The sequence below is a fragment of the Oncorhynchus tshawytscha genome, linkage group LG08 (genome assembly GCF_018296145.1).
Source record: "Oncorhynchus tshawytscha isolate Ot180627B linkage group LG08, Otsh_v2.0, whole genome shotgun sequence".
NCBI lineage: Eukaryota > Metazoa > Chordata > Actinopteri > Salmoniformes > Salmonidae > Oncorhynchus > Oncorhynchus tshawytscha.
In genome coordinates, this window is record NC_056436.1 from 68,738,337 (window position 1) to 68,959,727 (window position 221,391).

The 221,391-nt window shown below is 44.0% G+C and overlaps 7 protein-coding genes across 9 annotated transcripts in view; 2 read left to right on the forward strand and 5 right to left on the reverse strand.

Moving 5' to 3' along the window:
• The first annotated feature begins 6,053 nt into the window (after positions 1 to 6,053).
• Positions 6,054 to 35,960, forward strand: LOC112256038 (F-BAR and double SH3 domains protein 1). The gene is made up of 19 exons (XM_024428979.2): positions 6,054 to 6,156; positions 9,534 to 9,631; positions 10,483 to 10,528; positions 12,007 to 12,080; positions 12,341 to 12,485; positions 14,169 to 14,305; positions 17,336 to 17,399; positions 18,224 to 18,352; positions 19,161 to 19,283; positions 19,917 to 20,012; positions 20,187 to 20,306; positions 20,386 to 20,490; positions 24,088 to 24,369; positions 24,474 to 24,557; positions 31,572 to 31,764; positions 32,093 to 32,298; positions 32,594 to 32,783; positions 33,408 to 33,463; positions 35,322 to 35,960. The coding sequence occupies exons 1-19, from the start codon at positions 6,136 to 6,138 to the stop codon at positions 35,370 to 35,372; spliced, it is 2,220 nt and encodes a 739-aa protein (XP_024284747.2). The 5' UTR covers positions 6,054 to 6,135; the 3' UTR covers positions 35,373 to 35,960.
• Positions 35,961 to 40,957: 4,997 nt separating this feature from the next.
• On the reverse strand, positions 40,958 to 51,977 carry rell2 (RELT like 2). Its single transcript, XM_024430616.2, has 6 exons — positions 51,841 to 51,977; positions 45,713 to 45,954; positions 43,857 to 43,922; positions 43,686 to 43,749; positions 41,981 to 42,181; positions 40,958 to 41,720 (listed from the first exon to the last, which is right to left on the reverse strand). Exons 2-6 carry the CDS (start codon positions 45,909 to 45,911, stop codon positions 41,225 to 41,227), a joined length of 1,026 nt encoding a protein of 341 aa, XP_024286384.2. The 5' UTR covers positions 45,912 to 45,954; positions 51,841 to 51,977; the 3' UTR covers positions 40,958 to 41,224.
• Positions 51,978 to 56,153: 4,176 nt separating this feature from the next.
• LOC112256037 (histone deacetylase 3) lies at positions 56,154 to 65,812 on the forward strand. Its single transcript, XM_024428978.2, has 15 exons — positions 56,154 to 56,390; positions 56,881 to 56,963; positions 57,196 to 57,338; positions 57,963 to 58,044; positions 58,202 to 58,258; positions 58,373 to 58,428; positions 58,534 to 58,667; positions 60,525 to 60,605; positions 60,944 to 61,017; positions 61,110 to 61,174; positions 61,451 to 61,540; positions 61,684 to 61,742; positions 61,816 to 61,895; positions 62,028 to 62,185; positions 64,886 to 65,812. Exons 1-15 carry the CDS (start codon positions 56,336 to 56,338, stop codon positions 64,953 to 64,955), a joined length of 1,287 nt encoding a protein of 428 aa, XP_024284746.1. The 5' UTR covers positions 56,154 to 56,335; the 3' UTR covers positions 64,956 to 65,812.
• Positions 65,813 to 66,280: 468 nt separating this feature from the next.
• Positions 66,281 to 76,322, reverse strand: LOC112256036 (myotilin). Its single transcript, XM_024428976.2, has 10 exons — positions 76,145 to 76,322; positions 73,113 to 73,941; positions 72,845 to 72,992; positions 70,587 to 70,682; positions 69,628 to 69,665; positions 68,786 to 68,918; positions 68,125 to 68,332; positions 67,865 to 68,030; positions 67,496 to 67,629; positions 66,281 to 66,390 (listed from the first exon to the last, which is right to left on the reverse strand). The coding sequence occupies exons 2-10, from the start codon at positions 73,781 to 73,783 to the stop codon at positions 66,281 to 66,283; spliced, it is 1,704 nt and encodes a 567-aa protein (XP_024284744.2). The 5' UTR covers positions 73,784 to 73,941; positions 76,145 to 76,322.
• Positions 76,323 to 76,744: 422 nt separating this feature from the next.
• On the reverse strand, positions 76,745 to 78,779 carry LOC112257077 (palladin-like). The gene is made up of 3 exons (XM_024430654.2): positions 78,419 to 78,779; positions 78,176 to 78,241; positions 76,745 to 77,661 (listed from the first exon to the last, which is right to left on the reverse strand). The coding sequence occupies exons 1-3, from the start codon at positions 78,533 to 78,535 to the stop codon at positions 77,512 to 77,514; spliced, it is 333 nt and encodes a 110-aa protein (XP_024286422.1). The 5' UTR covers positions 78,536 to 78,779; the 3' UTR covers positions 76,745 to 77,511.
• A 16,189-nt stretch (positions 78,780 to 94,968) lies between these two features.
• LOC112256034 (mitogen-activated protein kinase kinase kinase kinase 4) lies at positions 94,969 to 212,808 on the reverse strand. Of its 3 annotated transcripts, none has more exons than XM_042325887.1 (32): positions 212,612 to 212,808; positions 212,037 to 212,102; positions 187,442 to 187,498; positions 184,575 to 184,700; positions 183,897 to 184,007; positions 183,350 to 183,440; positions 183,071 to 183,201; positions 182,838 to 182,892; positions 179,103 to 179,181; positions 164,207 to 164,379; positions 161,383 to 161,455; positions 160,418 to 160,625; positions 159,749 to 159,880; positions 157,763 to 157,828; positions 153,601 to 153,801; positions 150,453 to 150,611; positions 145,540 to 145,671; positions 131,810 to 131,877; positions 131,440 to 131,519; positions 123,349 to 123,443; positions 121,873 to 121,985; positions 121,654 to 121,741; positions 118,128 to 118,217; positions 117,723 to 117,837; positions 114,057 to 114,224; positions 112,200 to 112,343; positions 111,411 to 111,545; positions 108,586 to 108,686; positions 104,592 to 104,741; positions 100,378 to 100,537; positions 96,363 to 96,502; positions 94,969 to 96,175 (listed from the first exon to the last, which is right to left on the reverse strand). In XM_042325887.1, exons 1-32 carry the CDS (start codon positions 212,666 to 212,668, stop codon positions 96,092 to 96,094), a joined length of 3,648 nt encoding a protein of 1,215 aa, XP_042181821.1. In that variant the 5' UTR covers positions 212,669 to 212,808; the 3' UTR covers positions 94,969 to 96,091. The 3 variants fall into 3 exon arrangements, with proteins under 3 accessions (XP_042181821.1, XP_042181820.1, XP_024284741.2); XM_042325886.1 differs by having other exon boundaries at positions 118,128 to 118,322; XM_024428973.2 differs by lacking the exon at positions 153,601 to 153,801 and having other exon boundaries at positions 118,128 to 118,322.
• Positions 212,809 to 220,615: 7,807 nt separating this feature from the next.
• The window catches only part of LOC112256032 (X-linked interleukin-1 receptor accessory protein-like 2), a 424,604-nt gene continuing 423,828 nt past the window's right edge, over positions 220,616 to 221,391 (reverse strand). Inside the window, exon 11 of the mRNA XM_024428971.2 lies at positions 220,616 to 221,391. This exon is cut by the window's right edge and continues 1,537 nt beyond it. The gene's annotated coding sequence lies outside the window, so the exon portion shown is untranslated.

Here is a 221,391-nt window from a genome sequence, read left to right on the forward strand (position 1 = left end):
CAACTCTGGATCCCCTCATCATCAACAGAGCACAACACAGGATGTAGAGGAGTAGCTATATTGTGTCATAATGATCAACAATGTTGGATCTTCAGCCAGTACCAATTCCCTGCTATGTGTTATGTGCCTCGTGGGGGCAACTTGATCTATCTTGTAAAATAAAATGTTACACTATAGAAGGGATGGGCAACTGGCAGCCCGCAGACACCCCTTTCGTAGGCCCGCTGATCAATTAAGTTAAATTTCAACATTTTGGTTGTGCATCAGCAGTTTTTTTTCTCATTTATGTCAGTCACTGATAGTCACTCAATTAGCCCATTTCAGCTAACATTTTTTAGATTGGTAAATTAGTCTAGCGGGCAGCTATCTGAACTTGTATTAATCATGGTTGAATTATCGCCCGGCTGGCCCCCATTGATTTTGTTAGTCACGCTTGCTCATGTCTCATATTAAAATCAGCAACATTTCTTTCCACCCTTTGGCAAAATGTGTAGAACTGCAGGGAATTAGCTATAAAACTGCAATTTTTTCTCTTCGTCTCATGGCAAAATTTGGAGAATTGCATGAAGTTATTTATAAAATGCCAAAATCTTGTCTCCGTTCTTGGCTAAATGTGTAGAATTTAAGGAAATTAACTCTTTGCTTAAGAATATAGCTCCCCATAGTCTAATCTAAAGAATATAGCTCACCATAGTCTAATCTAAATAATATAGCTCACTGTCTAATCTAAGGAATATAGCTCACTGTCTAATCTAAAGAATATAGCTCCCCATAGTCTAATCTAAAGAATATAGCTCACCATAGTCTAATCTAAAGAATATAGCTCACCATAGTCTAATCTAAAGAATATAGCTCACTGTCTAATCTAAAGAATATAGCTCCCCATAGTCTAATCTAAAGAATATAGCTCACCATAGTCTAATCTAAAGAATATAGCTCACCATAGTCTAATCTAAAGAATATAGCTCACTGTCTAATCTAAAGAATATAGCTCACCATAGTCTAATCCAAAGAATATAGCTCACTATCTAATCTAAAGAATATAGCTCACCATAGTCTAATCTAAAGAATATAGATCACCATAGTCTAATCCAAAGAATATAGCTCACTATCTAATCTAAAGAATATAGCTCACCATAGTCTAATCTAAAGAATATACCTCACTGTCTAATCTAAGGAATATAGCTCACCATAGTCTAATCTAAAGAATATAGCTCACCATAGTCTAATTTTAAGAATAATAGTTCACTGTCTAATCTAAAGAATATAACTCACCATAGTCTAATCTAAAGAATATAGCTCACCATAGTCTAATCTAAAGAATATAGCTCACTGTCTAATCTAAAGAATATAGCTCACCATAGTCTAATCTAAAGAATATAGCTCACCATAGTCTAATCTAAAGAATATAGCTCACCATAGTATAATCCAAAGAATATAGCTCACCATAGTCTAATCTAAAGAATATAGCTCACCATAGTCTAATCCAAAGAATATAGCTCACTATCTAATCTAAAGAATATAGCTCACTATCTAATCTAAAGAATATAGCTCACCATAGTCTAATCCAAAGAATATAGCTCACTATTGTTTAATAAAAGGTCAGTGTTTTGTTAAACTAGACTGAGCTGAGGAAGAAAACTAACTGATGTTACTGCATGTTCAATTCCATTCCATTAACATCTTGTATGCAGTGTAATATATCAATTTGTGATATAACTGTAACCGGTATGATGTTTTTAAATGAATTGTTATTTTTTGACTCCTTTTAGCGTTACGACAGTTCCTTAATAAATTTGGTCTGTGCACAATGACATAGCAGTTGGTATTGCTTTCAAAGAAAATAACCTCTTCAACCCAAGTTCTTATCTTCACTTTTTCCTAGCATGTCAGCAATTCAGGTTGATGTGTAGTGACCTTTTTTGAAAAGCACGTTGCTGGTGTGGGCATCAGAATTTTCTGTAAACGGCGCATCACAGGGAAAGCCAAGTGTTGTGTTTGATGTGGTTAATAATGTTTGATTGATAACTATTTTACCATCTATCGGCATGCATCGCTGTATAGTAAAAGATAGCATCCGTTTATAACCAAAGGTTGGCATTTCTTGTTCAAGGGGCAATCTGCAGTTCATACAAGTGTTCACCCCACCACTGTTTCAGTAAATAGCTGAGGGATGGGATTGGAGAAATGTAAGCACTCTCAAATTCATAGACAGAGCTATGAATTCAAGGATTGACCAACAATGATGTTACAAATATAGTTTTTTACCATGTTTTGAGGCTATATTGTGTCTGTTGAGAGTTTTACTTTTTTATACAATGGAATAAAACAAGCTTTTATTTTGGGGTTCTGATGAGGTGCTACAGTTGAACTAAGCTCATGAGGCATGTATAAGTTATATTTGTCACGACATCCGCCGGATTCGGCTCCTCTCCTTGCTCGGGCAGCGTTCGGCAGTCGACGTTTTGTCTTGTTCCCTGCACACCTGGTTTTCATTCCCCAATCAATCTACATGTATTTATTCCTCTGTTCCCCATCATTTCTTTGTGTGAGATTATTTGTGTTACTTGTGTGTTGTTGACGCGCCAGACTGGCTTGTTTTTTCCGTGTTATTTTTCACGAAGCTGTTTCTTGCTGAACATCATTCTTGTGACTGTTTTGCGCGTTTTGCACTTTTGCCTAAATAAAGTGTGCACCTGTTCACAAATCTCTGCTCTCCTGCACCTGACTTCGCTACCAGTATGCACACATTCTGACAATATTCAAGGATCAATGGGTATATATCAAATCAAATCCAATTGTATATTTCACATGTGCTGAATACAACTTGTGTAGACTTTACCGTGAAATGCTTGCTTAAGAGACCTTCCCAAATAATAATACAAATAAAATAAAATACACAAGAATATATAATTAATATATCACTAATATTGTTATATACACTACCGTTAGAAAGTTTGTGGCCACTTAGAAATGTCCTTGTTTTTGAAAGAAAATAACATTTATTGTCCATTAAAATAAAATTGATCGTGTAGTGTAATTAAGTTTTAAGTAAAAAAAATTATGTTCCAATCGCTGATTGCCTATTTAAAATGATATGTCAATATGTATGGGGTGCTGATTTTCTTAGTCTGTAAGATTGTCAAAGGCTCTTTATGTAAATGAATGAATAGTTTAGATAATAAAACTAAGTAGTAAATAATGACTAAGTTCCTGCCAGAAAGATGGATGATCAATTTCCCAAGGAAATGACACAAATGATTTCAGTGATATGTGGTTAACAGTGGCACATAGACTCATGCCATGGCATCAAACTAAAGTTGCCTGTGTGGGAGAATATAGTATGACAAATAATTATAGTGAGAAAACTGGCAACAGGGATTCCCCAAAAGCTTGGAAATTTCAACAATGGGTCTTAAATGCTGCCACACAGGTCCAGAACCAAGTCATTAGGCACCAGTCGTCTACTTGGGTTCATCAATAGAAAAATGGCAATACACAAAGGTACAATACTTCTGCTGCTCTCAATGATGATTAGCCTGGCCGCCTCATCTCCAGTACAACGCCTAGGAAGATCTCTGGAGCATGTTAAAGATATACAATCTTATATTGATGGAGCACTTAAGGTAAGACAGTTCTTATTGCACAAAAACATTTTCAACAATTGAAAAGTCCAGACAACTTTTAGAGATGAAAGTAATGTAACCAATGTTACCTTTGTGTCCTGAACCACAGAACTGTGCTGAAGGCTGCAGCACATCTGGAATGGTGAGTCCATAACAATCTTGGATAATTGTCTCAATCTATTCTTCACTTCAATGTACTCTAGGTTAAACACATCTCACTGCTAGACATGCCTGTCTGATTCTTATGTATGCTGTGCACTTCATGAAACACTTTTTTTGCAAAGCAAAGCTGCTAGAGCATCTCTAATCTGTCTTGTGACATTGCTTATCTCAATCAGAATACACACAGATACAACATAGCCTCCTACCACAGGCTGCACTAACTTCTTTTGGTTTCTCATTTCAATTAGCAAAACCTGGTTGTGTTGTCTCATTTATATTTTTTGTTAAAAAAAAGAAGGCTTTATTTAACTAGGCAAGTCAGTTAAGAACAAATTCTTATTTACAATGACAGCCTACCGGGGAACAACCTTGTCAGCTTGATCCAGCAACCTTTTGATTACTGGCCCAACGCTCTAATCACTAGGCTACCTGCCACTACATATCACAGTATATGAATTCCTAATGTGATGGATTGGTCTCTGCTAAAGGAATGTTAACCTAGATGTATGTATTGCAGTACAGTTGTTATATTAAACAATTCTGTCAACTATGTTTTCTAACATTTACTTATCTCTGTAGGATCTAAAATGCCAGTGTCTCCAAATCCCCATCACATCAGTGGTAAGAGAAACATAAAATGTTAATTGGAGTTACAGTAAGTAGAGCCATCCCACTGGTTGAATCAACATGGCTTCCAGACAATTTCAATGAAATTACGTTGAACCAACGTGGAATAGACATTGAATTGACGTCTGTGCCCAGTGGGATGTCATGCAATGTGTACCTTTGTAACCCTTTTCTTCTGTTACTTTGAATAGGGAACATGCACAGCAGACTACTTCAAACAGGGACTGGAGTCACTGCAGAGGGTGCATCGTATCGCAGGCCTACTGAAGAAAAGATTAGGGATTCATTGGTCCAAGGTAAGTTATCTCCCCTCAACATGCACAGAATTGTTCAAAATGCACTGAATTGTTCTTAGATGGGCCCCCCGAGTGGCGCACTGGTCTAAAGCACTGCAGTGCTTGAGACGTCACTACAGATCCGGGTTCGACCCCAGGATGTGTCGCAGCTGGCTGCGACTGGGAGACCCATGAGACGACACACAATTGGCCTAGCGGTTAGGGGAGGGTTTGGCCGGCCGGGATGTCCTTGTCCCAATGCGCTCTAGCAACTCCTGTGGCAGGCCGGGTGCATGCATGCTGACATGGTCACCAGTTGTACAGTGTTTCCTCTGACACATTGATGTGGCTGGCTTCCGGGTTAAGCGAGCACTGTGTCAAGAAGCAGTGCAGAGGGTTGTGATTCGGAGGACGCATGGCTCTCTCCCGTATCCGTACGGGAGTTGCAGCAATGGGACAAGACTCTAACTACCAACTGGATATCATGAAAAAAGGGGTTAAAAAAAGATGTGTTCTTAGACTATAATGACATTCTGGACATGGCAGAGATAACTGAAAAGCCATGAAATTACTGTTACATTGTTCACAATTACAAAGATCTTACCAGATGTATGTGTTATTCTCTGTCATTGAAGGGCTTTCAACTGGCCCTGCACTGTGAACCAGTGGTGTCTCCAAAGATGTTCCTGCAGCAGCTGAAACAAGTGTTCGAATTTATCAACACCTCCGCTCTACACCCAACTGATCAACTATAACTATTCTTTTCTTTATCATTTCTTTATGAACTATTTATCAATTTGAAATTGTATTGCTACTAATTGGATTAACACCTGGAAGACATATCTGCTACTGCGTTTACTGTTCCTGTATTGACCGGATTGTGAAATGACCAGTAAATTAGATACTATAGCCTAGGCCTGAATGTAGGTCTATATATGGCAAAGTGCATCACAGATAAATCTGTCTGAAGAATATTACAGCCATATCGTTGGTTGACCTTTACTTTCTGGTGTTGATCTTTCAATTCTAGTGGTTAGAAACAAAGACAATTTCTATCTCATCCTAAACCAACATTATACAAATAATGTAATAAACAATAAAGAAATCATTGGATGTTTTTGGACATTGGACTACTTGAGTTGTTTGATGTGGCTTCATACCTAGGTAGCTTCTCATGCCACCTTCCTGGGCTCTTCTAGGCTAGGCTCTCCAACAAAAAAATGTAACAGCATATGTGGCTACTGGCGATCAAAAGTGAAACTCTTGGAGGACAGTATTATACGTGCCCGCTAGGTGGCACTATTCCATTAGGGGGGGTTTGGAGCATGTAAAACAGCTAGTCCAAAGTAATGCTCCACCTACCTAGAGATGCTTTAGTGTGTCAAAAGCTTTCGGGAAGTAGGCTGTTGCGCTTCAATACAAAGGAGACGCTAAATAATCCGAAAATGCAACCTCCTCCCAGAAAGGTAAGAATTTTACAAGAATTTGCAATAACAATTTACATGTTTTTAACTTCACAATTATGTCAAACGAAATGAACTGTGGCAAGACCATAGAGAGGTTGAAATACGTTGAAAGTACCTCTGACATCTCTATTCTATTTTCATTTGGCACAGTACATTTGACATAATTGTAAAGTTTCTGAAAATGCAAGTTGTTATTGCCAATTATTTCACAAGAGGTGAACTGTTTAGTAGAACATGTTTAGAAAAGTCCTACTCCTGTGAAGTAGTCTTAATTTGAATTTGGTCGTTTTCACTTGTGACATTTTCGTAGGTTCCAAGTAATGATGTCAGCATCCTTACGATGCTCAACGCACATTTTGCACCATTAATTCTACAATTGCTTATATTCTGATGTCCACAATCCACAATAACACAGAGAGAAAGAGAGAGAGAGAAAGACAGATAGATAGATAGATAGATAGATAGATAGATAGATAGATAGATAGATAGATAGATAGATAGTGCATGTACAGGCTCCGTGTCGGAGCTAAGTGGCTACTAGTTCGCTGATGTTGCTGACTCTGACCTTCAGACTGAAGTCTTCAGCTGATGTACCCAGAGGCGGACTGGGACAAAAATTCAGCACTCACCCCCATAAATATCATACCTCCCAAAACATTTTTTATAACCTCCCCTGTTATTGGCAATGGTGAGAGGTTAGCATGTCTTGGGGGTATGGTCTTTGTGCATCTGTAACTTTCTCACTCATCATTCACATTTCAGTCATGATTATCCATTAACCATGGTAGCATCCACATTAATGTAGAAGTGTTTAGAAACATATTCTTATTTACAATAAAAGTGACTACAAAAGAACACTATGCATTATGTACCATTCATTTCTATTGGGCACAAAATAATCTGAAACACAACCAAAACAAACTGCAAATGCATCCATCATTGGTAGAGTCACAAGCTTGTTGTAGTCATTTCATGCTATGAATATGGAACCAGATATACAACTTTGACTACTTTAAAACACATATTCAGTTGAAGTCGGAAGTTTACATACACCTTAGCCAAATACATTTAAACTCGGTTTTTCACAATTCCTGACATTTAATCCTAGTAAAAATGCCCTGTCTTAGGTCAGTTAGGATCACCACTTTATTTTAAGAATGTGAAATGTCAGAATAATAGTAGAGTGAATGATTTATTTCAGCTTTTATTTCTTTCATCACATTCCCAGTGGGTCAGAAGTTTACATACACTCAATTAGTATTTAGTAGCATTGCTTTTAAATTGTTTAACTTGGGTCAAATGTTTTGGGAAGCCTTCCACAAGCTTCCCACAATACGTTTTTAGAATTTTGTCCCATTCCTCCTGACAGAGCTGGTGTACCTGAGTCAGGTTTGTAGGCCTCCTTGCTCCCACACACTTTTTCAGTTCTGCCCACACATTTTCTATAGGGTTGAGGTCAGGGCTTTGTGATGGCCACTCCAATACCTTGACTTTGCTGTCCTTAAGCCATTTTGCCACAACTTTGGAAGTATGCTTGGGGTCATTGTCCATTTGGAAGACCCATTTGCGATCAAGCTTTAACTTCCTGACTGATGTTGCTTTAATATATCCACATAATTTCCCTTCCTCATGATGCCATCTATTTTGTGAAGTGCACCAGTCCCTCCTGCAGGAAAGCACCCCCACAACATGATGCTGCCACCCTCGTGCTTTATGGTTGGTATGGTGTTCTTCGGCTTGCAAGCCTCCCCCTTTTTCCTCCGAACATAACGATGGTCATTATGGCCAAACAGTTATATTTTTGTTTCATCAGACCAGAGGACATTTCTCCAAAAAGTACGATCTTTGTCCCCATGTGCAGTTTTTTATGGCGGTTTTGGAGCAGTGGCTTCTTCCTTGCTGAGCGGCCTTTCAGGTTATGTCGATATAGGACTTGTTTTACTGTGGAAATAGATACTTTCGTACCTGTTTCCTCCAGTATCTTTACAAGGTCCTTTGCTATTGTTCCGGGATTGATTTGCACTTTTCGCACCAAAGTACGTTCATCTCTAGGAGACAGAACGCGTCTCTTTCCTGAGTGGCATGACGGCTACGTGGTCCCATGGTGTTTATACTTGCGTACTATTGTTTGTTCAGCTGAACGTGGTACCTTCAGGCGTTTGGAAATTTTTCCCAAAGATGAACCAGACTTGTGGAGGTCTACAATTTTTTTTCGGAGAACTTGGCATTTTCCCATGATGTCAAGCAAAGAGGCACTGAGTTTTAAGGTAGGCCTTGAAATACATCCACAGGTACACCTCCAATTGACTCAAATGATGTCAATTAGCCTATCAGAAGCTTCTAAAGCCATGACATCATTTTCTGGAATTTTCCAAGCTGTTTAAAGGCACAGTCAATTTAGTGTATGTAAACTCCTGACCCACTGGAATTATGATACAGTGAATTATAAGTGAAATAATCTGTTGGTAAACAATTGTTGGAAAAATGACTTGTGTCATGCACAAAATAGATGTCCTAACCCAACTTGCCAAAACTATAGTTTGTTAAAAAGAAATTTGTAGAGTGGTTGAAAAACAAGTTTTAATGACTAAGTGTATGTAAACTTCTGACTTCAACTGTACACTGAGTATACAAAACATTAAGAACACTTTCCATGACATAGACTGACCAGGACTGTCACTTGTTAAATCCACATCAATCAGTGTAGATGCAGGGGAGAAAGGTTAAAGAAATATTTTAAAGCCTTGAGACAATTGAGACATGGACTGTGTGTGTGTGCCATTCAGAGGGTCAATGGGCAAGACATAACAATGTAAGTGCCTTTGAACGGGGTATGGTAGTAGGTGCCAGGTGCAGCGGTTTCTGTCAAGAACTGCAACGCTGCTAGGTTTTTAATGCTCAACAGTTTCCCGTGTGTATCAAAAATGGTCCACCACCCAAGGGACATTCAGCCAACTTGACACAACTGTGGGAAGCTTTGGAATCATCATGGGCCACTATCCCTGCGGAACAATTTCAACACATTGAAGAGTCCTTGCCCCGTCTAATACTACATAGAAGAAGTGCTGTAATTTCTAAACGGTTCACCTGATATGGATAAGAATACCCTGAAATTAAAGCTGACAGTCTGCACTTTTACCTCATAGTCACTGTATAATTTCAAATCCAAAGTCCTGGAGTACAGAGACAAAACAACAAAAACATTTTATCTGTCCCAATACTTTTGGACCTCACTGTAAATTATAATCACTTATTTTTATTGACTGGATAGACTACTGTTTACATCCACTGTGCACGTGACGAATAAACTTTGATTTGATTTAGTCCCGGTGCTGGCCGGTCCTGATACAGGTATGTGTCACTGTTTTGATTGACAGGTGAAGGAGACCCAGCAGGTGAAGATGGCCTTTGCGGAGCAAGTGGGGCGGCTGCAGAGCAAACAGCAGCAGGAGGTAGAACTGCTGGAGGACATCAGGTGTGACCATCCTGTCCTACCCTGCCCCATCCTCCCTACCTGTTTCTGCCATACCCTGACTTACCCTGCATCACCCTACCCCACCATGGCCCACTGTCCCACCCCCTACTCCATCTACCCTACCCTGCTCCTGCTTGTCCCCCCTTCCCCCCCCATCCTACAGAAGCCTGTGTTTGTATAATACATACCGTACATATTTGATAATATTGTGTGTATGATTCCAGTGTAATCACAACAAGAACCAATATACACTAACGATGCTGAGTGAAACATAAGGATTCATGAACACATCTTCAGATGTCTAGCATGTGGTCAGGCCTCCTGGGTGTTTACAGAGGTATATGCTGACTAATGCTCTCTGACAATTATCTCTCAGAGATATATATATATATATATATATATATATATATATAGATAGGTAGGTAGATAGATAGGTAGATAGGTAGATAGATAGATAGATAGATATATATATATATATATAGATATATATATATATATATAGATATATATATATAGATAGGTAGATAGGTAGATAGATAGATAGATAGATAGATAGATAGATAGATAGATAGATAGATAGATAGATAGATAGATAGATAGATAGATAGATAGATAGATAGATAGATAGATAGATAGATAGATAGATAGATAGATAGATAGATAGATATAGATAGATATAGATATATATATATATATATATATATATATATATATATATATAGATATAGATATAGATATAGATATATAGATATAGATATAGATATATAGATAGATAGATAGATTATATAATTACTGCCTAAATGCAGTTCACTGACATATCCTTGATGTGATGTTTATTTTTCTCTGTCCAGGTCCTTCAGTAAACAGCGTGCTGCCATAGAACAAGAGTACAGTCAGGTGAGAGGCCTCCTATAATGTTGATGCTGATTGACAAGCCGTGGTCAGGTCCCACTGGGCACACACTGGTTGAATCAACATTGTTTCAGCGAAACGTGGAATTGACGTTGAATTGACATTTGTGCCCAGTTGGGTGTATGTCCGTGTCTTATGTTCATCTCTCCAGTGATGGGGGGGCAGTAAACCATGTGATACGACCTTGGGACATCTTGTAGAGTGGCGTATCATTGAGCTGAAATGGGGTTGGAGTATTTGGACACTAACCTGTTTTTAGTGGCATCCTCGCAACAACTATTTTAAGCAACACTCTTACCACCCTCCTCCCCACATTAAAAGCATTACTCAAAGCACTCATATTGAATGTTTTGAAATGGGATGCATTCAGATATTGATTCAGATATTAGTGAGTATTTCAGGGACCTTGGTGTTGTCCATAAGCAAGGCAGGGGAATACAACACAAGGTATCTGTCACAGGAACCAGAAACAACAGTGATAATTATGTCCCATATTGTACTGTAGTGCTGATGTCCCATTGGATGTTTCCCGATGGAGTTATCCATGGTGTACGTCATTCTGAGAAGATTTACATAATAGGGTGTTTGATAAGCTGATAACTTCATTAAATGGCTGTGGAAATGTCTGCTTTAGATACACTAAACGGACCCTTTTCCTTTTCTAACATGCCTAGCTGGGTTATAGCTACTGTAGCAACTTCCTGTAGTGTCTGACATAAGAGCATTCCTATTGAGTCTCCTATCCACTTGTTGCCGTGGACTTTGAACTTGCCTCTGACCATTGTGGTTTCTAGTTAGTTTCCGTAGTGAAATGAGTGTCCTGTGGTGCTGTCCCTTGGTTCTGTTTGTTGTTAACAATGCATTAACATTGGACCTATGGAGTAGGTCTAACAGTTGTAATAATGTTAACCTACACACTCAGACCAGTGTTTTCGTTTTCACCTCAGACCCTTGCACCATGGGGAATGTAGCAGGGTGGCGATGGTGAAATAAGGGCCTGTGAACCAATCCCTCCACATCCAAAAAGTTCAGAATAAAAGTGGTCTGTGGCTTTAGTACTACTGGTGGCGCGTAGCGGCTCTGCTATTTGATGTCTTGGTGTGAAGGAGCTAGTGTGTTTCTGAGCCAAGCTCCTGGATCACTTCTCTGAAGTCGGCAGTGAGTTAATCTGAAACAGGAAGTGAACACTGGATAGCGATGTTTTCACTGGGGTGTTGATGTTCCACCAGGAGCCTCGAGTGCAGAGCTTCTAGTATTGATAAAAAAACTCTGCTTTTCGCTCCAAATCTACATGTTATCCTGTACACAAAAACAAGACGTGTTCACTTTAGGCTGGGTCCTGCACTTGCACTCCAACCAAATTCATATTTATGGGTTACAACAAGGTTTATAAGGTGAATGTAATGAAATATCCCTGATTGTGTTTCCTATCATCTTTAATAAAACATATCCTTCTCTCTCAGGCCCTCCAGAGACTGGCCATACAGTTCCAGAGGAAAGACTGGCAAAGAGGCAAGGGAGACTCTTTGAACTCTGGGTAACCTATCATAAGCTTGATAGTTTGATCCCGCAACATGTTAATGACCTTTTTACTCCCAGCCATTCCAACCCCCATTTTTGTAAAACAAGTTACGTTCAGAGTTTCATAGACATATATGAAGGAAATATCTGTCAAACACTGTAATTATTCATGATTGAAGATGCTCCCGTCCCTAATAACACAGTCTAACATCAGGGGGATGCCATAGTGCTGGTGTAATAACACCGCTCTCTTTCTGTCTGTGTGTATACTGCCAGGAGTGTGTTTGCTGTGTGGAGGTCTCTGATTGAGGCCACGGCACAGAGTGGAGTGTGTCGTCTCACGGCGGCCGACGGATATCGCTCGCTCACTGCCGACGCTCTGAAGAGCCTGAGGGCAGCCAAGGAGCTGAAGGCCAAGAGGGTGAGCTGAGCTGTGCAGTGGCTTATTGGAGGATGCACTGAAATAATGTATGATCCACATTGCAGTGCATCCTAGTCTGAGTAACCAGATAGAAGAAAAAGCATGTTTTTAGACTAATAATCTATTCACAACTGTACATTTTCTTCATCAGGCTTCACTAAGCTGAGAACATTGTGTAGAAATGGTTTTGGAGTCTGTGAAAGCTTGTTTGATTTATCTACAGCTTGAACACACTCACATCAAGCCTACTAGAATTAATCTACTCAGATTTCTTTTTTGTTTGTTTGGGGGGGGTGCCTTTATTTAAAATAAATCTAAATCAAATGTATTTATATAGCCCTTCTTACATCAGCTGATATATCAAAGTGCTGTACAGAAACCCGGCCTAAAGCCCCAAACAGCAAGCAATGCAGGTGTAGAAGAACGGTAGCTAGGAAAAACTCCCTAGAAAGGCCAAAACCTAGGAAGAAACCTAGAGATGAACCAGGCTGAGGGGTGGCCAGTCCTCTTCTGGCTGTGCCGGGTGGAGATTATAACAGAACATGGCCAATATGTTCAAATGTTCATAAATGACCAGCATGGTCAAATAATAGTAATCCCAGTGAACAGGTCATAGCCGCAGAAAGAACAGTTGAAACTGGAGCAGCAGCACGGCCAGGTGGACTGGGGACAACAAGGAGTCATCATGCCAGGTAGTCCTGAGGCATGGTCCTAGGGCTCAGGTCCTCCGAGAGTGAGAAAGAAGGAAAGAGAGAATTAGAGAGAGCATATGTAAGTTCACACAGGACAGCGGGATAAGACAGGAGAAATACTCCAGATATGACCCTAGCCCCCCGACACATATATAGGTTAAAAGAGTGTGTAGCTTATGATAGCTTCCTCCTTAATGAAAAATGATTAAATTATGTAACCGGAGCATGTTGTTTTAAAGAAAGAAATCCACTCCAAAAACAATTTTTTTGTTCTCCATTAGTCCTCTCTTGATACAGTACTAAAAATGATTTGCATGTCAGCAGTCAAGTTTTCTAGATGATTGGTCTTTCAGGAAGCGTCACTTGCCACATCATCATGAAAAAATACATATTAGGTAGTTTTTGAGTGGAGTTTTCATGAAGCCCACAATGTCTCCATTCACAAAACCACACAACTCATCACCAGAGGTTTTCTCACGTCATACTTTCACTTTTTTTTGAGGAGGGAAATACATTCTAACACAAACAGCCAAAGCCTTTCATTTTCTCTATACCTTATTAGGAAAGGCACCAGTACTTACTGACGACTTCCTCTCGACTTTTATGCTACTTTGTGGTAGTTGTTGTTAATGACAGAGAATCAAACAAAGCAGGAACGTGAGTCACTTGTTAGCGTTGAAAATATTGTGATCTAAAGGTTACTATTCAAGCAGTGGAAAACCCTGGAAAAACCCTTACACTTGTACAGCCTTGACCTCCACATGCTACATGCACTGTTAAACTATGGACAGTATTTATCATTTAAAACCTGCCTTTTGCACAACGTAACCAGCGTTGAATCTATTGGATTTGTTGAATCTCTCAATCTAGAGACAGTTTGACGTAGTTTAAATGCAGTGAGTTCCTCCTTCAGTCACCCCTATACGCTGTTCCGCCCATGCATATTGTTGTATTACATTGTAATAATATGATGCGTTGTGTTGCCCTACAGGGTCTAGAGCAGCTGCAGAGAGTACAGGGTGAGGTAGTGGATGCACTACGAGAGCTCCATAAGGTCAAGAAGAGATACTACCAGCTGAGTCACATGGCTAACGTGGCCAGGGAGAAAGCTGCTGACGCACAGGCCAAGTAAGTCTGAGTGTGAGCCTGGTCAAAAGTAGCGCACTATGTAGGAAATAGGTTGATTTGGAATGGAGTTAGTCTGTTTTTACGATCAGTGTGCAATATCCATCCATATACTACTGTATGTTATACCAGGAATGGGCAACTGGAGGCATGTGGCACTTGGTCCCCCTTTTTGTAGATAATTAAAAAGATGAAGTAAGTCAAATGTATTTTTTTTGGGGGGGGACAGTCGGGGTCTCAACTTACTGTTGAGAGTTAGAATAATATAATCTTCAAGGTGCAATTTCGAAATGTGGTTGTGCATCAGCAGTCACTAAATTAGCCCATGTCAGCAACTTTCTTTTAGATTGGTAAATTAATCTAGCGGCCAGCTATCTAAACTTTTAGTAAGCATGGTCGAATTACCAACCATTGATCATCAGTTTTCATATTATAAACTGCAAAATTTCTCTCTGCCCCATGAATGAAATGAGTTATAAAATTGCTAAATCTTCTCTTCTCACCATGGCAAAATGTGTGGAATAGCAGGAAATTAACTATAAAACTAAAAACAATCTTCGCTGCCACGAGGTTGGCTGCTAAAATGTTTTGCTCACAAGGTGAGGCTATGGATGTGGGTATGCAGACCCCCCAGCCACTGTGGCCCCTTCCATTTTTTTGTGCCTCCCACCCCAATCAAAGTTGCCCATCCCTGTGTTAGACAAAAGTCCAAATTAAACCATATCCATTTTCATTGATTTTCCAGTAATACTCTTACTCTAGCCCTGCTTTGTTCCCATGTGACAGCCTTAAAGGTCCAATGCAGACGTTTTTATCTCAATATCAAATTATTTCTGGGTAACAATGAAGATGTGATCATTTTTTATTAAAATGGCGAATAATTAACAAAAATAGCTTCTGTGATGTTTTATATACATTTTCAACCTTTCTAATCGTATAGTATCCACAGATTGTGAGCTAAAGATGAAAGCCATTCCCACGAGTGTTATCATATTATTTATTGACTGACCAAATCGCCCAACACCACTATTTGTAAGGTTAATTTTAAGTGAAGGTTGTGATTTTTTAACCATTCCTGAACCTGTGACTAGCAACAAGCTACATAGGGGCAATACCAGAATAAATGATCTCGTGATTCTGTCTCATCGCAGCAATATCTACAAAGCTGAGACTGTTGTATGCCCCATATACAGTGCCCCCGAAAAGTATTCAGAACCCTTGACCTTTTCCACATTTTCTTAGGTCACAGCCTTATTCTAAAATTGATTAAATAGTTTTTTCCCCCCTCATCAATATACACACAATACCCCATAATGACCAAGCATTTACATTTAATCCATTTTAGAAGAAGGCTGTAACATAACAAAATGTGGAAAAGTTAATACTTTCTGTTGATGGCAAGAATTTTGTTTAATAATTTAAATTGAAAAACTCCTAAGTGTTGAATCAAGTGTTGTTTTTTTGTACCAGTTCATAAACCATGTGCCATGTAAATCGAAAATCTCTTCCCATTTGTTTTGCAACCTGCATGGCGCAGCTGTCAATATGTTGGTCCTCAAATGAAACCGGTATATTTTTCTTTTTTTCCATGACTGCAGAATCTTATCTATTTTTGCAAACTTTCTGTTGAAATTGATTGTGGTAAGTTCATTTATATTTTTTGAGATGTGAATACCAAGTATGTCTACTTCACCATCCGCCCATTTTATTGGTAAACTACAAATCACATTTGATTTGTTACAACAGGTGTAGAGGTAGCGTAAACACTGTGTCTTTTAACGATCCAATATGTAATATGGTACACTTGTCATAATTAGGTTTTAGTCCAGAGAGGTTAAAAAAGTGATCAAGATCTTCAATGTGCAGGGATCCCGATTGCAGACTTTAGAAAAAACTTGAGTCATCGGCATAAATTGACAATTTTTTGTTTTTATCCCCTGGATTTCTAACCCCTTGATGTTTTTGTTGGATCTAATTTTAATAGCTAGCATTCAATGGCCATTATAAATAGAATGGAGACAACGGACAGCCTTGTTTTACTCCTCTTAAAAGCTCAATACTTTCTGAGAAGTAACAATTATTTACTATTTTGCATCTGCGGTTGCTGTACATAACTTTAACCTATTGTGTAAGAGATTCACCGAAATTAAAGTAGCCATACTTTATCAAACGCCTTTTCAAAATCTGCTATGTAGACCAGACCTGGTATCTTTGATGTTTCATAATATTCAGTTGTTTCAAGTAATTGTCGTATATGATCTCCAATATATTGTTCATGTAAAAAAATAGTATCAGGATGAACAATATCTGGTCAAACTTTTTTTTAATTCTATGTGCTATGCATTTTGCCAGGATTTTCATATCACCACATTGAAGTGTAAGAGGCCTCCAGTTTTTTAAATGGACTGGATCTTTATAGTTACTTACTTACTTCCTGATTTAGTAATACTGAAATCAGACCTTCTTGTTGAGTACCTGAAAGTCTACCATTTTTTTTCCCAGTATCCCCATCCACGTGGAAATTCTATACGAGTTCAATTTAAATCCATTTAAATTACAGGTTGTAATGCAACAAAATAGGAAAAACGCCAAGGGGGATGAATACTTTTGCAAGGCACTGTACCACCTGGTGATGTCACCATGGGAGACCAAAACTCCATCCCACCAAAACAGGTTGAAATTTCAGGTGGTCTTTTCAAACAGGTCTTACTCTAAAAGGGCATTATCATAATTTTCACAATTTCATAGTATTGTTCCAACCTCATAGTATGTAAATATATAGAACACACAGGAAAATCAAGTTTTTGACTGAAAGTGGGCCTTTAAGGCTACTTGTAACATAGTTAAATTATTCATCATCTGAGAGGGAGCAGGTAGTGGCATGTTAAATGTTCTGTAAACCTGTAGTCATTGCATTTTAGTTCAGATACGTGGTTGATGCATATTTTATGTCTATCGATTATTATTTATAATAATGTCATTAAGAGTCTTGGTTTGATTATTTCTATCATGTGCCCATGTGACCTTTTTCAGATTCAAGAAGAGTGACCATGGAATTTTCCATTTTAGGACAGGCTTGCAGAAAATGAGTTCAAAGGTAGGCTACTGTAGGCTGACACACATGAAGGTCTATAGGCTGAAGTACCCCACCACCATAAGTGTCTAGTTAGTACACAGAGAGTATCCATATTTTTATTTAATTTAAAACATTTATTTATTTTTTAAAATTTTTTACCCCTTTTTTCTCCCCAATTTCGTGGTATCCAATTGTTGTAGTAGCTACTATCTTGTCTCATCGCTACAACTCCCGTACGGGCTCGGGAGAGACGAAGGTTGAAAGTCATGCGTCCTCCGATACACAACCCAACCAGCCGTACTGCTTCTTAACACAGCGCGCATCCAACCTTGAAGCCAGCCACACCAATGTGTCGGAGTGTACACCGTGCACCTGGCAACCTTGGTTAGCGCTCACTGCGCCCGGCCTGCCACAGGAGTCGCTGGTGCGCGAGGACATCCCTACCGACCAAGCCCTCCCTAACCCGGACAACGTTAGGCCAATTGTGCATCGCCCCACGGACCTCCCGGTCGCAACAGAGCCTGGGCGCAAACCCAGGGACTCTGATGGCACAGCTGGCGATGCAGGACAGCGCCCTTAACCACTGCGCCACCCGGGAGGCCGAGTATATGCATTTCTGAAAGGGCAAATCGTGTTTTATCCGTTATATGCTTTACTATGAAGAAATGTCTTCAATAAAACATGTAGGAATAATGCATTTGTGCTGTTTAATATTATACTCTTCTTAGTCACCTTGCACTTTGCCTATTGATTACCTATCAAATCAAACACATTTTGATAGTAGAATTGATTGTAATAATGAAACATATTTTATCCTCAACTCACTCCCTGTAAATGTTGTCCAGCTGAATACCAGGCTGAGGGAGTGTGACCAGAGACTGACAGAGGTGCGTAATGAGTACCTTCTAACACTGTCTGCCGTCAACTCTCATCACCAGTACTACTACACTGCAGAGCTGCCTGCCATCATGAGGGTAAGACCACCTGGCATCTCCTAACGGCATACTGTCTCTCTGGATTCTCATCATGAGTCTGTCATAAGACTGAACACACTGCATCGTCCCCTCAGACGTACCTCCTGTCAGTGAAAAAAACGTCCTTTTTTGTTTGTGATGAGTCACTTCTAGTTGACATAATTTCCTGTCCCATTGTGGTTGTCTTAGCTGTAGAGTGGAGAGCACAAACTACACCGAAATTCATCCAAATAGGAAATCCTCAAATGTTCCTTTTTGGCTTTTTACCTTTGCAAAGTAATCAGGTGAGTCATAAGTTCAGCTCAGTAGAAACCATTCATTTCAGGGGTATTTCCCCCTCAGAACATTCATAAGACAACAAACTTCTTGAAAGTGTCTGTCTCAATCAAGGGAAATATCCTGCCGGGGCAGCAGGGTAGCCTAGTGGTTAGAGCGTTGGACTAGTAACCGAAAGGTTGCAAGTTCAAATCCCCAAGCTGACAAGGTACAAATCTGTCGTTCTGCCCCTGAACAGGTAGTTAACCCACTGTTCCTAGGCCGTCATTGAAAATAAGAATTTGTTCTTAACTGACTTGCCTAGTAAAATAAAGGTAAAACTTTTTTTTTTAAATCACTCAGTGACTCAACTCTTGTTATTGCAGTAACCAATGTAATTCATTATGAATCAGTTGATTCAAATCCCTCAGACTGAAACATTGGAATGACTGAAACATTGGAAAATAAGGAAATCTCAAATCACCTCTGATTTAGTATTGCATAAGGGCTTTGGCTATAACCCCAGCTCTCACCTCTGTCGTTTACTCAACAGAGACTGGACAGTGATCTGTATGAGCAAATCCGGGAACACTTCACTCTCTTGTGCTGCACAGAGATCGACACCTGCCGGTCAACGCATAGTAACTTTAGCAAGATCTGCGAGAACTACACCAAGGTGAGGCCGTGCGTGGGATCCACTGAAGCCCTTTTCACAGTAAAAACCTTCCACAGACAGTAGCCCCACTGTAATACCCAGAGCTGTGACATTCCTCACCTGGGCATTGCTGATGGAGACATGTGAACTAGTGTCTGTGTCCCAAATAGCACCATATTCCCTATATATTGCATTACTTTTGACCAGGGCCCATAGGGTTTTGGCCCAAAGTAGTGAACTATGTAAGAAATAATGTGCCAATGTGGAGGTAATGAGGGTTTGTGTAATGACCGTTGGTGGAAGAAGGTGAGGACCAAGATGCAGCGTGGTAAGTGTTCATCATTATTTTAATAAACTGAACACTAAATACAACAAGGAATAAAAGAAACAACTGAAACAGCTCTGTCAGGTGCAAAACACACTAAACAGAAAATAACTACCCACAACCCATAGTGGGAAAACAGGCTTCCTAAGTATGGTTCTCAATCAGAGACAACGATTGACAGCAGCCTCTGATTGGGAACCATACCAGGCCAAAACCAGAAATACAAAACATAGAATGCCCACCCCAACTCACGCCCTGACCAAACTAAAATAGAGACATAAAAAAGGAACTAAGGTCAGGACGTGACAGTTTGTTTGGTTCACTGATAGGTGTCTAGAGAACGGAACATCCAGATCTTCCTCCAGGAGTTCCCGGTCTTCACCAGAACAGCCGGCTTTCACTTCCAGGTTGCCCCTAAAGACAAGGTGTGGCTCACTGTAGTACCACTGTTCTTGATTACCAAGTAAACACCATTATATCACAATTAATATCCACAAAGCTGTTTGAATAAAACCCTGATTGAGGTGAAAATTTTGAAATTTCCATATAGTATTTTGTGTGTGAGATAATCCCAGCTTCACCTCCTGTTCTTTCTAAAGGTGTGCATTCTGAAGCAACATAGCTCCAGTGCTGAGGGGGAGAGCTGTTTGGACAAGGAGGCCCGCAAGTGGTCTGCTAAGGCTGCCAAAGACTACAAGATCATCTCACATGGAGATAGGGTGAGTAGTGGGCGAAATCTCTGTTTACCTCTGGTTCGGGAGCTTGACCTTGTGTAACCTCTGTCTACCTTCCTCATAGGCACTGCAGATGCTGGACAGGCGTTTCAAACTGCTGTCAGGAGACACAGGAGTCAGCGTGGAACAGAAGATGGTGGGGGTGAAGGAGAGTGTGAGGAAAGCACAGGTAGGACTACTACTAGCCCAACGTAATGTTACTGTTAGCTACTACAAGCCCAACGTAATGTTAATGACCTCACATTACCCTCCTACTATTCCACCCTACCAGGAAATGGATAATGATAAGGCAAGCAGTCATTAACCAGGCTTTATCAGAGTTCCTCTTTGATACGCTGGTGTTAGCCTTCTTTACACTCTTAGAAAAAAGGGTTCCAAAAGGGTTCTTTGGCTGTCCCCATACGATAATCCTTTTTGGTTCCCCTCTGTGGAAAGGGTTCTACATAAAACCCAAAAGGGTTCTACCTGGAACTAAAAAGGGATCTTCAAAGGTTTCTCCTATGGTGCAGTGTAGAGGTGGATGTAGTTATTTAATGCTAAGTGACTGGTGGGTGATGAGACCAAGGCTGCGTGTGTTCTAGGCCTATAGCCATGCCTCTGCAGATGCAGGATGCTTTCTACTACTAGAGCCTTTGTAGAGCTAACGGCAGGGCTCTCTCCTCCACTCTGCCTGGCCCATTGATGAGCCAGGTGGATGCCCTCTATCTGGATCTGAATGGAATGTGTGTCACTGCCTACTTCCTACTTCCCATAAGGACAAATGCAAATGCTGCTGGCATCATGCGTCAGTTGGAACTGTTCATTCAACCCACCACCTCCTCCTGCTTTATTCAGTTGTCTTGGGCTCAGAGTAAGCGTTATGTGATGTAATCAAGCTTTTGTATTGGCCTGAAAAAAAACATGTTTCTTTACTTACAAGAAAGAAGTTGGGGTTAGGAAACATAATGCAGCCAATATGCTGTTAATGTACTGCTAATATGAACCTAGTATGATGCTACAGCCAACCCCAGATGTCCTTGATGACTACAACGCTTATTTTGCTGTGCTGTTTAATGAATATTATTAGTATTATGGCTTATTCATATGTAGTGTGTTTAAGTTATTATGTCTGAGGTGCTATAGTGCCTGAGGTGCTACAGTGCCTGAGGTGCTACAGTGCCTGAGGTGCTACAGTGCCTGAGGTGCTACAGTGCCTGAGGTGCTACAGTGCCTGAGGTGCTACAGTGCCTGAGGTGCTACAGTGCCTGAGGTGCTAGTGCCTGAGGTGCTACAGTGCCTGAGGTGCTACAGTGCCTGAGGTGCTACAGTGCCTGAGGTGCTACAGTGCCTGAGGTGCTGCCTGAGGTGCTAGTGCCTGAGGTGCTACAGTGTGCTACAGTGCCTGAGGTGCTACAGTGCCTGAGGTGCTGAGGTGCTACAGTGCCTGAGGTGCTACAGTGCCTGAGGTGCTACAGTGCCTGAGGTGCTACAGTGCCTGAGGTGCTACAGTGCCTGAGGTGCTACAGTGCCTGAGGTGCTACAGTGCCTGAGGTGCTACAGTGCCTGAGGTGCTACAGTGCCTGAGGTGCTACAGTGCCTGAGGTGCTACAGTGCCTGAGGTGCTACAGTGCCTGAGGTGCTACAGTGCCTGAGGTGCTACAGTGCCTGAGGTGCTACAGTGCCTGAGGTGCCCTGAGGTGCTACAGTGCCTGAGGTGCTACAGTGCCTGAGTGCCTGAGGTGCCAGTGCCTGAGGTGCTACAGTGCCTGAGGTGCTACAGTGCCTGAGGTGCTACAGTGCCTGAGGTGCTACAGTGCCTGAGGTGCTACAGTGCCTGAGGTGCTACAGTGCCTGAGGTGCTACAGTGCCTGAGGTGCTACAGTGCCTGAGGTGCTACAGTGCCTGAGGTGCTACAGTGCCTGAGGTGCTACAGTGCCTGCTACAGTGCCTGAGGTGCTAGTGCCTGCTACAGTGCCTGAGGTGCTACAGTGCCTGTGCTACAGTGCCTGAGGTGCTACAGTGCCTGAGGTGCAGTGCCTGAGGTGCTACAGTGCCTGAGGTGCTACAGTGCCTGAGGTGCTACAGTGCCTGAGGTGCTACAGTGCCTGTGTGCCTGAGGTGCTACAGTGCCTGAGGTGCTACAGTGCCTGAGGTGCTGCCTGAGGTGCAGTGCCTGAGGTGCTGCCTGAGGTGCAGTGCCTGAGGTGCTACAGTGCCTGCCTGAGGTGCTACAGTGCCTGCTAGTGCCTGAGGTGCTGCCTGAGGTGCAGTGCCTGCCTGAGGTGCTACAGTGCCTGAGGTGCTACAGTGCCTGAGGTGCTACAGTGCCTGAGGTGCTACAGTGCCTGAGGTGCTACAGTGCCTGAGGTGCTACAGTGCCTGAGGTGCTACAGTGCCTGAGGTGCTACAGTGCCTGAGGTGCTACAGTGCCTGAGGTGCTACAGTGCCTGAGGTGCTACAGTGCCTGAGGTGCTACAGTGCCTGAGGCTGTGCCTGACAGTGCCTGAGGTGCTACAGTGCCTGAGGTGCTAGTGCCTGTGCTACAGTGCCTGAGGTGCTGTGCCTGAGGTGCTACAGTGCCTGAGGTGCTACAGTGCCTGAGGTGCTACAGTGCCTGAGGTGCTACAGTGCCTGAGGTGCTACAGTGCCTGAGGTGCTACAGTGCCTGAGGTGCTACAGTGCCTGAGGTGCTACAGTGCCTGAGGTGCTACAGTGCCTGAGGTGCTACAGTGCCTGAGGTGCCTGTGTGCCTGAGGTGCTACAGTGCCTGACAGTGCCTGAGGTGCAGTGCCTGAGGTGCTACAGTGCCTGAGGTGCTACAGTGCCTGAGCTACAGTGCCTGAGGTGCTGTGCCTGAGGTGCTACAGTGCCTGAGGTGCTACCTGAGTGCCTGAGGTGCTACAGTGCCTGAGGTGCTACAGTGCCTGAGGTGCTACAGTGCCTGTGCCTGAGGTGCTACAGTGCCTGAGGTGCTACAGTGCCTGAGGTGCTACAGTGCCTGCTAGTGCCTGAGGTGCTACAGTGCCTGAGGTGCTACAGTGCCTGAGGTGCTACAGTGCCTGAGGTGCTACAGTGCCTGAGGTGCTACAGTGCCTGAGGTGCTACAGTGCCTGAGGTGCTACAGTGCCTGAGGTGCTACAGTGCCTGAGGTGCTACAGTGCCTGAGGTGCTACAGTGCCTGAGGTGCTACAGTGCCTGAGGTGCTACAGTGCCTGAGGTGCTGCCTGAGGTGCAGTGCCTGAGGTGCTACAGTGCCTGAGGTGCTAGTGCCTGAGGTGCTACAGTGCCTGAGGTGCTACAGTGCCTGAGGTGCTACAGTGCCTGAGGTGCTACAGTGCCTGAGGTGCTGCCTGAGGTGCTACAGTGCCTGAGGTGCTACAGTGCCTGAGGTGCTACAGTGCCTGAGGCTGTGCCTGAGGTGCTAGTGCCTGAGGTGCTACAGTGCCTGAGGTGCTACAGTGCCTGAGGTGCTACAGTGCCTGAGGTGCTACAGTGCCTGAGGTGCTACAGTGCCTGAGGTGCTACAGTGCCTGAGGTGCTACAGTGCCTGAGGTGCTACAGTGCCTGAGGTGCTACAGGTGCCTGAGGTGCTACAGTGCCTGAGGTGCTACAGTGCCTGAGGTGCTACAGTGCCTGAGGTGCTACAGTGCCTGAGGTGCTACATTGAGTTGTGGCTGTAAAAGGGATGACATCGAGGAAAAGTAATCTGGTACAAGGTACCTGTGAGAGACGTGTGGGAGGGGTGACAGGTAGTAAGTGGTGTGTGTGTGTGTTTGTGTGTGTCCAGGTGAGCCGGGTGAAGGCGGAGTCCAGGCTGGCGCTGCTGGCGTCGGCGGGGGTGGACGTGGAGCCATGGGTGAGCAGTGCTATGACCCAGGCAGACGAGGAGCTGGAGAGGGACAGGAGGCTGAGCGAGGCACGCATGTCCAACGGAGATATCTCCGAGGACGAGTTTGAGTTCACAGACTTCGACGACTACGATGAAGATGGTGACACTTTCATCGATTCAACTTCCTGCTCGGTGCCGTGTGGATACCCCTTGACTTGCATGGTTCTCTACAGCTATCAGGTGACAATATCAGGACTTAACATTTTAGAAATGTCAACATTACAGGAATGGGATTTTCCTCTCAGGTGTTATTGTGTGTAATTTTCTGGCCCATCTTCCTGCAGGCCTGCCAAGGAGACGAGCTGTCAATCACAGAGGGAGAAGAGCTTCAGGTGATAGAGGATGGGGACATGGAGGACTGGCTGAAGGTAAATGAGGACAGATTTCTCTCTGCATGAATCCCAAATGGCACCCTATTCCATATTTAAGCTCCACAGGGCTCTGGTCAAAAGCAGTTAACTATGTAGGGAATAGGGTGCCATTTGGGATGCACCTTTTGTCTCATGGAACAGTACTATTTACTGTAGCAGGCAGTTGTTCCCACGCATTTGCCCACTCTACCAAATGCCTGCGGTCTCCTCACTTCCTGTTTCTACTAAGCACAGTGTAAACAAACTGCCGGTCTTCCTGTTTGAGAAAGAGAGGCTTTATGTCGCTTCAACTTCATATTTACTGATCCGTAACAGTTGTGAAAAATAACGGGTCAATTACAACCAACATTAAGCACTGTCAACATTAGGAGAGCTCTCTGTAAACCATTAATGAGATCCCACACAGTTGATCTCAACTGCAACAACAATTGGCCACCATGTTACCGCTCCCTAAAAGTGTTAACTTTAAGTCATGGTTACTGCCAACATTTTTCAAGACTATTTAGCCCTCTGGTGGGTATTATCTTCAGAATAAATTAAACCTTCTATTTGAGCAGACTAAGCACAGATTTGACTATTTAACAATCATTCCTCGTTTACTGTGACAATTTAACATTCACATTTTATCAGAAGACGAAAGTATCCTGAACTATCCACATCAAGCCAATCATGATTGAGTTAATATAATATATGTTTTCATAAAATTATAGTCTAATCAAATTATATTATAATGTAGCCCAAACATAGATGTCTATAATGTATTGTACTTTACTGTACTGTACTCTACAGTACCCCTGTGCACAAAGCGAGGTTCGTACAGAAATGGTTTGACGAGATCGGTGTGGAAGAACTTGACTGGCCTTGGGGGAAGGCCGCTTTGTGCACACGGTTATTATTATGCTGAAACAGGAAAGGGCCTTCCCCCAAGCTGTTGCCACAAAGTTAGAAGCACAGAATTGTCTAGAATGTCATTGTATGCTGTAGCGTTAAGGTTTCCCTTCACTGGAACTGAGGGGTCTTGCCCGAACCATGAAAAACGGCCCCAGACCATTATTCCTCCTACACCAAACTTTACAGTTAGCACCATGCATTCGGGCAGGTAGTGTTCTCGTGGCATCCGCCAAACCCAGATTCGTCCGTCGGACTGCCAGATGGTGAAGCATGATTTATCACTCCAGAGAATGCATTTCCACTGCCCCAGAGTCCAATGGCAGCTAGCTTTATGCACTGTATGTCAAATCAAATCCAATTTTATTTGTCACATACACATCGTTAGCAGATGTTAATGCGAGTGTAGCGAAATGCTTGTGCTTCTAGTTCCGACAATGCAGTAATAACCAACAAGTAATCTAACAATTCCAAAACTACTGTCTTATACACACAAGTGTAAGGGGATAAAGAATATGTACAAAAAGATATATGAATAAGTGATGGTACAGAGCGGCATAGGCAAGATACAGTAGATGGTATCGAGTACAGTATATACATATGAGATGAGTATGTAAACAAAGTGGCATAGTTAAAGTGGCTAGTGATACATGTATTACATAAAGATGCAGCAGATGATATAGAGTACAGTATATACGTATACATATGAGATTAATAATGTAGGGTATGTAAACATTATATTAGGTAGCATTGTTTAAAGTGGCTAGTGATATATTTTACATCATTTCCCATCAATTCCCATTATTAAAGTGGCTGGAGTTGAGTCAGTGTGTTGGCAGCAGCCACTCATTGTTAGTGGTGGCTGTTTAACAGTCTGATGGCCTTGAGATAGAAGCTGTTTTTCAGTCTCTCGGTCCCAGCTTTGATGCACCTGTACTGACCTCGCCTTCTGGATGATAGCGGGGTGAACAGGCAGTGGCTCGGTGGTTGTTGTCCTTGATGATCTTTATGGCCTTCCTGTAACATCGGGTGGTGTAGGTGTCCTGGAGGGCAGGTAGTTTGCCCCCGGTGATGCGTTGTGCAGACCTCACTACCCTCTGGAGAGCCTTACGGTTGTGGGCGGAGTAGTTGCCGTACCAGGCGGTGATACAGCCCGCCAGGATGCTCTCGATTGTGCATCTGTAGAAGTTTGTGGGTGCTTTTGGTGACAAGCCGAATTTCTTCAGCCTCCTGAGGTTGAAGAGGCGCTGCTGCGCCTTCTTCACGATGCTGTCTGTGTGGGTGGACCAATTCAGTTTGTCTGTGATGTGTATGCCGAGGAACTTAAAACTTGCTACCCTCTCCACTACTGTTCCATCGATGTGGATAGGGGGGTGTTCCCTCTGCTGTTTCCTGAAGTCCACAATCATCTCCTTAGTTTAGTTGACGTTGAGTGTGAGGTTATTTTCCTGACACCACACTCCGAGGGCCCTCACCTCCTCCCTGTAGGCCATCTCGTCGTTGTTGGTAATCAAGCCTACCACTGTTGTGTCGTCCGCATACTTGATGATTGAGTTGGAGGCGTGCGTGGCCACGCAGTCGTGGGTGAACAAGGAGTACAGGAGAGGGCTCAGAACGCACCCTTGTGGGGCCCCAGTGTTGAGGATCAGCGGGGTGGAGATGTTGTTGCCTACCCACACCACCTGGGGGCGGCCCGTCAGGAAGTCCAGTACCCAGTTGCACAGGGCGGGGTCGAGACCCAGGGTCTCGAGCTTGATGACGAGCTTGGAGGGTACTATGGTGTTAAATGCCGAGCTGTAGTCGATGAACAGCATTCTCACATAGGTATTCCTCTTGTCCAGATGGGTTAGGGCAGTGTGGTTGAGATTGCATCGTCTGTGGACCTATTTGGGTGGTAAGCAAATTGGAGTGGGTCTAGGGTGTCCGGTAGGGTGGAGGTGATATGGTCCTTGACTAGTCTCTCAAAGCACTTCATGATGACGGAAGTGAGTGCTACGGGGCGGTAGTCGTTTAGCTCAGTTACCTTAGCTTTCTTGGGAACAGGACCAATGGTGGCCCTCTTGAAGCATGTGGGAACAGCAGACTGGGATAGGGATTGATTGAATATGTCCGTAAACACACCAGCCAGCTGGTCTGCGCATGCTCTGAAGGTGCGGCTGGGGATGCCGTCTGGGCCTGCAGCCTTGCGAGGGTTAACACGTTGAAATGTTTTACTCACCTCGGCTGCAGTGAAGGAGAGGTCGCATGTTTTGGTTGCAGGCCGTGTCAGTGGCACTGTATTGTCCTCAAAGCGGGCAAAAAAGTTATTTAGTCTGCCTGGGAGCAAGACATCTTGGTCCGTGACGGGGCTGGTTTTCTTTTTGTAATCCGTGATTGACTAGACCCTGCCACATACCTCTTGTGTCTGAGCCGTTGAATTGAGATTCTACTTTGTCTCTATACTGACGCTTAGCTTGTTTGATTGCCTTGCGGAGGGAATAGCTACACTGTTTGTATTCGGTCATGTTTCCAGTCACCTTGCCCCGATTAAAAGCAGTGGTTTGCGCTTTCAGTTTCACGCGAATGCTGCCGTCAATCCACGGTTTCTGGTTTGGGAATGTTTTAATCATTGCTATGGGAACGACATCTTCAACGCACGTTCTAATGAACTCGCACACCGAATCAGCGTATTCGTCAATGTTATCGTGTGTGTGTGTGTGTATGCATGAGTCTGTGTCTATGTTTGTGTTGCTTCACAGTCCCCGCTGTTCCATAAGGTGTTTTATTATATGTTTTTTAAATATAATTTTACTGTTTGCATCAGTTACTTGATGTGGAATAGAGTTCCATGTAGTCATGGCTCTATGTAGTACTGTGTGCCTCTTATAGTCTGTTCTGGACTTGGGGACTGTGAAGAGACCTCTTGTGACATGTCTTGTGGGATATACATGGGTGTCCGAGCTGTGTGCCAGTAGTTCAAACAGAAAGATTGGTGCATTCAACATGTCAATACCTCTCACAAATACAAGTAGTGATGAAGTCAATCTCTCCACTTTGAGCCAGGAGAGATTGACATGCATATTATTGATATTAGCTCTCTGAGTACATTCAAAGGCCAGCCGTGCTGACCTGTTCTGAATCAATTGCAATTTTTTTGTGGCACCTGACCACACGACTGAACAGTAGTCAAGGTGCAACAAAACTAGGGCCTGTAGGACCTGCCTTGTTGATAGTGTTGTTAAGAAGGCAAAGCCTCGCTTTATTACGGACTTCTTCCCATCTTAGCTACTGTTGTATCAATGTCACGTCCTGAATATTGAAAACCTGTATTTTCTATGGTAGAGTAGGTCAGGGCGTGACTAGGGTTTTTTGTTCTAGTTTATATCTTCTATGTGGGGTTCTAGGTTTGATTTTCTATGTTGGTGATTTGTATGATTCCCAATTAGAGGCCTCTGGTTATCGTTGTCTCTAATTGGGGATCATACTTAAGCATTTTTTCCACCTGTGGGTTATGGGATGTTGTTTATGTATAGTGTGTTTGAGCACTACGTAGTCAGCTCCCCGTACTCATCCTGAGAAGTGTGTTAAAGTTCCGGAACAATTGATGCCGGCTATACGCACCGTGTCTCCAGTGTACCTCCACAGCCCAGTATGTCTGCCAACTCCTCATACTCACTGTGTGAAGAGTGTCATCGTTCCGGTACAATGTGTGCCAGAACTGTGTCTCCAGTGCGCCTTCACTGCCCAGTATTTCCTCTGCCAACTCCTCGTACTCACTGTGTGAAGAGTGTCATCGTTCCGGTACAATGTGTGCCGGTTCTACGCACCGTGTCTCCAGTTTGCCTTCACAGCCCAGTATGTCCTCTGCCAACTCCTCGTACTCACCGTGTGAAGAGTGTCATCGTTCCGGTACAATGTGTGCCGGTTCTACGCACCGTGTCTCCAGTTTGCCTTCACAGCCCAGTATGTCCTCTGCCAACTCCTCGTACTCACCGTGTGAAGAGTGTCATCGTTCCGGTACAATGTGTGCCGGTTCTACGCACCGTGTCTGCAGTGCGCCTCCACAGCCCAGTATGTCCTCTGCCAACTCCTCGTACTCACTGTGTGAAGAGTGTCATCGTTCCGGTACAATGTGTGCCGGTTCTACGCACCGTGTCTGCAGTGCGCCTCCACAGCCCGGTATGTCCTGTGCCTGCTCCTCGCACTTTCCCTGAAATGCGTGTCCCCAGTCCAGTACGTCCTGTGCCTCCTCCGTCCTGTGCCGCCTCCTCGCACCTGCCCTGAAGTGCGCTTTCCCAGTCAGGTGTGTCCTGTTCCTGCTCCTCGCACTATCCCTCAAGTGCGTCTTCCCAGTCAAGTACGTCCTGTGCCTGCTCCTCGCGCTCGCCCTGAGGTGCGTGTCACCAGCCCAGTACCACCAGTGCCGGTCTCAAGCACCAAGCTTCCTGTGACGATCCCCAGTCCAGAGCTTCCGGGGACAGTTCCCAGTCCAGAGCTTCCGGGGACAGTTCCCAGTCCAGAGCTTCCGGGGACAGTTCCCAGTCCAGAGCTTCCGGGGACAGTTCCCAGTCCCAGTGTTAAGTGTTGCATTAATTTCAGTTGCTGTAGTAGCTGACGTGTATAGTGTTAAGTCATCTGCATACCGAGACACTCTGGCTTTACTCAAAGTCTGTGGCATGTCGTTAGTAAAAATTTAAAAGAGCAAGGGGCCTAAACAGCTACTAGGGAATTCCTGATTCTACCTGGATTATGTTTGAGAGGCTTCTATTAAAGAACACCTGTTAGACAAGTAACTTATCCACATTATAGCAGGGGGTGTAAAGCCATAACACATGTTTTTCCAGCAGTAGACAATGATCAATAATGTCAAAAGCTGCACTGAAGTCGAACAAGACAGCCCCCACAATCATTTTATCATCAATTTCTCATCAGTCATTTGTGTAAGTGCTGTGCTTGTTGAGTGTCCTTCCCTATAAGTGTGCTGAAAGTCTGTTGTCAATTTATTTACTGTGAAATAGCATTGTATCTGGTCAACAACAAAAAAATCAGATGTTTACTAAGGGTTGGTAACAGGCTGATTGGTCAGCTATTTGAGCCAGTAAAGGGGTCTTTACTATTATTGGGTAGTGGAATGACTTTAGTTTCCCTCCAGTCCTGAGGGCACACACTTTCTAGTAGGCTTAAATTGAAGATGTGGCAAATAGGAGTGGCAATATTGTCTGCTATTATCCTCAGTAATTGTCCATCCAGATTGTCAGACCCCGGTGGCTTGTCATTGTTGATAGACAACAATAATGTGTATTGTCTAGTGCATATTCTTACAATAAATATTGATTCATTACCAGCCTTGCTATTTTCAATGTTCCTGATAGTCGATATTTATTTAATTGGGGCCTGGAGTAGTGAAGCTAGACCCAGCTGTGCGGTATCTAACTAATTTGACACAGTACAACGGGAGATCAACTGATCTGTACTCTATATCATCGACTGCATCCTTATGTAATACATGTATCACTAGCCACTTTAACTATGCCACTTGGTTTACATACTCATCTCATATGTATATACTGTACTCGATATCATCTACTGTATCTTGCCTATGCTGCTCTGTACCATCACTCATTCATATATCCTTATGTACATATTCTTTATCCCCTTACACTGTGTATAAGACAGTAGTTTTTTGGAATTGTTAGTTAGATTACTTGTTCGTTATTACTGCATTGTCGGAACTAGAAGCACAAGCATTTCGCTACACTCGCATTAACATCTGCTAACCATGTGTATGTGACAAATAAAATTTGATTTGATTTGGTTTATTCTTGTGGCTTTTTGGTTGCAAGCAGTTTGTTTTAACACGCCGGTGCACGTAATCTCCCGTTAGTAGCATTTTAAGAAATCCAGCACCAACCTGCAGCTGCGCGTTAAGTCTGTTGGTTGCAATTGACCCAACGAGACTCCATAATTGACCCAACGAGACTCCATAATTGACCCAACGAGACTCCATAATTGACCCAACGAGACGCCATAATTGAATGGCTATAATACTATCTTCTTAACACATCTATGAAGTCCAACTGTCCCTGAATATACTATCCCTAAAGCCATGTTATTGACACTCACTGACTGTGTGCTCCTCTCCAGGCCCGTAATGCAGCAGGCCAGGTTGGCTACGTCCCTGAGAGGTACCTGCAGTTCCTGTGGTCACCAGGAGAGGGCTCCTCTGTCTGCCTGGCACAGGGCTTCCCTTGTCCCCAGCTGGACTGGTCCTTCAACAGTTCCAGCTCCTCATCAGAACATTCCAAGAGGCAGCAGGGCCGCTCCCCTCACTCTGGGGGTTAGTAGGGGCTCTTCTGTCTTAAGAATCATCACTAACCAGAAAGCTTCTCTCCCACCTCTGAATGTTTGTGACATGATTCATACCATTTGGACAAGTGGCCAAATTCCAGGTTCAAGCCGTCATTGATATAACTGTGTCACCATCTTGTTAATCATTAGTAATGCTGTCGCCATCTTGTTAATCATTATTAATGTAGACAATGTTTACCCATGTATTACTGACTTGTCTGAGTCTGTTCTGTGACGAATGTCTGGCACTGGCTCTGTTTGAGTACCAGTCTGATGTCTGTGTGTTTGGTTCTGGTCTGGTCTGTTCTGTGGTGTAGGTCTGGCACGGGCTCTGTTTGAGTACCAAGGCCAGGGTCCAGAGGAGCTGTCCTTCCCAGAAGGGGCGGTCATTAGGCTGCTGCGCTGCCGCCAGGGGGAGGTGGACGACGGCTTCTGGGAGGGAGAGCTGGACGGACGCTTGGGGGTCTTTCCTTCTCTGGTGGTGGAGCTGCTGGGGGACGGGGAGAAAGAGGAGGAAGAGGAGGTGAGAGATCTGGTTTACCCTCTGAATGACACTGTTGTCAAATGTACCTGGACTCAAAACATACATGGAGTGATGAGAAAGAAAGCTTTGAACATACAGTATGGATGAGGTCTATTTGTGAAGTGTGCCACCTTGTGGTATAATACTGTACAACACATTCCATAAGACTAGTCAAGTGATAGATTCAACTCTGCAGATAGAATTTGGAGTCTGTTAAAAAAACTCTGCATTTTCAAGGGGATTACTCTTATTTTCATGATCTGAATTCTCATTGTTTCTACATTTAATTCTGCAGAGCCTTCCCACCCCCACTCTTCCTCCATTCTCTCCACCCATCCCTATTTCTGGAACCCCCTGCAGTCTCCTCTGCTTCTCATCTGGCCCTGGGTCCTGGTCTGTGAACAGTACGCCCCCTAAGGACCCGGAGGACAGGTTGCAGGCTTCTTTCTCACTGAAATCACAGAGCCTGTCAGACAGCAGGGCAGGTGGGGATTAACTCTCAGTCATCATAGAAAACCAATGTACAGTACACGCACTGTTAGAAACACAGTAGTCTTCATTAACAATGTACAGTACACGCACTGTTAGAAACACAGTAGTCTTCATTAACAATGTACAGTACACGCACTGTTAGAAACACAGTAGTCTTCATTAACAATGTACAGTACACGCACTGTTAGAAACACAGTAGTCTTCATTAACAATGTACAGTACACGCACTGTTAGAAACACAGTAGTCTTCATTAACAATGTACAGTACACGCACTGTTAGAAACACAGTAGTCTTCATTAACAATGTACAGTACACGCACTGTTAGAAACACAGTAGTCTTCATTAACAATGTACAGTACACGCACTGTTAGAAACACAGTAGTCTTCATTAACAATGTACAGTACACGCACTGTTAGAAACACAGTAGTCTTCATTAACAATGTACAGTACACGCACTGTTAGAAACACAGTAGTCTTCATTAACAATGTACAGTACACGCACTGTTAGAAACACAGTAGTCTTCATTAACAATGTACAGTACACGCACTGTTTTGTTCCTTTTCTTTTCTCTGAACACTGTGTATCTGGTCTTGTTTTCTCTCACATCCTCTCAGAGAGTGCAGGCAGCACACACAGCTCACCTGACCTCTCAGCCGGAAGAATACGACCGGTATGTAGACTAGACTAGGGCTGGGTAGGGCAGGGCTGGGTAGAGTGGGTAGGGAGGGGCTGGGCAGGGCAGGGTAGGGATGGACTGGGTAGGGCAGGGCTGGGTAGGAAGGGGCTGGGTAGGACTGGGTAGGGTGGGTAGGGAGGGGCTGGGCAGGGCAGGGTAGGGATGGACTGGGTAGGGCAGGGCTGGGTAGAGTGGGTAGGGAGGGGCTGGGCAGGGCAGGGTAGGGAGGGGCTGGGCAGGGCAGGGTAGGGATGGACTGGGTAGGGCAGGGCTGGGTAGAGTGGGTAGGGAGGGGCTGGGCAGGGCAGGGTAGGGATGGACTGGGTAGGGCAGGGCTGGGTAGAGTGGGTAGGGAGGGGCTGGGCAGGGCAGGGTAGGGATGGACTGGGTAGGGCAGGGCTGGGTAGGAAGGGGCTGGGTAGGACTGGGTAGGGTGGGTAGGGAGGGCTGGGCAGGGCAGGGTAGGGATGGACTGGGTAGGGCAGGGCTGGGTAGAGTGGGTAGGGAGGGGCTGGGCAGGGCAGGGTAGGGATGGACTGGGTAGGGCAGGGCTGGGCTGGGTAGGGAGGGGCTGGGCAGGGCAGGGTAGGGATGGACTGGGTAGGGCAGGGCTGGGTAGAGTGGGTAGGGAGGGGCTGGGCTTGGGCTGGGTAGGGATGGACTGGGTAGGGCAGGGCTGGGTAGAGTGGGTAGGGAGGGGCTGGGCAGGGCAGGGTAGGGATGGACTGGGTAGGGCAGGGCTGGGTAGGAAGGGGCTGGGTAGGTGGGTAGGGAGGGGCTGGGCAGGGCAGGGTAGGGATGGACTGGGTAGGAAGGGGCTGGGTAGGGCAGGGCTGGGTAGGGATGGTTAGGGAGGGGCTGGGTAGGTCTGGGCTGGGTAGGGTGGGTAGGGATGGGTAGGTAGGGGCTGGGCTGGGTAGGGGTGGGGAGGGATGGGTAGTACTGGGTAAGACTGGGAAGGTTTGGCTTGGGCTGGGTAGGGCTGTGTAGGAAATGGTAGGACAGGATAGGGCTGGGTAGGGTTGGTTAGGGGTGGGTAGGGGAGGGATGGGGAGGGATGGGTAGAACTGGGTAAGACCTGGTAGGTTTGGGTAGGGCTGTGTAGCAATTGGTAGTGCTGAGTAGGATTTGATAGGGCTGGGTAAGGTTGGGCTGGGTAGGACTGGGTAGTGTTGAGTAGGGCTGAGTAGGACTGGGTAGTGTTGAGTAGGACTGGGTAGTGTTGAGTAGGGCTGGGTGGGACTGGGTAGTGTTGATTAGGGCAGGGTGGGACTTGGTAGTGTTGAGTAGGACTGGGTAGGGCTGGGTAGAGATGGGTAGAGATGGGCTGGGTAGAGATGGGTAGAGATGGGCTGGGTAGAGATGGGTAGAGATGGGCTGGGTAGAGATGGGTAGAGATGGGCTGGGTAGGGCTGGGTAGAGATGGGCTGGGTAGAGATGGGTAGAGATGAGCTGGGTAGAGATGGGCTGGGTAGAGCTGGGTAGAGATGGGCTGGGTAGAGCTGGGTAGAGATGGGCTGGGTATGGCTGGGTAGAGATGGGCTGGGTACGGCTGGGTAGAGCTGGGCAGGGTTTGTGCCGCTTCCTCATTTTCTTATATCCTTTTTTGTGGTGTCCTATCATCTTGATTGAATTTTGGTGCATAAAGCGAGGCGGCTCAGTTTTTCAGTCATGATATTATGCTCCGTAAGCGTGAACATGCTCTTAAATCTTTTCAGTTGATCTGCTGAATGCCCTCTCTAAAGCTCAAAATACACTATTACTGTAGTTAGAATGTTTTGTATAACTACATTCAGTCTCTTTTGAAGCGTTTCATCTGTTTGTCTGTTTATTCATTGTTTTGTTGTCCCAGACAAGGGCTCCCCCTCTTCCCCCGACTCAGAGACACTCCCCCATGCCCTGAGGAAGCATGTGTGGGGGAGTGTTCAGAAGAGACAGAGTGGACACCACAGGAGAGTCTTGTGCCTTCACCGAAAGGATGAAACACACACTCACCGGGACTTGTACAGTATGTAGCTACCAGGTGAGCTTTGTCTCTTCCTGACAGGCTACACTATTTTTGAAAGGTATTATTCTTGTATTGTTTATGTGATAATATGTCAAAAAACATGGATTCATCTGTCTCTGAGCTTCGGGGACATCATTCACCAGTTTTCAGAAGTATTAAACTATCATGTAGGAAGTGATGTTTATAATTTGCGTATGATAAGATACAGGGTTATTTGAGATCCTGTAGAAATAAATGTTCACTATTGCAGTCCAAATAAGCTTGTGCCTGATGCTTTTTTTTGCTTGCATGATAATATACTGTATTAATTATACAGTAGTAAATCATATATAATGTACTGTATTAATTATACAGTAGTAAACCACATATAATGCACTGTATTAATTATACAGTAGTAAACCATATTCTACATGTCATGTTCTATTTCCATGAGAACCAGAATCAAACATGGACACTGAGATGTATTAAACAATCTTCCTGGTGTGTTTGTGCTTGTTAATATCTTACCTCAGAATTACAGGATGGTTGAAGTATCAGAACGAAATGCTCTAACAGTACCACCTCAACAATTAGTCATACGCACAACAAAGGTCAAATGCATAGCTTTAATATATACTTAGTTTGATTCCTTAAGAATTGTTCATTGTACAGCTGCATTTTCACATTTGAGATGACTCAAATCATCAGGTTGTTGATTAATAGTATGCATATAATATATATATGTTTTCCTCATGAGTTATTTCCAGCTTCGGTCAATGAAGACACATGCAATATATGATTCTAAGGCCATTACAAACACATTTAAATATATTTTACACTCAATGGACACAGTGTAAGACTAAGGAGTTAGATCATTACTGTGAACTGATAATGCATGTAGCAGCCATGACCAGCAGAGGAGACCACATCCTGGTAACACATACAGGAAACGATTCCTGTATGTGACGATTCCTTCGATTCCTGTATGTGACGATTCCTTCGATTCCTGTATGTAACGATTCCTTCGATTCCACAAAAATACGACTTTGGTGTGCTTTTGTTTGCCAGTTAATTTGAAAACATGAAATCTTCATTGAAATCAGTCATATTCTGTGCTTAGCAGAGCTATAACCAGGTATAGTACCATTCACATATGGAGTTACAGTACTGTTCGCTGGTGAAACATTTATGACTGTGACATACAGTCAGATATATACAGTAGTAAGCTTTTGATTTCTTGACCATTTCACATCTATGATGTATATTAAAGTAAACATGTCTAATGCATATAAACGCCATTTTGTTAGTTGTTCTTTATTGCGTATTATAATATTTTCAATATTGATACTATCTCTACAAGGTTGGGGCTCCCGAGTGGCGCAGTGGTCTAAGACACTGCATCACAGTACAAGAGATGTCACTGCAGTACCTGGTTTGAATCCAGACTACATCACACCCAGCCGTGATTGGGAGTCCCATAGGGCGGTGCACAACTGGCCCAGTGTCGTCAGGGTTTGGCCGGAGTAGGCCGTCATTGTAAATAATAAGTTGTTCTTAATTAACTGCCTAGTTAAATAAAAATAAAAAAGCATTTTCAAAGTGCTATGCATCTGTAGTAAATGAAAACAGATCAGTTTCAAGCAAAACTAGATTAAATAATCTGGTATCAAGAGTTTCACAATTTCCATAATTCAAATTTAACTCAGGAATATTGTCATCGTATGGCTAAAACCGTATTCTCTGGCTAATAAGGAAATATCTGTTGTGCAAAAAAATTAACACAGCCTTAATGCCCTGTTGACATTGAACATCATATCACACTGAAATCCCATTGGTTCTTTGTTAAAATGATGAAGTGCAGCAATAAGGAATTGGAGTCAACGAGTGAGAAAAGGTGAGGCGTATGTTGTATGTCTTTGAGAGAAACACTGTTCACTACTATGGATCAGGGTCCTATTCATTATGATACAACATAGCAAATGTTTTGCAACAGAAAACAAAAACAAGCATTTCTTATTGGACAAATCAGGTAGGTCCCTCCCTGTTTCAACCAAATTGCTTCTGTTTGGTTCCTAGTAAATACAACCCTGGAAGTATATGTTTCTATCCAGGACTACACATTATTATGTAGTCCAGTGGGAATATTGAAGCCGCCCTGACACAAAACAAATTACCACTACAGATAAAATACCATCCTAATGATGTATATTTATCAACAGCAGTGCTGGCCTATGGTTTCTAAATGAATAAGACTTAAGCGTGTACACTGCTACTGTATGCTTCCAAGTAAACAACATAACATATTCCAGTACCTTAAACATACATTCTAAAGTCATTAGCTAAAAGCACGATTCAGACTGAAACATTTTGGAGTATTTGTTACGGTTGGTTAAGGACTAGCTTTAGTTTTTTTAGTTTTCTCTGAGAATATGAAAAGTGACATAACTACCCTCTGTATCATGTCACTCTACCATACCCAGCACAACATTTCTCAGGGCAGGGAGACTTCTGTCCCACTGTACCATACCCAGCACAACATTTCTCAGGGCAGGGAGACTTCTGTCCCACTGTACCATACCCAGCACAACATTTCTCAGGGCAGGGAGACTTCTGTCCCACTGTACACATTTGAACTTAATAAGATTGGACACAGCTGAGTCAATGGAAGAATAGATGTTTCAAAGTGATCTAAGATGGACTTTTGGTCTCTCAGTCTATTAGTCTACACAGACAGTGAATCCACATGCTAGAATCTAGAAGCTCAGATAGCTGAATTATTTTGGGCTGTATCAATACCCTTGATGATAATATGTCCTAAATGACACTTGGGACTAGGTTCAATTGAATCCGTATTGCTGAAGTTCAGTGCTATAACGCAAATTAAATGTAAAGGCTGCATTTGTCGACTCAATCGGAAATTACCTGAACTTCGCCGAAATAGATTGAATCGAGCCCCTGGTAACATTTTAGCGGACCAAAATGGGTCCACTGATTTGCAAGATGACATGGGAAGCATGTGGTTGTATAGGTAGAGAAACAGCCAGTGGTGACTAAACCTGGAGTTAACCTACTCAGAGGCCGTTTCTGCCTCTAATTCCATAGTATGAAGTAGAGTTACAGAACAGACTGACAAGTAGCTAGGCTACACCGATATTACCCATTGTTTTCTCTTGGTCGACTTACACGGTGGTATAGTTGATGGTTGTTGGGGGTATAGTTGATGGTTGTTGGGGGTATAGCTGATGGTTGTTGGGGGTATAGTTGATTGTTGTTGGGGGTATAGTTGATTGCTGTTTGGAGTATAGTTGATTGTTGTTGGGGGTATAGTTGATTGTTGTTGGGGGTATAGTTGATTGTTGTTGGGGGTATAGTTGATTGCTGTTGGGAGTATAGTTGATTGTTGTTAGTTGATTGTTGTTGGGGGTATAGTTGATTGTTGTTGGGGGTATAGTTGATTGTTGTTGGGGGTATAGTTGATTGTTGTTGGGGGTTGATGGTTGTTGGGGGTATAGTTGATTGTTGTTGGGGTATAGTTGATTGTTGTTGGGGGTATAGTTGATTGTTGTTGGGGGTATAGTTGATTGTTGTTGGGGGTATAGTTGATTGTTGTTGGGGGTATAGTTGATTGTTGTTGGGGGTATAGTTGATTGTTGTTGGGGTATAGTTGATTGTTGTTGGGGGTATAGTTGATTGTTGTTGGGGGTATAGTTGATTGTTGTATAGTTGATGGTTGTTGGGGGTATAGTTGATGGTTGTTGGGGGTGTAGTTGATTGTTGTTGGGGGTATAGTTGATTGTTGTTGGGGTATAGTTGATTGTTGTTGGGGGTATAGTTGATTGTTGTTGGGGGTATAGTTGATGGTTGTTGGGGTATAGTTGATGGTTGTTGGGGTATAGTTGATTGTTGTTGGGGGTATAGTTGATTGTTGTTGGGGGTATAGTTGATTGTTGTTGGGGGTATAGTTGATGGTTGTTGGTGTAGTCTGTGAGGCCTGGGCTTGCACTGTCTGGTTATAAAAGGAGTAGTATTATAGCTGTGCTGTTAGTCACATTATGCAAGTGTTTAAGATCAATCCATCTGGATGAATCACAGCCTTGTCGTTTTGAAGCCATGTCACTTCATAGTTGGTGCCAGACAGTCTCAGCCAGCCTGGCATGGTGTACTCAGTTGAGTTTTGACATGGCCTGGTTGGTTTTCCTCCGTAGTATTGCTATATATCCATTTGTCCTTGTCACAGTGGGGCGTGGACAGTCTCTCTCTCTCTCTCTCTCTCTCTCTCTCTCTCACCACTTGTGCTGACTGTGTACTGATCTCCTCTTCTCCTTCAGAGACACGCCCTCCTCCTCCTGGCTGACCCGACAGTTCTTTATGTCCTCCATCTCCACCTCGTCCTCCTTCTCCTCCTCTGGGGGGCTCTGGGCCACAGCAGGGTCCACCTTCTCCCCCTTCACCACATCAGCCATACACACCACAGAGACTTCCCTCTGACTGTCAGGCTTGTTCTCTAGAGGGCTTCCACTGGAGGGGCAGACTTTTGTTGGAGTCATGGTGGCGGAGACTTTCATGTGGTCCACGGTGGGGGAGATTTTCACAGTGGCCACAGTGGGAGAGACTTTGTCGGCCTTAAACCTAGCAAGGCTGTCGGCCTTGTGTTCTGGCCCTTTCATGGTGGCTGTGGCTGAGGTCGTGAACAGAGAGGAGGAGGGTGAGGTTTGTTCCACCTTGACTAAAGTAGTAGTATTACTTAGAATGCTATGAGGAGCTATAGGGGACACCATTAAGGGGGTAGGGGAGACTTTTCTGGAGGACAGGGCAGGGGATACTTGCATGGGGGTAGGGGTGGGGGAGAGATTTAAAGGAGTAGTATTGGAGGACACTTTTCTGGAGGACAGGGCAGGGGATACTTGCATGGGGGTAGGGGTGGGGGAGAGATTTAAAGGAGTAGTATTGGAGGACACTTTTCTGGAGGACAGGGCAGGGGAGACTTGCATGGGGGTAGGGGTGGGGGAGAGATTTAAAGGAGTAGTATCGGAGGACACTTTTCTGGAGGACAGGGCAGGGGAGACTTGCATGGGGGTAGGGGTGGGGGAGAGATTTAAAGGAGTAGTATCGGAGGACACTTTTCTGGAGGACAGGGCAGGGGAGACTTGCATGGGGGTAGGGGTGGGGGAGATTTAAAGGAGTAGTATTGGAGGACACTTTTCTGGAGGACAGGGCAGGGGAGACTTGCATGGGGGTAGGGGTGGGGGAGAGATTTAAAGGAGTAGTATTGGAGGACACTTTTCTAGAGGACAGGGAAGGGGAGAGATTTAATGAGTTAGGGGAGGGGGACACCATTCTGGAGGACAGGGCAGGGGAGAGATTTAAGGGGGCAGTGGTAGGGAGGCTTGTACAGGGGTAGGGGAGGCTTGTACAGGGGTAGGGGTATGGGAGGCTTGTACAGGGGTAGGGGTAGGGGAGGCTTGTACAGGGGTAGAGGTAGGGGAGGCTTGTACAGGGGTAGGGGTAGGGGAGGCTTGTACCGGGGTAGGGAGGCTTGTACAGGGGTAGGGAGGCTTGTACAGGGGTAGCGGAGGCTTGTACAGGGGTAGGGGTATGGGAGGCTTGTACAGGGGTAGGGTGGGCTTGTACAGGGGAAGTGGCAGGGGAGACATTTAAGGGGCTAGGGGCAAGGTTAGTAGGGGAGCCTGGGGTAAGGGGGAATATTTCAGGGGTCATGGGGGTGACTTGTACTGGGGTGGTGATGGGGGATTCTTGTACCGGGGGCGTTAGGGGGAAACTCCTGCTGGACTCGTGTTGGGAGAGACCGGTTCGGGAGCCTCTGTGGGGGACACTATAAAAGTGACCCTAGTGGGGGACATCTTAACAGGGGCCATCTCAGTGTCGTCAGGTGCAGCAGAGCCCATGCTGGGCTGGGACGACAGGGCCTTCACAGGGCTGGAGGTCTGCACTGGAGCAGTCTTCAACGGATCATTGAAGAGGGGTTCCTCTTCCACCACAGGCTGGCTCAGTGACACTTTGACCCCCACTGGATCACTGCCTCTGCGCAGCGAGAACAGAACTAGACTCTTCTTCCGCTTGGCCGCGGTGGCCACCACACCGTTTGTGGTCTCTGTTTTGACGTCTTTGAACATGCTCTGCAGGTTGTACCCCTCCTTCCTCTGGGGGTCCTCCTCATCCCCCTTCTCACTATCCAGGGCCTCCGATTGGTCCAACTGGTCGCCAGACCCCTGATCCTTCTTGTCCATGTGGGTGACTCGGAACCTGTAGGTATATGGATATCAGATAGTACTGTACATCATCACAATGAGAATCCTAGATAGCATAACCGTACACATGTAAAGTACTTAAACACAAACACAAAGGCCTCTGAATTCTCTGAATCCTAAATCCCATTAGAAAACACACAGTAGTGTGACTAGAGAGACTACAAATGTGTTCTTAATGGGTTACCAGGCAAAAACGAATTGAATAAATAAAGATGAATGTATTGTGTTGTCAAACACCCGTTCAGTGTGACTCACCTTCCCACAGCGAACACAGTGGACTCTCTCCTCTCTCCTGGCGTTCTGGGCTTATTGGTCCGAGGCACACGGCTCAGGCGGCGGGCCTTCTTGGACCGCCCTTGCACACAGAGTGTGCAAGACTTATGGTCGAGCTGGGCGCCAGAGTGCACTGTGTGGTGATGAGGTGGAATACCCCCCAGGCTCTCTTTGCGCAGTAATCTTTTGGAAAGACAATGAAATACTCATTCAGTCAGGCATGTTTATTTTCCATTCCTTTTCCAAAATCGGTCCTGGAGACCGCAAGGGGTCCTAGGTTTTTGTCCTAGCGCTACACAGCTGATTCAATTAATCAAAGCTCAATGTTTAGTTGATTATTTGAATCAACTGTGTAGTGCTAGGGCAAAAACAAAAACATGCACCCCTTGGGGTCCCGAGGAGCGTGTCTGGGAAACACTCTAGACCATGACTAAGCAAAAACATCCAAAAACATCTTTCTAAGCATCTAAACGCCATTTCTAAGCATCTGGTTTATAGTAGCATATTTGTTGTAGTCTGCCTGTGAAATAAGAGTCTCTAGTGTGATCCATCAGTCCCTCTGTTCCCCTCTCTGGCCGCCTCTGTCTGTGACCTCCATCCCATCAGGACTGCAGCATCTCTGGGGAGTACTGTAGCTGTACTGCTGCTGTAGCTGGCTGAGAGAGGAGAGTGTGGGAAGAATACCAACGAACGCCACGGCCCTGTAGGCTGCTGTCAGTCTGAGAGCACTATCTTGGTAAACAGACAGGAACACTAAAACCCTCAAACTAGAGGTGCCAAGTAAGAACATGGATCTAATTAACAAGCATAAATCTCTCCAATATACTAGTAGCACATCACAGTTATATTATCACAGCACACCACTGGGTCTGTTTCTCTAGAATACCCTCGATCATCTCTACCTAGAATGCCCTCTATCATCTCTACCTAGAATGCTTGATATGGATGTAAGGAGAAGCACGTTGGTTGAGTGCAGTAATAGCATACTATGTACGGAGACTATTTGTCTTGTTGCCTCACAACAAGGCAGTAAAGATCAGGTCCTGTATCCACAAAGAGTCTCAGAGTAAGAGTTTAAGTTAAAAATAAATCAGATTGTATGGACAGATCCTAGATCAGCACTCCTACTCTGAGACACTTTGTGGTTACAGGCCTAGATCCCATAACAGAGCTGCTGAGACCAAGACAACATTAAGCCAGGTGACCCCATGGGACAGATAGCCCAAGGACACCCTGCATCGCGCAGGAACAGAGGGGCTGGGCACCCCACTCCATAGCTACCCGCTAGTCCCAGCATAAATACAAGCCACACAATACACTGACTTTCTCCAGACTCTGCCTGACTGCCAAAGGCACATAGAAATGTAGGCTACACCCACTGTTGTGGCCTCTCTGAAAACACAACAGCCTAAAGCAGGTGGAAACCCTGTAGTACAGTACAGGAGACCTGCATTTAAACCATATGCATTATGTACCACAGAAATACTGGTTTGTTCCAGAGAGAAATAAAGTAGGAGTATATTACTTGAGAGGAGTTGGTGCTGTTACGAAGTAACCTTAGCTCTGCACTAAAATACTTTCACCAAAGGTGATAACACGCTGGAGTAAGACAAGGTGAATGTAAATCTACTTACACAAAAATACATTATAACTAAGTAAAATAAAAATTGATCTTAGCAATACGTACCTAGGATCCTGATGTTGACATATATCCTGTTTTCCTAGCATATCCTTGAAGGCTTCCATGTTAGCTAGAAGGTAGAACACAAACATTACACACTTTTGCTAAGCACAATTTAAATTGCAGTATTTAAGTGCCAAAGGGATTGACAAAATGTAGTATCTATTAAGTTATTGCCTTCATTTTCAATGATGCACTTCAGGATTTGTTCAACGGTGTCTTGATTTTCCTCTTCTTCATCATCTGTAATATATGAAAGCTTATCTGACGAAGCAGCTTGCCCCCAAGCATGCTTCATCATCATTCAAGATTATTAAAGAAAATTCTCAAAGTTATTGACCTGGACCGTTTTCCCTTACTTCAATGAAAGGAGCATATTTCTGTTTGTTTGTATGCTTCCAAGAGATTCTACTTCCTTTAAAGTTGTTTACTTCCACTGAGGCCCATGGTTTTCAAGTTCTCATTAAATAAACACTAATTCAATATGGGAAATATGACTTCTTCGTGAGTGTTCAGTGGTTACATTGGACTGAATTGAATTCAAGCTGAAATAACATCCTCTAACATAAAGAGTACAGTTTCCTGCTTGGTAAATGACCAAGGGCCTTTGGATAAAGACAGACATGTCCGAAAAACGTCACGCATACCCCTTGTATCTGCCTTAAAAAATCAATCATGGACACTTGCCTTCTCCAAGCCATATCCCTGACCCCGATGTTGTTCCCACTGTGACTATTAAAACCTACTCAAACCAGAAACCGTGGATAGACAGCAGCATTCACCGCAAAACTGAAAATGCAAACTACCACATTTAATCATGGCAAGGTGACTGGGAATATGGTCAAATAAAACAATGTAGTTATTCCCTCCGTAAGGCAATCAAACAGGGAAAACGTCAGTACAGAGATAAAGTGGAGTCGCAAATCAACGACTCAGACACGAGACGTATGTGGTGAGGGTCAATAGATAATCACAGGTTACAAAGGGAAAACCAGCCATGTCGCGGACACTGACGTCTTGCCCCCGGACAAGCTAAACACCTTATTTTCCCGTTTTGAGGATAACACAGTACCACCGGTCCCAAGGACTGGAGAAGAAATCGTAGCTAATATAGCCGACAGCTATATCATTCATAACTTTGCTAGTGTAGCATGTTGGCTAACGTAACGTTAATTCAATGAGCCTCCACACAGTCAGTCAGTGTGGGAATGTGATCATTGCACCCAAGATTGAGCTACAACTGGCTAGGCAGTTAGTAGCCTAAATCCTGCCTGTTGTTACTACTGTTCCTAAAGCCATTGACATATGTTAGCCTACTGTAACCACACACACAGTTTGTGTGTGTGTGTGTGTGCGTGTGTAGGTTGGTAGATTGTGTATAAGCCTACATAAGCCTACGACCCTCGATAGTCGATCGCTATTGGGGAGGGGGGTCTTTCTTATGGCTACCTATGTATTTCCATGGAAATATAAAGTTTATTTTGAAAGTAATAAATATATTTTTAAAAGCATTCATGATTTACATAAATGTAATATACTAACTATTACTCTTTGTTAAAAATATGAAATGGTATTACATTTGGTGAAAAGTACATTATGACTTGTTTAGGACTCGAAACTCAAAGTTTAGGACTTGAGACTTGTTGGTCTTGACTTGAGACTTGACTCGGACTTGAGTGCTAAGACTTGAGACTTACTTGTGACTTGTAACTCAATGACTTGGTCCCACCTCTGGATACTGTATTCTATTCTACTGTATTTTAATCATTGCCACTCCAACATTTTTTTGTATATATATACATATTTCTTAATTCCATTCTTATACTTTTAGATGTTTGTATTGTTGTGAATTGTTATATACTACAGCACTGTCGGAGTTAAGAACACAAGCATTTCGCTACACCTGCCATAACATCTGCTAAATATGTGTATGTGACCAATAAGATTTTATTTTATTTGACATCAATGGATAGATCAAAAGCCAATATACAGTATATGTAAACACACTCTGACAGATCCTGGTAGATACCTACCATTCTTGTCTGGTCCCAGTTTCTGCTCACACTCCTCATCGTCCTCCTCCTCCCCAGTCCTGCAACGGTAGCCCTTCTTCTTCAGCAGGTGGCAGACCAGGAAGCCCAGGAGGCCAGTGATGAAGAAGAAGAAGACCAGGAGGAAGATCATATACGGGGGAGGGGGTTCCCCCACTGTCGATGCCTCCAGGTCGGTCATCCCTCAAAAGGGTCTTCACTCGTCCTCTATCTGTAGTGTAGTCCTGTATAGCCAATGGGTACACACATATGTCCTGTAGTCAGTAACGTAACCATGAAGGTGGTCCCCCACACTTATCAGAAGATGTCAACTCTTGATCCACTCAGCGGCATTGATGGGCCTGTGTGTTTGTCTTGTAAGGCCACCTGAGTCTCCTGTCATCATGTTGTGACTAGATAATCCCTGTTCTCAACTTCCTGTGCGTACCACTGGCTAGAGACAACTTTATCTATCTCAGCAGGCAGAGAGAGCTGGGCCTGGTGGTACACACCATTGGATGTTTTTTTACTGAGCATCTTGGCCCACACTCACTCACTCCCTCACACACCGTGCTAAATTCTACAGGCCAAGAAGTGAGGATTTCATCAACCACACATCAACTAATATTTTGTTGTATAGTACTTGATAGTTTGTAAAACCTGGTCGGCAAAATATCGCAATTTTTGTACAACAATGTTAACATTAGACATTTTTTCTAATGTATTCCAAATTAAATACAGAAATATCTCATTTGCATAAGTATTCACACCCCTAAGTCAATACATGTCAGACTCACCTTTGGAAGGGATTACAGCTGTGAGTCTTTCGGGGTAAGTCTCTAAGAGCTTTTCACACCTGAATTGTACACTATTTGCCTTTTTTTATTTTTTTATTCTTCAAGCTCTATCAAGTTGTTTGTTGATCATTGCTAGATAGCCATATTCAAGTCTTGTCATAGATTTTCAAGCCGATTTAAGTCAAAATTGTAACCAGACCACTTGGGAACATTCAATGTCGTCTTGGTAAGCAACTCCAGTGTATATTTGGCCTTGTGTTTTAAGTTATTGTCCTGCTGAAAGGTGAATGTATCTCCCAGTGTCTGTTGAAAAGCTGACTGAACCAGGTTTTCCGGTTGGATTATGCCTGTGCTTAGTTGTATTCCATTTCTTTTTGTCCTAAAAACTCCCTTGTCCTTGCCGATGAGAAGCATACTCATACCATGATACCACCACCATGCTTGAAAATATGAAGAGTGGTACTCAGTGATGTGTTGAATTTGCCCCAAACATTTGTATTCAGGACATAAAGTAAATATATTAGCCATTTTGTTTGCAGTTTTACTCTCTGCCTTTTGCAAAAAGGATGCATATTTTGGAATATTTTCACTCTGTCATTTAGGTTAGTATTGCGGAGTAACTACAATGTTGTTGATCCATCCTCAGTTTTCACCCATTAAACTCTGTAACTGTTTTAAAGTCACCATTGGCCTCATGGTAAAATCCCTGAGTGGTTTCCTTCCTCTCCGGCAACTGAGTTACCTTTGTGTATTGATAGGATGAATAACTCAATGTCATTTTTTTTATTACCCATCTAACAATTGTCTCATCTCTGCAACCCCTGTTCGGGAGAGGCAAAGGTCCTCGGGAGAGGCCTCCGAAACACAACACAACACAACACAAACACAACCCAACCCAACTGCCTCTTTTTAAAAATGTTACCCCTTTTTCATGGTATCCAATTGTTTTAGTAGCTACTATCTTGTCTCATCGCTACAACTCCCGTATGGGCTCGGGAAAGACGAAGGTTGAAAGTCATGCGTCCTCTGATACACAACCCAACCAAGCCACACTGCTTCTTAATACAGCGCGCATCCTCCTGCACAAATGTGTCGGAGGAAACACCGGGCCAAGCCCTCGCTAACCCAGACGACGCTAGGCCAATTGTGCGTCGCCCCACGGACCTCCCAGTCGCGGCCAGTTACGACAGAGCCTGGGCGCGAACCCAGGGTCTCTGGTGGCACAGCTGGCGCTGCAGTACAGCGCCCTTAACCACTGTGCCACCCGGGAGGCCCAGCTGCACTGCTTCTTGACACAATGCACATCCAACCCAGAAGCCGATGAGACAAGGAAATCCCTGCCGGCCAAGCCCTCCCTAACCCGGACGACGCTAGGCTAGGCCAATTGTGCCCCGCCCCATGGGCCTCCCGGCTCGAACCCAGAATCTCTGGTGGCACAGCTAGCACTGCGATGCAGTGCCTTAGACCACTGCGCCACCCGGGAGGCCCTTAGGTGCCCTTCTTTGCGAGGCGTTGGAAAACCTCCCTGGTCTTTGGGGTTTAATCTGTGTTTGAAAATAATTGTTCGACTGAGAGTCCTTACTGATAATTGTACAGAGGGTACAGAGATGAGGTAGTCATTCAAAAATCATGTTTAAAACTATTATTGCATGCACACAGAGTCCATGCAATTTATTATGTGACTTGATAAGCAAATCTTTACTCCTGAACATATTTAGGCTTGCCATAACAAAAGGGTTGAATACATAAAATAAAACATAATTCCACCTTGACATTATGGGGTATTATTGTGTGTAGGCCACTGGACAGTGATACAACATTTCAATTTAATACATTTTAAATTCAGGCTGTAACACAACAAAATGTGGAAAAAGTCAAGGGGTGTAAATACTTTCTGAATGAACTGTATAGGGCCTAGACTAGAGATCGACAGATTAATTGGAATGGCCGATTAATTAGGGCTGATTTCAAGTTTTCATAACAATCGGAAATCGGTATTTTTGGGCGCCGATTTGTATTATTTTTTATTATTATTATATATATATATACCTTTATTTAACTGGGCAAGTCAGTTAAGAACACATTCTTATTTTCAATGATGGCCTAGGAACGGTGGGTTAACTGCCTCGTTCAGGGGCAGAAGAACAGATTTTCACCTTGTCAGCCCGGGGGATCCAAGGTAAGTTGTTAGCTAGCATTAAACTTATAGTATAAAAAACAATCAATCAGAATCACTAGTTAACTACACATGGTTGATGATATTACTAGTTGCATATAATCTCACTGAGCATACAAGCATACAAGTATCTAAGGATCTGACTGAGCGGTGGTAGGCAGAAGCAGGCTCGTAAACATTCATTCAAACAGCACTTTAGTGCGTTTTGCCAGCAGCTCTTCGTTGTGCCTCAAGCATTGCGCTGTTTATGACTTCAAGCCTATCAGCTCCCGAGATGAGGCTGGTGTAACCGAAGTCAAATGGCTAGCTAGTTAGCGCGGGCTAATAGCGTTTCAAACGTAACTCGCTCTGAGCCTTCTAGTAGTTGTTCCCCTTGCTCTGCATGGGTAACGCTGCTTCGATGGTGGCTGTGTCGTTGTGTTCCTGGTTTGAGCCCAGGAAATACAAATGGTGTTGAAAAAATTATAAAACTCCTGGGAATCGACCTCTAGCCTAGACACAACCAGAAAGCCCACTTTTACCTTCTCCAACACTTTGTTTTTGCAGGTCAGACTATTGATTTATTGATGTATTATATTAAGTTAAAATAAGTGTTCATTCAGTATTGTTGTAATTGTGATTATTACAAATAAATACTCCCTAGCAGATCCACCTTGCAGCAGTAAAATAATATTTCCTGTGTATCTCATAGAAATATAGTACATTCCCTTCTGGCTACTCTCTCAGCCTAACATGTTTACAATATGTGGGTGGAATTGGAAATGTATGGCAACTAATGTCTCAGGAAACAGAAATGTACAGTCTATCTGTCCCTCTAAATTATGCCACTCACCAATAAGGTTGTCAATGGTCTAGTGTCACTGTCACAAGAGGACAAGTCCTGTATACAGCTCTGTCATACTTACAGTACATCAATGTATAATATAGATTATCAATAAATCTGTTGAATTACAATGAGCTAATTTGCTAACATTGTATTTGCAGAAGAAAATGTCAGGAATCGACACAAGCCAATTGAAATATGAAGCAGAATATCTCTGCATCAGCATAAGCACAGAGAATATTGAGGTGACTCAGCAATATAATGCCCCCCATCAGGAACACACACATTGATGATTGTGTTTTTAAAGGCCCTGTCATTTTCGGGAAGCTCTGTACCCATATCATTACAAACAGAATTTTTCAGAGAGTGGAAAATAATGTGATCCATTGCTAAGAATAGAAAGGGTCACTTGATTCAATTGTGCCATTGATTTCTATATGTGATGCCTGCAGTTGTCAGCTGTCTTTTTCACATTTGATTTCCTAGAGATGCATATGATCATTTCAAAACTCACTACAAACTGGCCATTTGAATTCATAGTCTGTCATATCAAATACTGTTTTAGGATCTTAATTTGAGACAGTTAGCTACAGCAGGAAAATAATCCTGCAGCAACAGAAAATGTGAATTATTATGTGTTTTATAATTAATGGATATTTTTGTAGGGGTTGAAACATTTTTTGTAAGAGAAAGTGGAAATTACAATCTTCAGAAGTTGTTTTAACATTAAATACACTACAAGATTAAAATGTCCTGCATTTACAGGAAAGTTCTCATTCAACAGGGTGATCAAATTAAGATCCCACAGCTGTATGCGTGACCTCTACTCACCATGGCTGACTGTTTCCACATTCTGACCCTCCTCAGTGACATAAAAATACATGACGTTTTGAATAGCCATTTCCTTTCAGATAACCTTCCCTATATCTTCAACTGTGAAGAATGTACAGCTGTACAGTATTTGCATAACTGCATCAACATTAATTGTCTCAGTTCAAGTACAAGTTTAGGGCTACATGAGTGACCTTGATCTCAGTGATGACTACCTGACATGTTACTAATCATATTACAGTTAGACCTACATGAAGGCTACAGGTGTACACCATTTAGGCTACTATAAACTAAAGACAAGCAATGGACAGGCAAGACAGCTTCTAGGCAATGGGACAATGGACAGGCAAGACAGCTTCTAGGCAATGGGACAATGGACAGGCAAGACAGCTTCTAGGCAATGGAACAATGGCCACTGTAGCCTGTTGGTAAAGCAGGGGACAGTTGAGCCACCTGAAAAAAAATCAAACTCTATTTAGGATATATACTCAACCTATCGATCTTCCTATACTTTGTTAAATATGGAAACACTGTAGCCTATTTCAAGTTTAGTTGGATTTTGTAAAGTCTTGGCTCACTAGGCTATTCCTTAGTTATTTAAGCAATAAAGCCCGAGGGGGTGTGGTATATGGCCAATATACCACGGCTATTAGCCATATATCACAAACACCAGAGGTGCCTTATTGCTATTATAAACTCTTTACCAACGTAATTAGAGTAGTAAAAATAAATGTTTTGTCATACCTGTGTTATATGGTCTGATATACCACGGCAATCAGCCAATCAGCATTCAGGGCTTGAACCACCCAGTTTATAATACACCTTTATACATTGATCATAGTGCCTCTGTCGGACAGCATGTAGGAATTATCCAGTTCTACTTTTGTAAGCCTATCCTTTTAACAAAAACTAGTGAAGTTCGAAAATGAATTGTGACATTCGTGACATGGTGGCCCGTACCTACAACGGTAGCCTAAATTGAAAACCCACAACAGAGGAGTGACCACCCCGCAGTGCACTCCATCTTTTGCAAGTTTCAGGCGGCCTCATGGCCCATGATGACACATCTGCCCTTGGTATTTTAAATGCGCTAGTAGCTACTGTACGACATGCACAGGTGATGGAATTTTGACAAGGACAAATATGACAAAACCAGATATTCTTGCTGAGTCTCTGGATCTGTCTGAGTCGGAACTTGACCGAGGATGCACTTGAGCGCCTGATACTGTAGCTCCATCATCGTGACTAAATCAGGCAGTCTACATAATTAATCAATGACACACTGCTGCGCTAAACTATAAATATATATATTAATTATAATCCTATAATATCATTCCCATAGTAATAATGTTCCAATCGCTGTGAATAACAACATTGTAGCAATTCATTTGCTGCATCATACGCTCCCCAGGTTCAATTGCCGACTTGAACTGCCCATACGCCCATCTATAATGAACCGTTCCCTTTTATCATTATTTAACGAGTTGCAAAGCACCCTACTTACGTTCTTTCAGAAACATTATGAACCCGTAGTAAATGTGGATGCTATCCCGATAGGTGTATGATCTCATATAGTAAATCCATTGAGATCCGCTACAGTTTTCTTCTGGCCAAACGAGAGCTGCTCTGGAGCAAACGGAGGGAAGGAGATTCTGCAAGTTATTTAAAGGGAAAAGAGCAAAGACATATTGTGTAGCCGTTATTTTATTTTGAGGCCAGATTTTTGGACTGTTACACTTTTACAATTCATCCAATTGGTCCAATTAATCGATGCTAACCAGTAGATAATTGAAAAAAAAAATCCACATTTGAAAGTGAAGCATTGAATAACTAATTTCAAAATCCTGCATAATACTTACAAATGCTTAAATTTGTAAGATGTTTGACTCAATAGTTGTTCTCGTAGTCCAGTTAAAAATAAACAACAATATCTACATAGACGGGTGCTTTAGACATTTATCCAATAACTACAGTGAGATGTTGTTTCTTGAAGAACACACCCCTTAGAACAGAAGAGTTAAAGAGGAACTGGACAAGTTTACACATGATATGATTAAACTAAAGTGATATCAAGCTAGTTTTGTCAGCACCATGCATTATCCACATAAAGGGGAAACCATTTGGATAACCAGAAGGCTATGTGAAGGATATAGGCTAGTAAACACATCATATCGATATCAAATTTGCTTACAATAAGTCATACTCATCATAAAAAGTGAACTACAATTTTTGTTACTAAGCTCTGACATTTTTCTTTCTCAACATTTGACCCATAATAAAAAACACAGCCGGACTGCCATGCGTAGCCAGGGAGAAAGTATTAGCCTAGCTCCTAGCGGCTGTGATTGGTAGTACATTTCCCAAGCCCCTCTTTCTGTCCCCGCCCCACAGACTTTATTGTTTGGTACTGTCAGAGACGAAGAGGAAGAGAGGCCCAAATCGGCAGAAAATCTGTCTCCCTCCAGCAGGTGGCGTTTTTTCGCTGTTTCGACCACCAAGCGAGAGTGTCAAGTTTGGTAAACAAAACAATTAATGGCTTATTTGCTATGTGAGGTTTATTTGATCGAATAGAAGTTTCGTAATGCTTAAATTGTTTCGAGTGTACACGTGACATCCTGGCAACTTTGAGAAAAAATTACGTTATATCGGACTTCTCTCGAGATGGCTATGCATATTCATGACATGAAGCAAGTAGTATAGCGTCTCCGTTGAATACAGGCGGTTGACCTCAACAACCTTAATTGAATATTTAAAACTAGATTACAATCTTCGTAACATTGCAAAAATCTGAAACTTTTTGTCCAAAACTGATGTACAGTAGATAAACTAATCCATGCTTTGTCACTTCTTGATTAGACTACTGCAATGCTCTACTTTCCGGCTACCCGGATAAAGCACTAAATAAACTTCAGTTAGTGCTAAACACGGCTGCTAGAACCTTGACTAGAACCCCAAAATTTGATCACATTACTCCAGTCCTCTCTACACTGGTTTCCTGTTAAGGCTAGGGCTGATTTCAAGGTTTTACTGCTAACCTACAAAGCATTACATGGGCTTGCTACTACCTACCTCTCCAATTTGGTCCTGTCGCACATACCTACACGTACGCTACGGTCACAAGACTCAGGCCTCCTTATTGTCCCTAGAATTTCTAAGTAAACAGCTGGAGGCAGAGCTTTCTCCTACAGATCTACATTTTTATGGAACGGTCTGCTAATCCATGTGAGAGACGTACATTCGGTCTTGACTTTTAAGTCTTTACTGAAGACTCATCTCTTCAGTAGGTCCTATGATTGAGTGTAGTCTGGCCCAGGGATGCGAAGGTAAACGGCAAGGTACTGGAGCAACAAACCGGGGCCACAGTGTCCCCCGACCCAACCCTGTCTCAGCCTTCAGTATCTATGCTGCAATAGTTTATGTGCCGGGGGGGCTAGGGTCAGTCTGTTATATCTGGTGTAATTCTCCTGTCTTATCTGGTGTCCTGTGTGAATTTAAGTATGATCCCTCTAATTCTCTCACTCTCCCTTTCTTTCTCCTCTCCCGGAGGATCTGAACCTCAGGACTACCTGGCCTGATGACTCCTGGCTGCCCCCATTCCACCTGCTGGTGCTGCTGCTCCAGTTTCAACTGTTCTGCCTGCAGCTATGGAACCCTGACCTGTTTCACCGGACGGGATACCTTGTACCTGACCTGCTGTTTTCGACTCTCTCTCTCTACCGCACCTGCTGTTTCGACCTCTGAATGCTCAGCTATGATAAACCAACTGACATTTACTCCTGAGGTACCGACCTGTTGCTCCCTCTACAACCCCTGTGATTATTATTTGACCCTGCTGGTCATCTATGAACATCTTGAAGAACAATCTGGCCTTTAATGGCCATGTACTCTTATAATCTCCACCCGGCACAGCCAGAAGAGGACTGGCCACCCCTCTGCCTGGTTCCTCTCTAGGTTTCTTCCTAGGTTCCTGCCTTTCTAGGGAGTTTTTCCTAGCCACTATGCTTCTACATTGCTTGCTGTTTGTAGTTTTAGGCTGGGTTTCTGTATAGCACTCTGTGATATCTGCTGATGTAAAAAGGGCTTTATAAATACATTTGATTGGTTGATTTGGCTCCCTTGGGGCGCAGAGGTCTAAGGCATCTCAGTGCTAGAGGCGTCACTACAGACACCCTGATTTGAATCCAGGCTGTATCACAACCGGCCGTGATTGGGAATCCCATAGGGCGGCGTACAATTGGCCCGTCGTCCGGGTTTGGCTGGTGTAGGCTGTCATCTTAAATAAGAATTTGTTCTTAAGGATTAGCCCTTTTTTTAAACATTTCTCCTAAAATGACATACCTGAATCTAACTGCCTGTAGCTCAGTCCCTGAAGCAAGGATATGCATATTATTGGTACCATTTGAAAGGAAACACTTTGAAGTTTGTGGAAATGTGAAATGAATGTAGGAGAATATAACACATTAGATCTGGTAAAATATAATAAAAGATGTACCATCATCTTTGAAATGCAAGAGAAAGGGCATAATGTATTATTCCAGCCCAGGCGCAATTTAGATTTTGGCCACTAGATGGCAGCAGTGTATGTGCAAAGTTTTAGACTGATCCAATGAACCATTGCGTTTCTGTTCAAAATATTGTATCAAGACTGCCCAAATGTGCCTAATTGGTTTATTAATACATGTTTAAGTTCACTCTCCTCAAACAATAGCATGGTAGTCTTTCACTGTAATAGTTACTGTAAATTGGAAAAGTGCAGTTAGATTAACAAGAATTAAAGCTTTCCGCCATATGTCTATTTAATAAAAAAAATCACCTTTATTTAACTAGACAAGTCAGTTAACCTTTACAGGATTGGTGGGTTCCCCCCTTGAGGTTGAGCTAACGTAGACTAATGCGATTAGCATGAGGTTGTAAGTAACAAGAACATTCCCCAGGACATTCCCCAGAACGAATTGCAAAAATCGCTGAAGTTGGAGACTTTTATCTCCCTCACCAACTTTAAACATCTGCTATCTGAGCAGCTAACTGATCGCTGCAGCTGTACATAGTCCACCGGTAAATAGCCCACCCAATTTACCTACCTCATCCCCATACTGTTTTTATTTATTTACTTTTCTGCTCTTTTGCACACCAGTATCTCTACCTGCACATGACCATCTGATCATTTATCACTCGTTAATCTGCAAAATTGTAATTATTCGCCTACCTCCTCATGCCTTTTGCACACAATGTATATAAACTCTTTTTAAAATATTTTTTCTACTGTGTTATTGACTTGTTTATTGTTTACTCCATGTGTAACTCTGTGTTGTTGTCTGTTCACACTGCTATGCTTTATCTTGGCCAGGTCGCAGTTGTGAATGAGAACTTGTTCTCAACTAGCCTAACTGGCTAAATAAAGGTTATATTCTTTGTTACAAAAATACAATTCCACCAATCCAAAGAATGCATAGGTGGGCGCTAGGACAGCCTGCCATACCGCTTTGTGGTCAACGACTCCCATTGATAGGGCGGATATTCACCCGATTAGCCACCAATCACCCCATTAAAAAGGTGGAAACATTTTACCAATCACACCATTCAAACTCCCGGGAAAGGTTTTGGGGTTGGCTTCTATGACGAACATGCGCACTCAGTCTTAGTTAAAATCACCATTGAAAATGTCGCGTATCACACAGTACAATGTGTGGTTCTGAATCACTATTCAAAGGTAACGCGTACCACACACGTGGCGTGTGACATACCACATTCACCATATGAATTGTGTGATTGGTAAAATGTTTCCACCTTTTTAATGGGGTGATAGGTGGTAAATCGGGTACACCGTCCATAATCTTTGGTACTGTTTTTGCCCGCCCACCTCGCTTGTCGCTGGACAATGACGTACGTTTTACTCGCTGTTTACAATGGCGACCACTTTCTAAATGAAGGAAAGATACATTTACAGTAGCGAACAAATACCTAGCGAACGGTAGAAAAACCAAGAAGTCTCTTTTGCAATGTCCAACAGAACAGCATATTTTTATGATCCGGATGTGGGGAACTTTCATTATGGTAAGATTCATTTTGGTTACAAAAGGCACGAAGCAGATTAAGAAGCCGGCTAGCTAACTATTTAAATTGTTGTTATTTAGCAGACACTCGTATCCAGAGCAATTTACAGAAGTAATTAGAGTTAAGTGCTCAATGGCATATTAACAGATTTTTCAGCTAGTCAACTCTGGGATTCGAACCAACGACCTTTCGGTAACTGGCCAACGCTCTTAACCGCTAGGCTACCTACTGTTTCCTCTTCAGTTTGTGATTAGCTAGATAGCTAAAGTTGGTATTAGATTCTTATTTCTGCTAGCAATCAGGTGAATTGATCTCGCTAACGTTACTAGCTATTAGTCATGTGTTTGCAAGAGTTTCTTTATTCTACAGCTATTTAGCTGGCATGTTATGAATGATAGCATCACGCAGAAGAACCACAGAGAAATCCGGACACTGATAACTGCGTATGAGATGACAACACACTGACACATGTTTTCCTTTCCTTATCAAGGTGCTGGTCACCCTATGAAACCCCATCGTCTCTCGCTGACGCACAGCCTTGTTTTGCACTATGGCCTCTACAAAAAGATGCAGGTAAGTACCGCTGATGATCAACATGCTGAGAAGGCTGGAGATGTAATCATTAGTCCAAACAGTTTTGCAACTAAAACAAGGGTTTCTATTGGTCCCTCCCTGTTTAAGACTGTTTGCTTCATTTAAGAAACGTTTTGCAACAGAATCAGCTAAATGAATACACCCCGATTAAACCAGACAAGTTCATGTCCTTCTTGACACCATGTTAATTTGACTGGTCCTTGTTCCCCAGGTTTTTAAACCATACAAAGCCTCACAACATGACATGTGCCGATTCCACTCAGAAGATTACATTGACTTTCTGCAGAAGGTCAGCCCCAACAATATGCAGGGTTTCACAAAGAGTCTCAACACCTTTAATGTTGGGGACGACTGGTGAGAATGTCTTATCTTCTATAATGTATTACATTACTGCCTGGTGTATATTTGGATTCATAAGATATTTTGTGCTTAATATATATTTGTCAAAGTGCAGAATGTTCTTTTCAAAAATGTTTTACCCCCTTTTCGTGGTATCCAATTGTCTCATCGCTACAACTCCCGTACGGGCTTGGGAGAGACGAAGGTTGAAAGCCATGTGTCCTCCGAAACCCAACCAAGCTGCACTGCTACTTAACATAGCGCTCATCCAACCCGGAAGCCATCCGCACCAATGTGTCGGAGGAAACACCATGCACCTGGCGACCTGGTTAGTGTGCACTGCGCCTGGCCCACCACAGGAGTCGCTAGTGCACGATGAGACAAGGATATCCCTACCGACCAAATCCTCCCTAACCCAGACGACACTAGGTCAATTGTGCGTCGCCCCATAGACCTCCCGGCTCGAACCCAGAGTCTCTGGCGGCACAGCTAGCACTGCGATGCAGTGTCCTAGATCACTGCACCACCCAGGAGGCCCTGCAGGATGTTCTTTTGACTCGTGTAATATTATGATCAGTGTAATGTGCAGCTGTTGATCTATCTATGTGGCCTGTATAAAGGTAACGTGTCCTCTGTCAGCCCTGTATTCCCAGGCCTGTTTGAGTTCTGCTCCAGGTATACAGGAGCATCTCTACAGGGAGCGACACAGCTAAACCACAAGGTATGTCCCCCCCCCCAGCAGTCAGCTTATTTTCTGTTAAATGTATTCTATTTACGGATCAGACATATTTATTAAGACCCATTCAGCAATTTATACAGCCAGGTAAATTGTTGACCAGATTTATATTTGATCAATGATCGGGACCGTTGCTTTGCAGATATGTGACATCGCCATCAACTGGGCCGGGGGTCTTCATCATGCTAAGAAATTTGAGGTAAGAATTATGCAACATTTGTTTCTTTGTCAAGACAATTTATTTCTACGGCCTCTGGTCACCTGCTTATGTACAGCTCTTTGATATCATGATTTAATTTGTTTTGGTTTTCAGGCCTCTGGATTTTGCTATGTGAATGACATTGTCATCAGTATACTGGAGCTTCTGAAGTAAGAGCAAAGCACTCCTACAGTCTTTTATTATGTTTTTGTCCATTTCGGGGTTCACGTCCCGCTAAGGATCTCTAACAACTAATAATGTAAATGTCCGTTTAGGTACCACCCGCGTGTGTTGTACATAGACATTGACATTCACCATGGTGATGGGGTGCAGGAAGCCTTCTACCTGACTGATCGGGTCATGACTGTATCCTTCCACAAGTACGGGAACTACTTCTTTCCAGGGACAGGTAAGACAAGCCATATGAGTATCTGTTAAAACCAGAAATACAGATACAGTTGAGACAGAGAGATTGAAAAACAGCTTCTACAGTGGGGCAAAAAAGTATTTAGTCAGCCACCAATTGTGCAAGTTCTCCGACTTAAAAAGATGAGAGAGGCCTGTAATTTTCATCATAGGTACACTTCAACTATGACAGACAAAATTAGAGAAAAAAATCCAGAAAATCACATTGTAGGATTTTTAATTAATTTATTTGCAAATTATGGTGGAAAATAAGTATTTGGTCACCTACAAACAAGCAAGATTTCTGGCTCTCACAGACCTGTAACTTCTTCTTTAAGAGGCTCCTCTGTCCTCCACTTGTTACCTGTATTAATGGCACCTGTTTGAACTTGTTATCAGTATAAAAGACACCGGTCCACAACCTCAAACAGTCACACTCCAAACTCCATTATGGCCAAGACTAAAGAGCTGTCAAAGGACACCAGAGACAAAATTGTAGACCTGTACCAGGCTGGGAAGACTGAATCTGCAATAGGTAAACAGCTTGGTTTGAAGAAATCAACTGTGGGAGCAATTATTAGGAAATGGAAGACATACAAGACCACTGATAATCTCCCTCGATCTGGGGCTCCACGCAAGATCTCACCCCGTGGGGTCAAAACGATCACAAGAACGGTGAGCAAAAATCCCAGAACCACACGGGGGGACCTAGTGAATGACCTGCAGAGAGCTGGGACCAAAGTAACAAAGCCTACCATCAGTAACACACTACGCCGCCAGGGACTCAAATCCTGCAGTGCCAGACGTGTCCCCCTGCTTAATCAGTACATGTCCAGGCCCGTCTGAAGTTTGCTATAGAGAGCATTTGGATGATCCAGAAGAAGATTGGGAGAATGTCAACTCGTCGTGTTTGGAGGACAAAGAATGCTGAGTTGCATCCAAAGAACACCATACCTACTGTGACGCATGGGGGTTGAAACATCATGCTTTGGGGCTGTTTTTCTGCAAAGGGACCAGGACGACTGATCCGTGTAAAGGAAAGAATGAATGAGGCCATGTATCGTGAGATTTTGAGTGAAAACCTCCTTCCATCAGCAAGGGCATTGAAGATGAAACGTGGCTGGGTCTTTCAGCATGACAATGATCCCAAACACACCGCCCGGGCAACGAAAGAGTGGCTTCGTAAGAAGCATTTCAAGGTCCTGGAGTGGCCTAGCCATACCTTTTTTTTTTTTTTCATTTTGTCTGTCATAGTTGAAGTGTACCTATGATGAAAATTACAGGCCTCTCCCATCTTTTTAAGAAGGAGAACTTGCACAATTGGTGGCTGACTCAATACTTTTTTCCCCCACTGTATCTCAAGGCCACCAGACTGCTAAACAGCCATTACTAACTCAGAGAGACTGCTGCCTACATTGAGACCCAATGACTGGACACTTTAATAAATGGATCATTAGTCACTTTAAACAATGCCGCTTTAAATAATGCCACTTTAATCATGTTTACATATCTTACATTGCTCATATCACATGTGTATACTGTATTTTATACCATCTATTGCACCTTGCCTATGCTGCTTGGCCATCGCTCATCCATATACTTATATGTACATATTCTCATTCACCCCTTTAGATTTGTGTGTATTAGGTAGTTGTTGGGGAATTGTTAGATTACTTGTTAGATATTACTGCGCTGTCTGAACTAGACACATTAACATCTGCTAACAATGTGTATGTGACCAATAAAATTTGATTTGAGTTTGTCTTAATGACTAAATGATTGAATATCTCTATGGTACAATAGAGGTTGTCTTAATGAGCTTATTATTTGTTAAACAAATCTTGTCTGTTTTGTCCCATAGGTGACATGTATGAGGTAGGGGCTGAGAGTGGCCGGTACTATTGCCTGAACGTACCTCTCCGGGATGGGATCGATGACCAGAGTGAGTAGTGTCCTTCCTGGATCTCCCACTCAGGCTGGCTCTCTGGCGCTCCACTCTGATAATGCTATTAGACTGAGGCCAGTGAGATGTCTCTGGGGAGTGCTATTATCAGATGTTATGCTGCCTGACTGTTAGTTTACCTGCACTCTAAACTATTTACATCTATCTGATGGCTGTTACAGTTCAGAAGGTCTGATAGTATGCAGGATAATATCCAACAAGACGTTTCCTTATGTTTGATAGGGTTTCAATTATATCACTTTGTCAATATCTAAAATGATTGAAAGGATGAATTCTCTTCCATGTGTCCAATATCTTTACATATCACTTTGTTTTAGGCTACAGGCAACTCTTTCAGCCAGTCATCAAGCAAGTGGTGGACTTCTACCAGCCAACCTGTATCGTTCTTCAGGTGATAATTTGGCAGCCAGAGATCATCAGTGGTATTTTGCATGAATTGTGGTATTGAGTATGGGACTCACATGCACCTTTTGTCATTGACAGTGTGGGGCTGACTCTCTGGGCTGTGACAGATTAGGGTGCTTCAACCTCAGTATACGAGGCCATGGGTAGGTGTCTTGCTCAATAAATAATACATTATAACCCTCACCAACACTTACATCAGTATTAAATGGCCTTTGAATACAGCTTTATGGGTAAGTGTCTTAATAGAGATAAGGATACATGTTTGGAGGATGGAATTCAATGTACTCTATGAGGATGTACTGCCACCTGTTGGTAGGAGAGCAAATTTAAGGGATTATAGAGAAATTGGTACAGGATTTGGTTAACACAGGAGTCAGGTTATGGTAAACTGTCTCACCCAGGGTATATGCTTTCTATAGGGAGTGTGTGGAGTTTGTGAAGAGCTTCAGGATTCCCCTGCTGGTACTGGGAGGAGGAGGGTACACAGTACGCAATGTGGCCAGATGCTGGTGAGGGCTCATTTCTCTCAGTGCTGTAACTGGACTATAGTGGGGCGATTAGGTGACAGTTGTTTTTGATGGAGACCAAGAGAACATTCTCACAGTGTATATGGAACCACTTAAGAATGAACTCTGTTGCTCTTCTATTCCAGGACCTATGAGACCTCCCTCCTGGTTGATGAGCCAATTAGTGATGAGCTGCCCTATAGCGGTAAGCGAGCAAGCCTAAGCTCTTCTGCCACTGTTTTTTTCCATTTGCTAATTTTCTCTCCTCACCCCTCCAGAGTACTTTGAGTATTTTGCCCCAGACTTCACACTCCACCCAGATGTCAGCACCAGGATAGAGAACCAGAACTCCCGACAGGTCAGTTTGAGGACATACAGCATGCGGTCCTCCCTCTCTCTTTCTGAACCACAGTCTACATACTGTTTTAACAACTCAAACAGAATTCTCTCCATGGTGTAAGTCATTTATCTCCATCTTGTGCTTGTTTAGTACCTGGAGCAGATCCGTTCGACGGTCTTTGAGAACTTGAAGATGTTGAACCATTCCCCCAGTGTCCAGATCCACGATGTGCCCTCGGACATCCTGAGCTACGAGCGCACTGACGAGGGAGACCCAGATGAGAGGGGTTCAGAGGACAACTATTCCAGGTCAACACACTCTGCCTTATGTGACGCTAGAGCTGGGTGATATGGTGGGGGGGAATACATATCGCAATAAATGTACATTTATTGAATATGCAATAAGAATATGCAATAAATTATTTTTTGGGGGGTGCTTGATCTAGGCGTTATGAACAAAGTCCAATTGGGATAAATATAACTTTTATGCAATAAATAACTTTTTTTTTTAAATAGAAAGTTACCTGGCATTAGCGGCAGGGCTCTAGTCCAAAAAAATAAATTCCAGTGCCAAGTAAGAAAACTGAGATTGTAGCCTATGATTCAGGAAGTAAGTTGAATTTTTTAATAAAAAATAAAAAAATCTAAACAATACAGGAAATGCATGATTGATGTGCAACCTGTCAAAATATGATCTAGATTTGATTTATGACAGTTCAGAGAATTTGCTAAATCTTTGTGCATATTGACAATATTATTCACCACCTGAGGAAGTGGGAACTCAAATCACTAGATTGCTAACTAAATACTAGCTGGAATGTGATGAAAAATCAAAGCTGAAATAAATAATTCTCTACTATTATTCTGACATTTCACATTCTTAAAACAAAGTGGTGATCCTAATTGACCTAAGACAGGGAATTTTTACTAGGATTAAATATCAGGAATTGTGAAAAATTGAGTTTAAATGTATTTGGCTAAGGTATATGTCAACTTCCGACTTCAACTGTAGCGAGGGTCAGTCGACGAGAGCATACAGGTTGCAGTGGGGCTTTGGTGACAATACAGAGAGCACTGTGATAGACTCTACTCAGCAAACTGGATACAGTGTTGGAGGCTATTTTGTAAATGACATCGCCAAAGTCGAGGATCGGTATGATAGTCCGTTTTACGAGGGTATGTTTGGCAGCATGAGTAGAGGCTTTGTTTGAGAAATAGGAAGCCGATTCTAGATTTAATTTTTGGATTGGAGATGCTTAATACGATTCTGGAAGGAGAGTTTACAGTCTAACCAGACACCTAGAAAATGTGGACAACGCCAAATACCTATGTCAGAACCGTCCAGAGTAGTGATGCTAGTTGGGCGGGAGGGTGCGGGCCGCGATCGGTTGAAGAGCATGCACTTAGTTTTACTAGCATTTAAGAGCAGTTGGAGGCCACGGAAGGAGTGTTGTATGGCACAGTGTCCAAAGAGAGGCCAGATGTATACAGAATGTCGTCTGCATAGAGGTGAATCAAGGAATCACCCGCAGCAAGAGTGACATCGTTTAGATATACAGATAAGATATGCCCGAAAATTGAACCCTGTGGTACCCCCAGAGAGACTGCCAGAGGTCCGGACAACAGGCCCTCCGATTTGACACACTGAACTCTATCTGAGAAGTAGTTAGTGAACCAGGCGAGGCAGTCATTTGAGAAACCAAGGCTATTGAGTCTGCCGATAAGAATACGGTGATTGACAGAGTCGAAAGCCTTGGCCAGGTCGATGAAGACTGCTGCACAGTACTGTCTTTTATCGATGGTGGTTATGATATCGTTTAGTACCTTGAGCGTGGCTGAGGTGCAGCCGTGACCAGCTCGGAAACCAGATTGCACAGCGGGATTCAAAATGGTCAGTGATCTGTTTGTTCACTTGGCTTTTGAAGACTTTAGAACGGCAGAGCAGGATGGATATAGGTCTGTAACAGTTTGGGTCTAGAGTGTCACCCCCTTTTGAAGAGGGGGATGACCACGGCAGCTTTCTAATCTTTAGGAATCTCCGACGATACGAGAGGTTGAACAGACTAGTAATAGGGGTTGCAAGAATGGCGTCGGATAATTTTAGGAAGAGCGTCCAGATTGTCTTGCCCAGCTGATTTGTAGGCCTATTCACTGCAAATTACTCCCTGCGGGCACGTCAAAACCACAGCCCATTACACTAGTCTACTGCGGTTCTAAAGTGGTGTCATGAACCCTATATCAAGAGGTGAGAAAAAATTATACAGAAAGCTGTGACTTTCCTCTCTGTAGCTAGAACAGTAGTTGCTTAAATGTTTCCCACAATAGCAGTTTGAGCAACAGTCATTTTCTTAAATTTTTATTTAACTAGGCAAGTCAGTTGAGAACAAATTCTAATTTACAATGATGGCCTACACGCCCTACATATGCTTCTCAGAATGCATCTCTCCCTCCTTGGTGTCACAGTGGGGGAAGGGAGTGGCTCGCTCACACAGCAGCGAAACAGGGACAGGCAGATACTTTCATAGCAGGAATCAACATAATGCAAAGCCCATTACGGTTGACCAAGTATTTGTTTTAGAACAATCTACAGGAGTGTTGGGTAGCAACATGCCTCGGTAAGTGGAAGTCAATGTCATTTGTTTTAGAACAATCTACAGGAGTGTTGTGTAGCAACATGCCTCGGTAAGTGGAAGTCATGTCATTTGTTTTATCGTCCCAGCTCTGTGACACACAGGAGCATATGTTCTATTATACATGTTAGTTATGGAATCAATAGGACCAGCTAAGGACGGGATTCAATCTGATTGCAGATTTGGACAATGCGCCATTTTTAAAGTTGATTTCTGATTGAGCCAACAAATGCAGCATTTACCGTGGATGTGGTGTCTGCACGCACATTGCCGGCAACACGATTGGATTGAATCCCAGCCTTAGTGTATATCGTATGTGTGAACAACTGACATTGGTATGGTGTGTGATAGTCTGGAACTAAATAGCTTGTCTTTACAGGCCAGAGGCAGCCAATGAGTTCTACGATGGTGACCATGACAACGACAAGGAAAGCGATGTGGAGATTTGAACGCTCAGATGTCAGACTTTTCCCCTCTGGTCGCTCCATGATATTATTGGGAAACCATCAAGGCTGCAGTCAGTTGACCAAACTTCTTTTCCCCAACAAATGGACTATTCAATGTCCATACTATACTCAGAGCGAGAGACCACCATTTATTCCTTTTTTTTTTTACTATGTCTATCATGGAGTATGTAGAGGACATTGTCAAGCACTTAATGTTATGCCTCACGTTTTGTAAACAGGTGTAGACTAACAGTGAAATGCTTACTTACACAGTGAGTAACGATAACAGCTATATACACAGGGTACCCGTACCCAGTCGATGTGCAGGGGTACGAGGTAGATATGTACATGTGACTAGGCAACAGGATAAACAGCAGTGTGAGTCAAGGCACATTCTGATTCACCAGAAGACAGCCCAGAGGGGCCCAATGCAGCCAGATTAACAGAGGGCATGATTGTGTACGAAACATCTGGGCCTTATTCATCAGCACAGGATAAAGAGGAAGAGACTTCCCCTTGGTCCAAAGGGCGTCGACTTTCTGTGGTTGCTAGGTTTTCACTTCACACACTGGGATCAGAGGTCAGTCATCTGAATAACAAGTTAAAATGTTGATCTTTTTTTTCATAAAATAAATAGGAAAACTGCATGGCTACAATGCTTCCAATCTATAAATACTCCATTTGATATTTAGAAAGTGAAATGAGACCACCTGTGTTGTAAAACTTTATTACGCATTCATTTACATACATAAGACTTAAACGTTTTTCTATGGTCAGAATCAGACAGAGGTCGTACATTTGGGTGTGAAGGCAACCATTTACATTTCAGAATTGTCCAATAAATACTTTATACATTAAAATAATGTTACCTTTTTAAAACCAGAAAGAGTCTCACTTGAAGCAGCAGTCATAAATGCTGCTTTTTGTAAAGGAACTTCAAAAGAGTTATATCTGGAGACAATACATGATTCATTCTCTAACTAGAACAGCAAACCACAGAGACAGCATTTGACAAAGGTCTGTGCTCAGGCCAGGTAAGATTCACCATACTAGAGGATGATGTTGAACCATCTGACCAGCCCACCCTAAAAAAAACAACAGAAGGGCTCAAACTAAAGTGCATTTGACAAATGCGGGGACTGGTGAGGTGTCCTGATTGAGACTGAGGCACTGTGGGTATATCTGCTTCCTCAAAACTTTGATTAATTTCCTCCCCCAGGCACAGACAACATGACCGTCTCAGTGGACAGACTGACAGACCAGTATAAAGTGGAGCAGAGGGGTACAACAGGTTATTATACTGCTGGTTTAGTGTCGTCTAAAGCTCCTCACTCTCGTACAGGGGGCCGTGTGCTGGGGGGTCCGGGGATGGGGAGATGGCGGAGTAGGGGGACTTTAAAATGCTTGCCTGTAGGGGGGGCAGGCTTGTTGGTGCGAGCTGCAGAGACAGAATGAAATAAAAAGGTCAGGATATATTCAGAATAGAACCCTTGAACCTCTAATGCAATAAGAGGAAGTGTGTTTGAGCCAGGTAATAAAACATTTCAATAAAGCCGGTCATTGTCATAAATGTTACCAACCTATTATTTAAAACAATCTGAGAAATGGTTGGATCTCCTAATCCACAGGAGGAATGTGTTGCTATCCTAAGAGAGTTTCCTAAAATAACAGCTTATATAAGAGATGTATTAAGCCCCAGCTCCAGGTTCAACCCTTGGGGGTTTCCTTCTGGTCAGCAGAGTGCACGGCCAAATGTTACTGCACAGTTGAAGCCTGATTATTACAGCGCTGAGACAATTATATGAGCAAAGTCGTCAGTTTTTCCATTTAGTAAGCCCGAGTGGACAGAGCAAAATACGCACTCTCACCTGATCTATTACAGACTTGACAACTTCAGCGAGCTAGGCTGAATGGAGGTTCACCTCATGGCCACTCTCGGTCCGCGTAACAGATGGCATGTTATGTGATCAAGGGGAAATACAATAGCCAGCCAGGCCCGCATTTCCCTAGTAATAATATATCTACTATGGGTTTCTAATTCAGCCTTTACAACATGCGCTGCCATGGCAACCATTTGCGGGACAAGGGATACATTCCAGGGAATTACCCTCCATTTACACTGGAGAAATGCAAGCTAGAAAGAGGCCCCTCTGCTTCATTCTAACAGGAGAAAGTGCTACGAATATTGAATAACAGAACATTTCCCCCTGCTGCTACAGTACATAAGTTATTCTACAACACTGGTAATTCATGGTACAATAGTGCAGTATGCCATTTCACTGCCCTGCCATAGCAGACATTCTGAGTGCAAGGTTACAATGTTGTCTGTCTCAGCTGTAATCCCCGCTTGTCCCACTAGTGCAGATGTCAGCATGAGGACAGCTGTGTAGGGCCACAGGGGGTTGATGGCCAAAGCCTTTGTGGTGTTTCTGAGGTGAATTCTAAACAGCTACCATGGACAAGGAACAGCCAATTTACCTCCGAACTGAACACTAGTCTGTGCTTAACTTCAAACCACGCACAAACGCACAAGGTCTACTTACTTCCTACATCCAGTCTGGCATTGCAGGTGGACATGCCGGCCTCATTGATGGCAGACAGGGTGTACCAGCCTGCATCAGATTTGACTAGCCTCTCAATGAGCAGGCATTGACTTCCTGTGCTGTCCTGGTACAGGCTGGGGGACAAACGTCAGGCCTGGGTTAACCTCTCATGGAATCAATAGAACCTCACTTTCAGCTAAGAGGTTCACGTTACCTAGCAAAGCTATATCAGCTAATTAGCACATGTACACTTCAGATATATTCTACTCAGCTAAGGGACAGAAATTACAATCTCTACTGTGAGTATTTCTCCTTCTAAAAAAAGGTATACAAACACCCTGAAAGTGATGGAATTGAAGTTCCACCCACCTCATTCTGGTGGGGTCAATGCGTAGCATGTCTTTGTCTTTCTTCCAGAAGAGCTTTGGTGGAGGGGAGGCAGCCACCTTAGACTCTAACCTCACTGTGTCCCCCTCCAAGGCACGAGAGTTCAGCATCTTCTGGACGAAGGTAGGGGGACGAAGCACCTCCTGGGCTGGAGAGGTGAGAGGGGTTGGGGTGAAGGTGGAGCAGTGTCATCAATGCTAAGCGATGGGAAATTATTTGACAGTAGTCAAAACAGCCCTTACCGATAACCTCCAGTTTCATGGAGAAGCGGTTCTCCCCGGCGCGGTTCCTGGCAATACACTCGTAGACTCCGGCGTGATGCACCGTCACGATCTCAATGATGAAGGAGTGCACGCCCTTCTCACACACCAGCATCTTGTGGTAGTCGTCTGGACGGATGGCTTTACCATCCAGGTACCAGGTCACGTCTGGTGTGGGCAGACCCCCCACCTGAAGGCACAGCCAGAGGTGTATTCATTAGGGAAAAAACTGACAAACAGGGAGGGACAACCTGAAATGCCCAATAAGAAAATAAATTGCTACGGTGTGTGCTAATGAATAGGACCCAGGAGAGTGTGGACTGTAGTGTGGACTACTAGGGGGTCATGAGGGGGCGTAGTGCAAGGGCCCAGAGTGGGGGGTGATAGGGAGTATAGCGCAGCTTTTACAACCTGGTTATTCTAGTCACAGGGACTATTGGGTTTCATGTTTGGTCACTAGAGGCTTTCATTACACTTGAATAAAAGTGTTGCATGAGTCAGTGTCATAGTTCAACAAGGTCTTGACAGAAGATACCTCAGAAATAAGTTCCTACATAGGAAATGGATCCCAGCTATAAATGTTGAATGAGTCCAGTTATCAACATGCATTACTAAACTGATTAGAGCGTATCCAGTTCTGTACCTTGAATTGGATCCTACAGAACCTGCCCTCCTCCACCGTGAGGTCCTGGGGGACCTGGATGAAGCGTGGAGCATAGCACTTCTCCTGGATGGCTGAGCCCTCGTTGACATCAGTACCGGAGTGGTGTTTGCCCCTTGAAAAAAATAAGAAAAAGCGAGAGAGAATGAAAGAGCGAGAAAGCAGAAGGAGAGAGAATAGGAACAAAGGTGCTTTCATTCATAACTGTTCTGATGGCTGAATGAGTTCTCATGCAGACAACAGAGCTCACTCATCTTTTCAGCTTCAGAGAGCTAATTGAACTAATGAATTGTGCTGCATCACCATTCATGCTGAACCGTACAGAAAACCCCATAACATTGACAAGCAAATTAACAACAAGTCCATCCATGGATCCTAAACCAACTCACTTCAAGCAGCACAGCTTGTGCCCTTTACATACAGTTTATCATCATTGGAAGACAAGGCAATCCCAGGAAATCCCAGTGAGGAAGCCACACAGACATGTCAGAACGCTCAGTACATGGTCTATAATTGTCCTCGTTACGGCATGGCCAGGGGGGAACCGGAGCCCGTGGTAGACGGTGGAAACGGTACAAACACACTGCAGTGCCAGGAAACCCAACCCGGATCAGACAACCTGCCTCCCAATCCCAGACCTCAAGCCTCATTCACACATCTTCACCCTCACGTGGAGCACTGCGCCCCTCTTTCTGGTCTCCTCTCATCACCTACTGCTTCATTATGTGATGCAGTGCACATTCCATAGCAGCAAATCTGTATACCAGTATGTAATGTACTATCAAATATTGCACATGCTTTTGCCGTCCGTTGGTAAAAGGTACCATATTCCTCCGGTGTTACATCCCTCTGGTGATTCTGGCTGCAAGAGAAGACAGAGAGATTTGGGAATTAAAAGTATGCAATGGACCCATCTGTGTGTGTAAAACCATTCCTATACTGTTTATAGGCTGCGATTCATCTCTGCCTCTAAACTAGCCAACACTAAAGTTGACCCACAAAGGTTGTCTAGGTTCAAGGCTGCACCTTCTCCTGAAATACATTACTTTGAAACAACCTTTTTAAATAACCAGAGACTTGCTAATCTTTGTAAGTACATGACACTATGCCTAGGACAATGGGGATGGTTGGATGTAGAGGGCTATACCTGTGGTGTGGGCACGTGTATTTTACTGTGTGTGTGGTGGTCTCTTCCCAGCATCCTACACTACAAATCCCTGGGAAAATGCTGCTTTGGCACACAATCTTCACCCCTGCTATTTCTAGCTGCATTCTTTGAAGAGCACTGTGGATTGGCTGTAGACTTATCTCCTGTGACTGAAGAGGACAACAGAGCCAGAGGCCAGGCCCATTGTGTGAGGAGGACTCAGGGGTGATGGACAGTGACAGGGGACTAGTCACACACACGGTACAGGGAACATCCCGTCTAACTCAAAACCCACATACTATTAGTAACGACGGCTCCCAGCCTGACAAACTATTATCAGAACATCTGGAAACATACAGTAGCATGGCAAAATATGTATCCTTAAAATATACAATGACTTGAGCTAAGTGAACTAGTGTATTGAGGAAAAGTGTACTTTTTATGCCTGTGATGTGGTTGTCCCACCTAGCTATCTTACGATGAATGCACTAAGTCTCTCTGGATAACAGCGTCTGCTAAATGACTCAAATATCAAATGTATGTAAATGTCTAAGTGCAGGTACCTCCCTAAATAACTTTCCTACAAACCAAATGGGCTGTACTGGATGATGTAGAAGTGATATGCGTAGATTATACCTGGGCGGGTTGTGAGTCAGAGGAATTCTCAAAGACAGAGGCAGCGTTATCTGGACCCAGCAACCTCCGAGCCATGCGCTCCTCATAGGACAGCTTCTGTCAAGAGACAGACAGGAAATCAGCCACTGTTCAGTCAGTATACTTGCAAAATGCCAGTAGGTCCCAATTTGTTAATTGGAAGCAAATGGTGGAAATTCCACCACTGAAATCTTTCTACCTATTAAGATGCTTCAGATCTGCAAAAAATGGAAGGGGTAGGGAGTGAATTGGGACCAGCTGTGCCAGTAAATCTGTCCATAGAGCAGCCTCCAATGTTATTGGGTCTATTTCAACACAACAGCTACCCTGTGTTGATCATATTATACTGGTCCACTAAGCCCCTGGGATTCCACTGAAGCCTCCATTCATTGGAAGTTGGTTTCTAATGAAGAATGAAACTGGCATCAAGGATATTGTGTCCTTGACATGAATGACATTAATACAGGAAGGCTACAAGGGAATGATAAATTACTAAATCCATATTTTTCTCTTGCATAATTGCCAGGGCCACATTGTGGTATTAAATGGTCTGATGTACGCTGATATGGGTTCAAATCAAATAGGAACCATACATTTTCATGTACAGCATTCATACGGTAGTGGAGTAAACAAACACTTATTTAATGTGGTTTGGGAATAAACTAACATTTAGAGTGTAGCATCTGTCTTGACTCACATATTTTACATTTCCCTATCCACATACATACAAGTCCTAAGTTGACACCTACTCATTCCAGGGTTTCTTTATTTTTTTACTATTGTCTACATTGTAGAATAATAGTGAAGACATCAAAACAATGAAATAACACATATGGAATCATGTAGTAACCAAAAAAAAAAGTGAAAGAAATCCAAATATATTTTATATTCTTCAAAAGAAAACCACCCTTTGCCTTGACAGCTTCGCACACTCTTGGTATTCTCTCAACCAGCATTCACGAGGAATGCTTTTCCAACCATCTTGAAGGAGTTCCCACATATGCTGAGCACTTGTTGGCTGCTTTTCCTTCACCAAGGTCCAACTCATCCCAAATCATCTCAATTGGGTTGTGGAGACCAGGTCATCTGATACAGCACTCCATCACTCTCTTTCTTGGTCAAATAGCCCTTACACGGCCTGGAGGTGTTTTGGTTCATTGTCCTGTTGAAAAACAAATTATAGTCCCACTAAGCCCAAACCAGATGGGATGGCGTATCACTGCAGAATGCTGTGGTAGCCATGCTGGTCAAGTGTGCCTTGAATTATAAATAACTCACCAACAGTGTCACCAATAAAGACACCCCACCACCATGCATCACGGTGGGAACCACACATGCGGAGATCATATGTTCACCTACTCTGCTTCACAAAGTCACGCCAGTTGGAACCAAAAATCTCAAATTTGGACACATGAGACCACAGGACAGAATTCCACCGGTCTAATGTCAATTGCTCATGTTTCTTGGCCCAAGCAAGTCTTCTTATTGGTGTCCTTTAATCCTCTGAACAGTTGATGTTGAGATGTGTCTGTTACTTTAACTCTGAAGCATTTCTTTGGGCTGCAATTTCTAAGGCCGGTAACTCTAGTGAACTTATCCTCTGCAGCAGAGGTAACTCTGGGTCTTTCTTTCCTGTGATGGTCCTCATGAGAGCCAGTTTCATCATAGCGCTTGATGGTTTTTGCGATTGCACTTGAAGAAACTTCAAAGTTCTTGAAATGTTCCGTTTTAACTGAGCTTCATGTCTTAAATTAATGATGGAATAAAGTTTCTCTCTGCTTATTTGAACCGTTCTTGCCATAATATGGACTTTTACCAAACAGGGCTATCTTCTGTATACCTCCCCTACCTTGTCACAATTCAACTGATCGGCTCAAACACATTAAAGACATTCCACAAATTAACTTTTAACAAGGCATGCCTGTTAATTGAAATGCATTCCAGGTGACTACCCCGTGAAGCTGGTTGAGAGAATGCCAAGTGTGCAAAGCTGCCATCAAGGCAAAGGGTGGCTACTTTGAAGAATCTCAAATATAAAATATATTTGGATTACTACCTGATTCCATATGTGTTATTTCATAGTTTTGATGTCTTCACTATTATTCTACAATGTAGAAAATAGTAAAAATAAAGAAAACCCATGAATGAGTAAGTATGTCCAAACTTGACTGATACTGTATATCCACACAAAAACAATTTCCCTCCCCACTGACACGAGGTCAGTTTGTTAAAAGGGATACCTGGCTGTTTTGCCTACGGGCCTCTTTGGTACGCAGCTTCTTCTCCAGATCCTGGATCAGGGCGTCCTTGGAGCCCTGGATATCGTCATCCGTGTTGCGGGACCCTGACCTAGGAACAGGAGCCTTCTTCAGGGTGGGCTTGGGAAGGCTGGGGAGGGAATGAGAACGGGATAGCCAGAAGGCAACCATTAACACTAAAAACGTAATGCTATTACATACTAGTAATGTTTAGACGTTTTATTTACTGTTCAAAAATAGAGAAACTCACATGTTTGGGGTCCCTCTGTAGCTAGGAGGCAGAGACACACATGAGGGAGGAGGAAAGGGGGGCTGTGGCATGGAAACCGGGGGCGGGGGTGGAGAGTGGGGAAACTGACTCATAGGCAGGCTCTGTGTAGGGAGAGACAGTCCCTGTCCCATGTGCAGGGAGGCATCAAACCTGGGCTTGGGCAGAGGGTTGGGGGGGTTTGGGGAGAGAGCTGGGGATAGAGGCTGAGGAATAGACATGGGAGCAGGCTTGTAATGTGGGGTGGACTGAGAGGGCAGGACAGAGCAGAGGAAGGCAGCTGGAGAGGACTTGGGCTTGGGCTCAGGTGGGGCTGGGACACTGGCATAGGCCCTGGGGGTGAGGGTGATAGTGGAGCGCATGGGGGCGCAAGAGGGGGACATGGACTGGGCAGTGGAGGGAGGAGGATCACGAGGGAACACCGTCAGCTGTGAGGATGCAGGGGTGGAAATGGGGAAGCTCAGATTGGAAGAGGAAGGAGAGGCCTTGCTGCTGTTCCCGCTGGGCTGAGGCAGAGCCTGGGCGACATTGTAGCTGGTGGCCTGAAAGGCTGGCTGAGACTGGATGAACTGGCGTGGCCGAGCATAGTTGAAGGCACTGGGGGCAAAAAGGCTGGGGGAGAAGGTGGGCAGGTCAGCCACACTGCTGCTCATGCTACTGCCTCCAAAGTCTCTTGAGTTCTGGAAGCTGGGCTTGCTGGGAGTGAACAGTTTGGGGGTTGTTTTTTTGGTTCTGCAGGCTTTATGTGACCTCTGACTCTCTGAGCTGTGGATACCCTCTTCACTCACACTGCAGCTCTGAATCTGGACACCTGAATGGGAAAACACTTTGGTAACTTCATCTGCATTACTCAAGTTAACTGGACAAGTGGTGGACAAGTGGTGACCAAAGAAGCAACATTCCTTCCTACAATAAAAAATTGTTACATAGAAGCAACATTCCTCCCTACAATAAAATTGTTACACCAGTACCCACCCATGCACAGCCTTCTTAAAAAGGTGGAAAGTCCATTTTCAGTTGCTCTTTTTTGCATAGTAATAGTTCATCTGTGTGCAATTCCTTTTGTCTTGCCTTACACACGTAAAATAAACATTACTTGAACACAAACAGTGTCCACATGACCTTCAAGAGAAGTGGACACATGTTGCTGAATGGTTCTAATAACGTGTGAGTGGCTAAATCAGGAGGCTGACATTAGCTGGCAGGTGCAGCTCAGCTAACTCCGACACCCGGGCCCATGTGACGAGCATTGTGGGTAAGAGCAGAGCAGGCTACACTGTCGCCAACGATCATCAACAGAATCACGCAGGGTCTAGAAACAACACTACTTATTTCTACTCAATGCTAAAGGTCATTCAGAAAGAAATGATCAAACCAAGATGATTATCTGTGGTTTAGAATAAGGAGTTGTCTTCTCTACACATGATTTACTCTGTAATCGCTCCAACTCAATACAGCCCTGCTCTTTAGTGTCAAGCCTTATATTCAGTATACATCCCCTCGATCTCTGACAGATGGAGAGCAGCAGCACACCACACAAACTGATGTCTCTCTCCATTATGTAACGGGCCAGGGTACTTTGGGAACAGTGGAACGGTATGACCTGTGATCCAGAGGAGACCGAGAGATGCCATTGGAGTGCTCTTGGTCCTCTCCCTGGAATGCAGCCAGTTTTCCTTTTGTGGAAATCTGGCGGGCCACTCAAGAGTATTTCACTACACTCGCAATAACATCTGCTAACCATGTGCATGTGACCAATACAATTTGATTTGAATCCGGGCAGGGGTGGCGGCCGACAATCTTTCCATTTTGAAGGAAATCAATAAAAGTAAAGAGTGTTTTTGTTGATTCCATTGACCCAAGCCATTATTCAAAGACATATTGTCCTATTAAGCAGAACAGGTAGAGAGCCCAATGGAGAAGAGTGGACTGTTTTTTTTACATTATTATTATTTTTTTAACAAGTGGGCATAAGCAAACCTAATCACAGTAGTCTCAAATAGTCTGCTCTCAGAATCTTAGGAAAATTATAGTCTATTTTGGGACTTATACCTTAGCGAACCACATCACTGACAGAAAGTACCATTTTTTAATAAACCAGGGGGTATAAAGGGGTCCGGTCCCTGCCTAGTCAAACAAACAGGCATTTGAGAATACTGTAGCTATTAGGCAATTCCACAGTAACAGAATGATGCCAACTCAGATTTTTCACTTTAAAATGTCAAACAAAAAACAAGGACTGCGAAGTTAAACAAACCACACAACTCTATGCACAAGGACTACTGTTAACAACTTAAAACTTAAAATGTAATTAAAGCCCATTTACTTGAACAGTGTAACATTTGGTAACAGAATGACAATTTCTGCTTTTTCTGTCATCATTCTGTTACCAAACTTTGCATCTGCACTGTTCAAGTAAATGGGATTTTGTCAAATGTGAGTGTCAGCATCCTTCTGTTACCATGGATTTTCCTTATTGTTAAACTACCTCAAATACCATGCCCTAAAGATAAATCACACATTCACTACAGAGCAGCACCAACACACAGGCATCCCAATTCTAATATTTGTTTCCTACTAATTGGTCTTTTGACCAATCACATCAGTTCTTTTACATCAGATCTTTTTCAGAGCTGATGCTATAGGTCAAAAGACCAATTAATGTAAAAAAAGACCAGAATTGGGCTGCCTGTGTGCATGCAGCCAACGTTTCTTGAACTCTTTGGTATGCAAAATTAAATGATAGTAATCCAAGTTGCCTAGAGAGAGACCTCACTTTGACATGCCACTTAATAAATTAAACACTTTAATCACTGGTATGATATGCAGACGAACGTCAACACTAACATGGACAGGTCATTTCCATTTACTTACTCAGAACACGAGCACACAAGGTTTTATATAGACTACACATTTATACATTTCAACTGATTATAGAAAAACATAAATCAATTACAAACGTGTATAATAAATTGCACCTGTGACAAATTAATCAAACAATGCATTAAGCTTACCTGGATAAATGTTCCTAGATTAAATATCGTATGCTATTTCAACTTCAATAAAGGCTTCACCGCAGAGGAGAGTTAAATGTTTGTGATAAGAGTTGGAGTGCAACAGGTCCGTAGTAACTTGTGTACACCCACATCGGGTATGCAGAATGACGTGCGCGCCGACTCACAGGTGATTTCAGAGCGCGGCTGTAATGCGACCCCTGACCTGCATTTATTTTTATTTACATGTCACAGTCGCCCACATTCGTTGTGCCTTTAGCATACACACAAGCCTTTATAATCACCTATTTAATAACATGGTATAAACTTATAAACATGTTTTTTTTAAGGACAAATAGGCTAAATAATCCCCTCCCTGTTATTATAATCAGATGATAAACCATCTTCAAACCAAACTATCAGCGCTGTAAGTAATACCTATCTTAATCAAGTCCTAATTAATGAATGTCCACAGAGAATTCGATCATACAATGTTTAAAACTGTTGCAGCCTACCAGCAACTTCAAACAAGGCAATAGCCCACTCTTGTGGCAGTTGAATCAAAATGACATTAGGGAAACACTGTATTTCTCTAAGCTCTTCATCCCTGCTAAAGCAAAGATGACCTTTAAAATAATTCTTCAAAATTTTACATTTACATTATTGATAGGTATTTTGATTAAAAATGTAAAAAATACTGTCTCACAGAACAGCATACTGGACATTCATCTTTCAATTTGAGGGTTTTTGCAGGATGTTAGAATAGTTGAACTCACTGTTCTTCAAGTGGGTGACCAATCTCACAGACTGGGCTCTCTGGCCACTCTGGAGGGGTGCTATGTCCCTGCTATGTCATGAAGTAAAGAGGGAAAGTCATAAGGTTCCAGCCTAGTAGACTCTAAGGACTGCTCATCCATGGGCGTCTCTTTCTCCATCTGCTCTTCCAGGTCTGGACACAGACGTGGTCACATTGTCAGAATGTATTTCAGGATTGTATGTGGATTACAGTGGATGAAGAAAGCTGTGCAGAAGCACAACAGTAGTCTCCTGTGTCTGACCAGTTCTGAAGCTAGTCTCTGCTCACCTAGGTACACCTCCAGTATGGCGTCGCATGATACTGTTCCCAACTGATTCCCAGCTATACATTTGAACAACCCAGAGTCCTCTGGGAAGGCCTCTGTGATGACAAGGGTCCACAGCTCCTCTGTAGAGGTAAGAGAGGAGGACATACCAGCACCAATGTATCAGGTTTGATTGGTCATCTTATAGTGGCAAACTGGGGTAAATGTGTCCTTCAATAGCCAACAGTGGGCCTTGGGTATGTTTTCCAACTCACCTGGCACTGATGCAGAAGTAGCCTGAAAAAGGAGAACGTTAAGAGCCTACTCCTACTTACTCTTTCTGAGGATGTGGAAGTCAGCTGAGTCCACTATCTGCTCGTTCTCACGGTACCACAGAATCTGCAGTGGTGGCGTTCCACGAATACGGCACTCTAGAACCACCAGCTGACCCTTGACCGTGCTGATGTCATGGAGACGCTGGACACAGGAGAGAAGTGGATCAAAGCTAATGGCTGTTGACACCCACATGCCATCACCACCAAGCTCCTCCAATCTCAACCACTCTCCTCATCTCAGTCCTACGCTCATACAGTGGGTACCCAGCTGTTGGTCATTTAATAGACACTCTTATCCAGACTTACTGTGTGCATACATTTTCATACTTTTTCATAGCTGTTTAGGGAACAATCGTTAACAAACTGACAAGAAGAATGCTTTTGACAAATATTTGGACTTCTGACAGCAATTAAGACAATGGTCTTTGTCATCTTTTGACTGAAAAGCTATGTCATATTCAGATAACTGCCTAGGATGTCATAAGGAACTAGAGTAGGTGTAAATCCATTTGAATGGCAAGGATTAGGCCACTGGACACACTGATATAAGGAGGAAGGATCCTTCATGAAATGGATATAGTGCCAACCCAACCTAAACATTCAGTTCCATATTCAGTCACCAGATGGGGGTAAAGATGTATCCTGTATTAATTTACCTCGACAAAAGTTGGGGCCACGCCACCTCCTCCTGAATACTGTCTGGGGTAGGATGGACTCTGTGTCTAGAAACAAGATGGAACAACAATCAGTAGATACCAAAATACAAAGTAGCACTGTCAATATACTGTCTGTCTGTGGGTACATGACATCATCAATATTGATCAGGAGCAGTTGAAGCTGTTGAGTGTGTATATCGTGTGATGAGCTTGGTGAGTATGTGGAATGTGTGTGTCAGGTACCCTCTGGGGGCTGATGCAGAGGGGCTGCACCAGGCTGGAGTGTCTCTGCTGCTGGACCACAGTGGAGGAAGAGGATGAGGAAGAGGAGATTGCTTTGGAGGAGCTGGTCAGAGACATGGTGCTGGTCTTCTTCTGGATGCTGCACACACACACACACACACACACACACAAACACACACACACTCAGACCCCAAGACGGTGTGCAATCACACAGTTGTCCCCATGTCATTCCAATGTCTCAATATCTTACGGAAAATGATGTACTGGTTTTCATTGAAAATGTTTCATTCTAGTCATTCATGTCCTTTCAACCTACTGTGTCATGTTTCAGGCCTTCCCAGGGGGAGTGTCACTGTGTCCAATAGCTGCTGATTTCTGTACAGAGGGAAGGGACAATGAGCATGAGCTGCAGATGCTTATACCTCCCCTGCCCAGTAATGTGAAATACATAGATTAGGGCCTAGTGAATGAATTTCAATTGACTGATTTCCTTATATGAACTGTAACTCAGCAAAATCTTTGAAATTGTTGCATGTTGCATTTTTGTTCAGTATAAAAACACTCCCTATGTGACCTTACAAATGAAACATCCAAGGACACTGCACCTTGAGGTCCTGTCTTAATGTGACATGCCAAGTTTAACTGCCTGTGTGTGTGTTGTGTCAAAAGCCAACAACTGAGTGATCATCATGGTGTGTAAAGGTTACATAACAATCTATCCATCTGAAGGATCATGTTGTTTGACTCAGAAAGGCACTGTTCATCTCCTTTAATCTCCCACAATCACTGTGCTGATGGATACTGGCATGAGCCTCTGTCTATTTATACAGAAAGGGGATCCCATTGGCCCACAGAGGGAGCTCAGCTTGGGGCCAAGACTCTACAACAATGTAAATCATGTGCTGTTGACTGAACCAACTCAGAAATATGGTACGGCAGGTTATTCCTGTGGAATACAGACAAAATCCATGCAATAGTTTATTCTGGTCTTCATCAGAATTAGTTACAAAGACAGAAAACCATTCTATTTGATGGGATTTCATATAACTGTATCTATCTGGAGATGCATCAGTGTTTGCCAGGAGATGTGTCAGTGTTTGCCAGGAGATGCATCAGTGTTTGCCAGGAGATGCATCAGTGTTTTCCAGGAGATGCATCAGTGTTTGCCAGGAGATGCATCAGTGTTTGCCAGGAGATGCATCAGTGTTTCCCAGGAGATGCGTCAGTGTTTTCCAGGAGATGCGTCAGTGTTTGCCAGGAGATGCGTTAGTGTTTGCCAGGAGATGCGTTAGTGTTTGCCAGGAGATGCATCAGTGTTTGCCAGGAGATGCGTCAGTGTTTTCCAGGAGATGCGTCAGTGTTTGCCAGGAGATGCGTCAGTGTTTTCCAGGAGATGCGTTAGTGTTTGCCAGGAGATGCATCAGTGTTTGCCAGGAGATGCGTCAGTGTTTTCCAGGAGATGCGTTAGTGTTTGCCAGGAGATGCATCAGTGTTTGCCAGGAGATGCATCAGTGTTTGCCAGGAGATGCGTCAGTGTTTGCCAGGAGCTGCATCAGTGTTTGCCAGGAGATGCGTCAGTGTTTTCCAGGAGATGCATCAGTGTTTGCCAGGAGATGCATCAGTGTTTGCCAGGAGATGCGTCAGTGTTTTCCAGGAGATGCATCAGTGTTTGCCAGGAGATGCATCAGTGTTTGCCAGGAGATGCATCAGTGTTTGCCAGGAGATGCATCAGTGTTTGCCAGGAGATGCGTCAGTGTTTGCCAGGAGATGCATCAGTGTTTTCCAGGAGATGCGTCAGTGTTTGCCAGGAGATGCATCAGTGTTTGCCAGGAGATGCGTCAGTGTTTGCCAGGAGATGCGTCAGTGTTTTCCAGGAGATGCGTCAGTGTTTGCCAGGAGATGCGTTAGTGTTTGCCAGGAGATGCGTTAGTGTTTGCCAGGAGATGCATCAGTGTTTGCCAGGAGATGCGTCAGTGTTTTCCAGGAGATGTGTTTGCCAGGAGATGCGTCAGTGTTTTCCAGGAGATCAGTGTTTGCCAGGAGATGCATCAGTGTTTGCCAGGAGATGCGTCAGTGTTTTCCAGGAGATGCGTTAGTGTTTGCCAGGAGATGCATCAGTGTTTGCCAGGAGATGCATCAGTGTTTGCCAGGAGATGCGTCAGTGTTTGCCAGGAGATGCATCAGTGTTTGCCAGGAGATGCATCAGTGTTTGCCAGGAGATGCATCAGTGTTTGCCAGGAGATGCGTCAGTGTTTGCCAGGAGATGCATCAGTGTTTGCCAGGAGATGCGTCAGTGTTTGCCAGGAGATGCGTCAGTGTTTGCCAGGAGATGCGTCAGTGTTTGCCAGGAGATGCGTCAGTGTTTGCCAGGAGATGCATCAGTGTTTGCCAGGAGATGCGTCAGTGTTTGCCAGGAGATGCATCAGTGTTTGCCAGGAGATGCGTCAGTGTTTGCCAGGAGATGCATCAGTGTTTGCCAGGAGATGCGTCAGTGTTTGCCAGGAGATGCGTCAGTGTTTTCCAGTGTTGTTTGCCAGGAGATGCGTTAGTGTTTGCCAGGAGATGCGTTAGTGTTTGCCAGGAGATGCATCAGTGTTTGCCAGGAGATGCGTCAGTGTTTTCCAGGAGATGCGTCAGTGTTTGCCAGGAGATGCATGTTTTCCAGGAGATGTTTGTTTGCCAGGAGATGCATCAGTGTTTGCCAGGAGATGCGTCAGTGTTTTCCAGGAGATGTTTGTTTGCCAGGAGATGCATCAGTGTTTGCCAGGAGATGCATCAGTGTTTGCCAGGAGATGCGTCAGTGTTTGCCAGGAGATGCATCAGTGTTTGCCAGGAGATGCATCAGTGTTTGCCAGGAGATGCATCAGTGTTTGCCAGGAGATGCGTCAGTGTTTGCCAGGAGATGCATCAGTGTTTGCCAGGAGATGCGTCAGTGTTTGCCAGGAGATGCGTCAGTGTTTGCCAGGAGATGCGTCAGTGTTTGCCAGGAGATGCGTCAGTGTTTGCCAGGAGATGCGTCAGTGTTTGCCAGGAGTTGCGTCAGTGTTTGCCAGGAGATGCATCAGTGTTTGCCAGGAGATGCGTCAGTGTTTGCCAGGAGATGCATCAGTGTTTGCCAGGAGATGCATCAGTGTTTGCCAGCATCTCAAACTCCCCCGCCCACACAATACAACAGCATTAGGGGAAGGTTCAACACTCCATCAGAGTAGCAACATGAGACTTCTAAATGCTTCACATGAAAACAACAACACATCACATGCTAAGAGGAGAACAAGCATCACACAAAAAACACTAAACACACACCTTTTTTTAATTTTTCAAAATCAAATCAAATCAAATTTTATTTATCACATACACATGGTTTGCAGATGTTAATCGAGTGTAGCGAAATGCTTGTGCTTCTAGTTCCGACAATGCAGTAATAACCAACGAGTAATCTAACCTAACAATTCCAAAACTACTACCTTATACACACAAGTGTAAAGGGATAAAGAATATGTACATAAAGATATATGAATGAGTGATGGTACAGAACGGCATAGGCAAGATGCAGTAGATGGTATCGAGTACAGTATATACATATGAGATGAGTAATGTAGGGTATGTAAACAAAGTGGCATAGTTTAAAGTGGCTAGTGATACATGTATTACATAAATATGCAGTAGATGATATAGATTACAGTATATACATATACATATGAGATGAGTAATGTAGGGTATGCAAACATTATGTTAAGTGGCATTGTTTAAAGTGGCTAGTGATACCTTTTTACATCAATTTCCATCCATTTCCATTATTAAAGTGGCTGGAGTTGAGTCAGTATGTTGGCAGCAGACACTCAATGTTAGTGGTGGCTGTTTAACAGTCTGATGGCCTTGAGATAGAAGCTGTTTTTCAGTCTCTCGGTCCCAGCTTTGATGCACCTGTACTGACCTCACCTTCTGGATGATAGCGGGGTGAACAGGCAGTGGCTCGGGTGGTTGTTGTCCTTGATGATCTTTATGGCCTTCCTGTGACATCGTGCACTTCTTCTTCCTGGCCAAGCACGGAGACATTTACTGATTGTACCAGATCACATTTGACCAGGACAAGCAGATAGGCTAACGAGAAAAGCCTCCACCATGTCACAGAGTTGGGAGGAAAATGGACATATGCATGAGGTAACCCCAACACTCCAGAGAGATGGGGTTGTTAGTGTGAGTGGCATATGACCCTTAAAACAGAGGCTCCATTTAACGACAGACAGACTGGATCTCATGATAGGATTGTCGTCAGCAGGGAAACCCGTACGGTTGTCAGGGAGACACCTTCTTCTGAACACCCAGTCAGGTGATCTGATGATTCATCTCTTCAACATATCAGATATGTGATATCTAACAAGTGGGCTTGTTTCAGACATGTAAACCTTTCCATATGACACTGCTTTCACCCAGACCAGAATGGTGCATGGTATTCACAGTGTGCCCTGTATGAGATCCGGTGACTGGGCCTCCACCACCTATCGATGCTCTGGACCTGGAGGACTGGAGGACTGGAGGGATTTAGCTACTAGCTAGAATGGAGCATTAGGACGAGAGGAAACCTGAGCTAAGTCACAGTCTAAATTTGTTTAGCCTTCTGTGAGTTGGATTTAGAAACACATGGCGTAAGATAAATCTTCCCTGCTCCTGGTCTGGAATGTCCACTGGAGACAAAGTGCTGTCCCAAATCCATAGTGGGCTTAATTCGCATATTCACACTAGTCGTCCCTTCGCTTGCTCCCCTCGCATTGTCCTCTTATTAAACAAAGCATCTAAAGACATTCTATCTCCTCTGTCCGGCAGTCGTCGCCATAAGAAACAACAATCCCATATTTTTGAGAGGCAAAGGTAAAGGAGGGAACATGAATGTAGAGGCCTTTTCCTCTACACATTACCAGGAGAGGCAGGGCATTGGACAGCTTTGGAGTATTTAGAGGCATCACGTAAACAAGTACTGTCTCAATAGACATGCAAGCCCTCTGAAACTACAGGTACATGAAATCGCCTTCTCTTTGCTAAGGTCTTATTTAAGCTTTATATAGTACCATTAACATTCAGCCACTTTTTCATCACATATAGCACATTGTGAAGGTCTAACACAGCATGTTCCTTGAATGTAGCATTCCTTTAGTTTGCTTTAGCTGTCTTCCACAGTCATCTGCCTCCTCTAGGAGCTTTCTGATTGTACTGCAGCTGGCTCTTTAATACACTCAGATCAATGTCCAGTCATGGAGTACATTCCATCCCAACCATCACAACACAACTCAGTAATGATACCACAGGCAGCTACTGTCCAGCAGGAGTTCAAATACCAGGAAGGATTCTAGAATCCTGTTCTGGTAATTATTTAGAGGAATTTCCTGACAAAATGTCAAAAACATAAAACAATTAGAGAGTGTCATTTCCCCAAATTTGAAACCCTTATTCAAGGTTTTCAAAGAACTCTCTGATGAGAATAGGCTACCCGTCCTGTTGGGGGAGGACGCAGAGAGCTGTGGGTTGGCAGCGCACTACATTGCTGACTGCCAAAAGATGAGGGACAGTGTCTGACAGACCAACCAACCTGCACATGTTGTTATATGTATATATATTATTGTTATATGTATATATATTATTGTTATATGTATATATATATATTATTGTTGTATGTATATACAGTGGGTCAAAAAAGTATTTAGTCAGCCACCAATTGTGCAAGTTCTCCCACTTAAAAAGATGAGAGAGGCCTGTAATTTTCATCATAGGTACATTTCAACTATGACAGACAAAATGAGAAAAAAAATCCAGAAAATCTCATGGTAGGATTTTTAATGAAGTTATTTGCAAATGATGGTGGAAAATAAGTATTTGGTCAATAACAAAAGTTTATCTCAATACTTTGTTATATACCCTTTGTTGGCAATGACAGAGGTCAAACGTTTTCTGTAAATCCTCACAAGGTTTTCACACACTGTTGCTGGTATTTTCGCCCATTCCTCCATGCAGATCTCCTCTAGAGCAGTGATGTTTTGGGGCTGTTGCTGGGCAACACAGACTTTCAACTCCCTCCAAAGATTTTCTATGGGGTTGAGATCTGGAGACTGGCTAGGCCACTCCAGGACCTTGAAATGCTTCTTACGAAGCCACTCCTTCGTTGCCCGGGCGGTGTGTTTGGGATCATTGTCATGCTGAAAGACCCAGCCACGTTACATCTTCAATGCCCTTGCTGATGGAAGGAGGTTTTCACTCAAAATCTCACGATACATGGCCCCATTCATTCTTTCCTTTACATGGATCAGTCGTCCTGGTCCCTTTGCCGAAAAACGGACCCAAAGCAAGATATTTCCACCACCATGCTTCACAGTAGGTATGGTGTTCTTTGGATGCAACTCAGCATTCTTTGTCCTCCAAACACGACGAGTTGAGTTTTTACCAAAATGTTCTATTTTGCTTTCATCTGACCATGTGACATTCTCCCAATCTTCTTCTGGATCGGGGACTGATTTAGAGGGAGAACCACAGGATCCCTGTTGGGACAATCAGAGCTTTCAGTTTGCAGAGTGCATTGCAGAAGCATGTTTGGCCTGGCCAAATTTCCCTTCCATTACCCACACCACCACCCTGGAATGCCAACCCACTGGGCACAAACTGGTTTTGTCAATGTATTTTGATGTGGAAAATACATTGGATTTGAAGAAAGTCACTGTTGTTTTCAGGGTGAAATGTCAATGTCATTATGGTAACCAAATTTCGAACCTTGTATAAAATATGTTGAATTTGTACCTTGAAAGCAACGTCAGATCTTCAACATTATATCCACTATCAGAAAAAAATGTCTGGGCAGAACCTCCTACTGGAGAATTGATCTATCTACAGTATACCTTTGGTCTCCCATCCAGGCTTGTAACCAAGCCAGCCCTGCTTAGCTATAATAGCTGTTACTGACTATTATCAATTGTGAGAATTTTTAGAATTTTTGCAGAGAAATCTCAACTAAATCACTACTGCTATCAAAGTCATTTGAAATGGAAGGTTTAACAGAGCAAATTAAATGGAACCAAACTTTAACAGTCATATATCATCAATGAGGCTATTTAGGACTATATAGCATTTGTAAAGTCATCAACAGCTATTGTTTCAATACACCCCAGGATTCAACTAAAAATAGACAACATTTGTGGACTATAATAAAGGCCTAGGGGTTCAAGCTCTGGTTGATTTCAAATTGAATGATATTTAGTGATATGGAATTGTGCTTGGTTGTCAACACAAGCAAATATCAACATTTGAAGATGTATCTTCTGCTTGGATAGTTCCATCTGTGCCACTGACATAGTCTGGCTTTAATTCCAGTTTGTCTCTGGCTGGGCAACTCAATGACATTCAGAGACTGTTGTCTTGGCTGTGTACTTAGGGTCGCTGTCCTGTTGGAAGGTGAACTTTTGGCCCAGTCTGAGGTCTTGAGCGCTCTGGATCAGGTTTTCATCAAGGATCTCTCTGTACTTTGCTCCGTTCATCTTTTGCTCAATCCTGACTAGTCTCCCAGTCCCTGCTGCTGAAAAACATCCCCACAGCACCATCACCATGCTTTACAGTAGGGATGGTGGCAGGTTTGCTCCAGACATGACACTTGGCATTCAGGCCAAAGAGATTAATCTCGGTTTCATCAGACCAGAGAATCTTGTTTCTCATGGTGTGAGAGTCCTTTAGGTGCCTTTTAGCAAACTCTAAGCGGGCTGTCATGTGCCTTTTACTGAGGAGTGGCTTCCGTCTGGCCACTCTACCATAAAGGCATAATTGGCGGAGTGCTGCAGCGATGTTTGTCCTTCTGGAAGGTTCTACCATCTCCCCAGAGGAACTCTGGAGCTCTGTCAGAGTGACCATTGGGTTCTTGATCACCTCCCTGACCAAGGCCCTTCCCCCGATTGCTCAGTTTGATCGGGCGGCCAGCTCTAGGAAGAGTCTTTGTGGTTCCAAACTTAACTGCAGACAATTTTTGGTGCCCTTACCCAGGTCTGTGCCTCGACACAATCCTGTCTTGGAGCTCCACGGACAATTTCTTCGACCTCATGGCTTGGTTTTTGCTCTGACATGCACTGTCAACTGTGGGACCTATTATAGACAGGTGTGTGTCTTTCCAAATCATGTCCAATTAATTGAATTTACCACAGGTGGACTCCAATCAAGTTGTAGAAACATCTCAAGGATGATTCATGGAAACAGGATGCACCTGAGCTACACTTCGAGACTCAAAGCAAAGGGTCTGAATACTTATGTAAATAAGTCATTTCTCTTTTTTTAATTTTTTATAAATGTGCAAAAATGTCAATAAACCTGTTTTTTTTTGCTTTTTCATTATAGGGTATTGTGTGTAGATTTATGAGGATTTGATTTATTTAATCAATTGTAGAATAAGGCTGTAACGTAACAATACCTTCCAAATGCACTGTAGATCTGTCATTATCACTGAAAGCAAGTCTAAGAAGCGGTAGATCTGTTCTATGTGACCTATTTCTAAGCCTGCCATTCTTAAGGTTTGTTTTTTGGATTTTCTACTTTTGGTTTTGTTATGCAAAATATATTTCACAGTGGTTTAGATGGTACAATGATTCTCTACACTATTGTTAATATAATTTAATTATGCCAATGTGCTATCTTCAATTGAAAGCCCTTAATCTATTTTATGAGAATTTGTAAGATTTCTTGTTTGCATAAAATAGACGCAGACCAGTCTTTCAATAATAGGTAATAGAATTTATTCTCGGAACGCGCTACCACTTAAACACATGCATCAGTTTATATACAGATCATGACGTCATTACACTGCCTTAACCGAATCCCCTCCTCTCGACCGAGACAAAGTAAGGTGAAAAGTTCATTCTAACTTACTAACACACTCCCAGATAACTTTTGACCCCTCAACATTATCGATCACCACTGAACTGACAGTTTTAATTGACAGAAACCCTAGGAATGCACTCACTTCCTTATCTAAAAACCCCAGAGCTAAGTTTCAGTTGGGTCAACCATAGGCTAACGACCTTATGTGTTTACACAGTCCACAACCCATTTGTTCCTGCCCAGTTGGAATGGTGTTCTTTAACATTTTATTACTCCTTTCTCCTGTCACACAATTTCTTCTTATGAACTCATATTGTCTATTAAACATACAGAGTATAAGCTTACCTAGATACAATTCTATTTAAAATGGAGATATTGTTTATTCATTTATCCATAATAAATCCATAATAAATTCAACAACTATACTAGCTTATTTTGTCACATAAATTGAACTATTAGAATTGTAGCAAACAGGAAATGGTAGAGGGATTTCTGTATAGTGCAACTTCAACTTAGATTTTTGGTTAAGATCGAGACGTGAATCCAACATATCAATTCCCTAATTTGTAGACAAACTGGAATTAAAGCCAGACTAAGGCCTAGATTTAATCAGATTTAATCAGATCAAGCAGATGTTTTGGTGGTGTCGGAGGTGGAACTGCGTTGGATCCATAAAATCGATGCTCTTGCAATCATTGTCATGAAGCCAGACCCATCCCGTTCAGAGTGGGAAAATGTAGGCTATATAGAAATAATAATAATAATATAATAATTATGCTCAAATTGAAAAATCCTTAAACTAAATAATGATGATTTATATCATCTTAATTGAAGTGTAGATAACATCTCACATTCCAGTGTTCAAACTTGTAAACAAGGCTGCATGGGATTTCTGTGACTCTCTGCAGCCAATGTCTTATTTAGGTATAATGCCAACACTCACTTTTGGATTTGACAGCTCTAACGCAGTTTCACCCCCGACTCTGCCAAAACAAACGCTTTGTGGATGTTGGCTAAAGTGGATCTGATTTAATAGAGCCCTAAATCAGTGGTACAGATGGAACTATCCAAGCAGAAGATAAATGTCCTTCAAATGTTGATATTTGGTTGCATTGACTAACAAACACAATTCAATATCACTTTTGAAATACAATAAAAAAACCTAATGACTTGTCGACAAGTTAATAAATCTTGTTGGAAACGCATCTCCAACTCAATCCAAAAATAAAAGTTAAAGAAGAGGATTAAGTCAGTGGCTCAGATGTAACTATTCAAGCAGTAGATCTCATTTAAATGTTGATATTTGGTTGCAATGTCAACCAAACACAATATTAATTTTGTAGCAGTAAATAGCCTAAAGTTAAGGCTATCTTACAAACTAACGTAACATTCAACCTAAAAATGAGTAACACATTCATGGCCACATTTTGAGGTTACTTTAACTATAAATGTCTTCTTACTGTATGTAAATCATAGAAAGCGTGCATGTTAAAGATAGCATGCAAAGGTCACAGGTCTGTGGAGATCGTCAAAATTGCTGTAATAATCTGTGCAGAATCTCAAAGTGCATTGATCACTTGCACTATGTACTTTTAATGTAATCTCAACTGCAATCCAGGTCATTTGCTATTAGATGAAGTACAGTGATAACAACATCTGTTGTATAAATAAACAAAATATCTGACATTCTATTCCCATTTGAACTGTGCTTTTAATTGGTTTAAAGCGCAGTGATAGACATTTAGGTGACAACTAAACTAAAAATCTGACATTGTTTTTCCATTGGAATTTGGTTGTGCGTTTTGATGTTTGAAAGCATAGATAACACAATGGAAATCCAACACATTTTTGGCTGCCTTTTTGAGTTAGAACATATAGATTGTAATCTTATTGATCAACATCTCAACCAGATATGACCCAATTATCCACGTTGAAATTACGTGATGTGCCCAGTGGGAAGCTGCCTCACCCGCTGCACACTATATAATTGACACACGTTTCCAGTTCCACAGTTAAATCCCAGTGAATGCAACAGATTTTTCACGACACAACTTTGTGATTTGCTGCCATGTTGTACTGTTTGATCACTAAAATAAGCTGTCAAGTCATTCAAAGTTGACATGACTACTAGGTTAAGATCTCTATTTGATGTTGGTTAGAGACAGATAGCTTCACAGCTTTATGTATAGTCAACAGGTGAACACAAACCAGAGCATATTTTGAGTAAAGATCCCGTGACACAAGCTGTACTAACATCTGACCCTTTGACCACATAACTAATGGTTCCTCTGGGGGAAATAAAAAGTCCCACACCATGCAGAGAGACCTTACCAGTGAACCACTTTGTAGCTACTAGTCTAATGGGTGATGACTGTACCATGTGAGACAGGCAGAAACAGACAGATGGACAGACCGCGCTCTCTGGTCCTCCCCCTTATACTCTCTTTTCCCTGCTCATCAGGGGTGCACAGAGGAGGGTCCTTCTCTGAGCACTACTCAACTGTCATCGACAAATGGGTTTGGCTCCAGGAGGGGGGTGGTTTGTGGTGATGGGGGTTTTGGGGGTGTCAGAGGGACTGTTAGGTGTGGGGAGGTGGCCATGGCAGTGGCTGGGACTGAGAGCCACCGGCTCCACCGTAGCAGCGTCTGACTGAGCCTGAGAAGGGAATAAGTTGAGGAAGTGAGCTAGGTCTCGTCTCAGGTTAGCTCCCTTTCATCTGATACGGCTGACTCCACAGTTTACCAGCGAACTAAACTCTAATCCGCAAATACAGACCAGCCACTAGCCAGAGAGCTGCCCAAACCAAGGATATATAACACTGCTTTATAGCTATGGCCCAAACACTGTGACTGCTCCAGATGTGGAATACTGTTAGCATGTATAAAATCAAATGTTGATATTACTTAGAAGTTATTGAAATAACCACTGAACTACACAGTAATTGTATACAATGTATTTTATTGTTCAACAGTATTTTTACATAATAACACCTCAATTAGTGTTACTAATTCATTTCACCGGTTGGGTATACAGTACATGCTGTACAAATGATACAAAAGTTCCAGTGCAAAAATAAAGCAAAACTAAGACAAAACAAAGGACAAAATAAAATAAACAATTTTTCAATACAATTTCAAAAACAAAATGGGAAAAGAACAGGTAACGAAACAATATATGCTGTGGATATTTATCAATATAATTTGGTCAACCTTTATCATTAAGTTTTTGACACTAAAATAGATATATTTTGCTGGGGAAAACCTCAAAATTGAAATCCTTTCAGAATTATTTTGTCTTCTAACTCGAATTCCCCAAGAACAAAAACTAAATTTGCTCTGCATCATATAAAGCAGAGAGGACTCTTCACAGCTACACGATGCACACCTGACACAAACCATCACCAACCTCCTCAATCCTTCCTACAGTACTCATCAACATCCTCAGTCCTTCCTACAGTACAAAGCTCTCAAGAGGACAATGATCTCACATAAGAGCACTTCATGAGGTATGGGAGTGGATAGGGGGAGAAATGACAGAGAGTGCTATGACTCACAATCCTCAACTGCAAAACAAATGTCTGTTGGTAAAGTATTATCTAACTCAGTAACATGTCAGACATGACAAATTCTGCTTAAAATCCCCCTTTTTGTCTATAGAAATAATCACCAACTTTTTACAAATGGAGATGTAATCATATTGACTCACTGTCACAAGTTAATTACAAAAATGTGTTTAACTCTACCCATTGAATCCCTTATTCAAAATCTGGCAAATGATAAAATGTCCATCATACATGTCAAATGAATGAGATATCAACTGAATGCTCATACTATTTTCTAAAATACTTAGACCAATGATTAGACCAATGATAGTGAAAGCATCAGTTCTTGGAAACCTAATCATTATAGGGTAAATATACTTGAAAATGCTATGTGAAACTGATTACCTTATTGGCTATTCCCTTCTAACCTAAATATCTTGTCAGTTGAATACACTTCAAGAGTGAATTCTCACAGAAGAATACAACATCATATCAAATTGTGTCTTGAAAAAGTTCATTTTCAGTTGACAATATGCTCACAGAACCAGCTGCAGTATTTCTATCATAAACATAAAAAAACTGCCCAAACTAGATCTCTAATGATGGCAAAATGGTGGCAAAACATTTAGCATATTGGGGGAAGAAAAAGCAAATAACAACTGGATTCAAATGCAATTGATTTGAGTTAACATTTCACAATTGTGGCACATTTCAATGTTCATAACCAAACATTTTCTACAAAAGAGTATATGTGACCCATTTCAGGAAGATAGGCGTATGTTGCACGCCACTACTTCACAGGAGAGGCATTTTAATGAATTCATTTTTTAAATCAAAATGCTTCCTTTTTTTTTTCTCTTTTTTTTTTTTTTACATAAATGCCTTCTGGAACATGTAAACTTTCATGTGCCTGAATAACAAACTGGTATTCCATCTGTAAATACGAATAAAATTGTTAAATTACGAGCCTAGTTGGTTTAGCCCTGGAAAAAGACAGGAACATTCCTGCTAGCCATGATTTGCTGAGATAATGGATGGGCTGGAGATGCCGGGAGATGAGTTTGGATTGGTCTGCCATGTAGGATGCTTCTGTCTATAATGTGAGCTGCTCAGTATGTGTTGATAATCCTTTCTACTGCAGATTTTTTGAAAGATATAACATTAGCCATCGAGAACTACAAAAGTTTTGCTACTTTTCTCAACAAAATTGATGCCCTGAATTTAGCAGGCGCTATGGACCGATCAGTTGGAAAACGTTATGATGGGCTATTTTCTGCACACGCCACGGTCAGTGTGAACCGGAGTGACTTTACACAATGCTGGCCAAACAAGATGTACTGTAGCTACAAAAGTAAGTTAAATGGTTCCAGTCTGCCGTGAAGCGCTCATCCATGTATACATACGGGTAAGAGTCTAGCTACATTTTCAGATATTATACATTTCTAATTTTGTCAGAAAGTTTGTTTTTTTTGCAAGTTAAAGTGTACTGTTAGCTAGCTAGCGAACATTGACCCTATCTGTGTAGTAATATTTTTCGAATCAGAAAGCCATTTGCGTTGCTAGTTATAGTCCAATGTTAGCTAGCTAGCTAACATTTAACCTAGTTGGTTGGCTTTAAATACCTGCATATTCATACTACAGCTATAACAATCAGTTTGTATTGGTAGTAGTATGAGTTGAGATTAATCCGGTTCATTGTTTAGCTAGCTAGCTAGCTACATGTCTAAACAAAAGACTCCACTTTGCCAGATGATTACAAGACCCAACAAGTTAGACAGGTGTATGGGGGTGATTATGGCCGTCTTTTGTATTTCATGAACATGTGTACATGTCTAGACAATAGTGACTCATCCACTTATCTAGATGTGGCTGGGGGGTGGTTATAGCATTTCTTTCACCTGACCCATCAATTTAAACAAGTGTGTCTGGGTAAGCATCATCTAACAATCATCTGGACACATTGTTTTTGATATTGCTACTGTGCAAATATGCATGTAACCATTTCACCGTGCTGTTTACACCTTCTGTATCCTGTTCATGTGACACATAAACTGAGATTTTATTAGATATAGTGTGTGTTAACCAGAGACAGTAATGTGAAGAAGAACATGACGTGCACCATGTAGGCTTCTACTTTTACCACTTTTAGTCTTGAAACCTTTGGTTGTTTACTAAACTACACACTCTGCTGTGCACATGGACTCACAAGTGAATCGTTAAAGAAATGGCTAAGGCTTAACAGGGTATGAACGATGCTGGATGGGTGTAGACAAAGAAGAGCTCTCCAGTCGGTACACCAAAAATATCAAGGGTCATTTTCTCAAAAGTGGGGTTACAATTCAAAGCAGTATTACTTTCCCATTGTTCCTGAACTGCAGTGTATTATATATCATTTTATAGCTCTGAGTTTCTACTTTTATCCAATGTAAAAAACAATTTCAAATTTGGCTGTGGTGGGTCACATATGTTTAACAATCTTAAGAGTTGAAAGCCTATCGCTGTTTTCACATCATTTTTAGATCATGGCATATCAAATAGACGATTTAGCTTTATCTAAATCAAATGCAATCTCTGTTTAATGTTGAAAATAAAGGACTTCAAATGTATTACACTGTGACAATAAAGCATTGTACATCGAACATTTACCATTTAATGTTGAAAATAAATTACTTCAAATGTATAAGACTGTGACAATAAAGCATTGTAGAGTGAACATTTACCAAAGTGGTCGTAGTGCAAAGGGCTAGATAATTTGAAACCCCATTAAACTGTAGCGATGACCAGTGGATAGAAAATATCTATAAAACAGTGCAAATAATATGTACAGCCACTTCCGTCCAAAAAGACTCTACACAGCACAAGGCCAACATAATGATCCTTTTCTTCCTCCTTTGATTTCTTCTTCCTAAAAACTACTTCATGTAAAACATGATCAGTTTTAGATCAAGAGATGCGACAGGGTATATAATGCCTATTTGGTTATCTGAATTATGACTAGAAAGTGGAGATCAGATCATAAACTCAGCATCCACCATTTGAATTGTTGGGGCCATAAAACGACTTAATTTAAAACCAAGTGGGACAGATAAGGACAAGCAATTTGCAGTATCGGTGTCTACTATTAAAGATGATTGCTAGCCCACTAATCTCTGTAGTATTTCTAATGCTCTCTTCAGTAAGGGAATCTCTTTCGAGTAGGTAAAATAGATGTACATTTCCTGACCTGAGGTATCTACAACTGTGCATCCTTAAAAACACATAATACTGAATGGTAAATATCTCAGGATTTAACACGAACAATGGCACTTACTAATAATAAAATGATGAATACGCCGAGACCCAATTAACAAAAATTGATTTGATCCATTTTGGATGTAAAAAAATAAGCAATTGTGCATTTTTTTAGTCCATGTGATATTAAGATCAATATGAAATCAAATGTAGGTTGCCGGTGTATTTCTAGATATAAACAAGAAGCCCTGTGCTGCAACACATACCGGCTGTATTTTTGAAATGACGAATAGCTCAGAAACACATGAAAACATTACATGTTTTGAACATCGCTCAGAGATGTACAAATATGATAAAACATTCAAAATGGGTGAATCATTTCTTTAAGGCACAAGACTCACTTCTTAAAGTGGAACTGACAGTATTTTAAGCACTTTGCAGATATGAAACAAACAGACAATCATAATATCAGTCCAAAATATCAAATTCCCAGTTTATCCTACAAAACCAACTTTATAAGAGGTTTTAAAAATAGGTTCTATTTGACTCAATATTTCTTGATGTACACTAAGGCATTGTTAGCAGAATAGATGGATGCAGTTCACTGCATGATTAATGTAATTAACCAATACATTTCTTGGTCGTCCCAAAAATATCGCTATCAGGTTGGGTGGGTACATTGTTTGCTGCCTCCATTCGGGATGCTCTGTTTCAGTTTCAATTACTCACTTTTGGACAAAAACAGACGAATGTAACTTAGGCTGGGAATGTCAAAACAATCAAACTAGCAAAGGAAATGATCAAAAGTCAGTCATATCATGGCTAATAGGCTAGCATATCTATTTATGTAGCAAGCTAAAAACAGAGCCCAACGCTAGCTAGATAGCTAGCTGCTAGGAGGACGACATGTAACGTAATTGGAGGAGTGGGTGAGTGAATGACCTTTTCCCCTCATTTCGGTTTATGGTGGCTATACATAGCTAGAGATGGAGGTGTCATTTGGTTAGCTAGCAAGAACCTGAACGACTGTTATCCAGTTAGCACATCTCTTGCGTTCGTAAACAGCCTAACCCGTTTTGGAAAGGGCGAGTAAAATGGTTAGGGTGAGATTCTCTCAATTATTTCTAGAAGTAGCTAGCTAGCAAACCAGCCAACTTTAACCAGTTAGCTTGGGGGCTCGGTTAGGACAATATTGAATTGCATTGACAAGACAATAATGAATTGCATTGGCAGGCAAGCTGTAGAATTCCCCATAATGTATCAGTGCAATTCTGCCGAGTAATTAGCTGAAAAATGTTGAGAGGGTTTGTCTAATGTTGCTTCATTAAAGTTTTAGCTCATCTTGCTCTGGCTAGCATTAGTTGTTGATGTGCATAACTGGGGGAGAGAGAGCCTACCTTTTCATGGTTGTTTGATCAATAGCACTGTTGAGTTCTGAAATGTAAGAGGACTCCTGTGGTCCATGTGTTCTAATGATCTAAAGTCGAGCTGTTGCTACTGCCTTTAAACACACAGTCCAGTTGAAAGATTGGCTATGGTGAACCAGTCTGCGTAGACTCCGGTCTTGGACGTGACAGATGTTTTTATTAGGTTTTATTTACTGCAGTGTCTATTAATTGTCAAAATGCCCGGCTGCTTTCCCACTCTATATTGCTATAGATTTTTTACAAATGCCTTAGTATACTTAATTCCCAAACATTCTATATATTCCCAAACATTCAATATCTAAATGACCATATCTAAGTGCTCGCTTGTCAGAATTTTTTTTAAATGTAATATTCTTCCTGGGGGTGTATATGAACATATTTTAATAAGATTTAGTGTTGCTTAAATGCTGTCAGTTCCATTTTAAGTACTATAGCTAGAGACTTGAAACCAATGTGGTGGCCTTAGACACAAAAATACTTAATTTATGCTGATTGAAAATACTGTATTCTCATATGCATGGGATTATGTAGCTGTATTACTAAAGTGTAAATTCAGTGTTTAAGAATGTTTCTGAGTATAATTCATGTTGTTTCTGAGATGATCGCTGTATGTTGTCTTTAAGCCACAGAGCTCACCAGTTGAACAGGGAGTTTTGGCCCAGTGTCATGAAGTAGATCTGGCTGCAGCCCCCAGACTGCACCGTGGCAAAGAACACCTTCACACAGAAAATAGATCAATCAGTAAAAAAAAAAGACAACTTACAGTATAATATTCAACACCTACAACACTATGAACAACATACAACCTTTCACATCTACCAGAGCCCAGTGATATGGGGGGAAGAGGGTGTCATGTGAGGTTTGCCCAAGGTGTGTTTTGGTGATATCAGGATGTTGTCGTACCTTGTCATTCCTCTCACAAAGAAACTTGAGTTTCTGGGCCTTCTTGTGCATGAAGACTCCCTCCAGGTTGCCTGTGTTAGCTGACCTCAGCTCGATGGCTTTGTCTCCCCAGCCCATCACCTGGTTGGACTGCAGGTAGGCTGTGGAGATACACACATAAACCACCAGGGATTTATGGAACTCTATTCCCTTTATAGTGTACTACATTTGACCAGGGCCCATAGGGTAATAGTGCACTGTACAATATGTGGAATGGGGTACCATTTGGGAAGCACACACTAAGGCTTTTAGACCCTCCAAGGCTTTCTGCCTCTCTCAATGAGTGCCATGTAAATCAATCTTGAGATGAAAATCAATAGGCACACTTTTCCCACTCTCCTCTTTTGAGCTGTTCTACAGTGCCTTCAGGAAGTATTCACAAACCCTGGACTTTTTCCACATTTTATTGTGTTAAAGTCTGAATTGAAAATGGATGAACTTTTTTGGATACGGGCCTACACACAATACCCCATAATGTCAAAGTGGGATTACCATTTTATTTAAAAAAAACAATTATAGTTATAAATTAAGTCATTAAGTATTATGGCAAGCCTAAATAAGTTCAGGAGTAAAAATGTGCTTAACAAGTCACATAATTAGTTGCATGGACTAACTCTGTGTGCAATAATACGGGTTAATGTGATTTTTTTATGATTACCCCATCTCTGTAAACCAAACGTACAATTATTTGTAAGGTCCCTCAGTCGAGCGGTAAATTTCAAACGCAGATTCAACTACAAAGACCAGGGAGGTGTTCCAATGCCTCACAAAAAGGGCACCTATTGGTAAATGGGTAAAAAAGCAGACATGGTATATTCCTTTGAGCATGGTGAAGTTATTAATTACACATTGGATGGTGTATCAATACACCCAGTCACTACAACAATACAGGCGTTCTTCCAAACTCAGTTGCCAGTATCATGACACAAGGCGAGACCCAGATGTAGACACAGGAGGCAGGTGGTTGGAGTCTTACAATATGTATTAATCCAATAGGGGGAAGGCAAGAGAATGGTCATGGACAGGCAAAAGGGTCAAAACCTGTTCAGAGTCCAAAAGGCACCAAGGGGCAGGCAGAACCAAGGTCAGGGCAGGCAGGCGGGAAAGTAGTCCGGAGTCAGGCAGAGGTCAAAACCAGGAGGACTATCAAAAAGAGAATAGCAAAAGTAGCGGGGCAGTGGTCTAAGGCACTGCATCGCAACACTAGTTGTGCCACTGGTGATTCTGGGTTCGAGTCCAGGCTCTGTCGCAGCCTGCCGCAACTGGGAGATCCATGGGGCGGCGCACAATTGGCCCACCGTCGTCCGGGTTAGGGGAGGGTTTGGCCGGCTTACAATGTCCTTGAGCACTAGTGACTCCTGTGGTGGGCTGGGCGCAGTGCACACTGACATGGTCGCCAGGTGTACGGTGTTAACTCTGTGTTAACTCTGTGTTAACTCTGACATATTGGTGCGGCTGGCTTCCGGGTTAAGCGGGCATTGTGTCAAGAAGCAGTGCTGCTTGGTTGGGTTGTGCTTCAGAGGACGCACGGCTCTCGACCTTCGCCTCTCCCGAGTCCGTACGGGAGTTACAGCAATGAGACAAGACTGTAACTATCAATTGGATACCATGAAATTGGGGAGAAAAAATAAATAAAGCGGGTGGACAAACAAAAACGCACAAATTCTGACAAACTCCAAGCATTGATTATGCAATAATGGGCTGCCATCAGTCAGGATGTGGCCCAGAAGTTAATTGACAGCATGCCAAGGCGGATTGCAGAGGTCTTGAAAAAGAAGGGTCAACACCGCAAATATTGACTCTTTGCATCAACTTCATGTAATTGTCAATAAAAGCCTTTGACACTTATGAAATGCTTCTAATTATACTTCTGTATTCCGTAGTAACATCTGACAAAAATATCTAAAGACACTGACGCAGCAAACTTTGTGGAAATGAATATTTGTGTCATTCTCAAAACCTTTGGCCACGACTGTAGATGGGTAATAATTCAGGTGGTAACACAACAAAATGGGGAATAAGACAAGGGGTATGAATACTTTCTGAAGTTACTGTATATACACTGTCTTGGCATTCTCTCAACCAGCTTCATGAGGAATGCTTTTCCAACAGTCATGAAGTTCCCACATATGCTGAGCACTTGTTTGCTGCTTTTCCTTCACCCTGCGGTCCAACTCATCTTAAACCATCTCAATTGGGTTGAGGTCGGCTGATTGTGGAGGCCAGGTCATCTGATGCAGCACCTGATGCAGCAACTCTCTTTTGGTCAAATAGCCCTTACACAGCTGGAGGTGTATTTTGGGTCATTGTCCTGTTGAAAAAACAAATGATAGTCCCACTAAGTGCAAACCAGATGGGATGGCGTATCTCTGCAGAATGCTGTGGTAGCCATGCTGGTTGAGTGTGCCTTGAATTCTAAATAAACCACTGACAGTGTCACCAGCAAAGCACCCACATACCATCACACCTCCTCCTCCATACTTTAACCACACATGCGGAGATCATCTGTTCACCTACTCTGTGTCTCACAACGACACGGCGGTTGGAACCAAAAATCAAACATTTGCATTCATCAGACCAAAGGGCAGATTTCCACTGGTCTAATGTCCATTGCTCGTTGTTTCTTGGCCCAACCATGCCTCTTCTTCTTATTGGTGTCTTTTAGTAGTGGTTTCTTGGCAGCAATTCGACCATGAAGGCCTGATTCACGCAGTCTCTTTGTGAGACTGCCTGCGTAGACTCCGGTCTTGGACGTGACAGAGGTTTTTATTAGGTTTTATTTGCTGCAGTGTCTATTCATTGTCAAAATGCCCGGCTGCTTTCCCACTCTATATTGCTATAGAATTTTTACAATTGCCTTAGTATATGTCATTCCCAAACATTCTATGTATTCCCAAACATTCCATATCTCAGGTCCGGGCTTGGCCGCGTGCTGTCCTGTCTGTAATCTTTTCCTCACAGATAACACTTCCCCTTGAATAATGACCTGGCCAATGGACCCAACTAAAACAGTCTAACAGAACATCTTATTTTTATTGTTCCAAATCTGTCTAGAGTTGTTGTATCCAGCTTGACTCCTGTTCGCACCCAGTGTTCGCACCCAGTGTTCGCACCCAGTGTTCGCACCCAGTGTTCGCACCCAGTGTTCGCACCCAGTGTTCGCACCCAGTGTTCGCACCCAGTGTTCGCACCCAGTGTTCGCACCCAGTGTTCGCACCCAGTGTTCGCACCCAGTGTTCGCACCCAGTGTTCGCACCCAGTGTTCGCACCCAGTGTTCGCACCCAGTGCTCCAAGCACAATTGACAACGGTCACTTCCTGGCTGCTGCATATCAAAAAGGGGCGATAGAAGAGATTTGATTTGGATCTCTTTTAGTCCCCATTTGGACTAATCTTCCAAGAGTCCTTAAACATTAAAATACAATTTATAATACGAACACATTTCCACATATAACACACTATTACAAACATACATAATATGACCCAATAAATACTCAATCTAAAAAAATATTGATTCTTCATCTACTATAGTCCCACAACATTTCTATGTATTATGTTTAAATCATTTTAAAATAATGTTTAAATTTATATATTGAAAGGTCTCTGGTTTGCTCAGTTAATTTATTCCATTTCTTGAGAGACATGTTGAGAGACATGTTCTATTGTTTAAATGGTGGGGGTCTGCAGTCTATCAAAGATAGAAGTATTTTTCATTCTGAGTGGAAGTGGAATATCTCTCTCAACGCGCGCACACGCACGCACTCACACACACACACACACACACACACACACACACACACACACACACACACACACACACACACACACACACACACACACACACACACACACACACACACACACACACACACACACACACACACACACACACACACACACACACACACACACACACACACACACACACACACTGCAGGTGTTGATTGGGTGAGTGTGTACGATGTACCTAAACTCACCGACAGATGCAGGCATCTCTCCCCACTGCAGCACTGTCTCCTTGGTGATGCGTCCGTAGGTGTCTATGTAAACCCCCTCGTCCTCATAACACACCAGCACCTCCATGCCACTGCTGTTGGGTAGGATGATGATGGCATGAGGCCGGATCACACCTTGGATCTGAGACAGACACAAAACACAGTCAGATGAGATGATGATAAAGTGGCACCCTATCCCCTATCTAGTGCACTACATTTGACCAGAGCCCAAGCAGAATAGGGTGTCATTTGGGCCACAGGCAGGATGATTTCTATAGTGTCTCTATCTGTAGTATAGTGTTATACTGTATCAGTTATCATTCTGTCTGTTGGAAAATAGCCATCTTCTTGACTTGCCGACCACTGGAAGTGCAACACAGCACTCTCACTCCAAATCTGTCCATCTCTAGAAGCAACAGCTATAATCACACAGCCCCATCCCCATCACCAGTTGTAATCCTCCTAATACACAAACTAACATTGTATAATAAAACAAAGTTTTATTGCCTCGATTGGCCCACTCTCCCTCCCTGAAACCATCTCGGTTAATTCCATTTGATAAGAGGCTGATTCACACAGTGAACTGGATCCGGCATGCCTGGCCTCAATGATCAAAACATGCTCAAAGACACTTAGGTCAAATGTTTTTCCCATAGTAACATTCAACAGAACAGTAACTGAATGCCTCAATGCCTGTCTGTCTGTCTATAGGAGCGATCCATTTTTGTGAACGGGATGGTGTACCTAATAAACTGTGTATATCGCTCCTCCATTCCATAATAACACATCCCCTTTCTCGCTCACTATGTTGAATCAGCCCAGGCAGCAACAGAGAGATGGTGATGACATGGCTTAATTAATTAGAACGTCTCAGCTAATTAATCGGCACACAATGTCTTGACTTAAATTCTCTAATTACAAACTAATTTTCCAAACATGCTCAGTGCTCAGCTCTTTCTCTTCTGGCATCGGAATACAACTTAGGTACCCACATGAATGTTGTTTCTATGGCTGGTGAGCTCCACTGAGATGTGATTCAGAGCTATATAACCACTGAACCGCCTCTTGGCAGTGAGGAGGACAACGAAGCACCAAGCAGCAGTGAGAAGGAGAAGGTGGAGGATGCGAGTGGCTTTGAGGAGGAGGAGGCAGTGAGTGGCAGTGAGGAGGACAAGGAAGCACCAAGCAGCAGTGAGAAGGAGAAGGAGGAGGAAGCGAGTGGCAGTGAGGAGGAGGAGGCAGCGAGTGGCAGTGAGGAGGAGGAGGCAGTGAGGAGAAGGAGGAGGGAGCGTGTGGCAGTGAGGAGGAGGCAGCGTGTGGCAGTGAGGAGGAGAAGGAAGCAGTGAGGAGGAGGAGGCAGCGAGTGGCAGTGAGGAGGAGGAGGCAGCGAGTGGCAGTGAGGAGGAGGGAAGGAAGCAGTGAGGAGGAGGAGGCAGCGAGTGGCAGTGAGGAGGAGGAGGCCAGTGAGGAGGAGGAGGAGGAGGCACCAGTGAGGAGGAGGAGGCAGCGAGTGGCAGTGAGGAGGAGGAGGCAGCGAGTGGCAGTGAGGAGGAGGAGGCAGCGAGTGGCAGTGAGGAGGAGGAGGCAGCGAGTGGCAGTGAGGAGAAGGAGGAGGCAGCGTGTGGCATTGAGGAGAAGGAGGAGGCAGCGTGTGGCAGTGAGGAGAAGGAGGAGGCAGCGTGTGGCAGTGAGGAGGAGGCAGCGTGTGGCAGTGAGGAGGAGAAGGAAGCAGTGAGGAGGAGGAGGCAGCGAGTGGCAGTGAGGAGGAGGAGGCAGCGAGTGGCAGTGAGGAGGAGGAGGCAGCGAGTGGCAGTGAGGAGGAGGAGGCAGCGAGTGGCAGTGAGGAGGAGGAGGCAGCGTGTGGCATTGAGGAGGAGGAGGCAGCGTGTGGCAGTGAGGAGAAGGAGGAGGCAGCGTGTGGCATTGAGGAGAAGGAGGAGGCAGCGTGTGGCAGTGAGGAGGAGAAGGAAGCAGTGAGGAGGGAGGAGGCAGCGAGTGGCAGTGAGGAGAAGGAGGAGGCAGCGTGGCAGTGAGGGAGGAGGCAGCGAGTGGCAGTGAGGAGGAGGAGGCAGCGAGTGGCAGTGAGGAGAAGGAGGAGGCAGCGAGTGGCAGTGAGGAGAAGGAGGAGGCAGCGAGTGGCAGTGAGGAGAAGGAGGAGGCAGCGAGTGGCAGTGAGGAGAAGAAGGAAGCAGTGAGGAGGAGAAAGGAACCACTTCTGACCCCCCCCAGGTCTCTCACAAGCACTTGCATAACGGCCCACATTCAAACAAGAAGACAGTGTCTGTTATCTCTATGAGGATTTAACAGTTTTGTAACAAGTCTTCGGCTGCATCATTCATACATACACAATATTTCTAATACCTAAGGTGATCCACAATAACCCAAAAATACCTCTTTGCATAAGAAGATTATTACAAAGTCTTTCCAAATGAGAGCTGCTATAAGGGCATCCGTACTGGCTTAGACTAGTGTCTTAAACAGCAGGTAGAAAACCAAGTCCCCAAACAAACCAACACCTCAAACAACCCCCAAAGCTCTATGTACAGTAAGTCACAGTCACCACAGGACCAGTGTTAGTCACCACAGGACCAGTGTAAGGATCCCCATACTTGCCCGGCCGGGAGCCTGTCTCCCCAGCTGCACCCCGCTGTCCACGTGCTGCTGTGGCTGTGCCACCACAATCCTCAGCATCAGCACAGGCATCCACAGACGCAGCGCTATCTTAATCCGCTGTCTTGGTATCGGGATCATCTCATCATCAACAGCAGCCAACATGGAGAACATACGTGGGAGAAAAGGTGTGTGTGTGTGCGTGTGTGAAGGCGAGAATGAGCGGACCAGAGAGTGTCAGTGAGAGAGAGTGAATATGAGAGTGAATGTGAGAGTGAGTGATCGGGTAAAAGAGAAGGACTCTTCTCTTCCGCTGCAGGGTAAAATACCAGTATTATGGAGTGAAAATATATCAGAAAAAAGTGTTATCAGAAAAGATAGCAGAATAACAGGTCTGTTTAGCAGGCACATGGTTAGCCAGCGCTGCCGAGGTGTACTTAGAGCTATCTATTTGGTGAAGAGTAGCACACATGGATGGAGACTGGGGCCAAAGAGAAGCAGCCAATGATAGCTTTGTGGGCCAGCACAGTGGGAGAAGTGGGATACAGCCACATCACACCTCTGGGCACAGCACTGGGAACTGGCACACTGGGGAGTGTGTGTGTGTGTGTGTTTGTGTGTAATAGAGCTAGTTTCCTTGGGATAGTGTTCTCCCTCTGCTCTGGCTCTCAGCTCCCAGCAGCTCTCTGCAGCAGTCTGAGTGTGTGTGTGTGTGTGGGGTTGTGTGTCTGCAGCAGTGTGTGTGTGTGTGTGGTGTGTGTGGGGGGATTCTCATCAGTAGCATTAGAGGCTGCCTCGGCTCCCCTGTCTACAGTGTCTAAGACTGCAAAACTCTGCACCATTGTGCGCCGCTCTGCTACACCTTGAGCCTCTTAGAGGGGTTAAAGGCATTAACAGGATCCATCACCTGGTCCAGCTGGCTAGTCATTCTCAGCCTTGTTCACCTCCTGGCAGACTGACAAACACAGCTGCCATTGAAATGAACTAATCATTAATTACTGAACAAGTCTTACCTCCCTGTATCTTCAGACAACTGTTGTGACCAAGGTAGATTAATGGACTGATTATTGAGTTTGTTTTCAGTAAATCTGTTTGCTCCCAAGAAGGGAAAGTTCCCTAAATGTACAGAATCTCCTTTGCTTTGAGGTGAGTGATGTTTGAGCTTATACTGTGACGAAGCAGAATTTCTAAGAGAGGCTTTTTGAGAAATAAATTTACAAAAGACAGAAATGCCAAAAGGCTTTTGCCACAAGGTCAGACACTGACAATATCAGGCCTGGCTTAAACACAAACCCATCCTGTCAATATTATACTGAAATGAGTCAACTGGCTGTCATGACAAACAGCTTCTACCCACATCGACTCTGAGTCGGAACAAAAGTTCACTGTAAGAGCTGAGTGGCGTGGGTGCAGAGAAAAGGAGCTGTTTAGCTGCTAGAGAACAGAGATCCAGGCTGCATGGCCCTGAGGGGAGAGAGGAGAGGAGGCTGAGCTGGGGAGAGGGTGGAGGGGGCTGGGGAGAGATTAGAGGAGACTGGGGAGAGGTTAGAGGAGGCTGGGGGCAGAGTTGGGGGTGGGGGACTTACATGCGTGGGCAGGTATAGGTCATAGGGCGTCCCCGAGTCAACGTCGATGGCGTGGAAGCCCGACAGGGAGCCGTAGATGACCTTAAGTCTCTGTCCATCCTCCACCGTCAGGTCCACGGACAGAGGCCTCTGGGGGAGCGAGCCGAACGACTGTACCGGACACACACAACAAGGAAAGACATGAGGAATAACTTAGGGAGAGTCAACATGTCTTATGTCATAACCCTAGGGACAGTGGCAAGAAAAAGTACAGTTGAAGTTGGAAGTTTACAAACACTTAGGTTGGAGTCATTAAAACTCATTTTTTAACAATGCCACAAATTTCTTGTTAACAAACTATAGTTTTGGCAAGTCGGTTAGGACATCTACTTTGTGCATGACACAAGTCATTTTTCCAACAATTGTTTACAGACAGATTATTTCACTTATAATTCACTGTATCACAATTCCAGTGGGTCAGAAGTTTACATACACTAAGTTGACCCTGCCTTTAAACAGCTTGGAAAATTCCAGAAAAGGATGTCATGGCTTTAGAAGCTTCTGATAGGCTAATTGACATCATTTGAGTCAATTGGAGGTGTACCTGTGGATGTATTTCAAGGCCTACCTTCCAACTCAGTCCCTCTTTGCTTGACATCATGGGAAAATCAAAAGAAATCAGAAAAGAAAAAGACCTCAGAAATCTTTTTGTAGACCTCCACAAGTCTGGTTCATCCTTGGGAGCAATTTCCAAACGCCTGAAGTCAATCAGCCAAGTTCTCAGAAAAAAATTGTAGACCTCCACAAGTCTGGTCCAACGCCTGAAGGTATCACGTTCATCTGTACAAACAATAGTATACAAGTATAAACACCATGGGACCACGCAGCCGTCATACCGCTCAGGAAGGAGACACGTCTCCTAGAGATAACGTACTTTGGTGCGAAAAGTGCAAGTCAATCCCAGAACAGCAAAGGACCTTGTGAAGATGCTGGAGGAAACAGGTACAACGGTATCTATATCCACAGTAAAATGAGTCCTATATTGACATAACCTGAAAGGCCACTCAGCAAGGAAGAAGCCACTGCTCCAAAACCGCCATAAAAAAGACAGACTACGGTTTGCAACTGCACATGGGGACAAAGCTTGTACTTTTTGGAGAAATGTCCTCTGGTCTGATGGAACAAAAATAGAACTATGATGGCCATCGTTATGTTTGGAGGAAAAAGGGGGAGGCTTGCAAGCCAATGAACACCATCCCAACCGTGAAGCACGGTGGTGGCAGCATCATGTTGGGGCGGCAGGGTAGCCTAGTGGTTAGAGTGTTGGACTAGTAACCGAAAGGTTGCAAGTTCAAATCCCCAAGCTGACAAGGTACATATCTGTTGTTCTGCCCCTGAACAGGCAGTTAACCCACTGTTCCTAGACCGTCATTGAAAATAAGAATTTGTTCTTAACTGACTTGCCTAGTTAAATAAAGGTAAAAAATGTTTTTTTAAATGTTGTGGTGGTGCTTTGCTGCAGGAGATACTGGTGCACTTCACAAAATAGATGGCTTCATGAGGAAGGGAAATGATGTGGATATATTGAAGCAACATCTCAAGACATCAGTCAGGAAGTTAAAGCTTGGTCGCAAATGGGTCTTCCAAAAGGAAGCATACTTCCAAAGATGTGGCAAAATGGCTTAAGGACAATAACGTCAAGGTATTGGAGTGGCCATCACAAAGCCCTGACCTCAATCCTATAGAAGACTTGTGGGCACAACTGGAAAAGTGTGTGCGAGCAAGGAGGCCTACAAACCTGACTCAGTTACACCAGACCTGTCAGGAGGAATGGTCCAAAATTCACCCAACTGATTGTGGGAAGCTTGTGGAAGGCTATCCAAAACATTTGACCCAAGTTAAACAATTTAAAGGAAATGCTACTAAATACTAATTGAGTGTATGTAAACTTCTGACCCATTGAGAATGTGATGAAAGAAATAAAAGCTTAAATAAATCATTCTCTCTACTATTATTCTGACATTTCACATTCTTAAAATAAAGTGGTGCTCGTAACTAGGATTAAATGTCAGGAATTGTGAAAAACTGAGTTTAAAAGTACTTGGCTAAGGTAAACTTCTGACTTCAACTTTGTGAACCCTTTGGAATTACCTGGATTTCTGCATAAATTGAATACATAATTGAAACATTTACAGTGTCTGTTGGGAAAATGATGTGAACCCCTAGGCTAATGACTTCTCCAAAAGCTAATTGGAGTTAGAAGTCAGCTAACCTGGAGTCAGAAGCAGAAAGTTCAGCACTTTCTGACCTTAGTTATCTTTGTTTTCTTTATTATTTTGGTTAGGTCAGGGTGTGACGAGGGTGGTATGTGTGTTTTTGCTATGTCTAGGGTTTTTTGTATTTCTATCGGGTTTTCATTTGTCTAGGTACATGTAGGTCTATGGTGGGCTGAATTGGTTCCCAATCAGAGGCAGCTGTTTATCGTTGTCTCTGATTGGGGACCCTATTTAGGTTGCCATTTTCCATTTTGGTTTTGTGGGTTATTGTATAGCGGCACGTTCGTGTTGTTATTTTGTTTAAGTGTTCTTCATTTGAATTAAAAGTAGAATGTATTCATCTCACGCTGCGCCTTGGTCTCATCGTTATGACGAACGTGACAGCAAAGATGACTGCAAGATCCTGCAAAGATGACTGCAAGAGCACAGTGCAGAATGCTCAATGAGGTTAAGAAGAATCCTAGAGTGTCAGATAGACTTACAGAAATCTCTGGAACATGCTAACAGCTCTGTTGATGAGTCTACGATACGTAAAACACTAAACAAGAATGGTGTTCATGGGAGGACACCACGGAAGAAGCCACTGCTGCCCAAAAAAACATTGCTGAATGTCTGAAGTTTGCAAAAGTGCACCTGGATGTTCGGTGCTACTGGCAAAATATTCTGTGGACAGATTAAACTACAGTTGAGTTGTTTGTAAGGAACACACAAACCTGAGTGGAGAAAGAAAGGCACAGCACACCAACATCAAAACCTCATTCCAACTGTTTGGGGCTGCTTTGCTGCCTCAGGGCCTGGACAGCTTGCTATCATCGACGGGAAAATGAATTCCCAAGTTTATTAAGACATTTTACAGGAGAATGTTAGGCTATCTGTCCGCTAATTGAAGCTCAACAGAAGTTGGGTGCTGCAACAGGACAACGACGCAAAACACAGAAGTAAATCAACAACAGAATGGCTTCAACAGAAGAAAATACGCCTTCTGGAGTGGGCCAGTCAGAGTCCTGACCTTAACCTGATTGAGATGCTGTGACATGACCTCAAAAGAGCAGTTCACACCAGTCATCCCAAGAATATTGCTGAAATTAAACAGTTTTGTAAAGAGGAATTGTCCAAAATTCCTCCTGACCGTTGTGCAGGTCTGATACGCAACTACAGAAAACGTTTGGTTGAGGTTAATGCTGCCAAAGGAGGGTCAACCAATTATTAAATCCAAGAGTTAACATACTTTTTACACTCTGCACTGTTAATGTTTACATGGTGTGTTTGATAAAGACATGAACACATATAATTGTTTGTGTGTTATTAGTTTTAGCAGACTGTGTTTGTCTATTGCTGTGACCTAGATGAAGATCAGATCAAATTTCATGACCAATCAATGCAGAAATCCAGGTATTTCCAAAATGTTCACATACCTTTTCTTGCCACTGTACATTAAGTCATACTGTATGTAAGGCCAGGAGTATAACCAGGGGCCAGAGTTGTTCCTGGTCAAGACACAGGGCCAGGAGTATAGTCCATAACCAGGAGCCAGAGTTGTTCCTGGTCAAGACCGGGCCAGGACATACTCTGGTCCTGATATTAGTAGTGAATAGTGATGACAGTAGGCGCCAACTCATAGTGACTGCTGGGGTTAGTCTGTTTCATATCTTTAATGATATTCTGTGCAGTGAGTATGTGTTAGAACTAGAGTGAGCCACTGAGGAGGGTTCAGAACTAAGACGTGTTGTCAAGCTGACCTTGAAAGCCATGAACTTATGGTAAGGTTTGGGAGCCCATGCGTACACCTCCACAGCATTCTTCAAGGCAATCACCAGGAACTTAATCTTCTCGTATCGAACTGAAATTGCATGTAACAAAGAGCAGGGATTTTCAATGAGGATTAGGGATTTCTCTCATACTGGATACAGAACAAGATAAAGGCTTATTACACTACATCAGTCTGTAACACTAACGTGCCAGCGGTCTTGAACTAATGATCATTAGACAATCTCAACAAAGAGGTTTTTGGTTGCATCCCAAATGGCACCTTATTCCCTATATAGTGCAGTACTTTTGGGATGCAACCCGACTGCAATAGCAGCATGCCTCCGACTATGAGAAACAATACTGAGGGGAGTGCTGGGAAGGACAGTGTGTGCCTCACTATGACATCATATCCTTCCTGGGTTGGAGTCCCTGAGATGTCCTCACTCTGTCAACGCTGTAACTAACAGCAGGAAGAGTCACAGGAAAGAGAGGCTCACACTGACAGTCATTCATCTCTCTCTCTCTCTCTACAGAAAGCAATGGGTATATTCTCTCTCTCTCTCTCTCTCTCGGAGTCAGACAATGAGAGATAAGATACATTTTGAAATAGTTTTTTCTTGTCTTATACCCATTGCTTTCTGTATATCACAACACAAAGACCTTTGATAAGCAGCAATGTGTCAACGGTTTCAACATTGTTCATACAGATCGCGAGGTTCTATCTGTGCAAAGCATAGTTCTGAGATATTGAGCATCAAATATTTCACATCACAGATCACATAACTGTTTTGTAGTGAATTCTTCTTTCATAAGCCATTAAGTTCCTCCCTTAAAGGTACCTGAAGTGCAGAGTATCAAAATCCTGAGACATTTGTAAATCTGTTTTTTTAGGGGGGTGCAATCGCAGATAGAACCTTATATGTCAATCTCAAAAATCGAACTTCACAGACATATGAAGAACCATCTAAATATCTATTACACAATGCATTCTGAAAGTATTCAGACCATTTCCCTTTCTCTACATTTTGTTACGTTACAGCCTTATTCTAAAATGGATTGAATAAAATATTTTCCTAATCAATTTACTCACAATACCCCATAACGACAAAGCGAAAATAGGTTTTTAGAAATGTTTGCAAATGTATATTTAAAAAAATTGGAAATACCTAATTTACATAATTATTCAGACCCTTTGCTATGAGAATTTAAGCTCAGGTGCATCTAGTTTACATTGATCATCCTTGAGATGTTTCTACAACTTGATTGGAGTCCACCTGTGGTAAATTCAATTGATTGGACATGATTTGGAAAGGCACACACCTGTCTATATAAGGTCCCACAGTTGACAGTGCATATCAGAAAAAAAAACAAACCATGAGGTCGAAGGAATTCTCCATAGAGCTCTGAAACATAATTGTGTAGAGGCACAGATCTGGGGAAGGGTACCAAAACTTTTCTGCAGTATTGAAGTACCCCAAGAACACAGTGGCCTCCATCATTCTTAAATGGAAGAAGTTTGGAACCACCAAGACTCTACCTAGAGCTGGCCACCTGGCCAAACTGAACAATAGAGGGAGATGGGCATTGGTCAGGTAGGTGATGTAGAACCTGATGGTCACTTTGACAGAGCTCCAGAGTTCCACTGTGGAGATCGGGGACCCTTCCAGAAGGACAACCAGCACCTAAAGGACTCTAAGACCATGAGAAAGAAGATTCTCTGGTCTGATGAAACCAAGATTGAACTCTTTGGCCTGAATGCCAAGTGTCACATCTTGAGGAAACCTGCCACCATCACTACAGTGAAGCATGGTTGTGGCTGCATCATGCTGTGGGGATGTTTTTCAGTTGCAGGGACTGGGAAACTAGTCAGGATCGAGGGAAATATGAACGGAGCAAAGTACAGAAAGATCCTTGATGAAAACCTGATCCAGAGTGCTCAGGACCTCAGACTGGAAGGTTCACCTTCCAACAGGACAACGACCCTAAGCCCACAGCCAAGACAACGTGCAGGAGTAGCTTCGGGACAAGTCTCTGAATGTCCTTGAGTGGCCCAGCCAGAGCCTGAACTTGAACCCAATCAAACCTCTCTGGAAATACCTTAAATAAGCTGTGCAGCAACACTCCCCATCCAACCGGACAGAGCTTGAGAGGATCTGCAGAGAAGAATGGGAGAAACTCCTCAAATACAAGTGTGTCAAACTTGTAGCGTCATACCCAAGAAGACTTGAGGCTGTAATCACTGCCAAAGGTGCTTCAACAAAGGACTGAGTAAAGAGTCTGAATACTTACAGTATGTAAATGTGATATTTCAGTTCTTTTGTTTTAAGACATTTGCAAAAATACCCCAAAATCTGGTTTAGTTTTTTTATTATGGGGTATTGCGCATAGATTGATGAAGAAAAAATAAAATGTAATACATTTTAGAATAAGGCTGTAATGTAAGAAAACTTTGAAAAAGTCAAAGGGTCTGAATACTTTCCAAATGCACTGTATATGAGTAACTCATTTTTGACAAAGATTTCAGATAAAACCTTATAGTCCCAAGGTTTCGAGATGTAGGATCTTAATTTGATCACCCTGTTGCAGGAGATTATTTTCCTGCTGTAGTAAACTGTCTCAATTTGCTCTCTTGGCCAGGTCGCAATTGTATATGATAACTTGTTCTCAACTGTCCAACCTGGTTAAATAAAGACATTTAAAAAATAAAATTAAGATCTAACATCTGTATAAGCTTGCCATGCAATAAAATGTAAGATTGATCCAACAAATCAGTAGTGATGCTATCATGATCTAAGGCCAGGTAGTGTATACTCACCGACTTTGTAGTGCACACATCCTTCCAGGTCCCCTACAGAGGTCCAGCCCTGCCTCTTCTCCACCTCTGGGTCATTCCGAAGGATCTTGTTCCGCAGCCAAGACAGGTAGTACAACCTCAGCTTGTTCTTTTTACCTGACAAACGGGATAGTGATGGAGTTTAGAGGACGACAAAGTTGGCTACAAAAGTAAGTGCAAAAAAAATTCTAAGACAAGACTATACCTACAGGGTGGCTGGTAGCCTAGTGGTTAGAGCGTTAGGCCAGTAACCGGAATGTTGCTGGATCAAATCACTGAGCTTACAAGGTCAAAATCTGTCATTCTGCCCCTGAGCAAGGCAGTTAACCCACTGTTCCCCGGTGCCGTGGATGTCGATTAAGGCAGCCCCCTGCACCTCTGATTCAGAGGGGTTGGGATAATGCGGAAGACACATTTTAGTTGGACAACTTTCCTATTTGGTGAGTGTGCCTATACGAGTGGCACTGTGGTATAAGGCACTGCATCTCAGTGCTATAGGCGTCACTACAGACCCTGGTTTGATTACAGGCTGTATAACAACCAGCCATGATTGGGAGTCCCTTAGGGCAGCGCACAATTGGCCCAGCGTCGTTAGGGTTTGGCCGGGGAAGGTCGCCATTGTAAATAAGAATTTGTTCTTAGGTGACTTGCCTAGTTTAATAAAGGTTAAATAAAAATAAATAAAACATCTGTGTGTGTCTATCTCTGTGTGCGTGAGAGCGTATATACGGTACTGTATATTCTTGTGTATGGTAGCACTACGCTAACTACCTGAGATGGTGATGAGCACGTTGAGGCCCTCCAGAACGTCCATCTGTTGGAAGCGTCTCCTGCTGATCAGAGAGTAGACCTTCCCCTGACCGCTCCTGTCCAGCAGCCACAGACCATTCTCTGTCCCCACCAGCAGGTTCACACCTGGACCAACACACCACTGTGTTAGTCTCAACATCACAAGCCTCAGCCAGCATAGTACCTGTCCCAAGTGGCACCCTATTCCCTGTATAGTGCACTACTTTTGACCAGAGTCCTATGTGACCTGATCATAAGAATTGTACTATATAGGATATAGTACAATTTGAGACACAGGCATACTGTACTATACACAAAAGATGACCATTCTCAAATATACCTCTATTGCTCATACACTCTAGAACCATTGTAAGGTAGAGCTATTATCATATTACGGCAATACCTATCCAATCCTGACAATAAGTGTCTAGCAGATTGGGTGTTAATCTCGTTATTTTACTGCTGCTCTTTAATGACTTGTTACTTTTATTTCTTATTCTTATCCATATTTCTTTGAAACTGCATTGTTGGTTGGCGGCTCGTAAGTAAGGAAAACACCAGTCTCAACGTCAACAGTGAAGAGGCCAACTCCGGGATGCTGGCCTTCTATAAGTAGAGTTGCAAAGAAAAAGCCATATCTCAGACTGGCCAATAAATAAAAGATTAAGATGGGCAAAAGAACACAGACACTGGACAGAGGAACTCTGCCTAGGAGGCCAGCATACCGGAGTCGCCTCTTCACTGTTGACGTTGAGACTGGTGTTTTGCTGGTACTATTTAATGAAGCTGCCAGTTGAGGACTTGTTTGGTGTCTGTTTCTCAAACTAGACACTCTAATGTATTTGTCCTCTTGCTCAGTTGTGTAGCGGGACCTCCCACTCCTCTTTTTATTCTGGTTAGAGACAGTTTGCGCTGTTCTGTGAAGGGAGTAGTACACAGCGTTGTATGAGATCTTCAGTTTCTTAGCAATTTCTCATATGGAATAGCCTTTCTTCATCAACAAAAGAAAGTCCTTTGTTTCTGGCCATTTTGAGCCTGTAATCGAACCCACAAATGCTGATGCTCCAGATACTCAACTAATCTAAAGAAGGACAGTTTTATTGCTTCTTTAATCAGAACAACAGTTTTCAGCTGTGCTAACATAATTGCAAAAGGGTTTTCTAATGATCAATTAGCCTTTTAACTTGGATTAGCTAACACAACGTACCATTGGAACACAGCGTGATGGTTGCTGACAATGGGCCTCTGTATGCCTATGTAGATATTCCATTAAAAATCAGCCGCTTCCTGCTACAATAGTCCTTTACAACATTAACAATGTCTACACTGTACTTCTGATCAATTTGATGTTATTTTAATGGACAAAAAATTTGCTTTTCTTCCAAAAACAAGGACATTTCTAAGTGACCCCAAACTTGTGAATGATAGTATATACAGTGGGGAGAACAAATATTTGACACACTGCCAATTTTGCAGGTTTTCCTACTTACAAAGCATGTAGAGGTCTGTAATTTTATCATAGGTACACTTCAACTGTGAGAAACAGAATCTAAAATCCAGAAAATCACATTGTATGATTTGTAAGTAATTAATTTGCATAACATTCACACTGATAGGGGCTAGGCCTAAATCGGCAGTGTATCAAATACTTGTTCTCCCCACTGTATGTAAAAAAAAAAAAGCTGTAAAAAAACGAAAAGATATTTGTCCTCCGAAGAGGGGTGGTGGTGGAGGGGTTAGTAATAAAAATACAAATACATTAAAAAAAATGCTATTATAAAAGGTGTGTTTCTAGGGGATAGGAGCTAGGGGTCGACTGGGTGTTAAACTGCTGCTTACCCCACAGGCCAGCACAGAGGATCTCGGTGTTGAACTTCTTCTTGTATTTGCGGATCTCGGGGGTATCACTCTGGGGTCTGATGTTGGTGGGGTTCACATTGACCACGGAGCCCTTTCTGTGGCCCTCTCTCCTGATTGGGTCCTGAATAGCAGGTGGCCTGCCACAGGCTGGAGGGGGAAAAAATGCAATAAGAACCAATATTGTCATTTAAAACCATGGCCTGTAATAGCCACATCTGGTATCTGATTTGATATTAAATATGTACAGGAGAAAACCATATATGACAGAATACCTTCCTTCTTATTTTACAGTACGCTAACATATAAACATATATTGAAGGAAATTTATGTTAAAAACCTCTTGAAACTAGGGGGCACTATTTTCATTTTTGGAAAAATAACATTCCCAAAGTAAACGGGCTATTTTGTCAGGACAAGATGCTAGAATATGCATATAATTGACAGCTTAGGATAGAAAACACTCTAAAGTTTCCAAAACTGTAAAAATATTGTCTGTGAGTATAACCGAACTGATATTGCAGGCAAAAGCCTGAGAAAAATCCAATCAGGAAGGGACTCTTATTTAGAAACCACTGCGTTCCTATGCGTCCCTATTGAGCAGTGAATGAGATATCAACCAGATTCCTTTTTCTATGGCTTCCCTAATGTGTCTAGTGTCACAAAACATAGTTTCAGGCTTTTATTTTGAAAAATGAGCCTGAACGACAACATTGCGTCAGTGGTCAGCTGGAGGCTCTCAGAGTGTTTTGTGCGTAAAAGACAAATGCGGCCATTGTTTCTCTCTTTCCTACTAAGAAGCCACCTGTCCCGGCTGCCGTTGGCGTGAAAGGGCTGGGTTTTGATGAATAAACAAGTTGTGGGTGTGTCGAGGCTTGGCCCCTCACTGGTCAATCAGAACGTGCTCAATGGCAAAATATGTGGTTGCTTTAAGTTGTGTATTTAAGGTCTTTTATGTTCTGCCTTGGAATCAACTCCAATTCCAATGTTAGTCCGTTATAGTTTGTTAAACAGCTTACAGAAACTAAATAACAAAATGTAGACCTATCCCATCTTTGCTAAATATGTTAACTTGAATCTATTTGCAGTCAACATTGTTTTAAGTAATTTCATGGCTTCAATGTGGAAATATACAGTGTACATAACATTCACACTGATAGGGGCTAGGCCTACAGTAAATAGCATTATGGCTGAGCATGAACATGCCAAATGTTGTCAATAAGCAAGATTAAATTCATTACTGACAAGGCCTAAAAAGAGAGTAAATAATGCAAATAAAATTTTAAACAAAACAACTTGTTTTAAATAGGCTGTCTAAATACACATACAGCCACCATAATTGTTTCCTGTGGGCATGTAATACTAAAACTACGCAGAATATGGAGGGTTTTACATACATCCAAACTTTCCAAGGAGAATAAGAGTACCTCTTGCCAGCTGCCCACTGCACTGAGACCAGGAAAGACTGTCACCACTGATAATCGAGAATTTCAATAAGCAATTCTCTACGGCCCGGCCATGCTTTCTACCTAGCTACCCCAACCCCGGCCAACAGCTCTGCACCCCCGCAGCAACTGGCCCAAGCCTCAAGCCAGGCCCCCCCCGCGCTTTCTCCTTCACCCAAATCCAGACAGCATATAGTCTGAAAGAGCTGCAAAATTTGGATCCCTACAAATCAGTTGGGCTCCTCACTTCCTAAAATCATCCACCGCCATTGTTGCAACCCCCATTACTAGTCTGTTCAACCTCTCTTTCATATCGTCTGAGATTCCTGAAGATCGGAAAGCGGCCGTGGTCATCCCCCTCTTCAAAGGGGGAGACACTCTAGACCCAAACTGTTACAGACCTATATCCATCCTGCCCTGCCTTTCTAAAGTCTTCGAAAGCCAAGTGAACAAACAGATCACTGACCATTTGGAATCCCACCGTACCTTCGCCGCTATGCAATCTGGTTTCCGAGCTGGTCACGGCTGCACCTCAGCCACGCTCAAGGTACTAAACGATATCATAACCGCCATCGATAAAAGACAGTACTGTGCAGCCGTCTTCATCGACCTGGCCAAGGCTTTCGACTCTGTCAATCACCGTATTCTTATCGGCAGACTCAACAGCCTTGGTTTCTCAAATGACTGCCTTGCCTGGTTCACCTACTACTTCTCAGATAGAGTTCAGTGTGTCAAATCAGAGGGCCTGTTGTCCGGACCTCTGGAAGTCTCTATGGGGGTACCACAGGGTTCAATTCTCAGGCCGACTCTTTTCTCCTCCAAACGAGCTTCAATGCCATACAACACTCCTTCCGTGGCCTCCAACTGCTCTGAAATGCTAGTAAAACGAAATGCATGGTCTTCAACCGATTGCTGCCCGCACCCGCCCGCCTGACTAGCATCACTACTCTGGACGGTTCTGACTCAGAATATGTAGACAACTATAAATACCTAGGTGTCTGGCTAGACTGTAAACTCTCCTTCCAGACTCACATTAAGCATCTCCAATCCAAAGTTAAATCTAGAATCGGCTTCCTATTTCGCAACAAATCCTCCTTCACTCATCCTGCCAAACTTACCCTAGTAAAACTGACTATCCTACCGATACTTGACTTTGACGATGTCATTTACAAATTAGCCTCCAAAATTCCACTCAGCAAATTGGATGCAGTCTATCACAGTGCCATCTGTTTTGTCACCAACACCCCATATACTACCCACCACTGTGACCTGTATGCTCTCGTTGGCTGGTCCTCGCTACATATTCATCGCCAAACCCACTGGCTCCAGGTCACCTATAAGTCTTTGCTAGGTATAGCTCCGCCTTATCTCAGCCCACTGGTCACCATAGGAACACCCACCCGTAGCACACGCTACAGCAGGTATATTTCACTGGTCATCCCCAAAGCCAACACCGCCTTTCCTTCCAGTTCTCTGCTGCCATTGACTGGAACGAATTGCAAAAATCACTGAAGTTGGAGACATAGAGTTGAAGTCAGAAGTTTACATACACCATAGCCAAATACATTTAAACTCAGTTTTTCACAATTCCTGACATTTAATCCAAGTAACAATTCCCTGTTTAAGGTCAGTTAGGACCACCACTTAATTTTAAGAATGTGAAATGTCAGAATAATAGTAGAGAGAATAATTTATTTTAGCTTTTATTTCTTTCATCACATTCCCAGTGGGTCAGAAGTTTACATACACTCAATTAGTATTTGATTTCTGGGAACTTTTATTTCATCTCATGAAACATGGGACCAACAATTTACATGTTGAGTTTATATTTTTGTAAATGTGATGATATGTCAGTTTTGATAAATATTTAATACATTTGGAAAAACATCTAAAAACCTGTTTTTCCTTTGTCATTATGTGATATTGTGTGTAGATTGATGAGGAAAAAAAACTATTTAATACATTTTTGGAATAAGGCTGTAATGTATCAAAATTTGGAAAAAGTCAAAGGGTCTGAATACTTTCCGAATGCACTGTGTGTATATGTGTATATATATGTTGTATATATACAGGGCACATTTGTAACAGAGACCTAGGTTTAGAGACCACCCTAGCAGTGATTTACTAGAATGTCTGAGGGGCATTTCTTGTGTAGAGTGGTGTGTGTGTGTGCGTGTGCGTGTGCGTGTTTGTTGGCACTCACTGGGACTGTGGCCCACTGGGCTCTGAGGGGGAGAGATCTGCAGCAGCCTGGGGTCTATGAAGGGAGTGAAGGAGGAGGACGAGTTGCTTTTCCCTGGAGGACAGTTTACAGGTTTCTGCAAATGCATCCAAAATCAGAATTCATATCAATAAAACAACATAAAAAAACAAATGTCAGATTTCCAGTAGACTTCACATCAATCTTAATGGAATTTCACGTCTACAATAGCTAGGTCATCTCCCCTTAGTGGAGAAAGATACATTGACATCAAATAAAAACCCATTGCTCCAAACCACTTCAGTCTATAAACTATTACTCTTAAACATTCCATGACCTTCTGGAGAAGTTATAGCCTACTAATAGACATTCAGCCTACAGAGAGTTTATAGCTACATGTGAACTCACGTCAGAATGTGGTCCTCGTCTGCTCGGAGACTGGGGGTAGATGATGTCATGTGGGCCGTGCTGCGCCATGGGCTCATGGGCCGGGCTCTTCTGCAGGAGATCAGGGAGAAGGTAATTCTCATTGCATTCTGATCCTATAGCAATGAGCCTGTGTAGTGGCTGGCCACTCTTAAGGCCTGATGCCACGCTGCTCTGCTAAGAGAAGAGACATAGCAAACAGCAGTATAATGCTTCGTTACTAATGCTTGCCTGCCTGTCTGACGTGAGTCATGTAACTCTGTATTCACAGTGTCACAGCAGCACTGTGTGGAGGAACAACAGCAGCATCTACAAAAAGAGTGTCATATGGCAGGTAGGCACTGTTTGGGTTTCCATGACACTAAGTGTCCAATGACAGTCAAGGCGTTGTTTGAAGGGAAGTGGGAGAGGTAAACAAGGATTTCAAGCCCTGCTTACACCATACCAAGTGGCATTGCATTCATTACTGGAGGTGGAGGAGGCTCTGAGGGGGCTGTGGGAGAGCAGTATCATCAATGGAGGTGGAGGAGGCTCTGAGGGGGCTGTGGGAGAGCAGCATCAATGGAGGTGGCGGAGGCTCTGAGGGGGCTGTGGGAGAGCAGCATCAATGGAGGTGGAGGAGGCTCTGAGGGGGCTGTGGGAGAGCAGCATCAATGGAGGTGGAGGAGGCTCTGAGGGGGCTGTAGGAGAGTAGTATCCTCAATGGAGGTGGCGGAGGCTCTGAGGGGGCTGTGGGAGAGCAGCATCAATGGAGGTGGCGGAGGCTCTGAGGGGGCTGTGGGAGAGCAGCATCAATGGAGGTGGAGGAGGCTCTGAGGGGGCTGTAGGAGAGTAGTATCCTCAATGGAGGTGGCGGAGGCTCTGAGGGGGCTGTGGGAGAGCAGCATCAATGGAGGTGGCGGAGGCTCTGAGGGGGCTGTGGGAGAGCAGCATCAATGGAGGTGGCGGAGGCTCTGAGGGGGCTGTGGGAGAGCAGCATCATCACTGGGCGCTGCTCTGCTCCATGTACAGATGGAGGATATTAATTTGAGCCAGTTTACTAAAGCAGTAAATAATCATCTGAACATGTGAACATTCATAGACATTTTTGTAGGGGCTTTTCATAATAGAAAATCAAGTCTGAAATTTCAAAGTGGAAATTACAGTCGTGGCCAAAAGTTTTGAGAATGACACAAATATTAATTTCCACAAAGTCTGCTGCTTCAGTGTCTTTAGATATTTTTGTCAGATGTTACAATGGAATACTGAAGTATAATTACAAGCATTTCATAAGTGTAAAAGGCTTTAATTGACAATTATATGAAGTTGATGCAAAGAGTCAATAGTTGTGGTGTTGACCCTTCTTATTCAAGACCTCTGCAAACTGCCATGGTATGCTGTCAATTAACTTCTGGTCTACATCCTGACTGATGGCAGCCCATTCTTGCATAATCAATGCTTGGAATTTGTAAGAATTTATGGGTTGTTGTTTATCTACCCGCCTCTTGAGGATTGACCACAAGTTCTCACTGGGATAAAGGTCTGGGGAGTTTCCTGGCCATGGACCCAAAATATCGATGTTTTGTTCCCTGAGCCACTTAGTTATCACTTTTGCCTTATGGCAAGGTGCTTCATCATGCTGGAAAAGGCATTGTTCGTCACCAAACTGTTCCTGGATGGTTGGGAGAAGTTGCTCTCGGAGGATGTGTTGGTACCATTCTTTATTCATGGCTGTGTTCTTAAGCAAAATTGTGAGTGAGCCCACCCCCTTTGGCTGAGAAGCAACCCCACACATGAATGGTCTCAGGATGCTTTACTGTTGGCATGAAACAGGACTGCTGGTTTCGCTCACATTGTCTTCTACGGACAAGCTTTTTTCCGGATGCCCCAAACAATCGGGAAGGGGATTCATCAGAGAGAAAATGACTTTACCCCAGTCCTCAGGAGTCCTTAGTTTGTCCCTGATCTTTTTCCTGGAGAGAAGTGGCTTCTTTGCTGCCCTTCTTGACACCAGGCCATCCTCCAAAAGTCTTTGCCTCATTGTGTGTGCAGATGCACTCACACCTGCCTGCTGCCATTCCTGAGCAAGCTCTGTACTGGTGGTGCCCCGATCCCACAGCTGAATCAACTTTAGGAGACGGTCCTGGCGCTTGCTAGACTTTCTTGGGGCTCTGAAGCCTTCTTCACAACAACTGAACCGCTCTCCTTGAAGTTCTTGATGATCCGATAAATGGTTGATTTAGGTGCAATCTTACTGGCAGCAATATCCTTGCCTGTGAAGCCATTTTTCTACAAAGCAATGATGACGGCATGTGTTTCCTTGCAGGTAACCGTGGTTGACAGAGAAAGAACAATGATTCCAAGCACCACCCTTCTTTTGAAGCTTCCAGTCTGTTATTCAAACTCAATCAGCATGACAAAGAAATCTCCAGCCTTGTCCTCGTCAACTCAGACCTGTGTTAACGAGAGAATCACTGACATGATGTCAGCTGGTCCTTATGTGGCAGGGCTGAAATGCAGTGGATTTTTTTTGGGGGTGGTTTCAGTTAATTTGCATGGCAAAGAGGGACTTTGCAATTAATTGCAATTCATCTGATCGCTATTCATAACATTCTGGAGTATATGCAAATTGCCATCATACAAACTGAGGCAGCAGACTTGTGAAAATTAATATTTGTGTCATTCTCAAAACTTTTGGCCACGACTGTACAAACTTCAGAAGCCTTTTAAAATCTCAAATACAAAAGTTGTCCTGAAACAGGACAGGGTGATCAAATTGGTTATTAGTTAGTAGCATCTGCTCCATGTGTTAGTTAGTATGCACAAAGTGCCCTTTAGTGTTTGTCATGAAAATGACCCATGCGGGACTGGTGACAACCCTGAGCTCAAGTGGCTCTGGGTGCATCCCAAATGACACTCTAATCCATATTTAGTGCACTACCTTTGACCACCACAAATTAGCAGAGTTCATGGAAACCATGATGATGTGGCTGGTGACTCTTTGCTTCTTGAAAGTCCAATATCTTGAAAACTTGACTACTGAAATGCAAAACATTTTGGCACTGTATCAACAGTGGACTAATGAAAAAAATACCAACAGATAGTTTTGAGTGGATTTTCACTTTAAGCAACCTATTACTCTGATATAATGAAGATGACACTGTAGTATGAACCTGAATCGACTGAAACTATTCATCTGTTTTCTAACTATATATCCATTAAAAGCATTGAACATATTTATGTTCAATGTTGAGAGTTTGAGGAGGATTTGGTCTGAGTTTTCATCAAGTACAGAATTAATATCAGTGACAAGCGAGCTATGTTGGTAAGGAAAGTAGCTGGCTGTGTTGGGAAGGAAAGCAGCTGGCTGTGTTGGTAAGGAAAGCAGCTGGCTGTATTGGTAAGGTAGGCAGCTGGCTGTGTTGGGAAGGAAAGCAGCTAGCTTAGCTCTCAAAGTTAATAAGTGAGTACTTTTTCACTCCAAAATGTCCGAAAGAGGTCGTAGTGTATGGATGAGGTGTATGTATACCAGGGTCTGGTTAAGATTATGGTGGGGCTGCAGGACAATCCCATCAGGGGCTCCACGGAAGAACATTCCTTTCCCATTCAATGGAGACCTGGAGAAACAGACAACAGCAGTCAGAGAGCAGTGTTTTAATGGATAATGCTCTTGTTTTTTGCTCTATATGTTTTTTTAAAAGTATCAAATAAAATCAATGAATCAATAAATCAATCAAGGTGAACCCACCGGGTTTTCTCATCATCATCACTACTCCCAACTTCATCGCTAGAAGAGGAGTACTCTGTTGCCTTGACAAACGGACTGAGATTAGACGTAAGCCCAGAGAAGTGGCCGAAACCCTGAGAGAGAAACACAGAGAATCACATCAGAGATAGAACACCAGACATCAGGGATAGAACACCAGACATCAGGGATAAAACACCAAACATCAGGGATAGAACACCAGACATCATATAGAGAACACCAGACATAATATAGAGAACACCAGACATCATATAGAGAACACCAGACATCATGGATAGAACATCAGACATCAGAGATAGAACACCAGACATCAGAGTAGGAACACCAGACATCATATAGAGAACACCAGACATCATATAGAGAACACCAGACATCATAGATAGAACATCAGACATCAGAGATAGAACACCAGACATCAGAGATAGAACACCAGACATCAGAGATAGAACACCAGACATCATATAGAGAACACCAGACATCAGAGATAGAACACCAGGCATCATGGATAGAACATCAGACATCATGGATAGAACATCAGACATCATATAGAGAACGCCAGGCATCAGAGATAGAACACCAGACATCAGAGATAGAACACCAGACATCATATAGAGAACACCAGACATCAGAGATAGAACACCAGACATCATAGATAGAACACCAGACATCAGAGATAGAACACCAGACATCAGAGTTCCTGAGACAGACAGTCAGACAGGCACGCATACAGGCAGACAGACAGGCAGGCAGGCAGGCAGACATGATTATGAAATAATACAGGACTGCTAATGGTAATCCAATACAGGAATAATTGTCAGTCCACATGAAGATGACAAGCAGGTATATGTTATTGAATAAAACACAATGACACCGTGTGTCCTTTGGAGGGAATCAGAGACAGGACAGGACACCTCTGCTTCCCGTCGGAATGACCGGAATCTTAAATGGCATACTGTACCTCTAATCTCAAATCATTAGGACTAGTCATAACATGCAATATTTAGTTTAGAACAGGGAAGCAAGAATAATACACTATTTAGACATAAAGTTGAGTCAGAGGAGGAATTACAGCATTCTTAGTTTTGTTGAAAGCAAACACAGATGTGAGAGATGGTCATACGGATTCTCCTCATTCACATCCAGAGCTAATCGGATTCATCTGTTCCTTACAGTTTTGTTTTTCAAACCAGACAGTAACAAACAGTAACTGACATCTGACAAACGTAGAGATGAGACCAACATGATGGCCTTCAAGCTCGGTGACCAAGATTTAAAGTATTACAGATGTCGGTATTTTCCAGAACCACAGGGCAACGGGAGCCAATAAAGAAAATAACAACTTGTCCCACGACAACAATTATGATAATCATGGCTGAAAACTCCATTTTAAATCTGACGTATAATAGATGTGGAATAGTGTTCTAGATGCTAGGATGGTGACAGAAGACAGATACTTACATGTTGCTGAAGAAGGGCTCCAGGAGAATTCTCCTTAGACTTCTTGTACTGCTGAAGACGGCTCTGCAGCAGAGGGCTCTCCAGCTTGAAGTAACCTGATAGAGTCAAAAGACATGTTTCAAATCTCCCATCTCACTATGTTGTACACTCTTGCTAAATATTACCAGAGCCATTCAGATACTGTAGTTAGCTTTGGTGGCTCATTATGGGAGCTTTCCTCAAACTATATAATGGATTAAAGTTGTCAGTTGCCCCAAGACCTCAGTATGCTGCGTTAATATGATGAGCAAGTCCAGATATGGACTAGGGCATCAGGATATATTGTAAGGGCTTCCTTGTTTTCCCACTGGATTACTTTGTGAAAGCGACAATGTAATGAACTTGAAAAAGACTATAAATGTCAAATTCATTATCATTATTATGTCTATATTTGAGCTAATGCTCCATCTTCATGTACAGTATAAGATTCCTTTGGAATTTAACCACGACATGTTAGCACATTTATTTACCATATTCGTGAACTGCTTTCTTAAAATTCCTCAGACAAGTAATTGTGAAAAAGGGGAACTTTGAACACATTTCCCAGTCTTTCTTTCCTTTTTTCCTTCTTATCCAAAAGGCAGTTCTTTTGAGAGTCTACCCATTAATTGTACTGGTTTTCCACACACCCAATCTACGACAGGGCCTGTTGCTCACTAACAGGCCCCCACCCACACGCTCTCACAAACTCCCACACACATACAACCTCACCCAATCTCCTTCCCACAAACCCTCACCCACCCACACTCCCTCACCCACCCACACTCCCTCACGCACACTCCCTCTTTCACCAACACCCCCACACCCATACTCCCTCCCCAACACCCAGTCACCCACACACCCTCACGTGAAACTTAAAGGCTCAGTGTAGTCAAAAATGTTTCTGTGTTTTATATACAGTACAATTCAAAAGTTTGGACACACCTACTCATTCAAGGGGTTTTCATTATTTTTCCTCTTTCCTACATTGTAGAATAATAGTGAAGATATCAAAACTATGAAATAACATTTATGGAATCATGTAGTAACCAAAAAAGTGATAAACAAATATATATTTTATATTTGAGATTCCTCAAAGTAGCCACCCTTTGCCTTGATGACAGCTTTGCACACTCTTGGCATTCTCTCAACCAGCTTCACGAGGTAGTCACCTGGAATGCATTTCAATTAACAGGTGTGCCTTGTAAAAAGTATACAGAAGAAAGCCCTATTTGGTAAACACCAAGTCCATATTATGGCAAGAACAGCTCAAATAAGCAGAGAAACGACAGTCCATCATTACTTTAAGACATGAAGGTCAGACAATGCGAAAATTTCAAGCTTTGAAAGTTTTCACGTGCAGTCGCAAAAACCATCAAGCGCTATGATGAAACTGGCTCTCATGAGGACCGCCACAGGAAAGGAAGACCCAGAGTTACCTCAGCTGCAGAGGATAAGTTCATTAGAGTTAACTGCACCTCGGATTGTAGCCCAAATAAATGCCTTACAGAGTTCAAGTAACAGACACTTCTCAACATCAACTGTTCAGAAGAGACTGCGTGAAAAGGCCTTCATGGTCAAATTGCTACAAAAAAACACTACTAAAGGATACCAATAATAAGAAGAGACTTGCTTGGGCCAAGAAACACGAGCAATGGACATTAGACCAATGAAAAATCTGTCCTTTGGTCTGATGAGTTCAAATGTGAGATTTTTGGTTCCAACCGCCGTGTCATTGTGAGACCTATAGTAGGTGAACGGATGATCTCTGCATGTGTGGTTCCCACCGTGAAGCATGGAGGAGGAGGTGTGATGGTGTGGGGGTGCTTTGCAGTGACACGATCTGTGATTTATTTAGAATTCAAGGCTCACTTAACCAGCATGGATACCACAGCATTCTGCAGTGATACGCCAGTCCTTCTGGTTTGAGCTTAGTGGGAATATAATTTGTTTTTTAACAGGACAATGACCCAACAAACCTCCAAGCTGTGCAAGGGCTATTTGACCAAGAAGAAGAGTGATGGAGTGCTGCATCAGATGACCTGGCCTCCACAATCACCCGACCTCAACACAATTGAGATGGTTTGGGATGAGTTGGACAGCAGAGTGAAGGAAAAGCAGCCAATGAGTGCTCAGCATATATGAGAACACATTCAAGACTGTTTGAAAAGCATTCCAGGTGAAGCTGGCTAAGAGAATGCCAAGATTGTGCAAAGCTGACATCAAGGCTGTCACAGGTTAGAGGTCATCATGGAGTGTTATCCCTGAAGGGCATCCTTTTGTTTCTAGTGTCCAGGTTTGGGATTATTGGGTTCACCTGGTTTAGGACTATTTAGGTTCCTCTATGGAACTGGGCCTGGACGTCGGCGGAAGTCCCGGACTCATTCGGGACTTCCGCCGACATCCAGCTACCCCTGGTGGAACGTCGAAAGCCGTTCCTTGGGGGGGGGTCGGGGGTCCTGTCACAGGTTAGAGGTCATCGTGGAGTGTTATCTGGGAGGGAGCCACTGGATGGCATCCTTATGTTTCTAGTGTCCAAGTGAGCCTGATTGGGATTATTCGGTTCACCTGGTTTAGGACTATTTAGGTTCCTGTATGGAACTGAGCCGGTTGCTCAGGTCTCTTGTCTTGTTTTGTGTTGTACGCATGTGCACTTGCTTTGTTGTTTTTCCTGTGAATACTTCATTTAACATTCTGGATTTACCCTCATCTCTGCCTGCTGTGCTACTCTGCACCTGATAATGCGTTAATGGTTACATTTTTAATGCTGTAGATTTGTTTGATGCCATTAACGCATTTGCTTAATTCAAGCCCTGGCAGACGATGTGCTAGCTAGCTACTTGTATGAATGAATGATGGAGAATGCTAGTAAGGGCCTTTTAAATTTCAATTTCAAATCACTCCCAGATGGCTCTATGTGTAAAACCAAAGTAATTCGCATCTACTGCAAGGCAGAAATAGTTTATTACCGAAGTTATGGGGGGTTTTCATTGTCATTTACAAGCAAAATATAGTGTTGCCGGCAATACAAGTAACGTTATTAGTAGCAATGGAGGACATCTTCGGCAGGCTAAGCTAGAAGAGTGTGCACGCGGGAGGCCTATAGACAAGCAGCAAGCTAACACAAGCATGGATAGCAACAGCTTGCAGGCCAGTCCACATTGTGGAGAACGAAGGCATGAGGGGTTATCATACGGTTAGTGTCGAACGACTCAACGTATGAGTTATCCTCGAGAGCCACTGTCGTTACAAAAATACACTAGCTGTAATGAAAGCGTGAGGGCTACGAAAAAAGCAGAGGAGTTGAAACATACAACAGCTATTGCTCTCACGGGAGACCACTGGACTTCAGTCAGTAACCATAACTACCTTGGGGTTACTGCGCACCACATCGAAGAAAACTGGAAACTGCATTCACACGCTCTGGCCTTAATGAACCTCTTGGAACTACCCATCCCAGATCCGGGAGAATTGTCAGCAACTACACTAATTAGTATAGCGCAACGGTCAAATAATCTTACTAGAAAATATTCATATTCATGAAATCACAAGTGAAATATAGCGAAACACAGCTTAATTTGTTGATCACCCTGTCGTCTCAGATTTGGAAATTATGCTTTACAGCGATAGCAAGACAAGCGTTTGTGTAAGTTTATCGATAGCCTAGCATAGCATTGTGTCCAGCTAGCAGCAGGAAGCTTGGTCACGAAAATCAGAAAAGCAATCAAATGAACCGTTTTCCTTTGATGATCTTCGGCTGTTTTCACTGACGAGACTCCCAGTTAGACAGCAAATGTTCCTTTTGTTCCATAAAGATTATTTTTATACCCAAAATACCTCAGTTTGTTTGTCACCTTATGTTCAGAAATTCACCAGAAATAGCGGTCACGACAACGCCGGGAAAAAAATCCAAATTATATCCATAATATCGACAGAAACATGGCAAACGTTTTTTATAATCAATCCTCAAGGTGTTTTTCAAATATCTATTTGATAATATATCAACCGGGACAGTTGGCTTTCAGTAGGACCGGCAGGAAAAAGGGCTACCTCTCTCTTTTACGTAAGAATCACTCTGAGAGCCATCAGCTGGCCACTTACGCAATGTGGTCTTTTACGCTCATTCTTCAACATAAAGGCGTGAAACTACGTCTAAAGGCTGTAGACACCTCAGGGAAGACTTAGAATAGGGAATTTGGGTGATCTCCCTTTAATATTTGATAATATATCAACCGGGACAGTTGGCTTTTCAGTAGGACCGGCAGGAAAAAGTGCTACCTCTCTCTTTTACGTAAGAATCACTCTGAGAGCCATCAGCTGGCCACTTACGCAATGTGGTCTTTTACGCTCATTCTTCAACATAAAGGCGTGAAACTACGTCTAAAGGCTGTAGACACCTCAGGGAAGACTTAGAAAAGGGAATTTGGGTGATATCCCTTTAATATTTGATAATATATCAACCGGGACAGTTGGCTTTTCAGTAGGACCGGCAGGAAAAAGTGCTACCTCTCTCTTTTACGTAAGAATCACTCTGAGAGCCATCAGCTGGCCACTTACGCAATGTGGTCTTTTACGCTCATTCTTCAACATAAAGGCGTGAAACTACGTCTAAAGGCTGTAGACACCTCAGGGAAGACGTAGAAAAGGGAATCTGGGTGATTTGATTTGATTTGATATCCCTTTAAAAGGAGGATAGTTATGCAAAGGAACAGAAGGGTTTCAAAATAAGAGGCACTTCCTGATTGGATTTTCCCCATCATGAAATCACAAGTGAAATATAGCGAAACACAGCTTAGCCTTTTGTTAATCACCCTGTCGTCTCAGATTTGGAAATTATGCTTTACAGCGATAGCAAGACAAGCGTTTGTGTAAGTTTATCGATAGCCTAGCATAGCATTATGTCCAGCTAGCAGCAGGAAGCTTGGTCACGAAAATCAGAAAAGCAATCAAATTAACCGTTTTCCTTTGATGATCTTCGGCTGTTTTCATCTAAAGGCTGTAGACACCTCAGGGAAGACGTAGAAAAGGGAATCTGGGTGATATCCCTTTAAAAGGAGGATAGTTATGCAAAGGAACAGAAGGGTTTCAAAATAAGAGGCACTTCCTGATTGGATTTTCCTCAGGGTTTCGCCTGCAATATCAGTTCTGCAAGCTGTTGCTCACAGACAATATTTTTACAGTTTTGGAAACGTTAGAGTGTTTTCTATCATAAGCTGTCAATTATATGCAATTATTCTAGCATCTGGTCCTGAGAAATAGGCCGTTTACTTTGGGAACGTTATTTTTCCAAAAATAAAAATAGTGACCCCTAGCTTCAAGAGGGTTTAATGAAGACAGAAGAGATGCACTATGCTGAAACGTTCGCCAGGCATTTCATGGATCTAGCAAACATTGAAGTGGAACACAGCAGTGGAACATTGAAAACAAAGTTACCACGTGTTACCACGGAACATGATTGCACCTGCAAAACATCTGCATATTGAACACCTGCCCTACACAGCGCAAAGTCTCCAAAGGTCCATCAGTGTCCCTACAGAACAGCGGGTCCGACAATGCCCTTGCCAAATGCCGAAAAATGATTGGCCATTTCAAACACAGCCCACCAAACGCTGCAGAGCTAGGACAACAGCAAGTTGCAAAATAAGGAGTCACTTGCACAAGATGTCACAACTGTCACGACTTCCACTGAAGGTGGCTCCTCTCCCTATTCAGGCGGTGCTCGGCGGTCGTCGTCGCCGGCCTACTCGCTGCCACCGATCCATTTTTCCTTTTCGTTTGTGTCTGTCTGTTTTTTTCTTTACAGTTGTGTCCTATTAGTTTATTTCGGTGGGTTTATTAACCTACGCTGCCTGCTATTCTTTGTGCGGGATTATTTACTGTTGTTGCTATGTTAGGGGTGCGTGTTTGCGCCACAGGGTTTTCTTTCTCACGGTCGTTGTACCGTTTTGGACTGTAATTAGAAGTAGAGGTTTCTCCTCCTTGTTTTGCGTTTATTCTCCGTGTGTGGCGACTTCATTTGGGCATGTTCCTCCACCTGTTGTTGTTGAGTTGGGGCTTCTAATAAACGATTGTGCTATTGGGACTTCCTTGCTCTCCTGCTCCTGACTACTGCACCTCCCTCCTCTTAGGAGGCAAGTAACAACAACAAGATGGAATTCCACACTGGAAATGGTAAAGCTTGCCCACCGAAACCAACAACAACTGAGAGATGCTCTGGCCCAACATAAAATGAACATCACCATGCCAACCACAGCTGAACTGGAGAATCTGGAGGCACTACTAGAGCCCTGCAGTTTATATTCTCTATCTCACTATGTGTGTTATAATAATATATTGTGTGTGTAGGTGTGAGAGAGAGAGAGAGTGTGTGTGTGTGTGTGTGTGTGTGTGTGTGTGTGTGAGAGAGTGTGATTTTGAATAGCTTTTCATGCAGGTACTTGACTGACATTCTGGGAGGAGAGAAGTACATTTCCTGCTCAGTGGTGTTGCCTGCTTTGTGTCATCTCCTTCGAGTGGTGGACAGCTTGGATGATGACCATGCCATGGTAAGATTCAAGCTAACATTCACAACAGAACTGGAGACACACAATGAAAACACAAACCTCACATGGCTGAAGATCGCCACAGCACTCGACCCAAGGTTTAAGGACCTGAAATGCCTTCCCAGAACTGAGAGGGGTGAGGTGTGGGCTTTGGTCAGCATCTTGCTGAAGGAAGAGAGGCCTGCACAGCAACCTGATAAAGCAACAGATTCAGAGCCAGCGATGAAGAAAGCTGCCCCTTTGTTGAGTTCTTCTGAGTCTGACTCTGCTGAAGAGGAGGAGTCCATTGAGAAATGTTTGGAGCATTACGAAGCAGAGCCCATTATCAACTGTCCACTACAGTGGTGGTCACAGCATGCAGGGGCACACACCAGGCTGGCCTGCAATAAACAAAGGTACCTGGCAACGCCTGCCACATCAGTACCTTGTGAGAGGTTGTTTTCACTCTCTGGGCATATCGTACAGAAGAAGAGAGCAGCTTTATCATCTGAAAATGTCAACAGGCTTGTTTGTCTTTGCAACTGGCTCAGTGAAAAGAAATAAGAGGAGGATTGAAGTGTATGGTCACAGGTTTATGTTCTGTAAAATTCATGACATTGTTGGACAAGTTTATGCTCTTTGTATCGATAGAGCTAATAGTTTTTTTTCTTATAGACAACCCTCCATTCACTAATGGGGAGAACAATCATTTAGAATGGCTGAAGCTTTAACTGTGTGTGTGTGTGTGTGTGTGTGTGTGTGTGTGTGTGTGTGTGTGTGTGTGTGTGTGTGTGTGTGTGTGTGTGTGTGTGTGTGTGTGCGTGTGTGTGTGTGAGAGAGAATTTATGATGGAGCATTAGTGACCTACTGGGAGCATTAGTAAGTTACAGGACTTTTGTATTGCTTAACTTGTTTATGGTGAATATGCCATTAAAAACATTGAAACAGATCATTTTTGTGTTTCAGTCCCTACATGCCTATAACGCAATACACTGCTTTTTGAAAAAATTTGAGCAAATATAAAAATGTGTGATTAATCACAATTAATCACATTAAATTATATAGTTAATTATTTTAATCATTTGATAACCCTAAAAAAATAAGTATGGAAGATGCAGACAATTACATTGATGGAAGCTACAATCTATCTGTAATATTAAAGATGATCTACTCCCTAAAAAATGCTAAAATTCACAGCAAACTACTTAATTGTTAGCCAGAAATGATTTGATATTGAAATAAAAACGTCTGCATTGGAGCTTTTAAACAATTGTTTAGTTTCAAAGCTAAACAGTAAGCCAGTGGCCCTGTGCATGGTCTCACTTTCAACTCACGAGGGAAAAACCCCTGACAGGATGTTTAGGTTTCAGTGACACATTTCCTGTGTATTGTGGTTATAGCCTGATTTGTAGACACCCAATGCGTTCACACAGGCTGTAGTTCACCATGTAGTAACACTATGCAGCTGATGGATCTACATATGTGCTATGTGAACACATCTCTAGTGAATGGTTGAAGGAGAGAGAGAGAGACAAGAGAGAGAGACACAGACCTGACTGGGAGCTGCTACTGGAGCTGCCATGAGAGGACATGGACTTCCCACCCTTCTCCGCAGGAGACTGAGGGGCCCCACTGGACAGCAGAGAAAGAGAGAGAAGAGTGAGAGAAAGAGAAGAGTGAGAGAAAGTGAGAGAGAACGAGAGAGAGCGGGAGAGGGAAAGAGAAAGAGAGAAACAGTGAGAGAGGCAGATGACAAGAATCAGGCACACACACAATGTCATGCTCTATACTTCAAATGGTGTCTCAGAGATATATAATGTTCTGTCATGGGTCCTGTCAAAGCTGACTATGGATTATCCACCCTGTAACTGGTAGTACTGCTCACTGACACTGAATGATGTGTGATGTGGTCACAAACGTACCTCAACCCTGTCCGGTGATGATTCAACAGCTCTTTGCAATATGATTTGGATGTTGTACGCTCCGGAACCTTCAAAAAGATCATTTTGACATGTGAGGGTACAGTATACAGTGGAGTAAAGTACTTAACTACAAAAACTTGAAAGTACTACTGAATATGTTTTTTTGGGATATCGGTACTTTACTATTCATATTTTTATCAACTTTTACTTTTACTTCACTACAATCCTAAACAAAATGATGTACCTTTTACTCCTTACATTCTCCCTGACACCCAAAAGTACTCGTTACATTTTGAATGCTTAGCAGGACAGGAAAATGGTCTAATTCACACACTCATCAAGAAAACATCCCTGGTCATCCCTACTGCCTCTGATCTGGCGGACTCACTAAACACATGCTTTATTTGTAAATTATGTCTAATCGTTGGAGAGTGCCCCTGGCTATTCATAAAAGTAAAAATAAATGACAAATGGTGCTTAATATAAGGAATTTGAAATTAATTCATACTTTTGATACTTAAGTATATTTTAGAAACTACATTTACTTTTGATTTACGGTTGATTTTTACTCAAGTAGGATTTTACTAGGTGACTTTCACCTTTACTTGAGTCATTTTCTATTAAGGTATCTTTACTTTTACTCAAGTATGGCAATTGGGTACTTTTTCCACAACTGACAGTATATGCCTGACTACCTTGCACAAAGCATCACAACATTAGGACATATTAGGACATTCTAAAACACTGCATGCTCTGTGGGGACTCCAGAAATGTGTAACTGATCCTAACCGCAACCTGGACTATATCATTTACTATAGAGGATGCGGATACCAACTTTAGGAGAACACATGAGGAGAAGGCTGTGAAGCAGGCAATCGGGTCTTGTGTTCATTCTTTCTCAATGTTGTCCCCAACAGCTGTCAACATTTTCACCTTTTTCTCATGTCATATCATCACACAAGAGGAAAGGAAGACAACACCCATTGAAAGAGGAAATCATTCTGAAAATCATACTCCCTTTAACTACTGACATCCCTTCAACAGGGCTTACTGGCAGCTGCATGTCTCTGTTTCTCACGTATGTTTTTAAAATGATTTCTGTGATGAATGCAACAAGAAAACTTGTAAGCAATTAAAGCACATCAACTCCATATTCCCATATCAAGCAGTAACAAAACACTAGAGTGCTGTATCCTAAGGATACACATCTCTGCTTTTATTAGAGGAACTAGAGATATGTTTCTGGAAACAGAATGTGTATCACATCGTTGAATGAGTTTGTTGTTAGTCAGGGGTGCCATAGGAAGCTTGAGGGCACTGCCACATTCCTCTTCCTTTATGTTGGCATGACTAACATCACCAAAAACAACAACTACAAACCTCCCTGAAAGATAACACACACATGGGGTTATACACATACACATACACACATGGGGTCTCACCAGGCTCACACACACACAGACATACCACAGAAACCCAAACACAAATATACACACACATACTGTACAATACACTCACACACATGCATGGGCTGACTCATATCCTGCAGTCCCTGGTTATATCCATAGGGTGGGCGGATTAAGGTTAATTAAATATTGTGTGGATGAAGGGTGGATGGGTGGTGGCCGTGTTGAAAAAAGAGAAAACAATGCATTAAAAATCCATAAATGTATCATTATTGTGCAATTCATATCTATAGGCTACATGGAGGTTTTTCTTTCATTATTTTTTATCTGCCATTAGTGTGTAGCTTAAGTTTAAGCTTAAGGGCCTAACAAAAGCGTGGCAAATACACACCAATTGCCAAATGCTTTCGGGAACTTGGGCATAAAAGGTTAACTTCCATCCACTGAGGGAAAAAGGACAATGCCAGAGTTAAATTCAATAAGGGCAAGATTCAGTCTTAGGACATTTAACCCTTACTTACACACGCCATTCTTACGCACCTCTCACTAGTTGGTATCTGACTTACCTCATTAAGATGCGTAATGTGCTTTGCAGGTGTGGTTCCCTTGTGCACGCTGAATGCATTTAATTCAACCACTGAAAACCCTCCCACTTGCTGGCCAAAGATTTTCCATAGAGTTTTCATTCAATAGGATTTTCAGTACATTTATGTTAAACCATCCCTTTAAACATGGGTGTATATTTAATTAGTTAGACTAGATTTGAATTAATTAGACTCAATAAATTACATCGAGAGAACGGGTTCAGAATATAGATATCAATGAAGGAAAGCCACCTATTCATCTCCGTTTCAGCACCAACTGGTAGATTTTAAAATACTCTTGATTTGTAGATTATTTAGGCACATTTTGGGGTTATGAAAGTGTGTATGAATCATAAAAAAAACATGTTTTGAGAGCTTTTACGCACAAAATATAATAATGAATAAACAATACAATGTATTGATTCATCCCGAAAGTTGTCATATTCAAGTTCAATCCATGAAATACTGCAAGGTTGAAAAAAGTGTACAATAAAATAGTCCTATAAATCAACACTAATCCTCGCTAATCATGGAACTGTATGACAAAAGTTTGATAATGATTTAAATAGGCTACATGTCCAAAATGATTGCACAACTAATGCTAGCGACCCTCATCAACTACATGGACCTGACAAAGGAAAGAAAGGTAAACTAAATGGAATGATGCAAAATGTAGTCTACAAATTGAAGACAACTAACACCGAAGTGACAGTTAGAAATGTATTTGGGTATTACTGACGGTGACTCCCAATAGTGGCTAATATATAACATGATACAAATGGTCAAATAAAACATTTTAAAACACTTACATTAACTCGGCAGGTTCCCAAGCTAGCACAGTGGATCTGGGCCAATTCCGGCTGAGAGTCGGGACACTCGGCTGAGAGTCAGACTCAGCCGAAATCATGTGGCCTGAGTCTGGGCCGCCTTAGGCAGTATTACTTATGGCTAGGATGCGGGGATTGAGCTCGGGCCGATTCCAGTGTGAGTTATCTGGCCCAAATGTATTACTTGGGTCTTGGGCTGATTGGGGCTACTCTCTGGCAGATGATTACACAGGCTGCTTTGTCACGCCCTGACCTTAGTTATCTTTGTTTTCTTTATTATTTTGGTTAGGTCAGGGTGTGACGAGGGTGGTATGTGTGTTTTTGTCTTGTCTAGGTTTTTTTGTATTTCTATGGGGTTTTGGTATGTATATGTAGGTCTATGGTGGCCTGAATTGGTTCCCAATCAGACAGCTGTTTATCGTTGTCTCTGATTGGGGATACTATTTTGGTTGCCATTTCCCATTTTGGTTTTGTGGGTTATTGTCTATGTAGTTGCTTGTCAGCACTCAGTTATTTATAGCTTCACGTTCGTTTTGTTTTGTTACGAAGTGTTCTTCGTTTGAATAAAAGAAGCATGTATTCCAATCACGCTGCGCCTTGGTCTCCTCGTTATGATGAACGTGACATGCTTTATGTAATTTCATTACTTATTTTTCCATATTGCTCATTGTTTCTGTGATCAAAAAATACAATTAACATTTCAATTAAACTCTTTAAGAGTCCTGTTTAAGTTGTATTTTAGTATTTTGATACTTTGTGCAAGGCCATTGATAAGCATTAAAAACGATGTGGCTGGAGTCTCCCGAGTGGCACAGCGGTCTAAGACACTGCGTCGCAGTGCAAACTGCTTTGCTACAGATGCTAGTTTGATACCCATGGCAGCCATGGCCCAGCGTTAGGGGAGGGTTTGACCAGTCGGGATGTCCTTGTTCCAACGCGCTGTAGCGTCTCCTGTGGCGGGCCAGGCACATGCACGCTGACCCAGTCACCAGGTGTACGGTGTTTCCTCTGACATTTTTTTAAATGCATAAAATATATAATAGTAATGTTTAAAATGACTAAATTGGGTAATTTTGTATACATTTATTTAAATGAGCATCGGGTGCTACCGGTAGATGGAAACCGCCTGATGTACTTGGGTCGATTCTGGGCAGTCATTCATTTGGATTCCGGGCCGAGTTCGATTCAATCAATTCCTGGCACTCAGGAAGAGGGCCGCTTCTGGGTCGATTCCTCATTGCTAGCTGGGTCGGCCCTACAGAAGCCTATAATGTTATCCACGCAATTTATGAGGGCACACAATACAAATTCTGAATAATGTCACAGCTATTTATGGCTTACTTCCCTGTGGAAATGGGACTGCAATACATGTCATGTGTGATATGATTTTCAATTTGTTTCCATGACTAGTTTCAACTTCGTCTCCAGGGATCATAAGGGAAAATGATCTAAAACAAGTGTCATTTATATTTACAATTCATTTATCCAAATGGATTACTCATTTACCTAGCTCTTATCAAGTTGTAAATTACAGTGCATGGAGAATGCTGTTACTGTACATCGGAAAAAATAAAGTAGAGTATTTTCCTACTTGGAACCGGTATGTTTTCTAGACCTTATTCATGGTTTCCTCACGCGTAAAAGTGGTGGAATTAAGTCAAGGTCAGAATACAGCGTATCTGTTGACACACCTCCGCCACACCTTCATTTATTCAATCTCCACCCAAAACAAATAGCAGGTGAATGTAATACTATTCTCATGCTTAATTTCAAGGTCAGAATATGCATAGAGAGAGAAGCACATAAAAAGGGAATTTTAGGCACGTTTAACTCAGGTCGGAATTCCCCCCTTAGAGACAGGGAGTTGTGGAGAGTTGGAGAGTGGAGAGTTGAAAATAAAGAGAAGGGAGGGCCAGAAAAGTAGTCTAATGTTTGGGAAAGATTTGGTGAAGTGATAAAAGAGGATGATAGCAGTGCTGGCTATGTTATGTGTGATGATTGTGAGGCACTACACAAATTTGATAGTCAATTAGACTTCAATATGGAACTTCAATGGAACTGTACTGTTCAGATGGGTTAAATGGAATAGTAACTGAAATCTGGACACTGACTGTCGGTCTATAACCTCTCACATAGCCTAATATATTATTAACTCCAGCAGAATTAAGCATTACTTTCAATACAATCAGTGGTGACCTGTCATTTTGGGCAGGTGGGGCTAGCCTGTTTTGCACGTTATTTTGGCATTAATACGTATTACATATTAGTTTGAAATCAATGTAATATATATTTATATATATCACTGAGTTAATAAAGCCACATACAAACATGGTCTCTTTTTTGTTTTCTTGAGTAAGGCAACTCCAAAATGCAGGTGTTTCAGCCTAGCTTAGTGATTTCTGTGGTGGTTGGGGCAAAGCCAGCAGAAAATACAGAGCGTTGCACCATGATTGGCTCAGTGTTCTGTCACTCATGGGGATACTACATCACCGCCAAGTCTAAGGGTAGACCTACATAATTCTAGCCTCTTGGGTGCTGCCATAGAGTTACATTAGAACTGTCCATCCAAGACAGCTCAATGACATTGGCCACAGATAAAATGACATCAAATCACGATATATGTACACTAGCTTGATTTGACTGATCATGTCAACTTCATACTTTCCAAATCTTAGCTAGCAGTCATCATCATGAATCAAGTCGACAATCTACTGACAAATCCTTTTTAATCCTTGTCATATGAAGATAAATAATTACACACAGATGACAAAATTAGCCCACGAAGGACCGCCGAGCCACCTTCCTGTTCAAGTGAGCACAGCACAACAAGGTGAGTCCAAACATGTATTGTATGTTGCTGCATACATGATGTAATATGCCAGGGAGATATGTGACTGTAGCTAAGAAAGTATTACTAATTGTATGTTGTGTAGTAAGATGTTAGTAGCCTTTGTGCCTCACAATAATAATTTGGTCGATTTACCCCTCTTAATTTAGCCTACTGTTCTGACTTGGTGGTGCACATGTAGCCGGTATGATTTAGAGAAATGAAATCATTGAATATTGTAAAAGCTTTAATTGTCTGCTTATATGCCCCCTTTATTTACCCTACGGTTCTGACTTGATGTACTGACTTTTATTCCCCAGGTTGTTGCTGCAAATGAGAACGTGCTCTCAGTCAACTTACCTGGTAAAATAACGGATAAACAGGGAGAACACTGTAAGAACGGTCCATGACTGAATTCTGTTGCTGTACATTTCAAAAGTGCTAAACAAATAGTTATATTGACTACGTCCATCCTAGCTCGCTCATTAATGTTTTAATCGAAATTACGGATTGCCTCTTATCCGCTTGTCATCCCCTTATGTCATAGTTTGTACATCTCAATTGTCATTTGAAATCACATTTGTTTAAGCAAGTCAGCCATATCAGCTATGTTTTTTTAAAAGGCAGTAAATGAGGCTGAAAGAACTGTTTCGCTGCCAGACAAGGCTCTGCTGATAGCCAGGTGTAGCAGTGGTAAGATGTTAGGACTCTGCTGTTGGGACAGCTTTATGTAGGCCCTAACAGTTTGTGGGCACTGTTTGTCAGCGTTATAGTGCAATTAATGTTTTGTTTAGTGCTGTGTTGTGTAGTGGCTTTTCTGGCATGCATCTCACTTAAATTGTTTTTGCCCCACCAAGATTTACATGCCAAAAGACTGTCTCTAAAGGTGCCAAATTTATCAGCATCATAAAAGGTGATAGCATTTCAACCACAATGCATCCAAGTCTAATTTAAATCTTACCAAAAACATGTTGGGTCATTTTAACAGCTTTTAATTTCCTTAAAACAGGTCAAACTGATGTAATTTGAAAATGTAGCAAGAAATTCTTTCCCGTTTTTTTTGCCTATTGCATTCTCTCCCTGGTCCCTAAACGTCTTTGCTGAGTGAGAGAAGCAGAGGTGAAAGAGGCAAGAGAAACAAACTTTATTGATGTCAATTAAATTGAACCATTCATTGCATTGATGTATGCCATAATTCTGGTGAGCAGGTGTTTATTTAGACTAGGGCAACAGAAGATAAGCTGCATGTATTTAATTATAAACAAGTTGCTAACAAATAGCTAACAACAATGTTAGAAATTATAATCAGAAACATAGGCCTATCTAAAAAGACCTGTCAAAAATAGTTCTGCCATCTCGGACTGTACTGCGTATTTTCTATTTTTTCGGGTTAGAGAAAAGACCATTTGCCCTTATTAAACTCGGCAGATAATTTTCCACCAATGGATGTTGATTGAACTCGTTTGACTGCTATGATAAAGCAATAGGGCACAAGGGGGTATGGTATATGGCCAATATACCACAGGGTTGTTCTTAAGCACTACACAATGCGAACTGCTTGGATACAACTTTTACAGATTGACAATCGAGAGCATCCTATCGGGCTGTATCACAGCTTTGGTACGGCAACTGCACTGCCCCCAAACGCAAGGCTCTCCAAGGGGTGGTGTGGTCTGCACAATGCATCACCGGGTGCAAACTACCTGCCCTCCATGACACCTACAGCACTCGATGTCATAGGAAGGCCAAAAAGATCATCAAGGACAACAACCACCCAAGCCACTGCCTGTTCACAACGCTACCATCCGGAAGGCTAGGTCAGTACAGGTGCGTCAAAGCTGGGACCGAGAGACTGAAAAACAGCTTCTATCTCAAGGCCATCAGACTGCTAAACAGCCATCACTAACTCAGAGAGGCTGCTGCCTACATTGAGACTCAATCACTGGCCACTTTAATAAATGGATCACCAGTTACTTTATACAATGCACTCTAAATAATGCCACTTTAATAATGTTTACATATCTTACATCATTCATATCACATGTGTATACTGTATTTTATACCATCTATTGCACCTTGCCTATGCCGCTTGGCCATCGCTCATCCATATACTTACATGTACATATTCTCATTCACCCCTTTAGATTTGTGTGTATTAGATAGTTGTTGGGGAATTGTTAGATTACTTGTTAGATATTACTGCACTGTCGGAACTAGAAACACAAGCATTTCGCTACATTCGCATTAACATCTGCTAACCATGTGTATGTGACAAATCAAATTTGATTTGCTATTATAAACTGGTTACCAACGTAATTATAACATTAAAAAATAATATTTTGTTACAGATTAATAATATGTATAGGAACTGAATATTCTTGTCAACAACAGCAAGTGTTAATAAAAAATAAAGTTTTTACCCTGTAGCCTAATCTGACTACTGTTACCATCAATCTAATGTGTTGTAACAACTGATCTGCAATTTCGATAGAACATTGATAACTTCCGATTTAATTAACTAAATATGTCCATTAATAATTGCATAAAAACACAAATCTGCAAATTGTGGCATAAATTGATTTGCTATGACTCCAGTGATATCGTCATTTACACATATTGATTCTATCAAATGGTAGCCTACAATGGCGTATACATTAATAGGCTACTTGATGGCCAACAGAGGCAAATGTATAATTCTCAACAATTAGCCTAATGTCAGTTTCATTGAGGACTTTCCCCCATAAAAAGAATCACGTGAGGGAGTTCCATAACTTCCATTTACCATTTCCACCCGGGCAGCCCCAGAGACCCAAGAACTGAGCATGCATAAACCACCCTGCTTGATACCGTTTCCTTTAAGCAGTCAACAATAGAACGCAGGTTAAACCACCTCCGAGCAGATTTATGTATTGCGCTCTAGTGCGCCCAAAGTCGTTTTCCAGTGCTTTGTCTGCATTATTTCTTGATTTGTATCAGTTCTAGTGTATTAATATGTTTTAAGGAAAAAGGTTTGGAAATAGGTGTCTCCATGATGACAATCTAAATAGTCTACCTACAACTGGTAATAAGTTGTCACAATGTGTGCACCTGCTGCTCTCGCTCCTCTCGCTCACGTGATTCAGCCAATCACTGCCTGACTTTTTATGAGAACTGGCATGGCGGCAGCGGTGCAGATTAGCCCAAAAAGCTACAACCATCGACCAATACATTTTCACCAGATACATCGTAGCCCAATTTTGCAGGGAAACCGAGGACATGGCAACACTGGGTGAGAGAAGTAGTGGTGCATGAGTAAAATCACTAAGGAAGCCAAGCCAAGCCAGTAAAACAGCCATATTACAACCTTCATTCAGTATGTTATGATAATTGCGTTGTTTGCTCTTGTTCATACGCCATCGTGATATACAATAAGGCCAGACAACAAAAAGACAAAAGTCACACAGTGGCAGAATAAATTCAACAACACATACATTTGTTTCATCACAAAACCGAAGATCTGTCCATTGAAGTCCACAAAAAAAATATTGCATGTACAAATAGTTATGACCTGCAGTATGGTCAAGCAAGTTAATGTTTTCAACAGTTTACTAAACAACTACTGATATAGACACATGGAGTTACCGCAAGTCAGAACAAAGACAACAGGAGCCCTGTCTCCGCTATTCCAGCATCATTTAAACATTCTCAAATCAAAAAGGCTATATATGCTCAGTTTAATACACCGAAAATAAATTTAAAGACACCAAAAACTATTTACTGCAATCACTGTTTGCGAAATGTAATGTGGCTGTCCATGGGACTGATTTGTGTGTGTGTGTGTGTGTGTGTGTGTGTGTGCAAGTAAAACTAAAAACGTTGACTCACCCTACTTGTAAACTAGTTGAATGCCAATGCCATCCTCCTCTCTATCATGTTGGCAAGAACAGTCTATGGCTTTGTCATACAGTACACTTTTAGTTTTGTTGTCGTAGGCTACCTATGCTTGCTTGCTAGCCTAACTTCCTCACATGAGCAACAACGAACCAGCTAAGTTAGCTAGCTAGTTAATGTGAATGTACTAGGCTACATCTAGGCTACATTGAACATCAATCGTCTCAGGCCAGGGGCGCAACATATTAATTTATGGTTAGATCAGAATGGCTGTTATAATCATTGGTCTGTACAGAGAATTAAATCAAAACCACATGTCCAAATCACCATCTCCATCCACTGCTTTAGGAAAGAGCCAATTTAGCAAGCTAGCTACTGCAGAACATGGTGTGAAGCAAAATCCAAACTTGCCTCTCTTGGGGAACGTTTTGATGCACCTGAACAAACTACAGTTGAGCTCAGCTCAGCTCAACGCTGATGGGCTAATTCTTTCATGTATTTTTTAAAATCAAAGTAGGCCAAATGCTTGCTGGCATCAATCAAATGCTATGGCAGCAACATGTTATACTTTTTTGGTCCTAACACCATCAGATGTTAGGTAGTATTCAGACCCTTTACTCAGTACTTTGTTGAAGCACCTTTGGCAGCGACTACAACCCTGAGTCTTATTGGGCATGACGCTACAAGCTTGACAGACCTGCATTTGGGGAGTTTCTCCCTTTCTTCTCTGCAGGTCCTCTCAAGCTCTGTCAGGTTGGATGGGGAGTGTCACTGCACAGCTATTTTCAGGTTTCTCCAGAGATGTTAGATCGGGTTCAAATCCGGGCTCTGGCTGGGCCACTCAAAGACATTCACAGAAGGCTTCCTAATTGTCCCTAGAATTTCTAAGCAAACAGCTGGAGGCAGTGCTTTCTCCTATAGAGCTCCATTTTTATGGAATGGTCTGCCTACCCATGTGAGAGACGCAGACTCGGTCTCAACCTTTCTCCTATAGAGCTCAATTTTTATGGAATGGTCTGCCTACCCATGTGAGAGACGCAGACTCGGTCTCAACCTTTAAGTCTTTACTGAAGACTCATCTCTTCAGTGGGTCATATGATTGAGTGTAGTCTGGCCCAGGAGTGTGAAGGCAGCAACATGTTATACTTTTTTGGTCCTAACACCATCAGATACATGGACTACAAATACTGAGACAGAGGGGAGCTGTTTCCCTCGCTCCAATGATTTCTCTGGTGAGATTCAACCACTTGCGAACTGACAGAAAATTATGAAAACACAAGAGAGAGACGAAAGATACATTATTTTATAATACAGTGCCTTGCGAATGTATTCGGCCCCCTTGAACTTTGCGACCTTTTGCCACATTTCATTTCAAACATAAAGATATAAAACTGTATTTTTTTGTGAAGAATCAACAACAAGTGGGACACAATCATGAAGTGGAACGACATTTATTGGATATTTCAAACTTTTTTAACAAATCAAAAACTGAAAAATTGGGCGTGCAAAATTATTCAGCCCCTTTACTTTCAGTGCAGCAAACTCTCTCCAGAAGTTCAGTGAGGATCTCTGAATGATCCAATGTTGACCTAAATGACTAATGATGATAAATACAATCCACCTGTGTGTAATCAAGTCTCTGTATAAATGCACCTGCACCGTGATAGTCTCAGAGGTCCGTTAAAAGCGCAGAGAGCATCATGAAGAACAAGGAACACACCAGGCAGGTCCGAGATACTGTTGTGAAGAAGTTTAAAGCCGGATTTGGATACAAAAAGATTTCCCAAGCTTTAAACATCCCAAGGAGCACTGTGCAAGCGATAATATTGAAATGGAAGGAGTATCAGACCACTGCAAATCTACCAAGACCTGGCCGTCCCTCTAAACTTTCAGCTCATACAAGGAGAAGACTGATCAGAGATGCAGCCAAGAGGCCCATGATCACTCTGGATGAACTGCAGAGATCTACAGCTGAGGTGGGAGACTCTGTCCATAGGACAACAATCAGTCGTATATTGCACAAATCTGGCCTTTATGGAAGAGTGGCAAGAAGAAAGCCATTTCTTAAAGATATCCATAAAAAGTGTCGTTTAAAGTTTGCCACAAGCCACCTGGGAGACACACCAAACATCTGGAAGAAGGTGCTCTGGTCAGATGAAACCAAAATTGAACTTTTTGGCAACAATGCAAAACGTTATGTTTGGCGTAAAAGCAACACAGCTCATCACCTTGAACACAACATCCCCACTGTCAAACATGGTGGTGGCAGCATCATGGTTTGGGCCTGCTTTTCTTCAGCAGGGACAGTGAAGATGGTTAAAATTGATGGGAAGATGGATGGAGCCAAATACAGGACCATTCTGGAAGAAAACCTGATGGAGTCTGCAAAAGACCTGAGACTGGGACGGAGATTTGTCTTCCAACAAGACAATGATCCAAAACATAAAGCAAAATCTACAATGGAATGGTTCAAAAATAAACATATCCAGGTGTTAGAATGGCCAAGTCAAAGTCCAGACCTGAATCCAATCGAGAATCTGTGGAAAGAACTGAAAACTGCTGTTCACAAATGCTCTCCATCCAACCTCACTGAGCTCGAGCTGTTTTACAAGGAGGAATGGAAAAAAGTCCAGTCTCTCGATGTGCAAAACTGATAGAGACATACCCCAAGCGACTTACAGCTGTAATCGCAGCAAAAGGTGGCGCTACAAAATATATCTTGGCCAGGTCGCAGTTGCAAATGAGAACTTGTTCTCAACTGGCCTACCTGGTTAAATAAAGGTGAAATAAATTTAAAAAAAATAATAATTAACTTAAGGGGGCTGAATAATTTTGCACGCCCAATTTTTCAGGTTTTGATTTGTTAAAAAAGTTTGAAATATCCAATAAATGTCGTTCCACTTCATGATTGTGTCCCACTTGTTCTTGATTCTTCACAAAAAAATACAGTTTTATATCTTTATGTTTGACGCCTGAAATGTGGCAAAAGGTCGCAAAGTTCAAGGGGGCCGAATACTTAAGCAAGGCACTGTAATTGGGGAAGCCTGGCTTGCCTTGGCATCCATGTATACACAACACTGAGTGCAGATGAACAAACAGCTGACCCGCGCATCAATAACACACACGCACACACACACGCACGCACACACACACACACACACACACACACCCCCCCACACACACACACACCACACAAATACAGACACACACCACTCAGATCCAAATATACACCACACATACAGAACACTGTATGGGACTGTAGACAGACAGACAGACAGACAGACAGACAGACAGACAGACAGACAGACAGACAGACAGACAGACAGACAGACAGACAGACAGACAGACAGACAGACAGACAGACAGACAGACAGAGAGAGACCATATACCTCACAGATATAGTGTTGTACATGCAACAACCAGAAGACAGACAGACAGACCAACAGACAGACCAACAGACAGATAGACAGACAGATAGACAGACAGACAGACAGACCGTATACCTCACAGATATAGTGTTGTACATGCACACAACCGGAAGACAGACAGACAGACAGACAGACAGACAGACAGACAGACAGACAGACAGACAGACATATACCTCACAGATATAGTGTTGTACATGCACACAACCAGAAGACAGACAGACAGACAGACAGACAGACAGACCATATACCTCACAGATATAGTGTTTGTAGACACAACCAGAAGACCAGACAGACAGACAGACAGACAGACAGACAGACCATATACCTCACAGATATAGTGTTGTACATGCACACAACCAGAAGACAGACAGACAGACCAACAGACAGACCAACAGACAGATAGACAGACAGACAGACAGACCGTATACCTCACAGATATAGTGTTGTACATGCACACAACCGGAAGAGACAGACAGACAGACAGACAGACAGACAGACAGACAGACAGACAGACAGACAGACAGACAGACAGACAGACAGATAGACCATATACCTCACAGATATAGTGTTGTACATGCACACAACCGGAAGACAGACAGACAGACAGACAGACAGACAGACAGACAGACAGACAGACAGACAGACAGACAGACAGACAGACAGACAGACAGACAGACCATATACCTCACAGATATAGTGTTGTACATGCACACAACCGGAAGACAGACAGACAGACAGACAATAACCTTTAGTTACACCTGACGTGAGATTGATTAAGTCTGACCAACCTTTGGTGGGTGCTCCACAGAGCTTGGGAAGTCCCAGAAGACATCATCAAACGTAGGAGACATGGGAGTGGTGGCCATGTCAGACATAGAGCTGCTGTGAAGGGTGTCTCGACTGGAGCCAAGATTGGCATTCTGAAATGGAGACTTAGTTTAGTTCAGGCCATTTATTTTTGGATACGTACAGCTCTGGGTTAGATTACTTTATTTAGTGACACATTGGTTGCCTCCCAAGTGCCACTGTATTCCCTGCATAGTGCATTACATGCAATCATATGGGCCCTGGTTAAACGTTTAATATAAAGGTAATAAGGTACTATCTGGGAGAGAGCCTCTGAGTACTGTAGGTACTACAGACAAGATGGGGAATATGAATGAGGAAGTAGTAGCAGTAGTTGGTGCACAGATAGAACAATGAGTCAGATATTTAACCAGATGTATAAAAGTGAAGCATTCAGTTGGTGTTTCCACTCACTACCAAATATGGTGAGGAAAGGAAGCCCAGTGGATGGCAGTGGGAGAAGATGGAGTGAGATGGATTTTGGCCGACATTCTGCTAATTTTCTCATCGATGAAACATTTGATCTCCATACAGTTTACCGTTTCCAAAACTAGAATCTATAACAAACAGAGTGGAATGCGTTTTGTAGACTTTAGCCTTTGCCAGTTTAGAAAAATTAAATTTAGAAGGATTGCAAAGGCGAATTGAATTATAGCACATGCGCACTTCACAGTGTAGGTGTTCCTTAACCAAAATATGCAAATAAATGCTAGAACGTGCCAGTAGGATCTCACTAGCTCGTGCTTGGCTCTGCCCACTATGATTTGCTCCCATTGGAAACGTCAGGCTCTGGTCTATCTTGGGTTAGTTATGAAAATATTTAGTTGTAGGGTTCTGGGTAATGTATAAGGAAGGAAAACTATGTAATTAACCACTGAGCACACGCCTGGGATGGCACCAAGGGGATACATTTTATTTTAACTATGAGTCATTACCTGGATTTGTACAACAGGATATGCTAATTTAGTTTCTGGAATGGAAATAGTAATTTCCAACATACTATGCCGATTTATTGGAGTGTGATAGATAACTAAAGATTATTTTATTAAACTCCATTGTTGCATGCCCTGCATTATGCATTAAACATGTGCTTTTCACTGTCTATGGAAAATATAGCTTTGAATCTCATAAACTGTATGTATTTTTAGTTTAATCTTCGTGGGTTCGTGCAGGTGACTGTGTATCATAACCTTCCCAGACAAATTGCAAGAGTGCTTAGAAAATGTGTTGGGGATTGAAATAAGAGACAGTGCTGAGTTTCTTGGAATGAAGCTGGTCATGTGCAGGAACCCAATGCAATGAGTTATTGTTTTGTGATTTTTGTAGAATATATGTATTTTCTATGTAAATGAATGTTCTCTTAAATCTTGTAATTTTCTTTTAAGTTGAGAATATTCTCAAAATGGGGGAGATGTCGTAGAAAATTGCATGATGTTATAATGCTTGTAAGATTATATTATAATGCTTGTATTACATTATAATAGTTGTTACATTTGACAGAATAGAGTATTGTGTGTGTGTTCCACTGATGTTCCACTGAGGATGGGCCTCTATGAGATAACACGGACAGAGGAGATTTACGATGTCTTTGGGGTGATAAAACCTAAAGAGCATTCCAGATAACATGAGGTAATGGTTCTGTTCTATGCCGTACCAGGGAGAGACGGTTCCGTTTTGGAGTGAGGGGGCCAGACACTGGTCTTTACAATGAGAGCTGTTGACACTGTCTGCTATATTTTATAGATATCTTTCATACAAATCTTTGTGAACTGTTAAGATCAGAGGGGTGTATCTGGCTATATATGGCTATAAAAGATATTTGTACTTTTCTGGTGGTACTTCTCAATGGTTCATTAGAAATAGTGAATTGTTGAAAGTCAAATGCTATTGCAAAGCTTAGAATTATTAAAGATGTAGTTTAAGTATAACTCTGACTGGTGTGTAGTTTGTAACTCATTTGGTAAAGCAGAAATATGCCACCACAGAAGCCACTCCTGCGTTGTCTTGGCTGTGTGCTTAGGGTCGTTGTCCTGTTGGAAGGTGAACCTTTGCCCCAGTCTGAGCTGTCTGGAGCAGGTTTCCATCAAGCATCTCTCTGTACTTTGATCCGTTCATCTTTCCCCTCGATCCTGACTGGTCTCCCAGTCCCTGCCACGGAAAAATATCCCTACACCATGATGCTGCCACCACCATGCTTCACCGTAGGGATGGTATTGGCCAGGTGATGAGCGGTGCCTGGTTTCCTCTGGACGTGTCACTTGGCATTCAGGCCACAGTGTTCAATCTTGGTTTCATCATACCAGAAAATATTGTTTCTCATGGTCTGAGGGTCCTTTAGGTACCTTTTGTCAAACTCCAAGCAGTCTGTCATGTGTCTTTTACTGAGAAGTAGCTTCCGTCTGGCCACTCTACCATAAAGGCCTGATTGGTGGAGTGCTGCAGAGATGGTTGTCCTTCTGGAAGGTTCTGCCATCTCCACAGAGGAACTCTAGAGCTCTATCAGAGTGACCAATGGGTTCTTGGTCACCTCCCTGACCAAGGCTCTTCTCACCCAATTGTTCAGTTTGGCCGGGTGGCCAGCTCTAGAAAGTCTTGGTGGTTCCAAACTTCTTCCATTTAAGAATGATGGAGGCCACTGTGCTCTTGGGGAACTTCAAGGCGGCAGAAATGTTTTGGTACCCTTCCCCAGATATGCGTCTCGACACAATCCTGTCTCGGAGCTCTATGGATGTCACGCCCTGGTCAAAGTATTTTGTGTTTATCTTTATGTATTTGGTCAGGCCAGGGTGTGGCATGGGGTTTTTGTAATTGTGGTGTGTTTGTCTTGGGGTTTTGGTGGTGGTATTGGGATTGTAGCTTAGTGGGTTGTCTAGCAAAGTCTATGGCTGTCTGGAGTGGTTCTCAATCAGAGGCAGGTGCTTATCGTTGTCTCTGATTGGGAACCATATTTAGGCAGCCATATTCTTTGAGTTTGTCGTGGGTGATTGTCCTTAGTGTCCTATGTGTACTCTCTGTTAGTTTGCACCAGATAGGCTGTTTCGGTTTCGTTTATTGTTTTGTGTAGTGTTCGTGTTTCTTTGTTGTATTAAACATGGATCGCAATCGACACGCTGCAGTTTGGTCCGACTCTCCTTCATCACCACTAGAAAACCGTTACAATGGACAATTCTTATGACCTCATGGCTGGGTCTGAATACTTATGTAAATAAGGTATTTCTATTTTTTATTTGTAAAAAAATGTGAAAACTTTGATAAAAAACTGTTTTCGCTTTGTCATTATGGGGTATTATGTGTAGATTGATCAGGATTTTTAAAATCCATTTTATAATAAGGATGTAACCTAAAAAAATGTGGAAAAAGTGAAGGGGTTTGAATACTTTCTGAATGCACTGTATATTGGCACCCTTGCACGATTCACTATTTCTTGTAAAATAAGTTGAATTTGAAAAAGACTTTTGGTGTTCACATGTGTATTTTTTCATTTACAACTGTACAGAACCAAAACAAATAATAATATCAAAACTGTAATTGAGATTCTTCACTTCAAAGTTTAAAAAAATTCCTCCAGAGAATGCGTTTCCACTGCTCCAGAATCCAATGGCGGCGAGCTTTACACCACTTCAGCTGACGCTTGGCATTGCGCATGGTGATCTTAGGCTTGTGTGAGGCTGCTCGGCCATGGAAACCCATTTCATGAAGCTCCCAACGAACAGTTATTGTGCTGATGTTGCTTCCAGGGGCAGTTTGGAACTCGGTAGTGAGTTTTGCAACCGAGGACAGATGATTTTTTACGCGCTACGTGCTTCAGTACTCAGAGGTCCCGTTCTGTGTGATTGTGTGGCCTACCACTTCGCGGCTGAGCCATTGTTGCTCCCAGACATTTCCACTTCAAAATAACTGCACTTACAGTTGCCTGGGGCAGCTCTAGCAGGGCAGAAATTTGACAAACTGACTTGTTGGAAAGGTGGATTATTACAATGTATTACAATGTCACTGAGCTCTTCAGTACGGGCCATTCTACTACTGCCAATGTTTGTCTATGGAGATCGCATGGCTATGTGCTCAATTAAATACACCAGTCAGCAACGGGTGTGGCTGAAATAGCCAAATCCACTCATTTGAAGGGGTGTCCACATACCTTTGGCCATGTGTATATTTCACAGCGGTTTACATGGTACAATGATTCTCTGTACTATACTAGCTTATTTTGACACATAAACTAAAACTATTATAGTTTTAGCAACCAGGAAAAGGTGGAATGATTTCTGCATACCACAACTTTTAACAGTATTGCACTTTTCACGTAGCATACTTTTTGCCAGCTGAACTGAACGTTCAAATCCTGTTACTGCAGGATTATTTTAGCTGTGACAATATAGGTCAAATTAAGATCCTACATCTGTACCTTCTCAACAGAACAGCTGACACAAACTGTAGGAGAGTACAAAATATATTGCAATGATCAAAATATATTTTGAAAGCCATGACACACATTTGATTGTTCAATAGGGTCTTGCAAGAGGTCTTGTAACTTCATAATAAACAGAAACAGAATGACATCTACAGAAATGTGTCATCTTAAATTCACAGTAACTGATAAAGAGAGGCAATGCCTATTCTCGGAATTGTGTGCTAACCCTTTACTTTGAATATGTTTCTTACTGTGTTAATGTTAAGTATGTATGGTTGTGGAAGCCCTAAATCAATGTAATGTACACTGTAAGTACATTTTGTATATGCCTACTGTAGCTACATAATGATTTTCCAAACGGGTGCAAATAAAGATATTGATTGATTTGATTGATAGGTGGAGTTAAGGTACGCTGGTTTCGGCAGGGGGGCGGGGCTACGTTACCTGTTGTATGGCAGCCCTCTGCGTGGCAGGGGTACAGGGGCTGGAGCTGCTCCCAGAGCTCAGTCTGGTATGGACACGCAGGGGGAGGGGCATCCCAGTCAGCACTCTGTTCAGGTTGGCCTGACAGCTGTCAGAAACCTTCACCCTGTCCATCTCCATCTGAGCAACATGGAAGAGCAGTCAGAAACCTTCATCCTGTCCATCTCCATCTGAGCAACATGGAAGAGCTGTCAGAAACCTTCACCCTGTCCATCTCCATCTGAGCAACATGGAAGAGCTGTCAGAAACCTTCACCCTGTCCATCTCCATCTGAGCAACATGGAAGAGCTGTCAGAAACTTTCACCCTGTCCATCTCCATCTGAGCAACATGGAAGAGCAGTCAGAAACCTTCACCCTGTCCATCTCCATCTGAGCAACATGGAAGAGCAGTCAGAAACTTTAACCCTGTCCATCTCCATCTGAGCAACATGGAAGAGCAGTCAGAAACATTCACCCTGTCCATCTTCATCTGAGCAACATGGAAGAGCAGTCAGAAACCTTCACCCTGTCCATCTCCATCTGAGCAACATGGAAGAGCAGTCAGAAACCTTCACCCTGTCCATCTCCATCTGAGCAACATAGAAGAGCAGTCAGAAACTTTAACCCTGTCCATCTCCATCTGAGCAACATGGAAGAGCAGTCAGAAACCTTCACCCTGTCCATCTCCATCTGAGCAACATGGAAGAGCAGTCAGAAACCTTCACCCTGTCCATCTCCATCTGAGCAACATGGAAGAGCAGTCAGAAATCTTCACCCTGTCCATCTCCATCTGAGCAACATGGAAGGGCTGTCAGAAACCTTCAACCTGTCCATCTCCATCTGAGCAACATGGAATAGCAGTCAGAAACCTTCACCCTGTCCATCTCTATCTGAGAAACATGGAAGACCAGTCAGAAACCTTCACGCTGTCCATCTCCATCTGAGCAACATGGAAGAGCAGTCAGAAACCTTCACCCTGTCCATCTCCATCTGAGCAACATGGAAGAGCAGTCAGAAACCTTCACCCTGTCCATCTCCATCTGAACAACATGGAAGAGCAGTCAGAAACCTTCACCCTGTCCATCTCTATCTGATCAACATGGAAGAGCTGTCAGAAACCTTCACCCTGTCCATCTCTATCTGATCAACATGGAAGAGCTGTCAGAAACCTTCACCCTGTCCATCTCCATCTGATCAACATGGAAGAGCAGTCAGAAACCTTCACCCTGTCCATCTCCATCTGAGCAACATGGAAGAGCAGTCAGAAACCTTCACCCTGTCCATCTCCATCTGAGCAACATGGAAGAGCAGTCAGAAACCTTCACCCTGTCCATCTCCATCTGAGCAACATGGAAGAGCAGTCAGAAACCTTCACCCTGTCCATCTCCATCTGAGCAACATGGAAGGGCTGTCAGAAACCTTCACCCTGTCCATCTCCATCTGAGCAACATGGAAGAGCAGTCAGAAACCTTCACCCTGTCCATCTCCATCTGAGCAACATGGAAGGGCTGTCAGAAACCTTCACCCTGTCCATCTCCATCTGAACAACACGGAAGAGCAGTCAGAAACCTTCACCCTGTCCATCTCCATCTGAGCAACATGGAAGGGCTGTCAGAAACCTTCACCCTGTCCATCTCCATCTGAGCAACATGTAAGAGCTGTCAGAAACCTTCACCCTGTCCATCTCCATCTGAGCAACATGGAAGGGCTGTCAGAAACCTTCACCCTGTCCATCTCCATCTGAGCAACATGGAAGAGCAGTCAGAACCTGACACCTGAACACTGGAGTCAGACTGTATTACAGCATACTGGAATATCAAATATCACTAATAACCCAAAACGGAGACACTTGGATATCAGACATGAATGACCACTAAAACAAACAACGCTGGACAGACAGAGAGACAGACAGGGAAGTGGGTCCAGACAGAGAAACAGACAGGGCAGTGGGACAGACATAGACACAGACATGGCAGTGGGACAGACAGAGAGACAGACAGGGCAGTGGGACAGACAGAGAGACAGACAGGGCAGTGGGACAGACAGAGAGACAAACAGGGCAGTGAGATAGACAGAGAGACAGACAGGATAGTGGGACAGACAGGGCGGTGGGACAGACATAGACACAGACATGGCAGTGGGACAGATAGAGAGACAGACTGGGACAGTCAACAGACAGAGAGACAGGCACGGCAGTGGGACAGACATAGAAACAGAGGGCAGTGAGACAGACAGAGAGACAGACAGGGGCAGTGGAACATACAGAGAGACAGACAGGAAAGTTGGACAGAGGAACAGACAGGAAAGTGGGACAGACACAGACAGACAGACAGAGGCAGTGGGACAGAAATAGAGATAGACAGTGGCAGTGTGACAGAAATAGACACAGACAGGGGCAGTGGGTCAGACAGGGAAGTGGGACAGACAGAGACATACAGGGGCAGTGGGACAGACAGGGAGACAGACAGGGGCAGTGGGACAGAAATAGAGATAGACAGGGTTAGTGGGACAGACAGAGAGACAAACAGGAAGGTGGGACAGACAGAGACAGGCATGGCAGTGGGTCAGACAGAGAGACAGACAGGGCAGTGGGACAGACAGAGAGACAGACAGGGCAGTGGGACAGACAGAGAGACAGACAGAGGCAGTTAGACAAACAAAGAGACAGACAAAGAGCCAGACAGGGCCGTGGGACAGGCAGAGAGACAGACAGGGCAGTGGGACAGACAGAGAGACAGACAGAGGCAGTTAGACAAACAAAGAGACAGACAAAGAGACAGACAGGGCCGTGGGACAGGCAGAGAGACATACAGGGAAGTGGGAAAGACAAAGAGACAGACGAGGGCAGTGGGACAGACAGAGACAGACAGGTGCAGTGAGACAGACATAGAGATAGACCGGGGTAGTGGGACAGACAGAGAGACAGACAGGAAGGTGGGCAGACAGGGAACAGACATGGCAGTGGGACAGACAGAGACAGACAGGGCAGTGGGACAGACAGAGAGAGACAGAGCAGTGGGACAGACAGAGAGATAGAAAGGGTGGTGGGACAGACAGAGAGACAGTGAGGGAGGGGCGGCTGAGGGAGACAGGGGGAGTGGGACAAAGGGGAGGGTCAGGGGACTTTACCACTTTGCGCTGGCTATTTGCGGGGCAGTTATGCGTGGCGCTAGCAGCCTTGTGGGGCTCCCTCTTTTTGTGCCTGTGGTCGTGCTGAAGTGAAAGGAGCTGCGTCTGGTCTTTGGGCAGCGTGCGGTGGAACTTTTTACCCTGCTGCTGCTGGGGCTGCTGCTGAGGATGAGGCTGTGGAGGTGGAGGCTCGGTCCTCCTCTACACAATGACAGAGACAAACACAGGACACTGACGTTCTGAAGCCTCATCCCAGGCCTGCAGTACTGCCCCCAAACAGATAGATAACAGAGCCATATGGCCGACGCTACAGCCAGGAAACGGCTGCTTTCAATGGAGCATCTGCTGTAGCTAGCAGCCCCTGTGGGAGCCTCTACTGTAGCTAGCAGCCCCTGTGGGAGCCTCTACTGTAGCTAGCAGACCCTCCGGGAGCCTCTACTGTAGCTAGCAGCCCCTGCGGGAGCCTCTACTGTAGCTAGCAGCCCCTGCGGGAGCCTCTACTGTAGCTAGCAGACCCTCCGGGAGCCTCTACTGTAGCTAGCAGACCCTCCGGGAGCCTCTACTGTAGCTAGCAGACCCTCCGGGGGCCTCTACTGTAGCTAGCAGACCCTCCAGGAGCCTCTACTGTAGCTAGCAGACCCCCCGGGAGACTCTCTATAGCTAGCAGACCCTGGCCCTGCAGGAAACTCTACTGTACCTAGCAGGCCCTGGCCCTGCAGGAGACTCTATTGTATCTAGCAGACCCTGGCCCTGCAGGAGACTCTACTGTATCTAGCAGGCCCTGGCCCTGCAGGAGACTCTACTGTAGCTAGCAGACCCTGGCCCTGCAGGAGACTCTACTGTATCTAGCAGACCCTGGCCCTCAGGAAACTCTACTGTATCTAGCAGACCCTGGCCCTGCAGGAAACTCTACTGTAGCTAGCAGACCCTGGCCCTGCAGGAGACTCCATTGTAGCTAGCAGGCCCTGGCCCTGCAGGAGACTCTACTGTATCTAGCAGGCCCTGCAGGAGCCTCTACTGTAGCTAGAAAACCCTGGCCCTGCAGGAGACTACTGTAGCTAGCAGACCCTGCAGGATACTCTACTGTAACTAGCAGACCCTACAGGAGACTCTACCGTAGCTAGCAGGTCCTGCAGGATCCTGTACTGTAGCTAGCAGACCCTGGCCCTGCAGGATCCTGTACTGTAGCTAGCAGGCCCTGACCCTGCAGAATCCTCTACTGTAGCTAGCAGACCCTGACCCTGCAGGATCCTCTACTGCAGCTAGCAGACCCTGACCCTGCATGATACTCTACTGTAGCTAGCAGACACTGGCCCTGCAGGATCCTCTACTGTAGCTAGCAGACGCTGGAACTGCAGGATCCTCTACTGTAGCTAGCAGACCCTGGCCCTGCGGTCCTTCTACTGTAGCTAGCAGACGCTGGCCCTGCAGGATCCTGTACTGTAGCTAGCAGGCCCTGACCCTGCAGGATCCTGTACTGTGGCTAGCAGACCCTGGCCCTGCGGTCCCTCTACTGCAGCTAGCAGACCCTGACCCTGCAGGATCCTCTACTGTAGCTAGCAGACGCTGGCCCTGCAGGATCCTCTACTGTAGCTAGCAGACCCTGGCCCTGCGGTCTCCTCTACTGCAGCTAGCAGACCCTGACCCTGCAGGATCCTCTACTGTAGCTAGCAGACGCTGGCCCTGCAGGATTCTCTACTGTAGCTAGCAGACCCTGACCCTGCAGGATCCTCTACTGTAGCTAGCATACCCTGGCCCTGCAGGATCCTCTACTGTAGCTAGCAGACCCTGGCCCTGCGGTCCCTCTACTGCAGCTAGCAGACCCTGGCCCTGCAGGATCCTCTACTGTAGCTAGCAGACGCTGGCCCTGCAGGATTCTCTACTGCAGCTAGCAGACCCTGACCCTGCAGGATCTCATTGAAACAAATACTGTAGAGAGGCTTAAGTCTCTCCAGACTTCAGAACTGGAGGAGGTATTATTTCAGGAGGGGCACTCCCAGGCATTATGATCAGCACACATTTAAAGCACACAGGCACACACACACACAGCACAACAGCTAGAAGCACACACACACACACACACACACACACACACACACACACACACACACACACACACACACACACACACACACACACACACACATTTCCCTTCTCAGCTCTTAAGGTTCCTTGGAAAACTCTTGCCAAGTTAAGAACCTTTGAGCTCAGTGGGGGGGGTTCTTGACGTGGCATCTACGCTTCTTCAGAATTCTAAAAGTTTATTGAAATGTGTGGAAACCTGCTGATGTGTTCCTTTTATAGCACACAGAAACTTGACCAGTGTTGACTAGTGTTGATTTTGCAGTGTAACGTTTCTAGTGTTGCACCTGTTACTGAAATGGTTGATCCAGTTTGGATGCTTTCGGTAGTCTCCTAACCCTGACAGTCATTCTGAGCACAAGTTGAAGGTGAATACAAATCCCCACTCTGGATGGATTCTAATAGGAATTACACATCACTTTGCAAGCCAGCATAATGTGACTTGCAGGACTGATGTGGCGCGTAAACTATGAGTTTCAGGCCAGTGTATAAGGGTAAAACTCTCAAAATAAGGCCTCATGAAATATGTATAGTATTGTCTTAAAAAATGTCATTTTAAATCTGACTTTATTAAGGCCACAGGACTGAAAATGAATGAATGCTACAACCATGTCACTAGGAAACACAGTCATGGGTAGTACTGGTAACTCTAAAATTAACTTGACAGGTACCCTGGGAAGTATGCAAAGAACGCTCAACACCCTACAGCAGGGCTATCCCATTCTGGTTCTGGAGTGCCAAAACATTTCTGTTTTTGGTTTCTACATGGATTTTTGTATGGTTCCTCAAAGAACCATCCCATTTAAGGTTCTTCAGATAACCTAAAATGGTTCCCCCATGGCATCGCTCTGAAGAACCTTATTTGGTTCCAACTTCAACCTTTATTTTTTTAACAGTGTATATTCCTCGTTGGAAGTGGTTACAAGGAGGCCACACTGACATGAAGACTAAAGAGAGAGAAAGCGAAGTTGAGTTAATTCAACATCTGTAATCCCATATAAGCTTGGATGTTTTTCATCTATGATTCATGAGGAGTTCAACATCATTTTTCATTTTAGTTGCTTAATGAGATTTAAATGAGAAACAAACAGCCCCTTTATGTAATTAGGCATTTAAACTCTCTTTAACCCGTGTTGACAAACATGATGAGAGCATTTTTCTCCAAGCACCACACGCTATTTAAAGGCTAAACACAAACCATGGAATTCTATCATAAGGATCAAGACTAATGATCACGATGAGGATATACATAAATTATCTATTAGGTTTCTGGCTGTTAGGCACAGCAGTGGCCTTCTCAAGCCAACAAGGAGACTGGAATCCTTACTCAAGGGACAAACGAACTTGAATGCATTGTTTTAGTCTCCCTACGTTGTGAGCCTATACATTCCCTTTCATTGATTTTCAAACATATTTTTATTTGCATCACTGTAGGGAGTTACACTTCCATCCATATAACAAACAGTTCATCTGACGTTCCAAAAACAGGTTTCCTCCTGTGAATTCCTTTAGATGCAACTTTGCCCTTTAAAGCAAATGACACCTTTCAGCACAAGGCTCCTTACAAATTAAAAGTCAAACAGAGCCTTTTTTATGTGTTCTCTTCTACAGTACATTACAGTGCATAGTCTTTTATGTTGCCCTTGAGTACGCAGGGTTGACTGTGTTTTCAGTTAGCCTAGCATCTATCATCCTTAGAGATCTTTAGAGAATGTGGCCTTTAGCTCCCAATGCTAAGTGTGGGATTTCATGAGAGGAATTATTTAACTGTGAGCTGTGGAACAGGAGCCATAATATACTCTGAGATAGCGACAAGGTCTTGAACTTGAAATCAGCCAGGATAGTCTAAACATTCAATTTTTCACCATTCAATTTTCTCCACTCCCTCATTGAATACATTCTGTTTCATGCAGAACCAGTAATAATATTTCCCTTAGACTAAGGCACAACATCCAAGCCAAAACATTTAAATTCAATAACCACCCATGTCTTTGATACAAACTGAAGTAATTTCCTGGTAGGGTTTGATGCATTCTGTTCCATGTAGGTTGAGTGAGAAAAATCAGAAAGCAATTATTACCTGTTCAGCTACAGGACCTGCAGGCCTTCCTCCGACATCAACCCGCTGTCTGCCACGATCCTCCACCTAACATTCAACGAGAGAGAAAAAAAGATTTGATAACGTCGAGGTTTCTGACTTAGGAAATCCAAAGACTGTATACTGGTAAAAAAACTAAAATATTCAGTGTCTAGCTGGCTTGCATAAGGCTCTTAACCCTCCTCTTTTAAATATTTAACCATGAAAATCAGTCCACATGACTCTCAAAGGCCCTGATAGAGTGTGTGACAGAATCAAAAGTGTGCAAGGAGTTCTTCCCCCCTGGGTTAACACAGAATGGGTTAAAAACCTTCTCCAGATCATGTTAAACGGTATACACTGCATCTCCAGATGCACGTGAGGATTCATGAGGATAAGGAGGCAGAAGCCCATGTAAGCTACAGCACAGACCGGCAGACAGGAGGAGAGAGAGCAGCACAGCCAGGCAATCAGCCCTACTGACCATCTGGAATAAATTAGTAGCCGGGCCACTTTCCAGGATTCTGCCTAAACTCATTAGAACTGCCTTCTGCATTGCACTCACCAAGAGAAACACATGCATGGAGCCCGTCAACTTACACACATAGTCTAAGTCCCAAATGGTACCCTATTTCCTATATAATGCACTACTTTTGACCAGAGACCCTTGGGGAATAGGGAATACAGGGAAAAGGGTACCATTTGAGACACATGGATCATGATTCAGGGGCTATTGCTCAGCTCATGGTGCGGTGAACAGACTCCAAAACACCTCACACCTCAATGATCCCTCTGAACACCTCAATGATCCCCCTGAACACCTCAATGATCACTCTGAACACCTCAATGAACCCCCTGAACACCTCAATGATCCCCCTGAACACCTCAATGATCACTCTGAACACCTCAATGATCCCTCTGAACACCTCAATGATCCCCCTGAACACCTCAATGATCCCCCTGAACACCTCAATGATCCCCCTGAACACCTCAATGATCACCTCAATGATCCCTCTGAACACCTCAATGATGCCTGCAATAAACCAACACCTATTGCCATATCATCTACTGTTCTGTTCTGCAGTCAGGCAGGTGTGGCTCATTCAGAGCCAGCGAACTGTGAGAGATTAATTAACCGAGTGTTTGAATTAAACAGACTAATTAAAGTCCTCAGAATGACATGACAGTTCCCTCTACCTTGGCTATAGGATGCTGTAATTGTCACTGACTTCTCGCCATGGCGCTCACCCTAGCTCCAACTTCAAATCATGGGAAATGTTCATACAGCAGAAAAAAGGGGAGTCATTTAATTATTTTCTTTCAGGATGGTCCCACAGGCAATTTCTTTCTGTGATCTTCCATAGAGTTTCCAACCATCAGTGGATTGAAATGCTCGCTTGGTAGATTTAATCACCAATGGGCTGAAAACTGAGACAGGTGGAAGTGCTATGTCAACACCTTTCATACCAAATGCATATAAGCAGTTTTTGTAGAGGAACATGTATAAAATGTTAACTTGCACCTGGATTAAAAATGCATTGACCTTGTCACAAGGAATCTTTCAGAGCAGGTAACCGACTAAACAAAGTGGGTCCTGTCCCACTGAACAGTGTTATGTAATGTGTTATGAGACACAACCATGTTAAAATGTTCAGACTTCAGACACAGATTATGTATGGACCTAAAATGTCTACCGAGACTGTAGAATCTAGATCATATTGGCGCAAGACGATGCCGTCTGAATTCCAGGACCTTACAGCTTGTAGCAGACTACTTACAGGGAAAAAACTAATAAAGTGTTATTATACAGGAATCAAAATATTCAGAATCCTCCTCAGGTATTGGGCACAAAAAGACCATCTAATCAGTACATATTTTTTGGGCTTCTGCCTATCACGTGGAGCAATGTTGGCAGATAAGAATTAAGCAGGTAGGGGGTCTACTACTTAGAGCATTGTGCTTTTGAGGGGGGTCAAATTGAACAGCTACCAGTCTCTTGTCACTTCTCTTGTTCCTTTCATCCAATAGACCTCTGTCATTAGCTTCAGTCTCCTCCCTCCATAGCATCTCCTGTAGTTCTGGCCATTGGAACCCAGAATCCTGCAGCTGCTTCCTCTGTTGCTGTAACACAACAACAACACCACAAGGCCACTGAACATGGTATTACCTCAACTTCATTCAACACAACAGAATGTTTTCTCTGTAAATAGTCAGTGGGACATCACAGTCTAACACGGCAAATTACATAACTTTCTAGCCATCTGTACGGTACTATACATCAACAGCAAACACTACACAACATACAGTTTCTGTGCATTCATACCTAATATGACATATGTTATTTGTCTTTTGTGCAACGCAAACCACACAGGAGCATCACTCCTGAACGCAATCCCTCCGTATTTGGAAACAACAATAAAATACTCTATATTGTTCTATAAGACAATTCTTTGGTTTGTTCAACACTAAACAGTCCTTCCCATTTGAGCCAAACAAACAACAGGAGAGAGAGAGAAAGATAGAGAGAAATAGACAGAAAGCCCGCCAAATCTCTAGCCAGCCAAGCTCATTTGCTGGCTGGGCAGCAGGCATTTGGTTCTGCTGCTCTGTTGGAGACGGCTGCTGAGAGGAGTGTTTCAACTAAAGAGTGTCTCTCACGTCCTCCAGCCTCCTGCGCTGCTCCTTCTGCTGGTGGATCCTCTTCTGCCTCTCGGCCAGCAGCTGCTGTTTGTAACTCTCCTGGTCCCGGAGCTGCTGCTGCAGGACCTGCTGCTGTCGCTGGGCTTCTGACCAGTTCTTGTTCTCCTGCTGCAGACGCAGGAACTCTCTTCTCAGAGTGGACTCCCCCGGCAGGTTCACTATGGAGCTAGAGTGATAGGACAGAGAGGGTAGCCGAAGAGCAGGGCACAGAGTGAGTGATGGGCAGGAGGAGTGAGGAGGCACATGGATTTATGGCAAGGAGTATAGTTACACACACACACACACACACACACACACACACACACACACACACACACACACACACACACACACACACACACACACACACACACACACACACACACACACTTGTGGGCATATACGGACTGGGATACACAGGGACACATACTGTACTGTCCACAGCAGAAAATATATATTTTTATAGTCACTGCCATATGGCGCCCTGTCCAGCTAAGCGAAAAGAAGCAGAGCATCTGGTGTCTTCATTGACAAGCCCATGCGTTCACACATTGTGCACTCTCAGACGAATATCCTCTATGACAGTTCTCAGGCCTGCATTACATAAACGGTAGAGCTTGGACTTCACAGAGGGGGTCAGCTGACTGTTTGATGGACCCAGTAGAGCTTGGACTCTAGCTTCACAGAGGGGGTCAGCTGGCTGTTTGATGGACCCAGTGGAGCTTGGACTCTAGCTTCACAGAGGGGGTCAGCTGGCTGTTTGATGGACCCAGTAGAGCTTGGACTCTAGCTTCACAGAGGGGGTCAGCTGGCTGTTTGATGGACCCAGTAGAGCTTGGACTCTAGCTTCACAGAGGGGGTCATCTGGCTGTTCGATGGAACCAGGCGTGACACCAGAGCTAGTGTTTGACCTTCTTTACAGTGTTAATGCTGTGTCATCATACCTGGGTTCACCTTCCTCTTCGTTAATCTCCTCCTCCTCATCTTCACTGCCGCTGTATTCATACTCTGGGCTCTCTGTGGACAACATGTGACCAGAGTATATTTTAGACATGAGGGATGCATGCACTCTCAATGATACAGTACATTATGCACATGACTATACAGTGCCTACAGAAAGTATTCAGACCCTTTGACTTTTCCCACATTTTGTTACGTTACAGCCTTATTTTAAAATGTAGTAAATGAACAAAAAATCCTCAGCATTCTACACACAATACCCTACAATGACAAACTGAAAACAGTTTTTTTAGAAATGTAGGAAATGTATTCAAACCAAAAAAAAGAGACTTATTTACATAAGTTATTCAGACCCTTTGCTAGGAGACTCAAAATTGAGCTCAGGTGCATCCTGTTGCCATTGATCATCCTTGAGATGTTTCTACAACTTGATTGGAGTCCACCTGTGGTAAATTCAATTGATTGGACATGATATAGCTCCGAGACAGGATTGTGTTGAGGCACAGATCTGAGGAAGGGTACCAAAAAATGTCTGCAGCATTGAAGGTCCACAATAACACAGTAGCTCCATCATTCTTAAATAGAAGTTTGAACCACCAAAACTCTTCCTAGAGCTGGCTCTTCCTTGAGCAATCGGGGGAGAAGGGCCTTGGTCAGGGAGGTGGCCAAGAACCTGATGGTCCCTCTGACAGAGCTCTAGAGTTCCTCTGTGGAGATGGGAGAATCTTCCAGAAAGAAAACCATCTCTGCATCACTCCACCAATCAGGCCTTTATGGTAGAGTGGCCAGATGGAAGCCACTCCAAAAAGGCAAATGATAGCCACTAGCAGTTTGCCAAAAGGCACCTAAAGACTCTCAGACCATGAGAAAAAATATTCTCTGGTCTGATGAAACCAAGATTGACTCTTTGGCCTGAATGCCAAGCGTCACGTCTGGAGGAAACCTGGCACCACCCCTACTGTGAAGCATGGTGGTGGCAGCATCATGCTGTGGGAATGTTTTTCAGCGGCAGGGACGGGGAGACTTGTCAGGATCGAGGCAAAGATTAACGGAGAAATGTACAGAGAGATCCTTGATGAAAACCTGATCCAGCGTGCTCAGGACCTCAGACTGGGGCGAAGGTTCACCTTCCAACAGGACAACAACCCTAATCACTCAGCCAAGACAACACAGCAGTGGCTTCGGGACAAGTCTCTGAATGTCCTTGAGTGGTTCAGCCAGAGCCCAGATCGAACACCTCTGGAGACACCTGAAAATAGCTGTGCAGCAACGCTCCCCATTCAACTTGACAGAGCTTGAGAGGATCTGCAGAGAAAAATGGGAGAATCTCCCCAAATACAGGTGTGCCAAGCTTGTAGCGTCATACCCAAGAAGAGTGGCACAGCGGTCTAAGGCACTGCATCTCAGTGCAAGAGGCGTCAATACAGAATCCAGGCTGTATCAAATCCAGCCGTGATTGGGAGTCACATAGCGCGGCACACAATTGGCCCAGCGTTGTCCGGGTTTGGCTGGGGTAGGCCATCATTGTAAAAAATGGGTCTGAATACTTTCCGAAAGCACTGTATACACTAGGATAAACAACGAGGTGGTTATTCTGTACAGTACAACAGGCTCACACATACTGTAAATTTCCCACAGTCAGCTAGTTCCTCCTCTCTCACCATCTAAGCAGGGAAAACATCAATTACAGTAAAATAACCCAATGTCTCCTCTCCAGGTGTCTCCTGCAGTTTACCCACATGGAACTAAAACTAGTCATGAACAGTCTCACTTCCTTTTCTTCAGCTGGATTCAGTTCCAAAACGCTTGTCAAAATGAGTAAATAGTTCAACATGTTAAATTACGCTCATTCTTCCTTCTGAACCCTCACGAGTGTTTGTGAATTACACTGAGAAAGAATAAGAAAGAGAGAGATTATGCCAGAGAGCGAGAGAAAGAGAGATTGAGAGGGAGAGAGAGAGAGAAAAAGAGAGGAAGGGAGAGACGGGAACCGAGAGATATAAAGAATGAGAGAGAGAGAGCGAGAGAGGAAGGAGAGGAAAGAGTGGGCTGGCCAAAGAAAATGGGCATCTGTTTCTAATTCCCAGTCAAACTCTAGTAGGTTATGAAAACAGGGTAACGACTGAGTGTTTCTGCTGTGTTTGGAGCTGCCGCTATCAGCGTCTCATTCGCTCTCACTAAAGGTTTGGCTCTGTTCTAAAAGGTCATTTCACTGTCTGTCTGAACAGTTAAGCAGAACGCCAACCAAAGAACGAACGGTACGAGGCCTAGGAAACCGACATTTTGCTTTTGAGGTCGAAGCCTAGAGTTTCTGTGGGCTCAGGGAGACAATGTCATTATGTGGCGTGAGGAGGAAGACGGAGGGAGGGAGGCCGCTGATGGTGTGGTGCAGTCTGGGAGATGATTAAACACTGCCTCCTCTGAGGCGCATTCCTCTCACATGACACGAGTGTGCAGTCTCACTGTGAGAGGCTGACAAGAAGCAGTCCTGCTTCTGCCTCTAAACCCAATAGCCACCACATTACCAGTGGATAATAGAACCTGTCAAGCTGATGACAGTAATACAGTAGCCTCTCACTAGGCTTAGAGAAATTAAACACTAGGAACAGATTGAGGATCAAAATGCCTTTTTTCTGCCACTTTAACTGTTGCTGCCAGTGTGACTAAGAATAACAAGGCCAAAAAGGCGCCCCATGGTTGTTGGCAGTGCAAAGTATCATACAGCACTAAAGCTTGCGTGCCAGTCTCAGCAACTGTTGAGTGACACTAGGTGATCTCTGCTATCCTGTAATGACAACATGGCCTCACCTTTATCTCTCTTTTTCCTGGTTCTGTCCAGGTGGTCTTTGAGCATGATGCGGACCTGCCGTTCGTTGGGCAGGTCTTTGATGAACGAGTGCCTTAGGAGGGTTTCTGTAGCGGGACGATGGAGGTAGTTCTTCACCAGACAGCTCTCCACAAAGGTCATTAACTTCTTGGACCTGGAGAGGACACAGGGCCACAAAATGCTCAGGCAGTGTCCAAGATGGCAACCTAACCCCTGTAGTATGTAGTGCACTACTGTTGGCCAGATGCTCATGGGATAAAGGGAATGGGGTGTCATTTCAGACAGCCTCAATGTATTCCCAAAGTCTGCCACGCATGAACCCAATTTTATTCAATGAATATGTGGTGTCTCTAAGGGAGGGAGGCAGAGTGGTGTCTCTAAGGGAGAGAGGCAGAGTGGTGTCTCTAAGGGAGAGAGGCAGAGTGGTGTCTCTGAGGGAGGGAGAGAGGCAGAGTGGTGTCTCTGAGGGAGGGAGGGAGTCAGAGTGGTGTCTCTAAGGGAGGGAGGCAGAGTGTTGTTTCTAAGGGAGGGAGGGAGAGTGGTGTCTATAAGGGAGGGAGGCTGAGTGGTGTCTCTAAGGGAGGGAGACAGAGTGGTGTCTCTGAGGGAGGGAGAAAGAGCAGTATCTCTGAGGGAGAGAGACAGAGTGGTGCCTCTAAGGGAGGCAGAGTGGTGTCTCTCAGGGAGAGAGGCAGAGTGGTGTCTCTGAGGGAGGGGGAAAGAGCGGTATCTCTGAGGGAGAGAGACAGAGTGGTGCCTCTAAGGGAGGCAGAGTGGTGTCTCTCAGGGAGAGAGGCAGAGTGGTGTCTCTGAGGGAGGGAGCAGAGTTGTGTCTCTAAGGGAGGCAGAGTGGTGTCTCTAAGGGAGGGAGAGTAGTGTCTCTAAGGGAGGGAGGCAGAGTGTTGTCTCTAAGGGAGGGAGGCAGAGTGGTGTCTTTAAGGGAGGGTGGCAGAGTGTGTCTCTAAGGGAGGCAAAGTGGTGTCGCTAAGGGACGGAGGCTGAGTGGTGTCTCTAAGGGAGGGAGGCAGAGTGGTGTCTCTAAGGGAGGGAGGCAGAGTGGTGTCTCTAAGGGAGGGAGGCAGAGTGGTGTCTCTAAGGGAGGCTGAGTGGTGTGTCTCAGGGAGAGAGGCAGAGTGGTGTCTCTAAGGGAGGGAGGCAGAGTGGTGTCTCTAAGGGAGGGAGGCAGAGTGGTGTCTCTAAGGGAGGGAGGCAGAGTGGTGTCTCTAAGGGAGGCAGAGTGGTGTCTCTAAGGGACGGAGGCAGAGTGGTGTCTCTAAGGGAGGGGGTAGTGTCGCTAAGGGAGCGAGACAGAGTGGTGTCTCTGAAGGAGGGAGAAAGAGTGGTATCTCTGAGGGAGAGAGACAGAGTGGTGTCTCTAAGGGAGGCAGAGTGGTGTCTTTAAGGGAGAGAGGCATTGTGGTGTCGCTAAGGGAGGAAGAGTGGTGTCTCTGAGGGAGAGAGGCACCGTGGTGTCGCTAAGGGAGGCATAGTGGTGTCGCTAAGGGAGGCGAGGGGTGTCTCTGAGGGAGAGAGGCATTGTGGTGTTGCTAAGGGAGGCAGAGTGGTGTTGCTAAGGGAGGCAGAGTGGTGTCGCTAAGGGAGGCAAAGTGGTGTCGCTAAGGGAGGCAGAGTGGTGTCTCTAAAGGAGCGAGACAGAGTGGTGTCTCTAAGGGAGAGAGGCAGAGTGGTGTCTCTACGGGAGGGAGGTATTGTGGTGTCACTAAAGGAGGTGGAGCGGTGTCACTAAGGGAGCGAGACAGAGTGGTGTCTCTGAATGAGGGAGAAAGAGCGGTATCTCTGAGGGAGAGAGACAGAGTGGTGTCTCTCAGGGAGAGAGGCAGAGTGGTGTATCTGAGGGAGGGAGCAGAGTGGTGTCTCTAAGGGAGGCAGAGTGGTGTCTCCAAGGGAAGCAGAGTGGTGTCTCTAAGGAAGGAGGCAGAGTGGTGTCTCTAAGGGAGGGAGAGTAGTGTCTCTAAGGGAGGGAGGCAGAGTGTTGTCTCTAAGGGAGGGAGGCAGAGTGGTGTCTCTAAGGGAGGGAGGCAGAGTGGTGTCTCTAAGGGAGGGAGGCAGAGTGGTGTCTCTAAGGGAGAGAGGCAGAGTGGTGTCTCTGATGGAGGGAGGCAGAGTGGTGTCTCTAAGGGAGGGAGGGTGGTGTGTCTAAGGGAGGCAGAGTGGTGTTTCTAAGGGAGGGAGGGTGGTGTGTCTAGGGAGGAAGGCAGAGTGGTGTCTCTAAAGGATGGAGACAGAGTGGTGCCTCTAAGGGAGGCAGAGTGGTGTGTCTCAGGGAGGGAGCAGAGTGGTGTCTCTAAGGGAGGCAGAGTGGTGTCTCCAAGGGAAGCAGAGTGGTGTCTCTAAGGAAGGGAGGCAGAGTGGTGTCTCTAAGGGAGGGAGACAGAGTGGTGTCTCTGAGGGAGGGAGAAAGAGCGGTATCTCTGAGGGAGAGAGACAGAGTGGTGCCTCTTAGGGAGGCAGAGTGGTGTCTCTCAGGGAGAGGCAGAGTGCTGTCTCTGAGGGAGGGAGCAGAGTTGTGTCTCTAAGGGAGGCAGAGTGGTGTCTCTAAGGGAGGGAGAGTAGTGTCTCTAAGGGAGGGAGGCAGAGTGTTGTCTCTAAGGGAGGGAGGCAGAGTGGTGTCTCTAAGGGAGGGAGGCAGAGTGGTGTCTCTAAGGGAGGGAGGCAGAGTGGTGTCTCTAAGGGAGAGAGGCAGAGTGGTGTCTCTGATGGAGGGAGGCAGAGTGGTGTCTCTAAGGGAGGGAGGGTGGTGTGTCTAAGGGAGGCAGAGTGGTGTTTCTAAGGGAGGGAGGGTGGTGTGTCTAAGGGAGGAAGGCAGAGTGGTGTCTCTAAAGGATGGAGACAGAGTGGTGCCTCTAAGGGAGGCAGAGTGGTGTGTCTCAGGGAGAGACGCAGAGTGGTGTCTCTGAGGGAGGGAGCAGAGTTGTGTCTCTAAGGGAGGGAGGCAGAGTGGTGTATCTAAGGGAGACAGAGTGGTGTCTCTAAGGGAGGGCGGCAGAGTGGTGTCTCTAAGGGAGGGAGGGTGGTGTGTCTAAGGGGGAAGGCAGAGTGGTGTCTCTAAAGGATGGAGGCATAGTGGTATCTCTAAGGGAGGGAGGCAGGGTGTTGTCTCTAAGGGAGGGAGGCAGAATGGTGTCTCTAAGGGAGGGAGGCAGAGTGGTGTCTCTAAGAAGGGCAGAGTGGTGTCGCTAAGGGACGGAGGCAGAGTGGTGTCTCTAAGGGAGGCATAGTGGTGTCGCTAAGGGAGGCGAGGGTGTCTCTGAGGGAGAGAGGCATTGTGGTGTCGCTAAGGGAGGCAGAGTGGTGTTGCTAAGGGAGGCAGAGTGGTGTCGCTAAGGGAGGCAAAGTGGTGTCGCTAAGGGAGGCAGAGTGGTGTCTCTAAGGGAGCGAGACAGAGTGGTGTCTCTAAGGGAGAGAGGCAGAGTGGTGTCTCTACGGGAGGGAGGTATTGTGGTGTCACTAAAGGAGGTGGAGCGGTGTCACTAAGGGAGCGAGACAGAGTGGTGTCTCTGAATGAGGGAGAAAGAGCGGTATCTCTGAGGGAGAGAGACAGAGTGGTGTCTCTCAGGGAGAGGGCAGAGTGGTGTATCTGAGGGAGGGAGCAGAGTGGTGTCTCTAAGGGAGGCAGAGTGGTGTCTCCAAGGGAAGCAGAGTGGTGTCTCTAAGGAAGGGAGGCAGAGTGGTGTCTCTAAGGGAGGGAGACAGAGTGGTGTCTCTGAGGGAGGGAGAAAGAGCGGTATCTCTGAGGGAGAGAGACAGAGTGGTGCCTCATAGGGAGGCAGAGTGGTGTCTCTCAGGGAGAGAGGCAGAGTGCTGTCTCTGAGGGAGGGAGCAGAGTTGTGTCTCTAAGGGAGGCAGAGTGGTGTCTCTAAGGGAGGGAGAGTAGTGTCTCTAAGGGAGGGAGGCAGAGTGTTGTCTCTAAGGGAGGGAGGCAGAGTGGTGTCTCTAAGGGAGGGAGGCAGAGTGGTGTCTCTAAGGGAGGGAGGCAGAGTGGTGTCTCTAAGGGAGAGAGGCAGAGTGGTGTCTCTGATGGAGGGAGGCAGAGTGGTGTCTCTAAGGGAGGGAGGGTGGTGTGTCTAAGGGAGGCAGAGTGGTGTTTCTAAGGGAGGGAGGGTGGTGTGTCTAAGGGAGGAAGGCAGAGTGGTGTCTCTAAAGGATGGAGACAGAGTGGTGCCTCTAAGGGAGGCAGAGTGGTGTGTCTCAGGGAGGGAGCAGAGTGGTGTCTCTAAGGGAGGCAGAGTGGTGTCTCCAAGGGAAGCAGAGTGGTGTCTCTAAGGAAGGGAGGCAGAGTGGTGTCTCTAAGGGAGGGAGACAGAGTGGTGTCTCTGAGGGAGGGAGAAAGAGCGGTATCTCTGAGGGAGAGAGACAGAGTGGTGCCTCTTAGGGAGGCAGAGTGGTGTCTCTCAGGGAGAGAGGCAGAGTGCTGTCTCTGAGGGAGGGAGCAGAGTTGTGTCTCTAAGGGAGGCAGAGTGGTGTCTCTAAGGGAGGGAGAGTAGTGTCTCTAAGGGAGGGAGGCAGAGTGTTGTCTCTAAGGGAGGGAGGCAGAGTGGTGTCTCTAAGGGAGGGAGGCAGAGTGGTGTCTCTAAGGGAGGGAGGCAGAGTGGTGTCTCTAAGGGAGAGAGGCAGAGTGGTGTCTCTGATGGAGGGAGGCAGAGTGGTGTCTCTAAGGGAGGGAGGGTGGTGTGTCTAAGGGAGGCAGAGTGGTGTTTCTAAGGGAGGGAGGGTGGTGTGTCTAAGGGAGGAAGGCAGAGTGGTGTCTCTAAAGGATGGAGACAGAGTGGTGCCTCTAAGGAGGCAGAGTGGTGTGTCTCAGGGAGAGACGCAGAGTGGTGTCTCTGAGGGAGGGAGCAGAGTTGTGTCTCTAAGGGAGGGAGGCAGAGTGGTGTATCTAAGGGAGACAGAGTGGTGTCTCTAAGGGAGGGCGGCAGAGTGGTGTCTCTAAGGGAGGGAGGGTGGTGTGTCTAAGGGGGAAGGCAGAGTGGTGTCTCTAAAGGATGGAGGCATAGTGGTATCTCTAAGGGAGGGAGGCAGGGTGTTGTCTCTAAGGGAGGGAGGCAGAATGGTGTCTCTAAGGGAGGGAGGCAGAGTGGTGTCTCTAAGAAGGGCAGAGTGGTGTCGCTAAGGGAGGCATAGTGGTGTCGCTAAGGGAGGCGAGGGGTGTCTCTGAGGGAGAGAGGCATTGTGGTGTCGCTAAGGGAGGCAGAGTGGTGTTGCTAAGGGAGGCAGAGTGGTGTCGCTAAGGGAGGCAAAGTGGTGTCGCTAAGGGAGGCAGAGTGGTGTCTCTAAGGGAGCGAGACAGAGTGGTGTCTCTAAGGAGAGAGGCAGAGTGGTGTCTCTACGGGAGGGAGGTATTGTGGTGTCACTAAAGGAGGTGGAGCGGTGTCACTAAGGGAGCGAGACAGAGTGGTGTCTCTGAATGAGGGAGAAAGAGCGGTATCTCTGAGGGAGAGAGACAGAGTGGTGTCTCTCAGGGAGAGGCAGAGTGGTGTATCTGAGGGAGGGAGCAGAGTGGTGTCTCTAAGGGAGGCAGAGTGGTGTCTCCAAGGGAGGCAAAGTGGTGTCGCTAAGGGACGGAGGCTGAGTGGTGTCTCTAAGGGAGGGAGACAGAGTGGTGTCTCTGAGGGAGGGAGAAAGAGCGGTATCTCTGAGGGAGAGAGACAGAGTGGTGCCTCTAAGGGAGGCAGAGTGGTGTCTCTCAGGGAGAGAGGCAGAGTGGTGTCTCTGAGGGAGGGAGCAGAGTTGTGTCTCTAAGGGAGGCAGAGTGGTGTCTCTAAGGGAGGGAGAGTAGTGTCTCTAAGGGAGGGAGGCAGAGTGTTGTCTCTAAGGGAGGGAGGCAGAGTGGTGTCTCTAAGGGAGGGAGGCAGAGTGGTGTCTCTAAGGGAGGGAGGCAGAGTGGTGTCTCTAAGGGAGAGAGGCAGAGTGGTGTCTCTGATGGAGGGAGGCAGAGTGGTGTCTCTAAGGGAGGGAGGGTGGTGTGTCTAAGGGAGGCAGAGTGGTGTTTCTAAGGGAGGGAGGGTGGTGTGTCTAAGGGAGGAAGGCAGAGTGGTGTCTCTAAAGGATGGAGACAGAGTGGTGCCTCTAAGGGAGGCAGAGTGGTGTGTCTCAGGGAGAGACGCAGAGTGGTGTCTCTGAGGGAGGGAGCAGAGTTGTGTCTCTAAGGGAGGGAGGCAGAGTGGTGTATCTAAGGGAGACAGAGTGGTGTCTCTAAGGGAGGGCGGCAGAGTGGTGTCTCTAAGGGAGGGAGGGTGGTGTGTCTAAGGGGGAAGGCAGAGTGGTGTCTCTAAAGGATGGAGGCATAGTGGTATCTCTAAGGGAGGGAGGCAGGGTGTTGTCTCTAAGGGAGGGAGGCAGAATGGTGTCTCTAAGGGAGGGAGGCAGAGTGGTGTCTCTAAGAAGGGCAGAGTGGTGTCGCTAAGGGACGGAGGCAGAGTGGTGTCTCTAAGGGAGGGAGGCAGAGTGGTGTCTCTGAGGGAGGGAGGCAGAGTGGTGTCTCTAAGGGAGGGCGATTAGTGTCTCTAAGGGAGGGAGGCAGAGTGGTGTCTCTAAGGGAGGGAGGCAGAGTGGTGTCTCTAAGGGAGGGAGAGTGGTGTCTCTACGGGAGGGAGGCAGAGTGGTGTCTCTAAGTGAGGGAGAGTGGTGTATCTAAGGGAGGGAGAGTTGTGTCTCAAAGGGAGGGAGGCAGATTGGTGTCTCTAAGGGAGGCAGAGTGGTGTCTCTAAGGGAGGGAGAGTAGTGTCTCTAAGGGATGGAGGCAGAGTGGTGTCTCTAAGGGAGGGAGGCAGAGTGGTGTCTCTAAGGGAGGGAGGCAGAGTGGTGTCTCTGAGGGAGGTCAGCAGAGTGGTGTATCTAAGGGAGGGAGGAAGAGTGGTGTCTCTAAGGGAGTGAGAGTAGTGTCTCTGAGGGAGGGAGGCAGAGTGTTCTCTCTAAGGGAGGGAGGCAGAGTGTTGTCTCTAAGGGAGGGAGGCAGAGTGGTGTCTCTAAGGGAGGGAGGGTGGTGTGTCTAAGGGAGGCAGAGTGGTGTTTCTAAGGGAGGCAGAGTGGTATCTCTAAGGGAGGGAGGCAGAGTGGTGTCTCTAAGGGAGGCAGAGTGGTGTCTCTAAGGGACGGAGGCAGAGTGGTGTCTCTAAGGGAGGGGGGGTAGTGTCGCTAAGGGAGCGAGACAGAGTGGTGTCTCTGAAGGAGGGAGAAAGAGTGGTATCTCTGAGGGAGAGAGACAGAGTGGTGTCTCTAAGGGAGGCAGAGTGGTGTCTTTAAGGGAGAGAGGCATTGTGGTGTCGCTAAGGGAGGAAGAGTGGTGTCTCTGAGGGAGAGAGGCACCGTGGTGTCGCTAAGGGAGGCATAGTGGTGTTGCTAAGGGAGGCAGAGTGGTGTCGCTAAGGGAGGCAAAGTGGTGTCGCTAAGGGAGGCAGAGTGGTGTCTCTAAAGGAGCGAGACAGAGTGGTGTCTCTAAGGGAGAGAGGCAGAGTGGTGTCTCTACGGGAGGGAGGTATTGTGGTGTCACTAAAGGAGGTGGAGCGGTGTCACTAAGGGAGCGAGACAGAGTGGTGTCTCTGAATGAGGGAGAAAGAGCGGTATCTCTGAGGGAGAGAGACAGAGTGGTGTCTCTCAGGGAGAGAGGCAGAGTGGTGTATCTGAGGGAGGGAGCAGAGTGGTGTCTCTAAGGGAGGCAGAGTGGTGTCTCCAAGGGAGGCAGAGGGTGTCTCTAAGGAAGGGAGGCAGAGTGGTGTCTCTAAGGGAGGGAGACAGAGTGGTGTCTCTGAGGGAGGGAGAAAGAGCGGTATCTCTGAGGGAGAGAGACAGAGTGGTGCCTCTTAGGGAGGCAGAGTGCTGTCTCTAAGGGAGGGAGAGTAGTGTCTCTAAGGGAGGGAGGCAGAGTGTTGTCTCTAAGGGAGGGAGGCAGAGTGGTGTCTCTAAGGGAGGGAGGCAGAGTGGTGTCTCTAAGGGAGGGAGGCAGAGTGGTGTCTCTAAGGGAGAGAGGCAGAGTGGTGTCTCTGATGGAGGGAGGCAGAGTGGTGTCTCTAAGTGAGGGAGGCAGAGTGGTGTCTCGAAGGGAGGGAGGCATCGTGCTGTCTCTGAGAGAGGGAGGCAGAGTAGTGTCGCAAAGTGAGCGAGACAGAGTGGTGTCTATGAAGGAGGGAGAAAGAGCGGTATCTCTGAGGGAGAGACAGAGTGGTGTCTCTAAGGGAGGCAGAGTGGTGTGTCTCAGGGAGAGAGGCAGAGTGGTGTCTCTGAGGGAGGGAGCAGAGTGGTGTCTCTAAGGGAGGCAGAGTGGTGTCTCTAAGGGAGGCAGAGTGGTGTCTCTAAGGGAGGGAGAGTAGTGTCTATAAGGGAGGGAGGCAGAGTGGTGTCTCTAAGGGGGGCAGAGTGGTGTCTCTAAGGGAGGGAGACAGAGTGGTGTCTCTGAGGGAGGGAGAAAGAGCGGTGTCTCTGAGGGAGGGAGCAGAGTTGTGTCTCTAAGGGAGGCAGAGTGGTGTCTCTAAGGGAGCGAGGCAGAGTGGTGTCTCTAAGGGAGGGAGGCAGAGTGGTGTCTCTGAGGGAGGGAGGAAGGGAGGGATGCTGAGTGGTATCTCTAAGGGAGGGAGGCAGAGTGTTGTTTCTAAGGGAGGGAGGGAGAGTGGTGTCTATAAGGGAGGGAGGCTGAGTGGTGTCTCTAAGGGAGGCAGAGTGGTGTCTCTAAGGGAGGGAGAGTAGTGTCTCTAAGGGATGGAGGCAGAGTTGTGTCTCTAAGGGAGGGAGAGTAGTGTCTCTAAGGGATGGAGGCAGAGTGGTGTCTCTGAGGGAGGTAGGCAGAGTGGTGTATCTAAGGGAGGGTGGAAGAGTGGTGTCTCTAAGGGAGGGAGAGTAGTGTCTCTAAGGGAGGGAGGCAGAGTGTTGTCTCTAAAGAAGGGAGGCAGAGTGTTGTCCCTAAGGGAGGGAGGCAGAGTGGTGTCTCTAAGGGAGACAGAGCGGTGTCTCTAAGGGAGGGAGGCAGAGTGGTGTCTCTAAGGGAGGCAGAATTGTGTCTCTGAGGGAGGGAGACAGAGTGGTGTCTCTGAGGGAGGGAGAAAGAGCGGTATCTCTGAGGGAGAGAGACAGAGTGGTGCCTCTAAGGGAGGCAGAGTGGTGTCTCTCAGGGAGAGAGGCAGAGTGCTGTCTCTGAGGGAGGGAGCAGAGTTGTGTCTCTAAGGGAGGCAGAGTGGTGTCTCTAAGGGAGGGAGAGTAGTGTCTCTAAGGGAGGGAGGCAGAGTGTTGTCTCTAAGGGAGGGAGGCAGAGTGGTGTCTTTAAGGGAGGGTGGCAGAGTGGTGTCTCTAAGGGAGGCAAAGTGGTTTCGCTAAGGGACGGAGGCTGAGTGGTGTCTCTAAGGGAGGGAGGCAGAGTGGTGTCTCTAAGGGAGGGAGGCAGAGTGGTGTCTCTAAGGGAGGGAGGGTGGTGTGTCTAAGGGAGGCAGAGTGGTGTTTCTAAGGGAGGCAGAGTGGTATCTCTAAGGGAGGGAGGCAGAGTGGTGTCTCTAAGGGAGGGAGGCAGAGTGGTGTCTCTAAGGGAGGCAGAGTGGTATCTCTAAGGGATGGAGGCAGAGTGGTGTCTCTAAGGGAGGGAGGAAGAGTGGTGTCTCTAAGGGAGGGAGAGTGGTGTCTCTAAGGGAGGCAGAGTGGTGTCTCTGAGGGAGGGAGGCAGAGTGGTGTCTCTAAGGGAGGGAGAGTGCTGTCTCTAAGGGAGAGTGGTATCTCTAAGGGAGGGAGGCAGAGTGGTGTCGCTAAGGGAGGCAGAGTGGTGTCTCTAAGGGAGCGAGACAGAGTGGTGTCTCTAAGGGAGAGAGGCAGAGTGGTGTCTCTACGGGAGGGAGGTATTGTGGTGTCACTAAAGGAGGTGGAGCGGTGTCACTAAGGGAGCGAGACAGAGTGGTGTCTCTGAATGAGGGAGAAAGAGCGGTATCTCTGAGGGAGAGAGACAGAGTGGTGTCTCTCAGGGAGAGAGGCAGAGTGGTGTATCTGAGGGAGGGAGCAGAGTGTTGTCTATAAGGGAGGCAGAGTGGTGTCTCCAAGGGAGGCAGAGTGGTGTCTCTAAGGAAGGGAGGCAGAGTGGTGTCTCTAAGGGAGGGAGACAGAGTGGTGTCTCTGAGGGAGGGAGAAAGAGCGGTATCTCTGAGGGAGAGAGACAGAGTGGTGCCTCTTAGGGAGGCAGAGTGCTGTCTCTGAGGGAGGGAGCAGAGTTGTGTCTCTAAGGGAGGCAGAGTGGTGTCTCTAAGGGAGGGAGAGTAGTGTCTCTAAGGGAGGGAGGCAGAGTGTTGTCTCTAAGGGAGGGAGGCAGAGTGGTGTCTCTAAGGGAGGGAGGCAGAGTGGTGTCTCTAAGGGAGGGAGGCAGAGTGGTGTCTCTAAGGGAGAGAGGCAGAGTGGTGTCTCTGATGGAGGGAGGCAGAGTGGTGTCTCTAAGTGAGGGAGGCAGAGTGGTGTCTCGAAGGGAGGGAGGCATCGTGCTGTCTCTGAGAGAGGGAGGCAGAGTAGTGTCGCAAAGTGAGCGAGACAGAGTGGTGTCTATGAAGGAGGGAGAAAGAGCGGTATCTCTGAGGGAGAGACAGAGTGGTGTCTCTAAGGGAGGCAGAGTGGTGTGTCTCAGGGAGAGAGGCAGAGTGGTGTCTCTGAGGGAGGGAGCAGAGTGGTGTCTCTAAGGGAGGCAGAGTGGTGTCTCTAAGGGAGGCAGAGTGGTGTCTCTAAGGGAGGGAGAGTAGTGTCTATAAGGGAGGGAGGCAGAGTGGTGTCTCTAAGGGGGCAGAGTGGTGTCTCTAAGGGAGGGAGACAGAGTGGTGTCTCTGAGGGAGGGAGAAAGAGCGGTGTCTCTGAGGGAGGGAGCAGAGTTGTGTCTCTAAGGGAGGGAGGAAGGAGGGATGCTGAGTGGTATCTCTAAGGGAGGGAGGCAGAGTGTTGTTTCTAAGGGAGGGAGGGAGAGTGGTGTCTATAAGGGAGGGAGGCTGAGTGGTGTCTCTAAGGGAGGCAGAGTGGTGTCTCTAAGGGAGGGAGAGTGTGTCTCTAAGGGATGGAGGCAGAGTTGTGTCTCTAAGGGAGGGAGAGTAGTGTCTCTAAGGGATGGAGGCAGAGTGGTGTCTCTGAGGGAGGTAGGCAGAGTGGTGTATCTAAGGGAGGGTGGAAGAGTGGTGTCTCTAAGGGAGGGAGAGTAGTGTCTCTAAGGGAGGGAGGCAGAGTGTTGCCTCTAAAGAAGGGAGGCAGAGTGTTGTCTCTAAGGGAGGGAGGCAGAGTGGTGTCTCTAAGGGAGACAGAGTGGTGTCTCTAAGGGAGGGCGGCAGAGTGGTGTCTCTAAGGGAGGGAGGGTGGTGTGTCTAAGGGAGGCAGAGTGGTGTTTCTAAGGGAGGGAGGGTGGTGTGTCTAAGGGAGGAAGGCAGAGTGGTGTCTCTAAAGGATGGAGACAGAGTGGTGCCTCTAAGGGAGGCAGAGTGGTGTGTCTCAGGGAGAGACGCAGAGTGGTGTCTCTGAGGGAGGGAGCAGAGTTGTGTCTCTAAGGGAGGGAGGCAGAGTGGTGTATCTAAGGGAGACAGAGTGGTGTCTCTAAGGGAGGGCGGCAGAGTGGTGTCTCTAAGGGAGGGAGGGTGGTGTGTCTAAGGGAGGAAGGCAGAGTGGTGTCTCTAAAGGATGGAGGCAGAGTGGTATCTCTAAGGGAGGGAGGCAGGGTGCTGTCTCTAAGGGAGGGAGGCAGAATGGTGTCTCTAAGGGAGGGGGCAGAGTGGTGTCTCTAAGAAGGGCAGAGTGGTGTCGCTAAGGGACGGAGGCAGAGTGGTGTCTCTAAGGGTGTCTCTAGGGAGGCAGAGTGGTGTCTCTAAGGGAGGGAGGCAGAGTGGTGTCTCTGAGGGAGGGAGGCAGAGTGGTGTCTCTAAGGGAGGGCGATGTAGTGTCTCTAAGGGAGGGAGGCAGAGTGGTGTCTCTAAGGGAGGAGAGGCAGAGTGGTGTCTCTAAGGGAGGGAGAGTGGTGTCTCTAAGGGAGGGAGGCAGAGTGGTGTCTCTAAGGGAGGGAGGCAGAGTGTTGTCTCTAAGGGAGGGAGGCAGAGTGGTGTCTCTAAGGGAGGGAGGGTGGTGTGTCTAAGGGAGGCAGAGTGGTGTTTCTAAGGGAGGCAGAGTGGTATCTCTAAGGGAGGGAGGCAGAGTGGTGTCTCTAAGGGAGGCAGAGTGGTGTCTCTAAGGGATGGAGGCAGAGTGGTGTCTCTAAGGGAGGGAGGCAGAGTGGAGTCTCTAAGGGAGGGAGGCAGAGTGGTGTCTCTGAGGGAGGTCAGCAGAGTGGTGTATCTAAGGGAGGGAGGAAGAGTGGTGTCTCTAAGGGAGGGAGAGTAGTGTCTCTAAGGGAGGGAGGCAGAGTGTTCTCTCTAAGGGAGGGAGGCAGAGTGGTGTCTCTAAGGGAGGGAGGCAGAGGGTGGTGTGTCTAAGGGAGGCAGAGTGGTGTTTCTAAGGGAGGCAGAGTGGTATCTCTAAGGGAGGGAGGCAGAGTGGTGTCTCTAAGGGAGGGAGGCAGAGTGGTGTCTCTAAGGGAGGCAGAGTGGTGTCTCTAAGGGAGGGAGAGTAGTATCTCTAAGGGATGGAGGCAGAGTGGTGTCTCTAAGGGAGGTAGGCAGAGTGGTGTATCTAAGGGAGGGAGGAAGAGTGGTGTCTCTGAGGGAGGTAGGCAGAGTGGTGTATCTAAGGGAGGGAGGAAGAGTGGTGTCTCTAAGGGAGGGAGGCAGAGTGTTGTCTCTAAAGAAGGGAGGCAGAGTGTTGTCCCTAAGGGAGGGAGGCAGAGTGGTGTCTCTAAGGGAGGCAGAATTGTGTCTCTAAGGGAGGGAGACAGAGTGGTGTCTCTGAGGGAGGGAGAAAGAGCGGTATCTCTGAGGGAGAGAGACAGAGTGGTGCCTCTAAGGGAGGCAGAGTGGTGTCTCTCAGGGAGAGAGGCAGAGTGCTGTCTCTGAGGGAGGGAGCAGAGTTGTGTCTCTAAGGGAGGCAGAGTGGTGTCTCTAAGGGAGGGAGAGTAGTGTCTCTAAGGGAGGGAGGCAGAGTGTTGTCTCTAAGGGAGGGAGGCAGAGTGGTGTCTTTAAGGGAGGGTGGCAGAGTGGTGTCTCTAAGGGAGCCAAAGTGGTGTCGCTAAGGGACGGAGGCTGAGTGGTGTCTCTAAGGGAGGGAGGCAGAGTGGTGTCTCTAAGGGAGGGAGGCAGAGTGGTGTCTCTAAGGGAGGGAGGGTGGTCTGTGAGGGAGGCAGAGTGGTGTTTCTAAGGGAGGCAGAGTGGTGTCTCTAAGGGAGGGAGGCAGAGTGGTGTCTCTAAGGGAGGGAGGCAGAGTGGTGTCTCTAAGGGAGGGAGGAAGAGTGGTGTCTCTAAGGGAGGGAGAGTGGTATCTCTAAGGGAGGGAGGCAGAGTGGTGTCTCTGAGGGAGGGAGGCAGAGTGGTGTCTCTAAGGGAGGGAGAGTGGTGTCTCTAAGGGAGGGAGGCAGAGTGGTGTCTCTAAGGGAGGGAGGCAGAGTGGTGTCTTTAAGGGAGGGTGGCAGAGTGGTGTCTCTAAGGGAGGCAAAGTGGTGTCTCTGAGGGACGGAGGCTGAGTGGTGTCTCTAAGGGAGGGAGGCAGAGTGGTGTCTCTAAGGGAGGGAGGCAGAGTGGTGTCTCTAAGGGAGGGAGGGTGGTGTGTCTAAGGGAGGCAGAGTGGTGTTTCTAAGGGAGGCAGAGTGGTGTCTCTAAGGGAGGGAGGCAGAGTGGTGTCTCTAAGGGAGGCAGAGTGGTGTCTCTAAGGGAGGGAGGAAGAGTGGTGTCTCTAAGGGAGGGAGGCAGGCAGAGTGGTGTCTCTAAAGGGAGGGAGGCAGAGTGGTGTCTCTGAGGGAGGGAGGCAGAGTGGTGTCTCTAAGGGAGGGAGAGTGCTGTCTCTAAGGGAGGCAGTGGTGTCTCTAAGGGAGGGAGGCAGAGTGGTGTCTCTAAGGGAGGGGCAGAGTGGTGTCTCTAAGGATGGTGGCAGAGTGGTGTCTCTAAGGGAGGGAGGCAGAGTGGTGTCTCTGAGGGAGGCAGAGTGTTGTCTCTAAGGGAGGGAGGCAGAGTGCTGTCTCTAAGGGAGGGAGGCAGGCAGAGTGGTGTCTCTAAGGGAGACAGAGTGGTGTCTCTAAGGGAGGGAGGCAGAGTGGTGTCTCTAAGGGAGGGAGGGTGGTGTGTCTAAGGGAGGCAGAGTGGTGTTTCTAAGGGAGGGAGGGTGGTGTGTCTAAGGGAGGAAGGCAGAGTGGTATCTCTAAAGGATGGTGGCAGAGTGGTATCTCTAAGGGAGGGAGGCAGAGTGGTGTCTCTGAGGGAGGGAGGCAGAGTGGTGTCTCTAAGGGAGGGAGAGTGCTGTCTCTAAGGGAGAGTGGTATCTCTAAGGGAGGGAGGCAGAGTGGTGTCTCTGAGGGAGAGAGACAGAGTGGTGTCTCTAAGGGAGGGAGAGTGGTGTCTCTAAGGGAGGCAGTGTGGTGTCTCTAAAGGAGGCAGAGTGGTGTCTCTAAGGGAGGCAGAGTGGTGTCTCTAAGGGAGGCAGAGTGGTGTCTCTAAGGGAGGGAGGCAGAGTGTTGTCTCTAAGGGAGGGAGGCAGAGTGTTGTCTCTAAGGGAGGGAGAGTAGTGTTTCTAAGGGACGGAGGCAGAGTGTTGTCTCTAAGGGAGGGAGGCAGTGTTGTCTCTAAGGGACGGAGGCAGAGTGGTGTCTCTAAGGGAGGCAGAGTGGTGTCTCTAAGGGAGGGAGGCTGAGTGGTGTCTCTAAGGAAGGCAGAGTGGTGTTTCTAAGGGAGGTAGGGTGGTGTGTCTAAGGGAGGAAGGCAGAGTGGTGTCTCTAAAGGATGGAGGCAGAGTGGTATCTCTGAGGGAGGGAGGCAGAGTGGTGTCGCTAAGAGAGAGAGCTGTCTTTCTTACCATTTCTTTGATTTGAGCTTGGGGGGCAGGTTGCGTGGAATGAGGAACAGGGCTCTCATGGGATGCATGTCACACAAGGCTGGGGACAGAGACAGACAGAGAAACTATGGATGTGTCCCAAATGGCACCATATTCCCTTTTTTTGCACTCCTTCTAACCAGGGCCTCTTGTCAAAAGTAGTGCACTATGTAGGGAATAGCGTGCTGTTTAGAACGCACAGGACAGAAAGTGGACCGAGGTTATGAGAGGCCCCATTGTGCCACAATCACATGGCAGGGGATGGAAGAAGTGTTCTGCAGTGTTGTCAATGTTAGGCTACAGTCCTGTCCTGTTACACTCAGCCTGAAAAATGTATACAGTACCAGTCAAAAGTTTGGACACATCTACTGATTCTAGGAGTTGTCTTTATTTTGACTATTTACTGTATGCCTGTTAATTTGTGGAATTTCTTTCCTTCTTAATGCATTTGAGCCAATCAGTTGTGTTGTGACAAGGCAGGGGTGGTATACAGAAGAAAGCCTTATTTGGTAAAAGACCAAGTCCATATTATGGCAATAAAAGCTCAAATAAGCAAAGAAAAACAACAGTCCATCATTACTTAAAGACAGGAAGCCCAGTCAGTTTCTTCAAGTGCAGTCACAAAAACCATCAAGCGCTATGATGAAACTGGCTCTCATGAGGATGGCCACAGGAAAGGAAGACCCAGAATTACCTCTGCTGCAGAGGATAAGTTCATTAGAGTTAACTGCCTCAGAAATCGGCAATTAACTGCACCTCAGATTGCACCTCACAGAGTAAAAGACACATTTCAACATCAACTGTTCAGAGGAGACTGCGTGAATCAGGCCTCCATGGTGGAATTGCTGCAAAGAAACCACTACTAAAGGACACCAATAATAAGAAGAGACTTGCTTGGGCCAAGAAACATGAGCAATGGACATTAGACCAGTGGAAATCTGTCCTTTGGTCAGATGAGTCCAAATTTGAGATTTCTGGTTCCAACTGCCGTGTCTTTGTGAGACGCAGAGTAGGTGAACGGATCATCTCCGCATGTGTGGTTCCCACCGTGAAACATGGAGGAGGAGGTGTGCTGGTATGGGGGTGCTTTGCTGGTGACACTGTCAATTATTTATTTAGAATTCAAGGCACACTTAACCAGCATGGCTGCCACAGCATTCTGCAGCGATACGCCATCTCATCTGGTTTACGCTTAGTGGGACTATCATTTGTTTTCCAACAGGACAATGACCCAACACACCTCCAGGCTGTGTAAGGGCTATTTTACCAAGAAAGAGAACGATGGAGTGCTGCATCAGATGACCTGGCCTCCACAATCACCCGACCTCAACCCAATTAAGGTGGTTTAAGATGAGTTGGACCGCAGAGTGAAGGAAAAGCAGCCAACAAGTCCTCAGCATTTGTGGGAACTCCTTTAACCTTTCTAGCGGAACCCCTCGACAACATTCCGCTGAAAAGGCAGCACGCGAAATTCAAAAATATTTTTTAGAAATATGTAACTTTCACACATTTACAAGTCCAATACAGCAAATGAAAGATAAGCATCTTGTTAATCTACACATTGTGTCCGATTTCAAAACTGCTTTGCAGCTAAAGCACAACATATGATTATGTTAGGTCATAGCCAAGTCGAAAAAACACACAGACATTTTTCCAGCCAAAGATAGGAGTCACAAAAAGCAGAAATATAGATCAAATGAATCACTAACCTTTGATGATCTTCATCAGATGACACTCATAGGACATCATGTTACACAATACATGGATGTTTTGTTTGATAATAAGCATATTTATATCCAAAAATCTCAGTTTACATTGGCACCTTACGTGCAGTAATGTTTGATTCCAAAACATCCGGTGATTTTGCAGAAATACTCATAATAAACATTGATAAAAGATACAAGTGTTATTCACAGAATTAAAGATAGACTTCTCCTTAATGCAACCGCTGTGTCAGATTTCAAAAAAACTTTACGGAAAAGGCATAATCTGAGAACGGCGCTCAGAACCCAAAACAGCCAGAGGAATATCAGCCATTTTGGAGTCAACAAAGTTAGATACAACACCATAAATATTCACTTACCTTTGATGATCTTCATCAGAAGGCACTCCCAGGAATCCCAGTTCGACAATAAATGACTGATTTGTTCCATAAAGTTCCATCATTTATGTCCAAATAGCCACTTGTTGTTAGCGTGTTCAGCCCAGTAATCCATCTTCCTGAGGAGCAGGCACTTCATCCAGACATAAACTCAGAAGGTTCCGTTACAGTCCTTTAGAAACATGTCAAATGAAGTATGGAATCAATCTTTAGGATGTTTTTAACATAAAACATCAATAATGTTCCAACCGGAGAATTCCTTTGTCTTCAGAAAAGCACTGGAACGAGAGGTAACGCTGTCAGGAGCGCGCGTCATGAGACCAAGGCTCTCTGCCAGACCACTGACTCAAAGAGGTCTCATGAGCCCCTCCTTTATAGAAGAAACCTCATTCAAGTTTCTAAAGACGGTTGGCATCTAGTGGAAGCCGTAGGAAGTGCAACTTTATCCATAACTCAATGTGTATTCGGTAGGTCACTGTCACGAATCCCACCGAAGATGGTGCCTCTTCCTGTTCGGGCGGCACTGGCCTATGAGCTACCATCGATTCCCTTTCCTTTTATTTCTGTTAATTGGGTCTATTGGTTACACCTGTTTTGAGTTAGTTTTGTTTGTAGGCTATTTAAGGGCACTAGGCCTGCTAGGTATTGTGCGGGCTTGTTCTCTGTTATTTGGTGTTGGTGTATTAGTGTGATCTATATTTTTCCGGACAGTTTTAGTCCTGTGTATTTTGGACGGGTTGTTTCATGCTCCCTTGTGTTTTGCATGTCCGTGTCTCCGCTGTCTTTGGAATAAAAGATCCATGTACGGAATTACCTGCTCTCTGCGCTTGACTCCTCCACTCACCATTCATAGAAGTCGTAACAGTCAAGCTTTGAAAAACTACAAACCTCAGATGTCCCACTTCCTGGTTGGATTTTTCAGAGGTTTTCGCCTGCCATATAAGTTCTGTTATACTCACAGACATCATTCAAACAGTTTTAGAAACGTCAGAGTGTTTTCTATCCAATACCAATAATAATATGCATATATTAGCATCCGGGACAGAGTAGGAGGCAGTTCACTCTGGGCACGCTATTCATCCAAAAGTGAAAATGCTGCCCCCTATCCCAAAAAGGTTAACACTTTTTTGGTTACTACATGATTCCATATGTGTTATTTCATAGTTTTGATGCCTTTACTTTCTACATTGTAGAAAATAATAAAAAATAAAGACACTCTTCAATCTTCAATGAGTAGGTATGTCCAAACTTTTGACTGGCACTAAATATTTATTGATACAATTTTGGGGAGAAAAAAATTATATTTCACCAAAGTAGTACACTGGGCCTTTATCAGTCCTGTATTAGCAGACCGATATAGCATCTGCAGGGCAGGGCAATCTCACAGCTAATGCAACAAAACTCAAAACTACAACATTGTACAGTAAAACTGAAAATACAGCATAATGATGTAGGATATAAAAAATGCTTAAAATAAAATAAACCATATAATTACAGCATAGCATATTAGCCATGGACTAGAAAACCCTCCAGCTATAAGATGTGGAGGAGAAAGAGAAGATTGCTGAGTTTGTAATGTGTATGGACAGGAGAGAAGGGAGGAGGGTAACACTTACGTGGTGCTCCTTCAGCCATCTCCAGAGCTGTGATTCCCAGAGACCACAGGTCACTCTATAGGGAGTCATCCAGTCAGAGCCATTTCAGATGCACACAACAGAAATACAGACAGAAATACATTAAGTACTCCCCCCCACACACACACACACACACACACACACACACCCCCCCCCCACATACACGTTCACGCAAGCAAAAACAGCATTTCCAGCAGAGATTGACTCCCTTTTACCCTGTAGTCGTAGGTTGAGTCTGGGTTCTCGTCACAGGCAATGACCTCAGGGGCCATCCAGTACGGAGTCCCAATAAAGGTGTTCCTCCTCCCTATCGTCCTGTCCAGCTGAGCACTCACCCCAAAATCAACTGGCAAAGACAAGACACTGTGTTTGAACAGATTAAACCACCCCCACAAGGGAACAGCAGGCAAATACTGAAGTGACAGTGACAAATCCTTTCCACTGTGGCTATGTGGGATGTGAGTTGAACTTTGACCCTGTCTCCTAGTCCTTACCCAGCTTGACCTCCGCATTCTCAGTTAGCAGCACGTTCTGGCCTTTGATGTCACGGTGAATGACGTGGTGTGAGTGGAGGTGAGACAGACCCTGTGTTGATACACACATACACACACGCACAATGTCAGGACACCACACACAAACAAACATACATGCATGCACACACACACACGCACACACATCACATAATCTCTCTCTCTCAGAGCTTGGAAACAGGCACAGTGAGGAAGTGTACACTGCTTCAAATGAGTGAAAAATAAAGTCAGGAAGTTTGTTTATTTAAAATAATGACTTCACAGTGTTCCACTGCTATCCGCTACGATGCCCTCTGCCCTGTGGATCACCATCTAGCCTAACTCTCAATGACTGTCCTGCCATAAATTTAGAAGAAAAAGCTCCTAATCCAAAACAATAACTCTCCTGCTACAATACGGCCGATATAGGATGAGACAAACTCTCTGAAGTGATTCTCAGGACCTTCTTATTCCCCAGGGGTTTGGGGAGAACATCCTGGTTAAATGGCTTATCTCCAGTAGCAGTACTCACTCGGAGGACCTCCCTGCAGATGTAGGCGATCCAGTCCTCCTTTAGGCTGTTCCCTTTAGTCTTCTTCACTAGGTCAGTGACTGAGCCCGCCCCACAGTACTCCATCACCAGCTATACGGCAAGGACAGACAGACAGACGACGCACCACACACACACACACACGCGCACACACACACGCACCCACGCACCCACCCACCCACCCACCCACCCACACACACACACACACACACACACACACACACACACACACACACACACACACACACACACACACACACACACACACAGAGGAAATGGCTCAGACAGATGCCAGGCCACCAGCAGAACAGCACCATTTAACACACGACTATGGCTAGGCCTATAACACCGTCACATCCCACTACAGGCACACAGCACACAAGGAAAGGCAAAGATACAACTCATCATTTGTCATTTGATTATTGTTATTGAGAAATGTGTAGGAGTAGGACCCAGAGATTTTCCTGGTATTATTCATGGTGTCAGGAAAAACTCATGGCCCATTTTATGTTTTCTAGGACCATGTTTTTTGGTGTTATAGAACGTGTATGATCTGTACATATATACAGAGATAGAGGCATTCTTAAAGATGATGCATTACTGAGATAGCATGATTGAAGAGAGGAGAATTCAACAGAGAGATGGAGAACAGCCACTCACCCAGAGCTGGTCATCCTGACCTGCACGACTCTTCTTCACAAAGGCACCATAGTATGTAGCTATATTCCTATGATGGGAATATGTCTTCAACATATTAATCTCTAATTTGATTTCCTCTTCTTCTTCCTGCACACAAAAAAGGATATTAACAATTTTTTATATTCAACTTGACAATGGAAAACAGCAGGCCATAATGCAGCCAAACCAAAACCCAGGGAGTGAAAACCCTGCTTCTCTTGCTGCCCCTGCACAGAACAGTTACAGTTGACTTTTAAGACAAATCAAATTAAACTGAGCTGGCAGATTTGTGCTGGGCTCGCCATCCTGGTGAGATGTGCTGTTAGCCTCGCTGGACCCAAGGGCCTGCCAACACACATGGCAATCAACAGCAGTGGTGATGTCATCACTGGCTCAGTCACTACCAATTATGGAGTGTGGGTTTGGAGTCCATTTTAGCATTCATGTTTACATTGCATGGGGCCCTAAGGATATGTTAATTGATTTGTTTCTTCCCATATGCTCCACTGACAGACCCTCACTAAGGCTAAGGGAGGGCTCATATAGCGTAGCATGTCTTTGGTGTGGAGATAGAAAATACAGCTTCCCCTTAAGAAGCAGTAGTGTGTGTTAGGGGCCTAGACGGGATTTGTTTTGTGTGTGAAGCCTTGGAAAAGCATGATGACACACGTATGCATTGCATTTCCATTCCCAGGGTTTTTCATAGTGTAGTATAGTCAACGGACTGCAACATGACACTGTCTTTCCTGCCAGGAAAACCACAACACCCCCACAGAATATTAGAGATTTGCTTTGACTTGGTTAAACATTTACTGTTGACTTGTTCATTCCAGATTTACAGGGGCTGATAGCTTGTCTGGTTTGTTTAACAATAACGAAAATAATTACAGGATTATAAATGTGTTGTTTTCTGTACCAATACACAGACTTAACAACCAATACACAGACTTAACAACCCGTACACACCAGAAATAGACTGCCATATAATAAAATGAGGGAATTTATCTTCTCTATAACTTTTCCCTGAACGGTAGCAGTACAACAGAAGAGGTTTAAATGGGGAACCAGGCAGTTTCTCTCTCTATTCTCGCCTCACAAAAGGCCTCCCTGCTCCTGTCTCCTGACCCCAAGAGACACAGCAGCTCCATTCAACATAGGCATTTGACCACTCATAGAGCTGAGTAATCTCTCTTAAAGAATGCTACCTCTCTATCCTGGAAAGGGAGACAACCACTTATCTTAACTGAACCTTCCTTTCCCTTTAAATCAAACCAGGAACAAGAGGAGAGGAAATTCCTACTAGGAAAGGACCCGGCACAGACGCTCTCTGCACAGGACAATGTCTCAATCCCCAGGAGGGTTTGAGGCGAGTGACCGGGACGCGACTGGGGCCTGGGTCTGGGCTGAGGCCAGGCAGCCTGAATAGTGGGAGGTAATGGAGGGGGAGCGAGGGAAGGGGAGTGAGGGTGAGGGATGGGAGGTTTTGGATATGTAGGGAGGGATGTGTCTGTACCACAACTGGCCGTGATTGGGAGTACCATAGGTCGGCGCACAAATGGTCCGGCCTCGTCCGTCATTGTAAATAAGAATTTGTTCTTAACTGACTTGCCTAGTTAAATAAAAAATTAAAAAATTAAAATCCCTTACGTGTTAGGACGATACAACACATATAATATCAGTGTCACGCCTTGGTCTTAGTATTTTGTGTTTTCTTTAATTATTTGTTCAGGCCAGGGTGTGACATGGGTTTATTGTGTTGTCGTATTGGGGTTTTTGTAGGCATTGGGATTGTGGCTGATTAGGGGTGTGTCTAGCATAGGCTTGGCTGCCTGAGGCGGTTCTCAATCAGAGTCAGGTGATTCTCGTTGTCTCTGATTGGGAACCATATTTAGGTAGCCTGGGTTTCACTGTGTATTTTGTGGGTGATTGTTCCTGTCTCTGTGTAGTGTTCACCAGATAGGCTGTAATTAGATTTTCACATTTTGTTTGTTGTTTTTGTATTTATTTAGTTATTTCATGTATCGCTATTTTTTCATTAAAGAACATGAGTAACCACCACGCTGCATTTTGGTCCGACTCTCCTTCAACAGACGAACGCCGTTACAATCAGCAAGCAATGCAAGGCTTATCTTTTTAAAACACAGATATTGAATAACTTAATATCAGTTTTAATGTTATGTATTGATGAATATACATTTGAAACTGTGTCTTATATTCTCTATTGAGTGAGTAGTGAAATAATAATTTGTTATCATGCAGTGTGTTGAACTTAAGTCACTCTAGGACAAACATCATTTCAGATTGCACTGCAGAGACTGTCTGATGCTGTTTATCCTTCCTCAACTGTCAAAACTCTGATCTTAGTTTAAAATGTGCCTCAGAAGATGTAATTAAATCTTTGGCCATGTACACTTTGTGCTATTGTAATAAGGCTCTTCTTTGTTCTCGTTGCAGGCCAGGAGGGCCAACTCAATCAAGTACGTAGTGTCATCACCAGGTAGCTTTATTGCCCTGAGGGAATGAGATGATTGAACTTTCCCTGAACAAACATGGCTCCCAGTGTTCTCACCTCCTGAATGACAGCTCAGGATATAATAACCTTTGGTGCGCTGTGTTAACTGGGCCTCATTTGCATTTCTAAAATAAAACACATCCTTTGAAGGGAAACTCTGATCTGAGTTTGATGTGATGAAACCTTTGGGGTCCCCTCCTCAGCCCCTCCTTGCCTCTTTGACTTGGCATAGCGGCAGTCACAAGGCTGTGGCCCTCCCTGCATACAGCGTTTCTCTGTGGCTTTGACGGGCAGGGAGGAAGGGACGGAGACAGGAACCAGGAAGTAGCCATCTTACCTCTGTCACGTCCATGACCTTGATAGCAGCCAGCTGTCCTGTCTTCACATGTCGACCCTATTGAGACACAAGGACAGTTAGGGGCACAGTTAGGGACAGAATAGCCATCGGCCGCCACTGATAGCTGAGACAATCAAGGACCCTCAGAGAGTTGAGTAAATTTGGTATTGTGACCCTAGAAGTAAAATAAGGTATTTAGTGCATAGTCATTTAGGCTAATTGCATAAACAATATGCAGTAGTTAAGGTTATTGTTGAGAAAATACCTCAATTTTATGAAAAATACTTTTTATGATAAACACTCATTCATTACAGGGCAACAACCACACTAGTAACCACAACGGAAAGTCTAGTGTCTAAGACAATGTCTACCAGTCAGTTGAGGTGAATTGAGAGAGAGGAAAATGTATATATTTCTCCAACTGAGTATGGTGGCTGCGTCCATTTGAGCAGAAAAAGAGGGAAAGAGAGGTAGAAGAGTAGTGCTACGTAAAAATATTAAATGTGTTGGAACCTGAGGAGCAGAAAAGTAGGTACAGCAACTGTTATTTGTGAAAAGTTTGCAGAGAAAATGGAACAAGGGCTGAGCCGAGGCAGTACGTCTCACTAGACTGAACCCCATTGTTTGTTTATTTGAAAAATGGCTCATATCATCAACACAATTTACTGTTGTCTGCAGAATATCATGTACATATGGAAAGATTGAGTAGCTTGAAAATACCACAAAAAGCTGTTATCCACCTCAGAACCCACCCATCAAATGCATATGAGTTAATATCCTATTTCCAAATCAGTAGTGCAGCGAGGGCCAATCAGATGGGACAATTACATAATCAATACAATGCATTTAGCTGCCTCTCATGAACCAATAAGAGGCTTCTGTAACACTCTCCCTGACTGCAGCCATCTCGTCACAGCGCAGTGAGCTTAGGCAGATTAATGTTAGTCCGTCGCACTTTACTGTTATTTTGAGAATGAATTTGCCATTTTGACAGGTGCCATATATTTGAGTTTCTTATGCAGTGGAGTGAATGTAATGACTGTGGTTTTGTATTCTCCTCATGACAACAGACTATAGTCAAACCAAGAGAGCTCTTATCATCCAGTATATGACAGCGCAGTTTTGCTCTAGATGCTAGAATAATTTATCCTCCAGGAGAGAGGAATGATCCTGACCTTTCATATGTGACTATGCTCACCGACAGAATGTGACACGACTGCTCATCTGTAATACAGCGCATTTGTAGAAGATGGAGATAATTTAGAACAAGCTTAGTAGCTAGTTTCCCATGTTACAGCCTGGCAATGCTGCTGTACAAAAAAAAAACAATACATTATTTTAAAAAACATTCACTCAGCACAGGTTAAAATCACACATTCATGGATATGTACATTTATAACAACCAAGCAGTTTATTGGAGACAGGACAACTGTGACCAACATCCCTTTAACAAAATAAGAGGACAGAATGCAGAAGCATATGTGTCTCTTTTGCCTCAGTGGATTTACACAACAACAAAAAATCTTACTTTGTCTTTATGGATTACCTGTCTAACCATTTTACATGTACACAAGGAGATCAAAGACTACCAATGCATTCAGTTGTATCCAGGAAGGCAATTTCACACAGCTATACCAGGTGTGGACTATTCACTTCACCACAACACCACTATGCTTTCACAAGTCTGATGTATTTGACCTTATTAACAAAAATGGAGAATGAGTGAAAATGCACGAGGAGAGAGAACACTTTTAATTCCCAAGATTCTCTATAATAAGGATATTGGAGATTTAGCTATCCATTATCTAGATACAAGCTACCCATCTTAAGCAGAGTTCTAATTCAACCTTGAAAACCCTGAACACATCAGGGATAACCTAAAGAGAGTATCTCCATTGGTAGCTTGCCAGGATTGCTCCAATATATCCCAATGGCAATTGACAAGACACCCACTCATTCCATAAACGCAAGCTTGGGGAAAGGCATCAATCACATAGTATTGTGCAGCTGCACTGTTACACAATATGCAAGTCTACGTAACCGCAGTCTTGCACATCCATAGAAATGGGGGATCCTTACTCACTCACATATCGATCCACAGATTGGCTTGAACTAAAACCCTAGACTGGGTACAGTATTACTGCTACACACCCAGAAAAAAGGGTTCCAAAAGGGTTCTTCAGCTGTCCCCACAGGAAAACCTTTTTTGGTTACAGGTAGAAGAACACTTTTGGGTTTCAGGTAGAACCCTTTTAGGTTCCATGTATAGTATATCACAAAAGTGAGTACACCCCTCACATTTTTGTAAATATTTGAGTATATCTTTTCATGTGACAACACTGAAGAAATGACACTTTGCTACATTGTAAAGTAGTGAGTGTACAGCTTGTATAATAGTGTAAATTTGCTCTCGCCTCAAAATAACTCAACACACAGCCATTAATGTCTAAACAGCTGGCAACAAAAGTGAGTACACCCCTAAGTGAAAATGTCCAAATTGGGCCCAATTAGCCATTTTCCCTCCCCGGTGTCATGTGACTCGTTAGTGTTACATGGTCTCAGGTGTGAATGGGGAGCAGGTGTGTTAAATATGGTGTCATCGCTCTCACACTCCCTCATACTGACTGGTCACTGGAAGTTCAACATGGCATCTCATGGCAAAGAACTCTCTGAGGATCTGAAAAAAATAATTGTTGCTCTACATAAAGATGGCCTGGGCTATAAGAAGATTGCCAAGAGCCTGAAACTGAGCTACAGCACGGTGGCCAAGACCATACAGCGGTTTAACTGGACAGGTTCCACTCAGAACAGGCCTCGCCATGGTCGACCAATGAAGTTGAGTGCAAGTGCTCAGCGTCATATCCAGAGGTTGTCTTTGGGAAATAGACGTATGAGTGTTGCCAGCATTGCTGCAGAGTTTGAAGGGGTGGGAGGTCAGCCTGTCAGTGCTCAGACCATACGCCGTACACTGCATCAAATTGGTCTGCATGGCTGTCGTCCCAGAAGGAAGCCTCTTCTAAAGATGATGCACAAGAAAGCCCGCAAACAGTTTGCTGAAGACAAGCAGACTAAGGACATGGATTACTGGAACCATGTCCTGTGGTCTGATGAGACCAAGATAAACTTATTTGGTTCAGATGGTGTCAAGCGTGTGTGGCGGCAACCAGGTGAGGAGTACAAAGACAAGTGTGTCTTGCTTACAGTCAAGCATGGTGGTGGGAGTGTCATGGTCTGGGGCTGTATGAGTGCTGCCGGCACTGGGGAGCTACAGTTCATTGAGGGAACCATGCAGAGCATGATCCCCTCCCTTCGGAGACTGGGCCGCAGGGCAGTATTTCAACATGATAACGACCCCAAACACACCTCCAAGACGACCACTGCCTTGCTAAAGAAGCTGAGGGTAAAGGTGATGGACTGGCCAAGCATGTCTCCAGACCTAAACCCTATTGAGCATCTGTGGGGCATCCTCAAACGGAAGGTAGTAGAGGAGTGCAAGGTCTCTAACTTTCACCAGCTCCGTGATGTCGTCATGGAGGAGTGGAAGAGGACTCCAGTGGCAACCTATGAAGCTCTGGTGAACTCCATACCCAAGAGCGTTAAGGCAGTGCTGGAAAATGATGGTGGCCACACAAAATATTGAGACTTTGGGCCCAATTTGGACATTTTCACTTAAGGGTGTACTCACTTTTGTTGCCAGCATTTTAGACAATGGCTGTGTGTTGAGTTATTTTGAGGGGACAGCAAATTTACACTGTTATACAAGCTGTACACTCACTACTTTACATTGTAGCAAAGTGTCATTTCTTCAATGTTGTCACATGAAAAGATATACTCAAAAATCTATAAAAATGTGAGGGGTGTACTCACTTTTGTGATATACTGTATATCTGGAACTAAAAAAGGTTCTTCAAAGGATTCTCCTATGGGGACATCACAATAACCCTTTTATGTTCTAGGTAGTATCTTTTTTTGTAAGAGTGTACTGTACATGTTGCAATAAAATATTAAAAAAACAAGCAAAAAGCAGTGCCTTTGAGAATAAGCATGTGTATTGCTATTTGCTATTATTATCTGCCCACGTTATCTATACGTACAGAACCAGTCAAAAGTTTAGACACACCTACTCAGCTTCACCTGGGATGCATTTCAATTAACAGGTGTGCCTTGTTAAAAGTTAATTTGTGGAATTTCTTTCCTTCTTAATGCGTTTGAGCCAAATAGTTGTGTTGTGACAAGGTAGGGGTGGTATACAGAAGATAGCTCTATTTGGTAAAAGACCAAGTCCATATTATGGCAAGAACAGCTCAAATAAGCAAAGAGCAACGACAGTCCATTATTACTTTAAGATATGATGGTCAGTCAATGCAGGAAATTTAAACTTTGTATGTTTCTTCAAGTGCAGTAGCAAAAACCATCAAGCGCTTTGATGAAACTGGCTCTCATGAGGACCGCCACAGGAAGGGAAGGCCCAGAGGGTAAGATCATTAGAGTTAACTGCACCTCATATTGCAGCACAAATAAATGCTCCACAGAGTTCAAGTAACAGACACATCTCTACATCAATTGTTCAGAGGAGACTGCGTTAATCACAGACAGTGTATTGCTGCAAAGAAGACACTACTAAAGGACACCAATAAGAAGAAGAGACTTCCTTGGGCCAAGAAACACGAGCAATAGACATTAGAAATATGAAATATGTCCTGGTCTGATGAGTCTAAATTTGAGATCCGCTGTGTCTCTGTGAAATGCAGAGTAGGAGAATGGATGATCTCAGCATGTGTGGTTCCCACCATGAAGCATGGAGGAAGAGGTGTGATGGTGTGGGGATGCTTTGCTGGTGATACTGTCTGTGATTTATTTAGAATTCAAGGCACACTTAAACAGCATGGCTACCACAGCATTATGTTTGTGCTGCATCAAATAACCTGGCCTGCACAATCCCCTGACATTTAACCCAATTGAGATGGTTTGGGTTGGACCGTAGAGTGAAGGAAAAGCAGCCAACAAGTGCTCAGCATATGTGGGAACTCCTTCAAGACTGTTGGAAAAGCATTCCTCATGAAGCTGGTTGAGAGAATACCAAGAGTGTGCAAAGCTGTCATCAAGGCAAATGGTATATTTGGATCTGTTTAACAGTTTTTTTCATTACTACATAATTCCATGTGTTATTTGATTCCATATGTGATTACATATACAATTAACACACTGCCCTTTCCCACCTGGACAAAAGGAACACCTATGTGAGAATGCTGTTCATTGACTACAACTCAGCTTTCAACACCAGAGTGCCCACAAAGCTCATCCCTAAGCTAAGGACCTTGGGACTAAACACCTCCCTCTGCAACTGTATCCTGGACTTCCTGACAGGCCACCCCCAGGTGGTAAGGGTAGGCAACAACACGTCTGCCACGCTGATCCTCAACACTGGAGCCCCTCAGCGGTGTGTGCTTAGTCCCCTCCTGTACTCCCTGTTCACCCACAACTGCATGGCCAAACACGACTCCAACACCATCATTACGTTTGCTGACGACACAACAGTGGTAGGCCTGATCACCGACAATGATGAGACAGCCTATAGGGAGGCGGTCAGAGACCAGGCAGTGTGGTGCCAGGACAACAACCTCTCCCTCAATGTGAGCAGGACAAAGGAGTTGATTGTGGACTTCAGGAAAAGGAGAGCCGAATATGCCCCCATTAACATCGACAGAGCTGTAGTAGAGCGGGTTGAGAGTTCCAAGTTCCTTGGTGTCCACATCACCAATGAACTATCATGGTCCAAACACACCAAGACAGTCGTAAAGAGGCCACGACAACACCTTTTCCATGCTACAGCGAGTAGTGCGTATGCCCAGTACATCGCTGGAGCCAAACTTCCTGCCATCCAGGACCTATATACCAGGCGGTGTCAGAGGAAAGACCCAAAAATTGTCAAAGACTCCAGTCACTCAAGTCATAGACTGTTCTTTCTGCTACCGCACGGCAAGCGGTACCGGAGCGCCAAGTCTAGGACCAAAAGGCTCCATAAGCTTCTACCACAAAGCCATGAGGCTGCTGAACAAATAATCAAATGGCCACTCTGACTATTTACATTAACACCCCCCCATTTATTTTTTTACACTGTTACTACCAGCTGACTAACCTGTACCCCCGCACATTGACTCCGTACAAGTACCCCCTGTATATAGCCTCGTTATTGTTATTTTATTGTGTTTTAATAATTTTTTACTTTATTTTATTTGGTAAATATTTTCTTAACTCTTTCTTGAACTGCACTGTTGGTTTTAAGGGCTTGTAAGTAAGCATTTCACAGGCGGATGTGACAAATAAAGTTTGATTTGATTTCATAGTTTGGATGTCTTCACTATTATTCTACAATGTAGAAAATAATCAAATGAAAGAAAAACCCTTGATTGAATAGGTGTATCCTAATGTTTGAATGGTACTATAATGTAGGACATCAATATGAGTAGAGACTAGAGTGTTTGGCGGTTGGGCAGACAGCAGCAGGCCACACCATGTGAACAGAACTCTGAATTAGACACTCAGCACCAGGTTCAATCAGGATGTGGGCCAGGGTTCCCCACGAGCACAGGCAGGAGTTAAAATGGCCACAGCTTCCTGTGCCAGAACAGCAGAGTGAGAGAGCAAGCACACATGGAAAATAACAAGACCTCATCTAATCGAATTGGATTAAAATCTGATTCTCTTTTACAATAACAATGGGCTGAAAACTGTTGGGCCAATGACCATATACAAACAATAGAGTTCTGGGCAAATCAGATTTTTAACAAATGTTTTACAAAATTTCAAATGTCTATTTCTTCTGTTAAAAATATATTAGTCACGAGGCAATGTGGCACATTCTTGCTTTGACCAAAATTATTCTTAAACGTTTAGGCTGGCTATGTTCCATTGCCACAGGCTATTTTCAAAGGGAAACACAATTGAAGTTAGTTAATAAACAGGGGGAAATGCTTTTGGTGGCCAGACAATTCACCAGTTGTGGGCAAGCAATGCAAGGTAGAATATATATATTTCTACAATATACAGATGTAGGATCTTAATTTGATCACTTTTTTGTTGCTGAGAATTTTACTGCACCGCAGGAAGTGTACACTTGTAGTGTATTTGAGTTTTTAAGTCTTCTTAAAGTTTGTAATTTCCACTTGGAAAATTCTTGACTTGATTTGCCCTAACGAAAATATGTATCAGCCACTACAAAAATGTCCATTCATATTAATCACCATAATATTTAACATTTCCTGTTTATGCAGGATTATTTTCTTGCTTGCAAACTGGCTCAAATTAAGATCCTACATCTGTAGGGGAATAATTCCTAGTGTTAGTGAGATATGAGACATTGAGACCTTGAACATGCATAACATACAGTTGGACAATAGTTATAGGTCTCACTCTCACGGAATCACTGCAGAAGTAGCAGATCATTTGATTTCCCATTTCAAAATGCTTATTTTAGTGTGCCAGCAAATCCTTTGAATAACATGTCAGACTAACATGTTCAAAAACAATACATGTACTTATTAATGTTGTAAATATGTTGTAAAAATGATTTCCCCAAAGTCATTATTATTTGACAGATAATGAGTGCAAGCATGTGCACATGATCCAAAGCAGGCCATAAAGAGACTGCGTGAGAGAGGTGAGAGCACATTCCTCCTGCTGATCAAAGGAGAGGAGAGAGAAAAGAGCAAACTGTCCACTAATCAGCCCGAGGCTCAAACCCCTACAACCTCTTCAGCATTTCACACAGCACACAGTGAGCCTGCTCTCTCTGAAACACATTCAATTTGTGGGGGGGAGGCATTGCAAAAATCACATTCTCCATTCTAATAAAGAGACACTCAAGTCAGAGTTTCCCCGGGGATTTTTTTTGAGCAGTGTATGGGGTTGGGGTAGTGGTAGTGGGTGTGGCCAATGGCGTGCTCTCCAACCTACAATTTTAGAGGCCATTCTCTTGGCCACAGATACAAAGATTTTATGTTTTAAAGCTACAATATGTAACTTTATGGGAGACATGACCAAATTCACATAGAAATGTAAGTTATAGATTTTTAATTCCGTTGAAAGCAAGTTTAGGAATCAGTAGATCTGTTCTATGTGTGCTATTTCTATGCTTCCCATTCTGAAGTTACGTTTTTGAGTCTTCCTTTCGGTTTTGTACACCAGCTTCAAACAGCGGTTTAGATGATACAATGATTCTCTACACAATGACACCTTATTTTGTCACATAAACTGAAATTAGGCAAACTATAACCAGGAAAATGGTAGAGCAACTTCTGCATAGTCCTTCTTTAAAACTAATTTCCTGCAATTCTACACATGAGAAAATATTACAGTTTTAAAGCTACACTATATATACAAAAGTATGTGACACCCCTTCAAATTAGTGGATTCGGCCATTTCAGCCACACCCATTTCTGACAGGTGTGTAAAATCGAGCACACAGCCATGCAATCTCCACAGACAAACATTGGCATTAGAATGGCCTTACTGAAGAACTCAATGAATTTCAACGTGGCACTGTCATAGGATGCCACCTTTCCAACAAGTCAATTCTTCAAATTTCTGCCCTGCTGGAGCTGCCCCGGTCAAATCAAATTTTATTGGTCACATACACATGGTTAGCAGATGTTAATGTGAGTTCACGATCATTTCCTTTGTTTTGTTGACGTTGAATGAGAGGTTATTTTCCTGACACCATACTCCGAGGGCCCTCACCTCCTCCCTGTAGGCTGTCTCATCGTTGTTGGTAATCAAGCCTACCACTGTAGTGTCATCTGCAAACTTGATGATTGAGTTGGAGGCGTGCGTGCCCACACAGACATTGGTGAACAGGGAGTATAGGAGAGGGCTGAGAATGCACCCTTGTGGGGCCCCAGTGTTGAGGATCAGCCGGGTGGAGATGTTGTTTCCTACCTTCAGCACCTGGGGGCGGCCCATCAGAAAGTCCAGGACCCAGTTGCACAGGGCGGGGTCGAGACCCAGGGTCTCAAGCTTAATGATGAGTTTGGAGGGTACTATGGTGTTAAATGCTAAGCTGTAGTCAATGAACTGCAATCTTCCATAGATATTCCTCTTGTCCAAATGGGATTGGGCAGTGTGCAGTGTGATGGCGATTGCATCGTCTGTGGACCTATTGGGCGGTAAGCAAATTGGAGTGGGTCTAGGGTATCAGGTAGGGTGGAGGTGATATGATCCTTGACTAGTCTCTCAAAGCACTTCATGATGACAGAAGTGAGTGCTACAGGGGCGATAGTCATTTAGTTCAGTTACCTTAGCTTTCTTGGGAACAGGAACAATGGTGGCCAACTTGAAGCATGTGGGGACAGCAGACTGAGATAGGGATTGATTGAATATGTCCGTAAACACACCAGCCAGCTGGTCTGCGCATGCTCTGAGGACGCGGCTAGGGATGCCGTCTGGCCCGGCAGCCCTGCGAGGGTTAACACGTTTATATGTATTACTCACGTCGTCCATGGAGAAGGAGAGCCCACAGACTTTGGTAGCGGGCCATTTCGGTGGCACTGTATTGTCTATTGTCCTCAAAGCGTGCAAAGAAGTTGTTTAATTTGTCTGGGAGCAAGACGTCTGCGATGCGATGGTTTTCTTTTTGTAATCCGTGATTGTCTGTAGACCCTGCCACATACGTCTCGTGTTTGAGCCGTTGAATTGCGACTCTACTTTGTCTCTATACTGACACTTTGCTTGTTTGATTGCCTTGCAGAGGGAATACCTACACTGTTTGTATTTGGTCATGTTTCCAGTCGCCTTGCCATGATTAAATGCAGTGGTTCGCACTTTCAGTTTTACGTGAATGCTGCCATCAATCCACGGTTTCTGATTAGGGAAGGTTTTAATAGTCACAGTGGGTACAACATCTCCAATGCACTTCCTAATAAACTCACTCACAGAGTCAGCGTATACGTCGATGTTATTGTCTGAGGCTACCCGGAACATATCCCAGTCCACGTGATTGAAGCAATCTTGAAGCATGGATCCAATTGATCAGACCAGCTTTGGACAGACCTAAGCATGGGCGCTTCCTGTTTTAGTTTCTGCCTATAGGAGGGGAGCAACAAGATGGAGTCATGGTCAGATTTGCCGAAGGGAGGGCCCGGGAGGGCCGTGTATGCATCACAGAGGTTAGAATAGCAGAAGTCCAGTGTTTTGCTCGAGCGGGTACAACAATCAATGTGCTGGTAGAATATAGGTAGCCTTGTTATCAAATTAGCTTTGTTAAAGTCCTCAGCTACAATAAATGCAGCCTCAGGATATATGGTTTCCAGTTTACATAGTCCAGTGTAGTTCTTTCAGGCCGTCAAGGTATCTGATGGGGGAGAGCCATGTTTCCGTGAAACAGAGAATGTTACAATCTCTGATGCCCTAATTTCATCCACCTTTTTGTCTAGAGACTGTATATTGGCGAGAAATATGCTCGGAAGCGGTGGATGGTGTGCTCACCTTCTAAGTCTGACCAGGAGGCCACTCCGTCAGCCTCTCCTGTGGCGACGACGTTGTTTTGGGTCGGCCTCTGGGATTAGATCCAATGTCCAGGGTGGAGGTCCGAACAAAGGATCTGCTTCGGGAAAGTGGTATTCCTGGTCGTAATGTTGGTAAATTGATGTCGCTCTTATATCCAATAGTTCTTCCCGTCTGTATGTAATAACACTCTAGATTTTCTGGGCTAACAATGTAAGAAATCATACATAAAAAACGAATTACTGCGTATCGTTTCCTAAGGATGTGAAGCGAGGCGACAATCTCTGTCTGTGCCATCTTGCATCATGCAAGATGGCAACTGTAAGAGCTGTTATTATGAAGAGGAAACATCTAGGAGCAACAACAGCTCAGCTCTGAAGTGGTAGGCCACACAAGCTCAGAGAATGGGATCACAGAGTGCTGAAGCGCATAGTCCGTGAAAAATCATCTGTCCTCGGTTGCAACACTTCCAAACTGCCTCTAGAAGCAACGTCAGCACAATAACTGTTCGTTGGGAGCTTCATAAAATGGGTTTCCATGTCTAAGCAGGCGCACACAAGCCTAAGATCAACATGCTCATTGCGAAGTGTCGGCTGGAGTGGTGTAAAGCTCGGCGCCATTGGACTCTGGAGCAGTGGAAACGTGTTCTCTGGAGTGATGATTTCACTCTTCACCATCTGGTAGTCTGTCGGACTAATCTGGGTTAGGGGGATGCCAGGAGAACACTACCAGCCCCAATGCATAGTGCCAACTATAACATTTGGTGGAGGAGGAATAATGGTCTGGGGCCTTTTTTGGGGCTAGGCCCCTTAGTTCCAGTGAAGGGAAATCTTAACACTACAGCACATTTGTGGCAACATTTTGGGGAAGGCCCAAATGATCTAATCTCATGCAATGAACCTCTCATCACAATACACTTCTTATCCACACCTTAGTAGTGTTGATAGAAGTGCCACTGCCTTTCTTCTGAAGGCAATCTGCATTTTCTCATTCACTACTTCATGTTTTTCTGCCTGCCATTAGATACAATGTGATAGGGGGAGAGAGGGGCTTCACAGTATGGTTAGGGAATAATGAGGAAATACCCTTTTGGACAGAAATAGCTCAGCGAGGGACCGACTGCCCTCTCCACACCTCCCACTGAGGGCAGGGTCTAGGGGTTATTACCCACTACTAGGGTTGGGCAGTATCCAGATTTTCATACCATCATACCATTTCTGTACAATACTGGGGAATGCGATATTACTGGAAGTGCACACAAGGGGTGCTATAAAAAAAATATATATACAGTTGAAGTTGGAAGTTTACATATGCTTAGGTTGGAGTCATTAAAACTAGTTTTTCCACCACTCCATACATTTCTTTTTAACAAACTATAGGTTTGGCAAGTGGGTTAGGACATCTACTTCGTGCATGACACAAGTAAGTTTTCCAACAATTGTTTACAGACAGATTATTTCACTGTATCACAACTCCAGTGGGTCAGAAGTTAACATACACTAAGTTGACTGTACCTTTAAACAGCTTGGAAAATTCTACAAAATGATGTCATGGCTTTAGAAGATTCTGATAGGCTAATTGACATAATTTGAGTCAATTGGAGGTGTACCTGTGGATATATTTCAAGGCCTACCTTCAAACTCAGGGCCTCTTTGCTTGACATTTTGGGAAAATCAAAAGAAATCAGCCAAGACCTCAGAATTATTTTTAGACCTCCACAAGTCTGGTTCATCCTTGGGAGCAATTTCCAAATGCCTGAAGGTACCACATTCATCAGTACAAACAATAGTAGGAAAGGGCCAAAATTCACCCAACCTATTGTGAGAAGCGTGTGGAAGGCTACCCGAAACATTTGACCCAAGTTAGATCATTTGAAGGCAATGCTACCAAATACTAATTGAGTGTATGTAAACTTCTGACCCACTGGGAATGTGATGAAAGAAATAAAAGCTGAAATAATGTCACATTCGTTGATTACATAATGAGCGGACCAAGGCGCAGCGTGAGTAGAGTTCCACATATTTATTAAAGTGAACCTTCAAAAACAACAAAGAATAAACTAACGTGCAGTTCGTAGCGCACATAGCACTAAACCAAAACGAAACAATATCCCACAAACGCATGTGGGAAAAGGACCACACTAAATATGATCCTCAGTTAGAGGCAACGATCATCAGCAGCCTCCAATTGGGAACCATTGGGAATCACACCAACATAGAAATTCAAGACTAGAACACACCCTAGTCACAAATAAATTATTCTCTCCTCCTATTATTCTGACATTTCACATTCTTAAAATAAATATATATATACATACATTTTTATATATGCACAAAACAATTTAGGCAACAGGGATCTTGATCCAGGAGGGGATTGAATGCCTCTGATGTAACCAAGAAGCTTGATCTTGACATCCAGCAACTTAGCTAGCAAGTTAACAAACCAAATGCATAACTGGAGCCCTGAGCTGGATATAATTTATTTGACACATCTTAGATTTCTTATACACTGAACAAAAGTCTAAACACAACATGTAAAGTGATTGGTCCCATGTTTCATGAGCTGAAATAAAATATTGCAGACATTTCTCTCAAATGTGGACAAATTTGATTACATCCCTGTTAGTGACCATTTCTCCTTGGCCAAGATAATCCCTCCACCTGACAGGTATGGCGTATCAAGAAGCTGATTAAACAGCATGATCATTACACAGGTGCACCTTGTGCTGGGGATAATAAAAGGCCACTCTAATATGTGCAGTTTTGTCACACAACATAATGCCACAGATGTCTCAAGTTTTGAGGGGGCGTGCAATTGGAATGCATACTGCAGGAATGTCCACCAGAGCTGTTGCCAGAGAATTGAATGTTCATTTCTCTACCATAAGCAACCTCTAACTTCATTTTTGAAAACTTGGTAGTACATCCAACTGGCCTCACATTTGCAGACCAAGTATATGGCATTGTGTGGGCAAGCGGTTTGCTGATGTAAACATTGTGAACAGAGTTCCACATTGTGGCAGTGGGGTTATGGTATGGGCAGACATAAGCTACAGACAACAAACACAATTGCAATTTATCAATGGCAATTTCAATTTACAGAGAAACCGTGATGAAATCCTGTGGCCCATTGTAGTGCCATTCATCCCCCGCCATCACCTCATGTTTCAGCATGATAATGCACAGCCCCATGTCAGATCTGTACACAATTCCTGGAAGCTGAAAATGTCCCAGTTCTTCCATGGCCTGCATACTCACCAGACATATCACCCATTGAGCATGTTTTGGATGCTCTGGATCGACGTGTACGACAGCGAGTTCCAGTTCCCTCTAATATCCAGTGACTTCGCACAGCCATTGAAGAGTAGCGGGACATCATTCCATAGGCCACAATCAACAGCATGATCAACTCTATGCGAAGGAGATGTGTTGCGCTGCATAAGGCAAATAGTGGTCACACCAGATACTGACTCGTTTTCTGATCCACGCCCCTACCATATATGTATTCCTAGTCATGTGAAATCAATAGATTAGGGCCTAATGAATTTATATTAATTGACTGATTTCCTTATGAAAGGGTATATCGCCCAACACCTACCCACTACCACAGTTCCTACCACGCGGGCATAGGGAGGGCCTTCTCCCGTTCCCTACCCAAACACAGGCCTACTCGGTAGCTGCATCCCAAATGGCAACCTTTTCCCTATGGGCCCTGGTCAAATGTAGTGCACTAAATAGGGAATAGAGTACCATTCATGACGCATCCAGTGAGCCCACATCTCAACACCAGGACGGGGCCCTTCCATGTCTCTTTCTCAGAGCTGAGGGGACTGGGATACAGTAACGCCACCAGATCCAGGCAGGTGTCCCAGTGGTTTGAACATCGGCTGAGGTTCTGAAATCAATTTCCTCTCCCTGCCTGCTTCGTGATGATTCCCAACATACTGGACTGGGACTTTCTCAATATCTGACCTGAGAGGCACGCAAGTGATGACGCCTCTCCAGTGCTGCTCTGTTGCTGCAGTGCTAGCCTGGCTTTAACCAAATTTTTCACACTTCATGAGTTTGCATTTCGCAAGACAGGGAAGTGCCCATTCAAAAGAAGAATACACCCTAGATATAGTCAGCCTAAGAACAATAGCATGAGATATTGCTATACGGACTGAGACAGTTATCATCATACAATAAGAATGTATTGCTAAACCAAATACAACATGTCAAACACTGACAATGACACAATCTACGGTATGCCTAATTACTTCAACACTCTTGAGTACTGTATCCCCAGAAGACACAGATGAGATCACTGATGCAACAAATCACAATCCATTTTCATTCTTACAAAGATGGTTAGTCACATGTTAAAGTTTACCCTGGAATGAGTGAGAGACCCTATCACACAAGCTCCTCTCTGAATGGACCATCCTGTGTTAAACAGGTCAAAAACAGGGTCCCATGGAAGTAAAGGCAGACTGGAAACAATAGACCAACATCGGTGCCAAGTCTTCCTCTCCTGAGCATGACAACAAGTCAGGTGCCCTAGCATACTAGAACTGCACAGTATTATCAGGATGATACTAACTGAAGTTCTATCATTTTCTAACACACATAGTAGTAATATGTTGTTAGAATTTTGTGCTGCTTGCAAGCATTATTCAATATTTGATTTGGATACATACTATCTCATCTTGCATGACATAGTATGGACTGGTATTTTGAAGAACAGACATTGAACATCATATGGCAAAGGTCACCCATTTGAGAGAGTTTACCGGGCTGACATTCTGATCAGTGTTTCCCATGGTATGACACCACTGCCATTTCCCCTGCTCTCACCAAAGATCCCATCACACATCATGCTAACAACAGCATTTATCTGCATTTTAAACACCTGAAGATTTGCGCTGAAGTGTACTGTTTGGCTAAATCACAGTACACTTCAGGGCAACATCTGTCAGCCAAAGGAAATGGCAGTGGTGTCATACCATGGGAAACACTGATCAGAATGTCAGCCCGGTAAACTCTCTCAAATGGGTGACCTTTGCCATATGATGTTCAATGTCTGTTCTTCAAAATACCAGTCCATACTATGTCATGCAAGATGAGATAGTATGTATCCAAATCAAATATTCCCAAGAAAGCTAAGGTAACTGAGCTAAACGACTACCGCCCCGTAGCACTCACATCCGTCATCATGAAGTGCTTTGAGAGACTAGTCAAGGACCATATCACCTCCACCCTACCTGACACCCTTGACCCACTCCAATTTGCTTACCGCCCAAATAGGTCCACAGACGATGCAATCTCAACCACACTGCACACTGCCCTAACCCATCTGGACAAGAGGAATACCTATGTGAGAATGCTGTTCATCGACTACAGCTCGGCATTCAACACCATAGTACCCTCCAAGCTCGTCATCAAGCTCGAGACCCTGGGTCTCGACCCCGCCCTGTGCAACTGGGTACTGGACTTCCTGACGGGCCGCCCCAGGTGGTGAGGGTAGGCAACAACATCTCCTCCCGCTGATCCTCAACACTGGGGCCCCACAAGGGTGCGTTCTGAGCCCTCTCCTGTACTCCCTGTTCACCCACGACTGCGTGGCCACGCACGCCTCCAACTCAATCATCAAGTTTGCGGACGACACAACAGTGGTAGGCTTGATTACCAACAACGACGAGACGGCCTACAGGGAGGAGGTGAGGGCCCTCGGAGTGTGGTGTCAGGAAAATAACCTCACACTCAACGTCAACAAAACTAAGGAGATGATTGTGGACTTCAGGAAACAGCAGAGGGAACACCCCCATCCACATCGATGGAACAGTAGTGGAGAGGGTAGCAAGTTTTAAGTTCCTCGGCATACACATCACAGACAAACTGAATTGGTCCACTCACACAGACAGCATCGTGAGGAAGGCGCATCAGCGCCTCTTCAACCTCAGGAGGCTGAAGAAATTCGGCTTGTCACCAAAAGCACTCACAAACTTCTACAGATGCACAATCGAGAGCATCCTGGCGGGCTGTATCACCGCCTGGTATGGCAACTGCACCGCCCTCAACCGTAAGGCTCTCCAGAGGGTAGTGAGGTCTGCACAACGCATCACCGGGGGCAAACTACCTGCCCTCCAGGACACCTACACCACCCGATGCTACAGGAAGGCCATAAAGATCATCAAGGACATCAACCACCCGAGCCACTGCCTGTTCACCCCGCTGTCATCCAGAAGGCGAGGTCAGTACAGGTGCATCAAAGCTGGGACCGAGAGACTGAAAAACAGCTTCTATCTCAAGGCCATCAGACTGTTAAACAGCCACCACTAACATTGAGTGGCTACTGCCAACACACTGTCAATGACACTGACTCTACTCCAGCCACTTTAATCATGGGAATTGATGGGAAATGATGTAAATATATCACTAGCCACTTTAAACAATGCTACCTTATATAATGTTACTTACCCTACATTATTCATCTCATATGCATACGTAGATACTGTACTCTATATCATCGACTGCATCCTTATGTAATACATGTATCACTAGCCACTTTAACTTCTTAAGCTTCCCCCTACTTTTTCTGAAATTCTGTTAAAAATCGCGCAACATTTTGGCGTCCTGCTACTCAGGCCAGGAATATAGTATATGCATATGATTAGTATGTGTGGATAGAAAACACTCAGACGTTTCCAAAACTGTTTAAATCACGGCTGTGACTATAACAGAACGTCTGTTTCATCGAAAAGCGCAGGAAAATCTGATCACTGGAGATGGAAAAAGTATCCATGCGCCACTCCCATGAATTGTTAAAGGTGAACCGTAATATATTTGGCCAAGCTTGCAGTACCTACAGCTACCACAGGATCTATAGAGTCTCCTCATTTGAATCTGAATTGATTCTTGGTAGATCCGCCCAAAGGGAACCGATTCTCTCCGACCACCGACCCGAGGCATTGTCTGCCTTTTTCTCCGGACATTTTTTCCACACGGCAGGCTATCGAATTTACATCGCCTCCTGATGATTTTTATAGCTTATTAACGTGTAGTTATACCTAAAGTTGCATTAGAAAGGTATTTCAAGTGTTTTGTAAAAGTTTATCGTCGAATTTTTAACTTTTAAAAAATGACGTTACGTTATGAAACGCTCTTTTTTTCCGTTTTCCACACAGTCTTCATAGATCGATATCTAGGCTATATATGGACCGATTTAATCCAAAAAAGACCCAGTATTGATTATGGGACATCAAGGTGTGCAAAGAAAGAAGATGGTCAAAGGTAATTAATGTTTTATATTTTATTGTGCGGTTTGTGTAGCGCCGACTATGCTAATTCTTTTGTTTACATGCCCTACGGGTCTTTTGGGGTGTTGCATGCTATCAGATAATAGCTTCTCATGCTTTCGCCGAAAAGCATTTTAAAAATCTGAAACGGTGGCTAGATTCACAATGACTGTAGCTTTATTTTAATACCAAACATGTGTATTTTAATGAACGTTTGCGTTTTAACTAATACCATTAGCATATAGCGTCGCGCATGTGCATTTCTAGAGCTCTAGGTGAGACGTCTGCGTCTCAAGTAAGCTCAAGAGGGTATTAACTATGCCACTTGGTTTACATACTCATCTCATATGTATATACTGTACTCGATATCATCTACTGTATCTTGCCTATGCTGCTCTGTACCATCACTCATTCATATATCCTTATGTACATATTCTTTATCCCCTTACACTGTGTATAAGACAGTAGTTTTTTTGGAATTGTTAGTTAGATTACTTGTTCGTTATTACTGCATTGTCGGAACTAGAAGCACAAGCATTTCGCTACACTCGCATTAACATCTGCTAACCATGTGTATGTGACAAATAAAATTTGATTTGATTGATTTGATTTGATTTGGACTAATCTGGGTTTAGCAATGCCAAGCAAATGCTACCAGCCCCAATGCATAGTGCCGACTATACATTTTGGTGGAGGAGGGATAATGGTCTGGGACTGTTTTTTACGACTCGGGCTAGGCCCCTTAGTTCCAGTAAAGGGAAATGTTAACGCTATAGCATACAATGACATTCTAGATGATTCTGTGCTTCCAACTTTGTGGCAACAGTTTGGGAAGGCCCTTTTCTGTTTCAACATGACACTGCCCCCGTGGACAAAGCAAGGTCCATACTGAAATGGTTTGTCGAGATCGGTGTGGAAGAACTTGACTGACCTGCACAGAGCTCTGACCGCAACCCCATCGAACACCTTTGGGGTGAATTGGAACACCGACTGCAAGCCAGACGTAATTGCTCAACATCATTGCCCGACCTCACTAATGCTCTTGTAGCTGAATAGAAGCAAGTCCCTGCAGCAATGTTCCAACATCTAGTGGAAAGCCTTCCCAGAGAGTGGAGGCTGTTATAGCAGCAAAAGGGGGACCAACTCCATATTAATACCCATGATTTTGGAATGAGATGTTTGACGAGCAGGTGTCCACATACTTTTGGTCATGTAGTGTATATAAATTATATTGAAATCAATTTCATGTTTATTCAATTGAGTTTTATTTAGCTATTTTGCCTCAATGTATTTCATGGTGTAGCCTAACATATATATATATATATATATATATATATATATATATATATATATATATTTATATATATTTTCCACCTTTATTTAACCAGGTAGGCAAGTTGAGAACAAGTTCTCATTTATAATTGTGACCTGGCCAAGATAAAGCAAAGCAGTTCGACACATACAACAATACCGAGTTACACATGGAGTAAAACAAACATACAGTCAATAATACAGTAGAAAAATATGTCTATATACAATGTGAGCAAATGAGGTGAGATAAGGGAGTTAAAGGCAAAAAAAGGCCATGGTGGCGAAGTAAATACAATATAGCAAGTAAAACACTGGAATGGTAGATTTGCAGTGGAAGAATGTGCGTAGAAGTAGAAATAGAAATAATGGGGTGAAAAGGAGCAAAATAAATAAATAAATACAGTGTGACCAGTGTGTGCATATGTGCAATGATGTGCCAAATCTTGATTTAGTGCATTATTATAGGGTAAGCATGAGAATAAGCCGCCTCAATATTTGCAGCCATTACTTGATAATATCTCTAGGAGCTGATCCGTCGTCAATATTGTGGAATAATTCTAATGTTAAGGTAACATTTGAATGGAGAAAGCTGACCCAGAGTAGCGCTCCCTTTATTTCGATGACGCACTTAGCGAACATTCTCTCTGCGTGGTGTTTTGGGAAACGCATGTTACATCTTCGGCCGTTGTAGGAAAGATACATTGTTAAAACACTCGTAAGCCTATGTTCTATCGCTATTTGGAAACCGGGCCCTGGACTGTTTTTTGTTATCTCAGCCTGACAGTAATTGTCACGTCTAAAACATTCAGCATGGAACAAAACTGTGGCATGGATCAGACATCTGCACTGAAACCCCAAGGGGATGGATGATTAAAACCAAGACTTCAGACTGTACTGTAAAACAAGATGTGCTGCCTTCAGAACAAGCCCAATAAACAATTTCAAAATCAATATTTTCCACAGACGCGCATTCCCTTTGATGTTCTGTTTTCAGAACGGATAAATTGTAGAGGAGAAAAAAATACAAATAATAAGATTCTGAGAACACTATGACCAGTATGACCAGTATGGCCACTATGACCACTATGACCACTGTGACCCCTTTGACCACTATGACCACTATGACCATTATGACAACTATGACCACTGTGACCACTATGACAACTACGACCACTATGACCACTGTGACCCCTTTGACCACTATGACCATTATGGCCACTGTGACCACTTTGACCACTATGACCATTATGACCACTATGATCACTGTGACTACTGTGACCATTATGACCACTATGACCATTATGACCACAATGACCATTATGACCAGTATGACCAGTATGACCACTATGACCTTTATGACCACTATGACCAGCATGACCACTGTGACCCCTTTGACTACTGTGAGCAATGTGACCACTATGACCATTATGACCACTATGACCATTGTGACCACTATGACCATTATGACCACTGTGACCACTATGACCATTATGACCACTGTGACCATTATGACCACTATGACCACTGTGACCATTATGACCACTATGACCACTATGACCATTATGACCACTATGACCAGTGTGACCATTATGACCACAGTGACTACTCTGACCACTATGACCATTATGACCACTATGACCATTATGACCATTATGACCACTGTGACCACTATGACCATTATGACCACTGTGACCATTATGACCACTATGACCACTGTGACCATTATGACCACTATGACCACTGTGACCATTATGACCACAGTGACCATTTGACCACTATGACCATTATGACCACTATGACCATTATGACCATTATGACCACTGTGACCACTATGACCATTATGACCACTGTGACCATTATGACCACTATGACCACTGTGACCATTATGACCACTATGACCACTGTGACCATTATGACCACAGTGACTACTGTGACCACTATGACCATTATGACCACTATGACCATTATGACCAGTGACTACTCTGACCACTATGACCATTATGACCACTATGACCATTATGACCATTATGACCACTGTGACCACTATGACCATTATGACCACTGTGACCATTATGACCACTATGACCACTGTGACCATTATGACCACTATGACCACTGTGACCATTATGACCACAGTGACTACTCTGACCACTATGACCATTATGACCACTATGACCAGTGTGACCATTATGACCACAGTGACTACTGTGACCATTATGACCACTGTGACCATTATGACCACTATGACCACTGTGACCATTATGACCACTATGACCACTGTGACCATTATGACCACAGTGACTATGACCACTATGACCATTATGACCACTATGACCAGTGTGACCATTATGACCACAGTGACTACTGTGACCATTATGACCACTGTGACCACTGTGAGCAATGTGACCACTATGACCATTTTGACCACTATGACCACTGTGACCACTATGACCATTATGACCACTGTGACCACTATGACCATTATGACCACTGTGACCATTATGACCACTATGACCACTGTGACCATTATGACCACTATGACCATTATGGCCACTGTGACCATTATGACCACAGTGACTACTGTGACCACTATGACCATTATGACCACTGTGACCATTATGACCACTATGACCACTGTGACCATTATGACCACAGTGACTACTGTGACCACTATGACCACTGTGACCATTATGACCACTATGACCATTATGGCCACTGTGACCACTGTGACCATTATGACCACAGTGACTACTCTGACCACTATGACCATTATGACCACCGTGACCATTATGACCATTATGACCACTGTGACCATTATGACCACAGTGACTACTGTGACCATTATCATTATGACCACTGTGACCACTGTGAGCAATGTGACCACTATGACCACTATGACCACTATGACCACTATGACCACTGTGACCACTATGACCACTGTGACCATTATGACCATTATGACCACTGTGACCATTATGACCATTATGACCACTGTGACCATTATGACCACAGTGACTACTGTGACCATTATCATTATGACCACTGTGACCACTGTGAGCAATGTGACCACTATGACCACTATGACCACTATGACCACTGTGACCACTATGACCACTGTGACCATTATGACCACTATGACCACTGTGACCATTATGACCACTATGACCATTATGGCCACTGTGACCACTGTGACCATTATGACCACTATGACCACTGTGACCATTATGACCACAGTGACTACTGTGACCATTATGACCACTGTGACCACTATGACCACTATGATCATTATGACCATTATGACCACTATGAACACTGTGACCACTATGACCATTATGACCACTGTGACCATTATGACCACTATGACCACTGTGACCATTATGACCACTATGACCATTATGGCCACTGTGACCACTGTGACCACAGTGACTACTGTGACCACTATGACCACTATGACCATTATGACCACTATGACCATTATGACCACTATAACCATTATGACCACTGTGACCATTTCGACCACTATGACCACTGTGACCATTATGACCACTATGACCATTATGGCCACTATGACCACTGTGACCATTATGACCACTGTGACCATTATGACCACTGTGACCACGCCCTCTACCTGTCTTGAGACAACTTCCTCTACTCTACTAATGAATCTGGGCTGTAGAAAACCACTACCTCATGTTTCTCAACAATGTCAACAACTTATGCAAGTACATGGTATGATAAACCACTGATTTGTTACACCAGTTCAAAATAAATATATTATTATTAAGGTTTTATTGTGTAATAACTACAGTACATTATTATTTTTGAGAAACGCTCACCACCTTCCTTAGACTATTCATGTCAAATAAAGGGATTCTGAATTACAGTGTGAAATACAAGAACCTATCTGGATTCATTCTCATTGCATGTAAACAATACATACAGTTTGTATGACCATGAAAATGAACACATTTGAAGGAAGTGTTTGGCTGGGTGATTAAAGTGTGCAGTATTACTGAACACACTTCTTGGTGTTCATATACAGAGCTAACAAAACATTAGGAACACATTCCTAATATTGAGTTAAACACCCCTTTGCCCTCAGAACAGCCTCAATTCATCGAGGCATGGACTCTACAAGGTGTCAAAAGCGTTCCACAGGGATGCTGGCCCATGTTGATTCCAATGCTTCCCACAGTTGTGTCAAGTTTGCTGGATGTCCTTTGGGTGGTGGACAATTCCGTTGAGTGTGAAAAACCAGCAGCGTTGCAGTTCTTGACACACTCAAACCGGTGTGCCCTGCACCTATGACCATACCCCGTTCAAAGGCACTTAAATATTTTCTCTTGACTATTCAGCCTCTGAATGACACACATACACAATCCATGTCTCAATTGCCTCAAGGCTTAAAAATCCTTCTTTAACCTGTCTCCTCCCTTTAATCTACACTGATTTAAGTGGATTTAACAGGTGACATCAATAAGGGATCATAGCTTTCACCTGGATTAACCTGGTTAGTCTATGTCATGGAAAGAGATGGTGTTCCTAATGTTTTGTTCACTCAGTGTACGTGAGATAGAAATCATTGACCTGAAGAATGACAAGGAATTTGGAATATGTGTGAAGTTACTGTTCCTGTTATAGGTCTGAAAGTGTGCACTGCTTTGCACACAGAAGAGGAAAGAAGAGGAGGAAGCTCTCTGGCCACTAATGGCCAACTCTGACATTGATCCATATAACAGAAAATATATATTAAATTCAGGTGAGATTTTGACATGCTGTGTACTACATTAACAACAGAGTTGACAGTCTGTCTTTTCAGTTTGGAACTATGCTAACTACTGTTTAGGAATTGATATTAACAGACAACCTTCTTGCACTTTTGAGTATAAGTGGACAAAAATTGTGTAACATTAAAAAAGCTTTTATCATGTCATGCATTTTTGATCTCTTTTATGTTACACCGGATCTTGACTGGGTTACCTTCTTGTAAATCAAAGGCTTGTGCAAACTAAGGTATTCACCCAACTGCTAGCTCACACCCTGAGTTGACACATCTGTGAGAATGTGGCTAGCACCAACTCGCTTTGCCGGTCAAGCTAATTTAAATCACCTCAAAGTTTTTTTAAAGAACCACAAGCTTTCAGTGATGCTGATTTCGATAAGTGGACTCCACCCAAGAGTGTTAAAGATGCTTGTGTTTGTAAGCTACTACACAGTGCATTTGGGTCACCCTTTCTTTCACTCGCTTTTCTCACTTAGTAGTTAGTACTTTCATTAGACCTACACCAAGTTTCACACTAACATCTGCTGTCAGCTGTAGTTGTGTTACTATATACATTTTCCTTTTCAACTTCAATTAAATATTGAGAGTGCCATCATGCAACATTTACATATTGTATTTTCAATATGCTCCTTTGAATGTCAATCATTCCAACTGACAATACATCTGCAATTGTAATCATGATCAAAGACAAGAATAGGAAAGTAGGTCTGACATAAACTACAAACCTTGTAGACTTGCCCATATGTTCCATTTCCAACCACTTCTACCAGCTCAAATATCCCAGCAGGATCCTGAAACAAGGCGACAACATTACATTACTTCACATGAATTGAAAGGGCACAGACATAAATAAATAAAGTCATTTTGAAAGCACCTGATCAGAATAATGGCATGGCATGGCTCCCAACAAGTATGTTTCATTTGTCAACACATGTACCATGCCAACACCATATTTCTACTGCATTATTATTGTAACTTAGACAACGTCACTTTTTTTAACTCAAGTTATTTTACCCCCAATCATTCATTTGCATTTGTAAATCTGACAAACCAAAAACATATTCACTTCTGAAAGCAAAACATGTACAGAAAATTGCATCAATGGTTTCATAATATTGTGACAGGAAAGCTCAAACAATTTGTTACAACGTTGCTCACGTTTTGTTACAATGTAGCTGACGTTTCCTTAAATTAATAGACTACAGTTTGAAACTTTGTAAACCAACATCGACTACGTAATGTTTACACAAAAGTCAACCTACATTTCAATGAATTAGACGTTGGCACAACTAGAACTCACCCTCAAAGCAGAGAGGTCAATATTGTCCAAACTTCGTGTAGTGCAGTCTCGCGCCATAGCTATGGCGTTGTCGGACTACTGCAACTAGAAAGAGGACATGTACTTGATTTTCCTAAAGTTAACGGTTTCACCGTGTCAGTTCATATTGTTTATCTGCTTCTGCAGCGAGTCTCACTAGCGACCAACACAGGAAACTTCTCATCCAGCGAAACCCGGAATATGCTGAGGAAGCTAGCCCCCCCTACTCTCCCCAAGAAAACCAAATTCGAAAAGTTCACTTTTTTGAATAACTTTCTCCTCTGTTCAAGGCAACATGCCCAAAATAACGTGTTGATTGTTCATGCCTTCAGTTATTTTTTATCTCCATATAGTTTTACCAATTACATAATATACAGTAGTAGCCTAAGCCTAAACATGTATGACTATAATAACAACATTGTAAGTAAACGTCAACATCTGCATTATGAGAGCTTGCCCAATCCAAATATATAATAGTGATCTTGGCCTGCAGGGGGGAAAAATGACAGTCCCATACACAATTATTTATTGATCACTCTTTCACGTTAACATTTATATTTAATGTTTCTAAATATGTTGTTACTCATTAGTTGACAAAATGATTAGCAAAAAAACATAAACTGTGAAATATCAAAAGTAATGTACAACAGATTTAGCTGTTAGATTCAGCTTCAGTGCATTGCTATGCTGTTCCTCCAGCTCCTTCCTGACTGGCATTGCTATTCTTAATGAGTGACTCACATGGTTAACGATGACTAGTCTCTGTGACTGTGTCATTCTCCACACAGTGTGACCGGTAGCAGGAGCAGCCCAGGGTCTGTGGCAGCTGACCCCTGAACAGAACCACTGTGTAAGGTCACAGAGGGCCCATTCTCTAGCCAGGACACAGACAATGCGGAGCCATTATGAATTAGCAGAGAGTAATGTCTTATGTTATAACGACATTCTTCTGTAAAGTTGAATTAGACAATGAAAGAGAGTATGAGAGAGCAGGTTCTGTGTGTGAGAGTTTAAACATGGATGTTTTAACATAGAGGGGGTTCTAGCGTTGTGGGAGTGAGTTTGACATTTATATTTTTATGGAGCCACCCCATTGCCTCTCTCTCCACTGCAGCCACCCCATTGCCTCTCTCTCCACTGCAGCCAACCCATTGCCTCTCTCTCCACTGCAGCCAACCCATTGCCTCTCTCCACTGCAGCCACCCCATTGCCTCTCTCTCCACTGCAGCCACCCCATTGCCTCTCTCTCCACTGCTGCCTCCCCATTTCCTCCACTGCAGCCACCCCATTGCCTCTCTCTCCACTGCAGCCACCCCATTGCCTATCTCTTCACTGCTGCCACTCCATTGCCTCTCTCTCCACTGCAGCCACCCCATTGCCTCTCTCTCCACTGCTGCCTCCCCATTTCCTCTCTCTCCACTGCAGCCACCCCATTGCCTCTCTCTCCACTGCAGCCACCCCATTGCCTCTCTCTCCACTGCAGCCACCCCTTTGCCTCTCTCTCCACTGCAGCCACCCCATTGCCTCTCTCTCCACTGCAGCCAACCCATTGCCTCTCTCTCCACTGCAGCCACCCCATTGCCTCTCTCTCCACTGCAGCCACCCCATTGCCTCTCTCCCACTGCTGCCTCCCCATTTCCTCTCTCTCACTGCAGCCACCCCATTGCCTCTCTCTCCACTGCAGCCACCCCATTGCCTATCTCTTCACTGCTGCCACTCCATTGCCTCTCTCTCCACTGCAGCCACCCCATTGCCTCTCTCTCCACTGCTGCCTCCCCATTTCCTCTCTCTCCACTGCAGCCACCCCATTGCCTCTCTCTCCACTGCAGCCACCCCATTGCCTCTCTCTCCACTGCACATAAAGCAACTGAAGTAGTACAACAATGCGTTCCTGTAAAAATAAAAACACACTTCTACCATTCATTTCTCTGCGAGTGGCATACTGCAATGATTCACAGGTTCTGGCAACCTTTTTGACTAACTCCAAAGCAAATCTTAGGGGGGTGCATGGGGGGAGGGTTAGGAGAATGGTCTGTATTCAAACGCCTCTTGAACTTCAGCCAGATGGTTCAACTTCTGCCAGTTGCTCTCATAATACAAACAGCCAACATATGCTGGCACTGAGATTTTTCAACTGAGTGCCTGCCTCTGCCTGGATACAGACAGACAGTGTAGTTATGACTTTTTCCCCCTGTTGTATTTTACTCCTGTTCCACTGTTCAGACAGATGCCGCCAGTCTTAAACTGCCTCATACCCTCTGACTTTTCACTGTTCAGTTTGGAACTGATGTGTCATAGATTACCAGTTATTCTAGTATGGTTTCACTTGGATGGGTCATATTTGGGGGGCGGCAGGGTAGCCTAGTGGTTAGAGCATTGGACTAGTAATCCTTGCTGTCCCCAGTCCACCTGGCCATGCTGCTGTTCCAGTTTCAACTGACCTGAGCCCTAGGACCATGCCCCAGGACTACCTGACATGATGACTCCTTGCTGTCCCCAGTCCACCTGGCCATGCTGCTGCTCCAGTTTCAACTTCCACCTGACTGTGCTGCTGCTCCAGTTTCAACTGTTCTGCCTTATTATTATTCGACCATGCTGGTCATTTATGAACATTTGAACATCTTGGCCATGTTCTGTTATAATCTCCACCCGGCACAGCCAGAAGAGGACTGGCCACCCCACATAGCCTGGTTCCTCTCTAGGTTTCTTCCTAGGTTTTGGCCTTTCTAGGGAGTTTTTCCTAGCCACCGTGCTTCTACACCTGCATTGCTTGCTGTTTGGCGTTTTAGGCTGGGTTTCTGTACAGCACTTTGAGATATCAGCTGATGTACGAAGGGCTATATAAATAAATTTGATTTGATTTGATTTGATTTGAAAGGTTGCAAGTTCAAATCCCCGAGCTGACAAGGTACAAAATCTGTCGTTCTGCCCCTGAACAGGCAGTTAACCCACTGTTCCTAGGCCGTCATTGAAAATACGAATTTGTTCTTAACTGACTTGCCTAGTAAAATAAAGGTGAAATTAAAATTTTAAAAATATTTGAGAGGATCCATTATTCTACATGGTTTCACTTGGATGTGTCATGTTTGAGAGGAAACACTATTCTACATGGTTTCACTTGGATGTGTCATGTTTGAGAGGAGCCATTATTGTACATGGTTTCACTTAGATGTGTCATGTTTGAGAGGAGCCATTATTGTACATGGTTTCACTTGGATGTGTCATGTTTGAGAGGAGACACTATTCTACATGGTTTCACTTGGATGTGTCATGTTTGAGAGGAGCCATTATTGTACATGGTTTCACTTAGATGTGTCATGTTTGAGAGGAGCCATTATTGTACATGGTTTCACTTAGATGTGTCATGTTTGAGAGGAGCCATTGTTGTACATGGTTTCACTTAGATGTGTCATGTTTGAGAGGAGCCATTATTGTACATGGTTTCACTTGGATGTGTCATGTTTGAGGGGACCCATTATTCTACATGGTTTCACTTAGATGTGTCATGTTTGAGAGGAGCCATTATTGTACATGGTTTCACTTAGATGTGTCATGTTTGAGAGGAGCCATTACTCTACATGGTTTCACTTGGATGTGTCATGTTTGAGAGGAGCCATTACTCTACATGGTTTCACTTGGATGTGTCATGTTTGAGAGGACCTATTATTCTAGCATGGTTTCACTTGGATGTGTCATGTTTGAGAGGACACACTATTCTACATGGTTTCACTTGGATGTGTCATGTTTGAGAGGAGCCATTATTGTACATGGTTTCACTTAGATGTGTCATGTTTGAGAGGAGCCATTACTCTACATGGTTTCACTTGGATGGGTCATGCTTGAGAGGACCTATTATTCTAGCATGGTTTCACTTGGATGTGTCATGTTTGAGAGGAGCCATTACTCTACATGGTTTCACTTGGATGTGTCATGTTTGAGAGGACCTATTATTCTAGCATGGTTTCACTTGGATGTGTCATGTTTGAGAGGAGCCATTACTCTACATGGTTTCACTTGGATGTGTCATGTTTGAGAGGACCTATTATTCTAGCATGGTTTCACTTGGCTGCAAACACAAATAAGTGTTATTTGCCTTCTCTTGACGGTGTATAAATAACATAACCCTGGGGACTGGCATGCAAAACAATGTGCATCCCAAATGGTGGAGCTGGGTGCTAGTATGGGCCCTGGTCAGAAGTAGTGCAGTACAAAGGGAATAGGGGGCTATTTTAGATGCACAGACGCAGACAGGCAAAGGTTGCTGCTACTGCTGCTGCCACATGGTACATACATAATGGTTCTGTTTCATGCAGAATAATGACATCAGCTTGCCCTGCATCACAATTCGCATTTAAACAACGTTGCCACTGTATGTGCAGTAAATATAATAACATTATTGTGAAGTTATGCCTTGGAAATATATATAGTGTTGGATAGACTCTCAGGATTTGCCAGACTGAGATTTACCAAGCAAGCAGGCTTCTGAAACCTGTCTAGTGAAACCTGTTATGGATTATATAAGATATCTTATAAAACTAGATTCATATTTAGCTCATTACCCCACTGGTTATTTTCAAAGTTGTTTTTAAAAAGCTTGAGAAATATAGGCAAACATTTATGTATGGAACATTGGAATTGAAAATGATTTGAATATTGAATATTTGTTAGCTAAATATTCACACAAGAAAGAATGGTTGATACCAAGTGGCAACTCAATACTTCAATCTAACAGACTTTATATTAATGAACTGCTGATTGCCAGGTTGCACAGGAGGTTGGTGGCACCTTAACTGGGGAGGACGGGCTCATAGTAATGGCTGGAACGGAATCAATGGAATGGTATCGAACTCTTCAAACACATAGTTTCCGTGTTTTCGGTATTCACTCCAATCCAGCCATTTTTATGAGCCGTCCTCCACTCAGCAACCTCCTGTGTGTTTGGGTCCTTGATTTGTCCTGCTGTATACCTTTAGTGTAAGGGCCAGGGGATGGTAATGGTTGACATACAGACAGGTTTCTGGAGGACTGTTTACAATAGTAGTGGGCTGCTGCAACCAAACAAAAGGGGCAAAGAGGCATGCCCATGTTGATCGGGATGTCAATGGAAAAAATTGAAAAAGCCAGAGCCCAAATAACACTACGTTCCCCACACAAACCTAGAGAGAATCAGCTCTCCAATGCATAGCATGAAAGTAAAATAATCAATAGAATGAATGTAATAGAGTATTAAGCTGTGTAAGGACAGCCTTTGGTACTTTGTTACATGGTTCGACTGATGTCCAAATCAATGAATATGAACAAAATATGACGTGATTAGCTTAAGGAAAAAAGACCATATATGCTTTGTGAGGCCCTCAAACAAACACACACACACATACACACATGCATACACACACAGACCAAAAAGATCATCAAGGACAACAACCACCCGAGCCACTGCCTGTTCACCCCGCTATTGTCCAGAAGGCGAGGTCAGTACAGGTGCATCAAAGCTGGGACCTAGAGACTGGAAAGAAAACTTTATCTCAAGGCCATCAGACTGTTAAACAGCCACCACTAACATTGAGTGGCTGCTGCCAACATACTGACTCAAATCTCTAGCCACTTCAATAATTAAAAATTGGATGTCATAAATATATCACTAGTCACTTTAAACAATGCCACTTTATATAATGTTTACATATTCTACATTACTCATCTCATATGTATATACTGTACTCTATACCATCTACTGCATCTTGCCTATGCTGCACTGCCATCGCTCATCCATGTATTTATATGTACATATTCTTATTCATTCCTTTACAGTTGTGTGTATAAGGTAGTTGTTGTGAAATTATTAGATTACTTGTTAGATATTACTGTACGGTCGGAACTAGAAGAACAAGCATTTCGCAACACTCGCTTTAACATCTGCTAACCATGTGTATGTGACCGATAAAATTGGATTTGATTTGACACACAGACTTTTCTCATTCACATGTATTCTGCCTAAGCATTTCTGATATCCACAAGATGGTGGTGTTGAGTTGTATAATTTCTGAATGGAAAAGTTGTAAAGCAGTAGTGGTGAGTGCTGCCAGGCCATCAGATCTGGGCTTCTTCTTACAGCATAGTGGTGAGTGCTGCCAGGCCATCAGATCTGAGCTTCTTCTTTCAGCATAGAGGTGAGTGCTGCCAGGCCATCAGATCTGGGCTTCTTCTTACAGCATAGTGGTGAGTGCTGCCAGGCCATCAGGTCTGGGCTTCTTCTTACAGCATAGAGGTGAGTGCTGCCAGGCCATCAGATCTGGGCTTCCTCTTACAGCATAGTGGTGAGTGCTGCCAGGCCATCAGGTCTGGGCTTCTTCTTACAGCATAGAGGTGAGTGCTGCCAGGCCATCAGGTCTGGGCTTCTTCTTACAGCATAGAGGTGAGTGCTGCCAGGCCATCAGGTCTGGGCTTCTTCTTACAGCATAGAGGTGAGTGCTGCCAGGCCATCAGATCTGGGCTTCCTCTTACAGCATAGTGGTGAGTGCTGCCAGGCCATCAGGTCTGGGCTTCTTCTTACAGCATAGAGGTGAGTGCTGCCAGGCCATCAGATCTGGGCTTCCTCTTACAGCATAGTGGTGAGTGCTGCCAGGCCATCAGGTCTGGGCTTCTTCTTACAGCATAGAGGTGAGTGCTGCCAGGCCATCAGGTCTGAGCTACTTACAGCATTTCATATTAATCTCTGCTACTGTATATCTGCATGCTGAGAAGTAGATTGGGTGTCTGAAGAAATCTTACTACTCTTTAATATTTCAACAAATTCGTCATAAACATACAGCTGGCAATGTTGCTGATTATTGAGTGAACTATTGAGTGATGTAAATAGGATGTGCTGGTGAAGCAGCCGGAGCATTCCCCTTTCAGAGAGGATACTGTAGGTAATAGAGGTCCACCATAGCAAACATCCACTATTTCAGTTTTTGCAACTTCGAAAGATTATAGCTGCAGTTGCCATAGTAGCTGACGCTCGACATATTTAACTCCACCACATAGATTATATATGTCAAATGACAGCATTACATTACAATGAAAACCAAATACAGTGCCTATAGAATAAATACAGTGCCCATAGAATAAATACAGTGCCCATAGAATAAATACAGTGCCTATAGAATAAATACAGTGCCTATAGAATAAATACAGTGCCTATAGAATAAATACAGTGCATATAGAATAAATACAGTGCCTATAGAATAAATACAGTGCCCATAGAATAAATACAGTGCCCATAGAATAAATACAGTGCCCATAGAATAAATACAGTGCCCATAGAATAAATACAGTGCCCATAGAATAAATACAGTGCCTATAGAATAAATACAGTGCCTATAGAATAAATACAGTGCCTATAGAATAAATACAGTGCCCATAGAATAAATACAGTGCCCATAGAATAAATACAGTGCCCATAGAATAAATACAGTGCCTATAGAATAAATACAGTGCCTATAGAATAAATACAGTGCCTATAGAATAAATACAGTGCATATAGAATAAATACAGTGCCTATAGAATAAATACAGTGCCTATAGAATAAATACAGTGCATATAGAATAAATACAGTGCCTATAGAATAAATACAGTGCCCATAGAATAAATATAGTGCCTATAGAATAAATATAGTGCCTATAGAATAAATACAGTGCCTATAGAATAAATACAGTGCCTATAGAATAAATATAGTGCCTATAGAATAAATACAGTGCCCATAGAATAAATACAGTGCCTATAGAATAAATACAGTGCCTATAGAATAAATACCGTGCCTATAGAATAAATACCGTGCATATAGAATAAATATAGTGCCTATAGAATTAATACAGTGCCTATAGAATAAATAAAGTGCATACAGAAAAATACAGTGCCTATAGAGTAAATACAGTGCCTATAGAATAAATACAGTGCATATAGAATAAATCAAGCAGTAAACAACCGGTTTATTTCAACATGATTTAATATACAGCCATTCGCAAGGGTCCAACAAAATTTGATTTCATCATATAAGTAGAGAATGCACATTGATGCTCTATCAAAATCCATCAGCTTGCAAACAGACAAAAAGGCATTAAATAAACTTATACGATGTATAACTGGTGTTGAAGAAGACATCCGTGGGCAGTTCAACAACGGTTCAAACTGATCGCTGCAATCTCTTTGACCTCCTGCCGTTAGTGCGTTAGTGTTTTAGTTTACTCTTGAAGGTCACCAAGTCATCTTTGTTACAATCTTGGCATTTCGGCTGATTATTCCTCTATAACTCAATGAGACAGATTAGAGGCTGATCATTCCTATAACTCAATGAGACAGATTAGAGGCTGATCATTCCTCTATAACTCAATGAGACAGATTAGAGGCTGATCATTCCTATAACTCAATGAGACAGATTAGAGGCTGATCATTCATATAACTCAATGAGACAGATTAGAGGCTGATCATTCCTATAACTCAATGAGACAGATTAGAGGCTGATCATTCCTATAACTCAATGCGACAGATTAGAGACTGATTATTCCTCTATAACTCAATGAGACAGATTAGAGGCTGCTATATTACAAATCATTGCAGACAAATAGGATTCATTTTCTAAGATCGAAATAGCAGAGCAACTGAAAAGAGGATGATTCTATAAGACTATTCTCTTCTCATTTAGCAAATGAAATCAATAAAATAAAATAGATACAAATGCAAATATCTCTCAGGTGATTCCAGTTCCCTTTCATTTCTACAATACA

What these genes read in the sequence shown, in the direction of transcription:
- LOC112256038 (XM_024428979.2), top strand. Translation starts at nt 6,136, where the DNA reads ATGCAACCTCCTCCCAGAAAG. An exon ending in AGGTTGCCCCTAAAGACAAG is followed by an intron (nt 20,013 to 20,186) that starts GTGTGGCTCACT and finishes TTCTTTCTAAAG; the next exon opens with GTGTGCATTCTGAAGCAACA. An exon ending in CAGCCGGAAGAATACGACCG is followed by an intron (nt 33,464 to 35,321) that starts GTATGTAGACTA and finishes TTGTTGTCCCAG; the next exon opens with ACAAGGGCTCCCCCTCTTCC.
- rell2 (XM_024430616.2), bottom strand. Translation starts at nt 45,911, where the DNA reads ATGACCGACCTGGAGGCATCGACAGTGGGGGAACCCCCTCCCCCGTAT. An exon ending in TGTCAACATCAGGATCCTAG is followed by an intron (nt 42,182 to 43,685) that starts GTACGTATTGCT and finishes TCTTTCCAAAAG; the next exon opens with ATTACTGCGCAAAGAGAGCC. An exon ending in ACTGTGTTCGCTGTGGGAAG is followed by an intron (nt 41,721 to 41,980) that starts GTGAGTCACACT and finishes ATATACCTACAG; the next exon opens with GTTCCGAGTCACCCACATGG.
- LOC112256037 (XM_024428978.2), top strand. Translation starts at nt 56,336, where the DNA reads ATGTCCAACAGAACAGCATATTTTTATGATCCGGATGTGGGGAACTTT. An exon ending in TTTAATGTTGGGGACGACTG is followed by an intron (nt 57,339 to 57,962) that starts GTGAGAATGTCT and finishes GTCCTCTGTCAG; the next exon opens with CCCTGTATTCCCAGGCCTGT. An exon ending in CTACTTCTTTCCAGGGACAG is followed by an intron (nt 58,668 to 60,524) that starts GTAAGACAAGCC and finishes TTTGTCCCATAG; the next exon opens with GTGACATGTATGAGGTAGGG.
- LOC112256036 (XM_024428976.2), bottom strand. Translation starts at nt 73,783, where the DNA reads ATGAGCAGCAGTGTGGCTGACCTGCCCACCTTCTCCCCCAGCCTTTTT. An exon ending in CTGACTCACAACCCGCCCAG is followed by an intron (nt 69,666 to 70,586) that starts GTATAATCTACG and finishes CTTCTCTTGCAG; the next exon opens with CCAGAATCACCAGAGGGATG. An exon ending in TGCCAGACTGGATGTAGGAA is followed by an intron (nt 66,391 to 67,495) that starts GTAAGTAGACCT and finishes CTGTCTCTGCAG; the next exon opens with CTCGCACCAACAAGCCTGCC.
- LOC112257077 (XM_024430654.2), bottom strand. Translation starts at nt 78,535, where the DNA reads ATGTCTCTGACCAGCTCCTCCAAAGCAATCTCCTCTTCCTCATCCTCT. An exon ending in TCTGCATCAGCCCCCAGAGG is followed by an intron (nt 78,242 to 78,418) that starts GTACCTGACACA and finishes TCTTGTTTCTAG; the next exon opens with ACACAGAGTCCATCCTACCC. An exon ending in TGGCCCCAACTTTTGTCGAG is followed by an intron (nt 77,662 to 78,175) that starts GTAAATTAATAC and finishes TCCTGTGTCCAG; the next exon opens with CGTCTCCATGACATCAGCAC.
- LOC112256034 (XM_042325886.1), bottom strand. Translation starts at nt 212,668, where the DNA reads ATGGCGCGAGACTGCACTACACGAAGTTTGGACAATATTGACCTCTCT. An exon ending in CAGGAAAAAGAGAGATAAAG is followed by an intron (nt 161,456 to 164,206) that starts GTGAGGCCATGT and finishes TGTTGTCCACAG; the next exon opens with AGAGCCCAGAGTATGAATAC. An exon ending in CGTGCTCATCACCATCTCAG is followed by an intron (nt 111,546 to 112,199) that starts GTAGTTAGCGTA and finishes CCCGTTTGTCAG; the next exon opens with GTAAAAAGAACAAGCTGAGG.